General features: G+C 38.1%; 5 protein-coding genes, 1 non-coding gene and 4 pseudogenes across 13 annotated transcripts in view; 6 read left to right on the forward strand and 4 right to left on the reverse strand.

The window, feature by feature from the left end:
- Positions 1-10,721: 10,721 nt before the first annotated feature.
- On the forward strand, positions 10,722-84,943 carry LOC112634992 (pregnancy zone protein-like). Its single transcript, XM_025402871.1, has 36 exons — positions 10,722-10,801; positions 12,166-12,349; positions 13,628-13,781; positions 13,928-13,980; positions 14,528-14,548; positions 14,987-15,155; positions 16,830-16,914; positions 18,652-18,775; positions 21,011-21,125; positions 22,893-23,002; positions 24,800-24,958; positions 25,601-25,828; positions 27,064-27,127; positions 32,242-32,384; positions 35,340-35,489; positions 39,022-39,186; positions 41,086-41,173; positions 43,926-44,061; positions 44,585-44,813; positions 45,318-45,444; positions 45,644-45,765; positions 45,983-46,034; positions 51,950-52,033; positions 52,572-52,748; positions 53,032-53,119; positions 53,772-53,928; positions 54,315-54,389; positions 54,678-54,855; positions 55,296-55,519; positions 56,404-56,622; positions 56,799-56,929; positions 57,301-57,391; positions 57,927-57,995; positions 58,700-58,802; positions 59,630-59,671; positions 84,798-84,943. Exons 1-36 carry the CDS (start codon positions 10,722-10,724, stop codon positions 84,941-84,943), a joined length of 4,542 nt encoding a protein of 1,513 aa, XP_025258656.1.
- Positions 83,726-83,785, reverse strand: LOC112635672. The gene has a single exon (XR_003122007.1). It is a non-coding gene; the product is annotated as a U7 small nuclear RNA (small nuclear RNA).
- Positions 84,944-84,995: 52 nt separating the features above from the next.
- On the forward strand, positions 84,996-143,574 carry LOC112634300 (pregnancy zone protein). The gene is made up of 36 exons (XM_025401532.1): positions 84,996-85,105; positions 89,400-89,583; positions 90,624-90,783; positions 90,941-90,993; positions 91,959-91,979; positions 92,246-92,414; positions 92,849-92,933; positions 95,783-95,894; positions 96,220-96,334; positions 96,473-96,582; positions 98,427-98,588; positions 99,933-100,160; positions 100,417-100,480; positions 110,386-110,528; positions 111,367-111,516; positions 122,073-122,237; positions 122,690-122,795; positions 126,650-126,800; positions 127,478-127,706; positions 128,586-128,712; positions 129,053-129,174; positions 129,907-129,958; positions 131,438-131,521; positions 131,895-132,071; positions 132,362-132,449; positions 133,844-134,000; positions 134,617-134,691; positions 135,103-135,283; positions 137,576-137,799; positions 139,051-139,269; positions 139,444-139,571; positions 140,089-140,179; positions 140,726-140,794; positions 141,660-141,762; positions 142,808-142,849; positions 143,420-143,574. The coding sequence occupies exons 1-36, from the start codon at positions 85,023-85,025 to the stop codon at positions 143,440-143,442; spliced, it is 4,452 nt and encodes a 1,483-aa protein (XP_025257317.1). The 5' UTR covers positions 84,996-85,022; the 3' UTR covers positions 143,443-143,574.
- On the forward strand, positions 136,035-136,658 carry LOC112634301 (annotated as a pseudogene).
- An 18,988-nt stretch (positions 143,575-162,562) lies between the features above and the next one.
- LOC112634993 lies at positions 162,563-169,868 on the reverse strand (annotated as a pseudogene).
- A 9,831-nt stretch (positions 169,869-179,699) lies between these two features.
- On the forward strand, positions 179,700-226,816 carry LOC112634299 (alpha-2-macroglobulin). Of its 4 annotated transcripts, none has more exons than XM_025401530.1 (36): positions 179,700-180,169; positions 182,413-182,596; positions 183,264-183,573; positions 183,739-183,791; positions 185,612-185,632; positions 185,909-186,077; positions 186,536-186,620; positions 188,008-188,128; positions 189,042-189,156; positions 189,303-189,412; positions 191,246-191,407; positions 193,976-194,203; positions 194,445-194,508; positions 196,922-197,064; positions 197,688-197,837; positions 200,704-200,865; positions 201,321-201,432; positions 202,996-203,110; positions 205,189-205,417; positions 206,121-206,247; positions 206,588-206,709; positions 207,340-207,391; positions 213,763-213,846; positions 214,125-214,301; positions 214,596-214,683; positions 216,098-216,254; positions 216,534-216,608; positions 217,027-217,207; positions 219,458-219,681; positions 221,374-221,592; positions 221,761-221,888; positions 223,673-223,763; positions 224,433-224,501; positions 225,414-225,516; positions 226,031-226,072; positions 226,416-226,547. In XM_025401530.1, the coding sequence occupies exons 3-36, from the start codon at positions 183,444-183,446 to the stop codon at positions 226,430-226,432; spliced, it is 4,125 nt and encodes a 1,374-aa protein (XP_025257315.1). In that variant the 5' UTR covers positions 179,700-180,169; positions 182,413-182,596; positions 183,264-183,443; the 3' UTR covers positions 226,433-226,547. The 4 variants fall into 4 exon arrangements, with proteins under 4 accessions (XP_025257315.1, XP_025257314.1, XP_025257316.1 ...); XM_025401529.1 differs by having other exon boundaries at positions 183,414-183,573; XM_025401531.1 differs by lacking the exon at positions 183,264-183,573.
- Positions 226,817-227,010: 194 nt separating this feature from the next.
- LOC112634994 (putative uncharacterized protein encoded by LINC00612) lies at positions 227,011-229,555 on the forward strand. The gene is given in 6 exon segments (XM_025402872.1): positions 227,011-227,059; positions 228,062-228,297; positions 228,388-228,648; positions 228,650-228,702; positions 228,704-228,824; positions 229,451-229,555. Coding segments are annotated over 6 exon segments (825 nt in total).
- A 28,926-nt stretch (positions 229,556-258,481) lies between these two features.
- Positions 258,482-259,514, reverse strand: LOC112634995 (annotated as a pseudogene).
- Positions 259,515-268,039: 8,525 nt separating this feature from the next.
- Positions 268,040-269,351, forward strand: LOC112633991 (annotated as a pseudogene).
- Positions 269,352-284,167: 14,816 nt separating this feature from the next.
- Positions 284,168-288,358, reverse strand: part of KLRG1 (killer cell lectin like receptor G1) — a 59,185-nt gene continuing 54,994 nt past the window's right edge. For 4 of the 5 annotated variants that reach the window (XM_025403300.1, XM_025403298.1, XM_025403299.1 and 1 more), the window contains 2 exons: positions 285,832-285,932; positions 284,168-285,496 (listed from right to left, as the gene is read on the reverse strand). In XM_025403300.1, the coding sequence (XP_025259085.1) occupies positions 285,385-285,496; positions 285,832-285,932 (213 nt within the window). In that variant the 3' untranslated portion in view covers positions 284,168-285,384. The remainder of the gene's footprint in view (positions 285,497-285,831; positions 285,933-288,358) is intronic. The other variant, XM_025403297.1, reaches the window with a different exon arrangement.

The raw sequence follows: 288,358 nt of genomic DNA on the forward strand, positions 1-288,358 counted from the left end.
CTGGCTAACATGGTGAAACCCCATCTCTACTAAAAATACAAAAAATTAGCCGAACATGGTGGTGGGCGCCTGTAATCCCAGCTACTTGGGAGGCTGAGGTAGAAGAATGTTTTGAACCCAGGAGGAGGAGGTTGCAGTGAGCTAAGCTCCTGGCACTGCACTCCAGCCCAAGCAACAGAGCAAGACTCCATCTCAAAAAAAAAAAAAAAAAAAAGTAATTGCAGTTTTTGCCATTAAAAGTAATGGCAAAAATCGCGACTACTTTTGCAACAACCTAATATTTCTTTATAGCAACGTGATAACAGACTAATACAATTTCTGAAACCACAAAAAGAAGACTTCCACCACAATTTTTAGCTTTCTAAAGGAACACAAATTAAATCAGTATAAGTTCAATCAATGTGAATCAAGTAATTAGGTCAGGTTTGTTTGGCTCCCATATACCCCTTATGTTATGCCATTCTTTCCACACTATAAAGAAATATCTGAGGCTGGGTAATTTATTTTTAAAAAGTTTTCATTGGCTCATGGTTCTGCAGGCTCTACAAGCACAGTGCCAGCATCTTCTCAGCTTCTGGAGGGCCTCAGATGGAGGCCCTCATGGTGGAAGGCAGAGTGGCAACAGGCACATCACACAGCCAGCGCAGGAGCAAGAGGTTGCAAGGGAAGGTGCTACACACTTTTGAACAACCAGATCTCCTAAGAACTCACTATGTCCAGGACAGCACCAAACCATGAGGGATCACCCCCATGACCCAAACACCTCCCACCAGGCCCCACCTTCAACGCTGGGGATTCCACCTTGACATGAGATTTGGAGGGGACATCCAACTATATCACTCCTGAAAATCTGATGAAAGCTTCAGACTCTTTGACCGTGAAGATTCACGTTCTCATTTTTATGTGAGTGCGTACAATCTCTAGGGGTTCTTATAATCCCTGAAGCCCATTTATGAGACAATCATGTTTATAGAATCCCAGGATAACTGAATTTTCCCTGAAGACTCTAGTGTCCATGTACGGTCATACTTATCCTGCACCTAAAATTTAGGAAGATTTTTTTTGTGGTGCCAAATATTAAGTATAATGATATTGAGACGATAGCCAAGAAAGAACTGCTCTCTTCCAACTATGTGTTTTTTTCAGCTTAGCCTTTGGATTTGAGGAAGAACATGTAAGTTTCGCATTATGTTGGTGACTACAAATTTTTTTATAAATCCCTATGGATTTGTTTTTACTCTGTCAAGTGACAGTCTGTCTTTCTCAGCAAGGGTTTTTGTGTTTGTTTGTGTTTTGGAGGAATAAGATTAGCCACAGATCCTACAGAGAAATCAACCAGAGACGGTGTCTCCCCTGACTCCTGAAAACACTGCGTGAAAGGGCAGTTTGCTACGTTGTGCCTGAGGGTTGCTTGAACTAAGTTCTCCATCTTTGGTCAGAATTGAAAGATATTTCAATCCCGGTGATATTAAATGTTATTTTGGCAATCTGTTCAGAAGGCAAAATAAACATTTGTAAAATCCTTTGATTTTTGTGTCTTGGTGTCTGTAAATTTTTCACCCCACTGGGATGAAAAATATTAAACTTCAATTTGTTCTGAGAAGGAAGTCACTCCTAATTAGGAAATGATACAAAACTCTTACTAAAACTTTCCTCAATTCTTAATAACTCCAGATCTTTCAGAGACTTGTAATTTTCATTAACTTTCCTAAAGGATAAACACACAGAGAGTAAACTATAATGTAAACAAGTTTCGTAAACAACAACAACAACAACAAAACAGTCACTGCAAACTTGGGAAGTAACCATTCTTTGTTACCAGAACAGGATTTCTTTTAGAAAATAGTTTATGAGGTCAGGTGCGATGGCTCATGCCTGTAATCCCAGCACTCTGGGAGGCTGAGGTGGGTGGATCACCTGAGGTCAGGAGTTTGAGACCAGCCTGGCCAACATGGTGAAACCCCATCTTCATTAAAAATACAAAAATTAGCCGGGTGTGGTGGTGTACACCTGTGGTCCCAGTTACTCGGGAGGCAGAGGCAGGAGAATCCCTTGAACCCAGGAGCTGGAGGTTGCAGTGAGCTAAGATCGTGTCACTGCACTCCAGCCTGGGCGACAGAGTGAGACTCAGTCTCAAAAAAAAAAAAAAAAAAGTTATTCATTTAATCAAATCATATATTGTTATAGTATTACTGAGAGGGTAAAATCATTCTTTGCAAGAATTCCCCCACCATCCTCCCATCACCCCTGCAGTCAATCTTACAACAGAGAAATTGTAAAGTCTTCCTTACTTTCAGCTCCCAAGGCAAGACCTGAAAAAGCCTAGACTAATGTTTGGCAAGGAATAAAGCCTCAAAATAGTTTATCAATCTCTTTTTCAGTTTTTTTCTAATATCCATATCCCAGCAGCCACTGACTCTGCTGTTTACTCCTGGAGTAACAGTTAGGTGTTTGGGAGTGGGAGGGAGGGGTGGGCTGACACAATAAAACTGATGCAGGCCACAGGGTCCTGGAAGGAGATGAGAGGGGCTTAGGTTACTTCACCCAACCAAGTCCTGTGGCCTCACCAACATAAACATGGAGTTAATTCAATCAGCACAGGCTTAATGGTTCTGTAATTTTGAGAAAATCTTAGTGTCTCCTTTGAAATACTTCATATTTTTCTCACTCTTCAGAATAAAAAAAAACATATATTGATAAGGTTAAAGTTACTGGTAAGAATGCGAGACTGTAAGAAACAGTCTCTAATGCAATTTCGTTTCGAAATGTCTTACTTAAATTGCATTTACTTGTCTGTCTATAACAGGCTTTTGTTCATGCTCAATCAAAAACAGCAATTTGAAATGTGTGTTTATTTATTTTTGGATTTCCACTGCAGAATATGATTTATTTCTGTTCCGGCCCATGGCAAATTCCTGCACCTGTTTGAGGGAGACCCCACTAATCACTTTTTCCACATGTCTAGCTCCTCCCAAGTCTTTTCTCTTCTACACCCAAAAGATGAACTTTCAATTTAAAAGCAAAATGTGACATTTTTATGCCTAAGAATACTTTTACCATTTGGTAGGATGTTTTAACTCATTACCATTCTACATTCAGTGCGTATCTATCTACATCAGTAATTCTATTTTGAGGCAGGTTTATTTTATTTTAAACTGAAGTTTTATTATTTTAATGGTTCTGTTTCTGGATTTTTCACACTCCCAAAAGACGTGCTTACCATAATGTACCTTGTCCCATGCTCGGGTCTAGTTGGGAGGGGGACATACAACCATGTCTATTGCTTTTTCTCCCAACACCTATCCTTCCCTTTACCTTGGAGGTCCTATATCATCTGGGAAACTGAAAGATCCCTTTTAGATTTTCAAAAATGGGCACTGTTCTCTCAAAATAATAACCTTATTGTTCCTCTTAGTTGTGCCTTAAAAATGTATGAATTTTCTTTGCTTAATAAATTGCAGATTAACCTCTCTCAAATTCACATTTTTTTCTACAAAAAGGCAGGTTCCAAAGAGTGCTATAGTACTATAAATTACTGCTATTACGTGCCCTCATTTTATTGCAAAATCAATCATGAAAATGTAAACATGTTTACCACTTTCAATGACCTTTAGTTGGCTTTTAATTCTCTGGTCATTCACTGGCTATGGTAAACGCTACATGGACTCAAAATAGATTTTTATGATCTTACAAAATCTTTATTTTTTGTTGTTGTGCCACATTTATTAAAAACATTACAGCATTGTAGAAAGAATCAAACAGCCCTCAGAGGCATTTTGAAATTCATCCCAACTGTAGGCTGAGTGATCGGCAGGTGGGACGGACTGCCAAAGTCCAAAAGCTTCAGCATTTCCTCAGTGTCAGGATCTACTTCAATGATCTCCTGATCCGGGGCTGAGACCTTGGGAACATAATTGTCTCTCCTTTCTCTCTCCTTCTCCTGCAGCTTAATGGAAACACCTCTCAATGGGCCCCTCTGCATCTGCTTCATCAGATGCTTGACACAGCCTGCTATGTTATTACGGAGCTTCTTGCTGGGGATAATGGCCATCTCCTCACGCATGCATTTGTTTCTGTGGAAGTTGTTACCTACGCACCTGTAATACTTTTGTATGATGACCCGGGCCGCCTTCTTCACAGTTTTGGTGTGAACGTGCCCCCTGTTGGCAGGTCCTTGGTAAAAGAAGAATTCTTATTTTAATGCTATCTGTGGAGTCCTAACTGAGGAGAAAGGGTCAGGCTGGCAGGAGAACAGGAAAGCAAAGAGAAAACAGCAGATAAGCTATGTGTCTGCCTTTCTTTTTGGTCTGGGACATGTAGCCCTCTTGTTCAGCTAACTCACAATCTTCCTGTTCTCAACTATCACCACACCCTCGGCTGATAGAAAAATGCAAGTTAGCTCACGGCAGCCTTGGCCTCATCAGTACTGTGCAAAGCCCTCTTCTGCACAACCACAGGCACCATTTTGTAATCAACCCAGCAATATTTTCTCAAGAAATAATAATAAACTAGAAGGATGTAAATGAGAACCTCATTCTTTCTTTCTTACATATTTTTAATGATTTTAAAGACTGTGTGTGTGTGTGTGTGTGTGTGTGTGTATATATATTCATCTATGTCACTAATAAAAGAGAAGGAAGGTCCAGTGATCTGCTGATAAAACTATATAATTGACTCTGTTACATGATTGCTTGTACAAAGACTGACTTCACATCATCTGAAGTTATTCTTAACTCATTCTCCTTGAAATATTATTGCTTCATTCTATATTAAATATATGCATACAATTCGATTTATCCATTGATCTTTTTATATACTTTTAAGAGAGAAAAAGCAAGTGTCGTGTCTCATAGGCACATAATATTTTTCATTTATTTATTCAACAAATAATTATTGAATGCTTGTTATTAGTGGATATGCTTCTCAATAATAAGAAACAGTGAAAAACAAGACATCTCTGCCTTATATTCCAGAGAGGAGAGACAGGCAATAAACAAGAAATATAACTAAGTTCATTATATAACATGTCATAAAATGACAAGTGTTATTTTTAAAAAGGCACAGCCAGGGAGATCAAGAGTACCATAAGATTGGGAGTTAGATTTTGCAATTTTAAATGCTGTGATCAGGGTAGACCTCATTGAGAAGCTGACAGATGAGCAAAGGTTTAAGGTAGCGAGGAAGTTAGCTATCAGAACATCTGCAGAAGAACAATACAGGAGAAGATGATAAACGGTGTGAAGGCTTCAAGTCAAATAGAAAGATTCTCAACTGCCAAAGAAAAGCAAGGAGCTCAGTATGACTGAGGTGGTGAAGGTAGAAGATTCATCAGGGGATCCCGGGGTTTGTATGTCCAGGTATGGAACATTTCATTCTCCTGAGCAAAACTTCCACTGATGATTCACTAAGAGCAAGAAAGAAGACTAGTCTGGAATGACTTAGAATGAACACACCGGTGTTTCTGTAAATAGAATTATATGATTTGTAATGTGTTTGTGTATACGTGTGTGTGTGTGTGGCATCTTTTGTTCTATATTCGTGGGATTCATTGATGCTGAGGCAGTTAACATTATTCTATTTCATTGAAAAACACTATATGGTTATAATTGTACGAATATGCCACAATTTACATATCCTATTGTGAGACATTTGAGTTGTTTCAATTTGGAGCTGTTATAAATAATGCAACTGCAAATGTTCTTACGCGTGACTTTTTGCACATTTACTGTCACTCTCCTGGGTATTTATGTAGCGGTAAAAATTGCTGGGACAGAGGTCATGTGGATGGTGAATTCTAGTAGATAGTGATGACTCATTTTCACAATTGGATGAGAGATCCGGTTGCTCCACATCCCCACTAAAACTTGGCATTATGAATCTTAACTTTAAACATTTTGGAGGATATGTAGAGGATTTCATTGTGGTATTAATTTTCATTTCTCTGGAGACCAAGTAACTTTTCATATGTTTATTAGCTATTTGGATATTCTTTTGTGTAAGGTGCTAGGTCTTTTTCTAATTTATTTCTGGAAGTCTTCAATATATTCTGGGTATAAGCACTTGTCAATTATATATACAGAAAATATCTCTTTCTTCTCTATGACTTTTCCTTTCACTCTCCTAATAATGTTTTGAATGAATAAAAATTTTAATTCTAGTATAAAAAAAGAAGACTGGGCTGGTAGAAGATTATTTTGCCACTAGGGCAGTTTTTAATAATGTGTATAGAAGGAAGCGTGATTGCAGTATGACTAAAGCAGTCTGGTGGAATTACAGCTCAGTTGACAAGCCCACTGGCCTGATCTCTGAACATTAATATAGTGTCATATTAAGTGTGAGTCTTTCCAATAAGACAGAAAGCACATTCATCATATTCTTTTTATCATTTGTTCTGCCTCTCGGTATCCATGCAGGGAAATACTTGAAGGATGGAAATATGGTCTGTAATCTCCTCATTTTTCCAGCCTGTTCTCTGCCAGCCCAAGTATTCACAAGGAGACAAAATGTACAGGATTAATCAGCATATTAACATGGTAGATAAATTTTACAATGAAGATTCCTGATTTTTTTGTTTATTAAAAGTATTGCTATTCACATCCCTTATGTGCTAATACATGCATTAATTTCATTCCACATATGCCAATGATTCCAACTCTGCCTCCCCCAGTATATACTCCAGTGGCAAGGATACTTTCAGTCTCAACCCACTCAAAGTTGCTCAATGCTTTGTAAACACAGTTCTCTTTGAAAATAAAGTTGGTTTAGAAATATGTCCAAAGGTAATAATGTCTTTTGTAGAGTTCCTTTGAAAAGTAGCTTTATTTTGGATCATTTGAAAAATGTGCCATACAATTAATGTGTCAAAACTATTTGCAATTACGAAGTCAACTTTTTTCACATGTATCTTTTCTCTTCTAGTCCCTGTATTTATGGTTATAATTACAGTCATAACTTAGCTTTTGTCTTGTCTTTTTCATTGAAGTTTTTGATGTTGTGATGACATCTTCAGGTTTATCACTTTTGATAAACACATACTATTTGTTGGGGCACTATGACATTTATCTTTGACTTTGACATTTGGCTAAAATCTTTTAGGTACAGTCAACTTTGCCCTCAGTTTATGTCATTTCTGGGATCCTTGAAATTGTGCATGATCAATAATCCTACGATTGTTGTAACTAATGATATAAAATCACTGTCATCATGCTGTAATATAATCACGGCATAACTTATGAGTTGATTTTAATATAAATTTTCTCTTTCACTTATAATATGTATTTTAGATGTATCTTGGAGCGAAAAACACCTTGCTTATCTCTTACAAAAAGACAAATCAAAATATTGATATTTGCACAAATGCTCTTAATCAAAGCATCATAAGCCCAGTGTAGGTATCATATACCCATCTGTCTTAAAACAATTTCTGGTATAAGAAAAACATTATGCTAGAAATGGATTCTTTTGGCCTGTTCTGAAATTTTCTGTATTCATACATATTGTAGAGGTGACAGAAATGATTACAATTCACATTTAAAATTCCCTTCTTCTCTTTTCCAGCTCTTGTCAATGTTGTATTCCCCCTGAGAGTTCCGTAAGAATAAAGCAGAAATCATGGAAAGAAATGTCAAAGTAGTGCTGTCTTACTTCATCTCGGTAACAAATATCCGGCAAAACTCTTTATCTTAGAATTGCAGCGTGGGAGAGTCATCCCGGGAATATATATTAGTGAGTTTATTGAAATTAAAAATAATGCAACATGTTTTCCTGTAAGAAATAAGTCCAGTTTGAATGGTTATTTTGACAGTAAGGACTGGCTTTGCAAGTCAGGTTACTGGTGGAGACTTTCGTTAAATGAAATGAACTAAATGTGCAGGTTATGGCTCTGATCAGATAAAAGCCTTTTATGAGGCTTTATATTGACAAAGTATATTAAAATAAATGATATTTCAAAATTTCCAAACTTTCTGAGTATATTTGGTAAAAGCTGTGTTTTTAAGTAAGAAAGTAATGATTGGTGGCCATTTATAAGTCCTTTTAAGCCTTTATTGAGTACTTTCTAGGAACCGAGAATAAGAATGATCATAATGGCTGATTTCCAAATCCTGTTGCAATTGACCTGGTTTAGCACTTTGCTTTCAATAAAGTTACAGAGGATTTATCAGCTGATAGATAATTGAAAGTAATTTTTAATGATTATAATGTGACCTTTGGCTTATAACATGGAAGCCTAAATATTTAGATAACATTGTTATAATAGAATGTCCCATATTTCTATTTCTCTCTTTATGTGAACAGGTTTTCTTAGTGCTTACATCTATACAATAGAAAACAGAATAGCAATATTCTAGAATTGAAATAGAGCAGAGTAGAAAAAAGAGAGAACAGATGAAACTTGTTTTAATCCAGCAATAAGCAATATTCATCCAAGAATACACAATCTTATTTGAGGGAGCCAGCTGGAATATATGATTTATTTCGCTAAAAAATTATTTTTGAACAAAATGTTCTCATTTTTAGTATCTATTAAGGTTGTAGTTGATATATATATAATTTTATAAATAGCATATTGATAATTTTAATGATAATGCAATCTAGAAAACATTTATTACTAATTAGAACTTTATAGGCTCAAGAATATTTTTATAATAATCTTTGATGATCTTTAGTTGCAGAAACATATAATAGGGTGATCAATAAAATATATTGAAGTATGCAACTCCAGGATAAAATTACCTGAGGAAGTAGAATGAAAATACAAGACTAAAAAGAAACAAGAGCGATATAAAGTTTCCTACTGGGGAAAAAAGTGTTCATGTGTGTTTTACAGGAATGGTGGTTGGCAAAAAAATCACTGCAGTGTCTACATTTCATCGGATACATTTAAAAAGTGGTATTACATTTTGTTTTTTAAATATCAGTATTATACTACACTTACCATCTTGATAATGGTGAAAATTTTAGATATCAGGTGTATGTGAGATATTACATGTTTAATAAAATTCTTTTAAGGAATACAAGGAAAATGTTTGAAGATCCCAAAAGTATAGAAGCCTTAGCTGACAGTGCTGAGAAAGTATTGTGTTTACTCTATAATGTCAAATATTTCAAATGCATCCACTAAAAATTTTAATTAAAAATTAAAATGATAAAATTCTGATAATTCTTGAGATTTATTCTTCTATTCCAGAAGTTCAAACTGTGATGACAATTTTTGCTTCATGCCTACGAAAAAGGATTTTATGTTTAGTCATTCAGCATTTGGTCAAATACAGGTTTGGTGCATATCTAAAAAGGATAGTCATGCCTGGAAAAAGTAATATAGAGACCTCTTAAAAGTCATTTACTGCTTACTGTAGGTTAATTTATCCCATATTAAGCTGATAGACAATAAGCACATTTATGGTAATTTAGGGGTGAGGGTGGGAGTTGGGAAGAGCTGGGAAGATGAGTGGAAGTAAGAGAGCATACAAATGGAGCCAAAATAAAGCAGAATAGTTTTACAATCACCCAAGCAAGTATTTGTCAACTACCAAGGGCTAACACAATGTATTATACTACAGTTTATTCTATTTGACTTGGCATTTTTTTAGCCATAGTTTATCATCATTGGAATTTTAATAGCTTACATATCTACAGTTTTGCAGTTCACCAACAGTTGTCACATACATCATCTTTACTTCTCCATCACTCTTCCAGGTCATATAGAAAAGGGTACGTCAAGATCTGCCTAGCCCCAATTTAGAAGGGAACACAATAAAATATTCCCCATTCTCAGAAGTGCCCATTTCTCTTCACATCTTATTTTATAGATGAAATCAGTTCTTTATTCAAAATGTGCAGACTTCAATTTTATAAGGCCCTAGTTTTATTAATTTAACAATGGGACCTTTCTTCTTTTCCGTGTTCCATAAAAATAAATTCTAACATCCGAATCCCCCTTGGAAAGCAAACAGGATGATGCATCACTGTTGATAAAATATTTTCTATCCCTCAGGATAAAATTAAATAAGAATGTTCATCAAAGAGACATCATTTTCTTAGACAACAACATAAGTTAATTGGGTTTATATTCTAGATGTTGAATGAACTAAGAAATAGTAATTATATATTACATACGTTGTTATACCCAATGAACAGCCCTTTTTAAAATAATAAACATAAGAATGCCTATACAAATCAAAAGTGAATCTTTCAAGCAATGGAGAGGTTGCTCCCAAACTTATTTTATTTAAAATTCTGTGACAGATTTCTTTTCCGTGTTTCAGTGAAGAGCCAGTTAGGATGAATCTTGGGTGAAGAATATATGTCATGCTCCCTAGATTACCAGAACATATTTGGGATATGGATTTACATTAATACCTCTTTTTAAAAATGCAAGAATATTGGTTTATTTCATCAAAACATGTAATTTATTTTGTATTTTCATGAAAATAGTTTTAAAACTGATTAATGACCTGAGCTAGTGGTAGCCTCAAACTACTATTTTTCAGGAATTTAGAAAATTTGGGAAAGTGGATAAAATAATACCTATAGTCATGAAAATTATCTGGAATTGATTTTTTTTATGCTGGAAGTAGTTAATATGTTACAAAAATAAATGATTGGCGGTTTACTTTCACTGCCCATCAGATGAAATAAAAACCAGTGAGCCGGAGCAAGAACAGGGTTAAAAGAATCAAGGGCTCAGACTCCCATTCTGCCCTCCTCCTTTCTGCACCGTAATGAGAAATCAACTGCCCCAGCCAGTCTTGATCCTGCTTTTCCTCCTGCTTCCCAGTGATGCTTCAGCTGCTGCAGAACCGTAAGCACTATTTCCAGAAACTTATATTGTCCTCCTTTTTTCCCATTGTATTATCTCTTTGATCTGTGTTTCCTAATTCCCTACACAATTTTCTGCTGTCAAAAGGACCAGGAAGGATCAGCAAGTCATTACTACTCACATGGAAAGAGACATCCTCCAATTTCAGGAAGCTCACAGACATAAGGCAGCAACATCTATGAAACATTTACCAAAAAAGAATATAGAATTCCTACCCAAAAAGGGATACATTTTTTATTGATTCATAAAATGGATTGCACGTCGTGACAATTGTGAAATGACTCAGTATCTGTGTTTTCCTCAAGTCAGGGATTGCCAGGATGAATGTATGCTCAACAGACAAGCCAGGATTTGTGTGTCAGTTCACTCAATCCTTTGGCACACCTTTAGGAGCTGGCATTAGGTCTTGGGAATCTACAGATTAACAAAATTCAGACGCTGCCCTCAACATCTCACAGTATGGAAAAGTAGAGAGATGGTGCACAGAGAATGAACTGTAGAAGAAAAACAGAAGCAGGCATTGCAGGATTCTGTCAGAATACTTCCAAAGAAAGCTCCCTCTTCATGAGGTCTGATGGAAGAGAGAGGGCTTCACCAAATTCTGCACAGAGAAAGTCACTTTTGAGATAAGTCTTATGAAGCAAACAGAAGTTTCCAGGTAGTCAGGGACACTCAGGAAGAGAGAGAAGAGTGTGCACACGTACAGCATCCCCAGATGTAGCGTGCCTGGGTGACTGTGAGAGGCAATTGGTGAGAGGAGAGTGGTATTTTCTTCCGGGTGTCTATGGCAGTATGTCTGGTGATTAGCCTAGCTCAGTTTGCCTTATCTCCATCACCAAAGAGCTAAAGAAAGAAAAGATATTTTTGCTCCCATGGTCGTAGTGCAAAGCAATTCAGTTTCTCCCCAGGTATTAAATGTTACATTTTTCCTAGTTTCCTGGAACAAAGAGATTTGTAGTAACATTCATGCAAAACCCAAGACCACATGCAGAGAGGTCCTTAATGCTTTCAATGATGATTTGTGGGTTGATTCACATTTTGAAATTTTGAAATTTTTATCCAAAATACATAACAACTCATGGATTGCTTACCCATGGCTATTGACAGGTTTTCTAATATTATGTGGGTGAGTATTTCCACAACAGAAGAGAAGCATATCTGGGGCTTAATTTGTGATTTTCTCAGTTCCTCGGATCTTTTGGGTTGGCCTTTGGAGAATACACTCCTGCTGAAATCTGTCTCTGTTCTATGATTGGTGACAAAAGCAAAAATTACTTAGAAAATGCCCATAATAATGATGTCTTTTTGACCCTTCCATAGTTAATCTGGACTTCTCCCCTCCACAGGCAGTACCTAGTGCTAGTCCCATCGCACCTCTACACTGGAGTTCCTGAAAAGGCCTGTGTCATCCTTAATCACCTGAATGAGACGGTGGCACTGAAAGTAACTCTGAGGTACGAAATGCAGAACAGTCCCCTCTTCACAGACCTGGTGACGAAGAGGAACTATTTCTACTGCAGTTCCTTCACGGTCAGTACTGCTCCTTGAAATAAGGGAGCTGGAAAGAGAAAGAGCATATTATATTAGCTGATACCTTTGGTTCTGATCCTTTGAAAATAAAAATGCATAATGAAAGAAAAATGAGAAATACAGAGTGAATCTCAATTTACATTTTCTTTTTTTTTTTTTGAGACAGAGTCTTGCTCTGTCACCCAGGCTAGAGTGCAGTGGCATGGTCTCGGCTCACTGCACTCCACCTCCCGGGTTCATGCCATTTTCCTGCCTCAGCCTCCCAAGTAGCTGGGACTACAGGCGCCCGCCACCATGCCCAGCTAAGTTTTGTATTTTTAGTAGAGATGGGATTTCACCATGTTAGCCAGGATGGTCTCGATCTCCTGACCTTGTGATCCACCCACCTTGGCCTCCCAAAATGCTGGGATTACAGTCATGAGCCACCGTGCCCGGCCTCAATTTAGATTTTAAGAATGGAAGTTCTACTGAATATGCTCACATGATATTTACAAACAAGTGTCCTGCATAAAATTTAACAGTAGTTATAGAAAGGATTTAATCTGATCTTAAATTTCTGAGGTAAATAATATTCATGCCATTACAGATAGAAACACTGAGATTTATAAAGTCAAATAACTTATATAAGATCTCACCAATCGTTGATAGTGGATGTATTATCCTTTTAATCTTTTACTACTTAAGGTATTAATTGTTTAATCATACATGACTACCACAAATAATAACATAAAATTTTTTTTGAGACAGGGTCTCTTTCTGGCACCCAGGCTGGAGTGCAGTAGTGCCATCAAGGCTCACTGCAACCTTGGCCTCCCAGGTTCAGTTGATCCTCCCACCTCAGCCTCCGAGTAGCTGATAGTATAGCTGGTCTTGAACTCCTGCGCTCAAGCAATCTGCCCACCTTGGCCTCCCAAAGTGCCGGGACTATAGGCATGAGCCACTGTGCCTGGCCGTATAATATATAATGTTGTTGACCTTTGAAAAATAAAATTTAATTATTATTTTAATATCACCCTTTTGCTGTGAAAATGTAAGCATCCCATTTCAGTCATAACTGGCTTGAAAGAATTAGCTCATCTTACTGCAATATTTTCTCCTTCAATCATGTTACTGTCATGTTACAACATCATAATAATCTACTTTTAAAACAAGGAGCATAATCCTTGACTTTGTCCCTTACTAATTCTCAGGGACCAACGAGGAAGACAGAAACTCCTAATGGCTGAGAAATTCAGAAATAAGTCTGGGCAGATTCTTCAGCTCATTTCTGTTTTACAGATTCCAGAATTACCATCTTCCTGGTTGGTCATTGCTGTGGAGGTAAAGGGGGCGACTCTGCATTTCACAAAGAGCAAATCAATCCATGTAACTACAGCAGAGAACCTAGTCTTTGTCCAGACAGACAAATCCATATACAAACCAGGACAAACAGGTATAAGGAATCAAATGAGCAAGGGGAACTTTGGGAGAGGGGAGGAGCTTCTTTATTACTTTATTCTGCAATCCTGGGAATTCAGGCATGCTGTTACTACCCCAGGCTCCACTGAGAGATTTCACAGGAAAATACCTCTGTTTCAGTGAAATTCCGTGTTGTCTCTATGGATGTCAATTTCCACCCTTTGGATGAAATGGTGAGTCTCGTAACGACGGGTGACGGTTGAGGGAAAATATAAGGCCTATTCTTTTAGGAAATTTAAGACTAATTAAAGAGGTATTTTAAACCCACCACAGGAAGATCTCATAAGAATATCTCTGCTAGAAGAATAAGGGAGGTCAGAATCAAGGCACTCGATAAACCGCATTCTTAAAATGAATTCAGTATGCACTTGAAGTTGTCCTTTTAAAGATTCTAGTTACTTTCATTAAATAAATGTGTGAATTTGATTTCCCTCTTAAACAAATATCATCTGTGAAATAATAATAAGCTTATTATTCGGACCTTTTTATCTAAATAGGTTTCCTCAATTGTATGTTATTTAACAATAGGGAAGTCATGACTTCTTGAAAGATGTATGTCCCAAGCTAAACATATAAAGTGCTGTGAACCAAATGGGGTATTTCCTCATTTGGAATATACAGACTCACCTCCTCTGGCCCATATACTCTGTCAGTGCTGGTGTCATGGTTTTCTCCTTCTATATTCTACCACGTGCTCATACTATCTTTTTTTCTTTCCAGTTTCCAGTGGTTTATATTGAGGTAAGTGGTATATTGTACATTACAACTGGAATGAGGACTCTCTACAAGTTACATTAAATTGCATCTGTCCCTTCCCTCATCATTTCACCAAAGCTAAACAAATACTGTTTTTCTGTCCACCTTAAATTCTAAGTGGATAAGATGTAAATGCAGGAACATTTCTTGAGATGACTCGTCCAATATTTCTGACCAAAATAAACATACATAATACCAAAAAGAGGCATCAGTATGAAATGTTATCTAATATCTCATAGCTAGCAAACTTTTTGCCCTTATCTCAGGCTGGAATTCCTATAAAACTTTGTTAATACCTTTGGGCCAATTTACCAACCATCTGTGATACAGCTGCCTATGTCGTTCTTACCTGCTAAGCTGCTCTTCTACTCAAAGTTATATATTTCAGTTGTTTCTATGAACTCATCATATTTTCACCTATAGGACCCCATGAAGAACCGAATTTTCCAAAGGCAAGGTCTTAAATTGCAAGGGGGACTCAACCAACTCTCTTTCCCGCTATCAGTGGAGCCCATTCTGGGTTCCTACAAGATCATGCTGCAGAAAGAGTCAGGGAAGAAAATAGAGCGCTCATTTGAGGTGAATGAATATGGTAAGAATGCTCTATGTGTAAGGCATTTATAACATCAGAGTATTTAAGATTAGATAATTTTCACATATAGGTAAGAATCAAAGGTCTAGCATACAATAGTTGAAAATTAGCAAGCTTTTAAATTTACCCATATATTTGCTAAGTGCTTTTTATGCACTACCTCATTTAATTCTCACAATGCCCCTCTGGGGCAGATACTATTATTATTCCCATTTTGCAAATAAGCGTATCAGTACTGGAAAAGTTAGTAACTTAAAAAAATCACAGACTCATGGCCTGGCGCGGTGGCTCAAGCCTGTAATCCCAGCACTTTGGGAGGCCGAGATGGGCGGATCATGAGATCAGCAGATCGAGACCAGCCTGGCTAACACGGTGAAACCTCGTCTCTACTAAAAAAATACAAAAAACTAGCCAGGCAAGGTGGCGGGCGCCTGTAGTCCCAGCTACTCGGGAGCCTGAAGCAGGAGAATGGCCGGAACCCGGGAGGCGGAGCTTGCAGTGAGCTGAGATCCGGCCACTGCACTACAGCCTGGGCGACAGAGCGAGACCCCGTCTCAAAAAAAAAAAAAAAATCACAGAGTCATTAAGGGGTAAGAAAGATTTGAATTGATACTCAAACATAACTTGTTAACCAATACTTTGTGTCAGCTACATACACTATATATCTGTTTTTTATATTTTATAATTGAAAGTATTTCCTGGGGTTATTGTATGGTTGTCTATAACCTACACCTACACTACTCTAATCAACTACGATTCCTAAACCATATAATTTAGTAATCAACTAAACTATAGTTCAACTAAGTATAGTAATCAACTAAACTTTAACACACTTGATTTAGTCAGTACTCAACCATAGTTGATTACTAAGTCAGACATTAAGCCATCTTATTAGTTATCAGTTACGTGAATTTTGTAATGTAAATTAAATATTTTATGCCATGACTGAGAAGTCCTATCACAAAACGTGGTTCCCAAAATTCATCAGAACTGCCATCAAAATCACAGAATAGGATTGTATTATAGGAATAACACCTTACGAAACTGTGAGAGAAGCTAGAAAAGTAAGAGGCCATCAGGAGGAGTTGACAGATGAGAGAAAATTACTAGCCAGTTCTGAAGCATGATTAGGGGTGTATAAATGTGAGCTTGCAAAGGTCTGGGAAGCCAGGAACCCTCAGCTGCCCAAGTGCACCAACCATGCAGAGGAGCTGACAGAAGAATCTATGGAAGATTATTACCTCTGCACTCCACGTAGCTACCACTTTAGTAGGCTTGTAGCCAAGTGTCAGATGGTAGGCCTGAGACCTCTGTTAGTCAGCAGGGTTAGCATTTGGGAAGAAGAGCTCGGCATAGGGAGGGAAAGAATAAGAACACATTGCAACCTATTGGTCCCGCTTTACCACATTAACTGTGATGATCTTCAGGGACTAATCATGCTGCCTTCCCTCTATCTGGGAAATCTTGCACAAATTCAGAGAAAGAGAGGCTACGAAATGTACTATCAGGTTAACCAAGTGAACAAATGACTTCTCCTTCTCAGTACTGTCCCTATTGTAGCTGAAGTCGTTTCATGTGATCACGTGTTAAAGGTTCTGTCATAGCATCTATTGCTAATACTTGCAAGATCTCTGGCCCACTCTCACCTTTTTTTTTTCTTTTTTATTAAAACAGTTTTGCCTAAATTTGAGGTCCAAGTAAAAATGCCCAAGGTTATTGGTTTTCTAGACGAAGAATTTGTGGTAACCACCTGTGCCTTGTGAGTTGCATTTTTTTTTCTGTCTCATTTCTATTTGCATACTCTATCTGAGGGGAGGTATTGTAAATAACAGTTACTAAACTTGGAAGTATTTTAATTAGGAGAGGAATAACTCTCTTTGTAGCTTGCCTCATAGTAGGGAGTAGGGACGGCAGCAGATGACACATCTGCTAATTGTAAAATCATTTACTGGACATTTGAAACGTGCCAGACAATGTTCTAAGTGCCTTATGCTTACTAACATTTTTATTCTGTAAGTAATCCTGTGAGATGGGGAGGATTATTATCCTCAATTTACAATGGGGAAACTGTAACATTTAGAGAATAAGAAATTTGCTCACATTACTGCAGATAGTAAATGGTAGACTGGAATTTAAATCCAATGGTCTGGAACCAGACCCCAAACTCTTCACCACTATTCTATATTGGTTCTGCAATTTAAATAGCAATCTAGCTTTATGAAGCATTTATGTATCCTAGACTCAGTGCTCAACTGAATCTAGGCCATCCAACTAAGGATCTCATGCTCATGCCTTCTGTGTCCAATTACCTCCCTTTTCTTCACTGCTTCTAATTAAACTATGGAAAGACACGGGAAATAGTTGGGAGGAAGCTAGGCTCAAGTCTTGGATGCACATGACAGAATTAAAAATCCATATTGTAGTTATTTCTTCCTTCGATTGCCTTTTAGTGCCTTTTAGTGCACTACGGCATCCTCCACACACACGAGATGAGTGTATGTCCCCTCTTGCTTTTGCGAGCAGCGTGAGCAACATGTTTTCATCCTTCTCACTAGACTCAGTGCTTTAAATTTTTCATCAGAGGGAAAGCCTTTTGATCCAGATTTGAAGATTCCAAAAGTAATTGAAATTTAGTAGATGATTTATGACTTTATCAGCACTTAAAGGAATTCAGGGGGAAAAAGAACTATAAAAAGAAGCAGCTTGGGGAACTGACCCTACACCTTATCTCCCCCATCATTTGGGTTAAAGCAATAGGTTTCAAACATCAGTGTTCATCAGAATCTAAGGGGTGAGGAGTGTGCTTACTTAAAACGCAGATTCTCTGGCCCCATGTCCAAAGATTCCAATCATACATCTGAGGAAAGTCTCAGAAATCTGCATGTTAACATGTATCCCAGATCATTTCAACGTTGGTGGTCCACAAAACACTTTTTTGAGAGACCACAAATTAGTTATGGCTTTGTGTCATATCCTTCTATCATATTAGGCAGAATCAAACTGAGTCATTATGTATAACATTTTTGTTTTATAGCTACTATTTTCCATCTAACTTCTCATTTATTTTCTTAAAGTGCTTATAAATCAAGGATAACGCAGAAATACACTCTCTACATAGTCTTAATATGTTGCCCTAAAACAATGTAGGAGGTGTTGTCAAAGCTGGAATCATGACCTAGATAATCTGACAGCTGAGAAAGAGGGAAATAGGACCATCTTACACTAAAACTGCATCTAAGAGGGAAGAAAGCTCTGAGAAAAACTAAGTCGGTAATTTTCCATTTGGAGTTGTTTCAAAAAGATTCTTCCAGTACTTTTTCTTAGAGTTATGGACAATTAAGATGCAGTCTCTCAGAATAAGTGTTTATAAAATGCAAATAATATGGAAGGTAATACAATTGCTTAAGGTGGATGTATGAATGGATCAAATCAGTTGAAGAAACATCAGTATTATTTATATCAAGTAGCTTTTTGCATGGCCACCTTATTGTTACAGGTACACATATGGAGAGCCTGTCCCTGGTATGGTGACACTTAGTGTATGCAGAAAACGTTCATTATACTGTTTCGGCTGCCACAACACACATTCACGAAGTATCTGCGAAGAATTCAGTCAACAGGTACGTGGAAATCACTCTCCTCAGGACACTAAAACCAAGGTTTTCTCTTCTCATAGATTACAATAATGAATACAATACAACAGAGAATAATGTTTGAAATACCCATCAAGCAAAATGGTGGAGTGGGGGAAAAATTGTAAGAAGATCTGGCAGTGTTAAGGGCTCACTTGAGGGTTGAGTTCAAGGGTGTCTAGTGGTATTTATTTGGTTAGTTTGGTAATTTCCTTCCAACAGCAATCAAAATGCCAGATATAAGGGCATAAAAGGACATGGAAGGATCCAAAGTTGGCTTTTATCAAACAGAAAACAGAAAAATGTGTGTGGCAGGTGTTAAGAATTTGGCTAGTGGGAGAATCAAATGGCATGGCATGGAAAGTCAACTGCGCTGGAAGAATGTTAAACAAGTACAAGGCTGAAGAAAGGAAGACTTCGAAGGACAATGGATTAGAAGCCCAAAACATGTCAAGGAAGAAGTGGAATAAGAATAATTAAGGGAAACAGCTGAAAGTAGAATGTGATATATTAAAAAATAAAAGGCAAAAATTACTGATTCCAGAGGCAGAGTATGCAAACAGTCCAGGATGTGGCAGTATGAGCAGATGCTGTAGGGGTGATGCAGGGCAGGTAAGCCCCTACATGGGGGTTTAGCCCAAGAAAGTTCTTTTCTTCACCCAGGAAAGAATTCAAGGGCAAGCCAGAGGTGTTAGAGACAACAACGTTGACTGAAGCAGCAGTGTACAGCAGCAGCAGAGGTACTATAAGCAGTGTGCCCACAGTAGCAGCTCAAAGGAGTACTCTAGTCATATGTACACCCATTTTTAGTTACATGGAAATTAAGAGGCAGATTACGCAGAGATTTCCAGGAAAAAGGTGGTAACTTCTGAGCTGTCAGGCCATTGCCATGGAAAAGAGCATTAACTCTGGGTGTTGCCATGGCAACGGTAAACTGACGTGGCACACTGGTAGGTGTGTTTTATGGAAAGTAGCCTCCCCTGCATCTCTGTTTTAGTAAGTTCCCTCTTTGGTCCAGTGTCTGAGACCTGCTTCCAAAGTTGAGTCCCACCTCTTACCTCAAGGTTATGGAAAAGAAAGTTATCAAAGCTGCAGAGAGCAAATGAATGAGAGACCAGAATAACAAATATAATAATGAACACCAAGGCAGACACTGATAAGCAAGATACCATAAGAAGAATCTAGCTGCCCAAATCTGTAATGTATCAGGGAGGCTAGTATTAACTTCTATTTTCAAGTGAGTCATGACATCTATATAAAAATAAATACAATTCAATTTTATTATGCAATGAAGATTTTCATATAAATAAATTTAAAATGAAAACAAATCTTTATTAAAACATGTACCCCAACATTTAGTTTGAGAACTTGGTTATGGCGAGGATTCATCTATTTAAAAAATGTATATATTCCTATTAATATCCTAGATATTGAGAATATACAGTTAAGAACATAACAATCCTGGCTGGGTGCAGTGGCTTACACCTGTAATCCCAGCACTTAAGAGGCTGATGTGAGAAAATCGCTTGAGCCCGGGAGTTTGAGACCAACCTGTGCAATATAGTGAGACCCCCGCCTCTATAAAAAAATTTAAAAACCACCAGTGTGGTGGCACATACCTGTCGTCCCAACTACTTGGGAGGCTGAGGCAGGAGGATCACTTGAGTCCAGGAGGTTGAGGCTGCAGTGAGCCGTGATCATGGCCACTGCACTCTAGCCTGGGTAACAGAGTGAGACTCCGTCTCAAAAAAAAAAAAAAAAAAAAAACAACAACAACAACAACAAAACACATAGCAATCCTTAGTCAATATTTAGGTAATGGTGGTTATGAAAGCCTTCTCAGAATAGGTTATGTCTGAGTTAAGTTTTTGGCTAAGGTAAGAATGGGAGAAAGAAAATTATCATTTGAGGAACAACATATGCAAAGAGATAGAATTACAAAATATCATGGCACGTTTGGAAAACGCTAGAAAGTTTCATATGGCAGAAATGGAATCCGTTTTCAGAAAAGAGGGGAGAAACCAAAGGTTGATAATGAATAAATCAATGATGAATGAAGAAACTTTATGTCATTCTTGGGCTTGGGAAAAGACAAGCACCAAAAGGATGGTCAGAACATTTGTTACATATATTTTTATGGCCAATAAAAAAGTTCTCATAAATTGACAGCAGACTTTTTAAGTAGCATATTGGAAGACCCGAGAATTCTTTCTTTCTCTTCAGACAGACACTGAAGGATGTTTCACACAACTCGTAAAAACTAAAATATTTCAGCTGAGACGAAAAGGGTATGACATGACAATACATGTGGAAGCCAAGGTCAAAGAGAAGGGAACTGGTTTGTATTATTTTTAAGTATTTATTAATGTGATACATATTTATCAAACTTCCATTCCATGTAAAACACTTTATAGTTTCTGGAGATTATGAAAATAACATGGTCCCTGCCCTCAAGGAATTAGGCATCTAAAAACAGAAATTAGGTGTGTCTGTGCACATAGCCATAATAAAATTTGTACGAGAAATACAAAAACGAGGGCCAAGTGAGTATGAAGAGAGGTAATTAATTCTAGCATACCTTCTAGATCCCAAAGAAAACCTTATGGCTAAAATAGCATTTCAACTGATTTATATAGGGTAGGTAATACTTTGAAAGATTAATGATGAAAAGGGAAAACGTGATGAGCATCAAAAACTGTGTTTGATCTCAGAAGAATCTGAAAATGGAGGCTGAGAAAAGTAAATCATACACTAAAGAGCTTAGATTTATTCTGAAAAGCTGGAATATCTTTCAATATATTTGAGAAGAATAATCTAAATAAATTGATGTTCTTAAAAGATAAGTCCAGCAGAACTGAAGAGCATAGGGTAGATGAAAAAATGTGCTACAATGTGGTAAGTCAGAAGATTAATCAAAGATGACCCCAAAGATTCCAAATTTGGGGTGTGGGAGATGGAAATGCCATTAACCAAGATAATGAGTCAATGAAAAAGAACTGTTGTGATGAGATGTGTTAAAGATAATTAACTATAACTTGGAATATCAAAACAGAAGTGAATGTATTTAGCTGATAATTTTAAAAGACAGCCAGAGTTAAATTAGGACCAGAGATGTAAATCTAAATCCATTCTCATTGTGTCTATGTCCTCTTAAGAGTGAGTGCAAATGCTCTGAAAGGAGCTCTTTTAGCACTGCTAAATTTAGGATAGAGACAGAACAAAGAGGTGTCCAAGGACAGAAACAACTGCATTTAGCAGAGAGTAACAAATAAATCAGCATAATTAAATAAGAAGTCAGAGAGCTGAGGAAAAACAAAGAGGAGAATTTTTATTTTATTTTATTTTTTTATTATTATTATACTTTAAGTTCTAGGGTACATGTGCATAACGTGCAGGTTTGTTACATATGTATACTTGTGCCATGTTGGTGTGCTGCACCCATCAACTCGTCAGCACCCATCAACTCGTCAAAGAGGAGAATTTTTTACAAGCAGGAAGAGTTTCAGTGGTACTTAGTGTGGAGTACTACCGAGAGTTCATGTACAATGAAGTCGAAGATGAGAATTCTATATGGAGGGCAAGTAAGGAATCTTTTAAGACTTTGATAGCACTGTGTTTTTGATAAGAACAAGATACAGAGTACACATCATTGAATGGAAAAGCACCAGGTGTTCACTATCCTTTGGATAGCTCATGCAGGGAAACGACATGTCTTTCTGGAAATAAAGTTTGTGTTAGAAATTCAAGCATATTTTGGGCCAGTGTGATTATGACGAATCTAACCATGTACAGAAAGTTGTGGAGGGAGAGCAGGGATGTGAGAGAGGGAAAAACAAAGATGGAGCAAGATCATAGAGGAGATGAGAAAATATAGAACATAGGTAGAAAACCAGAGGAATGAGGGATGGTGGATACCAATAATGTTTCATGTGAAGGTGAAGCTAATGTCAAGTTGCTGATCAAATAGCTTGTAAGTGTGGGAAACTCTGGCAAGAATAAAGAAAACAGAATGTGGATGGCATTTTGTTATGATGAAGTGAGGCTGGGGAGGAAGTAGGAGGTGAGTTTTTAATACATAGAATGGTTCAACTTCATTTTTTTTCAGGATTGGAATTAACTGGGCATGGATCATGTGAAATCACAAATACCTTAAGCATACTGAGATTTACTAAAGTAGATTCACGTTACAGAAGTGGACTCCCCTGGTATGGACAGGTAAAAAAAAAATTTTTTTTAACATAATCACAATTTGGGGCATGAGGTTTTTAAGAAAATGAAGTTTTAAATCACAAAATCAAAATTTATTTTAAAAAGTAATATTTCAAATAGGAAAAAAGTACAGCAGATTATAATTTAAAAAGCAAATATAATCACAAAATCCAGAAAAATAAAGCATGTTTTATTAACTTCCTAACACATCTCTGTAATACATTTGTGTAGTTCAGCTGCATACTCTTTGATTGTCTCTTTATAAACAATGATTTTGTAACATAATTTTTATGGAAAGAATTCAAACATACTCTTTCACCTAGATGATTGAATTTTTTATTACTGGTAGTTTTTAAAGTTGTTTTCCATTTCAAAGTTTCATATAGATATCAATATTGGTAAATTGTAGAGCCAATAATTTAGTAAACTATCCATTTTCTTTCATATAAGAGATGCAAGATTTCTAGGTATTTTAAGTTATCTTTTGTAGTAACTAGTTTTTGAACTAACAGTTCATGGGCAAACGTTTCAAGCTATATTTTGAATTTTATATCTGATATTTTATACTTGAATTTTAGATTTTCTTCATTTATCCTAGTATTTCATATTAAATTATCAAGAAATTAATAAATATATAGATATAGTTTCATATGGCCATTTCAGGTAGAGAGAAGATCATGAGAAAAACTGATGACTTGAAGGGTGAGTATGACATGGTCAGAAATGTAAGATAAAAGGGAGACTGTCTAAGGCTCTAGGTATGAAACAGTTTTTCGAGAGCAAAGCACTAAAAAGCAGCCAGTGTGATGACAGCTTAGGTTAAAGACATGACCAAATTGACTGAATAATTGCAGGCAAGCAAGAACAGCTATTAAGGTCTTTTGAGATATGGTAAGAATTTTGGATTGAGAAGTGAAGAAAGAAGAAGTTTTAAGAAAGAGAGTAACATGATCAGGTTAGCTCAGGCTGTATAGAATGGTTTAAACAAGAATGAAGCAGCAAGGAAATGCAGAAGATTAAATAGAAAGCTACTGGAAACCAGATGGGAAAAATATTGTGGTTTTAACTAGAATGGTAGCAGCAGATTTGGAGAGAAGCAGATAGAATCAATATATATTTGATGGGAGATGGGGAGAGGAGATAGCACTTGACAATAAGTTTGAGATAAGCACTGAAAGCGAGAAAACGACTCATTTAAAAAAACCCCACTCCTCAGTATTCCTGCATCAGTTATCTGATAGATGGAAGAACCATATACTGAAAGAGAGAACACTGGGGGTGGAGAAAGTCTGGGAAGGTAGTGTAATGATCCCACTTTTTGATATTCTCAATTTGAGTGCCCATGAGATATCCAAATAGAACTATTCAAGATTTTGAGATCTGTTGCATAACAGGATGATTATAGTCAGTAATAATATATTGTACATTTCAAAATAATAAATAAATTACAAATGTCTCATCTGAAAAAGTGGTAAGTGAGGTGATATATATGTTAGTATATTTAATCATTCCACATTGTATACGTATATAGAGACATCACATTGTACCCAGGAAATTTATGTAATTATGATTTGTGAATTTAGAATAATCATGGAAAATAAACTGCCATTTAGCTTTCAAACTAATTTTTAAAAAGAAGTATTAAAAAGAAAAATCATAGTTTAGAGTTCAGAAAACAAGTCTCATTTTCAGATTCTAAGATCTTCAGTAAATGACAGGGAGGGACCTGGAGGTAAACATGACAGAGTGGAAGATGTTATTGCCATATGACACTTTAACCAACTATGACTTTTATATCTGTAGGTTCTTCTAGTCAATGAAAACCATCAGCCAATCACCAACAAAACTGTAGATGTTCATGTGAATACTAGATACTATTTCAGTGCAACTACTGATGAGCGTGGCTTGGTGAACATTTCCATGGACACCACCAACTACATATTACCTTTTCTCACAGTTTCAGTAAGTGGAAAGGGGCATCTGGGACCAAAAAGATAGAGATTATTGTGGCCAGGAAAATTTAAAGATATTTGAGAAGCACGTGAACTCTAGGAGTTTAAAAAAAAAAAAAGTGATAAAGAGTAAAATGTAAATTAAACAACATGGAGACCTAAATTATAAAAACGGAAAAGTCTGCCAGAAATCTTTTACTTGTAGGTAAACTCTGTTGACAATATGATTTAGGTTCAAGAGACATTGAATAGATCATCTTGATATTCCTTTGAAAAATGGAATATTTTTATAATTCTAATATAAGTAAGATCTTGTTTGGCTTCTTTGGCATACTACTATTTTTGTTCTGTGTTGAATATTCAAATATTCTTATGCAATTTGCAGCCATAGCATGTTAAGAAAAAGTAATTGACCTTGTTTATGAATGAATACCATCTACTAAATCAGTACAGCATAAGCTTAAATGATCTCAAGGGGAAGCAGTTTATAGATTATGCTATATTTAAGAAAGCAGCCCTCTTATATGGCTTTATTATATTGCTTTATGTATATACATAAAAATAAATACATATAATATACATAGTTTTATATATTTTTGCAATCATATATATAATAGATATATATAAAACAGCTTATTTATTCTTCCATTAGGTCAAATACAAAGAGAGTAACAGTTCTTTTGATAACTGGTGGCTTGCTGAATTTCATAAGCAAGCATCTCATACTGCAAAGCATTTTTTTTCCCCAAGCAAGAGTTATATTCACCTCAAACCTACTATTGGTACTTTGACCTGTGGACAAACCCAGGAGATTCAAGTACACTATATCTTGAATAAACAGATTCTCAAGGATGAAAAAGAATTAACCTTCTACTATTTGGTAAGAAGAAGAGCCACTGTAGCTCTTTCTAATTGTATAGACTCCAAAATTGCTGGGTTCCTGTCTAAGTAATGCCATTTACAAGATAACAATAATATATTTTTTGTTGTTTTTATGCTCAAAGAGAAGTGACTTCCTAACAAATATTAATGCTTTAATTTCTCATTTACGCTCTGGTCACCACTGAAACTTTTAGAATTTTTCCTTGCAGAGTTCCAATGGCAATTTGTTGAGCAGGAGAGGAAAGAGCCTAGGATAAAATGTTTTTAGTCAAAGAGAAAATTTTTTCTTAGAACTCAGTAGATAAATAAGCAAAGGCTAAGAGCCATGAACTACTTCAAAAGGAAATAAAACTTATAAACAATCTTCTGGAAAAATATTCAATTGTAATTATTTTACAAAGCTCATGACTGGTGTGATTGCAAGGAAAAGGTACATGAATAGGCAGACTATACTTTGGAGTGATACTTTTGAGGCCAATATTCCCATGAATGCCCCCAAATTTAAAATGTCCAAGGCTAATAGTTACTCAAATAAGTCATTTTAAGAAGAAAAAGTTAAATATAGGGAATTCTGTATAAGAGCATTAACTATCAATAACATTTTCTTAATTCCATAAAAAAATTAGAAAAATTAACAATACATTTGAATTTCCTAGATTTATTGCTTCCTAGATATATGACCTTGGATAATTTACCTAATTTCATCTGGAAAGGCAAATGTCAGTCATCTCACTTTAGTCCTGGAAATAACATGAATACCTACTTCATAGAATTATAGTGTAAATTAAACAATTAAATTAACAGTAAATTACTTAGTTCAGTTCCTGGCATATAGAGAATGTGCATACATTTAGTTTTTTTAAAAAATAGGGGCAATAATAGAGAATAGTTATGCATAGTTAATATCTGCCTTCACTATATATTGCTTTGCATAAGGTAGATGTTTGAAATGTTTGTTGAAAAAATACATAAATTTTGTTTACATATTTACATATAATATATTAGGAGTGATAAATATTAGATAAAATAGTAAAACATCATAAAATTGTATATTTTTATTTAAAGTATGTAAAGACACATATATGAAGATATTGAAAAGGAAGTTTAGTGATCAAAATGACTTCTAGGTTGGGGTAATAAGGTTATGATTCACCCATATGTCATGAATGTTTTAAAGTTAGGTTAAAATGTATTCTTTTAAATAATAATGAATATATTTCCCTCTGTCTTCAGATTAAAGCAAGAGGAAAAATCTCCCAATCAGGAAGCCACGTGTTATCCATTGAACAGGGAAACAGTAAGTATTTTCAAGATTTCCTTTTTCTTTCCTCCCTCGTCTTGTCAAATTCTGAACAATTTAGCAATTTGGAGCTATTTTCACATTAGAAGAAACAGTCATCAACCTCTTCATCCAAAGATGAAGAAGCTGATGTAATAGGATGACATACTGGGTTCGCTTTAGCCCAGTTAAAATTTTTTCTTCTTTTATATAGCATTTCTACATTTTAAATTTTATTCCTAAACTAATATATATTCATTTTATGTCTTAAATGTCTTTAAAATGCAGAAAATAATTGAAAAATATGGAAAATAACCACAGAAAAATTTTACTTTGTGTGCTTGTATATGCATTGCCTATGACTACTGAAATAGATTATCACAAATTTATGGGCTTAAAACAACACTTCTAATTCTTTGTTTTAGTGCCTTAAAATACCACTTCTGTCTTCTAGTTCTGGAGGTCAGAAGTCTCACTAGGCTAAACTCAAGGTGTCAGGACTGCATTCCTGCTGGAGCTTGAGGGCAGACTGTTTCCTTGCCTTTTCCAGCTTCTAGAGACCTCTTGCATTCTTTGGCTTGTGGTTCCTTTCTCTATCTTCAAATTCAGCCACATACCATCTTCAAATCTCTCTCACCTTCCTGTCTTCCTCCTAGAAAGATCCTTGTGATTACATTGGGCCCACTTGGATAATCCAGAATAAACTTCACACCTCAAGATCCTTAATTTAATCACTTCTGCAAAGGCCCTTTTGCCATATGAAGTAACATATGGAGAAGTTTTGAAAATTGAATAGCTTCAGGGGCCGTTATTCTATTTACCACAATCTTCCCATTGGCCCCAGAGATTCACATTCATCCGTCATACAGAGTGCATGCACTCTATCCATCATCGGTAGAAGCCTCAATCCATTACAGCATTAACACAAGATTAAAAGCTCACAGTCTCATCAGCTCAAAAGTTCCAAATCTCAACATCTCAATCATCTAAATTAGGTGTTAATGAGGTCCTGGACATAATCCATCCTAGGGCAAAAAGAGTCATTAGTCCTAAGAAGTGCTGAAATCTGGCTGGGAAAACAGCGTAGTTTTAACACCTGGGAATAATCCTCTTTAGTTCATTTCTCTGTCCTCTGGGCTCAAGAATCCATTCATGGAATCATTCACCCTTTTTCATGAAGGATGCGTTTGCAGCTGAATTGTTTTATCAGACCTTGTTTCCTGCTTGCATAATTTGAGAGGTCTGACATTCTTTTATTCTATACTCTCTCTGTCCCTTTCAGTTGAAGCTGACCATGTTTCTATTAGTATAAACTTTTCAAGAGCCATGTAGGTCTCCTGTGTGTCACAGAGATTCATTCCGTTAAACAAAAAGCCTCTTCGTTGACATTTGCTGGATAATTCTATCTCCAGTTTTGGCTTTTGTTGAGATGGGTAAGGGTATCTAAGAGTCATGCACTTCGAAGAGCCCTTTTTTGTGACTAAATTACTCTGACATTTTAATTTATCTGGAAATAAAATCTTTAGCAAAAGTTTGTCCAGTCACATCATAGCTTTTTTCTAGAGCACAATTTCCTGACAGTGAATGTCTTAATTTTACCGAATTTTGCAATCTAGATAAGCTGAGAAATTTCCAAATTATCAAGTTCTAGTTCATTTTTGATGACTAATTCCTCATTCGATTTATTTTTCTCCTTTCCAGTTTTGTTATAAGCAGGAAGAAGAAACCAGACTGACCCTTTAACACTTTTCTTTAAAGATTTCTCCCTAAATATCTGAATTCATTAATATTTGGTATTTCTTTTTCTTAAATATTTTGTTGAATTTACCAGTGAAGCCATCTGGACATAGAATTTTCTTCATGAGAAGATTTTAAATACAAATTTATTTTCTTTAATGAAGTGCAATTTAAGTTTGCAACTACTTTAGTAAATTTTTGGTTGTGTATGTCATTTAAAATCTTGTCTATTTTTCTAAACAGTCTAATTTATTTACATAAAATAGTCCATAATATTCTTTTATAGTTTTAAAATATCTGAATTTCTATAGTGATAGAACCTCTTTCATTCAAGATACTTATAATTTATGTCTTCTTTTGATCAGTTTGGCTAGAAGCTTCTCAATTGTATTGATCATTTCAAACAGCTAGTTTTTTGTTTAATTGATTTTCTCTCTGTTTTTTTTTTATGTCATTGGTATCCACTGATCTTCATCAGTAAAAGATTGATTTTAATTTAGTCTTCTTTCTATACTTTCTTCATGAGGATGCCAGAGTCATTGATTGAGACCTTTCTTCTTTTCCAATACAAGGGTTTAGTGTTACACATTTTCCTGTTAATAATACTTTAGTTGCATCCCATAATATTTACATGTGATACTTTCATTTGAACCAGTTCAAAATATTTTCTACTTTCCTTTTTGATTTCTTCTTTGAACGATGAGTTATTCAGAAGTGTGTTATTTAATTTCTAAATGGGAGCTATTTTAGAGATCTTTCTGTTACTGATTTCTAATTTAATGACTTTATGATTGTATGACTTTAATTCTTTTAAATTTATGGAGATATTTTATAGCTCAGAAAATATGGTCTATCTTGGTAAATGTTAGAATGCGTATTCTGCTGCTGTTAAGTGGAGTGTTCTCTGAATGTCTTTGAGGTCAACTGGGTTAATAGAATTTCTCTATCTTAAGATCACACTTTTCTTCTTTATTTCCTTGAATCACAAATATCTCTTAATTCCTGTTATCTTAGGAAGAATGCTTAACATTTCATAAAAAGATAAGTAAAAAAATATATTTTTTACAAAAGATAAGTACAGATGGCCTATTTACTTGTTACCTGTTGTCCCCAAGTTAAATCTGATAAAGAAATAATAGACTTCTTTTTGTTTGTTTGTTTCAAATTTTGAAACAAAATTGAATATTTAGGAGCTATCACTGACTGAAGCAACTTTTATTAACAGAGCTCAAATAAATTTTCAAATAAAAATTGATTTTTAATTAGTCAGCTAACTCAACTATTTACAACTTTTCCTTTAAATAGTCGTGTAAAGTTTAATTGAAATAATTTTCTTTTATTTTTTTTCGAAATGGAATCTTGCTCTGTGGCCCAGGCTGGAGTGCAGTGGCGCCATCTCGGTTCATTGCAAGTTCTGCCTCCCAGGTTCACGCCATTCTCCTGCCTCAGCCTCCTGAGTAGTGGGGACTACAGGTGCCCGCCACCACGCCCAACTAATTTTTTGTATTTTTAGTAGAGACGGGGTTTCACCGTGTTAGCCAGGATGGTCTTGATCTCCTGACCTTGTGATCCACCCGCCTCAGCCTCCCAAAGTGCTGGGATTACAGGCCTGAGCCACCACACCCAGCCTAAAATGCCTTTTTAATTAATTATGAATTTAAGTATGATTTAAAAATATTAATGTTTGTTTGTAATTTTTTGAGCTCCAGATTAGCCTCTTAATAAATTTCCTGTAACTCTACTTCTAGATGAAAACCCTTTTTTCATAGACTTTCTCCCAGTCTTTTTGAGCCAGAAAGAGGCTTCTAAGGTCATGATAAGGATGTAATACCCACACTCTAAGACCCCGCTCACCAGAGGTCCTTCTTAGGTCTGTAACATCTCTTAGGTCTATATAATCTCTTACTGATTGTTTTCTTTCTGCTTGAAATAAAACACAAAATTTGAATACATTCATTCAAATATGAAACACTGACTCTAAATTTCCATTTAATCCTTGATTTTATGTTATTGGACATTGTACTGATTTTTTTAGAGCAGGTAAGGTTGTCTCTAATAACGTAAGAAAAAGTTACTGCCTAACAAAGCAGTATCTTCAAAGTTTGTTTCTGCAGTGGAGTTTAAATCCTGTATGGATTGAGTCCTAAGGTGGTGGGGTGGAGAGAAGAAGTGTCTCTCTCTTTAAGAAAAAATATACTTCATTTTATTTAATGACAGCTATGTAAATGGTTGTTTTGACTTTGACATTTTGGAAACTCAATAAAAAACTTAAGTACTCTAGTATAATAACCACTTTGTTGCAGCTTCCTAATAAAATTAACTCCTGAAATGTTTAACCCTGCTCCAGAATTCCACGTTCATTCGGCTTTCATCTTACTGTTTCAAATTTTGACCGTGCTGTTCCTCTGTATTTTCATGAAAGCTGCCCTCAAATCTTTTATAGATACGGGAAGGGTACAATTTTTAAAGAATAATTTTATGCTACAAAGATCAAACTTAGAACATTTATGAAAAAAATCAAGTGGAAGGTTACATAAGCACTATGTAGTTCACACAGAGGACAACCACTAAGATGAACACACAGAATTCTATGATAAAAATCAAAGGCTCACAAGGCTTTTTATGTGATTTGTGTCTGTATCCCTGCTGTATTATAAATGACCTGAAGGAAAAAACTGTGTTGCCTTCTTTATGTTGCCCTTACACACACAAGAATTATAACCAAAAGTGTCTAGAAGTTCTCTTTCTTCTCTCTTGACTGCTTTCTGAATAATATATTTCAATTTAGAAATAGAGACATGTGTTAAATGTCTTTTTGCTTCTTAAGCAGAGGAAATGAACAATTAAACCTGATACAGGAAAACTGTCATTAGCTCATGTTAAGGATTAAGGAAATGTCATTTTAAGGGAAAACGTCATTAGCTCAGCATATATCTATTGAACACTACTACCTGCACAGTGGTATAAATGCAGGTCTTTTCTTACTTCAGTGTGCTCCAAATGTAAATAAAGTCCATAGTTGGAAATGCCTTTTTAAAAAATAAAATTGATAATTCTGTTGCTGGCCGGGCACGGTGGCTCAAGCCTGTAATCCCAGCACTTTGGGAGGCCGAGATGGGCGGATCACGAGGTCAGGAGATCGAGACCATCCTGGCTAACACGGTGAAACCCCGTCTCTACTAAAAAAAATACAAAACACTAGCCGGGCGAGGTGGCAGCGTCTGTAGTCCCAGCTACTCGGGAGGCTGAGGCAGGAGCTTGCGGTGAGCTGAGATCCGGCCACTGCACTCCAGCCTGGGGGACAGAGCGAGACTCCGTCTCAAAAAAAAAAAAAAAAAAATAAATCTGTTTCTAATATATGATACTGGACTTGTTCTTCTTTTTCAATTCTCCAGTGAAAGGAGTGTTTTCCTTCTCCTTTCGAGTGGAATCAGACTCCGCTCCTCGTGCTCACCTGCTTGTTTACACTGTTTTACCTAATGGAGAAATTGTTGCAGACGCCGACAAGCTTGAGATTGAAAATTGTTTTGCCAACAAGGTGGGTTGTTTTGTTTAAGACTAGTCCTTTTATTCTTCTCCCATGGTGATGTGTGGAAAAGAAGGTAATAAGGAAGATAGCCATACGGTGCTCCTAAAACATTTCTCCCAACTACTTCTAAAGGCGGAGAGTGATGTCACACTGAGAGGTCTAGTGCTGACATCCAAAATAGGCAATCATAAACACAGTTTTTAAAAAGTCTCTTGTTTTGTTATAAAATTCATATGAATTTTAAAATCAAGTCATCTATAAACCTTTAATAGTTTTAATTTTAAAATCTTTTGTTGCTAATATTTTCGATTAAAAATGATGCCTCATAAGGCTGTGCCAATTGTACCCCATCAGAGACTGGCACACTTCCATGTACCGCTACAGACACCAGTAAGTTGTCATGAGTTTAAACTGAGCTTGATAATATAGAACAGATGAGAAACAGCCTGGACACTTTAAAAATAATGGTAGCACAAAAATTTAACATAGGTTCAAATGGCATATTTTTTATTTAAGGAATGCAGAGCTGCCATGTGAAGCTCACTGAGATACGAGTATGCTTTATTCCAACAGAATTTGGTGCTGTTTATCTGATTTTCACTACTCTGGCAGCATAATCCTAACGTTAGCAATCAGATAAGAGCTGCCTACTTCAAATGCCTGTTTTCAAATAAACCTGGAAGGAATTTTTTTTTTTTTTTTTTAACATGGGCTTTGTGGAGATTACAACAAAATGTGTTTATAGCAAGTGAACATTTCTGCCCTGAGACCTATATTTAGGTTATCTTGTTTTAAATATACAGTGAAATAAGAAAAATACACAGTGGATTCTGATGTAAACCTTTAATTCCACCTTACTAAAGAGTGCTATTAAACCTGGATGATGTGTCCAAGAAGCATAGTGTCTGTTCTATTTGCATTTCTGTGTGTTTCATACCCACTGGGAAGAGACTCCTTCATGCTTCAGTACCTTTACTGTTAATGATGGGTAGTTAGTTGGTTGTTAAATCTCGGAATGGCCAAGTTATGCTCCGGCTTTCAGCACATCTTATTCATTCTCTCTGTGGGGTCTCTTTTGGGTGGGTCAGTATCCTCTTCACACTCTGGAAATGAGAGAAGTATTATAAAACAGAATTGGCAGAAAAGTGACTTTCTCCCTGGACTCCAGTCTGAAAAACACTTCTGATTTTGCAAAACCTGTGACAGTCCCTGTGCAACAGTATACAACTTCACCATAGAAGCAAAAGCCCATGGACATTATAATCAATCACTTCATGTTAAATACCTTTTAAATCATCATTGATTGGAACTGAAGATCCGCTGTAAAAAATAACATGAACAAAGATTCATAAGAAGATTCAGAAGAAAGTTGACTACCACAAAAATTAGAAAAACAGTAGATCTATTAAAATTACAAATTAAGCACCCTAAAAATGAGACATCTTGGCGGGATGGTGAGCAAATAAATAGTACACTGAGGATGTGAGGAAAGATCCCAAGTCAGACATGCATCCTTGCAAAATGATACATTTAAAATTTTTTTCAATCTTTGCTGAAACAGAGAAAAATAGTTTTCTTTTTCTTTTTTTTTGATTACTAGAAATTTTTTTTTAATTTATTTATTATTATTATACTTTAAGTTGTAGGGTTCAAACTTCATATACTTATTTCTTCACTTAAAAACAACAGATTTAGTGTACACATTAAATATTATGTAATAGTTGGAATCATTTGTTATACTCAACTGGATATAATTATTCCTTAAGAATAACATTGGTAATAATATATGAGGTACAGATTGCTTTGAAATATGCCTTAAAGTTACATTTCATATCAGTAAAACATTTTCTATTTTCTAACATGTCCACTTCTTGTTAATAGTGTTTTTAGTTTATTATAATCCCAAATTACTTGTTCTTTTGACATGGACAGTCACTAACATATTTTAATGAACTTAAATTTTCTAAAAATAACAAATATATTTCAAAGAGATTCTCCATAAGCAATGTTTTCATAGTATATTGAATTAGAAAGATGAATACTACTGCATCTTGAAGATAAACAGTCACTGATTTTTTTCATATATGTCTTCTGATAAGTGATTCCAAACTGCTGTATTAATTCAGTAGACCACAAAGCTGGATTGTCATAGTGAAATTTAGCAACATAAGTCAGATGTTATTTAGCTAAACATATTGATATTTCATTCCAATACAAATCAGTTTTCAGTCCAAGAGTCGAGGAAGTTACCTGATGCTACTACTGTATAACTCAGATTCTACTCAAGAAATGTCTATATCAACAGAAGGAACTAATAGATTTACTTACCAATTAATTTTTTTGGCCAGAGTAGAATCAAATCTTTGGGAAGATTCTGCACAATTTCCTGTTGTCCTTTATTCACCATTGTTTAAATTGCCTGAACCAATGAACTCTTAGGCTGTATATTAGATATTTATTTTATTAAATGGACCAATAAATCCCCAATCATGATGCGCAGTCCCACACTGCTTTAGAATTTCAGATGACTGAGACTGCCAACTGGAGGAGACTTCTGTTGACTGGTCCTAGGGGTGAAATGTGATTTTTCACATCACCATGCAAATGACACACAGTCATCACAAGAACACTGCACAGAGATAGGTCAGTAATAGCAAGGTATGCATCTTTCTTGTACGTGTGTTTTCAGTTCAATGCAGCGTTTTATTTCTATATGATTAAAGTCAATTGATATTTCACCAGTTATGTAAGGAATAGAAAACCTGAGTTAACTGACATCACATTTCCAGGTTGTTCCAGAGACACTGAATTGGTAGTTCCTAGGCTGTTCATCTCTTAATCCTGCTCTAAGATGAATAAAGAGAAAGGAAGTATAGAAAAGACTACCCTTAGCCTGGAGTAGAAGGAAGGCTGGTTACTGTAATAATTATAAAAGTGTCTGCTTTAATCATATCCTCTTTACAGGTAACTTTGAGATTCTCCTCAGCTCAGAGCCTGCCAGCCTCAAACACCCACCTGAAAGTGACAGCCACGCCCCTCTCCCTCTGTGCCCTCCGTGCTGTAGACCAGAGTGTGCTGCTCATGAAGCCGGAAGCTGAGCTCTCACCTCAATCTGTGAGTCCCATTCCAGCCTTGGAGATCATGAAATGCTCACATGATAAGATCATTTTTGGAAGTTAAAGTTCCAAAAATGTTTGCAAAAAACAAGTTCTTCAGAGTAAGAGGCATGATGTAGTTCCACAACAAGCAGAAATTGCATAAAGTACTTTACAGACTTTATCTCATTGTATTCTCTGTTATATTCTCACTGAGGGAGCAATCTTGCTTGCCAAAACAATCTGTGCTATGCCTGGCACAGAATCTTTTTTTTTAACTTTTATTTTAAGTTCTGGGGTACATGTGCCAGATGTACAGGTTTGTCACATAGGTAAACATTTGCCATGGTGATTTGCTGCACAGATCAACCCATCACCTATCTAGGGGTTTTCTAGATATAGGATCATGTCATCAGTGAACAAAGATAATACATAGGTATTAAGCCCAGCATCCATTAGCTATTCTTCTTGATGCTGTCCCTCCCCCTGCTCCTACCCCAACAGGCCCCAATGTGGGTTGTTCCATGCCATGTATTAATGTGTTCTCAGCATTCAGCTCCCACTTATAAGTGAGAACATTCAGTGTTTGATTTTCCGTTCCAGCGTTAGTTTGCTGAGGATAACGGCTTCCAGCTCCATCCATGTCCCTGCAAAGAACATGATCTCATTTTTTATGACTGCAGAGTATTCCATGGTGTATATGTACCTCATTTTCTTTATCCAGTCGATCATTGATGGGCATTTAGGTTGATTCCATGTCTTTGCTATTGTGAATAGTGCTGCAATGAACATTTATAATAGAATGATTTCTATTCCTTTGGGTATATACCCAGTAATGAGATTGCTGGATCAAATGGTATTTCTGCTTCTAGATCTTTGAGGAATCGCCACACTGTCTTCCACAGTGGTTGAACTAATTTGCATTCCCACCAACTTTGTAAAAGTGTGCCTTTTTCTCTCCAACCTCACCCCCATCTGTTGTTTCTTGCCTTTTTAATAATCACCATTCTGACTGGTGTGAGATGGTGAAAGACTGTTATGATTTCAGTTCTTCTCATCACCACATAGCACTTACTCTAAAATCGATCACGTAATTGGAAGTAAAACCTTCCTCAGCAAATGCAAAAGAACTGACATAATAACAAACAGTCTCTCAGACCACAGCGCAATCAAATTAGAACTCAAGATTAAGAAACTCACTCAAAACCACACAATTACATGCAAATTGAATAATCTGCTCCTGAATGACTCCTGGGTAAATAATGAAATTAAGGCAGAAACGAAGAAGTTTTTTGATGGAGGGTTCTGTAGATATCTATCAGGTCCACTTGATCCAGAGCTGAGTTCAGGTCCTGAATATCTTTGTTAATTTTCTGTCTTGATGATCTGTCTAATATTGTCAGTGGAGTGTTAAACTCTCCCATATTATTGTGTGGGAGTCTAAGTCTCTTTGTAATTCTCTAAGAACTTGCTTTATGAAACTAGGTGCTCCTGTATTGGGTGCATATATATTTAGGTAGTTAGCTCTTCTTGTTGAATTGAACCCTTTACCATTATGTAATGCCCTTGTCTTTTTTCATCTTTGTTGGTTTAAAGTTTGTTTTATTAGAAACTAGGATTATGACCTCTGCTTTTTTCTGTTTTCTCTTTGTTTGGTAAATTTTCCACCACTCCTTTATTTTTAGCCTATGTGTGTCTTTGCACATGAGATGGGTCTCTTGAAGACACATACTGATAGGTCTTGACTCTATCATCTTGCCTAGCACAGAATCTTATGTACAATAGAAGATTGAAACATTTTAAATGAGTGAGTAAATAAATAATAATTATTTGAGAAGGGTATTATTAATTTAATATTATGATGAAGAAAACACAACTAGGATATATTAAAAATAGGGTTAGCGTTTCTACAGGAAAGTGAACAAAATAACAAACTGGTAGGTTAAATTGTTCCAATAATAAACATTCCCTGAGCATATGACCTATTCCACTTGAGAAATAAGGCAATAATAAGAAATTGATGATAAAAACAATGCATTTTAAAGGAGGAATTCGATTCTAATTTCTTTTCTTTTAAATCCACTTCCTAACCCACCACTAATATAATTTCAAGAAATTATGCAAAAATTTTATGCTTTTCTTAAAATCCAGACACTCACTCCCTGGTTTTAAGTGTGGACAAAAGAGAGTTTCCGTTCAATGTTGTCTTTAAAAATGTCTCTTGCAATGAAGCAATTTCAGAATAGCCCTATATTTTATTGGCTTCATGGTTCACTTATTTATTTAAGAAATATTTACTGCATCTTGACTATAAGATGGACTTTGTTTTGAGACCAGGATTATTAATGATGGACAATCCAGATTTGGTCTTTTACAATTTTGATTTATAACCTTGTGAGATATAAAAACAAATAAGCAAGCAACAAAAACATATAAATATATAATTCCAGATTTTTATAAATACTATGAAAAGAGTAAACAGAGTATTGACATCAAGAATAAAGGTGCTGAGAAAGTTTTGAAATAGTTGAGTAATTTTGAAATTTTTACATTGGAGAATAGTGGAGAGGACAGAGCAAGTTTACAAAAAATGGAAGCTGCATGCCAAAGATTTTGAGTCAGAATGAATTCGGAGTGTACTGAAAAGGAAAAGGTAATCACCTAATATGTAACAGTGAGAGGGGAGGATGATAGAGGCTGCAGGTAGGATGAAAAACTAGGAAGATCATGGCAGGCTCTGTTTACTTGGTGTGGAGTTTGGAGTTGATAGTAAATGCAATGGTAAATCCATGAGGAGATTTACACAGGAGAGTGGACAATTGAGATGAATCTACTAAAAAGATCATATTTGCTGCTAAGAGTCTGGGAGCAAGAATGAAAGCACAAGAACAGTTACTAAGTTATTACAGTAGCAAGACGACAAGTGACAGAAGCCACATTAGAAGGTCTGCAGGTGTGTTTAATGGCCTGAACACCATATAGCTGAGCAGGTGGCCTTACACTAGGCTCTGGGCAAAACCAAAGTGGAATTGAATTATTTCTCAGTTGTCCCTGCACTTGGATTTTTCTTAAGCTAAACTTGGTCCTAATATGGTAGACTAAAAAGAAAACTCGATACAGCCTTAATCATATGAAATGAAAAAAGGAAATGAATCAAGTATTTACGGGGATTATTTTAGGTGAGAGGGCTGTGAGTGGTTTTTATTTTTTCATTACGTGGCTCTGACGTCCATATTTTCTACTTTCTTTTACAAGTAGGCATTTTTTTTTTCTGGGAAATAGAGACTGTTTTATTTTTACTCAACCAAAATGAATTTTGAGATTTTGATCAATTCGTTTCATCACTCTATATATTACTTTCTTTTGCACAACAAAAGAATTAGAATCCATGACCTTTGGTATCACTCCATGATTCTCTGTGTTGCTTTTCATAATGTAAGCATGGGCATGTTGAATAAACACCAAAATCTTTTAAATCGCCTGTGGGACATTATCACATTTTAAAATTTGTTTAAAAGAAAGAGATTTTCTTTGTTCTCTCAATGTTGCAGGTCTATAACTTGCTACCAGTGAAGAGTCCATTTACCTTTAGAGTTGGAGGTCCTGCGGATGAATATGATGAAAAGTGCAACACTGCAAAAGACACAAGTCACAGAGGAATCACTTCCACACCAAAGCAAGTCCTAGAGGGCGATGACATTTACAGTACCTTCATGGTAATTTTTTTTTCCTAAAGCATAACAAAAATTGATTTCTACGTCTCTGTTTAGATGGAGAAACAATGCACTTCTAAGCTCTAGGATCTTTTCTCCCCTCCCTCTAACAGAATGATAACTAACAGAAAAATATTGAAATCTCAGAGACAGAGAACTTTGTGGACATACAGATGTTCACACATGAATTTCTCTACCACCTTAAACAGCAAGTGGTTTACTTTTAGGCCCCAATCCTTAACCAAATGGATCCCAAAGCTGCTTACCACCATCATATTCCCCTCTCAGTGACTCTTGGGCATTCCAATATGTGAGGAAACCAAAACAAAATATTTTCCACAATGTGTCTGACACTCTCGAAAAGGTGAGCACCTTGTTGGTGGCCACCATCTCAGTCATTTGCACAATAAACACTGGCTGAATGAGTCCAGGCGCTGTGGCTCACACCTGTAATCCTTTGGGAGGCCGAGGCAGGCAGATCACGAGGTCAGGAGATCGAGACCATCCTGGCTAACACGGTGAAACTCCGTCTCCACTAAAAATACAAAAGAAAATTATCCGGGTGCAATGGTGGGCGCCTGTAGTCCCAGGTACTTGGGAGACTGAGGCAGGAGAATGGCGTGAACCTGGGAGGCGGAGCTTGCAGTGAGCCGAGATTGCAACACTGCACTCCAGCCTGGGCGACAGAGCGAAAGTCCGTCTCAGAAAAAAACAAAAAACAAAAAAAGCTTGTTGAATGAATACAGGATTGAATACATAAAGTGCAAAACTTTAGTCCTCACAAGGCAATAAAATTCCAGGAAAACTTAAAGTTGTCTTTCATTAAGAAAAGATTAACAAAACTTGTATTAGAAATGTCAAGATGTCTTAAAAATGTAATTATTTAGTATTAACTGAGCAGAATTATTCAGGATGTGAAATTAAATCTTATCACTATCAAAAAGCACTAAAAACTTTCATCATACCATCAGGAAAATATGTCATTCATCTGATAGAGGCCTACAGCTTAGCTGAAAGCCATTTAAATCTCTCTCTTCTGGACCTTCTGGAATCATAAATCAGATGGTAGAAGGATGAAAAGAATACTTCTTGGTTTATTAACTAGTTGTTTAATCTCTAAACATTTATTTCTGGTTTATTTCTTTCTGTTGCGTACGCAACCCCCATTGACAAGTGTGCTCAAGTGTCCCACAGTTTCCCAAATACTCTGAGATAAAACAGCAAATAATATTTATCTGTGACTAACATTGAAGAAGCGGGAAGACGGAAACAGGTGGACTGTAGACAACTGTGGGCATCTGAATGTGGGTTTTAGATGCAGACATTTGAGACAATTAAAAGAAACTGATAAAAAAAAGAGGAAAGGACAACAGAAATGAGTTAAGCATAGATATTCAGGAAAAGCCATATCTTCTGGTAAAACATAAACAAAACAGAGTTTACTAAGATTGTAAAGAACAACCTCCAATATGCAAACCTTCCATTTAAAATGACAAGAAATAAGCAAAAAAATTCTCTCTGCAATAAAGCCATAAGGAGAGCTCTCTATATGCATACATAGACATGGATATTTGTTTCATGCAGAAAAAGAAGTCTAAAATACTCCGTTTTAAGGATGCAAAAAAAAATTAAGGAGCATTAGAGTATACCAGAAAATATTTAAAAATAAGAATCAGAAACAGGTTTGAATTCCCACTCCTGTTCACTCAATAGCTTAATGAACTTGACCTTCTATGACTCTGTTTTTGTATTTATAAATAGCTGTCCTTATTATGTGTAATTTTCATGATGAGCCTATGAGCTATATGTAACATAATAGTGAAAGTACAATACAAATTCAAGAAATTACTTAGAGTCTCAATATTGGATTGCCACTATACTTTAACAATTAATTTTTTTCAGGCCATAGGATTAGATATTTTTACCAACTCAAAAATCCATAAGCCACCTTTGTGTCTACCACGAAGATTGCGTGCCAGCATAATAGGAGGTAAGGGTGCGATTTATTTGTCTGACAAAATAGAAGAAAAATTGTGCTTTATTGGGTTGGTTTAAGGTGAAAAGCTATTTTTCTAAGTATTGGATCTTGAGACTGCAGCAACTTCTTGGTAAGTTAGCCCCAAATAATATTTTTTCCTCAAATAGAGGATTTTTAAGCAATTATTGTTATTTTCTCTTTGACATCAAAATCAACTACCTTTTTGTTTTTGCTTTTAATAGTCTTGCCATTTTAGATCTTCCTTATCCATGGTGGATTCGATACCTGAATTAGTCAGAATTAGATTAAATGGTAGTAACAAACAAACTCCCACATCTCAGTGGGTAAGCATATAATAGTTTGGTTTTTGCTCATACAAAATCTACTTGTGAGTTCAGACGCTCTCCAGAACAGCTCCGTGCCAAACAGTGAGTCAGAGAGAACCAGTCTACCTTCCTCTGGTGACTCTGCCATCGCCAACGTGGCTTTCAGGGTCATACCTATGGGGAAGCAGGTTGCATGTGACTCTTAAAGCCAGGAGTAGGAATGGTTTACATCACTTCCGCCCATGTTCCTGCCCTAAATGCAAAAGAGGCTGAGAAATGGGAAGGCTCATGTGCATATTAACTGTCTCTGTCATATGTTCTTATGGAAAGTGAAGTGATTTATGTAATATTGAGCAAAAAGAGAGTAATGCAACTTTTGGCAGATACACTACCTCTGCATAGTCCCTTTGTGTGTTTCAAGTATACCTGGAAATGAGGAAAAGTTGAAAAGGGCCTAACTCAAAATTCTTTTCTACTGCCATCAGACATAGAGAAAATTTTCTCTGCGTGCTTGAATGTCTACCCAATTTACTTTGTAATAAAAAATGAGGATGGCAGTAAAAAGTGTTTAAAAAAAAAAAAGGAATAAACACATTTTAATACAGCAGATGCATTGTCTGGGAAGGCAAGGAGTAACATTCTAGTTGGAAACAAAGGAGTCATTAAGGATATTTCCTCCCCAGAAAAAAAAAAAAAAATCCTGTATAGTGAAAAAAGAACACTGTTTTAAGAACAAAGGGACAATTTTTCATCACACTCCTCTCTGCTATGACTCTGTGACTTTGGAAATTTGCAGACTCACTTAACCTTTCAGAGGCTCAATTTCTTTAAATCTGAAGTCAGAATGACAACACCAAACTCACTGAGGTATTGTGATTGTAAAAGGGAAAAAAAAATCATGATTCCTTTAATGGCATGTTTGTTTAAAAAAAAGAAACCGAAAAGCATGATTAATTCACTTTCATTTCACTAAGTGTGTATTTTCTTTTTAACCCTAAGAGAAAACAGATCAATGGAAACAAAGGTATGATTCAGAAAACCTGAAAACTCACAGTACATCATTACACTCTGACCCCAAATATTCTATAATATTCTATGCAAATTTTTCTTTTGGTATTTGTTGCTTATCCATTTTTTCCTTCTCATTTTCAGTTACATCACTTTGTCTGTCATTATTTCAAAGCTAGATTACTGAAAAACCATTCTAATTTACCTTCCTTGCCTCCAGCTTTTCTTTACCTCCCTCTATCCCACATTCCCTTAAACACTGCTTTTCTCAAGTCACTTATTTCTCAAACATAGTCACTACTTCCAGAGTTCATAAGATTATTGCATTTAAGGTTTTAAAAGAGCACATCTATTATTTTATATATATCATATATGTATTTATAATTACACACATTACACACATATATAATTATCTTAAGAAAGTGATGCCCCAGAGATCAGAAGATATATTATAGAATACTATTATAATAAAGATATTTAAGATAATATTAACAATATATTAAGATGATATATATCTTATATATATGTGTAGCTTCTGATCTCTGTAATATCAATTTCTTTTTTATCAAGCTAACTAACTCCCGCCTTAACAGATCTTATTTATTTGTCTTAGCCTTCATGATGTTTTATTATATATTACACTTTCTGTTTACATAATTTTGGGAAACACATCCTGAAAATAGCCATTCTACTCTAGAGGGTAAATTTTTATTATCCCTGTGAAGCACCCTTCCACCTTGGCGTATATGTTTGCACAGTCGTTTCCCGGGAATGCCTCCCCATTCTCCTCCGCCTCCCATCCATGAATGATCATCTTAGGTTCCGCTTTGGTTAAGTCTTTTCCAGCCTAACTAAAGTTGATTGTCTTTTCATTCCTGACTCCCCATTGTCTATACCACATACTCCACTGAATCCTTTTGCTTATTGTTTATATCTCCATATTAATTCAATGTTGAAACAAACAAACAAAAAATCATTCCTGAAATCATCTTGCTTAACTAATATCCATTCCTCTTGTTTGATTCTCACTGCAAACAGAAGACATATGAACACAATTTCAGTGTAAAAGCGTATTTGATGTATTAAATTACTCTTTATCCTTCCCTTCACCAGTTGAATAATCATCCTAGAGAGAGCTACATTTGTTTTTTTTTAATCAACTTTTATTTTAGATTCAGGAGGTACATGTACAGGTCATTTGTTTTTATTTATAAAGAAAAATATATTTAGCTCTAGATTCTGTTTGAAGAAAAAATAGGATTAGCTTTTCTATGGGAAAGTGAACAAAATAACAAGCTGATAGATTAAATTGTTCCAATAATAAACATTCCCTGAGCATATGACCTTATTCCACTTGAGAAATAAGGCAGCAATAAGAAATTGATTATAAAAAATGAGGTTCACACTGAGGCCTGTGTGTTGTCTTCCAGGAGCAGGTCTGCGAGGCTTACCCCTAGGAGAAATAATGTGCCCAATGGTCGAAGAAGAACCTCAGATATTGCAAGTGGAAGAGATAGTCCGGAAGTACTTCCCTGAGACCTGGATCTGGGATTTGGTAGTAGTCGAGTAAGTTGTGTGTTGCCTGGAATTTAGTTTAGGAAAGGGTTTGAATCCTGCTGTATGACTGACTTTATCCTGGATTCCTGATCCTTTTAGTTCTGTTCTGCTCTTTGCTGGTAAATATTTAGGTTGATAGTTCATTTATTTCATAATTAAACAATGCTAATTTTTTTTCTAATTTGGTCTATAGATAAATAATAGAAAGTAGGATGCTACCAGCCCTCTTAAATAAAGGAAAGGGAAGGGGAGGGGAGGGAGATTGGAAGAAACAACAAAAGGAAGGAAAGAATGAAAGAAAAAAGGAAGAAAGAAAGGGAGGGAGGAAAGGAGGGACTAAGGGAGGTAGGGACAAAAAAAACTTTAAGACTTTACCAGGAACACCAACCCTTAGATCAAGTTTAGCATTTACCACACTAGGTTACTGAGTTATCATGTTCTAGGATCACCCATGCTTTGTGTTAAAAAAAAAAAAAAGAGAGAGAGAGAGAGAGAGATTTGCTCACACTCCTCTTCTCTGCTCCTTCACTAGCTCATCAGGTGTAAGAGACCTGGTGATGCAGGTCCCTGACACCATCACGGAGTGGAGGGCCAGCGCATTCTGCTTGTCTGGAACCACAGGGTTTGGCCTCTCTCCTGTCGTGTCTCTTCAAGCCTTCCAGCCTTTCTTCCTGGAACTCACCCTCCCTTATTCTGTGGTGCGAGGAGAAGCCTTCACACTCAAAGCCACTGTGTTTAACTACTTGTCCATTTGCATTCGGGTAAGGGCACTTCTCTGGAAGTGAATGAGAATAGAAGATAGTCACCATTCATTACCAGGTCTCCTAGGTAACCCAGGAAATCAGAACTGCATATGACATAACCTAATTTTGGAACAGACCTGGTACTAAAAGAAAAGGTACCTGACAGGTCCAAGGTGGTAAGGTTATATTCATTCAGGCTCCTACATCTGTGTATTCCTAAATTCAGACATTATGTCCACCTGGTTGCTTCATGTTTTTCACTAAACACCTCTTTCTTCTGTTGGCACAAGGCTAAATCCTAAACATTTATCCTAATTCCTGTCAGTTTTTCCATTTTCTTGTTTCAAACACCTAAACTACAAAGTGTCTGATACAGCTGGTCATGTTTGCATAGCTTCTCAGCGCCTCCAGACGGACGGACGTTGTCCCTCAGTCCACTTACCTGATGCACACAGCATATTCCCCAGTATTCATCCTGTTCTGCGTCCCTTCATAAACTTGTGCTTGGGTGTGGGGGGACAGGTCATTGTGCAGCTAGAAGTCTCTTCCACTTTCCTGGCTGTCCCAACAGAGAAGAATGAAGAATCTCACTGTGTCTGTAGAAATGGGCGGAAAACCGTGTCCTGGACTGTGACTCCAAAGTCACTGGGTGAGTAGTAACGCTATTAGCAAATTCCACTTCGTGTGCTCAGATGATTGTTTTTCTGCACTGACCCCAATACATACTTTTTCTCCTCCTTTAATACTAATCAAGAGGAAGACAACCACTAGATACACTGGGGAAACTGAAAAAGAAGAAACCGTTCAATTAAAATCACCATTTAACTCTTAAGAACTTTGTTCCCCAGGAAAGGTGAATTTCACAGCTACTGCAGAAGCCATGCATTCTCAGGAAGCGTGTAACAATGAGTTGACTGATGTCCCACCACTTGTGCAGAAGGACACTGTAGTCAAGCCCTTACTAGTTGAGGTATGTGAGTTTACTCTCTGTGAGTCTCAGAGCCCTTATTATTTCATACAGTGTTATCTAATATGCATCTGACAGTGACATTTAATTCCCAAGAATGTGGATAGATCTGCAATCCAATTTTTCACCAGCATTTTCTCCTTTGCTTTCAAGTGTTTAATTTTTCTTTTATACATTCAGTATTGCTTTACTTTTTTTTTTATTTTTTGTCAATATAAAGCCTGAAGGAATAGCAAAGGAGGAAACTTTCAACACGCTGCTGTGTGCATCAGGTAAGTGTAATAAATAGAGAAAAATTTCATGTTAAGTGACTTGCCAGAGTATACAGCTGTGGAATGTCTTTTGGAGGCATGCTTTTCTCTAAGAGAGAGAGAGAGAGAGAAACTCTTACCCTCCTCAAAATCTAAGTACATTTGATGAAAAACATTGTCCTAATGAAAACCACTTGGAATGAGCCCCAACTTTCTTAGGGAAATAAATAGAAAGTACTTTTCAGTTTAAAGTATTATTATTGTATTTTAAGAATAAAGAAATGGGCATAGAGAAATAAAAGTCTTGATTAAAAGCTTAAAAGCTTTTGCCTAATAATAAGGACTGAGGCTGTTGACGTCAGGACAGTATTCTTTCTGATACATCTGTTTCTCAAATGTCTTTCTAAACCGTGTTCAAAATATTGAAATATCTGTGTGACGCTAGTATGATTTACCATTCAATTAACAGTTTAAATGCACTCAGGTTTTTACTTAAACAAGTTATTTTAAGAGGAACTCCAGGTCACTAACTTGTATAGAAAACCAACATTTTACTAATATCATTAATATAACAATATAAAAATTACCACTATATTGAAAGAGAGAGGGAAAAGCTAACACTTTTTTAAGTTTATTTAAATTATCATTAAAAATGCAACTCGGTGCCATCTATAATCATCTTGACGATAATGCTTAGTCTGCAGATCTCTCCTCTCTATATGAAGATCCCTTGATAAAATCATCTAGTCAATGGCTTTAATAACAACTATGTACTTGTGTCCAAAAGTATACAACTTGGATCCACACCTTTTTCCTGAACTCAAACTTATGTGTTCAACTGCCCACTCCTCTCCGCTTACAGGCTTGTAGGTCTCATAGGCATATCAAAATTAGCAAGTTTAAAACTGAGAATCAGCTCTTCCTCACAAACCTGCTCCTCCTTCAATTTCCTTCATCTCAGATGATGAAAAATCTGTTCTTCTACTTGCTGGGAGAGAAACACTTTGGAGTTCTTCTTTACTACATTCTTTCCCTTATACTCCCTACCCAATCCATGCACAAATCTAGTCAATTTCACCTTCAAATTATATCCGGAATCTACCCACTTCTCTCCATCTCTACGATTCTAGTCCTTTCTCTTGCAGGCTCTCAATAGCTTTCTAACTGGTCTCCTGATCATCTTTTCTTGTTCCCCTTCAGCGAGAGGGATCCTTTAAAGCATGTGTCAGATAGTGTATCTTGTCTTCTCTAACCCTTTCAGGAATCTCCCATATCCCCCCAAAGTTAAAGTGTAAACTTTTAATGCAATTAGAACTCAGCTCTGCACCAAGTGGACCTAATAGATATCTACAGAACTCTCCACCTCAAATCAACAGAATATACATTCTTCTCAGCACCACAGTGCACATATTCCAAAATTGACCAAATAGTTGGAAGTAAAGCACTCCTCAGCAAATGTAAAAGAACAGAAATTATAACAAACTTTCTCTCAGACCACAGTGCAATCAAACTAGAACTCGGGATTAAGAAACTCACTCAAAACTGCTCAACTACATGGAAACTGAACAATCTGCTCCTGAATGACTGCTGGGTACATAACAAAATGAAGGCAGAAATAAAGATGTTCTTTGAAACCATTGAGAACAAAGATACAACATACCAGAATCTCTGGGACACATTTAAAGCAGTGTGTAGAGGGAAATTTATAGCACTAACTGCCCACAAGAGAAAGCAGGAAGGATCTAAAATTGACACCCTAACATCACAATTAAAAGAACTAGAAAAGCAAGAGCAAACACATTTAAAAGCTAGCAAAAGTCAAGAAATAACTAAGATCAGAGCAGAACTGAAGGAGATAGAGATGCAAAAAACCCTTCAAAAAATCAATGAATCCAGGAGCTGGTTTTTTGAAAAGATCAACAAAGTTGATAGACTGCTAGCAAGACTAATAAAGAAGAAAAGAGAGAAGAATCAAATAGACACAATAAAAAATGATAAAGGGGATATCACCACCAATCTCACAGAAATACAAACTATCATCAGAGGATACTATAAACACCTCTACACAAATGAACTAGAAAACCTAGAAGAAATGGATAAATTCCTGGACACATACGCTCTCCCAAGACTAAACCAGAAAGAAGTTGAATCCCTGAATAGACCAATAGCAGGCTCTGAAATTGAGGCAATAATTAATAGCCTACCAATCAAAAAAAAGTCCAGGACCAGACGGATTCACAACTGAATTCTACCAGAGGTACAAGGAGGAGCTGGTACCATTCTTTCTGAAACTATTCCAATCAATAGAAAAGGAGGGAACACTCCCTAACTCATTTTATGAGGCCGACATCATCATGATACCAAAGCCTGGCAGAGACACAACAAAAAAAGAGAATTTCAGACCAATATCCTTGATGAACATCGGTGCAAAAATCCTCAATAAAATACTGGCAAACCAAATCCGGCAGCACATCAAAAAGTTTATCCACCATGATCAAGTGGGCTTCATCCCTGGCATGCAAGGCTGGTTCAACATATGCAAATCAATAAACATAATCCAGCATATAAACAGAACCAAAGACAAAAACCACATGATTATCGCAATAGATGCAGAAAAAGCCTTTGACAAAATTCAACAGTCCTTCATGCTAAAAACTCTCAGTAAATTCGGTATTGATGGAACGTATCTCAAAATAATAAGATCTATGACAAATCCACAGCCAATATCATACTGAATAGGCAAAAACTGGAAGCATTCCCTTTGAAAACTGGCACAAGATAGGGATACCCTCTCTCACCACTCCTATTCAACATAGTGTTGGAAGTTCTGGCCAGGGCAATCAGGCAGGAGAAATAAATAAAGGGTATTCAATTAGGAAAAGAAGTCAAATTGTCCCTGTTTTCAGATGACATGATTGTATATTTAGAAAACCCCATCATCTCAGCCCAAAATCTCCTTAAGCTCATAAGCAACTTCAGCAAAGTCTCAGGATACAAAATCAATGTGCAAAAATCACAAGCATTCTTATACACCAATAACAGAAAAACAGAGAGCCAAATCATGAGTGAACTCCCATTCACAATTGCTTCAAAGAGAATAAAATACCTCGGAATCCAACTTGCAAGGGATGTGAAGGACCTCTTCAAGGAGAACTACAAAACACTGCTTAATGAAATAAGAGGACACAAACAAATGGAAGAACATGTCATGCTCATGGATAGGAAGAATCAATATCGTGAAAATGGCCATACTGCCCAAGGTAATTTATAGATTCAATGCCATCCCCATCAAGCTACCAATGACTTTCTTCACAGAATTGGAAAAAACTACTTTAAAGTTCATATGGAACCAAAAAAGAGCCTGCATTGCCAAGACAATCCTAAGCCAAAAGAACAAAGCTGGAGGCATCATGCTACCTGACTTCAAACTATACTACAAGGCTACAGTAATCAAAACAGCATGGTACTGGTACCAAAACAGAGATATAGACCAATGGAACAGAACAGAGCCCTCAGAAATAATACCACACATCTACAACCATCTGATCTTTGACAAACCTGACAAAAACAAGAAATGCGGAAAGGATTCCCTATTTAATAAATGGTGCTGGGAAAACTGGCTAGTCATAGGTAGAAAGCTGAAATTGGATCCCTTCCTTACATCTTATACGAAAATTAATTCAAGATGGATTAGAGACGTAAATGTTAGACCTAAAACCATAAAAACCCAAGAAGAAAACCTAGGTAATACCATTCAGGACATAGGCATGGGCAAGGACTTCATGTCTAAAACACCAAAGGTAATGACAACAAAAGCCAAAATTGACAAATGGGATCCAATTAAAGTAAAGAGCTTCTGCACAGCAAAAGAAGCTACCAAACTACCACCAGAGTGAACAGGCAACCTACAGAATGGGAAAAAATTTTTGCAATCTACTCATCTGACAAAGGGCTAATATCCAGAACCTACAAAGAACTCAAACAAATTTACAAGAAAAAAACAACCCCATCAAAAAGTGGGCAAAGGATATGGACAGACACTTTTCAAAAGAAGACATTTATGCAGCCAACAGACACATGAAAAAATGCTCATCATCACTGGCCATCAGAGAAATGCAAATCAAAACCACAATGAGATACCATCTCACACCAGTTAGAATGGCGATCATTAAAAAGTCAAAAAACAACAGGTGCTGGAGAGGATGTGGAGAAATAGGAACACATTTACACTGTTTGTGGGACTGTAAATTAGTTCAACCATTGTGGAAGACAGTGTGGTGATTCCTCTAGGATCTAGAATAAGAAATACCACTTGATCCAGCCATTGCATTACTGGGTATATACCCAAAGGATTATAAATCATGCTGCTATAAAGACACATGCATACGTATGTTTATTGCAGCACTATTCACAATAGCAAAGACTTGGAATCAACCCAAATATCCATCAGTGACAGACTGAATTAAGAAAATGTGTCACATATACACCATGGAATACTATGCACTCATAAAAAAGGATGAGTTTGTGTCCTTTGTAGGGACATGGATGCAGCTAGAAACCATCATTCTCAGCAAACTATCACAAGGACAGAAAACCAAACACCACATGTTCTCACTCATAGGTGGGAATTGAACAGTGAGAACACTTGTACACAGGGCAGGGAACGTCACACACTGGGGCCTGTCGTGAGGTGGGGGGAGTGGGGAGGGATAGCATTAAGAGATATACCTAATGTAAATGACAAGTTAATGGGCACAGCACACCAACATGGCACATGTATACATATGTAAGAAACCTGCATGTTGTGCACATGTACCCTAGAACTTAAAGTATAATAAAAAAGTTTTTTAAAAAAGAAACCCTTGCTACCCCATGACTTCACATCTTCCTAACCTCTCCTTTGCTCACCCCATGCCGGCCACACTGACCTCCTTCTTCCTACTGGAATACATCCGGCATTCTTCAGTCTCTGGAGTCCTTTTACTTTTTGTTCCTTTTTCCGGGAAGTGTCTTCCTCCAGGTTTGGATAAATCTGGCTCCTTGACTTACTTAGAGTCTCTGCTCACATAGGACTTTCTATCAATGAGCTTTTCCATAGGGAGCCCCCTCCCTACATCCTGCACTTCCTGATCTGCCTTGTTTTACTAGCTCACCATAGAAACACTTACCCTGCTTTAATTTTCTCTATAGCACTTATCAACATCTAGCATACTAAATATACTCTTGGTTTTTTGTTTTTTTTTTTATCTTACTCTTCCCCTAAAACTGAAATCTCCAGGAGGCCAGGAAATTTGTTTTGAAAGTTTCGGTATCATTGCACTTAGAACCTGGTACATAGTATACACTGAATACAAATCAATAGAATGAATGTAATTCTTGGAAAGCATTAACAGTAGTCATGAAGAGAAGGAAATAAGTATACCATAAGTATATGCCTATAGGAAAAGCCATAGAAATTTAGCACAAATGTATGTGATGAATATGAACTTCACAGAGATGAATCATAGCTTTAAGAGAAACTTGGACTGTATCAAAGAAATTATATAATAACCGAGCCAGGCATGGTGGCTCACACCTGTAATCTCAGCAATTTGGGAGATGGAGGCGGGCAAATCGCTTGAGATCAGAAGTTCAAGACCAGCCTGGCCAACTCTGTCCCTACAAAAAATACAGAAATTAGTCAGGCGTGGTGGTGCATGCCTGTAATCCCAGATATTTAGGTGACTCAGGCACAAGAATCGTTCGAACCCAGGAAGCAGAGGTTGCAGTGAAATCACGCCACTGCACTTTGGCCTGGGTGACAGAGGGAGACTCTGTCTCAAAAAAAAAAAAAGTTATATAATGACCAAGGAAAATAAAAGTTTGGATTTAGATGATGTAGAGAAACATGATTCATAATTTCCCCTCCTTTATATGTGTTTGTCTTCTTCCATTAGATACTGGAGTACCTGAAAAGGTGTCACTGAATGTTCCTTCAAATGTGGTTGAAGGATCTCCTAGGGCAACATATTCAGTTTTGGGTGAGTCTTTCAGCCCAAGGGAAGCAGCTGTCTAGCTGTGTAATTCTAGTGCATAGGCCTCGCCTTCCGTCATTACTGAAGTCTCTGACAGCAGGCATTGGATTGAGAGAAAGCACTAAGGGTTACACTATGTTACAGTTGGAAAGGGGCTTGAATAGATGTTGTGCTACATATTATGCCTTGATATATTCTAAAAAGAAAGGGTCACCTCTCTGTGCCCTCGTCTTCTAGCAATTTACTAGGTGGTAGTGCTTCCAAGTCAATTTGAAAATGATTGTGGTTGAGTTTTACCAGACATATGGCCCACGAGAAAAGATAGATCACCTACCATTCAGTTTCTTCCCTGCTTTCTCCATCCTTAAACCATCTACTTTATTTTCTCACTTTTTGTTTTTCTCCCTATTTCTTGTTTTTTTCACCTTTTTTAGTCTTCTTGTCCTTCCCTATATAGGCCATTTGACCTCTCAGTTAGCTGATAATCTATTTTCCTAGCCCAATACAAACCATATCTGATTTCTTTACAACTTTCATTCCACAGGTGATATACTAGGCTCTGTAGTGCAAAACCTTCAGAACCTTCTCCAGATGCCCTATGGTTGTGGAGAGCAGAATATGGTCCTTTTTGTCCCTAACATTTATGTTCTAAACTATCTCAATGAGACACGACAGCTGACAGAGAAGATCAAGGCCAAAGCCACTAGCTACCTCATCAGTGGTGAGAGATTACCTCAGAAGGAAAAGCCATACTCTCTTAAATATTTTTGGTGAACTAAAATCTCTTTCATTAAGATTTGATAGTCATTGCTGTGATTTTCAATAAAATGTCCCAATATACAAGTAGAAAATTCAATACTATCATCAAGCCTGTGATTGGGGATTGGGGGAGATTTTAACTAAATATTAGTTACCCTATGATTCCTAACAGCACTGAGAAAAAGGCTTAATAATCCTCCAGTGTCTTTGCCATTTCAATAAATCTATGAAAACTTCCTCTTCAGGGTACCAAAGGCAATTGAATTATAAGCACAGAGATGGTTCCTACAGCACCTTTGGGGACAATGACGGTAGCAGTCAGGGAAACACTTGGTAAGATTATTTTTTCCCTATGCTCTCTGTAGATCCATGATATTTCAGGATTCTAGAAACAGCTACTCTCTAATATCTGGAGTTTTTTGTGGAAAATTGTTAATCTTTAAATAATGCATATGCTGTATGTATCATTCCAGTTGGGTAATCTCACGGTTTCATCTCTGAAAGCTTACGTGCTGTGATAACACAGCTGAAAATGGTGAAATAAGGATCTTCTAAATGGAAATATAGAGCAGAAAATGTCACTCTTCACTCTATAAAATGACCGAGGAAGAAGCTCCCACACTGTGCATTAAAAAAGGAGAGGAGGGGGAGGACAGAAGGAGACCGTGATGCAGTAAAATCAGGAAAAGTCATTCTGGAAATGCAGCTTTCATGGTGGGGGGGCTTAGAGACTCCAACAAATGTTTCACAACAAAAAATTTTTAAAACATCATCTCAGAGAAACCAATAAAGTTGAGAGAGAATAAAAGATATTGAGATGTTTGTTGGACTAGAGTATATTCCGCTCTTATATACTGTTTTCCCATCAATTCCTCCCAGTAATCTTCTCCACTGAATTGTGAAGAGCAATGTCTGGAGGCAGTGTGCAAAGCGAGCTGTAAAAGTGAGGTGGTCTTCATGTCTGTGTCTCTGTTTTGCTGGACAGGCTCACTGCATTTGTGCTCAAGTCCTTTGCTCAAGCCCAATCGTACATCTTTGTGGAGTACTCACACATCAGGGATGCCCTTACCTGGCTTTCACGGAGACAAAAGGCAGATGGTTGTTTCGAAGGCTCTGGATCACTGCTGAACAATGCCATTAAGGTGATGCCTTCTCTATTTTTGTTCTGGTCCCGAAGATAGTGATATATGGGAGGAAATGATGTTTGAATTGAGTCCTTCAGTCATTGCGACATAAATTTCAGGAGGAATGGTGGACTCTAAATCTCCTGAAATCTAGCAATGCCTTAGTAGTTTGTTATTGAATGAAAATAGTGTTCAAAAAAACCTCAAAGCCGAACATACTATAAAAAGTGAGGGAAGGTGATTTGGGACACACTCAAGAATTTTAGGGTAGAGGAGGAAGGGGAGAAAATCAACAATCTAGCACAAGACAAGAAACCATCTAGTGAAGATGTGAAAAGGAAGTGTTAGCAGATGGTGTCTTGTGACTATTGAAGTGTTTGAGTCTCTGCCTCTGATCCTTACAGGGTGGGGTGAACGATGAGTTGACACTCTCTGCCTACATCACCATTGCTTTGCTGGAGATGCCACTGCCTGCCACTGTATGTTCAAGCACATCCCCTGTACCTCCTTCACACATGTAAATAATAAAATTATGATCTGATGAATCCCTGAGGGAAATTAATTGTGATTTTTATGGTATTTAATTTTGTTTTATTTCAATGGAATGTAAAGGACCAGATCCTTTTGGAAGCAGCAGAGGAAACTCCTCTCTGGTCAGAACTGTGAGGTTACACAGACACATTAGGGTTTTTAATCTGCAGTTAGCCTGGGGATAGCTCATTTGCCTAGTTCTGCTATTTTACAATAGCCTTTCATCTTCTTTATAGCACGCAGTGGTCCGCAGTGCCCTATCCTGCCTTGAAACGGCCTGGAGCTCCACCTCAGAGGACCAAGGAAGTCTTGTCTACACCAAAGCATTATTGGCCTATGCCTTTGCCCTAGCAGGAAACAAGGTCAAACGAAGAGAGTTGCTTGAATCATTAAACAGAGAGGCTGTGAAAGAAGGTAAGAGTTGCTACTGCAAAGTTTACTTCTAACAACCACCAGTGACCAAAAGAAGGAAGGATGCCTCTACTGAGCTCATGCCTATCATGCTGCCTTAATTTAATGACAGAATAATTATCATTGATCTAAGACTTGAAGTCTCTGGATAACATGGATCATTTTATTAATCCACACAGTATAGACTCTATACAGTCCCAGCTTCTAATATCACACACACATGTAGTAGACACAAAAGCTCAATGTTATTCTCTGGAACTTTACTTTCTTGACAAGGATTTGTTTGATAGTGACTATTTAATAATTTCACTTTGTTTAATGCTTTCACTTCATTAAAATGAAATGTCAATTTATTAGGTGAACTATAATTATTATCATCACTTATGGATTAGATTTTGAAATCATCCCTTAAGCTAAAAATTCTACCCTTTTCTATGTCAAAGAGGATTCAATCCACTGGCAACGTCCTGGGAAACTTCAAGAAGCTAAGACCCTCTATTCTCAACCACGGGCTCCCTCTGCAGAAGTGGAGATGACATCTTACGTGCTCCTTACCTATCTTACTGTCCAGCCCGCCCCATCTTCAGAGGACCTGTCTGTGGCATCACGTATTGTGAAGTGGATTACCAAGCAGCAAAATCCCCAAGGGGGCTTCTCTTCCACTCAGGTCTGTGGGGAGACTCTAGAAGGAAACATAAATACATTCACATGTATGAAGATACAGCCATCTTCTGGGAGTTGAAGAATAGGATAGTTGGTATTTCTAATTCACACTTTCTCCATCCCTCCATCAGCAGACAAGTTCCAGCCTTACTATCTTATGTATGGATTACTGCTCTGTCCTTTTGATACTGTCTCCTCTCTTAACTCCCTAGGGGACCCGCAACCACGCGGGTAGGTTTGTTTTCACAAAGCAATGTTTTCATGGGATTACTTCCCTTAGAAAATAAATCATTTTTCACCCAAAGCCTAAAATTATCTAATATTTTATCAATAATATTTCCTCTCACCAGTAAACATGAGCACACCAATCTGATTAGGCAGATCCCTTTGCTTCTTCTGGAATTAGCTCACTGCAGTTTCCATTACTTCACATAGAGCGTTCCCCACCCAGGTCCCCCCCGATACCTCTCTTCTGTCTACATAAACCCTGCTCATTATTCAGAGATAATCTTATTTCTCACCTTCTTCACTCTTCTCTTACTGTTCGAACCCATATTTTCTTCTCTCTTCTCTGACCTTTTATAACAAATATTGTTACATAAATTTATAAATTATTGAAATAACCTGTGCTTGTGTCAAATATCTAAGTCTTATCACCACATGTATATTGTAAACTAGCTGAATGAAGAAACTTTAAAAATTTACTTTCAAAGTATCTGCAATAGTTTATCATTACTAACCAGATTGAACTAAATTGAAATAGAGTTAGCGGACTGCGTTTATGACTAAATAATTCTGAAGAAAGAACAGTGTTGTTATGGTTTACATTCAGTGTGCGTTTGTTACTTTCCTCTTCTGTGATTTCTCTACTCATTTTTTTTTTTTCAGGACACAGTGGTGGCTCTTCAAGCCCTCTCCAAATATGGAACAGCAACTTTCAGTAAAAGTGAGAAAGCAGCTTTGGTCACCATCAAATCTTCACACACCTTTTCTAAAAACTTCCAAGTAGATGATGGCAACCGCCTAGTGCTGCAGGAGGTCCGGTTACCAGAGCTTCCGGGGGAGTACAGCACAACCGTGTCAGGGTCGGGATGTGTGTACCTCCAGGTGAGACTGCTGGGGTTTAGGAGATGCTGCAAGTGGGAGAGAAAGTTTCAAGAGTTATATTTGAATTTCAAAATAAGAAAAAGAAGCGTGTGCTAAGGAATGGTATGAATCATCTGGAACAGATTATGAGATAATTTGAGTGTAAAAATTAAGGATTTTTTTTCCATTTGTTTTAGACATGCCTGAGATATAACATCCTTCCCAAGAAAGAAGGGAAAGCACCCTTTGCTCTGCAGGTTAATACTCTCCCCATGAATTGTGATGGAGTGGATGCTCACAGAAAGTTCCAGATTCACATCAACATTAGGTAAATCCTAGATCGTGACCAGACTTTTTGCACCAACCTAATAGAATATGGAGAAATTGATTTTCTTATGTGGAGAAACTCCACTCTCCAAAGCCACACATAATGAATATGGAATTCTTGCAGTGTTTATTACAAGAAAATTTCTTGCAGTGTTTATTAACAAGACAAAGCGTTAACATTGAGAATATGGTATTACAATACCTGAAGAGTGTGAGCCTAAAATGATGGGTTTTCCAAACAACCATAACAGAAACAGATACAGTAGATACAGTAACTTAGTGTTAGAAATAGAAGGTAAAGAGAGAGTTTGTCTTGAATGAATTCCAAGAAATTTTGTTTGACTTCCTTATTCCTATGCATTGACTTTATAGTTATACTGGGGACCGACCCAGTTCCAACATGGTCATTGTTGACGTGAAGATGGTATCAGGCTTCATACCTATGAAACCATCAGTTAAACAGGTAATCCCTAGATCCCTTACAAATAGCAAAGTCATGGTAAATGCTGCCATTTATCGTTGTCAGTTTGACTTTATTGATGCACTTTTCAAGAGGTGTGCTCCCTCAAAATTGCTTCTCTAAAGGGTGTCTCTATCATTTTAATAGTGTGTATCATGATTATATGGTGTCAGGTATAGGGTATAAGTCAGAAACATGATAAATAATATTCCAACAGGCCCCAAGACACCTAGTTATATGGAATGGTATGGAATTATTTTCCACATATATATAAAAAGAGAAAAGGATATATGTGTATGTGCATGCATATATATATATCTCTCTCACATATATGTATCTGCACATACACTTATAGCATATATAGAGAATAAAAGTTCAATAAATATTGCTATTGTTATTATCATTATTATTCTTGAAGAAATCAAAATTGGTAGTTTGGATGCTCCTGCGAAGCTGTTTATATCGTAAATTCCTGAAAACTACTGCCAGTATAACATTTTCTCATTCCATATTTCTGGCTTATTCTCTTGATCAACAGCTCCAGAAACAGCCTCAGATTCAGAGGACTGAAGTGAGCATCAACCATGTCCTAATCTACTTTGAAAAGGTAAGACTTTCTGTGACTCTGCTAGATCTGGAGTAACAACTAGAGGTTCTAACAAACCATAACAGGTTCCATATAGTGCTGTTCACATATACAGGTGAGAGAGGACAAAGTGGCTATAAAAAGAAATGAAGCCGGCCTGGCACAGTGGCTCACACCTGTAATCCCAGCACTTTGGGAGGCCAAGGCAGGTAGATCACGAGGTCAGGAGTTCAAGACCAGCCTGGCCAAGATGGTGAAATCTCATCTTTACTAAAAATACAAAAATTAGCTGGGCACAGTGGCAGGTGCCTGTAGTCCCAGCTACTTGAGAGGCTGAGGCAGGAGAATTGCTTGAACCCGGGAGGCAGAGGTCGCAGTGAGCCGAGATCGTGCCACTGTATTCTAGCCTGGGCAACAGAGCGAGACTCGGTCCCTGCCCCCCTCCCCCCAAAAAAAGAAAAAAGAAATGAAGCCTGGACTGTCAACAGGCTTGATTTATTACGTTTGGCTGTCTACAAAATTGTCTCTTTTGTCCTTCTTTTATCTGTCTTTTAGTATGTTATGCAGGTCACGGAAGTCCCCTTTCTTTTCATAGGTTCTGGTACAGATGTGTATAGCATAACTACAGGGTTTGATAATATCTTATGAAGAGAGGACAGCAACTAGTAACTAGTTAATCAAAGATTAACTAACCTTTGATTCTAATTGTTTTCCTGTCCCCCCAGCTAACCCATCAAACCCTGAATTTTTCCTTCTTTGTGGAACAAGACATCCAAATAAAGAATTTAAAACCAGCTACAGTAAAAGCCTATGATTATTATGAGACAGGTAAGCTTCAGACATGCTGAGCTTTAAAATGGAAAACAAAAACAAAAACAAAAAAAAAGCTACTAACCCAGTAAAGGATTGCCTTAACTAAAGCAAAACTCCACAGTGTTTCACTGGAGGAAAAGGTGAGTTTGTGCGCACTGAGTAATCATGTTCTTGTATATGAACCTCTCGTGTCCCCCCACTAAACAAGTCTTAGAGTCATTCTTATAAATTGACCATAAGGCAATGAGAGGATCCATTCTATCTAAATTTCCCTATAAAGTTGTTTGTCCTGGGCTGAATTATTCCAAAGAGATAAAAAGAGTATGGTAACTGAAAAAACGCATCTCAGTGCTGATGCCTGACATGAAAAATTTGATCTGTTTTTGACTTGTGCTTCGGATAGTCTCACACAATTTGGGGAACTTCGTAATATATCAGGAAATAGTTTGATGTGCTCATGGCTTTGAGCTAGAAAATTAACCACCATCGTAGCATGATGGTAGTGCTAAAACTGTTCTTTGATGAAGGGAAGGTTCAGAGGGCAAGGTGCAGTTCCAATGAGAAAAATACAGCTGTGAAAAGGCACTATCTGTGGGGTCCTGTAACTATATTCAGGCACACCACCTGTGTACCCGGCCTCTCAATTCTGCTCCCAAGCCAGATTTTCTCTTGGTTTCCTCCCACCAATCCCAAACAGCTTAATAGAGAAATCATTTTTATTAGCTCTATAGCGATGCTTTCTACTTTCTTTCTTGGCTTACATAGTTTATTTACGATTCACATCTTAGGTGCTTATGTCTGAATGTCTTCACTCTTTCTCTCCATTAATGTCTGTGTTTCAGATGAATTCACCTTTGAAGAATACAGTGCCCCTTGCAGTGCTGGTAAAGTATTAATGATTCAATTGAAAGAAAATAAATAAGTATCTCAGTTAAACAGTAAAGTCTAATCCCAACTTCAGAACAAATAAGCATCTCAGTTCTCTGCATAAGACTGCTTCTTGAGATGACTGTATCCTTTCTATATCCTAAAAAACCCCTGATGTACTGTATATAAATTGAACTATATCAAATGTATTATAGCATTTCTCAGAAAAAAAATGCAAGTTAATACAATTACTGGTGTCTGGGGTGACTTGTTTGAAGATGAATCTAAGAATTTGCCGTGTATAAAAACTAAATTATCTAATATGTAGTTTCCATTCTATACCCAGTGGTGATACATTCATCACCTATAACCTTTCTGGGATATTTCTAAGTGTATACTAAAGTCAAAAAATTTGTCACTGTAATTATCCATATAGCACAGCATGAAAGGCTCAGCCTGTAGGACCTTCCTTTAGGCTGATTGACAGGGTTCACCTTTGACATAGAATTTGCCATGAAACCTTTGCATCTCCACTGTGAAATATGAAAAATGGAGAACATCCCTATCATTAAAAATAATTAAAAGTTACGAAGTTCAAATATTTATAACTGAAGTACAAAAAGTTGTTCTTAAGTAGGTCACAGAATTTCCCTAATATTTCTTCCTTTTCTTTTACTGTTTAGAATCTGAACAAAGAAATGCTTAAAAACAGCAACTTACGGGCCTCACCAGGTGAACTCCAGAAATGAAGAACAGACTCATCAAGAGAGACAACAGTGAGAGAAAGAAGGGAAGGTCATTGGAAATACATAAAATTTGTATGTTGAATAAATTTATGGCATTTACAACTCTATCTTTTCTTTTGTTCTTTATCAATATCGTATTCCCTTTTCTGAATATGAATCTATTCTCCATAGCACTTAGTCACAGAAAAACTATACAAAGAGGTACACTCAAAAACACTATAGATGAATTAAAGTGGAATTTTTAAGAAGTCAATTAACCCACAAAAAGGAGAAAGAAAACAGTTTTTCCAAACATTGGAAACAACAAAAAGTCTATCAGTAGATGAATGGTTTGGCAACGATACAACATGGTTCTGCTGGACGACGAAGAGGAACAAACGATTGACATACACAATGACTTGAGTGGATCTCAAAAGCATTAAGCTGCATGGGGGAAAGAAAAGCCAATCTCAAAAGGTCACAGGCTGTATGATTTCTCTTACACAACATTCCTTAAATGACAAAATTGTAGAGATGAAAAACAAATTCGTGGTTACTAACGGTTACAGAGAGTGGGGGAGTGGGATGGGTGTGACTGTAAGTGGGTAGCATTAGAGAGTTTTTGTGGTGATGAAATCTTGCATATGTAGAAGCAAAAGTACTTCTTCAGATTTTTACATTTAATTCCATCTCAAATTATTTTCTTGTTTGTTGGGTGGGGAGCAAGAGAGTATCTAAATTGACTTTTTTTCCACGTAGCTTTCTAATAGTCCTATTAATATTGATGGACCAATTCAATCTTTCCCTGCTAATAAAACATGCCTCCTTTATCACATATTAAATTATCATGTATACCAAGGCTTGTTTCTGAAAGGTCTATTCTAGTCCATCGAGTACCTGGTCTATTCTAGTCCATCGAGTACCTGGTCTATTCTTTTATGAGAATTAAAATATTTGAATTACTGTAGCTTAATAAAATGTTTTAATAATTACTATGGCTGATGTCTTTTCACTTCTCTGTTTTCACTTTTTCTTTGCATTACTGATTTGTGTCCTCACCAAATCTCATGTTGAATTGTAATCCCCAGAATTGAAAGTAGGGTCTGGTGGGAGGTGATTAGATTGTGGGAGTGAATCCCTCATTAATGGTTTAGCACTATCCCCTTGGTGGTTGTTCTCATGATAGATTTCTAGCAAGTTCTGGTCATCTAATGTGTGTAGCACATCTCCCACACCTTGCTCATGCTCCTGCCATGTTAGAAGCCTCGCTCCCTTTTAGCTTTCTGCCACAATTGTAAGTTCCTGGAGGCCTCCCCAGAAGCCTAGCAGAAGCCAGCATCATGCTTCTTGTGCAGCCTGTGGAACTGTGAACCAATTAAACCTCTTTTCTTTATAAATCAGCCAATCTCAGGTATTTCTTTATAGCAATGCAAGAATGGACTAATACAATTACTAAGATCATTATTTGTTCAAGTTAAAACTCTAGAATCTTTTAAGTTCATTATCCCCATAGTCAATTAGGTATTGTTTGGAATTGCGTTGAATATATAAATGAATTTATTGTCACGAGTGTCAATTTTTTGCATTTAATCTTCCCTATTCAGACTCATTTTGTATTTACTCAATTCACATGAAGCAAATTCTAACTCTGACTTAATTTCTAAATTTGGACTGAAATACAAAGGTGAAGATTAGCTTCATAGACATATATAGTAGGATAAATTGAAAAATAAAACAATGTATACATGGAGACAAATTAAAAGATTTTCACAAGATAGTGAAAACTAGAACAGTATTTCTCATTTGATGATTGATGTCCTTGAAAGGTTTTAAGCAGGAGAATAGTTCCAATTTGCATTATGGATAGTCATCTTCCAGGCAATGGCAAGAAGAAGATAGCAAGCTTTTCCTGGATCCCAGATTCACAGTCCGTTTGTGCAGAGCTGAGCACTCTTCTTCGTGATTAACCAAATGAATTAGTAGACATATTGCTATTCCATACTCACACAACTACACACTTTAAAAATGATTTATGAATTCCAGTTCCAAGACGGCCAAACAGGAACAGCTCCAGTCTGCAGTTCCCAGTGTGATGGACGCAGAAGACAGGTGATTTCTGCATTTCCAACTGAGGTACCTGGTTCATCTCACTGGGACTGGTTGGACAGTGGGTGCCGCCCACAGAGCATGAGCCAAAGCAGGGCGGGGCATCACCTCACCCGGGAAGCGAACAGGTTGGGGATTTGCCTTTCTTAGCCAAGGGAAGCCATGACAGACTGTATCGGGAAAATCATGACACTGCCACCCAAATACTGTGCTTTTCCAATGATCTTAGCAAATGGCATACCAGGAGATTATAATCCATGCCTGGCTTAGTGGGTCCCACGCCCATGGAGCCTTGCTCACTCTAGTCCAAGATTGAACGGCAAGGTGGCAAGCCTGGCTGGAGAAGGGGCATCTGCCATAGCTGAGGCTTGAGTAGGTAAACAAAGCAGCTGCGGCTGGGAAGCTCAAACTGGGTGGAGAGCACCGCAGCTCAATGAGGCCCACCTGCCTCTGTAGGCTCCACCTCTGGGGGCAGGGCATAGCTGAACAAAAGGCAGCAGAAACTTCTGCAGACTTAAACATCCCTGTCCAACAGCCTGAAAGGAACAGTGGTTCTCCCAGCATGGTGTTTGAGCTCTGAGAATGGACAGACTGCCCCTTCAAGAGGGTCCCTGACCCCTGCATAGCCTAACTTGGAGACCCTCCCAGTAGGGACTGACTGACACCTCATACTGCTGGGTGCCTCTCTGAGACGAAGCTTCCAGAGGAAGGATCAGGCAGCAATATTTGCTTTTCTGCAATATTTGCTGTTCTGCAGCCTCTGCTGGTGATACCCAGGCAAACAGCATCTAGAGTGGACCTCCAGCAAACTCCAACAGACCTGCAGCTGAGGGACCCGACTGTTAGAAGGAAAACTAACAAATAGAAAGGAATAGAATCAACATCAACAAAAAGAACATCCACACCAAAACTCCATCTGTACGTCACCATCATCAAAGACCAAAGGTAGATAAAACCACAAAGATGGGGAGAAACCAGAGCAGAAAAGAAGAAAATCCTGAAAACCAGAGCACCCCTTCTCCTCCAAAGGATCACAGCTCCTTGCCAGCAACAGAACAAAGCAGGACAGAGAATAACTTTGACGAGTTGACAGAAGTACGCTTCAGAAAGTCAGCAATCCTTCCGAGCTAAAGAAGGATGTTCGCACCCATCGCAAGGAAGCTAAAAACCCTGAAAAAAGATTAGACGAATGGCTAACTAGAATAAACAGTGTAGAGAAGGCCTTAAATGACCTGATGGAGTTGAAAACCATGGCATGAGAACTGCGTGACACATGCACAAGCTTCAGTAGCTGATTTGATCAAGGGGAAGAAAGGGTATCAGTGAATGAAGATCAAATTAATGAAATGAGGTGAGAAGAGAAGTTTAGAGAAAAAAGAGTAAAAAGAAACAAACAAACCTCCAAGAAATATGGGACTATGTGAAAACACCAAATCTACATTTGATAGGTGTACCTGAAAGTGATGGGGAGAATGGAACTAAGCTGGAAAACACTCTTCAGGATATTATCCAGGAGAACTTCCCCAACCTAGCAAGACAGGCCAACATTCAAATTCAGGAAATACAGAGAACACCACAAAGATACTCTTCGAGAACAGCAACCCCAAGACACATAATTGGCAGACTCACCAAGGTTGAACTGAAGGAAAAAATGCTAAGGGCAGCCAGAGAAAAAGGTTGAGTTACCCATAAAGGGAAGCCCATCAGACTAACAGCGGATGTCTTGGCAGAAATCCTACAAGCCAGAAGAGAGTGAGGGCCAATATTCAACATTCTTAAAGAAAAGAATTTTCAACCCAGATTTTCATATCCAGCCAAACTAAGCTTCATAAGTGAAGGAAAAATAAAATCCTTTACAGACAAGCAAATGTTGAGAGATTTTGTCACCACCAGGCCTGCCTTACAAGAGCTCCTGAAGGAAGCACTGAACATGGAAAGGAACAACCAGTACCAATCACTGCAAAAAACATGCCAAATTGTAAAGACCATCAATGCAGGGACAAAACTGCATCAACTAACGAGCAAAACAAAAACAAAAACAAAAAAAACAGCTAACATTATAATGACAGGATCAAATTCACACATAACAATATTAACCTTAAATGTAAATAGGTTCAATGCTCCAGTTAAAAGACAGAGACTGGCAAATGAGATAAAGAGTCAAGACCCATCAGTGTGCTCTATTCAGGAGACTCATCTCATGTGCAGAGACACACATAGGCTCAAAATAAAGGGATGGAGGAAGATCTACCAAGCAGATGGAAAAGAAAAAAAAAAGCAGGGGTTGCAATCCTAGTCTCTGATAAAACAGAATTTGAACCAACAAAGATCAAAAGAGACAAGGAAGGCCATTACATAATGGTAAGGAGATCAGTTCAACAAGAAGAGCTAACTATCCTAAATTATACGCATCCAATATAGGAGCACCCAGATTCATAAAGCAAGTCCTAAGAGACCTGCAAAGAGACTTAGACTCTCACACAATAATAATGGGAGACTTTAACACCCCACCATCAATATTAGACAGATCAGAGAGACAGAAGGTTAACAAGGATATCAAGGACTTGAACTCAGCTCTGCACCAAGCAGATCTAATAGACATCTACAGAACTCCCACCCCAAATCAACAGACTATTCTTCTTAACACCACATCATACTTTTTCCAAAATTGACCACAGAGTTGGAAGTAAAGCACTCCTCAGCAAATATAAAAGAACAGAAATCATAACAAACTGTCTCTCAGACCACAGTGCAATCAAACTAGAACTCAGGATTAAGAAACTCACTCAAAACCACACAACTGCATGGAAACTGAACAACCTGCTCCTGAATGATTACTGGGTACATAACGAAATGAAGGCAGAAATAAAGATGTTCTTTGAAACCAATGAGAACAAAGACATAACATATCAGAATCTCTGGGACACATTTAAAGCAGTGTGTAGAGGGAAATTTATAGCACTAAATGCCCACAAGAGAAAGAGGAAAGATCTAAAATCGACACCCTAACATTACAATTAAAAGAACTAGAAAAGCAAGAGCAAACACATTTAAAAGCTAGCAGAAGTCAAGAAATAACTAAGATCAGAGCAGAACTGAAGGAGATAGAGATGCAAAAAACCCTTCAAAAAATCAATAAATCCAGGAGCTGGTTTTTTGAAAAGATCAACAAAATTGATAGACTGCTAGCAAGACTAATAAAGAAGAAAAGAGAGAAAAATCAAATAGAGAATAAAAAATGATAAAGGGGATATCACCACTCAACCCACAGAAATACAAACTACCATCAGAGAATACTATAAACACCTCTATGCAAATAAACTAGAAAATCTAGAAGAAATGAATAAATTCTTGGACACATACACCTTCCCAAGACTAAACCAGGAAGAAGTTGAATCCCTGAATAGACCAATAATAGGCTCTGAAATTGAGGCAATAATTAATAGCCTACCAACCAAAAAAAGTCCAGGACCAGACGGATTCACAGCTGAATTCTACCAGAGGTACAAGAAGGAGCTGGTACCACTCTTTCTGAAACTATTCCAATCAATAGAAAAGGAGGGAACACTCCCTAACTCATTTTATGAGGCCAGCATCATCCTGATACCAAAGTCTGGCAGAGACACAACAAAAAAAGAATTTTAGACCAATATCCCTGATGAATATCGATGCGAAAATCCTCAATAAAATACTGGCAAACCAAATCCAGCAGCACATCGAAAAGCTTATCCACCACAATCAAGTTGGCTTCATCCCTGGAATGCAATGCTGATTCAACATATGCAAATCAATAAACCTAATCCGTCGCATAAACAGAACCAAAGACAAAAACTACATGATTATCGCAATAGATGCAGAAAAGGCCTTTGACAAAATTCAACAGTCCTTCATGCTAAAAACTCTCAATAAACTAGATATTGATGGAACGTATCTCAAAATAATAAGAGCTATCTATGACAAACCCACAACTAGCATCTGAATGGGCAAAAACTGGAAGCATTCCCTTGGAAAACTTGCACAAGACAGGGATGCTCTCTCTCACCACGCCTATTCAACACAGTGTTGGAAGTTCTGGCCAGGGCAATCAGGAAAGAGAAAGAAATAAAAGGTATTCGATTAGGAAAAAAGGAAGTCAAATTGTCGCTGTTTGCAGATGACATGATCGTATATTTAGAAAACCCCATTGTCTCAGCCCAAAATCTCCTTAAGCTGATAAGCAACTTCAGCAAATTCTCAGGATACAAAATCAATGTGCAAAAATCACAAGCATTCTTATACACCAATAACAGACAAACAGAAAGAGCCAAATCATGAGTGAACTCCCATTCACAATTGGTACAAAGAGAATGAAATACTCGTGAATCCAACTTACAAGGGATGTGAAGGACCTCTTCAAGGAGAACTACAAAACACTGTTTAATGAGATAAAAGAGGACACAAACAAGTGGAAGAACATTCCATGCTCATGGATAGGAAGAATGAATATTGTGAAAATGGTCATACTGCCCAAGCTAATTTATAGATTCAATGCCATCCCCATCAAGCTACCAATGACTTTCTTCACAGAATTGGAAAAAACTACTTTAAAGTTCATATGGAACCAAAAAAGAGCCTGCATTGCCAAGACAATCCTAAGCCAAAAGAACAAAGCTGGAGGCATCACACTACCTGACTTCAAACTATACTACAAGGTTACAGTAACCAAAACATCATGTTACTGGTACCAAAACAGAGATATAGACCAATGGAACAGAACAGAATCCTCAGAAACAACATCACACATCTATAACCATTTGATCTTTGACAAACCTGACAGAAACAAGAAATGGGGAAAGGATTCCCTACTTAATAAATGGTGCTGGGAAAACTGGCTAGCCATATGTAGAAAGCTGAAACTGGATCCCTTCCTTACACCTTATGTAAAAATTAATTCAAGATGGATTAAAGTCTTAAATGTTAGACCTAAAACCATAAAAACCCTAGAAGAAAACCTAGGTAATACCATTCAGGACATAGGCCTGGGCAAGACTTCATGACTAAAACTCCAAAAGCAATGGCAACAAAAGCCAAAATAGACAAATGGGATCTAATTAAACCAAAGAGCTTCTGCACGGCAAAAGAAACTACCTTCAGAGTGAACAGGCAACCTACAGAATAGGAAAAAATTTTTGCAATCTACTCATCTGACAAAGGGCTAATATCCAGAATCTACAAAGAACTTAAACAAATTCAAAACAAAAAATCAAACAACCCCAGCAAAAAGTGGGCAAAGGATATGAACACACACTTCTCAAAAGAAGACATTTATGCAACCAACAGACACATGAAAAAATGCTCATCATCACTGGCCATCAGAGAAATGCAAATCAAAACCACAATGAGATACCATCTCACACCAGTTAGAATGGCAATCATTAAAAAGTCAGGAAACAACAGGTGCTGGAGAGGATGTGGAGAAATAGGAACACTTTTACACTGTTGGTGGGAGTGTAAACTAGTGCAACCACTGTGGAAGACAGTGTGGCGATTCCTTAAGGATCTAGAACTAGAAATACCATTTGACCCTTTGATCGCATTACTGGGTATATACCAAAAGGATTATAAATCATGCTACTGGAAAGACACATGCAAACGTATGTTTATTGCGGCACTATTCACAATAGCAAAGACTTGGAACAAACCCAAATGTCCATCAATAATAGACTGGATTAAGAAAATGTGGCACATATACACCATGGAATACTATGCAGCCATAAAAAAGGATGAGTTCCCGTCCTTTGTAAGGACATGGATGAAGCTGGAAACCATCATTCTGAGCAAACTATCGCAAGGATAGAAAACCAAACACCACATGTTCTCACTCATAGGTGGGAACTGAACAATGAGAACACTTGGACACAGGGCAGGGAACATCACACACTGGGGCCTATGGTGGGGTCAGGGGATGGGGGAGGGATAGCATTAGGAGGAGTGCCTAATGTAAATGACGAGTTAATGGCTGCAGCACACCAACATGGCACATGAATACATATGTAACAAACCTGCATGTTGTGCACATGTACCCTAGAACTTAAAGTATAATAATTTTTAAAAAAGAAAAAAATGATTTATTTTCCTCTCGTCCACATACTCATACGTTTTTGAAAGCCAAACCTGTATCTTAATTATGTCTGTGCAGCCTGTTCACCCAACACAGTGCTGGGAAGGTTGTAGGCACTCATTAAAACAAAGGAGTGATTAAGTGTGTCAGCGCCTGAGTGAGCCTATTCCTGTAGGTAGACAGTTAGAGGAGAAATGGAGTAACACTAAGGTGTCAGCACACACCAGCAGGAAAAATGAGCTAGAAAAATAATTTTGACTCATACCTGACTTGAGTTGCTTAATGTTTCACAAACACTTTAAGGATGAAGATTTTGATATTTTCCCAAAGTCAAATAAATGAGAAGGAAAAAAAAGTGGTTATTTATTGGGACTTTGAGCAAAACTTGTTTAAAAGTACATTGTATACATTCAATAAACTCTACATGGGAAATCATGGCCTCTATCTTGCAAAAGGAACTGTTAACAATTATCAGAAAGGTAAATACAAATGACCTTTGTTGTAGTTTGATTTGTGTCCCTAAAAAAGACATGTTGAAGTCCTAACCGCTGGTACCTGTGAATGTGACTTTATTTGGAGATAGGGTCTGTGCAGATGTAATTAAGATGTAAGTTAAGATAAAGTCATATTGGAGTAGTGTGGGTCCTTAATCCAATACGACTGGTATCCTATAAGAAGAAATGATACATGTACAGAGTGATGCAGACAGACCACAAGGAAAATTCTGTGTGATGATGGGGGCGAACACAGGAACACCAAAGATTGCTCACAACACCAGAAGCTAAGAGAAAGGCACGGGGCAGATTCTCTCCTAGAGCGTTCCATGGGATCGTGACCCTACCAATACCTTGATTTTGGACTGTGATCCTCCAGAACCAACAGAGGATAAATGTATGTTGTGTTAAGCCACCCACTTTGCAGTATTTTGTTATGGCAGTCCTAGAAAACTACTATAATCTCCAATTAAAATAATATCTTTTCATTCATTGGCCAAGTTTACTTAGCAAATTTTTAATTGTCTTTTAAGCAGATCCAAATGGTTTGGTGGAGGAAGAATACATGTTTTACATATTTCCACAGAGTTTAATTTAAGAATGAAAATGTCTTGGCTGGGCGTGGAGGTTTATACCAGTAATCCCAGCACTTTGGGAGGCCGAGGCAGGCAGGTCATGAGGTCAAGAGATCGAGACCATCCTGGACAATATGGTGAAACCCTGTATCTACTAAAAATACAAAAATTAGCTGGGCATGGTGCACACCTGTATTCCCAGCTGCTCAGGAGGCTGAGGCAGGAGAATCACTTGAACCCGGGAGGCAGAGATTGCAGTGAGCCGGGATTGCACCACTGCACTCCAGCCCTGCAACAAAGAGAGGCTCCATCTCAAAAAAGTAAATTAATTAATAAAATAAAAATAAATAAATAAATAAATAAATCTCGTATAATTTAAAAGAAGCAAACAAATATTAAAATCTGGCCCAGTGCAGTGGTCTTACACTTACAGTTCCAGCTACTCAAGAGGCTGAGGGTGGAAGATTGTTCAAGCCCAGGAGTTGGAGACCAACCAGGGCAACATAGTGGGACCTCATCTCTATTAAAAAAAATAAAAACAAATAATAAATAATAAAATCTGAGATATGGGATTCCGTTTTCCATTTCTAGACCTCTGTCATGCTTAGAGTTTATCTCAGAAAAGACAAATCCCTTTGTGTCCTTAAAGTTCTCCAGGAAGAATTTTCTTGTTTATTCCTGTGGCAAAAAGGAAAAACAAAAGATGATTTGTAATAAAAAAGCAAATCTGTGCACAAATGTTGGGGTGAGGGGTTGATTTATTCATTTTAATCTGTATGGCACACCCCCAAGGGGATTTTTAATTATTATTTAATACAAAGTAGAAGTATTGTTAAAGACCTTTCTTAAGAATTTTTAAAACACAAAGGAGTCACTTACACAGCAATAATGTGAGAAATATCTTTATGCATTTTACTTAATAGTCTCAGACATCTTGTGAAATTTAGGAATGTGAATTAATGAGATAACAAAGAATATTCAAGGTACTAAAAGCAAGGGTTCTATGTGGATTCAAGTTATTGTCGAGCAAAGTTTTGCCTAAGAAAATCTGTGCCAAGATTTAATGTGTACTTAATCAGACAAGACGAAACTTGTCATTTCCAGTAAGTGATCTCTGATTACTCAAGTCTGTTCATATATTAACAAAAGACTTTCATCATCAGTACACTTGAATAACACTTGGCCCAAACATACTCTTTCCACATCACAGAGCAGCTGAATGAAAAATTAAATTGCTTCTTTGCAGCAGGCATAAAAAAGTAAAATATTAAAAATAAAAGAGAATGCCTTTGTCAAACTGTATAAAGAGTACTTTTCTATAAAATATTTTATAATTCATACTGAGGCTTATAGGTAAGTATTATGAACTGTGGTATCTTTCCTTTTTCTTTTTTTTTGAGACGTAGTTTTGCCCTTGTTGCCCAGGCTGGAGTGCAATGGCGTGATCTCAGCTCACTGCAACCTCCGCCTCCCGGGTTCAAGAGATTCTCCTGCCTCAGCGCCCAGAATAACTGGAATTACAGGCACACATCATCACCCCCGGCTTGTTTTATATTTTTAGTAGAGATAAGGTTTCACCGTGTTGGCCAGGCTGGTCTTGAACTCCTGACCTCAGGCAATCCACCCACCTTGGCCTCTCAAAGTGCTGGGATTACAGGTGTGAGCCACGGCACCTGGCCAACTATGGTAACTGTCTATTTTGACAAATTTTTTGTAAAAACATAATTTTAAAAAGATAAAACCATGATTCTTAGGGAAATATAAAAACAACACATATGTCAAAGAAATAACCAGTAAGATGTTATTACCAATTCAAAGAGCATATAAAAAGAGTAAGATATTTACATACAATTAAACAAACAAACCAAAAATCTGTTAGGGTAAGAATGATATGTTACGTATAAAACTGGTTAACGTTAAAATATGGTAAAAATCTTCGGTTTCTGTCCCATTGGACAGAAATTATTTATATCAGTGCTTGATAAAAGTAAAACAGTAACTTTAGCAAGCTTGAAATCTTTATGATAAATAATGAGATGAACCAAGGATATTCCCCTAGATAATACTTAAGTGACCCTTACCCCAAAATAGTATTGAAAGAATGTACTACCATCTTTTTTTTTTTTTTACTTTTTTTTTTCTTTTTATTATTATTATTATACTTTAAGTTCTAGGGTACATGTGCATAACGTGCAGGTTTGTTACATGTGCATACTTGTGCCATGTTGGTGTGCTGCACCCATCAACTCGTCAGCACCCATCAACTCGTCATTTACATCAGGTATAACTCCCAATGCAATCCCTCCCCCCTCCCCCCTCCCCATGATAGGCCCCGGTGTGTGATGTTCCGCTTCCCGAGTCCAAGTGATCTCATTGTTCAGTTCCCACCTATGAGTGAGAACATGCGGTGTTTGGTTTTCTGTTCTTGTGACAGTTTGCTAAGAATGATGGTTTCCAGCTGCATCCATGTCCCTACAAAGGACACAAACTCATCCTTTTTTATGGCTGCATAGTATTCCATGGTGTATATGTGCCACATTTTCTTAATCCAGTCTGTCACTGATGGACATTTGGGTTGATTCCAAGTCTTTGCTATTGTGAATAGTGCCGCAACCAAAACAGCATGGTACTGGTACCAAAACAGAGATATAGACCAATGGAACAGAACAGAGTCCTCAGAAATAATACCACACATCTACAGCCATCTGATCTTTGACAAACCTGAGAGAAACAAGAAATGGGGAAAGGATTCCCTATTTAATAAATGGTGCTGGGAAAATTGGTTAGCCATAAGTAGAAAGCTGAAACTGGATCCTTTCCTTACTCCTTATACGAAAATTAATTCAAGATGGATTAGAGACTTAAATGTTAGACCTAATACCATAAAAATCCTAGAAGAAAACCTAGGTAGTACCATTCAGGACATAGGCATGGGCAAAGACTTCATGTCTAAAACACCAAAAGCAACAGCAGCAAAAGCCAAAATAGACAAATGGGATCTAATTAAACCAAAGAGCTTCTGCACAGCAAAAGAAACTACCATCAGAGTGAACAGGCAACCTACAAAATGGGAGAAAATTTTTGCAATCTACTCATCTGATAAAGGGCTAATATCCAGAACCTACAAAGAACTCAAACAAATTTACAAGAAAAAATCTACCATCATTTTACCTTATTTTTTAGTTTCTGATAGTTTTTTTCAGAGTCTCCCCTTACCAAAGATTGTTCTTTTTTAACTTGTATTTTATGTTCAAGGGTACATGTGCAGGTTTGTTATATAGGCAAATTGTGTGTCATGGGGGCCTGGTGTATAATTATTTTATCACCCATGTAAAAGGCACAGTATCCAATAGGTAGTTTTTCAATCCTCACTCTTCCATTCTCCACCCGCTAGTAGGCCCTGGTGTCTATTGTTCCCTTCTTTATGTCCACATGTACTCAATGTTTAGCTACCACTAAACATGTTTAGCTATCACTACCACTAATGTTTAGTTACCATTCAATGTTTAGCTACCACAATTACCACCACTAATAAGTGAGAACATACAGTATTTGGTTTTCTGTTCCTGCGTTAGTTTGCTTAGGATGATGGTCTCCAGCTCCTTCAATTTTACTGCAAAGGACATGATCTCATTATTTCTTATGGCTGTGTAGTATTCCACTGTGTATATGTGGCATGTTTTCTTTATCCAGTCTACACTGATGGGCATTTAGATTGATTCCATGTCTTAGCTGTCGTGAATAGTGCTGGAATGAATAGTATATATATATCTTTATGGTAGAATGATTTATATTCCTTTGGGTATATACCCAATAACAGGATTTCTGGGTCAGATGGTAATTCCATTTTAAGATCTTTGAGAAATCACCAAATTGCTCTCCACCATAGGTGAACTAAATTACATTACCACCAGCAGTGTATAAGCATTCCTTTTTCTCTCCAACATTGCCACCATCACATAGCCATTCTGACTGGTGTGAGATGGTATCTCAACGTGGTTTTGATTTGCATTTCTCCAACGATTAGTGATGTTGAATATTTTTTCATAAGCTTATTGGCCATATGAATGTTTTCTTTTGAGAAGTGTCTGTTCCTGTCCTTTGCCCACATTTTTATGGAGTTCTTTGTTTCTTGCTTGTTAATTTGTTAAGCAAGTTCCTTATAGATGCTGGTTATTATACCTTTGTCAGATGCATGGTTTGCAAATATTTTCTCCCTTTCTGTAGGTTGTCTGTTTCCTCTGTTGATAGTTTCTTTTGCTGTGCAGATGCTCCTTAGTCTAATTAGGTCCCACTTGTCAATTTTTTGTTTTGTTGCAATTGCTTTTGGTATCTCCATCATGAAATCTTTGCAAGGGCCTATGTCCAAAAAGGTATTTTCCAGGGTTTTATAGTTTTAGGTTTTACATTTAGGTCTTTAATCCATCATTTTTACACATGGTATAAGGAGGAGGTCCAGTTTCAATTTTATGCATATGGCTAGACAGTTATTCCAGCACCATTTATTGAATACAGTCCTTTCCCTGTTGCTTAATTTTGTCAACTTTGTCAAAGATTAGATGGTTGTAGGTGTGTGGCATTATTTCTGGGCTCTCCATTTTGTTCCATTGATCTGTAAGTCTGTTTTTGTACCAGGACCATGCTGTTTTGTTTACTGTAGCCCTGTAGTATAGTTTGAAATTGGGGAATATGATAGGAATACAACTGATTTTTGTACATTGGTTTTGTAGCCTGAAGCTTCACTAAAGTTGTTTATTAGATCAAGGAGCTTTTGGGCAGAGATGATGGGATTTTCTAAATATAGAATCGTATCATTTGCAAACAGGGAGCGTTTAACTTCCTCTCTTCCTATTTACATGCCTTTCATTTCTTTATCTTGCCTGATTGTGCTCGCTGGGAATTCCAGTATTATGTTGAATAGGAGTAGTAAGAGAAGGCATCTTTGTCTCATCCCAGTTTTCAGGAGGAATGCTTCCAGCTTTTGCCCATTCAGTATGATGTTGGCTGTGTGTTTTTTATACATGGTTTTTATTATTTTGAAGTACGTTCCTTCAATGCCTAGTTTTTTGTGGGTTTTTAAAATGAAATAATTTTGAATTTTATTGAAGGACTTTTCTGCATCTATTGAGATGATCATGTGGTTTTGTTTTTGGTTTGGAGTTCTGTTTACGTGGTGAATAGCGTTTATTGATTTATGCATGTTGAACCAAGAATAAAGCCCACTTGATAACGGTGGATTAGCTTTTCTTTTTGGCATGGGTTTATTTTTTAAAAAATTTTTTATTTCCATAGGATTTTGGTGAAAAGGTGGTGTTTGGTTACGTGAATAAGTTCTTTAGTGGTGATTTGTGAGATTTTGGTGCACCCATCATGCACGTGTTAACGGTAGAGGGTATCCAAGGTTCTTGGTGTCCTGAACAAAGAATTGGACAAAACACACTAACAAAGCAAGGAAGGAATGAAGGGTTTTATTGAAAATGAAAGTACACTCTACGGTGTAAGAGCGGACCTGAACATAGGAGCTCAAAGGCCCCATTACAGAATATTTGGGAGTTTAAATACTCTCTACTTGGGATATACCCTATGTAAATGAAGAGGATGAAGTAAAGTTGCAAAGTCATTTATTTACTTAACCTATGCCCTCATGGAGAGGATATTTCCTGTTGGCACTGAAGTGTGAATCGGCCTTATGTTCCCTGCCTCCAGACCCTATTTTTCAGCCTCACAACCAGTATACACTGAACCCAATTTGTAGTCTTTTATCCCTCACGCCTTTCCCACCCTTTCCTCACAAGTCCCCAAAGTCCACTGTATCATTTTTATGCCTTTGAATCCTCATAGCTTAGCTCTCACTTATGAGGGAGAACATGCAATGTTTGGTTTTCCATTCCTGAGCTACTTAACTTAGAATAATAGTCTCCAGTCCCATCTAGGTTGCTGTGAATGCCGTTAATTATTTCCTTTTGATGGCTGAGTAGCATTCTATCATATATATACCACAGTTTCTTTACCCACTCGTTGATTGATGGGCATCTGGTCTGGTTCCACATTTTTGCAATTGGGAATTGTGCTATTATCAAAATAGCATCATAATTCTTCACAGAACTAGAAAAAAAATCCTAAAATTCATATGGAACATAAAAGGATCCTGCATAGCCAAAGAAAGACTAAGCAAAAAAGCAAAACAAAACAAAACAAAAAATAAACACACACACACACACACACAAAATCTGGAAGCATCACATTACTTGATTTCTATACTATACTATAAGGTCATAGTCACCCAAACAGCATGGTACTGGTATAAAAATAGGCACATAGACGAATGGAACAGAATAGGGAACCCAGAAATAAACCCAAATATTTACAACCAACTGATCTTTGACAAAGCAAACAAAAACATAAAACTGGGAAAGGACATTTCATTTAACAAATGGTGCTGGGATAATTGTCAAGCCATATGTAGGAAAATGAAACTGGATCCCCATCTTTCACCTTATACAAAAATCAACTCAAGGTGGATCAAGGACTTAAATCTAAGACCTGAAACCATAAAAATTCTAGAAGATAACATCAGAAAAGGCCTTCTAGACGCTGGCTTAGGCAAGAATTTCATGACCAAGAACTAAAAAAGCAAATGCAATAAAAACAAAGATAAATAGGTGGGACTTAATTAAACTAAAGAACTTTTACATGGCAAAAGGATCCGTCAGCAGAGTAAACAGACAACCCACAGAGTGGGAGAAAATCTTCACAATCTATACATCTGACAGTGAATTAGTTTTTTGATGTGCTGCTGGATTCAGTTTGCTTAATATTTTGTTAAGGATTTTTGCATCCATGTACATTGAGTATATTGGCCTAAAGTTTTCTTTTTTTTGTTCAGTCTCTGTCAGGTTTTGGTATCAAGATAATGCTAGCCTCATAGAATGAGTTAGGGAGGAGTCCTTCCTCCTCAATTTTTGGAAGTAATTTCAATAGGAATGGTGCCATCTCTTCTTTATGTATCTGATAGCATTTGGCTGTGAATCTGTCTGGTCCTGGGCTTTTTCTGGTTGGTAGGCATTTTATTACTGATTCAGTATTGGAAATCATTATAGGTCTGTTCAGGGATTCAATCTCTTCTTGATTCAGTCTTGAGAGTTGAATGTTTTCAGCAATTTATCCATTTCTTATAGATTTTCTAGTTCGTTTGCACAGAGGTGTTCTTAGTAGTATCTGAGGTTCTTTTGCATTTCTGTGGAGTTGGTGGTAAATACTCATTTTCATTTCTGATTGTGGTTATTTGGATCTTCTCTCCTTTTTTCTTTATTAGTCTATCTAGTGTTCCATCAAACTTATCTATTCTATCAAAAAAAAATCCTCAATTCATTTATCTTTTGTTTTTTGTTTTTTGTGAGGTTTTTTTGCATCTTAACTTCCTTCAGTTAAACTCTGATTTTGGTTATTTCATTTCTTCTGCTAGCTTTGCGGTTGGTTTACTCTTATATCTCTAGTTCCTCTAGATATGATGCTAGGTTGTTACTTTGAGATCTTGTAACTTTTTGATACGCATGTTTAGCATTATAAACTTCCCTCTTAACACTGCTTTAGATATATCCCAGAAATTCTGGTATTTTCTATCTTTGTTCTCATTCATTTCAAAGAATTTCTTGATTTCTGCTTTAATTTCATTGTTTACCCACAAGCCATTCAGGAGCACGTTATTTAATTCCCAGGTAATTGTATGGATTTAAGGGATCTTCATAGTATTGATTTCTATTTTTATTGCACTGTGGTCTGAGACTGTGTTTGGTATTATTTGGGTTTCTCTGAATTTGCTGAGGATTCTTTTATCCAATTATGTGGACAATTATGTGGACAATTTCAGAGTATTTGCCCCGCGACAATAAGAAGAATAGATATTCTGTTGTTTTGGGGTAGGGAGTTCTGTAGATGTCTATTAGGTAAATTTGGTCAAGCGTCGAGTTCAGGTCCTGAATATCTCGGTTAGTTTTCTGCTTCAGTGATCTAATACTGTCAATGCTCGGTTGAAGTGTACTACTATTATTGTGTAGGAATCTATGTCTTTTCATAGGTCTATAAGAACTTGCTTTATGTATTTGGGTGCTCCTGTGTTGGGTACACATATATTTAGGATAGCTAGGACTTTTTGAAGTCCTCTTGTAATGGGCTTATCATGCCTGATTAAAAGAGTATTTTCAAATATTAACGTACCAGGTATACTTTAATATAATTGTATCAATGTATCCAATTATATACAGTTTAAAAGGAAACCAGATTTTTATTAAATAATGTAAATAACTATATGCCATGAAAAGTAAGGAGACTCAGTAAAAGTATTATTTTCTTCTGAATTCTAATGGAGTCCACAAAAATCAGATTCATTTAAAAATGTTTAATTCAATCCACAAAAGTAAAATCTTCTAAATTAAGAGTTAGATATTGTATAAAAAGAAAGAGATAGGACTTTTTCCATATTTATTAAAATATAATTAAAATAAAGCCTACCATATTCCAAAAGAGTAATCACAATTTAATTTTTTTCTCAGTTTTATTCAGTCCTAGTAATTCTTCTTTTGCTTGATCTTATGTCAAGCATTCTTTTTTAAGGAAGTATGTTTGCTTCTGAACTAAAAAGAGTCTTGGAAATCCTGCCTCAAGTCAGTGGTACAATCTGAAAGTTGACAAAAGAATAACACCTCAGAGGATTGAATTCAAGGGCCCATTCTTTGAAATATCAAAATTCACAGTGTCTAACAGTGTTCTTTCCAGATGCCTTCAGCAAGCATAAAGAAGCAAAAATCTGCTTGATAATGAGATCAATTTATTAGTATAACCAATAATGTAAGAATGGAGGAGGACAAAATTTTCTATTGGAATACCACACATAGCTATTTTGTAAGTGTTGGTGCAATCATTCTCTGAGAGCAAGAACATGTTATATACAGTGAAGGCACTGACAAATCTCTAGTGCCTTCATATAAAGGGTACAATATGGAAGGCTATTTCTTCTGATTTGATCATTCTTCTCAAGTAGCTGTCATAATGTTAATGAGGTAATTAGCAAAAATACTAAAAGACATCTTTTACTTTATTTTAATTTTAATTTTTAACACCTTTATTGAGGTATAATGGATATACAAAGAACTGCACATATTTATTATGTATAATTTGATGAGTTTGGACATATGAAAACACTTATTGATTATGGGGATACTATCACCGTAATCAATGCAACAGACATATCCAACATCTCCCAAAGCTTTCTTGTGTCTGTTTTTGTTTTGGTGAAGCAACGATAAAACACATTTTGAAATGCAAAATATGATATTGGTAACTACAAGTACCACGTTGCACAGTAGATATCTAGAATTTATTCAAGTAACATAACTGAAACTTTATAACCATAGGACAACAATTCCTCATCCCCCTAACTTTCTAGACCCCAAGAGCCACATTGTATTCTCTGTCTCTATGAGTTTGACTATTATAGATATGTCATATAAGTGGAATCTTATTGTATTTGTCCCTCTATGATTGGCTTATTTCACTTAGCATAATGTCCTCCAAGTTCATGGATGTTGCTCCAAACAGCAGGATTTCCTTATCTTTAAGACTGGATAATATTCTGTTGTATGTATACACCATTTTAAAAATCCATTCACTGGTAGATGGATGCTTGGGCTGTTTATTGGCTAATATGAATAATGTTGCAATAAACATGGATGTGCAGATATCTTCTCAAGATGCTGATTTCAATACTTTTGAATATATACTCAGTAGTGAGATTGCTGGATTATAAGGTGGTTCTATTTTAAGTTTTTTAGAAACCTCTATACTATTTTTCTTAGCTGCTTTCATGCCACCAACAGTGCACAGGGGTTCTGATTTCTCCACATCTTCACTAACACTTGTTATCTTTGTTTTTTAAAAAATGTATATTATAGCTACCTAACAGGTGTGAGGTGATACATACCTGTAGTTTTGACTTGCATTTCCATGATAATTAACTATACTGATTATCTTTTAATATACATGTTGGCCATTTGTATGTATTCTTTGGAGAAATGGCATTTTGTGCAGACATAGAAAAAGCAATTCTAAAATGTATACGAAGCCATAAAACACTATGACTAGTCAAAGTGATCTTGAGGAAAGAAAACAAAGCTGGAGGCATCACAATTCCTGATTTCAAAATATATCACCAAGCTACCAGAATCAAAACATCATGGTACTGGCATAAAGGCAGACATATAGACAAATGGAATGGAATAAAGGCCCAGAAATAACCCCATGCATATAAGGTCAACTGATCTTTGACAAGGGTCCCAAGAATACACAATGAGGAAAGGATAGTCTCATCAACAAATTGTGTTGGGAAAACTAGATATCTACATGCAAAGAAATAAAATTGGACCCTGACTTTATACCACACACAAATATCAACTCAAAGTGGATGAAAAATTAAACATAGGACCTGCAATTATAAAATTACTAAAAGGAAACATGGGGGAAATTTCTTGATAATGGTTTTGGCAATAATTTCTTTGACATAATACCAAAAACACAGAAAACAAAAGTAGAAAAAAAGATAAGCAGAATTGCATCAATCTAAAAACCTTTTCACAGCAAAGAAAAAAAAACTAACAAAATGAATAGGAAACCTATGGAATGAGAGGAAAAAATTTCAAATCATATATCTGATAATGGGTGACATGGGTTAATTTTCAAAATATATAAGGAACCCCTACAACTCAGTTGGAAAAAGTCAAATAACCTGATTTTAAAACTGACTTAAAAAAAATTTCTTAATTATATTTTTGGAAGCAAAAGCAAGAGTTGCCACTGGTTACTTCATTAAATAGTGTTATATGCCCAAGAAGTAATACTCAGTTATACTTATGTAACCAAATGACAAGGCAATATTTAAAAATTAGCATTAGAAAAGGTAACACGACTGTAAAGTCAACACAAAGCAGAGAAAAGTATTCCAGTGAGACATCAAATAACTGCTATCTGGATGCATTGCAACAAAAGATAAGTAATAATCTCATAACCTTTGCTAAGCACTCTAAAGTCAATATATCATTTAACAAAAAGAAAGTCAAATTATTTCTGTATAAATATAATATTTGGCAGTAAATCTTTTATAAACCTTTAAATTAATAAGCCAATTAAAATTGAGCCAAAAGTGACACTAGCACAAAAGGCAGAGTAAGCAACTCTAAAATACCTCCATGTTCATGAGTTAGAAAACTTAATCGGATTAACGATACTCCCCAAATTGATGTGCAGATTCAATACAATTCCATCAAAATTACAACCATCTTTTATACAAAAATGGACAGACTGATTCTAAAATTCATTTGGATATGATAAAGATTCAGATTAGTCACAACAATTTTGAAGGGAAAAAAGAACAAAGTTAGAGGACTTCTACTTTCCGATTTTGAAACTTACCACAAAAGCTCTTGCAATCTCAAGATAGCATGGTACTAGCACAAGGATAGATATATAGATCAATGGAAGAACATTGAGAATCCATAAATAAATCCACACATTTTTGGTTAGTTTATTTTTGAAAAGGGTGCCAAGAACATATAATGGGGAAAGGATAACATTTTCAACATAAATGATGAAAAAAAACAAATACTCATATGCAAAAGAAAGATTGGAGTTGGACCCATAACTCACATTATATCCAAAAAATTGATCCAAATCAATTACAAACCCAAATGTAAGAGCTAAAATAATAAAACTTCTATGAGGAGACAGACAGAATCTAAGCCAGCATAACCATGTGACCTGTCTCTATCTCCAATTGACCCCAATTCTAGAAGCAATCCTGTCATCCTGGGAACCCAACAGGAGGATCCTGAGGACTTTTACCTGCAAAACCAGTCTATAAAGATGGGGAAAGGTGTTTGCTCCTTCAGATGCATGGAAACCAATGCAAAGTTACACAGATAATGGTGAACCAGGCAAACATAATACCACCAAAGGAAACTAATAAAGTTCTAGAAACTAACTTCCACCCCAAATGGAGATCTACAAATTTCCCCAAAAAAACTCAAAATAATCATCTTAAAGATGCTCAGTGAGATGCAAGAAAACACAGATAGACAACTAAATAAAATTAGAAAAACAATGCATGAACAAAATGAGAAGTTTAATAAAGAAATAGAAACCATTAAGAAAAAACACAAAAATTATATAAGAATAGAACAGAATATTTTAATGGAGAACTTCAACAGCAGACACAGTCATACAAAAGAAAGAATTAGCAACTTGAAGACAAGTCATGTAAATAATTAAAGGTGAAAAAAAGAAGAAAGATTAAAGAAGAGTGAAGAAAGTATAAGGGACCTATGGAATACCATCAAGCATGCAAATACACATATTATGGGAGTCCTAGAAGGAGAAAAGAGGGAAATGAGCAAAAAGCTTATTTAAAGGAATACTGGAAGAAAAATGTAAAAGCTAGGGTATTGGTGGCAATATGGGGATATGAAAATCCTCATGCGCTACTGGTAGAATTGCAGTGTGATGTAACCATTCTGGAGAGTTATATGTCACGACTTAGTCACTTAAGTACATGCCTCTGATACAACAATCACACTCCTGTGTATGCATCTTGCAGGAGGATTTACCTGTTTCAAAGGGTATATGTAAAAAGAGATTTATCAAAGCATTATTTGATCATGGCAGGACAATAGAGACAATCTTGTTTTTATCATGAGGAGAGTGGAAACATCAAACATCATGGATGATCACCAAAGAGGGCTATACTGTAATAAAATGCAATTAACAAAATACATACATATAAACGTGGGAGGATGTTTTAAAACTAGCAATAACTAAAAAGAGTAAGAAACAGGCAAGGTCTTTTTCCAATACTATTTATATAAAATAAAAATACACACTCAGGACGTTCCTTTCCAGTAATGGTATACAAGGTAATTGAGACCAAACTTCCCACTTAAAGTACAAATGGTTGGTATATATATATATATATATATAAAATATTCAAACATAATATTCATTATATATGTATATTTTATAAATATATATATTCACTGGAGGTATTGAAAAGCAAAGACTGTGAAGAATTATAAATCCAAAGTTCCGAAGTAACATAGCAACCCAAAGGGGTAATTCTGTGTTAAAGGGCACTTTCCCCTTAGGGTATTTAACAGCTCCAGAATATTTGGCTGAGAGATTTAGAAGCACATTTTAAAGCCTTTGGTAAATAAAATTGCAGCATCTAGAGTCCAAGGCTCACCAAATTGGGGCAAGGAGATGTTCCTGCTAGACCTTTTACATATTGTGTTGAGATATCAAACTGAAGATATAATTCAAGTGGCCCATAAACATATGAAAAGATGTGTAAAGTCATTAATAATGAAAATTAGGGCAAGATACTGCTTCACTCATCAGATTGATAAACAAGAAGACTGCCTAGCAGAGTAAAATGATGGTAAAGATACAATAAACTGAAAATATCCTCTGTTGCAGATGGGTATTCAAATCCGTGTAACAATTTGAAGAGCAATTTACCAATATCTGATAGATTTCAAGATGTACATATATCTATAGCCTATAACCCAATCTCTGCTGTATACCCTAGAGAAACTCTTGCAAACATGCTCAAGTAGACACACCATATTTGTAGCAGCATTATTTGTAATGTTGAAAAACTATGAAGAATCCAAAATCTAGTACTAGAAAAATAGAGTAACAGGTTCGGTCACATTCATACAATAGAATGTCATATAGATGGTCATTAAAATTAATAAATTACATCCTCATTATCAATGCTAATAAGTCTTAAAACCATAATAGTGGCAACAAATTTTACAATATGTGCATACCACTTATATATATAATACAAAACACAAAATTATGCTATATATTATTTACATAAATATGGATTAAAAACATAAAAACATGTCCTGAAGAATACGTATCAACTTCCTAATCCCACAACATTGGGAAGGAAATGAGATTGGAGAGAATTACAAAGGAAACTCTAACCATATTTGTCCTGCTTTATTTCTTTTTTTGGGTCGGGGGATCTGGTAAAAACTGGAAAACCTGCTAGACAAATTCTAAAAGAGCTCTACCATTGCCATGCTTCATTTCTTAAGAAGAAATGATCGTAAATATAACTTGGCAAGTGTTTAATTTTATTAAAGTTGGGTGCATGTGAGGTACAAGTGTTTTTTATCTTGCTCTCTATATTTGTGAGTGTATATATATATAAAAAACATTTCATAATTTAAAATAAATTATTTCATTCTGTGATAATGTGACAAAAGAAACCAAGATGTGAAATAAAAACTAATAGGAAGGAATCCACTTTAAGCAGTGTGGCCAGGAATTAGCTCTCCAAAGAAGGAATGATTAGGCTGAAATATGGAGAAAGAGAAAGTAAGCTGATAAAAAAAAAAGTTTCAAGCAATACAGTATGTTAATAGACACCAATGTCTGCAGTCTAGAGATGGCATTAAATCTGCTGGCGGTTTTTCTGTGATCATCACTGTACTGCAAGTTCTATGAGAGACTGGATACGGAATATCCTGTTCAATGTTGTATTTGCATCACCAGAATAGCACTTAGCACACAGTACGGCTCAAAAAAAAATCTCAGATAAAGCGAATGACATAGTTTAAGGGACTCACATGTTAGTATGTTCAGACAGTAGCAAGGACAGATACGAGCAATTAAGAATCTGATCAGATCAATGCTGTGAAATAGGCAAGGGTGATCTTTGATAACTCCTTTCTAAAATCTCTTTTATCTTTTATCTCTTCTATCTTTCATTTATCCTCTACTCTTGAAATCCTTATTTTGTATCACTTTCTTCCAGGACCATGTATTCAATCAACAGCTAAAAAAAAACAAAACAAAACACCAAAACCCCTAAAGTCTATAGTAATAACTCACTCAGTGCCAGAAATGAATCTGCAATGCATGAGTTACTGTCGTGGTAACGTGTCCCATGATATTCTTTGTCAGCATCTTTTGTCATCTTCTTGTGAGGATTTTGAAGGAGATGGAGAAAGGTGGGTTGAAGGTTCCCTGTCAGGAGGTTTGCTGTCCAAGCTTATTCCAAATGGAATATGAATTTTATCCTCCAGACATGCCCCAGTACCTGTCAGAATTTAGCCTTGAGAAAAATGAAGCAAGCACTGAGAGTAATGACCCTTTTAGGGAATCTGTGCTCAATTCTGAACTCTATTCAGAGGCCTTGGGGTGGGGCTTGTTTGACACAGTGGCCGCATAAAGCCTGGTAAACTCTGCTGGTCTCTGGGACGAGGCTGAGGGCAGAGAGTTGAACACAACCCTGAGATTTATCCCTCACAATGGGGAAAGACAGACTTCTTCATTTATGTCTCATGCTACTTCTTATCCTGCTTTCTGCCAATGACTCCGACTCTGCAGAACCGTAAGTCTCACTCAAGACCCTTTTCCTCCAGTGTGCATTTCAGGCTCTCCCTTATGTCTTCGCTTTGCCTTCCTTTGTAAATGCGACCTTTCCACTCATTACGATACCTTCCAAACATAAGAAATCATTCCAGTTAATCCCTTGTTTATCTTTCATTTATCCTCTACCCTTGAAATCACTTTTTTCTACATTGGGCCAATCAGTGTCATAAATACAAGTAGTCACTAAGAAGCATGATTACATAAAACACTAGATCCCACCTTCACAGAACCATTCTTTTGGATGGAAGGCACTGAAAATAAAGATATTCAAAATGTATAGTGAGGTGCAACTTAACATGTATTGTAGGCTTTATATATATACAGAAAGTATAGCTCCTTTATTTTTCAATCAGGTATCAAGTCTTCACCAACAGCCCCAATGGGGAACCAAAGTAGGGGAAATCATTTTAACCCTATCCAGTTGTAAGTTGGTAAAATTCAATAATTGTAAGACTTCTTTTTCACCTCTCTGTAGTTCCTCTCCTCTAGAGGACTGTGGTCTCCATTAACTCCTAATAGAGAAAAGTGTCAGAGTCCTTGGTCTCAGAGTTCTCCGTCCTTCTTGGCTACTGTCAGTCTGACTTCTTCTTACCTGCTAGCATGCACTGTTGAAGTTTAGTCATCTGGTTTCTCTTGTGTGGTCAGGACCCAACAGTCCTCTCTACCTGACTGTCTCACTTCAGCTGTTTCATATCCCACAGAACTCCTACCTTTGCATCCTGCCTCAAATACTATGGCTATTGTTCCAACCCAGCCTGTGATGCAGGGCCACTTTGCCCCTTTGCAGATCAGGCCATTTAAGGTCCCTGGCCTTAACCCAGCTGCCTTTACATTTCTTCCAGAGAATGGTGAGAACTCTTGGGTCCAATAATAGCACATAGGCACTGAGGTGTCCTGGAGAGGTTAAACTTCTGCCTCTCTCTTGCATACCCACACTGCACTTCTAGATGCCTATCGTGTCTCCTATATTTCAGATTGATACAGGGAAGTCTTCAGAGTCCCAGATGGGGAAAGGGATAAGGGGTCCCTCTGCTCTGTGTGTTACCCTTATTCATCTGACATAACTAGCCCTCTTCAGGCCAAAGCGCAGAAAGCAGAAATAAGGACTTCAATCCAGTGAGTCTCCTGCTTTCCTCAGGCTTTTTCCTTGCACAGTTTCCTGGCAACCGGTAGGGGTACATTTCTCCCCCACTATCCCTCTACCTCATCTACAGCTGTGGGCGCTACTACTTCCGGCTGCACTCCACCCAGAAAGCATTTGGAGTATGTGGAGGCTATTTTGCTTTCTGAGAGCAGACTGAATGGATAAAGCGAGTGGCGTGTATTGGGTCAGAAACATGAAGCAATTTGTGGTTTTGGATGCAGTCCTACACTGCATAGGACCATGCTGCCATTGAAACCATCCTTTTACAAGAACAGCAAGCCTCATGCCCTAGTTATCACAAGCAGAAGGGGTGTTTTCTCCCTTTGTAAGGAGAAAACTTAACTTTATCCCTCCAGAATTAACCCTTGATGTGATAAATGAGAGAAAGATTGCCAAAGAGACCCAATAGCCGTTCTACCCTGCCTTGGGGCAGTAAGCTTCAGAGAGATGAAGGCTTCAGGGGAATAAAATGAAAAAGAGAAAATTAAAAGTTATCACTTTAATATTTGCTAAATTTAGTCCCTGCTAAAAAGGCAAATATTTAAAATGCAAACATTCATGATTGAGTAATATATTAAAACATTTTAGCAGCTCACTACCAGTGAAATCTTGGGCCAGTTTGTCAACCTGGATTTGTTCCAATTTCAGTATCTATTTAAAAATATTAACTGAACTCCTACAAAACAGCTCTTTAGAATATCAAATATGTGTGGAATTAATTTTTACTCATGATAATTTTTGGCTTATAATTTATAAGAATAAAAATAGTATATTAGATAAATTATAAATATATGTATACACCTTCTTATTAAGATCAAAGAACTAAAGGGAAAATTTTGGGATGGGGAGGTAAAAATGATAAATTTTTATTATGCATTATGTCCTTAAAAGAGCAGTGATCAGGAGATCAGAAGCGTTCAGATACCAGAAAAAGATTAGATGTAAGGGACTAGCTGAATGACTGTCAGTGAGTTACTTAACTGCCCTCAACTTCTCTGCTAGAGAACAAAACCATACCACTCATACAGTAAAATCTTCTGAAACTTGGATGATTTTAAGAGTGGCCCTAGAGATTCACGGCATATAGTTTTACACAGGAATACTTTAAAACACATGTAGCAACACTGTTGTGCTGGAGCAGACTATGTGGAGGATGAGGAAACCAAATCTGAGTTCCAGATTCCACAACTCAATTATCCTTGGATCCTCTCCTCCAAGTCTCACACCTATTAATTTTGTAAAGTAATAATATTGGGTTTCTTGTGTCAAACTGCCTGTCCAGAAAACAATTTAAAAGGTAAGAGTTTATGTTGCCAATGGAAAGGTAAGGGTAGTAAAATAATATCAGAAAATAATAGTTTTTACTCGCGAATTTACTCTACAAATGGCTTAACCCTGCAGACATTGAATCGTGAATCGTTGAATCGTTAAAGCTTTGAGGAGTTAGATTTTCATCATGATTTACTGATTTGGCATGGGGGCAAGGATTTTATCCTTCTGTTATGTATTCAAGTTTTGAGGACTGATGAGGATCTCATGTTTTAGCTTTCAGGAACCTGGAGAGTATCATGTGTGTACCTTACAGCATTGCTGGGAAGATTAAATGGCTTAATACACAGACCGCTTAACAATTCCTGTCGTGTGGCAGATACTCAAAAAAAGCAACAACAGAAACACATTCTCTTTCAGCCCATAGGAGTTCAGAGTGTGGAGAGATTATATTGAGTTGCAGTCTTCTGGAAAGTGACAGGAAAATATGGCGTGGAGGGCATTAGAGACAAAGGACACTCATCAATAAAGCTAAGGCAAGAATGTGAGGTTTACACAAGAAATTGCCTGTGCCTCTGAAAAACTGAAAACACTAAACAATTTAAATAAAAAAGGCAAGACTTTTCAAAATAATATGTACTTTTAGTACTCACATAAACTTTTCTTTTCTTTTCTTTTTTAGACAGAGTCTTACTCTGTCACCCAGGCTGGAAAGCATTGGTGCGATCATAGCTCACTGTAGCCTTGACCTTCTGGGCTTAAGTGATCCTTCTTGCCTCAGGCTCCTGAGTAACTGGGACTACAGGCATGCGCCACCACACAACCAAACCTGGCTAAACTTTTTATTTTGATTTTTGTAGAGATGGCGGGGGGAGGCCTCACAATGTTGCCCCCAGGTTGTTCTCAAACTCCTGGCCTCAAGTGAGTCTCCTGCCTCAGCCTCCCAAAGTGCTGGGAATTAGGTATAAGCCACTGCTCCCAGCCTGAACCTGTTTTTTTTTTTTTTTTTAATGAAAAAGATAACCTATCCACCCATGTGATTCTGAAACAAACATATATTTATAAACGTGGACATACTAATATTAAATTATTAATGTTGTTGCCTCAAGAAATTAAGCATAAAGGCAAATTATAATAAAATACAGTGTGTGTTTGTGTAGTGTGTGTGTGGTGGGGAGTTGTACATGTAAATAATTGACAAGATTTTCAAACTTGTTGATAACATATTGACTTTGAGCTGTATCTGAGGAGCCTAAGAGAAACAGCAAATACTTTTTTTCAGTGTTGCTGATATTAAGGAAATGATTTCACAATATACACATGTGCTGTTTTGTGTAGTGATATATGCTTACTGAAGTTCTTTCAGCTAAATTTTTGTAAATCTAGTCATGGTGTTCATTCCAAAGTGATGTTTATCTAGACAGATTTTAATGTAAGTCCTTTTTAAAATGAATAATCACTCCCAATTTATTATTTACGTGTGTGTGTTATGGATATATATTCAAGAATTCAGATACTTTTTGAAGTTCAAAGTTAAAGTTTAAAGAGTTCAGATTGCTCTTTAAAGCCAGGAATGCTGGTGACATTGTAACATCTTGGAAAGCACTCTCCAGTGTTGAGTGGCTCCAGATTGTGTGGCTGAGGCATGACTGATGAGTAAAAGATAAAATGTTTGTGCCGATCTGTGTGACAGAACCTCCATTGTATTGTTTTTAGTCCATTGACTTTTGGAATAAAACTGATTGCACCAATGAATACATATTGTTATGAAAACACATTTATGAATGAAAACGCTTACCATCATCAGTTTTTCTCTAATTTACACTTCTTCCTTTCCCAGGCAGTATATGGTGCTGGTCCCCTCCCTGCTCCACACTGAGGCCCCTGAGAAGGGCTGTGTCCTTCTGAGCCACCTGAACGAGACAGTGACTGTAAGTGCTTCCTTAGAGTCTGGCGGGGAAAACAGGAGCCTCTTCACTGACCTAGTGGCGGAGAAGGACTTATTCCACTGTGTCGTCTTCACTGTGAGTGCTATGGTGCCAGCTGGCTGTCCCTGCTTGATACATTTTATTGAGTTCTATAAGTCATGGTGATGGAGCTCTGGTGTGCAATCCCAAGGAATGACTTTAAGAATGTAGTTAGGACATCAGGGGCTGGGCGCGGTGGCTCACGCCTGTAATCCCAGCACTTTGGGAAGCCAAGGCGGGCAGATCACGAGGTCAGCAGATCCAGACCATCCTGGCTAACACGGTGAAACCCCGTCTCTACTAAAAATACAAAAAATGAGCCGGGCGTGGTGGCGGGCGCCTGTAGTCCCAGCTACTCGGGACGCTGAGGCAGGAGAATGGTGTGAACCCGGGAGGCGGAGCTTGCAGTGAGCCAAGATCGCGCCACTGCACTCCAGCCTGGGCGACAGAGCGAGACTCCGTCTCAGAAAGAAAAAAAAAAAGTGACTTTTTCAACTATTAAGGAACAAAGCATTTTTTACCAGAGTAAGGGAGAAATACTCTTCTAAACTTCATTTATAAATAATAATCCTTTTGCCCACAAAAGTTTCATGACTTAGAGGAGTTTTCTAGTTTTGATTGTAACTGTCTCTTTAAGGACGGGGCTGGACATTGCCGAGAAATAGAGCATATGAAAATTTCATGATAAAAACTTTGCATGCCACATAATTTTTTGTGCATGCAGGATACTCTAAGCAAACACCTAGGACCTCTTTAAAGTTGCCTAACTTGGGATACTCAGCTCCTATGCTCTCCCATATTTTTTCAGAGATGTTTCTCTCCATTCCTTATGAATACAGATACTCAGTTAAAAGGCATCTAATTTAATAGCTAGAGCTCTAGGTGAATTCCATGGAGATCTGGGTTCTATTGATGGCCACTCTTACTGATACAGTTCCTCTATCTCACATTAACATCTTCACTCTTACTTCTGGAGAAATAGTCATACCTTCCTTCTTGGTGAAGCTGAAGGAGAGATAGGAAATAACAATGACAGAAGAATGCAGAGGGAGAAGACTGCACAGTTCCTCAGCAGCAAAAAATCCTTCGCTTTTCAGCTCCCAAGGATCTCAGCCTCTTCAGAGGTGGCATTCCTTAGCATCCGGATAAAGGGGCCTACGCAAGATTTCAGGAAGAGGAACACAGTTCTGGTAAAGAACACTCAAAGTCTGGTCTTTGTCCAGACAGACAAACCCGTCTATAAACCAGAACAGACAGGTAAGTAGGGAAATTCCACCGTTTGGGGCAACACTGAGAAGGAAGGGCCACCTGAGCCGCCAAAGTCTCCATTATCCTAGCCCCATAGCCTCCTGTCTTATTACCCAAATTACCTGCTTTATCATGTCTGAATCTTATCAGAGAACTACTTTTCCAGTAAGATTCCGTGTTGTCTCCGTGGATGAAAATTTTCGCCCTCGAAATGAACTGGTAAGCATCCACTATCTGTGGTTTGGGTGAGGGGTAGAGTGGGAATACGCACCCAGAGTGAGGTAGAAAGGTACAAGAAAAGCGAGAGGATGAAACACACTTGTTTTTGAACTTGGCTCCAGCCTCAGCACGGATTTGCAGTCTTACACAAGACAAAAATTGAGGGACAAGAGATGAGAAAGTTCTTTCTCTTATAACAGTAGTTAACCAGTCCGGTAATAGCTGCATTTGTTGCTCTGAACACACTACATTAAGAATACTAAAGAAACATAAGAAAAAAGGCACTTTTCATATTGATACTTTCAAGGAATTTATGATTTAAAAAGCAACAAAGAATTATACTTTTATGAATATCTAGGTATATACAATAGACTATATTATAATTTTATTATATATTCTATACATATAGCATAGAAATAGACACAAACACTTTTTTATGCTAGTTGAATTTCCCTTTTTTCAACTCACCTTCAATATTAGTGCAAAGGAACAAAGCTGCTTTTAATAGGTAGAAAATAGACAATATTGAAATTAGAATAAATATTCTTGGTTTACTTTCAACCAAATGATTCTGGGAATTCTCTTTCTGTTAGGTCTAAATCACAATGACATATAACTCTATTAATATCTATTTCCCAATTTATGAAAGGAAGCAGTACAGTCATATTACTCACTAGGAGAAGTTTACTTTCCAAATAATATTAATACTTAAAGATTCAATAATATCATTCACCAATAATAATTTTCAGGGAAATGGCAACACATACTAATTATTGAATATATTGTGTGTGCTCATCCCAGAACTATTTAATAATTTCCCTGAGATTTTATCCAGTTCTGTGATGTTTCTTGTTGAATTTAGCTACAGATAGTATTCTTCCTCACTATGCTGTTTGATCGCAAGTCTGAAATTGTAGCCTTTGCTGGAATTCTAATCACATCTCTTCTTTCCACTTTTCATACAGATTCCACTGATATACCTTGAGGTAAGTATCAGAAAAAGTATCTTATAAGGAACTTAGTACTTTTAGAGAGTAGGAGGTTCTGATAAAACTTCAGACAGATGAACTACTCTGAGAACTTTCAGATCTGAATTCCTCCTACTCCCAGTTGTCAGGTTGATTGCATTTTCTCTTCCCTCTGTATTTGTCTTTCCAGAGGCAATGCTAATTATCACCTTCAAAATCATTTGAGATGCTCAATGATTACTGTGACTAAATGATTACTGCCCGTGCTGCTTGTTTCCCTTCAGAACCCAAGAAGAAACCGAATTGCACAATGGCAGAATCTCACGCTAGAGGGTGGCCTCAATCAATTGTCCTTTCCCCTTTCATCAGAGCCCATTCAGGGCTCCTACAAGGTGGTGGTACAGACAGAATCAGGCGGAAGGATAGAGCACCCCTTCACCGTGGAGGAATTCGGTATGGATTATGGAAGATGAAACAGGCGTGACATTTTGGTTCCTAGTGTGTGAGCTCACTTAGATCCTTTGAATTTCCCATAGGTATGTTGAACTTGCAGTAGAGTCAGACACACCTGCTTCTAAGACCATTAGGACTGTGTGAACACAGAAGCTCATAAGAGCTTGCTGATTTTCAGTAGCAAATTATGCTTTGCCAAGTACGAAACTTCTTATTTCAGTGAAACCACCATCATTTGTTCGTGTCACTGAGATCTGCTGTGCTCGAGAAGTCAGTTAGATTCTGCACGAATTGTTAAACCTTACCATCTTAAGGTGGATACATTGGAAACATCCAGGGTATTATTTTGGGAAAAATTATAGACATACTGAAATTATTTGTATTTCCAATAAACGTTTACCAACATTCTTTATTCATATTATCTCTATTAACAGTGCTTCCCAAGTTTGAGGTCAAAGTTCAGGTGCCAAAGATAATCAGTATTGTGGATGAAAAAGTGAACATAACAGTATGTGGAAAGTGAGTTATATTGTTTTTATCTAAAATGTTATATTTGCCTCAATTTTGAGTGATTATGTACGTACAAAATTATAAATTTATTTTCCGTTAGCACTTTTATAATATTACTCCATTGACTTCTCTTTATTTGATGACTTACTATTAAAATGTTCAAATACATAAAAGAATAAAAACACCCTTAATTATGATTTAACAATAAACATCTTTCTGTATTGTTTCATCATATATTTTGCTTTAACATTTTAGGATAAATCACAAAGATCATGATATTTTTCTGTACACGCAGTAGTATGTACCTCTGAAATACAGACATTTTCCACTTCCATGACACCATGCTCACTTAACAAAATTAAAAGTAGTTTTCCAAAACGAATTCCAAGTTTACAGTCAAGTATCTTCAATTGTCCTAAAAACTGTCTCATAAAGCTGGGTGTTCATCTATTGGTTTTGGTTATTATGACTCCTAAATACCTTTTGTTTTTTTCCAAACTCTCTACAATGGAAAATTTCAATCACGTGCAAAAGTTAACAGAGCAGTAAAGTACAATTTCATGTACCTATCACCTACTTTTATAAAATTATAAAATTTGCCAGGTTCTTTTTGCCCCATATCCTCCCCTACAGTAGTTTTTTAGGTCTAATATTTTAAAGCAAGCCATAGGAATCTATAAATGTCATAGAGGTTTAAAAGTTTATAACTTCCTTTTTGATGACATTTCACTGAAGATTATCAGTTGGCCTCTAGATGTCTTGCTTGCAGGAGCTGCCTGTTTGTTTTCTCATGGAACATTGAATTAATGATGCCTAATCTTTCTTCTTGGCAATTTTAAGAGGATACACTGAATGTTTTACATTGATCTTTTTGATAGAATAATTGTTTAACAACTAGAAATAGTGCAATGGTAGAACAAATTGTTTAATAACCTGAAATAATCTCTCCCCCAGAATTTTCTACTCCAGGCAATTTCACTTTCTCTTTTTCTTCATATGTATACCATAAATACTAATCCTGTCATTGAGGAAAGGGGATGAGCTGATACGATGGACTAAGTATGTGAAAGAGAAGCCTAAAGATCACAGGTCACAATTACTGGGCAAAAGCCAATGATTAGGATTTTATAGAAGTGACTTAAACATAATATGAACGACCCAGTGACTGATGTCATGATTACAAAGGGTACTAGACTCAGAATCGGCAGTGATGAGTGTGCCTCCCCTACCAGAACTTACTATTTTAACTAGGCATTCTGCTGCTTCTCTGTGCCTCCATCTCTCAAGCAGTAGACAGAGGGCATGAACCTTACCTATGAGGTTCCTTTCCACCGTTGCCCTCTGTGATTACAGATACCTCTTACGGTTCCTTTTAACCTGGAGAAGCAAAACTGATTGCCTACAAACAAACAGTCCCAGAGGCAGCATGTAGGGTGAAGGAATATGCCAGCCTAAATATTATATACCAGAAACACCAAAACTCCTAGGTCTCTGCCTCATTTCAGCCTCAGAGCAGTGGCCAAGGAGTTATGTGTCTAACTTAATAGTGCCGTAGTGCAGATATCTAGATCTTGGAGAAGGGTTTCAGAATAAGCTGCTTTGATTCTATCTTTGTATTTGAAGTAATTTCAGAACCATTTGCAAATAGGAAAGAAAACCAATGTCCAAAACAAAATTTTTGCGTATTATTCTATTACCTATTATCTAATGAGAGAAAGGACTAATATAACACGTGCACACACATATAACCCCACAAATTATTTTGTATTTACATGCCTCATGGTGTTCCTAGGATTCTTTTTCTCCCTCTCTCTCCCTTCCCTTCTCTGTGCATGTGTGTAAGTGCACGTGTGTGTGTGTGTGTCTGTGCATTTTGTGTTAGATTTGCTGAGTTATTATGTACTTATTTTTATTCAATTTGTCATTACATTTGCTCACTTGGTATACAGAATAAGCTTTGATATTATCAAAACAAAATAAAAAAGAAAGATAGGTAAGAAATAGGTTAAAAGGAAGAAATTTTTTTTAATAGAGTCTCTTACCCAGGCTGGAGTGCAGTGGCATAAGCTTAGCTCATTGTAGCCTCAAACTCCTGGGCTCATGTGAATCTCCCGCCTAAACCTCCTAAGTAGCTAGGACTACAGGTGCATGTCACCATACCTGGCTAATCTTTTTAAAAATTGTGTAGAGACTGGGTCCTGCTATGTTACCCATGCTAGTTCGGGAACTTTTGGCCTCAAGTGATCCTTCTTCATGGCTTCTCAAAGTGTTGGGATTGCAGGCATGAGCCACTGCACCTGGCCAAAGGAAAAACATATATATATAGTTTGCATATATATATGACTGCACTGTAGCACCACATTCTCTTTGGGATTAAATATATATATTTACATATTTAATATATATTAATATATATTTAATATATGTATTAAATATTTATATGTTTATATGTATATATTTGTATAGATATCTATGTTTATATATAGATATATAGATATCTATACATATATAGATATAAATGTATAAATATATAAATCGTATATAAATATATAAATCTATATATCTAAATATATAGATATTTATATAAACATACAGATATCTATACAAATATGTAGATATAAATATATTACATATATTTAATCCCAAAGAGAATGTGGTGCTACAGTGCAGTCAAGTTGCAAAGGTTTTAATGCATAACATTTCCTGAGGGAGACATTTTCCAGACAGGTTGCTACTCGGTGGGCAGCCAGATGATAAAGATGTGTGGGGAACTCTAAAGAGGAGCAGTTCTGTGGAGGAGTGGTAGTGGAAAATGCAAATAGCCATTCTCAATTCCTGATTTATTTCTCATGTGCCAGATACACCTATGGGAAACCTGTCCCAGGACTTGCAACTGTGAGCCTGTGTAGAAAATTATTTCATGTTCCTAACTGTGATAAGCACGAGGTCTGTGAGGAATTCAGTCAACAGGTTAGTAGGCGGTATTCTCCCTCAGTGCTATCGCTGTTTACAACCAGTGAGACTCCATTTTACTAACTAGAAAGAGGGCATCAGGACAAGCCTGTCCCAAAATATCCCCCACCAAAAAAGAAATTTCTGTTCTTAGTCAGCAAGATTCTCATTTGGATGACTAACTTTGGAGGTTACAAGGCAGATATGAGTATTAAGTTCTTGAAGATCAATTAACATACTTAATGCAAAAAAAGGTTTTCTTGTCATTAGAGAGAGAAGAATAGATTGAGTGACTATTGATCTTAATCAGTTTGACATTTATTGTTTTCGGCATTTTTCTCAGCTCAACAGCAATGGCTGCGTCACCCAACAAGTACACACCAAAATGCTCCAGATTAAAAATATGGGCTTTGAAATGAAGCTTAGAGTGGAAGCCAGGATCAGAGAAGAGGGAACAGGTGTGAGTAATGAATGAATGTAGGGAATAAAACAATAAACATTAGTTTACTTTCCATAACAAAATAAGGGTCATTTGTAAGAAAGAAATTTTATGACTAAAGTAACTTCTAAAAGTACTGACTCTTTCTATTTTTCAGATCTGGTAGTCACTGCAAACGGGATCAGTGAAATCACAAACATTGCATCCAAACTCATATTTGTGAAAGTGGATTCACACTTTAGACAAGGAATCCCCTTTTTTGGACAGGTAGGATATATTGTAATGCACAGGTAAGCAAAGTGCCCAGTTACACCTAAGCACAGGACACAATGATGTAGCCCACACTTGATGAGTGTTATCAGTTAATTAATATGACCAAAACTATGAAACCAAGGGGAAATATTTTCCTTTCTAAATATCACTGATGAAACGAACAGACACATATTAAATGATTATGAGAATCAGAGATACTATTTTAATATGTAGCTAATAAAGATACTTAATGTAATGTGACTTAGTTATTATATCAAACCTCTTCTTTCATCCAGTTTAGAATAAATGATATTTCTGTCATGACTCAGGCAGCATCAGAATTTTCAGAATTTGTAACATTTATGGCTGTCAGTGTCCTTTTTCTATCTGTTGTTCTCTTTTGACATAAACAAATAAGTCTTTAATTTTAGGCATAGGTATTAAAATAGTGTGCATTTCATGGTTATTATTATTATATTGTTTATATGGTTAACATATATTTTAACAACAATAAAACAAATAAAATATTAATGTTATTCATATTAATAATTAATTTTACCAGTTTTATAATTAGTAAATTGAGACATTTGGCCAGGCATAGTGGCTCATGCTTATAATCCCAGCACTTTGAGAGGCCAAGGAGGGAGGATCTTCTGAGGCTGAGAGTTCTAAATCAGCCCTGGCAACATAGTAAGACTCTGCCTCTACAAAAAAAAAAAAAAGAAAAATTAGCAGTGGGCTGGTGGCATGCACCTGCAGTCCCAGCTACTTGGGAAGCTGAGGTGGGAGGATCTCTTGAGCCCAGAGCTTCGATGTTGTTGTAAGTTATAATGGCACCACTGTACTCCAGCCTGGGCAACAGAGCAAGACCTGTTATGAAAGAAAACAAAGAAGGAAAGGGGAAGGAAAAGGAAAAGAAGGAAAAAAGGGAAGGGAAGGGAAGGGGAGGGGAGGGGTGGGGAGGGGAGGGGAATGGGGAAGGGAGGGGAGGGGAAGGGGGAAGGGAGGGGAGGGGAAGGGGAGGGAAGGGAAGGGAAGAAAACATTCTCATGTGGATTTTCTTAGGTGGTTTGTTGCAGGAGATAATAATGTTATTAACTAACATTTGTGGAATAATTATCATACACCAAATATCTTCTGATGTATTTTTATTACTTTAATTTTTTAAAAAATTGATACATCATAGTATCAACTTTGGAGAGTACATGTGATTATGTAATACATTCAAATAATTTGTGAAGATTCAATCAGCATAATTGAGATATTCATCACCTTAAGTATTTGTCCTTTTTTTTGCTAAAAATTCAAGTTATTCTCTTCTGGCTGTTTTAAAATCACAATGGATTATTGAAAAACTATAACCGCCCTACTCCTCTAATGTATTTTTAAATAATTATTTAATCTTCAACACTACCAAATGAAGGAGGCACAACTATTATCCACCTTTTAATGAAGGTGGAAAACTGAAGCACAGAGAAGTTAAGTAACTTTTTTTAGCTAGTAGAGTTCAGTACACAGCCAATCATTCTAGCCTCCATCTATGTGAAAAGGGAAAAACAGCCAGTTTAAATTCATTTCTGTTATTCCTATTCCAAGTGCATATTAAGTGGCATGTTGTAGTTATTAAAAATCTCCCTGACTTTAATGGAAATACTGCAAAGTTTCGTAGATAAGCTATGCAGGACATGAGGATCCAAATGGAAGGAAACATTTTGTCATAAATATAAAGGTTTGGTGGGTTTTTTTTTTTTGAGGGGGAGGTGGGTTGTTTTAGTTATAGCAGCAAAAGCATTGTTCACATGAGTTCAGGCCTCTCTGGGTGTTATTCACATCAGCTATCAAGTACTTTTCTTTTTTAGGTGCTTCTGGTGGATGGGAAAGGTGTGCCCATCCCCAATAAACTCATCTTCATCTCTGCGAGTGAAGCCAATTATTTCTCCAATGCAACCACCAATGAACAGGGTCTTGCACAGTTTTCAATAAATACTACCCATATCTTGGCTAATAAACTTTTTGTCCAGGTAAGTACAGAAAGACAAACCTCTGAGGACAAGAAGAAACATTAGGAACAGAGATATATTCGGAAGAAACATACAGATTGCATTTAAGAGTGAGAAATAAGAAGATATCTAACTTTGAGGTTATAAAGTTGAGGATAATAGAATTTCATGAAAAAAATATACAGGCATTAGAAAAGACACTACAGAAGTGCCTGATAATTTTACTATCATTATCTGTAACATTTTATATATTATGAAAAAAATCTTATTTGATTTGGGTCTTGGACAAGATCAGCTGCTTCAGTAATTCATGTAATTGGTTTTATGTTACTGTTCCCATGTCTACTTAGAAATTTTGTAAAGTGATCACACACACACACAGACTCTTAATATAAATTGTCTAATGATGATGATCAAGAGATTTCTATAGCTAAAAAGTTTTCATGCTTGTTATCTCAAATAAGTGATAAAAGACTAGTTTATGGATTTCAGTGTAAATAGCATATAAATTATTTCTGCTTCTCAGTGTTCACATGTTAATTCAGCTCAAAAATATGTAATGATTTTAATGTTTTCTATGTGATAGACACTTGCTGTCCCTAGGATTTAAAAGGTGACTAAATCGTGTCCCTACACTTTAAAAGTTCCTATTTTCATAGAGTTGACAGATCTGTACATTATTAGTATGATGTGTTTAGGCGCAAAAGGTTTTTTTAAGTAGGAACTTTATTAGAACAAATAGAAGAGTCCATAAGATATGCCTAATAAATTTAGAAAAAAATAAGTGCACTCTGAAGAAAGCTAAGGAGCAGTTACCACAAGGGAAATCGAATTGTGCTCTAAATAATATCTGCCAGGCTTAAAGTTTCAGAAATCACATGGGTCTTAAAGGTTGGAAGTCACAATAATGATAAGAGGCATAAATGCTAATTTACTAGGATTACTATAATTAATTTTGAAGCTCATAAGGTAATAGAATGTTATATTAATACAAAACCTAATTTCAATTAAGCCAATTTATGAGGCAATTCTAATTCTGAAAAATCCCTTTTCCACTTGTTTGAGTTATTTATCATTCTCATTGGGATGTCATTTTTCCTCTAGTTTTGAGGGGCAGGAGGAAAATGTCAAAGTAGTAACAAGTTAGCAGAATCGGGGCAACAGAGATAAATTTGTGGATGATTTCCTTTTAATATTTGAATGTTGGGAGGCTGAAAAATTCATTCATTTGGCTGTCAGCCACTATGAGGGAAAGCCATAGTGTATTTTAGAGCGGAAGACACAGCTGTAACTATTCATTTTGGTGAGAAGCTAAGGTGAAGAATTTCAAGACGATATCCTTTCTTTGTTTTTCTGTTTACTCAGGTTTACACTGTGCATCCCAACTTGTGTTTTCACTATTCATGGGTAACAGAAGACCACCAGGGCGCTCAGCACACTGCAAATCATGTTTTCTCCTTAAGTGGGAGTTACATTCACCTGGAGCCTGTGGCTGGTACCCTGCCCTGTGGCCACACACAGAGTATCAGGGCACACTATATACTGAATATTCAGGCTGTGGGAGAGCTATCGGAGCTCAGTTTCCATTACCTGGTAAGAATGAGGCCATGGAATACAATTGCAGCTTATCAGTAGGACAAAAGTGGTCAGTAGGCTCAGGAATGTCAGAATAAACTACTTGCACACAACCGCTTTGCGTTCTTGTTGTGCGTCCTTCATTCCGTGAGTTTTCTTGAGGTTGATTCTCTCCGGCAGAGATTTGACAACTGAAAGTGGGTCACGTGGGGAACAGAATGCTGAGAACTGTGTCCAGCTCAAGAAAAGTTCCTTTACTGTTTCTTCATTTCAGATCATGGCTAAGGGAGGCATCGTCAGATCTGGAACGCACACTCTGCCTGTGGAGTCAGGAGACAGTGAGTATCCTCAGATTCATCTCTCCTTGCTCCGCTAACACATCCTTACCCTTCCCTCAGTGACAGTTCACAAATGGGAAATCATTTCCATCACCCCTTCACAGTAAGGAGGACATGCAGGAACATACTCGTCTTATGACTCTCTGGCATTTTTAAATTCAACAGTCAACAGATAAATTTGATTGTCTACTCTGTATCAGTCACTCTGCTAAGTTTTTCACTTTCGTTTGTTTCTTCTCACAGTAAAATTAAAAAGCTTCCTTCTATTCATCTCCACCCCCAATAAAGTGTACATTGATTATGTTAATATTGCAGAGAAGAAAAGAGTAATTATCATGGGAAATGGGAAGGAAGAAAGGTGATAGATTTTTTTTTTTTTTTTCTTGTGCCAGGCCATGAGTACTTTATATGTGAAGTTGGATTCACTTCAAAAATAAATTGAGGCCTAGGGAACCAAGATTGTTTTCTATTCTAAGTCAAATAATGTAGAGGTTAAACCACTGAAAAGAGAACCTATGAACATTTTTGTAATTAACCTAAACTAAGGCAAACATTGTACCAGTTTCCACCACATCCGTGAGCTAAACTTAATAACCATTAGGATTTGTTCCATGCCTAAAGTTTTCTGTTTTTGTGGTTTCTCTTCCTGCTAAGTTGGAAACATAAAATATCAATTTTTAACATTTATTTTTCAGTTTTGAAAATCGAAACAATTTTGAGAAAGTTAAAATTTACAAGTTATTAATCAGTACTCTAATAATAATTATTTTAATTAAACATTAAAAACTGCTGCCAGTTTTGAATATCAGTTTTTTCCCCAATACTAGTGTAGAGATAGATATACAGAGTGGATCCCACTGTGTACATTGTTCCTCTTCAATTTTTGTTGAATAATTTTCTTCTAATACTGGTCTATGTATCACATTCGCAGAAATAATTGAAGGTTTTAAAACATTTATTTGATTTTTTCTTTTATAATATTTCAATTTGAATTTTATTCATAGCAGGAAGAGTCTGTATAAAAATCTCTATGTAGTAAAATGAGGAATAGTTATTTAATCATTCACTTTGTGAAGTTGCCACAAAATTTTATTGAAAGTAGCTGAGTCAACAATTGGAAAAAATTTCTCAATGTAGCTAATTAAATCACAATTGTTTCATCATAAAACGATTTTAACCACATATTTTAATAGTTATTAATTACCGATTTACTCTTCACCAAAGAATTATTGAAAGCCCTTATACCTCTGTGGTAAAAGAACAAATTTTATTCACCATTTGTCTAAATTCAACTTTTTAAAACTTTTCAAATTGTCGAAGTTGAGCTTCCTCAGCCTGTTCTCTTTTCACACTATTCTTCATACTGTCCAAATTATTATTTCCTAAACTATTTGCCTATTTAATTTTCAGATTTCAGATTTTAAATAATGAAGCCTTCTCAAATTTTATTATTTATTATTTTTATTTTTTAACTTTTATTTTAGGTTTGAAGGGTTCATGTGCAGGTTTGTAATATAGGTAAACTCGTGTCACAGGAATTTGTTGTACAGATTATTTCATTACCCAGGTTCTAAGCCTACTACCCAATAGTCATTTTTTCTGATCCTCTTTCTCCACCCACCCTCCACCCTCCAATAGGCCTCAATGTCTTCTGCTCTCCCTCCTCCTACCCTCCGACCTCAGATAGGCCCCACTGTGTGTTGTCCTCCTCTTTGTATCCATTATGTTCTCATGATTTAGCTCCCACTTATAACCGAGAACATGCAATATTTGGTTTTCTGTTCCTGCATTATTTTGCTAAGAATAATAGCCTCTAGCTCCATCTATGCTCCTGCAAAGGACGTGATAGCATTCCTTTTTAGGGCTGCATAGTTTCATGGTGTATATGTACCACATTTTCTTTATCCAGTCTTCCACTGATGGGCATTTAGGTTGATTCCATGTCTTCGCTATTGTGAATAGGGTTGCAATGAACATACGTGTGCATGTGTCTTTATGACAGAATGATTTATATTCCTTTGGATATATACCCAGTACTGGGATTCTTGGGTCAAATGATAGTTCTGTTTTTAGCTCTTTGAGGAATCACCACACTGCTTTCCACAATGGCTGAACTAATTTACATTCCCACCAACAATGTATAAGCATTCTGTATTCTCCACAACTTTGCCAACATCTGTTATTTTTTGACTTTTAATAATAGCCATTCTGACTGATGTGAGATGATAATCTCATTGTGGTTTTGATTTGCATTTCTCTGATATTCAGTGGTATTGAGCTTTTTTTCATTCGCTTGTTGGCCACGTGTGTATCTTCTTTTGAAAAGTGTTTATTTGTGTTGTTTGCTCACTTTTTAATGTGGTGGTTTGTTTTCTCCTTGTAAATTTGTTTAAATTCTATATAGATGCTGGATATTAGACCTTTATCGGATGCACAGTTTGCAAAAGTTTTCTCTCATTCTCTAAGCTGTCTGTTTACTCTATTGATAGTTTCTTTTGCTGTGCAGAAGCTCTTTAGGTTAATTAGATCCCATTTGTCAATGTTTGCATTTGTTGAGATTGTTTTTAGTGTCTTCTTCATGAAACCTTTGCAATTCCTGTGTCCAGAATGGTATTGCCTAGGTTGTCTTCCAGAGTTTGTATACTTTTTGGTTTTACATTTAAGTCTTTAACTCATCTTGAGTTGATTTTTGTATATTGTGTAAGGAGGAGATCCAGTTTCAATCTTCTGCCCATGGCTAGCCAGTTATCTCAGCACCATTTATTGAATAGGGAGTTCTCTCCTTGTGTTTGTCAGCTTTGTTGAAGATCAGATGGTTGTGGGTGTGCAGCATTATTTCTGGTCTCTGTATTCTGCTCCATTGATTTGTGTGTCTGTTTTTGTACCAGTACTATGCTGTTCTGGTAACTGTAGCACTGTAGTATAGTTTGAAGTTGGGTAGTGTGATGCCTCCTCCTTTGTTCTTTTTGCTTAGGGTTGCCTTGGCTATTTGGGGCTCTCTTTTTAGTTCCATATAAATTTTAAAATAGTTTTATCTAGGTCTGTGAAGGATGTCATTGGTAGTTTTATAGGAAAAGCATTAAATCTACAAATTGCTTTGGGCAATATGACCATTTTCACGATATTGATTCTTCCTATCTATGAGCATGGAATATTTTTCCATTTGCTTGTGTCATCTCTGATTTCTTTGAGCAGTGTTTTATAATTCTCATTGCAGAGATCTTTCACCTCCCTGGTTAGCTGTATTTCTCGATATTTTATTCTTTTTGTGACAATTGTGAATGGGATTGCATTCCTGATTTGCCTTTTGGCTTGGCTGTTGTTGGTGTATAGGAATGCTAGTCATTTTTGTACATTGATTTTGTATCCTGAAATTTTGCTAACATCATTTTTCAGCTTAAGGAGCTTTTGGGCCAAGACTATGGGGTTTTCTAGATATAGAATCATGTCGTCTGCAAACGGGAATAGTTTGACTTCCTCTCTTCCTATTTGGATGCCCTTTATTTCTTTGTCTTGCCCGGCTGTTCTGGCTAGGACTTCTAATACTGTGTTGAATAGGAGTGGTGAGAGAGAGCATCCTTGTCTTGTGCCAGTTTTTAAGGAGAATGCTTCCAGCTTTTTCCCAGTCAGTATGATGTTGGCTGTGGGTTTGTCATAGATGGTTATGATTATTTTGAGGTGTGTTCTTTTAATATCTAGTTTATTGGGAGTTTTTAACACAAAGAGGTGTTGAATTCTACTAAAATCATTTTCCACATCTGATGAGATAATCTTATTTTTGTCATTAGTTCTGCTTATATGATGAATTACATCTATTGATATGCACATGTTGAACCAACCTTGCACCACAGGGATGAAGTCTACTTGATCAAGGTGTCTAAGCTTTTTGAGGTGCTGCTGGATTCAGTTTGCCAGTATTTTATTGAGGATTTTCACATCGATGTTCATCAAGAATATTGGTTTGCAAATATTTTGTTGAGGATTTTTGCATCAATGTTCACCAAGGATGTTTGGTCAGACTATTTTTTATGTGAGTCCCACTTCTCCTCATTGGGGGCAACCCCACAACCTGGGACTGCAGCCACTACCCCCTCACCCCCATCAGGGTTTTCAGGCTGGTAGCAACTCTACATTTCCCTGGGACAGAGCTCACAGAGGGAGAGGCTGGCTGCCATTTTTTCTGTCTTGAAGCTTCCATTGCTGTAACTTTCAGGTTCTGAAGGGCAAGTAGTGATTAGGATGTAGCATGGATCCCCTGCACAGCACAGCTGACCCACTAGTTCTTTTAGTTGTGATGTGACATTGTCGAGATCTTTCTAACTTTTTGATGTGGATATTTAGTGCTATAAGTTTCCCTCTTAACACTGCCTTAGCTGTGTCCCACAAATTCTGGTATGTTTTATCTTTGTTCTCATTAGTTTCAAAGAACTTCCTGATTTCTGCCTAAACTTCATTATTTGCCCAAAAGTCATGCAGGAGCAGGTTGTTTAATTTCTATGTAATTGTATGGTTTTGAGTGATTTTCTTCTTATTGAACTCTATTTTAATCACATGGTAGTCCGAGAGTGTGGAGTGTAAGGTTTTGTTTTTTTAATTTGCTGAGAATTGTTTTATGTCTGATTGTGTGATTGATTTTAGAGTAGTGCCATGTGCAGTTGAGAAGAATGTATATGTTATTGTTTTGAGGTGGATAGTTTTGTAGATGTCTATCAGATCCATTTTGGTCCAGTGCTGAGTTCAGATCCCAAATGTCTTTGTTAATTTTCTGCCTTGATGATCTGTCTAATACTGTCAGTGGAGTGTTGACTTTTCTCAATATTGTTGTGTAGGAGTCTAAGTCTCTTTGAAGGTCTCTAGAAACTTGTTTTATGAATCTGTGTGCTCCTGTGTTGGGTACATATAGATTTTGTTTAGTTAGGTCTTCTTGTTGAATTAAACCCTTTACCATTATGTAATTCCCTTCTTTGTCTTTTTTTTTTTTTAACCTTTCTTAGTTTAAAGTCTGTTTTGTCTGAAATTAGTATTGCAACCTCTGCTTTTTTCTTTTTATTATACTTTAAGTTCTGGGGTACATGTGCAGAATGTGCAGGTTTGTTACATAGGTATATGTGCCATGGTGGTTTGCTGCACCCATCAGCCCATCATCTACATTAGGTATTTCTCCTAATGCTATCCCTCCCCCAGTCCCCCACCCTCCAACAGGCCCCAGTGTGTGACGTTCCCCTCCCTGTGTCCATGTATTCTCATTGTTCAACTCCCACTTATGAGTGAGATGTGGTGTTTGGTTTTCTGTTCTTCTGTTACTTTGCTGAGAATGATGGTTTCCAGCTTCATCCATGTCCCTGCAAAGGACATGAACTCTTCCTTTTTTATGGCTGCGTAGTATTCCATGGTGTTTATGTGCCACATTTTCTTTATACAGTCTATCATTGATGGGCATTTGGCAACCCCTGCTTTTTTGTATTTTCCATTTGCTTGGCAGTTTTTTCTCCTTCCCTTTGTCTTCAGCCTATGGGTGTCACTGCATGTGAGATGGGTCTCTTAAAGACAGCGTACCACTAGGTCTTGCTTCCTCATCCGGCTTGCCACTCTGTGCCTCTTAATTGGGGCATTAAGTCTGTTTACATTCGAGGTTAATATTGAGATGTGTGAATTTGAATCTGTCATCATGTTGTTAGCTGTTTGTCAACTTGTTTGTGTAATTGCTTTATAGTGTCACTGGTCTGTGTACTTCAGTGTGTTTTTGTACTGGCTGGTAATAGTCTTTCCTTTTTATATTTAGTGCTTTTTTCTGGAGCTCTTGTTAGATGGGTCTGGTGGTAACAAACTCCTTCAGCATTTCCTTGTCTGAGAAGGATCTTATTTCTCCTTCATTTATGACATTTAGTTTGGCCCAATATGAAATTCTTGGTTGGAATTTCTTTTCTTTAAGAATGTTGGCTGGGCACAGTGGTTTATGCCTGTAATCCCAGCACTTTGGGAGGCCGAGGTGGGTGGATCACAAGGTCAGGAGATCAAGACCATCCTGGCCAACATGGTGAAATCCCATCTCTACTAAAAATACAAAAATTAGCTGGGTGTGGTGGTGCATGTCTGTAGTCCCAGCTACTCAGGAGGCTGAGGCAGCAGAATTTCTTGAACCTGGGAGGTGGATGTTGCAGTGAGCTGAGATTGCACTACTGCACTCCAGTCTGGTGACAGAGTGAGACTCCATCTAAAAATAAATAAGTAAATAAATAAAAAAATATTAATGTTGAATATAGGCCCCCAGTATCTTATGGCTTGTAGGGTGTCTGCTAAGAGACCCACTGTTAGTCTGATGGGCTTCCCTTTGTAGATGACTTGTCCTTTCTCTCTAGTTGCCTTAACATTTTTTTTTCTTTCATTTCAACCTTGGTGAATCTGATGATTATGTGTCTTGGGGATGACCTTCTTGTGAAGTATATTTTGAGGTTCTCTACATTTCCTGAATTTGAATTTGGCCTCTCTAGCTAGTAGGGGAAGTTCATGTGGATGATATCCTAAAATATGTTTTCCAAGTTGCTTTCATTATGCTCATCTCTTTCAGGGACACCAGTGAATTGTAGATTCAGTCTTTTTACATACATAATCCCATATTTCTAAGAGGCTTTGTTCATTCTTTTTCATTCTTTTGTCTTTATTCTTGTCTGACTATTGTATTTCAGAAAGTTAATCTTGTAGCTCTGAGATTCTTTCCTCAGCTTGGTCTGTTGTGCTGTTAATACTTGTGATTGCATTATGAAATTCTTGTAGACTGTTGTTCAGCTCTATCAGGTTGGTTATGTTCTTTTCTTTACTGGCTATTTTGTTTGTCAGCTCCTGCATCATTTTATTGTGATTCTTAGCTTCCTTAGATTGGATTTCAACATTCTCCTGAATCTCAATGATCTTCATTCCTATCTATATTCTGAATTCTATTTCTGTCATTTCAGCCATTTCAGCCCAGTTAACAACCCTTGCTGGAGAACTGGTGTGATCATTTGGAAGAAAGAAGATGCTCTGGCTTTTCGAGTTATCAGAGTCCTTGTGCTGGTTCTTTCTCATCTTTGTGGGCTGATGTTCCTTCAGTCTTAAAAATTGCTGTTGTTTTGATTTTTTCCTTTTATCCTATTCGATGACCTTGGGAGTTTGATTGTGATATAAGGTGGGTTCAGTCAACTGACTTTGTTACCAGAAGATTCAGGGGCAGTGGAGGCAGGAAGGGGCAAGGCTCAGCTCAGGACTCCTGGATTGCCTGCTGTAACTCCGGGGGACGGGTATCTGGCTCCAGCTTTGTTCTCTGGCTCCTCGAGGTTGGGAACATGCTGCACTGAAGGGACCAAAGTGCTCCCAGACCCCTGGTCACAACACTCCCATGGGTGATGTCAGCCAAAGCACTTTGCAGGACGGTAGCAGTGGGATCCCTCCTCATTCACATGTACCAGCAGCACGGCAGTGGCAGGGTGGTGGGGTGCACGCTCATCAGCTGTGGCAGGGTGCTAGCAGGTGCCAGGTTCCTGGCCTTTGTGCAGGCATTCATAGCAGTGGTCACAGCAGTATGACTCAGGGGATTGGGGGATCCCCACCAGCAACTGCGCATGCATTTGCAGTGATGGTGGTGTTAGCATGGGGATGGGACACTAGTGGGTGCAGGACTATATGAACCTTTTGTGTGCATTCATGCTGGTGGCAGTGTCTGCACATGGCTAGGGGTGGGTTTGTGTGTTTTGTGCCTAGTTTTGCACTGGCAGCTCCAGTGCACGGGCAGGGTGCTGGTAGGGCTGGGGTTGGTGAGCTTAGTGTCTGCCAATGCTCTGATGTCAGTGGTGGTGTGGTAGGGGTAGGGGGGATGGAGTACACTCACGCTGCCAGCAGTGGCAAGGCAGGGTGCACGCACACACAGGTGCTGGCAAATTTTATTATTAAAAGCTTTAATTTCCTGCCACTATTCTTTGCCATAAAGTCACTATAATTTTTTTTTCTGTTTTTATGACATTTCGATCTACCCCACCTTCCTTGTTGAACTCAAGACACAGTGATAGAAGGGCTTCCTTCCTTTTAGAAGGGGAACTTATTTCCTTTCTGAGGTCTGAGCTAAAACTTGATCTGTCCAACTGAAGAGAAATACGAATGGCATGACGCTGCCTTAAGGATATTTTAGACTTCCTTTCTTCCCAAACTTAAGAGCTTTGCAGTATAAACACATAGTGATATAAAATAATAAGTACTGTTACGCTAAAGTAAAATTTGCATAAAGTTGGAAAATTTCCATGTTCTACATAGAGTTAAAACAGTTTTTAATTGAGCACCACCTATCTCAGGGCTTTAATACAATCATTTTTAAAAAGTAAATTTTGGCCAGGCACAGTGGCTGCTGCCTGTAATTGCAGCATTTTGGGAGGATTGCTTGAACCCAGGAGTTTGGGACCAGTCTGGGCTACAGAGCAAGACCCTATCTCTACAAAAATATATGAAAAATTAGCCAAACATGGTGTTGTGCACCTATAGTCCCAGCTACTGGGGAGGCTGAGGCAGTACAATCACTTGAGCCCAGAAATTTGAGGCTGCAGTGAGCTATGACTGCACCACTGCATTCCAGCCTGGGCAACAGAGCAAGATCCTGTCTCAAAAAAAATTACATTTATTTAAGATGTACAGCATAATGTTATGGGACACATATAGATAATAAAATGACTACTATAGTGATACAAAGTAACATGGCCATTATCTCACTTACTTACTCATTTTTGTGTGTGTGTGTGTGGCAAGAACAGCTAAAATGTACTCATTTGGCAAAAATCTAAAATATAGTGCCATTTTATTAACTACAGTCTTCATGTTGTGTATTAGATAGCTAGCCTTGTTCATCCTGATATTATACATCATAAAATATTCCTAAGGATATTAGACTTAATTTTTAACACATATGGTTAAGAAAAAAACAAAATCAATTATAGTTCTTCTGCAATTATAATTGTCCTAGTCCTACATTATTTGGAGTTTCAACAATGTCTAGAGACTCTGTTATCCTACGTATTGCCTAACTGCACCAAGAATATGTTACTGGAAAAGAACTTGGAAGCACCAGAATTTAAAGCCATATAGGTGGGAATCTGGAACAGGAGGATGTAGAGAAAAGGAAGATGTGGAAACAATGCCAGATGGTATCTGTCCTTTCTTTATGTACCGAGGTCTCAGAAACTTTGCTGTCATTAAGTCTCTCATGGTTTTATAATTACTGTTATTCAACTAAATGTGGGCCATCTACTCAAGTCACCAGTGGACCATTCAGAAAATGGAACCTTTGTTGTTGTCCTTTTGTAACTACCTGGTGGCCCTTTACCCTTCTTTAACATGTAATGTATTTTCTGAAGTGTTATCTGGCACCATTTAATACTTCCAGTAGAAATATGCTAATGTACTTATAAGAGTTTAATGCTGCAATGAAAACTCCAAGCATGAAATATTCTTTTAAGAAATTCAATTAGTAGGAACTTTTTTTTTACATACAGAACTTTTTAAAAGTCATATATTACAAAATAAACTCATTATATCTTACAAGTTATAGCTCTATATTTAAATTGAGAATCACCTATAGTTTGAAATGTAAACAAACTAGTTGTCACATATATATGCAGAAAATCTGGAGCTATTGGTATTTAATTGATTTAGGCAACAGTTAAGTGGCATATCAAATAAAAAAGATGTGAGTGAATGGAACTTTGTTAACTTCTGCTATAATTAAAGTTCTGAAGGGAGACATTGGCCTACTAATTTCACCAAATAACTAATGGCATGTAGAGAGATTAAGCCATTGAATGAATGGACACAGTTCTAAACTGAATAAGACCAAGCAATAGTGTCCGGACTTATGACCATTTTGTCTCACTCTCTCCATGTTCCAGTGAAAGGCAGTTTTGCCTTATCCTTCCCTGTGGAGTCAGACATTGCCCCCATTGCACGAATGTTCATCTTCACCATTTTACCAGATGGAGAAGTTATTGGAGACTCTGAAAAGTTTGAGATTGAAAACTGTCTAGCCAACAAGGTGAGTGATTTAACAGAAAATTAAAAGAACACAAATGATACTGTAGGAGCCATCTATTTTACCCCAGAGAAAGCTGAGTCCAGAAAAGTAAAACGAGTTGCCCAACAGTTCCCAACAAGTTTACGGCAGACCTGAATTTCTAGGCATCTAATACAGTACTTTTTCAATTACACAAAGCTGCTACCAAATAAAATACGATCAGTTTTGTGTTCATGATGCTCTTCTCTGCTGATTCAATTGTGTGAGTATGTAAAATGCTAAGACTCAAAAGTTCCCAAAGCCTGAAGAATAAGTGCAAACACCTAGGATTACCTTATCATGTGTCAGAGATAAAGATGGCCATCTAAAAATCAAACAAGATATCTATCCTTATTCTGCCTCAGTTGTCTCCTTAGGACAAGACTAAGCTACTGAGAAGCTATATTTTGTTAAGAGTCCCCACCTATGTGCTAGTCATGTTTAAAAGAGTGAATAAATTAATGTGTTGCCAAAGTATTAGATAATTTGGATCCTGTCTAAATAGCATCACTTTTGGTCACTGCAGTAGGTAAGCTTGTTATAAAATTAATACTTACAAACATAAGGGAAGTCATGTACCTTTTAACAGATCTAACTATTTATGTCTCTAGAGTTGTTGGGATCTGTGATTGGGGTAATAAGTGATTTACAAATTATTTTCTATTTTTAAAGTGAAGGAAACATATAAAAATAGGTTTCTGACTGACATCACCAACATAGTCATATGAATGGAATATAAGGGTGACTTAGGAGATGCAGGTGACTGCAAGATCACAGAAGTAGGGAAAACGCTAATTGACGTTCCCTTCATTTCCCACAGGTGGATTTGAGCTTCAGCCCAGCACAAAGTCCCCCAGCCTCACACGCCCACCTGCGAGTAGAAGCTGCTCCGCAGTCCCTCTGCGCCCTTCGTGCTGTGGACCAAAGCATGCTGCTCATGAAGCCTGAGGCTGAGCTCTCCGCGTCCTCAGTGAGTTTCCAGCAGTCTTGGGGACCCGGAAGGGCCGTTCCAGAGGCTCAGAGCAGGAAGCCTCTGTTGAGAGTAAAATGTAACAGTAAAAATACCTCCCACTTGCTGAGTACTTGACAGTTTCTCAAGCTGTCTCATATAGGTTTTCTCGCTTAATCTGCCCAACATTACGGAGAGTAATAGTCCCATTTTAAGATGAGAAAAGAGGATTCAGAATAGTTGAGAGATTTGTTCAAGATAAGTGGCATAAGCTGAGATGTGATTCTGAAATTCTGAATCTGCCTGCAAGTATAATTCCTTCTATGACACAGCTTCTATTTCTGTAAAGAATCAAGTCTTAACCTCAGTTATTAATGTCTTACAGTGATCTTCATGAAAGCTGTATTTTAAGATTCCCCACTTATGTGATAGTCGTGTTTAAAAGAGTGTTGCCCAAGTAATAGATAATTTGGATCCTGTCTAAATAGAATCACTTTTGGTCACTGAAGTAGGTAAGCTTGTTATAAAATTAATGCCTGCAAACATAAGGGAAGTCATGTACCTTTTAACAGATCTAACTATTTATGTCTGTAGAGTTGTTGGCATCTGTGAAAGTGGTAATCAGTGATTTACAAATTATTGTCTACTTTTAGAAAATGACATACTACACCTTTGTTAGCAATGTTGATTCACAGACTAAAATTTTAATTCTCTTCTCTTTACTATAGTTATATTAATTCATGGGGTTAACATTTGGCATGTTGTGATAATTTATTTATTATTATTATTATTATTATTATTTCAAGCTTACTACATGCTAGATCTGTTGTAGAAGCTGGGAAAACAGAAGGAAACGTATCACAGTCCTCGTCCTTAGAGAGAGGCGATTAAAAAAGGCTATAGGTGGCTCAGCAAAATAAACGGTGAACATTTGTTAATTATTGCCATTTGGAGAAAATACTGTCTAGTATGGGGTTTTTGAAGAACAATTATCAGAAGGAAGGGAAAAGTTCAGAAACTACTTGTCTAACCTATTTAAAACTAGATTACTCATATTTGGAATTTTTAACATAACGCAAGAAAAAATAATATTATGATTTGATCATTGATAAAAAGTTATGAGAAATTTGATAGCTTTAACTGCCTCATGAATCACCATTTAAAAGGGTCAATTGACTTATGTATCTGGGAGGTATTATTACCTTTCAATGTTGCTTGGTAAATTAGTAATACGAAAGTTTCTTTTGTTTGTTCTAGTTTCTACTTCATGTCTATTAAAATGTTAAACTCTGAGATAACTATATCCGAGACCCTTGTCCTACTTTTAATTATCAAAATTAACATTCTTCAGGTTGGAGCATATCCACTAGTGCCCCCCGATCTGCAGGGGTGTGTCTCAAGACCTCCAGTGGATGTCTGAAACTGTGGATAGCACTGAACCCAATGGCCATCAGTCGGAATACGTTTATGTTCCTGTCTTCCACCCACAAATTTAATGCCTTTTCCATCTTAAGGAAGCACTTACCACGTACTGTAGCCATAATTTTTGTAGTTTGAGATGTCACAGCAAAACAAGCATGATTTTCTTTTTCCTTCTTCACAGTTTCATGGATAGAAGATTCATTCTTACCGTAGATCTTAGCAACCTCAGCATACATCATTTTTTATTTCCTTATCAAGTGGAAGAACCGTTCACCTTTTCGCCTAAAGGAAGCACCTTAATGGCTTCTCTTTCACCTCCGAATTGCCAGCCTCAGTACTCTGGTGCATTGGGGCCATGATAAAGTAAAATAAGGGTGACTTGAACACAAGCACTGTGATACTGTGACAACCTTGTAACAGGATTCTAGGTGACTAAGGGGCAGGGAGTGGCTACAGTATGGATCCACTGGAAAAACGGAGGATTCATGTCCCGAGCAGGATGAAGCAGGAAAGTGTGAGAGTTCATCATGTTGCTCAGAATGGCAGCAATTTAAAACTTATGAATCGTTTATTTCTGAATTTTCCGTTTAACATTTTTGGATCACAGTTGACCACAGATAATGGAAATCTTGGAAACCAAAACCACAGATCGGGGAGATTGCTGTAATCAAAATTTTTCTTGATCTTGATTTGTATTTGATATATATTTGATATATCTCCTCATAGCATAATAATTATTATGCAAGAGACAATGACTATATTTCTGTATTTTAGTTAGAGGAAACAACATCAAGAAGTTAACCTGATACAAGAAAACTATCTCTCTGAGTGCTTTCTTTGGAAATATGCCTATTATTTTTACACTCTGTATTTATGGCAGTCTATTCTAAGCTATTAATTTCAGCAGGTAGTACAGGAATTTAGTCTACCTCTGAAAAGTTTATGTCTGTCTTATTCTGTTTAGTCATATACATTTAACAGTCACTTCAGTAAGGTTTGGTAAACTTGGAGTGTTGTGGAAGTGAGAAGGAATTATGAACGTAACTGAAGATTTCAGATGATGAATTATAGAAACCTTTAAGCTCAGTCGCTTTGAATAATAATAGAAATCATTAGTTCACCTAATATAAATAATACATGTTCATTTATGTACCTACTTAATTCTACTCAAAAACAAAGGTAAATACATAAAGAAGTAGAAAGGGTGTTTGTGTTAGCTACCTACTGCTGCATAACAATTTTCTTCAAAACCTAGTGGCTTAAAACAATAAACATTTATTATCACATGTGGTTTCTGTGAGTCAGGAATTCAGAGCAGCTTAGCCAGGTGGGTCTAGCTTGTGACCTGTCGTGATTGTGATTAACATGGTGGCCAAAGCTGCAGTCACCTGACAGCTTGACAAAGGTTGGAAGATCTGCTTCCAAGACAGGTTTCTCGAACGCTATCAGCAGGAGGCCTCGGTTCCTCACCACACAGAGGTCCTAGGGCTGCTGGTGTCCCCATAACGTGGCAACAGTTCTCCAGAGCATGTGATCCAAGAGAGCTAATGTGTTCCAAAGAGTGCTAAAGTTGCAGTATCTTTTATGACCTAGGCCTGAAAGTCATGTCCCCTCATTTCCACAATATCCCATTGGCTATAGAGGTCAACCCTGTTCATTGTGGGATGAACAATGTTAGGGCGTGAATACCAGGAGGCAGAGACTGTTGTGGGCAATTCTGGAAGCTATCTCCACAGCCTGACCTCTGATCCCCAGAAATACATGAGCTCTCACATGTAGAATATACTCGATCCTCTCTCTGAGGTCCCTAAAATTCTCATCGTAAAATAGGAACAGCTCAAAGGCTAAATATCATTTAAATCAGGTCCAAGTACAGGTAATGCCTCTCAGGTGTGATTCCTCAGGTCCAATACCTCTAGATACAAAGACATTGAACCAAAGTGTACTCAAGTTATTTGGCCCCACACACTCAACATACAATGGAGGAACTGGCATAGAATAGTCACTATTGACACTCCTGTTCAAAAAGGAGGAAACAAGAGGCACTCAGGGGTTACTGGTCCATAATTACTCCAGATTAAGCCAGGCAAATGGAAGTTCTCTGATTAAGATTCAATCTTACATCAGTCCAGGGATAAATATTCAGGCCTCTGGCCCTGCCCTGTGGGTTCTTGATTCTGTTGAGTCATCCATTTTCCATAAAAAGTACCCTGCATAGACATTGGTCTATCCAATATAATGATACAAGTTCACTCATGTGCCTATGTGGTTCTTCTATTTTTATTTTGAATATGCACTGTGTTTTATTTATTTATTTCTTCAACTTTTATTTTAACTTCAGAGGTACAAGTGCAGGATGTGAAGGGTTGTCACACAGGTAAACATGTGCCATGGTGATTTGCTGCACAGATCAACCCATCACCTAGATATTAAGCCCAGCATCTATTAGCTATTCTTCTTGATACTCTCCCTCCCCACACCCTACCCTCTAATAGGCCCCAGTGAGTGTTGTTCTCCCCCATGTGTTCTCATCATTCAGCTCCCACTGATAAGTGAGAACATGTAGTGTTTAGTTTTCTGTTCGTGTGTTAGCTTGCTGAGGATAATGGTTTTCAGGTCTATCCATGTCCCTGCAAAGGACATGAACTCATCCTTTTTATGGCTGCATAGTATTCCATTGTGTGTATGTACCACATTTTCTTTGTCCAGTCTATCATTGATGGGCATTTAGACTGATTCCATGTCTTTGCTATTGTGAATAGTGCTGCAGTGAACATATGCATGCGTTTATCTTTATAACAGAATAATTTATATTCCTTTGGGTATACACCCAGTAATGGGATTGCTGAGTCAAATGGTATTTTTGCCTCTGGGTCTTTGAGAAATCACCACACTTTCTTCCACAATGGTTGAACTAATTCACACTCCCACCGACAGTAAAAAAGCATTCCTTTTTCTCTGCAACCTCACTGTTGTTTTTGACTTGTTAATAGCAGCCATTCTGACTGGTGTGAGATGGTATCTCATTGTGGTTTTGATTTGCATTTCTCTAATGATTAGAGGTGTTGAGCTTTTTTCATATGTTTGTTGGCTGCATGTGTGTTTTCTTTTGAGAACTGTCTGTTCATGTCCTTTGCCCACTTTTTAATGGGTTTTTATTTCTTGTAAGTTTGTTTAAGTTACTTGTAGACTCTGGATATTAGGCCTTTCTCAGGTGGGTAGATTGGGAAAATTTTCTCCCATTCTTTAAGTTGTGTGTTCACTCTAATGATAGTTCCTTTTGCTGTGCAGAAGCTCTTTAATTTAATTATATCCCATTTGTCAGTTTTTGCTTTTGTTGAAGTTGCTTTTGGCATTTTCATAGTGAAATCTTTGTCTGTGCCTATCTCCTGAATGGTATTGCCTAGATTTTCTTCAAGGGTCTTTATAGTTTTGGGTTTCACATTTAAGTATTTAATTCATCTTGAGTTAATTTTTGTATATGGTGTAAGGAAGGGGTCCAGTTTCAATTTTCTGCATATAACTAGCCAGCATTCCCAGCACCATTTATTAAATAGGGAGGACTTTCCCCATTGCTTGTTTTTGTCAAGTTTGTCAAAGATCAGATGGTTGTAGGTTTGCGGTTTTATTTCGGAGTTCTCTATTCTGTGCCATTGGTCTATGTGTCTGTTCTTATACCAGTACCATGCTGTTTTGGTTACTGTAACCTTGTAGTAAAGTTTGAAGTCAGGTAACATGATGCCTCCAGTTTTGCTCTTCTTGCTTAGAATTGTCTTGGCAATTCAGGCTCTTTTTTGCTTCCATATGAATTTTAAAATAGATTTTTCTAATTCTGTGAAGAATGTCAATGGTAGTTTAATGGGAATAACATTGAATCTATAAGATACTTTGGGCAGTAGAGCCATTGTCATTACATTGATTCTTCCTATGCATGAAGATGGAATGTTTCTCCATTTTCTGTGTCCTCTCTGATATCCCTGAGCAGTGGCTTGTAGCTCTTGAAGAGGTCCTTCACTTCCCTTGTTAGCTGTATTCCTAGGTATTTTATTCTTTCTGTAGCAATTGTGAATGGGAGTTCATTCATGATTTGGATCTCTGCTTGCCTGTTGTTGGTGTATAGAAATGCTTGTGATTTTTGCACATGGATTTTGTATCTTGAGACTTTGCTGAAGTTGCTTATCAGCTTAAGAATCTTTTGGGCTGAGATAATGGGGTTTTCTAGATATAAAATCACGTCATCTGCAAATAAAGATAACTTGACTTTCTCTCTTGCTATTCAAATACACTTTATTTATTTCTCTTGCCTGATTGCCCTGGCCAGAAATTCCAACATTATGTTGAATGGGAGTGGTGACAGAGGGCATCCCTGTCTTGTGCCAGTTTTCAAGGGGAATGCTCCCAGATTTTGCCCATTCAGTATGATATTGGGTGTGTGTTTGTCATATATGTCTCTTATGAAGTATGTTCCTTCAATACCTAGTTTATTGAGAGTTTTTAACATAAAGGGATGTTGATTTTATCAAAGGTCTTTTCTGCATCTATTGAGATAATCAGGTGGTTTTTGTCTTTAGTTCTGTTTATGTAATGAATCGCATTTATTGATTTGTGTGTGTTGAGCCAAGCTTGCATCCCAGGGATGAAGCCTACTTGGTTGTGGTGAATAAGCTTTTTGATGTGCTGCTGGATTTGGTCTGCAAGTATTTTGTTGAGGATTTTTGCATCGAAGTTCATCAGAGATATTGGCCTGAAGCTTTATTTTTCTGTTGTAACTCTGCCAGGTTTTGGTATCAAGATGATGGTGGCCTCATAGAATGAGTTAGGGAGGAGTCCTTCCTTTTCAATTTTGGGAATAGTTTTAGTAGAAATTGTACCAGCTCTTCTTTGTGCCTATGGTAGAATTCAGCTGTGAATCCATCTGGTCCTGGGCTTTTTTTGGTTGTTAGATTGTTTATTACTGCCTCAATTTCAGAACTCGTTATTGGTCTATTCAAATATTTAATTTCTTCCTGGTTCAGTCTCCAGAGGGTGTATGTGTCCAGTAATTTATCCATTTCTTCTAGATTTTCTAGTTTATGTACACAGAGGTGTTTATAGTATTCGCTAATGGTCGTTTGCATTTCTGTGAGGTCAGCGGTGATATCCCCTTATCATTTCTGATTGTGTCTACTTGATTCTTCTCTTTTTTTCTTCTCTGTTAGTCTAGCTGTCAGTCTATTTTATTAACTTTTTTTCAAAAAACCAGCTCCTGGATTCATTGTTTTTTTAAGAGGGTTTTTCATGTCTCTATCTCCTTTAGCTCAGCTCTGATCTTTGCTATTTCTTGTCTTCTGCTAGCTTTGGGGTTTGTATGCTCTTGGTTCTACAGTCCTTTTAGTTGAGATGTTAGGTTGTTGACTCGAGATCTTTCTAGCTTTTGGATGCAGACATTTACTGCTATAAATTTCCCACTTAACATTGTTTTAGCTGCATCCCAGGGATTGCAGTACATTGTCTCTTTGTTCTCATTAGTTTCAAATAACTTCTTGATTTCTGCCTTAATTTCATCGTTTACCCAAGAGTCATTCAGGAGCAGTTTATTCAATTTCCATGTAGTTGTGTGGTTTTGAGTGAATTTCTCAATCTTGAGTTCTAATTTGATTGCACTGTTGTCTGAAAGACTGTTATGATTTCAGTCCTTGTGCATTTGCTGAGGAGTGTTTTACTTCCAATTATGTGATCAATTTTAGAGTAAATGCCATGTGGCAATGAGAAGAATTTATATGCTGTTGAATTTTGGTGGAGAGTTCTGTAGATCTCTATCAGGTCCACTTGATCCAGAGCTGAGTTCAGGTCCTAAATATCTTTGTTAATTTTCTGTCTTAATCATCCATCTAATATTGTCAGTGGTGTGTTAAAGTCTCTCGCTATCATTGTGTGGGAGTCTAAGTCTCTTTGTAGGTGTATAAGAACTTTATGAATCTGGGTGCTTCTATATTGGGTGCATATATATTTAGGATAGTTAGGTCTTCTTGTTGAATTGAACCCTTTACCATTATATAATACCCTTCTTTGTTTGTTTGTTTGTTTGATCTTTGTTGGTTTAAAGTCTGTTTTGTCAGAAACTAGGATTGCTTTTTTCTGTTTTCCATTTGCTTGGTAAATTTTCCTCCATCCCTTTATTTTGAGCTTGTGTCTCTCCTTGCATGTGAGATGAACCTCTTGAAGACAGCATACTGATGATGGGTCTTGGCTCTTTATTCAGCTTGCCATTCTGTGTCTTTTAACTGGGGCATTAGCCCACTTACATTTGAGGTTAGTATTTTTATGTGTGAATTAGATCCTGTCAACATGATGCTTTTTTCCAGACTTGTTTATGTGGTTGCTTCACCGTGTTCTGGCCTGTGTACTTCAGTGTGTTTTTGTAGTGGCTGGTAATGGTCTTTCTTTTCCCAATGTAGTGCTTTCTTCAGGAGCTCTTGCAAGGCAGGCATTGTGGTGATAAATTTCCTAACCATTCACTTGTTTGAAAAGAATCTTATTTCTCCTTTGCTTATGAAGCTTAGTTTGGCCAGGTATAAAATTCTGGGTTGGAAATTATTTTCTTTTAGAATGCTGAATACTGGCCCCCAATTTCTTCTGGCTTGCATGGTTTTGGTGGAGAGGTCCACTGTTAGTATATGTTTCCTTTTGTAGGTGACCTGGCCTTTCTCTCTAGCTGCCCTTAACATGTTTTCTTTCATTTTGACATTGGAGAATCTGATGATTTTGTGTCTTTGGGTTGATCTTCTTGTGGAGTATCTTACTGGCCTTCTCTACATTTCCTGAATTTGAATGTTGGCCTATCTTGCGAGGTTGGGAAAGGTTCTCCTGGATGATATCCTGAATTATGTTTTCCAACTTGGTTCCATTCTCCTGTCTCTTTCAAGGATCCCAATTAGTCGTAGGTTTGGTCTTTTTACATAATCCCATATTTCTCAGAGGTTTCGTTCATTTCTTTTCATTCTTTCTTCTCTACTCTAGTCTGCCTGTCTTATTTCAGATAGATAATCTTCAGGCTCTGAGATTCTTTCCTCCTCTTGGTCTATCCTGCTAAGGATACTTGCACTTGCATTCTGAAGTTGCCTTGTGATGTGGTTTTCAGCTCCATCAGTAGGTTATGTTCCTCTCTAAACTGGCTGTTCTGGCTACCAGCTCCTGTATTGTTTTATCAGGATTCTTAGCTTCTTTTCATTGGGTTACAGCTCAGCAAAGTTTATTATTATCCACTTTCTGAGGCCTACTTCTGTCAATTCAACCATCTTAGCCTCAGCCCAGTTCTGTGCCCTTGCTGGTGAGGTGTCACAGTCATTTGGAAGAGAAGAGGTACTCTGGCATTTGGAGTTTTCATTGTTTTTGAATTAATCCTTTCTCATCTTTGTGAGCTTATCTACCTTTAATCCTTGAGGTTGCTGCCTTTTGAATTAGATTTTTGTTGGGTCTTTTTTGTTGATGCTGTTGTTTTCTGCTTGTTTTTCTTTTAACAGTCAAGCCACTCTATCATGGGGCTGCTGAGGTTTGCTGGGGGTCCACTCCAGACCCCAGTTGCTTTGGTTTCTCCCATACCTGGAGGTATCACCAGCGAAGGCCACAAAACAGCAAAGATGGCAGCCTGTGCCTTCCTCTAGAAGCTCCATCCTGGGGGGTACTAACCTGTTGCCAGCCCACATGCAACTGTTGGGGGTGACTGGAGACCCTTATTGGGAGGTCTCACCCAGTCAAGAGGAATGGGATCAGGGACCTGCTCAAAGAAGCAGACTGGCTGCTTTTTGGTAGAGCAGGTGGGCTGCATTGGGTGGGATCCTTCCTTGTCTGGATCACCTGTATTCTCCAAAGCCAGCAGGTTGAAGTGGCAGAGTCAACCGAACTGCAGAGATGGCAGACACCCCTGCCCCCCAGGAGCTCAGTCCCCGGGAGAGATCAAAGCTCTGTCTTTAGAACCCTGCCTGGAGTACCTGAAGCCCCCACAGAAAGGTCCCACTCGGTGAGGAGGAATGGATCAGGGTCCCACTTAAAGAAGCAGTCTGATCACAATCTGGCAAGGTAGCTGTGCTGCATCGTGGGGGACCCTTCCTCATCCAGACCATCTGTATTCCCCAAGCCTGCAGGCTGGAGTGGCTGAGTCCTCAGAACCACAGAGATGGCAGCCACCTCTCCCCCAGGAACTCAGGTCCATCTCAGGTGGACTCCAACCCACTGCCATTGGCTGGCTGGGATTCCAAGACAGTGAGTCTTAACCTGTGAGGTGCTGTGGAAGGGGGGTCCACAGGATGATGCTCTTTGGCTTTCTGAATTCAGCCCCCTTCCTAGGGACATGTACAAACAGATTTCCTGCCTTTCCAGGGATCCCAGGGCCGGAGTACTTAAAACTCCTGGGTCTCTGTGTGCCTAAGTGGCTGCTCTGCCAAGACTCCACATAGATTTGTGTATCAGACCCAAGGCCCTGATGGCATGGGTTCACGAGGGTATCTCCTGATCCACGGGTTGCAAAGATCCATGGGAGAAGTGTGATTTCCCAGGCGAGGTTGCACAATCACTCCTTCCGTTGCCCTCCCCCACCTTCACCCCTGCTGCTTTTCATTGTTCTCTGTGGCTCAAGTTGCTTGCCTAGTCGGTCTCAATGTGAGAACCTGGGTATTTCAGTTGAAGATGCTGAATTTAATATCCCTTTTTCATTCCACTCCGTAAGTGCTGCAGACCACAGCTGCTTCTAATTGGCCATCTATACGATTTTCTATCTGAGAATAAGCCCGAGTAGACGTAAATGTTTAACAGGTGGCAATAATAATTTGTAGCTAAATTCCTCAGGGCATTAAGTATTAATTAAACACAGATGCAAGTTAGGTCTTCTTCCTATATTTAGTCTATTTTTACCTGTAGACTCTACAATGAAGTTTTAATTAATCCTTCATAACTTAAGGTTTTATTAATCTTTGGAAGCATTTTCCCAAGTAGGTTTTATTTCTTTATAACAAAACAACACTTAAATATAAGGAAAATCTTCAACTTATCTCTAAGGTACCAACTACATGAACACACCCAAGAAAAGATTGGTGATAATTATTTTATTTCTCTCAGTTCATTCTATTTCAAAAGAAAAGTAAGTAACAGTTCTGCCTTTGATCTCTCCACTGCTACAGGTATATAATCTGCTAACTGTGAAGGATCTCACCAATTTTCCTGACAATGTGGACCATCAGGAGGAAGAACAAGGACACTGTCCCCATCCTTTCTTCATTCGTAATGGAGCCTTCTATGTTCCCTTATCAAGTAATGATGAAGCAGATATTTACAGCTTTCTCAAGGTAAAATTCTCACTACTTATTAACATGCTGGCTTGTGATTTTTTGAATGTTAACAAAACTCTGTATCTATTCATAATCTTAGTAATTATGTAGACTTGCCTCTCCATTTTTCAGCAGAGAAAAATGAAGCCAATAAAAAGGTTAAAGTCTCTGTCAGGATCACATAGAAACTCAGTTTGTGAGTCAGGGCTAGATCTAACCTCTGCCTATTCATCCAGATACTTTTTAGTTATATATAGGGTTTTCTTGCAAACTAAAAAATAATAAATAAAGAATAAAATCTTAATAACCCATAAGTTTTGTAATTTAACTACTCTATATTTACTGTCAAGTGTTTTGCCATAGAATTAATATAAGGTTACTGGAATTACATAGGGCAGTCTCTAAGGATAGTATGTTTTATATATTCTAATCAAGTTTGCAAGTTGATTGAATTATTATTTTTTTTCCAGGGGATGGGATTGAAGGTGTTCACTAACTCAAAAATCCGAAAACCAAAGTCGTGTTCAGTCATCCCCCCCATGTCTGCAGGAGTAATAGGTCAAGGATACTATGGAGGTAAAATTTGCTTTTAATTTTATTTCATGTCCAACAATATTACTATGCCAAAAATGCTAAAATGAAATAATGTAGCCCTATTTCCATTTTATACACACAAAGAAACCAAGATTCAAATTAATTGTTTCTTGCTGAGGTGACTTAGCTGGTGATAGCCAGAATTGATCAGGGATTATTTTTTAGATACATCAGATACTTCAGGGCAAAAAATCAGATAAAATACAAGATTCTGATGTACCATAAGAGAGGGAAAATGCTGACAACAGAAGGAGAGAATAATTCTGATTATGGAAACAGGAAAGAAATTCATAGGGATGCTGTATTTTGAAAAACATAAAGAAGGACAAAGGGCTTCACTGGTGACAAGAAACAACGTCAACATCACAGAAATATCTCATAATCCATGGCCAAACCCACTACTCAAATAGAGCAGCCTTTTTCAAGACCCTTCAACTTATTAAAACATCTGTGTCATCACCAGATCTACTTACATTTGAACACTATCCAGCCATTTCTCATCCCTCTATCATGAATCCAACTCCCCTTTTCTCCAAAATATTCCTGACGTCCATCTGCTAACAAATATTTATATGCTCGGATTGGAAATCAGAAGTCCTATATGTGAAGTGGGTGTGTCACATCTCCTCTTTAAGACTCAAATCCTTCGTTAATAAATTGAAGGAATTTGACTAATCGTTCTTCAAGACCTTGCAAAATGCCCAATAAGATAACTAAATATAATGTACCAACACAAATTAAGAACTTTGATTATTTAAATAGCATTTTCCATGTTCCTTGGCATTTAAGATTAATATCAATGTTTAAATGAGCTTTATTATTAAGAAAATGGCACCTTTTCAAGGGCCATGGACTGTTTATCTCTAAGTATACCTTCAATGATAGCACAAATTTCAAACAATTTCTCAAAAATGGTAAATACGATTTTGTCATGTAACTAAGATGTTATATAAACAATGAGAATAGAGAATAAGGGAAAGGAAAATAGCCATGATATTTACATAGAACAAACTTCAAGTTTAAACCATGGAGGTTTAGGGGGAAGGAAATGTTCTTGAATTTATTAAAACTGGAATTGGGGGTATATAATAACACTCAGGATAAAAAAGAGCTTCTAAAATGTGTGGTGAATACACAACAGGGATTGAAATTAGTAGCTATAAATGAGTCAGGTATATGAGGAAATAAAAGAACTAAGAAAACTGAAATATCTTGTGAAATTTCTGGATAATAAGTTCAACAACATGAAGCCATTTCCATGACTATTTGGGAAGTCATCATGCGCCCTGAAAGTGTTTAATGCTATAGGACAGTACATATGAAGAAGATCAATTCAATAGCATTGATAGGACCTAAAAGAGAGGACGAGTGAAAGATAATAATTAAACTAAACAAGGAACTAAAATTATGCTAGACAATGAAAGGCATGGCTAGTACTTGAAACTACAAAAATTAAGAAGTTACAAATTTTAACTCGTGTGTTCAATAGTTACTGACATAGTTTCTGGTTATATAACAAACATTAAGAACAAAACTATACAACTATATGAAGGTTATGTTCTAATAGGCTCAGAGAGAATATAAACAAAATAAGCAAGTAAATTATATGGCTCACTATAAGTTCATAAATACTATATGGAAAAATTCAAGTAGGGAAGGGATGTTGAGACTGAAGGAAGTTGAAGATTTAAATGGGGGGGTGGTCAGTAAAGATCTTACCAAGAAAGTGAAATTTGAGCAAAAACTTCAAGGAAGACAACAAGCCATGTGACTCTCTGGAAGACGAGTGTCATAGTCCTAGGAAACAATATCAATAATAGAAAATACTTATGCAGTGTTTTCTATGCTCCAGGAGATAGGTAATACGGAGATAGATGATTGATAGATTGGTAGGTTTGATAGATCAATGGATAGTTATAGATAGATGAGTTTAGATAGATTTCCTTAATTCTTACAGTAGCCTTATAAGGTAGGTATTTTTAACACCATTTTTCATACGGAAAAACTGAGGCCCAAAAAGGTTAAATAACTCAGCCATTAAGATCTCATAGCCAATAAAATGTAGCACGCGGTAGATTCAAGTCAGGGAGTTTGATTCCAGATCTCATGTTCATAACCTCTTCACTAGTCTATCTCTCAAAGGCTTTGAGGTGAGAGTATGCCTGAAATGCTCTAAGCAGAGAAAGAAAATCAGTGTGGTTGGAACAGAATGAATAAAGTGTGAGCAGTTGGAGAGAGAGATCAGAGCAATACTTGAGGCCACATTGTGTGGGGCTCGTAGGTCATAGTAAGGACTTGACTTTTATACTATGAGTGAAATAAGAAGCTTTTCAGAAGAGGGGTGACATGATCTAACATGTGTCTCAATCACACTAGATTCTAAATTAAAAGAAAATGTTCAGGGTTTTTTTTTTGTTTTTGTTGTTTGCTTGAAGGTATTAAAAGTCAAAAAGTATTACAAAGCTGGGTTGAGCAGCCCTTTTTAAGCCATGAACAGAAAATTTCATTGAAAGTATTTTGAGATCAGCAACAAAACAGAGTATGAGTGGCTTAGTCCAGAGTTCAACAAATTTTCATAAAGTCAAATGGGGAAAAGAAGCAAGAAAAAAAAATAAGATTTTTGTCCTGGGAAACTGATTCAAAGGCATTTACTGTAGAGATTATTAGTTGTGGCATGCAGAAGAATAAAACTTTGATACAGAGACTAAGACAGGATACATGGAAAGTCAAGTTGACAGTAAGAGTAGGAAGGATATAGCCATCGTCCTCTGAATGGAGTTGAAATAACACATAATGCCATGGTTTGTTAACTGCAATAACTGGAGGAGTTTGAGGGCCCTTGACATATCCAACAGGAAATGGAAAATAGTTCATTTAGATGTATCATCCTTTTAGATATTTCAATATTTAAGATAAGAGTGAAGACAGAGAGGACAGAACATCAGTGAAAAATCAGAGTCAGAAATCATTACCACTTGGAAGGACATGGGGCAAGAAGGTGTATGATATTCACTAAAGAAATTGCTACTGATGCTTTTTTCAGTGTAGAAAACTATTAGGGTGAAATTGCTAGAAATACATTTTTCCTTATAAGTATTCTTTCACAAGGTATTTCTGAAATATCAGATGGGATACATGGGAGAGAGATCTTAACTCAAATTCAATTAGTAAGCATGATTTCAGGCACAACATGGACAAAATTGCCTACATGTCTAGCTCTCTGCCCTCTCACATTGGTAAATGATTTCTTTGTCTCAACTACACAGCCATTCCAAATGGAAATATCTGTTTTTGACATCCAAATTGTTTATTTCAGATGTCAAAAAATAAGTGGAATAAAATCTAATGCTCTAATCTTATTCCCCAGAGAACAACAGTTTTGCAAACTTCCATACAGTACACAGAATTTAAGTCATTAAATTCTGTTCACTCCACTGGTAATTCCATTTTCAGTATAGCAACCACTGACAATGCCTAAAGAGCATTTTACAATTCCTGCTGAGATTCTCTAGGAATGAAGCAATACTGTCTCAACTTCAAAACTGTTCCTTCCCCACAAAACCCATAGAACTGTCTCCAAATGATCTTGTTTTTCCAGCTTCCACTCACATCAAATTATGCTATGTCTAGGATACATGGAATTTCCACCTTTGACAAAGACTCCTCTCTTTTCAGAGAGTGAGGGATCACAAAGTAGTTCCCAAGTTCTACAACTTCTGTAAGACTTTTAGGACAGTCTGAGCAGGAAAACTGAAAATTTGTTCTCTGACGTCTCACGTGTGCACCATGAAATTAATGAATGTTTTTCCCTAACTAGACAATTTTCTCTACTTTAGTAGGTCTAGGAGTAGCAGGGAGGCCATATCCTCCTCAAATGAGCGCCTATAATATAATGCCTTTAAATAATGAACAAAGTTCAGGGCCAGTCCCTGAAACGGTGCGAAGCTATTTTCCTGAGACTTGGATCTGGGAGTTGGTGGCAGTGGAGTAAGTAACTTTACTTTCCTCCATTTGCTGAAGGGGAGGGAATGTGGTTCCTCCAACATTTTCAATTCTAAGATAATCTTTCTGAAAGGTTCTGAATAATTATCTTAACCTCTTTTTAGGACAGACCTAAGTAAAATGCTGCAATTGTATAGGCTTATTAATATAATCGTCTCAGTGCTGAGCAATTCTAAAATAATTATTCCTGATACTGTCAAATAGTAGACATGAGAACTATAATATTCAGTTCTATATGTACTGCTTAATGTCATTCAGGGAGCCTTCTGTAAATATCAGGGCTGGAGCAGGCACATAAACAAATCAGGCTACATTAATCCAGTGGTCTCATTGGTCATGATTCTTAAAAATGCTTATTTATGGGATTACACATTAGCAAGGGAAGTTAAGGACCAAAATGAATCACAATTCAAATATTTTTATTCCAAGTACAGACATGTGGGATGTGATCATTTGTTGATAAGAGGGAGAGGTACCATTTAGTGGCTTTTGTTTTCCCAGCTCAGATCCCAGGACATAATCTAGTGTTCACACGCATGCACACACCCATATATCCTTAAGTTGGTTCAGTTCCTGACATTAGCTTTATGCATATCGATTCTCACTTGAGGAAAGGTGGCTCACATTCATTATTTGTATTCTTCACTTGTCCTCCACCCCAGCTCATCAGGTGTGGCTGAGGTAGGAGTAACAGTCCCTGACACCATCACCGAGTGGAAGGCAGGAGCCTTCTGCCTGTCTGAAGACGCTGGACTTGGTATCTCTTCCACTGCCTCTCTCCGAGCCTTCCAGCCCTTCTTTGTGGAGCTCACAATGCCCTACTCTGTGATCCGTGGAGAGGCCTTCACACTCAAGGCCACGGTCCTAAACTACCTTCCCAAATGCATCCGGGTAAGGAAAATGAGGGTGAACAGGAAAGGTGGGTAGAACAAAAGATTCCTTTGATCAGTCAGCTCCTGATTCTGTTCCTGAGACTAAGGATAATTCAAGGAATTGTGTGTTAGCACTGTGAATAATTAGTGCTATGCAAAGCAGGACATGATCAGAGAGATAATACAATGCTATGTGTGCTACGGGTGTTTAAACCATGGCTCTCTAAGCCACACCTTGCTTTTTTATTTCTTAGCACGTGCAGAATTCTTTGCTACAAGTTAGATTTTATGCCAGGAACATTCTTGAAGCTGACACATAACTCAGCTTTCTCAATTCCACGAGTGTCATTCTCCAACCCCTCATCTTGAAATCTCCACAATATATAATTTTAATTTATCTTATAGCACGTATCTCTGTAAATTATGTAATAGTGGTTGTATATAGATCATCTTTCTTGTAACACAATATCCTCAAGATCGGGAGCCTCTCATATACCATTCCCCGTGTTTTATGTCTTGCATGGAGTAGACATGTAATATATGTTGTAAGAAATAGGAGAAGAGAGGGAGGAAGAAACAGTCAGAAAATCTACATAGCAGCAGATAGTACTCCCTAGGGCAATATACAATCACTGCTTTTCCCTTTCATCTGCTACTGCCAAGTCTGCATGTCTGCAATCTACCCTAACGCAAATACCAGATCCTCCTAATACATAACCAGCCTTGATTTGTATCATTGCCATTTCCAGGCTTCTTAAAGCATGGATGAATCTATATGACATCCATTTTTCTTACAAATCCCAATTTACTGCAGCATCTCACCCTTGGCCCCAATTCTACGTGTTCACGTCTTTCCATATTCTCATCATTTCTGTCTCTGTCTCACATGGGCTGATAGGTCAGTGTGCAGCTGAAAGCCTCTCCAGCCTTCCTAGCCTCCCAAAACACAAAGGGAGAAGAATCCTATTGTATCTGTGGAAATGAGCGGCAAACCTTGTCTTGGACAGTGACTCCTAAAACTCTGGGTGAGTGACAGTACCCAAAAGGGCCTATCAATCAACAAGGATGGTGGCTGTCTGAGCACTTTTTTCATCATATTCTCTGTTTATTTGCCATAGATATAATTCTATAAAGTTAATATTTTTTCCTATTTCTGTCCACAATGACCTCCTCCCACTCTTCTCACCCAAGCTAGTCCCCATAATCACTACTCTTGGACATTGGCTACTCAGTGTACATTAACCTTGTGGAATTTTTTTTCCCCCTTATTTTCTATTCTGGCCAATTGTAAGTTTAAGGTGTAGTCCTTAAAGGTGATTGGACTATCAAAATGGATGCTCATGTTTTCAATATTCCTTGTTTTAGGGAATGTGAACTTCTCAGTGAGTGCAGAGGCAATGCAGTCCCTAGAACTCTGTGGAAATGAGGTTGCTGAGGTCCCTGAGATTAAAAGAAAAGACACAGTCATCAAAACCCTGTTGGTGGAGGTAACATATTTTTGGGAGTCCCTAACAACTGTAAGAATGCAACACTGGGCAGTCACTCTTGAGACAACAAAGAACCATTAATATCATGCTCACATAATACATCCTGTAAGACTAATGGAATTTCCTATCCTAAAAGCATTGCAGCAGACATTGCCAGCTATTGTAAATCTTTTTTCACAAACTATTTGAGTGCAATTTCTTGATCTCCACCTCTTTCCTAAGATTCACATATCTCTCATGCCCATTACCTTTGATTCACTGCCCTTATTATCTCTTCCCATTTTCTTTCTACCACCTTCCTTTGTTCTTCACTGTTTTATGGATTTGTAATAATTTAATAACAAGTAGGATGTTATGTTCTCACTTATAAGTGGGAGCTGAATGATGCAAACACATGGACACATGGAGGGAAGCAACGCATATGGGGCCTGTCTGAGGGTGGGAGTGAGAGGAGGGAGAGCATCAGGAAGAATAGCTAGTGGATGCTGGGCTTAATACCTAGGTGAGGAGATGATCTGTGCAACAAACCACCGTGGCACACGTTTACTTATGTAACAAACCTGCACATCCTGCACATGTCCCCTTGAACTTAAAATAAAAGTTGGGGAAAAAAAGAGTAGAATGGTAAACATCATTCATGTAAACCCTACCCATCAAAAAAAGGAATCTATGGTTGTTCTCTTGTCACCGGGATGTTTCTCTCTTTTCTCCTTTTCTTTCTTTTCATCCAAGGCTGAAGGTATTGAGCAAGAAAAGACTTTCAATTCCATGACCTGTGCCTCAGGTAAGAGTCCATCCTCATAATCACAGTGGGATCAAAGCCACAGAGGGGTATAAACCTCAATGCATATTCATACATATTATCTCCCAGTTTTCAGCGTCTTCCATTAAAGGCAGCATAATACTAAATATTTCTTTATGTACGTTTTACAGATGAAGACATTGAGCCCAAGAGAGCAAGTTAATGTGACTCAGGTGGTACAGACAGGACTAATACCTGGGCTTTCTTGGTTTACACGTAGTTATTTTACCTGGATAGCTCAGTGGCTGCTCACTGACAAGCCCAGCTGCAGAAGCCTAGAGTGTCCCAGGACGAGGTAGAAAGAGAGCAGGGTTGGCCGGGCGTGGTGGCTCACATCTGCAATCCTAGCACTTTGGGAGGTGAGGCGGGAGGATCACTTGAGGTCAGGGGTTTGAGACCAGCCTGGCCAACATGGTGAAACCCTGTCTCTACTAAGAGTACAAAAATTAGCCAGGCCTGGTGGCGGGCGCCTGTAGTCCCAGCTACGTGGGGGGCTAAGGCACGAGAATAGCTTGAACCTGGGAGGCAGAGGTTGTAGTGAGCCGAGATCGCACCACTGCACTCCAACCTGGGTGACAGAGTGAAACTCTGTCTCAAACAAACAAACAAACAAACGAACAACAACAACAACAAAAACTAAACAGAGCAGGGTCATGATAAGTTTGAATCCCAAGAGATAGTCTCTAAAACAGCTGCTGACAAAACATATAGCATTTTCTACCCATCTCACTACAAATGTGTGTTTTCCGTGTCAGAAAATAATTTACATTTAACTTCATCATATCATTGAGAACTACTTCTAGCTTTTATACAGCACTGCCACATTATTAGTTCTATGTCCAGAGTGTGTACAACACTGTATTTGTCATTTGAGAAGGGCTAATTTAAAGTATATTCATGTTATCTATTTATAAACATGGGAATCCATTCAAATATTATATAGAGTAAGGGAGGCAGTAAAATAACTTGTATTATTATGAGTATAAGTCTTAATATTGCAACGAAAGGAGTGATAGTTCCCCCACGAAGTCTTAGACTTCTTTTAGAAAGCTACTGAGCACAGCAATGCAAAACATAGTTAAGTGAGGAAAGGAAGGACTCTGGAAGTCACACAGTGCCAAAAGCAATTAGACTGTTAAAGGTAATCTCATCATTAAATCAAATTCTTATTCCTAGAACCCAGAGTTCCTCAAGGAGATATAACAACATTACTACTCACTCTAATAATAACCACAATAATAATAATTACTCACATCATTGAAATTCAATATGTTGCAGATCCTGTTCTGAATGTTTTACATGTATTTTTTCCTCAAATCATCACAATTTACCCAAGGTCACAAAGCAGGGCCAGTACCATATCCAGGCAGTGTGGCTCTGAAGCTCTCACTACATTATAATCACTAAATTGTAATATAATCGTAGATGTCCTCCTTTAACATGGGCTGTCTGTTTCTAAAGGTGCTGATGTGTCTGAGCAGCTGTCCTTGAAGCTCCCATCAAATGTGGTCAAAGAATCTGCCAGAGCTTCTTTCTCAGTTCTGGGTGAGTCACCTTCCATTTAGTAAACCTGGGCCAAAAGAGTTGCCACTGTACATCTTATCTGTGTATTTGTATTTGAATTATCAAGTTCTTGATAGCTGCTATTCTTGTTAGGATCCTGGAAATCACACTCTGTGTGTATAACTTATCTCTTACCTAAATGATAGACTCTTAGGATCCTGGAAATCACACTCTGTGTGTATAACTTATCTCTTACCTAAATGATAGACTCTTAGGATCCTGGAAATCACACTCTGTGTGTATAACTTATCTCTTACCTAAATGATAGACTCTGAACTTAAAAGCCATTTTTGTGAATAATGTTGGCTGCTTAAGAACTGAAATTATTCTGACATCTAATCTTTCACATCCCCAGGTGACATACTAGGTTCTGCTATGCAAAATATACAAAATCTCCTCCAGATGCCCTATGGCTGTGGAGAACAGAACATGGTTCTCTTTGCTCCTAACATCTATGTCTTGAACTATCTGAATGAAACCCAGCAGCTGACGCAGGAGATCAAGGCCAAGGCCATTGGCTATCTCATCAGTGGTACGTGAGACAGAGAAAAATGTACTTTGTTACTCTAATGAAACTTTTTCCCAATGAGGCTTCAGTTATATCATCAAATATTAACCCACGATGACCATTTTTATGAAAACAGCAATCTTCCCACACTCTAACAGGATGTTGTGTTTTGATGTATCCATAACATTCACAAAACTATGGCAGATCACAGGAGGTCATAAAATGTCCATGGCTCCTGGATGCATCAGCCTGCACATATGGATGGCCTGCCTTTCTTTAATGCTTCATGAACCATCTGTAGCCTTCCATTTCAGGTTACCAGAGACAGCTGAACTACAAACACCAAGACGGCTCCTACAGCACCTTTGGGGAAAAATATGGCAGGAACCAGGGCAACACTTGGTAAGAAGGAAAATATATTCTGAGTTTCAACTATGAGTTCAAAACATGCACATAGATTCCCTGTCTTCGTCCATTTTCTGTTGCTTATAGCAGACTACCTGAAATTAGGAAATTTATGTAGAAAAAGAAATGTATTTCTTACAGCTGTGAAGGCTGATAAGTCTGAAGTCTAGGGGCCACGTCTAGTTGAGAGTCTTCTTGCTGGTGTGGACTCTGAAGAGTCCCACGGTGATGCAAGGCATCATATGACAAGAGGATTGGATGTGCTCAGTCAGGTCTCTCCTTCTCTTCTTTTACTTTCTTTGTTTTACTTTGTAGAGACTGGGCTAGCATCTCCTCCTCTTCTTATGAAGCCACCAGTCCAACTCTCATGATAGCCCTTTAATCTAGGAATGCATTCATTCCATTCATTACAGCAGAACCTTCATGATCCAATCACCTCTTAAAGGCTCCACCTCTCAATACTACCACATTGGGGATTAAGTTTTAACATGACTTTTAGTGGAGAAACCATTTCTAAACCATAATGCTACCGTATTTAATTATTATAGCTACTCTGCAAAGTGAGAGTTACTAGCTTTTACAGAGGAGAAAATTAATATTCAGTGTGGATAAACAAATGTGTCAGGAGCAAACATCTAATAAGTGGCAAAATTGAGAACACTTTTAGGTTGACTTTTTTAATCCAAAATACCCAGACCCTCTTCCTTCTCATGTTGCTAAGAGAACATTATAAGTCTGTAACTTGCCCCCTTAAATTGTTGCTCAGCACTAAGAGGTGTTAGAAAAATTCTAGAAAAGACCACAACATGGTAGTAAGGTATGACGGAGCACACCTTACTACCGTCATACCTTACTGCCTTCTACTAGATGATATCCTTTCTCTCTCTCTCTCTGTAGTTTTGCCACATAGGCAAACACAGGAAAAAAAAAGGTGGAGAGGCAGGATGATGGAGGGAAATAGTTACTGAAGCAGAACATTAGAAGTTAGTTGATTAGAGTTAAAATTACAGAAAGTAAGCTAAGAAATCTATGAAAGGAAATAAATGCATAAAGCCCACAGTGTAAAAGCAAATGCCTTACTTAGTTAATCAACCAAGAAAACTAGAAGGAGCTTGAATCTCTAAAGTGGCCTGGAAATGCTTTAGGAAGCAAGGACAAGTTGGTAATGGATTGAACAACATGTGGCAGCAAAAAAAAAAAAAAGAAAGAAAGAAAGAAAAGAAAAAGAAAAAAAGAAATTTCCAAGTTAAAAGAAAAAGTCTCCAAACTCTCAGTAATAGCTGATTGACTTTCTTGGGGGTGCACTGTGATGGGGGAACCTATGTGTACAAAACAGAGCAGTAAAGCGCTCAATGCAAACAGCCTCAGCACTGCATTTTTCCTCCCGCTAGGCTCACGGCTTTTGTACTGAAGACTTTTGCCCAGGCTCGATCCTACATCTTCATTGATGAAGCACACATTACCCAGTCTCTCACGTGGCTCTCCCAGATGCAGAAGGACAATGGCTGTTTCAGGAGCTCTGGGTCACTGCTCAACAATGCCATAAAGGTGAACTGTTCCATGAACTTCTGACCCTATGACACATCAATATAACATCCCCCAGGGGTGAGGGGAGGAAGGAGGCACGAGGAAATTGCAAAGATGAAGTCCTGGATAATGTGGGAAGGCATCAGGGAAAGAGTATTAAACCTTCTACAGAGAAGGAAGAAACTGGGCCAGATGCAGTGGATCACACCTAGAATCACAGCACTTTCAGGCCAAGGCAGGTGGATCACTTGAGCCCAGGAATTCAAGACTAGCCTGGGCAACACAGCAAGATCCAGTATCTACAAAAACACATTTTACAAAATTAGCCAGGCATGGTGGCCTGTGCCTGTAGTTGCAGCTACTTGAGAAGCTGAGGCAGGAGAATTGCTTGAGCCTAAGAGCTTGAGGCTGCCATGAGGTGTGATAGTGCCACTGCACTCCAGCCTGAGCTACAGAGCAAGACCCTGTCGAGAGAGAGAGAGAGAGAGAGAGAGAGAGAAAGATAAAAATGGTATACTTTGAATGGTGGCGTTACCTTACCTGATAGAAACAGATACTGAGGAGGGTTTCCATCCAACAGAAGAGAATATACTAACACTTGGCATTGGAATTAATCAAATCAATGTTGTATTTACAGGGAGGTGTAGAAGATGAAGTGACCCTCTCCGCCTATGTTACTATTGCCCTTCTGGAAATTCCTCTCCCAGTCACTGTAGGTACCAGCTTAATCTGATTCCCTGCCATGAAAACTGTAGACCTGCTGTCTGGAATGCCACCCTGCTAAGGGCTGAGTCTCAAGTCTCTTTTGGTTCAATGATGAGGCATTTCTCAGACGGATAAGCTCTTTGGTTGATGCATTCAGAGGGATTTACACTTGTCCAGTAATGCCCTTAGACTATGTATCAAAGCCAATCCTAAAAACAGGTTCTCTAGTCTTATTCCTTAGAATTGAACTATAAAGTGAAGAGATCGAAATATTTTTCTATTTAAATTTGATGAATATCTAGCTGTCTGCCTATCTGTCTGAAATCCATTAATAACATCTGACTGTCAATATCCAGCTCTCGACTTGCAGACCCTCTATTCACCCTAGTTTGACACAACCACCTTTTTGCCTTTACAGCACTCTATTGTTCGCAATGCCCTGTTCTGCCTGGAGTCAGCCTGGAATGTAGCAAAGGAGGGGACCCATGGGAGCCATGTCTACACCAAGGCATTGCTGGCTTATGCTTTTTCCCTAGTGGGAAACCAAGATCAGAGTAGAGAAATACTGAACTCACTTGATAAGGAAGCTGTGAAAGAAGGTGAGAGCTCTTATAAGTGGGAGTTGAACAATGAGAACACATAGACACAGGGAGGGGGACAACACACACTGGGGCCTGTCTGGGAGGTGCAGAGAGGGAGAACAGAGAGGATAAATAACTAATGCATGCAGGACCTAATAACTAGGTGATGGTTGAGAGGTGCAGCAAACCACCATGGCACACCTATGTAACAAACATGCACATCCTGCACATGTACCACAGAACTTAAAATTAAATTAAATTAAATTTTAAAATAAATAAATAAATAAATAATAAAAGTTTTTTTTAAGTGTGCAAAAAAAGGTGAAAGCAAACAGCAAATGGTACCAAATTTCCATTTCCATTTACACTGCTTCTACAAAAAGAGGAGAAATATATTCCTGCTGAAATCCACAAGTTTCATCTGTAATTCTTTAGCCAAGTCATGCCTTGTGAGATCAGAGCACCTCTTATAAAACTATCTTCTCTGGGATTGCATATGTTATACAGAACGGAACATAATAGATGTAATGCTGCTGATAAAATGTGGAATTTTATTTCTACTTGCTAAAACCAATATAATAGACAAATATATTCATTTTCTCATGATTTCTGCCTACTTACTTGAATGAAAAGAAGTACAACAGCTCTTGCATACCCCCTAAACCCCCCACCCAACGCCGTCCTGGCTGCACCATGCTCGCTCACTTCATGCTCCAGGCTCCTGCTAAGCTAGGGCTGCTGTAGTCTCCTTTCAGCTACCATCGTAATTATCTACCAGGATCTCATCAGCCACGCTGACATGTTCTCTGACATTTACAAGATCCAGAGATGGAGGAAGGACTGTGCCTGGAGGTGGAGGGGAAGATGGTCAGTAGGACAGAGGGTGACATTGATGACTCGCTTATTGGTGGAAATGCCTTCACTGAGGTTTCCCAAGGCGAAGGTACTAGAAGCAGAGTAATCACCGGTGTTGATATTGTCAAGAACAATCACATGCAGGAACCAACTTCACAAAAGAAGCCGACAAGAAGAACATCAAAGTGACATAAAATCAAAGACAAACTTAAAGAACAGAGACCAGAAGGAGTTAAACCTTTTATGACAGGAGCTACAGAACAAATCAAGCACACTCTTGCTAATCTCAAAAACTACCAATTCTTCACTTGATTTTAGCCAAAAGGTCAAGAAGCAATAAAATCTACCAGTTCTTTATTAGTGAAAACAGTAACTCATATAGCATGGTGCCTCTGCTGGACTACCGTGAGGGTGGTGTGACTCCATAGATGATTTTCAATGGTTTAGAAATGGAAAAATGTTAACAAATTTGGCAGTTACTTTGGATGTATCACCTGTCATCATAACTGGCTTCTGCTTGTCATCCACACAACACCAGGACTTAGACAAGTGGAACTGATGTCATCTTGAGATCTTCATTTGTTTTGACCATGATTTATTTGAAGCAGAGGCATTGTTTTTAAGGAAAAAATGTCATAAAGATTGTCTAAAAATAAAATGCATTCAAAATCGTTTGAAAGAGTGTTATATAGTTTAGTACATATTTAAACTCAATCTGTCTTGTAGTGTTCTTGGAGAAACTAGAGTCTGGTTGTAGACCACTATTAGAAAGAATACGGCTGCCATGAGATAACTTCTACAGTGGAAACTATATCTGAGGCTGGAGTACAAAAACAACAAGAATCAAAAGTTTTAATTCTGAGTTGAATTAACGGGAAAGAACATGCTTATAGCAGTGCCAACATTTGAAGTGGGGCCTTATACATTTCATCACCTACAATGGAAGCAGTTAACTCTGGAAGAGGTTACCAAAAGAACCAAAAGGGACCAATGTGGTTGAGGAGAAAAAAAAAAGAAAGAAAAGAGATACAACAAAAAGAAAGAAAACTCAATAACGTTTTCAAAGTATTTTTATCTCTATTTGCCAGAGAGAGCATCACAAAAGTCATTTTAGGTTTCATATTCTAGTCTATACTGCAATTCTCAGGAAATATCACAAACAATGAAAGAACTCTGTCTACCACTTTTCCCTTCCATCAGTCCAACTAAAATAACATTTGAGAGATTGGTGAGTATGCTCTATGCTTCTTCCTCCATCAACCTACCCTACCGTCATCCCACAGGACGAAGTTCAGCATAAAAGTGTGAGTTAGTGAGTTTTAGGAGTTTATGACAGAGAACTTGCTTCTCCTGTATTATTTTCAGCTCCATGTATTATGAATGTGCATTCTCTTATTTACCAGTTATAATTACTTATTTATGAGTTGCAATTATCTCCTTTTTCTTACCCTTAAGACAACCTCGTCCATTGGGAGAGACCTCAGAAACCCAAGGCACCAGTGGGGCATTTTTACCAACCCCAGGCTCCCTCTGCTGAGGTGGAAATGACATCCTATGTGCTCCTCGCTTATCTCACGGCCCAGCCAGCCCCCACCTCAGGGGACCTGACCTCTGCAACTAACATTGTGAAGTGGATCATGAAGCAGCAGAACTCTCAGGGCGGTTTCTCCTCCACCCAGGTCAGTGGTTCCCAAAGACTCTTCTGCTCCAAGTTCACTTGGCAATTGGGAGGCTTAAAAGTAGAGCAGTTAATAGAAAAGAGAAGGCAATTATTAAATCATAGAATAAGTATCTAGGAATATTTGAGGACCATGGGAATTTAAAGGAAAGACTTAGGACATCCTCCACAACAATTTTCACTAAGCCCTATGTTAATATATTAGCAACATGGAGACTTACAAGGAGATTCTTTACCCTCTGAAGCCGTGCTATGGTCATTGGACACATTCTAGACCAGAGTTTTTCAGCATCAACACTATTGACATTTGGAGCCACAGCATCATTGTAAGCCTTATAAAATGTTCAACAGCATCCCTGGCCTCTCCCATTAGATGCCAGTAGCACCCCACTTCCAGTTGAAACAAGAAAAAATTGCCTCCAGTTGGGAATCAACGTTCCAGACATCTTCAGAATCTAACAAGAAATCCTCTAAGATGTATCTCCCAAAAATTGTGTAATTAAAAGCACAATGACTAAGTAGAATCCACTTTGATCTTTTCAGAATGAGAAGTTCCATTTCAACTACTCCAAGGAACTCAGCCTCTTCACTCCTTTCTACTTTACCTGAGAGTGCTCTTCTTACTTTCTCTTTAAGTTGATCTTTTTTAAGCTGAAGCTCTTGAAAATTTATTTTTCTAGCATAATTCTAAAAATATTTTATCGAGAGTATAAATGATTGTATTAAACATCCAGAGTGTCTGGCTTTTCCCTCTTACCTGTCTTCTTTCAACAGTTAGGATCTACATAGTGAAACTTTTGTTTTTTAGAGAGATTAGGTAGGGGAAATAAAAACAAACTAGATGAAGGTAAAAAGAAACTCAAGAAAGTGCAACTTGTCTCGTACCATTTTTATGTACAGTATCCCTCTTCCATCTAACTGGTCATCAATCATCTACTTAAAAATGGTCACTATTTTTGTCTTAACTTCTTAGTTTTAGACCTATTCTTTGAAGGACATATCCAAAAGGACTATCAATGAAAACAAATTGTGAAATTAATAAACACTATTAGCCTTTTATTTCATTTGGAGAAACTGCAGCATGATTTTGATAATGCCTGAAAGGCAGAGAAAAAGGAAAGGCAGTTAGTGAAGATCTACTTTAGGGGTAAAAAGTCAGCTTCCCTCGTGGCAGGTTAACACAGACTTTGGAGGAAAATCCCAGACACCAAAAATTTACTCTTTGGGGCGGTTGCCCTCTCATCTCTTCCAGGACACAGTGGTGGCTCTCCATGCCCTGTCCAGGTATGGAGCAGCCACTTTCACCAGAACTGAGAAAACTGCACGAGTCACCATTCAGGATTCACGGACCTTTTCCACAAATTTCCAAGTAGACAACAGCAACCTCCTGTTATTGCAGCAGATCTCATTGCCAGAGCTCCCTGGAGAATATGTTATAACAGTAACTGGAGAAAGATGTGTGTATCTTCAGGTGAGGCTCCAAGGTTATATGGGTGAGAGTCCACTTTAAACTTGCCAATTGAAATGGAAATTCTGTTCCTTCCTTCCTGAGAAAGTAAAGGGCACCTCCGGAGACATTAAATAATGAGGAAGTGAAGGGTCCCAGAAATAGAGAGAAACTGATAGTGTCTTTGCTGTTTCACAGACATCCATGAAATACAATATTCTTCCAGAGAAAGAGGACTCCCCGTTTGCTTTAAAAGTGCAGACTGTGCCCCAAACTTGTGATGGACACAAAGCCCACACCAGCTTCCAGATCTCACTGACCATCAGGTAAGACATTCTGACCTCATCACCTGATCTTTGGCCCCAAAGTAACGTGGAATTACCAGAAATTAATAGTGCATTAGGAAGCTATGTTATTAGATTAATATAATTTAGAATTGATATATCTATAAATGAATTTAACCTTTTATCATTATGATGTGATCCTTTCTCTACTAAAAATATAAAAGTAATATATACTAAATCATGAATGAACCATATACATGAGGTGTGCAAAAACCATAGACATGTTAAAAATGCCAGTTAGCAAGATTCACTACCAAAGATTTCGATTTGATAGTTTTGGGGTGATGCTTAAACATCTGTAATTTTAGCAAGTGGCAGATCTGATGTATATTCATGTGTCCAATGTCAATGTTGCACATGTCCAGGGAACACTGACCTTTGTAGAATATTGCTGGGACAACGTATTGAAGACAGACAGGCTTAAGGTGACTCTTGGAAGCAGAAATTTGGCTTTCTTTTACATATAAAACCCTAACTTCTTTTTTCCTTGACACTACAGTTACACAGGAAACCGTCCTGCTTCCAATATGGTGATTGTTGATGTAAAGATGGTATCTGGTTTTATTCCCCTGAAACCAACAGTAAAAATGGTAGGTGTATTTTAATCCTAATAGACCTCACACAAAAGTATGTTCTGTATCTCCAAACTAAGACCACACCAATATCAAAACCATGTCAACATCATCCTGCCTCGAAAAAAAATATTTTCCCCAAACCCAGGAAGTAAATGAACTATTTATTTGGCCCTAAGCTAAGGGACATATATGATACCAGAGAAATGCACAAGGAGTCCCCACCCTTAGGCCACTCATAGGTTAGTTAGGAATTTAAAGCACATGAGCACAAAACAATAAAACCACCCAAGAAAGATAGGATACGGTTTAAATCCCAAACTGACTGACATGCACTAAAAGTTGGGGAAGGGAAAAAAACCAACGTGAACTAAACTTATCAAAGATGCCAGAGGATCTAATGTGTTACTTGGATATTGAAGAATAGTGGAACTCTTGACCTGAAAACAATTAGCTTTCTTCTCTTCGGAGAACGACCATTTGTCCCTTATTACAATCTGCTCTAGATTTCACAGAATTCTCACATCTGTTCTCTAACTTTCTGAGTTTTCCAATTCTCTCCAGCTTGAAAGATCTAGCTCCGTGAGCCGGACAGAAGTGAGCAACAACCATGTCCTCATTTACGTGGAACAGGTGAGGGCTCTGACATCCTGGCTGAGACTACATATAGGTCATCTTTCTAAGTGAGTCTCTCTCCTAGAATAGTAAATAGTCAGTAATATAAGGAAAACAATCATTAGCAATGACCTTCCAGAAAGTTTCTCTATTCCGAGAAGAATAAGAGGGGAAATCTCCTTTGAACTCCATGTAGTGTTCTGTTCTATTTTCAATTATGTTAAAATTGGAATATGAATATTTCCATGAAATTTAAAGTATAAAATCAATAGAACAAAAGGCGTACCATGTATTCCTTTTGTTTTAAAGACCCCACTCCCCAACAATATGAATAAATATTAAATTTGAAGTGATAAATCAATAGGACTAAAGGTTTATCATGCATGCCTGTTATGTTAAAGACCACCTCCACAAAATGAATAAATATGATCCCAGTGGTTGACTAGTGATAATATTAACATTCTAAAATATCACCATAAAATAAAATGTGGATTTTATGAATATTTTCAAATAAGACCATAAAACAAAGAAAATGTTTTATGTATCCAAACAGAAGGAATACTTTGTGGTTTTAATTACAGGTTGTATGAAACCATGTTTCTCCAGCTTAGAACACATTCACATGGGCCCAAAGATTTAATCTCATACCAAGGGACTACAAAATAATAGGGCTGTCTCAATTGTTTAGAAGAAAATCTGTGAAAATTTGTTGACTGTAAATAGAGTTCCCCAGGATGCATTGTAAAACCCATCTTGACATCCACAAATGTCTGCTCACCTAAAGACACTGGTAAAAAAGAGTCAAAGAACAATAAGAATATGTTTTGCTCATGAGAGAAAGGAGGCTTTCTAGGTTATTGATTACTCCCACTTTTCCTTTTAGGTGACAAATCAGACACTAAGTTTTTCCTTCATGGTTCTGCAAGACATCCCAGTAAGAGACTTGAAGCCAGCAATTGTTAAAGTCTACGATTACTATGAGACAGGTGAGTGAGAGAAAAATGAAACAATTAATCTTAACCAGAGCCAAGAAATGGATCCTGTTGTGACAGCTGATCCTGTTCTTAGCCCAGTTAGTCAACATTAATCTTTTGTTTCTCTCCTCCAAGATGTATACTATGAAAATGACTTACTACAGTCTGGCCAACATAGTGAAACCCCATCTCTACTAAAAATACAAAAAATTAGTCTGGTGTGGTGGTGTGCGCCTGTAATCCCAGCTACTTTGGAGGCTGAGGCAGGAGAATTGTGTAAGCCCGGGAGACAGAGGTTGCAGTGAGCCGAGATCGCGCCATTGCACTCCAGCCTGGGTGACAGTGCGAGACTCCGTCTCAAAAAAAAAAAAAAAACAAAACAAAACAAAAAACATTTACTGAACAAATTTATCAATTAGTGTTTTTTGAGTCAGAAACTGAAGAATTTAAAAAGAATGATAATATATAGTCATTGCCTTCAAGTAGTTTAGAGACATAGGTAACATAGTACAGATGAAAAGATTATATAACAAGGAAAGACTATTCATGACAAATGAGTGTTAGTGAGCTAAGCAATAAGTTTGAGAGGCAAAAACAGCACAGAAGGCTGGTGTTCAGGAAGAACAAACAGGAAGAAAGATCTGATTTGGATCCTAGAGGATGAATGCAATTTTGGGGGTCTATAAAAGTAGGAGGAGTGTTTCAAGCTGGAACAATAATCTTAGAAAAGGAATTAAGGGAGCAAGCTGAACAAAGTGAATAGAAGCAGAGAGGTCATGGAAGAGAGAACTACAGATTAATGCAATTATGATCATCTTCCCAAGAATTTAAAATTTGAACATATGCCGTCTGAACAGGCTTCAATCTGCATCTCTGGTCTCAGGGAAAGAAAATATAAATATGCTAATGATCCTGTTTAATTCTGGTCTATTTACGTGAAGTTTTGACAATTCTGATAGGGCATGCTTTTCTCCAGTAGTAAAGTGACTAGACAGATTTACCACGGTCCCTAGTTCATAGATCTTTTGTTTCTTCCTTCACCCAATGTATCTTTCAGATGAGTCAGTGGTTGCTGAGTATATCGCCCCCTGCAGCACAGGTAAGAGGTCACAGTTTATGACCAGTACTAAATGGCATTAACCCATCCTCCAAGAGCCCCTACATTTTAAATTCTCTACAGTGCTTTTCCTACATCTGAGACAATCCACATGGCGTGTCCTCACACCGAGACGAAACTGCGGCGTAGCAAGCCTATTCTGTAGTGGACCCTCCAATTTCAGATATTCACTCCCAGAAAAGTCAATAAGCTTTGTTTATTTGTAGGACAGCTATCTCTAAAAGCAACATTTCACTTCACAGCTAACTGGGCTTCCTTCAACACAATGGTCAACTAATCACACCCCTCAAACCAAATCTAGCCTTACACTTAATTTTGTAAATGAAGCTTTATTGGCACATAGCCACACTTATTATTAATATTGTCTATGGCTGCCTTTGTGTGCTGATTAGTCATGACAGACCACATGACATATAAACCTAAAATAATTACCATCTGGCCTTTCACAGACAAAGTTTGCTGACCCTGAATAAACGCACTCTGTTGCCCACACTCAACTGAATGCTCCTCAGGAAACCCTACAACCTTCTTACGTTTTTCTTTTCTCCATAGATACAGAGCTTGGAAATGTTTGAGGACCATACAGGCTGTATATTTTGCTGGATTCTCTGTCCTATACATTTACTTAGAAGGAATGGCACTATTTGTCTCTATAAAATAGACACTAAAAAGGTTTGCTGAATAAATATGTATTTCTGGTCAAGCTATCATTTGGTGCGTCAATCATTCTTCAGACATTAATAGCATGTTCACATGATGAGTTATATTATTTCAAATACTATTAAGATTACAGTTGTGTAACATATTTGCTTGTATTCCAAATGTGTATATAAAGTCAAATCAAGGATAATTTTAAATAAAGTTCTAAGAAACATTAGAAAAAAAATGATCTAGGAAGATTTTACTTAGAAGCTAAAGGCAAAAGTATGTAGTACTGATTAATAATTAGGAAGGCATAAATATTTCTTGAGAAAGAATATCCTAAGCAAAAGCATCAAAAATTGATTTGACCGGAGGCAAAAATGATTGGAGTAAATGGAGAATATGTTGGAAAGAGGCAGTATTGTACAGTGGTTAAATTTTAGACAGTAGAGCCAAACTGCCTAGGTTTGAATCTTGATTCCATCCCTGCCTCACCAACTAAGTCACTAGGGCAGTTATTTATTTATTTATTTATTTATTTATTTATTTTCCACTATCCCTTCCCCCAGTGAGGGTTTCTTTCTTTTTTTTCTTCAACTTTTATTTTCAATTCCGAGGTACATGTGCAGAATGTGCAAGTTTGTTACATAGGTAAACATGTGCCATAATGGTTTGCTGCACAGGTCAACCCATCACCTAGGTATTAAGCCTGACATCCATTTGCTATTCTTCCTGATGCTCTCCCTCCCCAAACTCTCCCTTACAGGCGGCAATGTGTGTTGTTCCCCATCATGTGTCCCTGTGTTCTCATTGTTCAGCTCCCACTTATAAGTGACAGCATGCGACTTTTGGTTTTCTGTTCCTGCGTTAGTCTGCTGAGGATAATGGCTTCCAATTCCATCCATGTCCCTGCAAAGGACATGATTTCATTCCTTTTTATTGCTGCATAATATCCCATGGTGTATATGTACCATGTTTTCTTTATATAGTCTATCATTGATGGGCATTTGGGTTGATTCCATGTCTTTGCTATTGTGAAGAGTGCTGCAATGAACATACATGTGCATGTATGTTTATGTCTTCATAGTAGAATGATTTATATCCTTTTGTGTATATACCCAGTACTGGGATTGCTGGGTCAAATGGTATTTCCACCTCTAGATCTTTGAGAAACTGCCACACATTGTATTCCACAATGGTTGAACTAATTTACACTCCCACCAACAGAGTACAAGCAATCCTTTGTCTCTGCAACTTCACCAGCATGTGTTGTTTCTTGACTTTTTAATAATCACCATTTTGACTGGCATGAGATGGTATCTCATTGTCATTTTGATTTGCATTTCTCTAATGATTAGTGATGTTGAACTTTTTTTCTTATGTTTGTTGGCCACATGAATGTCTTCTTTTGAGTTCATGTCCTTTGTAGGGCAGTTGTTTAACCTCACTGCCTCAGCTTTCTCATTGAGAAATGAAAATAACAACAGATTCTATTACTGAAATACCAGGGGTCCGGGTCTAGGTCCTGCTGCTTGCTACACAGAAAGTCAATCACTGAGACAAGTATTGCCAAGAAACAAGGCTTTAATTGGGTCCTGCAGCTGAGGAGATGGGAGTTCAGTACCAAATCCATCTTCCTGACCAACTAAAACCAGGGGTTTATATAGCAGGGAACAAATGTAACAACTTGTAAGAAAATGGGAACTAGGGAGGGACAAGGAAGCAATTATGATGAATGAGGTATCCAATGTCTCATTGTCTGGATGTGGTGATCTGGTGAGTTTCAGTTCTTTTATACTTTCTTTTGAGAGGCCTAAAGTTCCTTTCCTGAGGAAGGAAGTCAGTAAAACAAATGTAAGTTTCAAGTTTTAAGACCGGAAAGGTCAATTTCTATGTTTATCCAAAATAAAAGTCTATGGGATTATTGAGTCAGTTTCAACTCTAGCTCAAAGTATTATTTATGAGAATGTGCCATCCTCCTGGAAAAGGGAAAAGAGAAATAACTGAATCAAGCAATGACTCAATGCTTCTGCTCAAATGAGTTGTATGTCAATTTCACTTACATTCTATTGGCTAAAGCAAGTCACATGACCAAGCCTGGCTTTAATGCTTTAATTATAAGATTGATGGTGGAGTGCTGTGACTTTTCTCACAGGCAGGCACACAAGCCACATGACAATGTGAAGAAATACATAATTGTCTTACAGGGACAACAGTAGATAATTAAGAAAAAGCATGAAATTCCACACAGGAGTGAAACATAAATACAACTTAATCTCACAAGCTTTTATTAAATAGTTCCCCCATAGCACACTAATTTGAAAGGATGCCTTTATCCTATACTAAATTCCCACACATTTTGTGGGGTATTTAATGAATTTCTAGTCTGTTTCTTTGCTCTCTCTGTGTATTCATATATCATGTTATTTTAATTGTCATAATTGTATATTTTAATATCTCATAGGGATAGTTCATCATTGCTCTTATTTTTCTCAACTACACCTTTATTTTCTCATATGAAATTTAGAATCAACTTTGTTATTTTTTTTAAAAAAGTTGGAATCTCATCAAATGTGTGCATTCACATAGGGAACATGGTCAGCTTTTCGAGGTTGAGTTCTCTTATCCAAGAACAGGTTGTATTTATTTATTTTTAATTGTCATTTTTCAAGTCTCCTTATGTGTGTTTCAGTATTTTAAAGTTTTTTCTGTATAGGATACATATACATATATAGGATATATATATATTTAGTTTATTTCTAGGTCTCATATTCTTATTAAAAATGTATATATATTTTATTATATAAACTAGTTACATATAAAAAGATTTGCTATGGAATTCTCTTTTATTAAGATATAATTTATATACCATAAAATGCACAAATGTTAATGGCAAAGCTTGATCAATTTTTATTTATGGTCAAATCCTATAGAACATTTTCAGAATCAATCAATCCATTCCACTTGGTTACCTTGCAACCTCAGATCACTGATGAGTACAAGAAAGGTTATAGTTTTGAAATATTATCCCATTTTATTTCTCCTTGTTACAGTGAAAGCAACATTTTATTGCAGCTTTTTATATCCCACATAGAAGCTGAACTCCAAGATCACCATTTTGCAGCTCATAATGAAATAATGGATCTAAGGCTTGCACACCAACAGTTTCTAACATTACAAAAAGTGAAATAGATACTCAGGGGATCTTGATAAATGAATAAAATACTACCTGTGAGGTTACAAAAATGCCAAAAAAAAAAAATCAAAGCTAATTCTGCTTAAACTTAGATATATCTATTAATTTTCAGAAAACACAGAGTTCAAAGGAACATGTTAAATTATATAATGGGTATGTAATGTGCAAAATTTGTACATGAAGGAAAACATTGCAAATTCTCCCACAAATACATTATTTCAGAAAGAGAAAGAACTTATAAGTTAAAAAGAGATTTAAAAGACATATTAATCAATCACAAAGTATGAATCTAAATTAGATCTTGATTCAAACAACATAAAAAAATTATGACATTTAATCAGCAAGTAGAAATTTGTGGCAGCTAAATATTTGAATACTTATGATATGAAATATTTTTACTAAATGTTTATATACAACAATAATATTATGCTTTTGTTTGAAAAAAAATCCTTATCTTCTAGAAACATATAATCAAATACTTAAGGATATTGCTTCCAAATGATGGTAGGAGAGGTATAGTGGTAGAATGTAGATGGTAATATGGATGGGATGTAGGAAGGGTAAAATTGTACATGGGTTAATGGATATTGGGGATGTGCATTGTGGATATATTTTAGTATTATAGTATTGTATGTCTGGATTCATAATACTGTCTTGTCTAATTTTGTTTTGTTTGAAACTCTTTGTCATATAAACTTTAAAATTAAAAGTGAATAATAATGAAAGTCATAAAACTATTTAGACTGAAAAATAATTAAAACATTAAATGTCAAAATACCTGGATTGGGTCACAGGTGGTGGCTCATGCCTATAATCCCAGCTATGCAGAAAGCTGAGGCAGGAAGATAGCTTGAGCCCAGGAGTTTGAGGTTATAGTGAGCTACAATTACACCACTGCCCTTTAGCCTGGGTGACAGAGCAAGACCCTGTCTCTAAAAAGGAAAAAAAAAAAAGAAAGAAAGAAAGAAAAAAAAACTGAAGTTGTTTAAAGTAAAACTTAAAATTCAGGGAAGTGCTTGCCATGGGTCTCTCACACGGTTGCAGTCAGATGTTGACTAGGGCTACAGTCCTTTGCAGATTCGACTTGACTAGTGTCCAAGACAGCTCCTCATACAACATGCAGTCAATGCTAGCCAACACCTGGGGATGTCAACAAAGGTGCCTACAAGTGTGGCCTCTCCTTGTGATTCAGATTCTCACAAAATGGTGACAGGACTCCAAGAGGGTGTGTCTGAAATACAGGCATTGCAGGGGACCAAGGAAGAAATTAAAAGACCTCTTAGCCTAACTTTGAAAGTCATGCATTACCACTTCTATCATATACCTTTTATCTAGTGCAATTCACAGGGCAAGCCCAAATTTAAGGAGAGGAGACTACACAAGGGCATGAATACTGTGAGGCATGGTTCAGTGGGGGAACAATTTTCAGCAACTAGATACCATAATCTTCCTCTGGGGCCCCAGTGATTTGCATCTCTCCTGTGTGCAAAATACACTCATGCATAGTCCCTTCCAATATTTGATGTCTCATTACAATACTGTACCATTCTCAAGCTTGAAATCTGGGATCTTATCATCTAAATTATGTCCAAGTATATTTGAGGTCCCTAGAGTTCATCTTCCTTGAGTGCAGTTTCTAATGCACAGTTTCTCTCAATCTGAAGACCTGTAGAATAAAAACACAAGTCATCTGCCACCACACAGCTAGGAGGAGTCACAGGATAACTGTAACAGACATTCCTGCTTAAAAGGGTAGAGAACAGGAGGCACATATGAGTTACTGGTCCATAGCCATTCTGAAACATAGCCAGGCACATGTCACCAGTTCTCTCACCAGGGCTCAGTCCTGCTTCCTCAGAGTAGTTCTCTGCTGGTCTGGGTTTCTTATACATGCTAATCAATCCTTTCTTTTTCACAAGAATGGACATGTGTTAGTTGAGAGGGGTTCTCGGCCTTTTACCTGTCTATAAAGTTTGAGGGCTCTAAAATCTCTTTTCATTTTGAATTGTCTCTATCGTTTGAAGTCCAATCTGGCAATATTTCTACTAATACAATTCTCTTAAAAGTTCATGAGTTTCCTATGAACCTCAGTGAGATTTATTCCCTAAGACAAAAGCAACACCTACAAATCTCTCCAACAAAGACCATTCTCTAGCTTAGGCCATGTGTGAGGCTGTTGTGAATAGGATTATTAGGATTTCTGTTGTCTAGCAAATATGGTCTAAAAGACACACCCTTAAATTTCTTAGAAGTCATTTTTTTTTTTAACCTGAGAAAACCTGCTAAACATACCTTACATAGTTCTGAATCTTAATGCAGGATGTTGCAATCAAAATTTTGACTTTATCTTATCCTGAGGTCACGTTTGTTGTCCTGCCAAAAACATTTGTAAATAAATATGATAATTTTGCATATGATAAAATTAACATCCCAAAACAATTAGTAGGGTGTGGACCTTCAAAAAAAGCAAAAAGAAAAGAATATGTTGGTACAGATAAGTATTCATCTATATAACAATAAAGTGTGATACATTCCTCATGCCCTACAGGAAGATTCAAAATTTACTAAATACTTAAGTGTTAAAAAGGAAGCTATAAAAGTAGAAAACATGAGATTTATAAATTGGGAGTGGGAAAGACCTTTTGAACCAAAATTCAAAATCCAGAAGGCAGCAAATAAAAGACTGATATAGTCAATATATTTAAAGCAAAATCTTTAGTGGAGTAAAAAAAAAACAACAAAAAACAATCAAAAAAACCCACCATACACAATTTCAAAAACGAAGAACAAACTTGGAAACAAAATACCTGCATTTACAAATCACATCACTGGAATGCCTATAAAGGAGAGAGAGAATCTAGAAATTTAGTAAAAGATGTGAACAAGCAGCTCATAAAGAGTCAAAGAAGGGAACATATAAATGGCCCTTAAGTTATGAAGCCATGCTCACCTTTATTTGTCAAAAGAGATACACTAATTAAGGTCAAATTGTGACATTATTTTTCACATATTTGATTGTCAGAAATCCAAAAATCTGGTGACACCTTGAAGGCAATGCTATTGGTAAGCTCAGCATTCATACATTGCTAGTTCTGAGGAAGGTAGATGTGTACTGCTTCTATGGAGAGTAATATGTCTATGTCAATCAAAATTCAAAAAAATGCACATACTCATTAATTCAGAAATTCCACTTATGCAAAGTTTTTCCATAGACATTCTTGCATACAAATGAAATGCCATATGAACAAAATTGTTCATTTTAGGATTATTTGTTATAGTTGGTCAAGGACTAGCTAAATTATGGTTTATCAAAGCAATAAAATAATATGCAACTGCAAAAAAAGAAAACAGAAATAGAATGAGAAAACTATGGGCTAAAAATTCTTCCATATATAGTTAACTAAAAATAAAACGTGTCTAATAATGTATATTGTATGCTGGCCTTTGTATTGAAAAATAAAAATAAATATATATACACATATATACATACATATTGTATTAATTTATATCTAGAAAGAAACTCTTAAAGTATGCAAGAAGTTACTGATGGTTTGGAGTAGAGGGAAGGAGTGAAAATTGGGTCAGTGTAGGAAGGCACAGATATCATATACTTTTCCATATTTTTTTAATATATTAACATTTGTCTATTTTAAAATTAAACTTAAAAATATCATATAATTATTCTATTTGTGGTAACAGCCACAATGAAACTTGATTTAAATTGTATTTTTTAATTATATAAAGCTGAATGAAAATTTCTGTTTTATATACACACACTCTGAATGATTTATTTCAAGCTTATAGATTAGAATACTCAGATTAAAGCATTATCATAGTTCCATAGATTTATCAAGTCTTTATATATTTTATTATTCTTTATTCCATTAGATACCAGAATATCTTTTAGAATTATTCAATTAATTTCTAGTTATTTTACCAAGAAAACAAAGAATGAGAGACAGTGGGTATAGACAATACGTTTGTAGAGATTTGCTCTAAAAGGGAACAGAAAATTGGGATTGTAGCTCAGGGGAGATATGGATCAAGGCAAGATGCTAGAAACTGCTAACTATCCTCCAGTATATATTCTACCCCATTTTTCTTTTCAGTATCAGAACCTTTTGAGTTTTAGTGCATGACCACTAAGCCACTGAAGCAGCATCATTGCCTGCGGTAAATACCCGGGTTCGTCCTCTCCCACCAAAAGGATTAAGGACACAAACACATGTGGATGTGTTAAAAAGGGGAAAGTTCAATAGGCAGAAGAACAGACGCCTGTCTCTGTTGCAAGAGACAGGTGTCCAAAAAAGGAAGAGTGGTGGACAGCAGCAGATTTTATAGGCAGGCTTGAGGAGGCAGTGTCTGATTTACACAGGGCCCAAAGATTGGTTCGACCAGATGTGATGCTTACATAGTGTGTGGGGAAGGCTGGTCGCTCCACCTTAATCTTATTATGCACATAGCCTTTCTACTTGGCCAGTGCCATTTTGTCTCCTCCTTACTGTACACGTAGCTGGCAAAAAGAATGGAAGACAAAGCCACCATTTTGATCATGCCTAGTCACAGGTAGCCTATTGGCATAGCTGCCGGCATTCACCTGTCCAAGATTCCAGCTTGCTTGTCTATGTCTGTAGCTCAATTTTACAGGCCGCTCTTTGTTAGAAAAGGAAATGACTTGGGCACTGCTTTTCATTAAATAGAAAACCTTACTGAGAACCCCCATAACCTCACTATCCGCATAAGTAATTTCTTCTTAACTCCTATATCACCACAAACCTCATTTCCTCACTTTCCTTACAATTAGTTTTGACCAACAGAGTAGAATAACACCAAGATGTTAGCAGAGGAGATATGCTCAACTTTCAGATCCTCTCTTTAAAGATAAAGCCTCTTGCCCAGAACTGCATACCCACTTCTCCCGCTTCTCTTCCTACCCATCCTATCCTTGCTTCTGTCTTGAAAACAGAGCAGCCACTTTGGACCCAGAACCAGAAGTCATGGATTGAGGATGATAAGTGGGCACATTGTTTCCTCAGATTACCTAATTTTCAGAGCTGCCCACCACCTCTAGACTATTTTGTGTAAGTGGAATTAACTTACATCTTATTTAAACTATAAGAAAGATTGTGAAATAATATAATCCATTACACAATGTTCATGTGTGGCTGAAAATGATCCAGTACATATCTTCCTTACACCTTATACAAAAATTAATTCAAGATGGATTAGAGACTTAAATGTTAGACCTAAAACCATAAAAACCCTAGAAGAAAACCTAGGTAATACCATTCAGGACATAGGCACGGGCAAAGGACTTCATGTCTAAAACACCAAAAGCAATGGCAACAAAAGCCAAAATTGACAAATGGGATCTCATTAAACTAAAGAGCTTCTGCACAGCAAAAGAAACTGCCATCAGAGTGAACAGGCAACCTACAGAATGGGAGAAAATTTTTGCAATCTACTCATCTGACAAAGGGCTAATATCCAGAACCTACAAAGAACTCAAACAAATTTACAAGAAAAAAACAAACAACCCCATCAAAAAGTGGGCAAAAGATATGAACACACACTTCTCAAAAGAAGACATTTATGCAGCCAACAGACACATGAAAAAATGCTCATCATCACTGGTCATCAGAGAAATAAATGCAAATCAAAACCACAATGAGATACCATCTCACACCAGTTAGAATGGTGATTATTAAAAAGTCAGGAAACAACAGGTGCTGGAGAGGATGTGGAGAAACAGGAACACTTTTACACTGTTGGTGGGACTGTAAACTAGTTCAACCATTGTGGAAGACAGTGTGGTGATTCACACATGATACTGTATTACTATAATGCTAGTGAGTAAGTCACTTTTAATTCTAGTTATAGTATTAAAAATAACAAGCTAAAATATGTTTTAAAACATAAAATAGATACCAATTTTCACAAAAATAACTTAAAGTGTGTAGGGACAGATGATAAAGGGTAAAGTTTTTGTATGTGATTAAACTGAAGTTCTTATCAGCTTAAAACAGACTGTTATAACTACAAGATATTTTGTGTAGACTCCAAGGTAACCCCAAAAAGTTACACAAAAGACAGAAATTTAAAAATCAAAGTATATCGATATGCAAAAAACAATAAAACACAAAGGAGGACAGCAAGAGAGGAAAAGACAGACAAAATAATTACAAGGCTAACATAAAACAACTAACATGGCAATAATAAATCTTTCCCTGTCAACAATTACTTTAAATGCAAATCGAGTAAACCTCCCAGTGAAAACACATGGTTTTCACTGAAACCATGTGTTTCAGTGAAAGGATTAAAAAAAGACCCAAATATGTTCTATGTACAAGGTACTTACTTTAGATTTAAGAACACACATAGGCTGAAAGTGAAGGAATGAAAAAGATATCCCATGTAAATGGTAATCACAAGAGAGTAGTTGACAGGGTAGGAGTATCATCATCTTGGACAAGCACTGGCATTTTAAAGTTCCCCTTAATCAAAAACTGCCCCAAAGGGCATCAGCCTAATGGCTAATGCCAGCAAGACCATAAATCACAAATAACATCTCCGACCAGAAACATTCCGACATGAAAATAAAACCTCCCTGACCAGAGACATGCCTGGCCTGAGACAACCTCCCCTACAGCCAGAGAGATGTCAGCCCCAAGATAACCTTACCTCTGACCAGAGACATTCCAACCCCACAATAAACTTCTCCTCCATACAGAAACATTCCAAGTCTGTGATAAGCTCTCTCACCCTAAAACTGTTAAATCTCTTAGTCTGTAAGAGAGAGTCGTCCTGACCGAAATTGACCCGAAGCCCCTCTCAGGTTGATTCTCCAAAATAAACCTGTCTTTGACTGTTAAGCCACTAATCATGTTTCTTTCCTCTTTAACTCTTACATTTGGTGCCAAAACCCAGGACGAGTGTTGTGGGTAGAGGCTCTCTTGCAACCCAGGAAGCAGTGGGCAGTGGCAGCTCATCCTGCTGGATCCTGAGAGTCTCTGGCCAACCAGCCCGTCTTGCCTTTTACTTCACTTTTCAAGTGATTTACATGAGCAGGACAACTAACCTGAAGGGAACTGTGAGGCTTGAGCTGGGGCTACTCTCCAGTGGGCTCTTAAAACTCTCAGGTCTCAGGAATCCACTTCTGACCATCCACAATGGATATTTTTTGCTCTCTAGCCCTTGTCCCCTCCTCCTCCTTCCTCCTCCCTCCTCCTCCCTTTCCTCTCCCTCTCTCTCCCTCTCTTCCTCTCTCTCTGTCTCTCTCTCTCTCTCTCTCTCTCTCTCTCTTCCTCACATGGCTCCAGTTCAAGAGGCTCTTTGCCAATTCCAACTGGAACATCCAATATTGGACACTAATCCAGCCAACTGGTAAGATCTGCCTTCCCCTGGCTTTCTCATGGTACCCAGGAAAGTCAGGAATGCCATCCCCATCCTCAGAGGACCAGTGGGACTAGGCTAGAAGAAATCTTGGGGACACCCAGTTTCTTCTCAGCTTAATTGTCCTCTTTAGAAAGAGGATTCTGGGTCTGTCTTTTGTCTGGGGACACCTAGAACAAAAACAGACACCCTAGGCTTCTTTTTACCAGTCTACATGAGTGCCCAACAATCCAACATTCCTATGTCCTCTTCACTAGGCTGTCTCCTTCACAGCCTTGCCAAACTTGGTTTATGGGAAGCATAAAGCCAAAGTGTTTGGCTTTTTATTGCAACGTGGCCAGGCCCCATACAAATTAGACAATGACAGCTAACGGCCAGAAAATGGCACCTTTGATTTTCAAATTCTCAGGGACCTTGACAACTTTATAACCAGGAACGGCAAATGGCAAGAGGTTCTTGCCTGAATATTCAGGCTTTCTTCTACCTTAGATCCTGACCCTCTCTGTGTCAAGCTTGCACCCCTCATGAAATTCTTCTTAATAAAAACCTTCCCCAGGTTTCTCCTTCCTCTGAAATTCCTTCCTTCTAAACCCCTTCCTCTGAAACCCCTTTTGACCCTACAGATGGATGTCCTCTCTATCCTCATTCCTCTGCATCCTCTTCTTGCCTGTCTGAACCCTCAGCCTCAAACTCCACTCCTCCTCTTTCTCCACCTGTTACTCATTCAAAACCTACTCCAACCAGTCAAACCACCTCTGCCTTTCTCCCACTCTGGGAAGTGGCTGAGGTTAAAGGTATTGCTTGTGTTCATGTCCGTTTCTCCATGTCTGATTTGTCATAGATTAAACAGCACCTTGGATCTTTCTCTGAAAATCCTCTCATTATCACAGGGAATTCCTGCACATAACCCAATCCTTTAATTTAACTTGGCATATTATCTATATAATTCTAACCTTGTCCCTCACCCCTGATGAAAAAGAGCACTCAGCTTAATTAAAATGGATGTCCAAGCTATGAGTATATTCAAATGCCTTTATGTTTTTCTCTTCATAAATCTTGTTTTCCTGGAAAACGTTTCTTCCCAGTCAACTGAATTACTTTTCATTCTTTCTTGCCACTCTTGGTGCAGGTATGAAAGGCCCTAAAATGACTTCTGGTGGCCTGGGATTCCTTGGGAAAACAAAAGTTGCCCCAAATCTCATTTTGGGAAAAACCTTTGTTTTCCTTATGGAATCCTTGGAATTAGAGGTAAATAAGTACCTCTCAAAATTTGTCTTTGTCTCCCAGCTATACTTGTTTATTAGGCCCTGGAAATTATTTTCCTAGCCCTGTTCTTAAAGGGTCTCACCCAAAGACCAATAATCCAATTGGAAAACTGGAAAAAAAATCTTATAACTACTAGATTTTCTTCTGATTGTCTGTGTGGCTATATATGTGTTAGGTGTGCAATGTCTATTTGAAAAGCCCTAATTAACTGCCCTAAGAAAAATAAGTGCTTAAATCAAATATTTTCAAGGGAAAAGTAAAAGCTGTAGGACCTTTCAGTCCACATGACTTTAATCTTTAAAACGTACTGGTACAGTAAAATTTGAAATGTTTTAAGAGTTGCCCGCATACATTTTTGTTTGCATTTATTAATCAAGCAATTTCAAACTTATCTCTGTCAAATACTATAAGGTGGCAAAATTTTGCATAGAGTCTACAAAACTATAACTCAGCCCAATCAGAATAATCTTTGCTTGTGTAACTTTTTAATAAATGAAACATTAATATTGGTTTAATAAAGATAGCTTCATCTTGAACTATTTAGTGAAATACCCTAACTTCTAATCTTGTGGCCTTAGGCAGTCTAGTCCACAGACATGAAGGAAGTTTGTTTTGCGAATGGACTGTTATCATCTTTGATATTAAAGAAAAGAGAATTTATATTAAAAGGAATCATATATGGTAAATTCTTGTCCTAAAGTAAATTAACTGGTTGTTTAAAGAGAGAGATGTTTACATCAAAGTTGAGGCACGTCAGAGATTTTCCATGTAAGTCATAAAAAAATTTATAAAAGGGAATTTATGCAAGAAATGTTGTACAATTTAAAAGTGATTAGGCCTCCTGAATGCTTTATAAAATGCCATATAACTCTTAGCTGTACAACTTGCCTGCTTTGCAGCTAGGTAAGACCTAGGACACATGGAGTTAAATGCTGGAATAAGTCAGACCTTATCTGAACTTCTGTCTGGGTCCTAAGCTTTCCACCTACTACATAATTAAAATCCCAAACTTACCAACAAAAGTAAAGGTTGCTAAAAGTTAACAGTGTAACATGTATTTAAAACTATTGAAAAAACAGTTTACATATACTTTTGGTAAAAAGATTATAAGGAGGCATGAGAATGTGGATTTTTACCTAGATTAAAAGGTTAAAGAATTGTTTTAAGTTGAATAAAATAAAAATGAAGGTTTAAGCAAGTTTTTGAAGGTTAATTGTAAAGGAAATTCTGTGTGTAATATGCTGGCTAAAGTTGAAGAGGTATCGTCTACTTTTTCTGTAAACTGACATTAAAATAAAAGCACAATGGGTTTCTCTTAAAGCACTAACCTGCTCTTTAACAAAAATTATAAAGGGTTAAAAAGGGTCTATAGAAATCTTACCTTATGGTCAAACATTAAAATTGGGTAAATGTGTCTACAAGGTTCTATTAAAAATTGAGTTTAACATTAATAGCACACTAATATAAAGGTAAAATTTGGCTTACTTGGTATAAAATCATACAGGAAGCATTGTCAAATATAAAATGGTGTTTGACTTTCTTTGGGCTATATTTGTATAAATATGTTATTGGTATGTGTTCCAAAGTTATAAGAGACTCCTATATTTCTGATATATCTTAGGGTATGTTATCAGTATTAATTCTAATTGTTATATTAAAATTATTGCATGCCACAAAGGTAACAGATATTCTTGTCAATTGTGACTTTAACTGTGGCTACCATAAAACTTTTTGTCATCCATAAACAATTGTTGTCTTGTTTTTGGTCTCTAGAGACTAAAGTAATCTTTTTGACTTTTTGAGGATTTTTAAGTTATGGCAATATAGTTACTTGCATAAGTACAGTAAGAATCTGTTTTATTTTGTAACAGAACACAATTTGAAAAACTGGTTATTTTACCAAGGCTTTGACTGGAATGGTGTGCTCTCCTTTAAGGAATCAAACTTGACTTATGGGGCCAATAAAGCTCTTGGGAAACTGGCCTCATATTTTATGTGCACAGTCCCTGTACAGGGTTTCTGACCTGTGGTAAGTAAAGAATATTACTTTCTGACAGGCCAGGACCACCAAATTATCTTGGAACCTCAAGAGGAGAGGAATTCACCCAACTCATAGGTATTTAATAGTATAATTCCATGACTGGGCTCAGCTTTAAAAGGCCTTATCTCAGATTCCTTCTGTGGAACAAAATTCTATCAATGCCAGTTTAAAAAGCCTATGTAACAAATAATTATTCTTGCTGCACTGTATGCAAATAATTAAACCAAGTATAATAAAGCAAACCATTCCTACCATGATTTATTTTTTAATAATGGTTACTAGCAGAAAATAACACATGGCCCTTTCCAAACATGTGCCTCTGCCTCTTATTAGGTAAGGAATGTTGCTTCTATCTCAACCAATCGGGCCTAGTTAGAAACGCTGCTAAATAACTTAAAGAATCGGCCAAAAAAGCTAAGGGAATTCCAAAACAACCAAATGGATTCTTGGTTTGGAAACAAAACCATAGCATGGGTCATCCCATTCCTGGGCCCTCCCCTACTAATATGCCTAGGACTAATGTTCTCACCCTGCCTAATTAATCTTTTTGAAAGATTTTTAACTGACAGGATCATGGACATTTCACTTACAACTACCCAAAAAGCGCCCCAAAGGGCACTGGCCTAATGGCTAATGTCAGCATGACCATAAACCACAAATGACATCTCTGACCAGAAATATTCTAACATGAAGATAAACTCCTCCCCAACCAGAGACATGCCTGCCCCAAGATAACCTCCTCTCCGGCCAGAGAGATGTCAGCCCCAAGATAACCTCCCCTCTAACCAGAGACATTCCAACCCTGCAATAAACTTCTCCTCCACACAGAAACATTCCAAGCCTGTGATAAAGTCTCTTGCCCTAAAACCCTTAAATACTCTTAGTCTGTAAGAGAAAGTGGGCCTGACCAAAATCGGCCAGAATCCTCTCTCAGGTTTATTCTCCAAAATAAACCTGTCTTTGACTGTTGAGCCACTTTTCATGTTTCTTTCCTCTTTCTTTAACTCTTACAGTAGGAGTGGCTATGCTTATATCAGATAAAATAGACTTTGACTTAAAAACTGTTACAAGAGACAAAAAGGGAAATAATGATAAAAGGGTCAATTCAACAGGAATATATAACAATTACAATTATATACGCATCCAACAGTAGAACACCTAAATATGCAAAGCAAACACTGGAAAAACAGAAAAGAGAAATAGGCAGCAATAAAATAATAGTAGGAGACTTCAATACTATTTTCAATAATGGATACATCATTCTGACAGAAATCCATATCCAAAAGAAAACAGCAGACTTGAATAATGCAATAGACCAAATGGACCAGACATATGCAGAATATTCCACCAAATATTCAGCAGCTGAATACACACTCTTCTCATGTGCACGCAGATCTTTCTCCAGGATAGGTCACATATTAAGTCACAAAATAAGTTATAGCAAATTTAGGAAGACTGAAATCATACCAAGTGTCTTTTCTGGCCACAATGAAATTAAACTATAAATCAAAAACAGAAGGAAGACTGGAAAAATAAAAAATACATAGATATTAAACAACAGACTCTTGAACAGTCATTGAGTGAAAGAAGGAATCAAAAAGGAATTTAAAGTGCCTCAATACAAATGAAAACAAAAATAAAAAACACTAAAATTATGGTCTTCAGCAAAAGCACTATTAAGAAGGAAGTTTACTGTGATAAATACATACATTAACAAAGAACAAAGATCTTAAATAATCAACCCAAATTTATACTTCATAAAAGAACAAACTAAGCTCAAAATTAGCAGAGAGAAATAACATAAGTTAGAGAAGAAATAAATAAAACAAGAAAAGAAAAAAATCAAAGAGGCTGAGTGGATTTTTTGAAAAAAATAATTGACAAATTCTTATCTAGACTAAAAAAAAGAAATGAAGAGACATTATAACTGCTCTTTTAGAAATAAAAATGATCATAAGTGAACAAATATGTCAACTGATTTAATAACCCAGAAGAAATGTGTAATTCTTAAACACATAAAATATGCCAAAAGTAACAATAAAGACAGTCTGAAAAGATCTACTATTAGCATGGAGATTCAATGAATAATAATAATCCTTCTAACAAATAAAAACCCAGGATCAGATAGCTTCACAGGTAGATTCTACTACATTTTTTTTTTAAAAAGTGCCAATCTGTCTCAAATGCTTCCAAAAAGTGAGGGAACCCTTCTAAACTCACTTTATAAGGCCAGTAGCACTCTACTACCAAAGCCAGACAAGGACACTACAAGAAAAAAAAAATCACAGGCCAATATCCCTGATTAATATAGATACAAAAATTCTTCAAAAAATACTAGGAAATAGAATCCAACAGCGCATTAAAGGGATCATACATCATGACCAAGTGGTATTTATTTTCAGGATGCAAGGATGGTTCAATATGTATAAATTTGTACCATGTTAACAGAATAAAGGGAAAAACATCACATGATTATATAAATGCATGCAGAAAAAGCATTTGACAAAATTCAACATTCTTTCACGTTAAAAACTCTCAAGAAACTAGAAATAGAAGGAGAGTACCTCAACATAATACAGGCTATATATGAAAGGCCCATAGAAAATGTCAGACTCAACGGTGAAAAGTTGAAAGCTTTTCCTTTAAGAACAGGAGCAAGGCAATCATGCCCACTCTTGCTGCTTTTATTCAATATAGTACCAAAGCCCTAGCCAGAACAGTTAGGTAAGAAAAATAAATTAAAGGCTATCAAATCAGAACGGAAGAGATAAACTTTTTCCTGTTTGCTGATGCCATTGTACTATGTATTAAAAATCCCAAAGGCTCCATTTTAAAAAACTGTTAAAACTAATACACAAATTCAGTAAGATTGCAAGCTACAAAATCAATACACAAAAATCAGCTGCATTTCTATACATCAGCAATAAACTCTGAAAAGGAAATTAAGACAACAATCCCATTTACAATAGCACAAAAAAGAATTAAACACTTAAGGAAAAACTTTTCCAAGGAAGTGAAAGACTTGTATCTGGAAACAAAACATTGATGAAAGAAATTAAGACACAATCAAATAAAAATATATACCGTGTTCACTGATTGGAAGACTTACTATTGTTAAAATAACCATAATATCAAAAGCAATCTACAGATTCAATGCAACCCCTATCAAAATCACATTGGTATTGTTTACAAAAATAGAAAAGGAAATCCTAAAATTTATAGGGAATGACAAAACACCACAAATAACAAAATCAATCTTGAGAAAGAAGAAAGCTGGAGGACTCACACTTCCTAATTTCAAAATTTAGTACAAAACCACAGTAATCAAAACAGCATGGTGTTGGCATAAAGACAGACAAACATCAATGACAGAATAGAGATCTCAGGAATAAATGCACGCATAAAAGCTCAACTGGTCTTTGACAAGGGTACCAAGAATACACTAGGGGGAAAGGATAGTCTCCTTGTTGAAGAGACTTTGTAGAGACTATCCTGGTGTTGAGAAAGCAGTATACCCATAAGCAAAACAATAAAATTGGATATCTATCTTACACCATACCCAAGAATTAACTCAAAGTGGATTAAAGACATAAAAGTAAGGTCTGAAACTGTAAAACTGATAAAAGAAAAAATAAAAGAAATGCTTTATGCCCTTGGTCTTGGCAATGATTTCTTGGATATGACAACAAAATCACAGACAACAAAAACAAAAATACATAAGTTGAACTATATCACTGGAAAGCTCTTGCAAAGCAAAGGAATAATAATCAACAGAGTAAAAAGACAACATACAGAATGGTAGAATATATTTGCAAACCATGTATCTGACAAGGGGTTGCTATCCAAAACACATAAGCAACTCCTACAACTCAACAGCAAAAAAAAAAACTAATAATATAACTTTTAAATGGGCAAGGATCTGAGTAGACATCTTTCAAAAGAAAACATACAAATGACCAACAGGTATATGAAAAAAACGCTCAATGCCAATAATCAGGGAAATGCAAATCAAAACCACAATGAGATATCACTTCACACATGTCAGGATGCCTATTATCAAATAAAAGACAACAAGTGTTGGCAAAGATGTGGAGAAACTGGAATCTTTGCATACCGTTGGTGTTAATGCAAAATGGTGCCACTGCTGTGGAAACATGGTATATATATTCCTGTATATTTGTATATATGTATATGCATGTTATATACACATGCATATATATGCACATATATATGCACACATACATGCACAGTGGAATATTGTCTTTTTTAAATGCCAAGATAAGACACAATTTATTGGAGAGAAAAATTTCTCATCCAAAATATAGAAATCTGTACAACTTTGCCACAATCAATATACATGAACTCTACAAATTTATATCCATTCATAATTTACCAAATAAAAGATGATTAACAAAGTTCACAAAATAGATGAAAATACTTTTACCCAGGAAAGTTACAAACCAGACCTCCACTTTCTAAAATAGAAGTCTACTCTGCCTTAGAAAACTACAAGCTAGCAAATACACATAGAGCTGGCTGGTGCCAACACCACAGTTGAGACAGTATTTTTAAGGGTCTTTTTAAAAACCCGTTGCCATGGCAGATTCTGGTCACTCCCTACTTTCAAGGTCAAAAACACAATACAAAGTTTGACCATTTTCCCAGGTCATGTTTGCTAGCTTGTCTTTATGGACATTTAGAAATATTTGCTAGGTAAAAGTCTTGTCGTAAAATTTCCAGTACTACCATGTTTAAAACGTTGAACTATTGAGGTGCCAAAAAGGTTAACAATAATTTTCAAGCATGATAGTGCAAATTCCTCTGCAAGATCTACTGCAGAGAAAGGTTCTTTGACATACAGATTTTCTTTAAAGAAATTGATGTAAAAATTTAAGTATGTGTGGGAGAAGCTGAAACCACTCTAGGACTTCACTCCCTAGCAAATAAAGTGATCATTTACTTGGACTCACAGGCTATTAAGTTATTGAAAGGTATTGTACAAAATATGGCACTGTCAACTTTTTAAAAAATGTTTACCGTTCTATCTTGCGCCAGATCTTCACAGCTGTGACATGGTTTAAAGTCCATAATCCATCCCCGATAGGGGCCCATCCAAAGCAAAAATCAAATTTATCCATGCACTATAAGATGATCCATCTTAACCTGATACAGTCATCATACTGTAGTTTTTGGAAGGGCTTGTTCTGCCCAAGAGGAATTCGTCCTTACAGCTTATTCAGCTGTCTACCATTTGCATGTCGGTGTTGTTTTGAGTGCTACCTCCTCCTGCTGGTGGGGCTTTCACACAGCACACAGACGGAGCCATCCTCTCCAAGTCTGTAGGACAGACACCTCATCGTTTCAGGTGAGCGTGAGTCCAACCCAGAGTGTGAGTTCACTTGGGAGAAGCTTGAACAGCTCCTGACTGCTCGGTCCAATCCGCTGTGCTGCCTGTCCAGAGGCTCCATTTTACGGTTGATGCGAATACAAAGATAACCTGATCTTTTGCATGGCTTTTCTGGGAATCAGTGATGTTTATAATGTTCCGTCAGCAGTTTCTGCAGGCTGTGGCTGAAGGTCTGCAGCTGTTGCTCGTTCGTGACCCCTTTGGTGTGGAGAAACTTGGAGACGAAGGACATGGCGGCGGACATCTCGCTTACCCTGGTGGTGGCTCTGGGGTAGAAGGGATGCAAGGAGGCAGAGGTGGGGCGGCCCGGGAATGCCGGGGCTTGGCTGCGCTGCCCCAGCTGCTGAGCAGCCCCCAGGGCTTCCTCACAGAGCAGACGGCAGAGAGGAAGAGAGGGCGTGAGGGGCGGACGGCTACTTTTCTCTTTCTTTAGAGTAAAAAAGTTATTTTCTGTACAGGAAGAGGCCGACGAGAGGAAGAGAGGAGCGATGGCGGTGTGGTTACATGGCTAGGACCTCCCCAGCTGCCTCCGCCCCTAGCTGCGCAGCCTCTGAAGATCCCAACAGTTGCATTTTCAGCACCGAAGGGCGAACTTCTTTAAAAAGAAGAGCTACTCAGGAGGCTGAGGCAGAAGAATGGCGGGAACCCAGGAGGCGGAGCTTGCAGTGAGCCGAGATCGCGCCACTGCACTCCAGCCTGGGCGACAGAGCAAGACTCCGTCTCAAAAAAAAAAAAAAAAAGAAGAGAATTCTGCTGTATACGACAAAATTAACGAATCTTGAGGACATTATGCTCTGTGAAATAAGTCGCAGAAAGACAAATACTGCATGTTTCCACTTACATGATTTACCTAAAACAGACAAATTCATAGAACCAAAGAGTAAAATACTGGTTGTCAGGGGCTAAATGAAAGAGGGAATGAGGAGTTTGCAATCAACGGACATAAATTTCAGTGAAGCAAGGTAAATAAGCTCTGGAGATCTGCTCTACAACGCTGTGCTTACAGTCAACAATAATGTATTGTACACTTACAATTTGTTAAAAGGGACATCTCATGTTAAAAAGTACCACAATAAAATAAAATTTTTGAAAGAAAGACAACTGGGGGTCTTTTGTAGCAACTGAAGTAAATAAAGATGTATGCGTGTGTGGGCATTAGTTTATTTTCTCTTAAGGAGAGGTCTGGATTATAGCCTCCATCTTGAGACTGGAGTCAAGCATTTGAGGTGGGGACTGACGGAGAGATTGGAAATGGCATTCTTCTCCAAAACACCATGGATTCTGTAGTCCCTTGTGCAATTCTGCTATGATAGTTATGGAGACCAAGACAGGCAAAGTCTAACCAGGGAAGGAAGCGTTCCCTAGACTTCCTTCCAGTTCTACCAAGGTTGATATTGAGAGCAGGGTTCTTGCCAGCAGCATTCAACCCAACAATCTATACATTCTTAGCAATCTCTACCTTTGATTTCTGCAAAATAACACTTTTTTATTTTTCTTCTGAGGCCCCTCCTTCACAGACCCGTTTCTGGATATCTTCTTCTTTATCAGACCTCTAAATGTTGAGATTCCTCTAGATTTAGATCTATGCTCCTTGTTCTTTGCACTCTACATTTTCTTCATTCATTTCTACAACTTCTAATAGGATGTATAGGTAGCTCCCAGATTGCTATTTTCACCGTGATTCTCTTGCCTCATACTATTCCCCTCTTCGGTGATGATGTGTCAGCACATTGGCCCTCTCTCTAATCTTGAATACTTTATTTCTGTCTGGGGAGTTTAGCACATGCTTCCCTCTCCCTATAATGTTGTATAACTTGCCCTCTCCCTTTTTGCAAGGATCAGTCCCAGCTTAAATGCCATATCATAAGTGAGGTCTTCCCTGAATGCACAATCTATGTTGGATCTCCCTAGATAATCAGGGAAGAAAAGAAACATTTTTTTCTTTCACAGCATTTATCACCATATGGAATTACCTTATTTAATCTATTTGTTTATATACTTTGATCTGTATTCTTCCACAGGAATGTAAAATCCCTAATGACAGGAACATGTGGTTTTTCTTCACCACAGAAGAGTATCTGATGCAAAATAGGCATTAAAATTCTTGTGAACTGACTAAATAATATCCATCTTCTGTACTTGATTGCTTTACTTGCCACACATCCCCAGTACCTAATTCAAGAGTCTGGTTCATTGTCAGCCCTTAAATATTGACTGAACCCAATTAATCAATTTTTCTTCAACTTCTGAACTCTGCGCCCAGCTCCTTACTGAATAGCTTCACTGGATATCTCAAAAGAACCTCAAATTCAGTATGTCTACTTTCCCTATCTGTTATTAGCAACATAACCCAGCACTTGTCCTAGTAGGCAATCTACAATCATCCTTTACTTATCTCTAAAACGAAAAAAAAAAAAATCCACACCTTTTTCATAAAGTTTTGAGTGCACTAAGTGAAATAAGCAAAGTGCCTATCACAATGCCTGGCATACAGTATCTATAAATAGTAGTTTAGCTATACCCGTTTTCATTGATTCAAAGAGGCACGTCTTTTCACATCTCTGAAATCAAGATATGTTTTGTGATAAGTAGTGTTTCGTAATTGGATACACATCCAATGATTAATCAGGTGGAATTTTTTTCTTTAAATACTTTGTTAGAAAATTGTGTCCTTTACTTCAATGGTGCTTCAGATGTGATAATTTGCAGTAACACAACTTCTCTCTCCAATGTGCCCATACATATTAAAGTAGTAATTAGGTCACATCACATACATTTTAAATCCATATTTTTCTCACTCTTGCCACTGTTGTAATCTTACATTGAACCCTCATTTTCTTTCAACTGAACATTGAGTTAGCCCCATGAATGGTCTCCCTGCCAACTATATTGCCCTTCTCCAATGTGTGTGTCATATTCATGCCAGAGAAATCATGTTTCTCTCGTGCCTAACTCACTTCATTATCTACACAACTGCCTGCAGAATGGAATCCAGATTCTTTCATATGGCTCACAGGGCTCTGACTCTCTCTCTCTCTTTAGCCTAATCCCTAAGCAAGCCACAGTCAAGCTGACCTTCTTTCTGTACTTGCAGATTACTTAACACCCTATGTTGTTTCACAACTCATGTCCTTTATCACACTGACTTATCTTGAAAATATTTTGTATCAGCTGGAATCCCTCTGGCAATAAATAACAGAAAAGCAACTAGCAGTTGCTTAAACAAATAGGAAAGTCCATAGGCTGATATTCCAAGGTTGATAGAATTGCCCAATAATGCTGATGAGGACCAAGGCCCATTTTATCTTTCAGACTTCCTTAACAAGCAGACTTTCATCCCCCTGCTTGTTACTTTGCTGTCTCAAGATGGTCATTGAAATATTAAATATCACATCTATTTTCCATTAAGTAAGAACAAGGAAGGACATTCAGGAGTATGCCCACTACAACTCTTCTTTTTAAGAAAGAAAATGCTTCCCATAAGCCCTACCCAGCAGTTTTCTACTTACATTTCATTGCCCAAACAGCACCTTAGTCACTCTGGTTTGAAGATGCTTAGAGAGAGGGATGTTGTGGGTAGTTTAGCCAATAAGCAGTGTCTGCCACAGTCTGCTTGGAAAATATCTTCTCATTTTTTGTGAGATTCAACTCAAGAGTTATATCTTAGAAATTTAGAAATGTATATATGTATATAAATTATATTGTATATAAATTATATATGTATATAAATTATATTGGTATTTATATAAGCATACATAAAAGAAAATTTATAAATATATATAGTATGTACTCTTTCATCATTAACTGAATATTTATCAAACACCAGTACACAGGGCATAGTATGTACTATTCTAGGCACTGGGAATACAGCAATGAACAATTTCCTTTCATTTGTGGAATTTACATCCTAGTGTTTACCCTTTGATCTAACTTTTTCACCTCTAGTAACTTACCTTACAGACTACACCTCAAAAACAAGGATGCTCACTGAGGTGATAACTAAAATAACAAAAATCTGATTGAATATCACTATGGGATTGATTATAATATACATAAAATTATAAAATGTAATTATTCAAAAGAGTATATTCCTCTTAATAGAGACATACTAACATGGAAAGTTGTCTCCAATGTATTTTTTAATTTAAAAAATTGAAAAGAAAAATGTATAGTAAACTCTCACTTTTAAAAGGAAAATCCATTCCCAAATTCATATGGAATCTCAAGGAATCTGAAATAGCCAAAACAACTTTGGAAGAAGAACAAAGGTATTAGACTCATACTTCCTGACTTAAAAGCATATTACAAAGATACATTAATCAAAACAGTGTGGCACTGGCATAAAGACAGACAAACCATTGGAATAGAATGAACAGCCTAGAAATAAGCCTGTTTGTATGTGGTCAATGATCTTCAACAAGGGTGCCAAGACCACTCATTGGGAAAATGATAGTCTCTTCGACAAATGGTGTTGGGAACACTGGAAACGAAAGTTAAACCTTTATTTTACACTATTTACAAAATGTAACTTATAATATATTAAAGACATAAGCATAAGACCTAAAACTATAAAATTTCTAGAAGAAAACAGACCAGATGATCTCATGACATTGGATTTGTCAATGACTTCTTAAATGTGACACCAAAAGCACAGGTAACAAAAGAAAAAATAAATGGGACTGAATCAAAATTGAAAACATTTGTGCATCAAAGGACACAATCAAAAGAGTGAAGGGCAACATACAAAAGGGGAAAAGCATTTACAAAGAATATATTTAGAAGTTACTATCCACAATATATAAAGAACTCCCACAACTCAACAATGAAAAAATCAAATAACTAGATTTTAAAGTGTGAAAAATGTTTGAATAGATATTTCTCTAAAGAATATATACAAATGGCTAATAAACATTGAAAAGGTGCCCAACATTACTAATCACCAGAGAAATGCAAATCAAAATCACAATGACATATTACTTCACACCTGTGAGGATGGCTACTATCAAAAAAAAAAAAAAAAAAAAACAGAAAGTAACAAGTGTTGGCAAGGATGGGGAGAAATTGAAACCCTTGTGCATAGTTGGTGGGATTGTAAAATGGTTTAACTGCTATGTAAAACACTGTGAAGTTTCCTCAAAAAATTAAAATAGAACTACTATATGATCCAGGAATTTTACTTCTGGGCATATATCCAAAAGAACTGAAAACATGATCTTGAAGAGATATTTACATACCACAGTCATAGCACTATTCCCAATAACCAAGAAGTAAAAGCGAGTCAAATGTCCATCAATGGAAGAATGAATGCATACAATCAAACAGTATTCAGCCTTAAAAAGAAATGAAATTCTGATACATGCTGCAACATGGATGAACTTTGAAGAAATTTTGCTAAGTAAAATAAACTAGTCACAAAATGACAAATACTATATTATTTCACTTATATGAAGTATCCAAGCCAAATTCATAAAAACAGAAAGAAGAATGCTGGTTACCAGGGACAGAGAAGAGGAGAAAGGGGAGGTATTTAATAAGTTGTTTAATAGGTATAAAGTTTCAGATTTGCAAGATATAAAAACTCTGGAGATCAGATCAACCATGTGAATATACCTAACACTACTAAACTGTACATTTAGAAATGGTTGGCTGGGCTCAGTGGCTCACACCTGTAATCCCAGCACTTTGAGAGGCTGAGATGGGTGGATCACGAGGTCAGGAGATCGAGACCATCCTGGCTAACACGGTGAAACCTGTCTCTATTAAAAATACAAAAAATTAACCGGCGCCATGGTGGACACCTGTAGTCCCAGCTATTCGGGAAGCTAAAGCAGGAGAATGGCGTGAACCCGGGAGGCAGAGCTTGCAGTGAGTGGAGATGATGCCACTGCACTTTAGCCTGGGCGACAGAGCAAAACTCTGTCTCAGAAAAATGGTTAAGATGGGAAAAAGGAAACCCATTCCTGCATCTTCATGTATATTATTATATATAATACTTTCAGTTTATGAATTTGGTGGGTAGCTCACACATTTATATTTTCTTCATAGTTATATATTTTATAAGTATACATTACTTTTTATAGTCAGAAATATTTGAAAAAATTTTAAAATTACAAGGTACTTTCTTCTCTATCTCTCTTCTCAAATAGTAATGACCATTTATTTGTACTTATGTAGTCACCAACAGAATGTATACTTATTGAATGAAGTAATAAATGTATCATCAACTAGTGATAATGAATAATGCCTTTAATAAAAAGTTATATTTAGCACCAAATTAAGAAATTAGTTTAATACAGTTCTTCATTTAATGAATACTGATTGTTATTAAGTGCCTAGGATATGCCCGATGTGCCTGTGTAGGTTTTGAGTAAAAACATGGTTATTTCTTGAAACTGTCTTTTGATGAAGAAAGAGCAAAAGAGAAACAGAGAAAGAAAGAGGTTATGGCTAGCTGGTAACATTCAAAAGCAAGCCACCTCCTGAAACCCCATTACAAGTCAAGATAGTATCGTCCAGGTGTGTGGTACTCTGGTGGTCTGGTTTTATCATAGTTAGAGCCTAAATACATAGCAAAGAGAATAGATTTCACATACTTCAAAAACGTGTAACTGCAAGTATGAAATACCTGCAGACCCAGTCACCCCACTCCAGCTTCTGCCAGAGAAAACCGGTGTAAGAACAACTGGTTTGGAAATTAATTGCATTCTTCCCCCACCCCCTCGGGCCATAAAGTATTATTGGCAGGTAAGGGGAAGAGCCAGCGGTAAGGGTCCCTCGCTTCTCATCCCCTACCCAGGATCCTCCCTCTGAAGGAGAGCGGAAGCCAGGAGCCTGCCACTCAGCGGACCTTGCAGGTGGGCAGGTTGCTGTAGGGATCTTTCTGGAGCTTGAGCAGGATGTGGTGGGCAGTGATCTCCTGCTCAGGCCTCCTCTGGTGGTCAGCACACACATCGCCCAGCTGGACTTCGGCACCGCTGCTCAGGGCCTGGATCCGCACCAGCTGGGCCTCAACGCAGGCCTCCGTTCCTGCAGTGTGGCCTTCCAATGCGGCTTTCATGCTGAGCTGCCACTGCAGCTCAATCTCAAGACCCCGGAGAGTACGCCACCGGTCCGTGACTCGGACTTGCTCATCTGGAACTGCTCCGTGTGGCCAGCGACCTCCCAGCTCAGCTCCTCAGTCTGGCTGGTGACCAGGCTTCAGTATCTTCCGTGTCTGCTCAGCCATGACCGCATACTGGCTTCACGTGTTGTCCAGGATCTTGGCAAGACCAACGCCTGGAGCAGAATCCACCTCCACACTGACCTGGCCACCCACGGCACTGATTTCCTCGTTGTGGTTCTTCTCCAGGTGATCTAACTCCTCCTGCAGGCCTTGCATGTGCGTCTCCAGGTCAGCCCTGGCCGGGATCAGCTCATCGGGCGCCCGGCGCAGGCCCTGATGTCTGCCTCCAAGCTCCTTCACAGAGCCTGCTCCATCTCAGACTTGGTTCGGAAGTGATCTGCAGGCAGGCGGGCGGGCGTTGTCAATCTGCAAGACAATCCTGGAGTTCTCAATGGTGACTCCAAGACTCTTGTCCCGCAGGTCTTCCATGGTCTTGAAGTAGTGGCTGTAATTGCCGGGGGCCCGGGCCGCTGCTTGTGGCCCCGGTCGTGAATCTTCACCTTCAGCTCACCACTGGCCTCCTCCAGAGCCCGCACCTTGTCCAGGTAGGAACCAGGTGGTCGTGGATGTTCTGCGTGGGGATCTTGGTGCCCGTCAGCAGCCTATCGGACCTGCCCAGGACGCTGGCATCGCCACTGCCATAGCCCCGGAGGAGGATGAGGGCACAAAGCGGGTGGAGGGCACAGACAGGCCATGGCCTCGGATGCTGGGCGCTAGGAAGGCGCCCCCGACCCCAAAGTGCACGGAGCTGCTGCCCAGCCCCCAAAGGACTAAGTGGCCAATGATTGGCGAGAGCTGCAGGAAATTAGGGTGAGGGGGAGGAGAACGGCCCAAGGAGCTGCAATCGGCAGAAGGAATCGGAAATTTTAATTGCATTATTACCAGTTATAAGACTTTTTGTGCTATGAGTGGGCTCAAAAAAACGGCCGGGAAAACACCAAAACCACTCTTGAGGAGAACTTAAGAGGGAACCAGGCTTCAAGCTCCCAAACTCACCATGGACTGCCATAGAATTTAAAGCACAGTCCTCATTCCCCAGAAAGCTAACCAAGCCCACCGCAGGGTGTCCTACCAAAGGCGGTTCCCTGGCATTATTCTAGATAGAACAACCCAGACAGGAAAAGTGTACTCCTGGGGAGAGATGAATCAATTCCTAGGAGGACTGGACAGACATTCTCAAAAGTTTGTTGGAAAGATAGCAGAGAAGAGAAGAATGAAGTGCTTTTATAAAGGGATAGGAAGAAGGTGAGAACAAGGAACTGAGATTAGGAGCTGAGTGTGTCCATGACAGACCGCCTAGAAAGAATGTAATATCTAGAGCTTTTACTCATAGACTGCGGGACAAGGTATATTTACCATGTAGCTCTGTATTTTCCCTCTTGTGTTATAATGTTTTCTGTAATTAATTACTCTAACCCTTTTAGCAAAGTCTAATACACTTCAGCATTGTCTAGTGATGATATACAGACTAAATGGACAGGTGAGTAAAAGAAAAAATTAAGGCCTTTCTGTTTAGAAATAAAATATAAAAGAACAGCTTTTATATTTTATTTTCACATTGAAAATCAGTCAGATTTGCTTCAGCCTCAAGGAATGTGTTTACTAAAATTAAATGAATGCTGGCAGGGAGCTCTGCACTTTTTTTTCTAAACAGGAAATGGGTTAAGGGCGGCAGCTGAGTGCTTTTGACATAACCCTAGTAGTCTTTGGCAGCATCCTTTCTGTTTGGTAGGATAAAATATTCTAGGCTCATCTTGCATTTTCTGGAAAAAAAAAAAAGCCACTGAATTAGGCATAGAGGAAATTACTATAAAGTTTAAGGGATAATGTAAAAGATCTAGGAAAATACTCTAATTGCTTCACAAACAAGGAAGAAACTGAAACTAGAAATGTAGTCAATTAGTATTGCTGATGTGCTTTATGCAAGAAAGATCGTATATTAGTTCTCTCTTACCGCAGCTTCACTTTCTGTTGTTTCAGTTACCCTTGGTCATCCAGGGTTCAAAAATATTAAGTGGAAAATTCCAGAAATAAATTATTCATACATTTTCAATTGTGTGCCATTCGAAGTGGTATGATGAAATCTTGACACCCGGGACATGAATCATTCCTTTCTCCAGTGTATCCATGCTGTATATGCTGCTGGTATTCCCCCAGCCCCCAGCCCAGTCACTTAGTAGCTATCTCAATACTGCAGTGCTTATGTTCAAGTCATCCTTATTTTACTTAATAACAGCCCCAAAGCTCAAGAGTAGTGATGTTGGCATATTGTTATAATTGTTCTTTTATTATCAGTTCTGTTCATCTCTTACTAAGCCTAATGTATAAATTAAACTTCATCCTAAGTATGTATGTATAGGAAAAAACATAGTGTATATATATATATAGGGTTGGGTACTATCTGTGGTTTCAGGCGTCCACTGGGGATCTTGGAACATATGCCCCTTGGATAAGGGGAACTACTATATACAAGATTAAATAAAGTCACTTAAAATTCATTTATAAAATTATGTCCTAAAATATTTGTACCAATAACAACATATATTCAAATTATTTTACCAAATAAAAACATGTTTTACTTTCTAATAAAAGTTAAAATGTGTTAGCAGTCTATACCATTTTCTTTAATTACATGGAAAAAGTTACATTATGATGTCTAATTAATAGTTATTTATAATTACTGCCAAAAGTCAAAAACGAGTTTGATGCATACGTTTTAAATACCATGTCTTTTTATACCCTTTTCTTTATACATAACTTGTAATTTTACCTTCAAATTATACTGCATTACTTTAAATTAAATAATGAGAGTACATATGTATAACTTGCTTTGAAAATACATGAATCATGAAAGCTACACTATTTAAAACTTAAGAGCTTTCAATAATATACAATATATTCCATAATTACTTTTTTATAAATTTTTATGATATTACTGTAAATTGTGGGTTTAGGGACCCACAGTTCAACTAATGGTAAAATAATCTTTTAGCATAACAAAAATTAGAACACCTAAATCTCTTAGAACTTGTCTTAGCCCATTTATATAGTAAGTGCTACATAATTGCTAGCTGTCATTACTTGTTACTGTTGTAGCTATTGTTGTTAGCATCATTATCATCAGCATCATCTGAGTAATTAAGTAAAGTTGGCAAACAACTTTATCTTTCCTGCTTTTAACATTTAACCCCAATGTTTGCTCCCAAACTAAATAGAGCTCTCTAAAATGAAAGTTCTGACACTGGAAAGTTCCACAGTGAACATGAGAGCCACAGTGAACAAAGGGGACTCCTATGGTTAAGAGTCATGAATCAACCCTGTGCACACAAACGCACAAACATACACACATTTATTTTCTGTTCATCAAAGGAAAAGTAATCCTGTAATTCCCCCACTTTGCTTCGTATTCCAAAATAAACTGCAGATACTTTGTAGGAAAAAATGTAGGATACTATTTTTACAATTTCAGTATGCATATGCAGAAGTACTTCTTAATCAGAAAATAAATAAAGATAAAGTATTAAAAAAAGAAAGTTAAACAAAGATAAATTATAAGCAACAGAGTTCCTATAAGTGGCGATGATGTTGAACATCACTAGTAACCGTGAGCTTAAAAAAGAAAAGGCAAAATAGATCATGCTCCCCTCCCCATCAGATTGGTAAAATTTTAAAAGTGATGGGAAAATACACACATGTAAGCATTGCTAGTGAGAAGGTAAGTTGGTAGTCATTTTAGAAAGTTGATGAGATAGTATCTGTAAGTTTAAAATGTATATACTCTTTGACATAGCAAATTCACAGTGGGGACAGATTCATTACACAAAAATATTTCTACATACCCAAAAGTATAAATATGTTAGGACAGCCATTGAATTCTATTGTTTGTAGTAAATTGTTTTAGTCCAGACACTAATTCCTCTGTAGCAAAACATAGGATCTAGTAAAATGGATTATGTGTGGAAATCAGTCCTCTTTAGAAATCTAAAAGAGCAAGTGTATCCTGATTAAAAAGATAAAACGCTTTTTTTTTCTTTTTTTTTTTTTGAGACGGAGTCTCGCTCTGTCCCCCAGGCTGGAGTGCAGTGGCCGGATCTCAGCTCACTGCAAGTTCTGCCTCCCAGGTTCACGCCATTCTCCTGCCTCAGCCTCCCGAGTAGCTGGGGCTATAGGCACCCGCCACCTCGCCCGGCTAGTTTTTTGTATTTTTTAGTAGAGACGGGGTTTCACCGTGTTAGCCAGGATAGTCTCGATCTCCTGACCCAGTGATCCGCCAGTCTCTGCCTCCCAAAGTGCTGGGATTACAGGCTTGAGCCACCACGCCCGGCCAACGCTTTTTTTTTTTCTTTTTGTGTTTGTTTGTTTGTTTTGAGACAGAGGCTCACTCTGTTACCAGGCTGGAGTGCAGTGGCACAATCTCAGCTCACTGCAACCTCTGCCTCCCGGGTTCAAGCAATTCTCCTGCATCAGCCTCCCATGTAGCTGAGATTACAGGCATGCACCACCACGCTCAGCTAATTTTTGTGTTTTTAGTAGAGATGGGTTTTCACCATGTTGGCCAGGATGGTCTTGATCTCTTGACTTCGTGATCCACCCACCTCAGCCTCCCAAAGTGCTTTTTGATAATTTTGAAAAACGATGGAAGCATATTAGAATGAAAACAAACTGAGGATGTGCTTTTGTCTTTGTATATTCAAATATTTTTTCTCATTAAAAATCAGAAAGGCCGGGTATGATGGCTCATGCCTGTAATCCCAACACTTTGGGGGGCCGAGGTGGGAAGATCACTTGAGGCCAGGACTTCGAGGCTAGCCTGAGCAGCATAGTACGACCCTGTCTCTACAAAAAGCTTAAGAAAAAAATTAGCTGGGCGTGGTGGAGTGCACCTGTAGTCTTAGCTATTTGGGAGGCTGAGACGGGAGGATCGCTTGAGCCTAGGACTTCAAGGCTGAGTTGAGCTATGATCTAACCACTGTACTCCAGCCTGGGCAACAGAGCAAGATCCTATCTCTGAAAAAAAAAAAGTATATATATATGTACACACACACACACACACACACACATATGTTAATGAGATAGCACAAATGAGAAAAACTCTGCTCTTTGATCTCTGAGTACATCTCTGTAGATACATATTTCCTTCACTCCAGGTTTTGCCCAAGATACTTGGGCAAAGAAAAAGCCAGTAAACCCTCTAATAGGGTGAATATGGTTATGCCACCTACTGAGCTTTCTAATTTTGGTGGCAGTTAATATGTAACCAGCTGAACTTTTCATTATCGTCACTGTCAGGACTACGGGAAGCTTAAGTGTTCCCTTTGCCAGAACAATGTGCACGAAGTGTACAACTGGTACAATTGAATACGTTATATTCAGTTCCTGGGAAGCACTACAGCAACACAAGGGGAAATTTTTATTCTATTTATTTTCGTTAAGGCCCATCTACCTCCTAATCCTAATTCCTCTCATTTCCCAAACATTCCTTGCTTGTTCTTAATGTTATGTGTTTTCCTGTATTTTGCTCCTCTACTTTCTTTTCCATGAACTCTCTTTTTCCCTTCCTTTTTTTTTTTCTCTCTTTACCCCTTCACCTCAGCTTTCTAGCAGTATTTGCTAAATATTTCAAAACTGTATAGAACTTGTTCAAATTGTGTGCTTCCTTTTCTGTCAAGAACTTGCTATTCAGGTAACCCAATTGGTGATTTTTCCTGGAAATGCTGATGGATGCTGTTCCTATAGCAAAACCCAGAACAGAGATGAAATAGATGTCATCCTCAGCCATTAGGATTCAAACGATAAAATTAATTTACATTGGTATCATAAGGATCAGAATGTTAAAGCTGTGTTACACCTAGCGTCTTGCATGAAACTACTTCATGAAGGTGAGATCACAGATGTTATTGCCCCACTATTGGCATGAAAGCTGAGGCTCAGAGCAGTTAACTGAGTTACCCAGAACCACACAGCTAAGTTAGAAGTAGGGCTCAGGTGTCCTGGCAACTAACTGGTCCAGTTATTTTTTCCCTCAAGCTCATTTTCCCTCTCCTAAAGAATATGAGGCTGTGTCATGGTGAAAGGGGATTTTAATGATACTTTCCTCTTTATCTGTGATTATAATGAATGTGGCGTCTCTCCCATTAAGGATCATTCCTCCACCACATTCTGAATACATCTGCTGCATGCATCCTTCAGAGACTTTCCTCGGGGATCATCCCTTCTCACTCGAAAAAGCTCAACCTCTCCCCTGTCATTTGCATCCGCCACTCAGCATTTTTAGAAGCAATATTTCATTCAAACTTGTTCAAGTTTATCTCCACCTAAAGAAATGTTCCTTTCACCCTGGCATCTCCATCAGGTACTGCCCCGTTGTTTTTCTCTCCCTCAGACAAACTGCCAAACTGGCTCTAGTTCCTCACATTCCCCACCCCCCTCAGCAAGCTTCTGCCCCACACTGGCACTGAAACAACTGAATCCCAATGTCCTTGTCCCTAAACCCAGCAGAAAAAAAAAAATCAATCTATTATTTGATTTCACAGCAGCACTTGACATGGGTAGCCAGGAATTTATCAATAACAACCTTTATAGATCATCATCTTTGCAACTTATGATGAGGCATCAAATGAATGTTATTAACATTAATCCCTCCTATTTTCAGTCACTAATCCGAGCAAATGATCACTTATTTCTGGCGCCTTAGAAATCATCTAAATTATGTTACATTTTGAATCAATACATTATAAAATCATACAATCATCTGTAATAATTTTTTAAAATGTTGTGTGCTATTAACGTTGATGCCTTGTATGAAGTCATGACCACTCTGGTCTAGTAGTAATCTTCTATTGAGCACTCTCTTCCTAAAGTGTTCCCTTCCTTGGGACTCAGAGACCTCACACTCTCCTGCCTGTGTTTCTTCTTTTCTAACTGGCCCTTCTTGCTCCATTTGGGTGCTCCTACCCATTGCGTAGACAAGATCTTTCCCTCTAACTCTGTCTTGGGCTCTTTTTCTCTTTTCATCAACATCTTCTACCTGGGTATTATCATCCATTTCCATGGCATCAGCTTTCCCAATAAACTGATATATCCGTAGTCTCTGCAAGTAGAGCAGATCTCATCAGCTAGTGGCATTCAGACTGCTTTAGCTTTAACCAAAAATAAGGGATTTTGTACATGTTCAATAAGCAGTTCCCAACGTAACACTGTAATCACATTTTCACAATTGTGACCTAGGACACTTATAGTAAAGGATACAGACGATTGAGGCAGAAATAGTGACAAAGAAAAATAAGGTTAGGATATAGGTTTTAATGCTGTAACAAACAGACCTCAAAATGCAATGGCTTAACTAATAGGTTTTAATGCTGTAACAAACAGACCTCAAAATGCAATGGCTTAACTAAGAGAATGCATTTCTCTGTCACATGAAGGTCCCAACTAGAGTAGCCTTTTGATGACTCAAGGGCTCAGGCTGCGCCTTGTTTGTGGTTCTGCCTTCCTTAACACATGGCTTCCATCTGATGAGCTACAGCAGTACCTATCACTACAGTCAGCATGTCCACATTGCAGCCTGGGCAAGGAAGAAAGGGGAAGCACAGAACTGTACCTTCCTTTTTAAGTCATGAACTGAAAGTTGCATGTATCACTTCCACTTGCCCTCCAATCACCAGAACTTAGTCATACGCCATACCCAGCTTCAAGGGAGTGGGTTAAGAAATAGAAGTCAACCAGGCAGTCTGCACCCAGCAAAGGATCAGGAGGTCTATTATTAAAGCAGAATTGGAGAAGTGGTAACAGGAACAACCACCAGCCTCTGCTGCATGTATATGAAACAGATGTTTCCCAAATCACTATTCTCACTTATTCTGTCTGGTACATTGTATTTTTCATTATACTCTATTTCATTTTTTTAAATCCTGGTCATGACTCTCAGGTCATGATGTTATAACCCACTTAGATGGTGACACCATAATCTGAAAATTGTTACCTATATTATGTCTAATATTGGTCACTTGAAGTATGGCTAGCCTAAATTGATCTATGTTGTAAGTATAAAATTCACACCAGCTTGTGAAAACAAATTATGAAAAAAAAAGTCTTTAAGGTATCATTAACAATTTTGTATTGGCTAAATGTTGAAATAATCATATTTTGGATATACTGGATTAAATAAAATAGACTATTAAAATTAATTTAATGTTTCTCTTTATGTAGTTACTAGAAAATTTAAAATTACACAGGGGGTTCACATTATATCTCTAGTAGACCACACTGCTCTAAGCTCAGCATTCAAGTGTCAAACTCCTGTGAATATTAATATGTAAATATCCTACAGACACTTACTTCATCTTCCCAACCCTCAGCCCTTTTGTCCTCCTTCTGCTCCCACCAATCTGTGTTTCTTCTGTTTCACCCACTCAGCTAAAGGCAACACAATTCACTCAGTGACAAGCCAGGAAAATGGAAAGACACATTTTCCTTTATTCCTCCATTCATATATTCACTAAGCACTATAATTACCTCTTAAATATGATATAAATCTGAAAGCTCTTTTCAATACCACCACAATACCATAGTTGAAAATGCCATCAGCTTTCACCTATATTATTACAACAACTCCCATCTGGTCTTCCTGCATCCTGGATCACCTCTTTCCAGCGGCCCTTTCAAATTTCAATAAGAGCAAGCTTTCCAGGAAACAAATCTGAAGTCAATCCACTGATTACTCCTCTGAATACCTTAATATTGTCGACAAGTTCCTTTCTGATTTGAAGCATCAGAAAGGAGTATTTCCTCCATACCAAATAGTTTTCATTTCATGCATGTGCCGTGATTCTTCTCCCTCCCAGACCTTTGCGTCTGTCATTCTTTATGCTTAGAAAGCTCTTTTCATCTCCTTGTTCTTCTAGACAACCACTACTCATATTTCAGATCTTAATTTACATTTTGCTTTCCCTCAAAATTTTTTTAAAAGGTTCCAAGTCTGGGTTATGTGCCCTTTCTATGTGCTCCCAGAGCATCCTGAACTTCTCCAATAATATGTTTGGCTACTGTATTTTATACAGTAGTTTTATATTGTATTTTATACTGTATTTTATACAGTAGTTGTTTTTCTGTTTTTCTGCTTTTGCCTCCACAAGAACGTAAAAACCTGTAAGTGCCTGTTTTCATACTTATTTGACCACTCTATCTCTAGAATCTTGCCTGATGTCTAGTCCTAGTAGGATCAAAAAATACTTACAAAGCAGCTGACTAGCTACATGAATAGATGGATGAATAAATGCACGGATGGATGGATGGACTAATGAAACTGTTTAGATGACTTAAAGTTTGCAGAGGAGTATCATATTTGGAAGGCAGTAAGGAAGTTTGTGTAGTCGATGCTAAAGGCAGTTGGGAAGTCTGTTAGGCACAATAGGTCAAAATTCGTTTTTAAAGTCCTGTTACTTCACCTTTCTTTGTTTCACTTTCTTAAAACAGGAAACTCTTTGCTATGATCATTCTTTCAGGGCGTGGCTCTTCATCTCCAATCCAGTAATATCCCTAATGTCAAAAAGCTACTGGTTTAATTCATGTCATTTTCAAAGAGGACTACAGAATTCTGATGTGGCTTCAAACATTTAGCGTAGGCATATCTAATGGAGAACTTGCAGCCATGCTGACTTGTAGTGAAATATCTATTTTGAGCCTGCCCAGTGTTGCTTAAATTGTAGTCTCCCTTGCCAACTATTCATACAAGAGATGTGAGAACCACCATAAAAGGCGTTGTGAGGAGTTGTGGGGGAGTGAGGGAGAGAAGAGGTTGAAAAGCTTATTAGCTGCTTTACGGTAAAACCCAGAGAAAGTGAGCTCTTACGGGAATGTGGCTTTAGCCCTCCAGGGATTCTATTTAGCCCGCCAGGAATTAACTTTGACTATAAATAGGCCATCAATGACCTTTCCAGAGAATGTTCAGAGACCTCAACTTTGTTTAGAGATCTTGTGTGGGTGGAACTTCCTGTTTGCACACAGAGCAGCATAAAGCCCAGTTGCTCTGGGAAGTGTTTGGGACCAGATGAATTGTAGGGAGTAGGGTGTAATACAGTCTGGTCTCCTCCAGCTCCTTCTTTCTGCAACATGGGGAGGAACACACTCCTTCATCCAAGTCTTGTTCTTCTCCTCTTGGTCCTCCTGCCCACAGATGTCTCAGTCTCTGGAAAACCGTGAGTTCCACACAGAGAGCATAAAGCGTGAACCTAGAGTCCTTTATTTATTGCAGATTTTTCCATCATTCCTTTTTCTTTCCTATGATACTGTCGCCTTTTATCTCTAAGGTTCCTTGCAGATTTTATAAATCTGGTTTACTCATTACTTGCTTATTTTTCATCATTCTTCCCCAACTCTCTGAATCTCTAATATGCAAAGCCTTCCTAAGGAGTGTCAGAAATTTTTAGTTTTTTTGAAAGAATAATATTTAGATTTTCCTGTTCATATTGATCTACTTGAGACCATGCTATTTATCTTTTCTTACTTCCTCTTTCTTAAGGGTCCAGTTTCTATTTTATAAAACTAAAGACAATTCTCTCCCACAACCAAACATGAACTAATGCCCTGGAGTGTAATAATCTGTGGACTGCCAGATAAAGGAACAATTTGAAATACTGGTGTTGATATTGAAAAAGTGAGAGAGTCTAATGTCAGAAGAGAAAACCCTTTTGCAGATGAGGTGGTGATGAATTCTTCGTTTCAACACAACTAAAGGAGGAACTAAAGGAAATACCAGCTGATGAGTGATGAGAAGCAATTCTTGATAATAGAGTACTAGGTGATTTTTAGCATGTAATGCAGAAGTTGCAAGAAGTGGTAACAGTGATGCAATTGTTTTACCTGCCATTTACTTACTTTTACGTGAACCATTCTTCTTAGCACTTATATCTACACAAAACAAAATAGTAACAGAATTAATGTTAGATCTTGTTTAATTCTTGCAATACGGACTCTTCATCCATGGATACATAAATTCACTGGGGGAAAAAGCAGTTCATCATTCTCATTAAAGATGTGCTTCAAAAGTATTTTAATTTTATATCTAATATGTATGAATCATACTTTGTAATGTATTTATTTTGTTTTGATCAGTTATATACAAGTATTTTTTTAAATAGCTCAATCAGAAGGAAATGTTTAATATTTATAAATTTATGGTCACATTCTATTTAAAAGAGGAGTTAAAGTTAAATTTACCTATCCACATATGTTACATATATATGTATTTATGTATATGTATACATATATGTATATATGTGAACATGTGTATACATACATATATGTGTAGATGCTTGATAATAAAGAGGTAAGGATAATTCACAAAATTTTTTGAAATATAAAAATTTAGGATAAACTTCTGTATAGTAATTGGCATGGAAATTCAAATTAGAAAAGGAAAAAAGAAGAGAAAGATATTATATATCAGATCATTAAAAGAATTTTTAATGTATTTTCAAATAGTGATAGTAGGTATCTTACACTACAGTGTTTATTATTCCATGAGAAAATTGTAAAATTAATCTAAGTATTAATTTAAAATATCATCAAAAATAATATCTTTTGCTATTATTTAAAATCATGATAAAAATATGTTTATTTGAAAATATGTAAGGAGCGCACAGTGTCCAAAAATTATTTTAGGAGTTCTGTGAGTAAAACCGTATAAAAACTACAGGATTCATCTTAAATTATGTCAGGGTGCTGAGAAAGTTTCTGTACTTCACGTGAGTTACCAAGGTCTAAAGTCAATCACCAGAGGACCGTTTTTGCATGGAGCCATCGTCTGATCATGAGCTGAAAGGCAAATATTTAAAATGCAAACATCCATGGTTAAGTAACACTCTTAGACTTTATTAGCTGCTTACCACAACTGAGACTGTAAAGCAATGGCTCACTTTCTTTGAGGCTCAGATTCCATATTTGTGGAGTGGGAGCGGGTACTTACCATACAATTTTCATAGGGCTGCTGAATGTGTGTATATGTGTGTGTGTGTATGTGTGTATATATATTTTAATGAGAATTCTATAATTTGATTAGCTTTTGTAATGTCCGCATGACTGAGAGCTTGCTTACTTTTTACAGCAACTTGAAGGTAAAATAGATTTACAACATGAACAAATGTAACTACATATTTTTATTTGAATTCAGATGTTCAGAAATTGTTCCTTAAAGTGAAACATGCCTACAAATTTTAATCTGTTAATACCTACCTCAAGTAAAATGTCCACTGCCATGGCATGTGAAGGAAAGAAGAAATAATTCTTACGCATGGCCTTCAACAGCCAAATTTCATGCTCATCAGTATGTCTTCTCTTGGTGTAGAACTGATGATGACAATTATTATGATGGGAAAAAGTGCTGTTGATATCAATGCCTCTCTTCCTTCACTTTCCTCTAACTGAACTGTCTCATTCCCAGGCAGTATATGGTTCTGGTCCCCTCGCTGCTCCACACTGAGACCCCTGAGAAGGGCTGTGTCCTTCTGAGCTACCTGAACGAGACAGTGACTGTAAGTGCTTCCTTGGAGTCTGTCAGGGGAAACAGGAGCCTCTTCACTGACCTGGAGGCAGAGAACGATGTGCTCCACTGCGTCGCCTTTGCTGTGAGTGTGGCTGTTTGACTTAATACACTTGGTTCTTTTAGTCAGGGTCATAGGGATCTAGTATTCTGTCAAGATGAGGCTTTGGGAGGCTGGTAAGAACTTCAGAAAGAATTCAAATGTAGCAAGCTAAGTATAGAAATTGAGGAGCAATGCATGACTCTCCAGCCATGGGAGACAAATATTTACAGGCACACTAAAAATCCACTTAATAATCAAATAGAAACCTACTAGCCAGAAAGGAAAAGAAAAAGAAAATGTGACTTCTTAAAATTAAGATGGAAAAAATATTAATGAAGCAAACTAGGCCAAGGCTCAACATGAGCCACCAGTGGTGGACTGACGGGAACACATTGCTCCACACTACTTCTTAGAGTAAAAATTGTAGAAATTGCCCTGAGCAAAGGTACAATATCTCTTCAGAGTTGTCCACATGTGAGATGCTTACAGCCTAGTGTCAGTAAAATACGGGTTTTTTTCCATAGCCTTTAAAACACGCTTTGACCATGCCCTTTTAGCATGTAACATCAACCTGGTAAAGCTCAGTGTATAAATGAATCAAGACTGTTTTTTTCTGAGCTGTATGAAGACGTGAATCTCATTTATGACCTCTCTTACTGATGTATTTTCCTCCACCTGGTGTCCTGTCTCCCCATTTGTAAAATGGCAGAAGTGATTCCTGTCCCTGCCCACTTTCCCTGCTGAGAGCAAGGGAATGAAGTTAAGTAAGAAGGGCAAAATCTCCAGGGAAGAGTGGAACAGCAAATAGGGGAGACCTGTGGGTGCTGAATGGGGTTTCAGGATCTGTCCTATATTTCAGGTCCCAAAGTCTTCATCCAATGAGGAGGTAATGTTCCTCACTGTCCAAGTGAAAGGACCAACCCAGGAATTTAAGAAGCGGACCACAGTGATGGTTAAGAACGAGGAAAGTCTGGTCTTTGTCCAGACAGACAAATCAATCTACAAACCGGAGCAGACAGGTAGGAAGAAGCCTACAGACAGAACAACTTCAAAAAGGAAAGATCTTCTTCCCCTGGATGTTCCCCAGGCAAAGTTCTTATAATCTTCGTTCCTTAATAGCTTGTCTTACCAGCCTACAGGCCTACTTTGGGTTTAGGGGCTCATGAAAAATATTTCTGTTTCAGTGAAATTTCGTGTTGTCTCCTTGGATGAAAACTTTCACCCTGTGAACGAGTTGGTGAGTTTTCTATTATCTACATAAAATGATTATCTGTGTAAACAGGCTGGGAACCTGTTTTCTGTGTTGAGGGAAGACCAGGGAGAGAAAGAATCTGGTATCACTAACAGTAACTTCTGGCATTACAACAGCACAAGATCCTAATCTAAAACATCATTCCAGGTAAAGAAAGTAGGTAATTCTTTCTGTCTTGGTGCTGGTACTCAGTCAGTTGTCACACAATTAAATTTATTTTTCAGATTGTTCTTAATTAGGACAATTAGAAAGCTACATTAAATAACAGACACAGATAAACCCTCAAAGAACCTAAGCTCCAAAAACATTTTAAAGATTTAGACTTTTTCTATACACACCTACCAAAATCTTCACTGTAAAGGAAAGTCAGGATAATTAATTGTTCCTCGAGACTAACCCTTGGTATCTGTGATAAGAAACAATTATTTCTATTGTAATGCAGACATCGACCCAAAGTCTTCATTTTTCTCTCCCAAATCAACTTCTTCACATTTTCTTATCTCAAAAAGAGGCAACTCTTCTCTTCTAGCTCCAAAGACAAAAGATTATGGCCTAGTCCTTGTTTCTCTTTCTCTCGTACCCACATCCACCTCACTGGAAAATCATGTTGGCTTAAAATATATTCAGACAATTTCTCATCATCTGAACTACTGCTGCAAGCTAGTGCTAGCCAATATCATCTCTAAACAAGATCATTGCAATAACCTTCAAAGTGGTCTCCCAGCTTCTACTTTCACTCTTCTATCTAAAATGAGGCACCACTTCCATCACTCTGTCAGCCTAACTCTGCTTTGTTTTTGTATTGGCACTTACCACCATCCTATACATACTGGTTTTTAAAAATCTGCCCATTTCTATTATAACATAAGCTCCATTAAAGCAGGCACATTGTTCTTTTGTGCGTGGTTATATTCTCAACACCTAGAATGATACATAGCACATGAGAAGTTACTTAACAAATATTAGTTTTAAAAAATGAGTAAACATTGATAGTAGCTCCTTTATCAATATTTATTCATTTTTAAAAGTAATATTTATTAAATTAATATTTATTAATGAAATATGTCCATTCCTCCTCATTCTTAGAACTACCTAAGAATTCCATGACCCCTCTTAATGATTACATCTGAACATACTTACCTATAGTTACATAAGTGTTTATTTCTTAACCTGTAAAATTGCATAGCAAAGGACTGATCTTCACTAGGATGCTATAAGCACTTAAGAAAGGTTAATAAATCCATTTTTAGTAAATGGCACTTTACATGTATATTTGTTGCTGAAGGCCTAGTAAGTTTTAAACATTTATTAATTGCTTAAAATAGATTAATGAAAAGTTCTATAAAATTTAATCTGGAATATTTCTGTATTTCACTATAGAGGGAATTATTCTACGTAAAACTAATTTAGATTTATTAATTTTTTTATTTTTTAATTTTTGTGGAAACATAGTAGGTGTATATATTTATGGGTTACATAAGATATTTTGATACAGGCATGCAGTGCACGATAATGATTATGGATAATTATTATCATTATCCATATCATTATCCATGATATGGATAATAATTATTATCATGCATTGCATGCCTATATCAATAAATGGAGTACCCATCCCCTCAAACGTTTATTCTTTGTGTTACAAACAACCCAATTATACTTTTAGTTATTTTTAAATGTACAATTAAATTATTTTTTACTATACTCACCCTGTTGTGCTAGCAAACACTAGCTGCTTTTCTTATAAATGAGATTTAAGAATATTTGAAAATAAGTATAAACTTCTTTTTTCTTTTATCTTTCAGATTCCACTAGTATACATTCAGGTAAGCAACATGAAACATTCCATATTAGAAGGAAAGCAATAAGTATAGGGAAAATGTTCTTATTTGAGAGGTTTTTACAGTATCTCAGAAACTTGTCATTAAAGGAGAAGCCTTCCAACTCCCATAGAGCTAGATGGCTCTAACTAATCTCCTCTCCTCACCCTTTACTACTATCCCATTTGTCCTTTTTGTAGATAACTTAGGGTTTCCATAGATATCCTTTATTAGCTCCAATGCTCCAGGTGCTTTTGTAAGTTATAATTAATTCACTCATAGGATCCCAAAGGAAATCGCATCGCACAATGGCAGAGTTTCCAGTTAGAGGGTGGCCTCAAGCAATTGTCTTTTCCCCTCTCATCAGAGCCCTTCCAGGGCTCCTACAAGGTGGTGGTACAGAAGAAATCAGGTAGAAGGACAGAGCACCCTTTCACCGTGGAGGAATTTGGTATGGATCATGAAAAGTCATCGAACATGATTTTTCTTCATATTTAAACTCTTAGAGCCTGGAATTTAAGCTCATTTGGAGTCTTTCCATTTCCCATGGGTGACATTGGGCTTGCAGTAGAACTAACTACACCTAAGTCCAATGAGGACATCAGTGATTTGTGAATAGGACTTCACATAGCTTGGTTATTTTCTGTAGCAATATTTAATACCAATCCCTGAAATTAAAACATTATTGTTTTAACTGAGTTTTCCATAACTAAGCATACAGTGATCTCTCATAGTCCCTCAACTGAAATCTTCCTTTGAGAGGAGGGTGGATAAGACTATATTGGAGAGTAGAGCTACCTTTTTCAGAGCCCTAAAATATTATTAGGGAACCGTTACAGGGAACTTGAAAATATGAATTCCCCCAAAGTTGAAAACCAATCACCAACCTTCTTTATCACCAATCAACAGTTCTTCCCAAGTTTGAAGTACAAGTAACAGTGCCAAAGATAATCACCATCTTGGAAGAAGAGATGAATGTATCAGTGTGTGGCCTGTGAGTTCATTTTTAAAAAATCTTTTGTGGGGGATTATTTAAAAGAGATTCATTATTTGGGATATTTAGCTACTCTCTTTAGGAGTAGTGGCAACACAAAAATTTTAAGTGCTTTGACAGCATCCTCCTCTCTAGAATGTTGTTCTCCTGTTGCTTTTCTATTTTTCCTTTTTATTTTCTTTCACGTTCTTATCAGCACTATTCTATCATGAGGTAAGAAACTGTTTCTAGAGAGGTTATGCTAATAGGATTGATTCTGAAAGTGACAAAACTGCACACATACACACACACACACACACACACACAATGGGAAGGGTGGATAGTGTTGAAGGGCATTGGCTCTGCCTTAACCAAAAATAACCAAACATATATTAGGGAGATAATTAACACATGGCTATAGGGGAAATTCAATCATCAACAGATCATTTACCTGACCTTGCATGCTTGCTGGAAAAATCACTGAGATTCAGAATTTGTAGAGATAGGCATACAACTGAAATCTCATCTAACTTACTGGTCGACCTAAGGCTGGTCTACATACCTCTCTGCACTGACATTTTTACGGGACTAAACGTGATCTCTCAAGACAGTCTCTTCCAACCTTGAAAACTCTTGTGTCCTGGGTCTTATGCTCCTAACCTTGGTGGCACACAGTAGCAGTAGCAGAAAGAGCAGGTATAGTGAAGGAATCAGTCCTGCCCAAAGATCACACATGGAACACACCTGCTATTCAGCTGGGCCCCTGCTCCAGTTCTGTCTCACAGTAACGGCCAAGTTTCTGGTTCCTCATAACTAGTGTGATCTTGTAAATAGAGATACAGAGGACATTCTCAAATAGGAAAGGAGACAAACGCACTTGGAAACCCAGCAATCGTCTGTGACATATTTATGACACAATCCCACTTTTGTAAAAAAGTAAACAAGTAAAACTCGATATAGAGATGGCTGCACATGGGGAGAGGATGATGGAAGAAGAGACACTATCGTACTAATAGGTTGTATTCCTAGGTAGATGTGAGGGTGTTTGTTTCTTCTCTTTGCTTTTTTTTGTTCTGCTTTGTTTTGTTTGTTTCGTTTTGCTGGTATTACTTTTTCTTTTAAGTACAAGTTTAAGTTTTATAATAAGGAAGTTTTTTTGAGATAAAGCTAAAAAAAATCAAGGAAAAAAGAAATGATAAAAGAAGAATCTAGTAAATTTCAGCATGTTGCAATGGAGATTTCTATAAGAGCCATTAGTGACTCTTATCTTCAGTATTGTGTGAACCCGCAGAGAGCAGCGGGAAGTATAGACAGGGAGTATACTGTAGGTAAAAGGGAGATATAAATAGCTAGAAAATGGGGAGGTTCAGTGCCTGCTCTGATTCCTTTGGGAATGTTCTCATGACAGATACACATATGGGAAGCCTGTCCCAGGACATGTGACTGTGAGCATTTGCAGAAAGTATAGTGACGCTTCTGACTGCTTTGGTGAAGATTCAAAGGCTTTCTGTGAGAAATTCAGTGGACAGGTAGGTTGAACACTGTTTTTTCTAGAGAATGACAATAAAGGCATTGTTGAAAAGCAGTGAGTTGCAGCATTTTTCTGATGCAGGAAGAGAACAATCTAGAAGAGAATTCCATGTTAGCTATTGTAATTTTTCAAAAAAATCATGAACTTAGCACAATGGGAATTATTTATTTCTTGTAATTGCCCATTGTGAGTGTTTCAGAATGATAGACGCTGAGCCATCCGAAGCCTCCATGGGCATTCATTTCTACAAAGGAAGGAGAAAAACCATACACCTCTTAACTGCCTTAGCTGGCCAGGGCATCAGTTCTGCTCTCTCTTTGAGCAAGAACCTAACACATGGCCCCACCAAGATGCCAGACAGATACAGTCCACATATGGGAGGCCACTTCCCAGCCACAGCTGAATATTATGGAGGAGGAACCAGACTTTGATGAGGAGTTCTAATGGTCAAGAGCAGATGTACTGTGTATTTCAAAATAGCAAATGGACAGGACTTGAACTATTTCCAACACATAGAAATGATAAATATTTCAGTTGGTAGGCATCCTAAATCCCGCGGTGGGATCATTACACATTCTATGCATGTAACAAAATATCTCGTGTACCCCATAAATATGTATAAATATTATGCATCCTTTGTACAAAAAAAGATTACTCTCCAAATTGTAAGACATTTCTGTCGCATTCTATCTAGGGAATTTCAGATACCAAGAAATACATCTGTCAATTATACATGAGACATTGTTGTGAAATTTAATATTTAGTTGCTAGAGAATATTTATCATGTCCTCGTCATAGAAAATGCCTACATGATGTTGTACCCCCACAAAAATCACACCAGATTAACTGACCAATGATCTATTTAGTATAATATGCATTGTATTTTTGTATTTTATTTTCTCCCTTCTTAGCTAAACAGCCATGGCTGCTTCTATCAGCAAGTAAAAACCAAGGTCTTCCAGTTGAAGAGGAAGGAGTATGAAATGAAACTTCACACTGAGGCCAAGATCCAAGAAGAAGGAACAGGTTTGTGTACTACATGGGTGTAAGAGAAAAAACAGTAGACATTGATTTTCTTAGCCAAATAATGAATTGTAAGTTGAGGGGAGGTCATAGAATTTTAGAGACATCATTCTTCCCAAAAAGAACGTATTTTTTTTCTTCTTTTCCAGTAGTGGAATTGACTGGAAAGAAGTCCAGTGAAATCACAAGAACCATAACCAAACTCTCATTTGTGAAAGTGGACTCAAACTTTAGACAAGGGATTCCCTTCTTTGGGCAGGTGGAGTATTTTCCAGTTCACTCATCAACCCATGTACTGTTACCTAATTAGCACAATAGTTATGGTTTCTGCTAAAACAATGCCTGGTTAATGTCATCATTTAATATAACCAAAGGTATAAAATATCACCACGGTTGATTAGTATAACCAAAACTACATAAAAATAGATTTATTCTTCTGTAAATTTGTATATGAAATGTATGTAATTATCCTAAAGCCTTATTAAAATTAGTAGAGATTTTCCCCTCCTTTTAAAACAGCATTGTACAAGTCACACAATCTGCTTCTCATGGTTTACCAGGCAGTCTCAGGTTTTTATGACATTTTCTCACAAGAATCTCAAAATTCATGCTGACTGGTTTCATTATGATGCTAACACTAACTTTGTATGGAAACAAGTGGGTAGGTGGTTTTAATTTTTATTTTGAAGTAGTAAAGATTCTACAATAATGTTTATTTCATGGATAGTATATTTACACTATTTTTCTATAATAACAAGTATATTTCTAAAACAGTGAACATGGGGTAAAACACTGCTATTTAAGGTTCTCAGATTTTTGAATTATGACTTTTCATAGTATCTACCAAAAAAAATCTTCTCTTACGATGTTTCTGTTGTCAGCAGATGTACAAATGGATCTTTATGACTCTGGAAGTCTGAGATGACAGTTACATGTGCCTCAATGTGTATTTACTGTGTATCATTTTCTTAATGTAAATGTTATAGGATTTCAGCTATGAAGGGTGTAAAAGAGGCATAAATTCAACAAAGTAGCGTACATTCTGGAAGGCTTGGTTATGTCATGACACCAAAATGTATTCAACTTCCTAAAATGAAAGGGCAGCTCATTTGTAAATTTCTCAGAAAGATAGTGTACTTTTTAAGTATATTTTGTTGCTGTTAAATATCCTATTTGTCAGAAGAGCCTCTAGCTAGAAGAAAATCAGAATTATGTGCCTATTCTTGTCTTTCTACATGCAGCCAACATTTCATTGGCAAACTTAGATTTTGTAAATCAATTATGGGTACTGATGGGGGTCAGCCTATTGTTCTTCCTGCTACCAAATGTAGCTTATACCGAAAAAGAATCACCACCTTTACAATCTGAGCTGGACTACTCAACTGCCGACACAATATTAGCAGTAAATTAGCTTTGGCGACTTATTTAATACTGTGTGCCTCTTTCCAATTTTACATTTTTCACTTGGGAAGTCTGCCATAAAATCTGCCTGCCTTCCAAAAGGCTGAAGATCTAGGTTGAGAAGCAGAGACTATGTCTAAGACAGCTAGAGAAACACACGGGACAATGTATTGGCAATTGTTTACTTGTGCACTTTTGAGACTTCAGACACTAATCTATAGGAAGTTAATGGTCCACCCCAAAATAGGTGTTTGGGGCACAAATAAATTTAGTTAATAGATTTAGATATTTCATTATCATATTACTCTAGTGCTCTGTGACTCTCTAAGAGTTATATATAATAATACACAGCACTTCCAAAATATCTAGAATACATTTTTCAGGTCACCCTTGTTATTATCTCTATCACTGTCTATCCCTTCACACTGCTCTGTTTTTCTTCTTAGGATTGATTACTACTAAATTAGTGTATGTTATATATGTATTTATTTAGCATCTGTCTCTTTCACTAGACAGTAAGCTCTGTGATGGAAGAAACTTTGTTTTTTGTTTTTTGTTTTTCACTACTGTGTCCTCAGTGCCTGGAACCATGTTCAACATAGAGGAGGCACTTAAAAATGTGATAAAATGAATATGTTTGGTGCCTATTAGTTATTACCGATGTAACTCATCCATAGTTTTTAATCTTCAGGTGCGCCTGGTAGATGGGAAAGGCGTCCCTATACCAAATGAAGTCATATTCATCAGAGGAAATGAAGCAAACTATTACTCCAATGCTACCACGGATGAGCATGGCCTTGTACAGTTCTCTATCAACACCACCAACGTTATGGGTACCACTCTTACTGTTAGGGTAAGTTTGGAAAGAAGTTACCAATAACATGAAGTAGCCTTGAAAACAAGGTTGCAACCTAAGGGTGATAAAATTTCCAAACTGTGTTTAGTTCTATGGAGAGAAAAAGCTGGCAATTAGAAACCAATTTAAGGTTAACTTTTTTAAAGTTTATGAAAAGAAGGCAGTATATTGTTGTGATTAAAAGTGCAGGTTAGACTTTAACAGTGTTGCTGGGAACGTAAAATGGTGCAACCACTATGAAAAACAGTATAGTAGTTCCTGAAAAAAATTAAAAAATAGAATGACCATATGATCCAGTAATCCTACTTCTGGACATATATTCAAAAGAATCGAAAGCAGGGTCTCAAAGAGATATTTGCACACCCATGTTCATAGCCCCACTATCCACAATAGCTGAGAGATGGAGGCTACCCAAATGTCCATCAAGGGATGAACAGGTAAACAAAATGTGGTATATAAATACAACAGAATATTATGCAGCCTGAGAAGGGAAGGAAATCCTGTCACATGCTACAGCATGAATGATCCTTGAGGACAGTATGGTAAGTGAAATAAGCCAGTCACAATAAGACCAATACTATATGATTCACTTATATGGGGGTTTCTAAAGTAGTCAAAGTCATAGAAACAGAAAACAGGATGGTGGCTGCCAAGGGCTAGGGAAAGAGAGAAATGGGGAACTGCTCTTATTGGTATTCAGGTTTAGTTTTACAAGATGAAAAGTTCTGGAGATCTGTTGCACAACAGATATACTTACCACTGCCAAACTGTACACTAAAGAAGAATGAAGATGGTAATTTTATGTTTTGTGTGTGTGTGTGTGTGTGTGTGTGTGTGTGTATGTATAATACTTTTTTGAAAAGTGTGAATTCCAGGCTCTGAATCAGATAAAGTGGTTAAAAATACTGGCTCAACCCTATTTTAAGGAATTAACTAAAACCTCTATGCTTCATTTCCTCATCTGTAAGATGATTGCAATATTAACACCTAACTTTTGGGGTGGTTGCGAAGATTAAGTGAAATAACACATATTGAAGCACTTAGTAAGCCCCCTTTAACTGTTAGATACTTTTACTATAAAAGCCAATTCTAACAGAATTAGCATTTAGTTTTAAAAATGTATACTCCAAAAATTATTACCTTACTTTATTTTGTTTTGCTATTCTAATTTTCTCCAGATGACCTGTTCATACCAACATAACTTGGTCAGTATAACATGCAGTCCTCTACTGATCAAGAGAGACATAGACGTGTCTATAGATACATGGATATACAATACATATTCAACATATATTACATAATCATGGTAATGGAAAACCCCTGCCTCTTTAGAGTCCTTGCGTTGTTATAGAGAAATAAATAATGCGTTGTATTTATTTAGCTTTAATAGATGGCATAAAAGCACCTACCTCTAATAAACTCAAATTTGAACATTCACTCATTTCAAAAAGTGTCTTGAATGCTTTCTACATGCCAGGCACTGTGCCAGTCTTGACAATGAAATTATTATTTCTACATGCTCCCTGTTTGGGGTGATCATATATGTATTGTCACCAAAATATATATTAAGATATAAACAAAATGTTTTGCTCAAGGATTCACTAGTGCTATTGGGAGCTGGGGATGAAGGTAGAGGAAACCTGGAAGGAGCTAAGGAATAACTTCTACAGGAAGAAAAGTTGGAAATATAACCCAATTACGGCCTCTGAGGCATTAGAATCCAGACTGCAGGGAGTATTAAAACTAATCAGCCTAGGCGGGGCACAGTAGCTCACGCCTGTAATCCCAGCACTTTGGGAGGCTGAGGTGGGTGGATTGCTCGAGGCCAGGAGTTCGAGACCAGCCTGGGCAACGTGGTGAAACCCCATCTCTACAAAATATACAAAAAATTAGCTGGGTGGGGTGGCATGCTCCTGTAGTCCCAGCAACTCAGGAGGCTGAGTGGGAGGATCACTTGAGCCCGGGAGGCAGAGATTGCACTGAACCAAGATTGTGCCACTGCACTCCAGCATGGGCGACAGAGCAAAACCCTGTCTCAAAACAATAACAATAACAGCAATCAGCCTAAGACAGCCCAGAAGAGGTAGACTTCAGCTAATTCATCAGTTCAGCTCTTAAACCAATGCTTTTTATCAATGTCTTCTCAGACCCCTAAAGTTACAATATTTTATTTATTCATAATGCCCACTCAAAATCCACCCTAAAAGAGGCAGCTGCTCTCTGAAAGCACAGTTCTTCCATTTCTAGAGATTATTTACTCTCCTCAATGAAGTTTCATAGCTCCAGTGTCTTTCAGGCAAGCTAATCAGAGCAAAGGATGCTTCTTTTTATCCTCTTAAGAAATATACATCTCAATCCCAGGAGGCTCCGCAGTGTAAAGCCACAAAGCACGCCTGCATTTAAAGCAGAGAAACAAAATACGGGGTCCTTCTCCCACTTTTCATTGTAGAACAAACGATTTCTAGCTACTAGTTAAGGTAGCACAGCAAACTTACACAGTTTTGTGAGAACATTAATTTTTATGACATATAATCTAAAAATAACATAATTTTTCTAATTCATTAGGTCAAACACAAGGATCGTAGTCCCTGTTACGGCTACCAGTGGGTGTCAGAAGAACACGAAGAGGCCCATCACACTGCTTATCTTGTGTTCTCCCCAAGCAAGAGCTTTGTCCACCTTGAGCCCCTGCCTCATGAACTACCGTGTGGCCAAACTCAGACAGTCCAGGCACATTATATTCTGAATGGAGGCGCCCTGCAGGGACTGAAGAAGCTCTCCTTCTATTATCTGGTGAGAAGGGAGGTTACTGCGTTGACTTCTCTGTAGGCAAAAGCTGTCTGTGGAGCAAGTGATCATGAAGTTCTGTAGATGTCATTACTTCGACTTCTTATCCATGTTCCTTTTGAAAGTTTGACTTCTCTTGAGGTAGATTATTACCAGCAGGAACCCAATAAAACAAGTATATTGAAGTGAGACTGAAGCATGTTCTCTGTTTGGCACATTCAGTTTCTTTTTATTTCCTTTTTTGCAGATAATGGCAAGGGGAGGCATTGTCCGAACTGGGACTCATGGACTGCTTGTGAAGCAGGAACACAGTGAGTATTTCCATCATCTCTGCATTGCTACCCCATTCTGACCCATTCAACCTTACACCATGAAAGTATGAGAATATTTTCCCTTTTTTTCCAAAGGTTTTTGGGGGAACAGGTGGTGTTTGGTAACATGAATAAATTCTTTAGTAGTGATTTCTGAGATTTTGGTGCACCCATCACCTGAGCAGTATACATTGTACCCAATTTGCAGTCTTTTATCCCTCACTCCCTTTCCACCCTTCACCCTGAATCCACAAAGTCCATTGTATCATTCTTATGCCTTTGCATCCTCATAGCCTGGCTCCCACTTCCTAATAGCTTAGCTGCCACTTCCTAATAGCTTAGCTCCTACTTATGAGTGAAAACATATGATGTTTGGTTTTCCATTCCTGACCTGGAAATATTGGGAATACTTTCAAGTAACAAGAGACCATTTCCATCTAGTATCAATTAAAAGAAAGTTGGGGGAGGGAAAACAATAATTTTTTTTTCTCACCCTTTATCAAATATGTGTTGTCTTTCTTTTTAGCTTATTTTCTTTGGGTTATTTAAAATGTTGGTGTGGGCCAGCTGTGATGGCTCACACCTGTAATCCCAGCACTTTGGGAGAACAAGATGAGAGGATCCCTTGAGGTCACGAGTTTGAGACCAGCCTGGTCAACATAGTGAGACCATATCTCTATAAAAGTAAATAAATAAATAAATAAATAAATAAATAAATAAATAGGAAAATAAAATACATAAAATGTTGTTGTGTATAATTTGTGCTTATTCCAAATTTTCAAACCATAAATATTCTTGAACGTCTTCTCAAAATGAGAATTGTGTTAGAGAATGGGGTGGAGAAAATGTAAGATTTCAGGGTATGTTGTATATACCAGGTTTTGTGCTGAGTCATTTATATATATTATTTATTTACATTTATATAAATTTATTTATATATAAAAATTTGTATATATATTTATTTATATATTTATATATTTTAAATATATATTAAATATATTTAAATTTATTAATATTAATATATTTAAATATATTAAATATATAAATATAAATATATATTTATATATATTCATATAAATATATGAATATATATATATATTTTAGATGGAGTCTTGCTCTGTCATCCAGGCTGGAGTGCAGTGGTGTGATCTCGGCTCACTGCAAGCTCCACCTCCCAGGTTCACACCATTCTCCTGCCTCAGCCTCCCGAGTAGCTGGGACTACAGGTGCCCGCCACTACGTGCGGCTAATTTTTTGTATTTTTAGTGGGGATGGGGTTTCACCGTGTTAGCCAGGATGGTCTCCAACTCCTGACCTCATGATCCATCCGCCTCGGCCTCCCAAAGTGCTGGGATTACAGGCGTGAGCCACCACGTTCAGCCATCATTTATATTATTACAAATATCTTTTTTTTATTCAAGATAGTTATGAATTATGAAGCATTAAATTGGGTACTTCCACTGCTGAACTGCACTCTTACCATGAGCAAATATGTTATAATATAAGCCTTTGAAGGTTGCTCCTAGTCTAATAGACTCTAAAAGATAACTTGCTAAAAAAGTATCAGTAGGCCGGGCGCGGTGGCTCAAGCCTGTAATCCCAGCACTTTGGGAGGCCGAGACGGGCGGATCACGAGGTCAGGAGATCGAGACCATCCTGGCCGACACGGTGAAACCCCGTCTCTACTAAAAAATACAGAAAACTAGCCGGGCGAGGTGGCGGGCGCCTGTAGTCCCAGCTACTTGGGAGGCTGAGGCAGGAGAATGGCGTGAACCCGGGAGGCGGAGCTTGCAGTGAGCTGAGATCCGGCCACTGCACTCCAGCCTGGGCGGCAAAGCGAGACTCCGTCTCAAAAAAAAAAAAAAAAAAAAAAAAAGTATCAGTAGTCGACTCTCTCATTAGCTCTTGTAGCAACACAGAAGCACCACAGCAGACTGAAGGAAACTTAATACAACCTCTCAAGAATCTACATAGGCATCAGAAAATAACTTCTGAAGGAGCATGGTGTTCCTCTTATGGAGAAAGAATCAAATATTGGCTCATAGAAGGTTAAAGTGGATGTAGCATGAATACAATGTGTTAAACTCTTATTCTTACATCTCATAACTTCAGGTTCTATCTCCCTCTTCTAGTATGAGGCCTAGATCAAATGGTAGTGAACTGGATGTCTTCATACCCTTAACGAGCATCAGAACATTATGTAGGTGATCTGAAGCTTCAAGCTGGTGAAAAATCAACATAGTATAGGATTTATGAGAGGAGAGAGGACTTCGATAAGGTTTTTCTCTAAAGCTAGAGTCCTTAGAGGCAGTCCTCCATTTGTTACATCTTCTGTTTATTATGTCTTTTACGTCTACTAATGGAAATAGTCATTAACCTATGATCGCTGCCTCTCATTCTCTTTGTGCCCCAGTGAAGGGCCATTTTTCCATCTCAATCCCTGTGAAGTCAGACATTGCTCCTGTCGCTCGGTTGCTCATATATGCCGTTTTACCTACTGGGGACGTGATTGGGGATTCTGCAAAATACGAGGTCGAAAATTGTCTGGACAACAAGGTGGGTACTTTACATAATAAAATCTTCAACATTTTAAACTAGAAGTTACTACTGTTATCGTTTGTTTTATACATGTGAACATTAGGGCCAAAAGGGTTAAACAAATTCCCCAGAGACTTTCAGCAAGGTAGTGGCAGAGTCATACTAAGAAGCAGAATCACTTGATTCCTGGTACAAAACTCTCAAACTTCTCCTAGCATTGCCTCTTACCAATTACACAGTTCAGAGTACATTATTCCCTTCTTCTATGGTAAAATGTTGGAAAATATGTGAGCACGTGTTTGAGACTACTAGGGAGCCAAAAGAAAAAATGCAAGAGCACCTCAACCCATGCATGTTCCACCACAATTAATAAGCACCTTGCCGTGTATCAAAGATAAAAATGGCATTTCATGACTAGTAATTTATAAGAATAATTAGAAATAATTCTAATGGCTCAAGTGATTCTTGAGAAGGAAAGAGAAGTGTAGGGGACAAAAAGCTTCAGGATTGACATAATGCCAACCCTCCACGAAGTCAAGCAGAGTGGTTATACATTGTACATGAGGAACACTGCAAATGCGAGTGAATGCATGGGTAAACTGGGAAATTTGCTTTTCTGACCTTTTGTTCCAATTTCACAGGTGGATTTGAGCTTCCGCCCATCACAAAGCCTCCCAGCCTCACACGCCCACCTGCAAGTCACAGCGGCTCCTCAGTCCCTCTGCGCCCTCCGTGCTGTGGACCAAAGCGTGCTGCTCATGAAGCCTGATGCTGAGCTCTCGGCGTCCTCGGTGAGTTCTCAGCAGCCTCAGGAATCAAGAAGGGCCATGCCAGGGGCTCAGAGCAAGGAAAAATGCCTGGATAAGTAGGATAAGATCAATTAAAATTATATTTATCTAGGAATTAATTGTTTTGGGCTCTCTTGTGGGCTTTCATTGGTAAGGAATTTTATATATATACAAAACTACTCACTTCTATAGGTAAAAAAAAAAAGTATCGCTTAATACTGTATAATGAATCAAATAAAAGAATTTTTTAAAAGATGAAATGTGATGAAAATTAACAACCAAAAAAGGACTCGTTATTCAGATATGTTAAGCTTCTTGCTCAAGTGTACATAGCAATGCAAACTCAAATCTTCTGATTGTGTCAAGACATCCGTATATGCAAGGCTGGAGAGAATACAGAGCAGATTGTGAGAAGTGCTATAAGAGAAGTGTAGTTATGCAAAATAAAAGAAAGGATTAACTGAGTAATCAGGGAAGCCATTTGGAAATTATATATTTAAAATGTAAAAAGACCATGCACTACCCAAAGTCCTTAAAATCCCAGAGCTCTGTGCAACCAATAATAGGAGTTTTCAAACTAGTTTCAACGTTTCAAAAAGCCTAACGAAAGTGATACAGGTACCTGTACTAAGACTACACAGGCTAAAGGAAATATCAGATTTCTGTTTTTCTAAGAATTATGGTTGGGCCTGGTGGCTCTTGCCTATAATCCCAACGCTTTGGGAGGCCAAGGCGGGTGGATCACTTGAGGTCAGGAGTTTCAGACCAGCCTGGCCAACACGGCCAGTGAAACCCCGTCTCTACTAAAACTACAAAAATTAGCCAGGCAGGTGGTGGTAGCGCCTGTCGTCCCAGCTACTTGGGAGGCTGAGGCAGAAGCATCACTTGAACCCAGGAGGTGGAGGTTGAGTGAGCCGAGATCATGCCATTGCACTCCAGCCTGGGCAATAGAGCAAGACTCAATCTCAAAAAAAAAAAAAAAAAAAAAAAGAATTATATCTGCTGAAATAATTGCTTTCCCAAGCTACACATCATTTCCATCATTTCCATCATCTCTGCATTGCTACCCCATTCTGACCCATTCAGCCTTACACTACGGAAGTATCAGAATACTTTCCCTTTTTGTCCATAGGTTTTTGGGGGAACAGGTAGCGTTTGGTCACATGAATAAATTCTTTAGTGGTGATTTCTGAGATTTTGGTGCAACCATCACCCGAGGAGTATACGTTGTACCCAATTTGTAGCCTTTTATCCCTCACCCCCCTTCCACCCTTCCCCCTGAATCCACAAAGTCCATTGTATCATTCTTATGCCTTTGCATCCTCAAAGCTTAGCTCCCACTTCCTAATATGTATTATCTCTGAGGAACTTAGGAAAAATGAATTACTATATAATTGACATTGATAACTGAAATCTTTGAAAATATGGAGCTAATAGAAGAAATAGCAAAAGGGTATGCTGAATTGGAACAGCAAAAACTAGTTAATGGCATGTACTAATAGTAGTTTTTTCACATCTTCAGATTTTTAATATGAGGCCAATTGTAATAACCTCTTACTGAAGTTTTTTCTACTACCATAATTGAACAAAGAGAAATTTATATTTTTATTTTCCTGAAATAGAAACTTATAAGAAAATATTTCTTACTTGTTTGTCCTTCTAATGGGATTTTAACTGAAAATATTAGAATACTTCTAAAGGAAGCAGTAAGTACATTTCAGCAGTAGGATCTCAAGAGGATATGTGGGAAAATAATATACATGTTTTATGTTTTTAATAACATAATTTTATAATTCTCAAAGAATTTTTCAAATTATAACAACCCTGATGGGTAGATAAGGCAGACAATCCTATGTATTAATAATAAAGCCGAAGCTTTCAGGGATTTAGTAGTAGACCCGAGTTAAAACACCAGCTCTTCTCAACCTTTGATTAGTGTTTTACCAGTGAAATACTTTGCTGCTACTAGTATAGGCCATTCATTCAACACATTTATTTAATGCCCACTGTGTTCTAGCATTATACTAAGTGCTAGTAGAGATCAAGCAGTGAGCCACTGGAAAGATAAAAATTTATGTCTCATGGAAGTTACATTGTCTGTCCCATAGGTAAGACAGATGATAATTATGGAATATGCCACAATAAATCAGGGAGAGGAAAGGAGAAATGTTAAGATACTTTGAGAAGGTGTCTAATTTCATCACACCACTCACTTTGTTCATCTGTTCTTGTCAATCAGTTTTAAACTCCTACAAATATAATGCAATGTAACGATCACAATTTTTATGTCTGTCTGTCTTCTCACCTTCAAATGGACTTGAAAGCATCATGCCTAGGATTTTACAGTTAAAGTTTTATGTATTATATGAAGATCTGGAGCATTTTGTTTCCACTAATAATACCTAAGAAAATGCCATCATATCCTGTGGAGAGAGGATATGCCTATCGTGTGCCTGTTTAGAACATGCACCCATTAACTTTGTTGCTTACCACAAGATAAGCACAAAACTATCATTTCCTTCTCTCATCTCAAAGCTTTGTGCAATGTCACATATACATCAGACCTCGATTTTTCAATTAATAAAATTTTATTTCATTCCAGTGTTGAGTCTAGTGGCGGCCTCTGAACTGTGTAACGAAGTAGTATGGCCCTTGAGTACTTAGATGGAGTGGTTTTTTTCCCTAAAATTGTTAAACATCTTCAAAATGAAAACACTGTGTCAAGAAAATGATCCATACCCACTATAAATCATCAGAGCAATGAGAGCACTCAAAGAAAGACTGATGTTCATTATTCCTATTCTTTTCTCCTTGAACTTAAAAAAAAGTCACAAATAAGTTTGCCTTTTTGTCTTTTGAATTTGTACAGGTTTATAACCTGCTACCAGTAAAGGACCTCACTGGCTTCCCTGAGCCTTTGAATGACCAGGACGATGAAGACTGTGTCAATCGTCATAATGTCTATATTAATGGAATCACATATACTCCAGTATCAAATACAAATGAAAAGGATATATATAGCTTCCTACAGGTAAACTCCTTATGTTGTAGATGGTCTGATCTTAAAGTTCTTAAAATATTACACTTGGAAAAGAGTCTTTATTTGAATGCCTTCATGTCCTAGTTGAGGGTAATGGGATATAAAGAGGTAAGTGGCTTCTCCACTAATAGCAGCAGATCTGCTAAAAGCTACTGAACTAAGCTGGAACTTTCTGGAATATTATTCAAGTTTCCTTTTTTCACAGAAATTAATTGCTCTGTGATGTTTATTAATATCGTATATACAAAATAATTACTGTTGAAAGAGTTTAATGAAAAGAATAAAATTACCTCCTTAAGTATACAAATATCCCTTCTACACATGTGAATATTCAAAGTTTAATATTAAGTTAACTGGATTGCTTGTCAAATTCAATGAAAAGAAGTATCCACCTATGTATGTTTTATAATATATATTTACTGATTAGATAATAATTTCCTTTGCAGGACATGAGCTTAAAGGCATTCACCAACTCAAAGATTCGTAAACCCAAAATATGTCCACAGCTTCAACAGTATGAAAGGAATGGCCCTGAAGTTCTACGTGTAGGTTATTATGGTAAACAAAAAATTAATACATATGTATTACCTAATATATTCACTGGCTTTTAAATTTTTTTAAAGATACAATGTGACAAAAATTAACAAAAGAAAGGACTTGTGAGTCATACATATTATGGTTATTGCTCAAGGTCACATAGCAATATAAACTCAAATTCTAGTAAATGGAGATAGATGTGTTAGGCTGAAAAGGAAAGAGAAAGTTTCCAAGCATAGGATTAGTGTAAAGAGAAATAGAAATGTTCACAAAACAGGACTACATTCTCCATCAGTCAGGTAAAAACGCTGTTCAACTTCCCCAACACATCAACCAATATTGATGTTGGAACCACACACATTCATCAATGACATGAGCTACTTCTTTGATGAACTGAATAGTAATCAAGCATTTATTTATAGTCCCATATTGTCAAATCATGATTGAGGATAAGTTGAGTGCAGAGAAAAGAGGGTCAAAAATCAAGGAAAGCATTTAGGGAGAATCAATTGGCTCTACAGAATTCACTATGAAGTCTATGGTGTATTTTACTATTTATAAATTATATTGTGCCATCCTTTATCAGTAAGGTTGATAGTAAATTTATGCATGTATAGGTTTATATATGCACAATTTTTTTCCAGAGAGCTGGTTGTGAAATATTGACCAGCACACCCTTACTAGAAGGTGAATAGAGTGAAAGAAACTAACTGTAATCTTCTGACACGATAGAGAATAGTCTTTATTATCACTGAACTTTTCCCTCCTGTAAACTGTTTCTCAAAGCCACTGTCGTAACATCTGTGTTAGTTTTTCCTTGCTCCTGCAGAGGAGCACACCAATGGAAACTTGGATTCCTGCCCTCTTCACGGCCTTGTGTCATAGCACTCTCCACTTAGCACAGCGGCAGCAGCCACCAAGGACTCCACAAAGTCCTTGTGCCCCACAGATAATCCAAGCCTCTGTCTGCCAAACTCTCTATAGCCTCTGCTTATGATCCTCCTCCCCCAGCTCACTCCTAGCTTATTCTTTTTTTTGTTGGTGGGGGAGCGGTGGGTTAGTTGGTTGGTTTGTTTGAGACGAAGTCTCACTCTGTCGCCCAGTTCGCCCAGGCTGGAGTGCAGTGGCGCGATCTCCGCTCACTGCAAGCTCCGCCTCCCGGGTTCACACCATTCTCCTGCCTCAGTCTCCCGAGTAGCTGGGACTATAGGCGCCCGCCACCACACCTGGCTAATTTTTTTTTTTTTTGTATTTTTTAGTAGAGACGGGGTTTCACCGTGTTAGCCAGGGTGGTCTTGATCTCCTGACCTCGTGATCTGCCCGCCTCGGCCTCCCAAAGCGCTGGGATTACAGGCGTGAGCCACCGCGCCTGGCCACTCCTAGCTTATTCTAATACTTCATAAGTCATCCAACATCCAACATATTTCCTCCTCAAAGAAGCTTTCCCTAATGACCCAAGTGCCCTCTCCTCCTTCCTCTCTATTTCATCAGACGATTTGGGTTTTTTTTGGTGACAACTATTACGTTCTCTCATAAGCTTTATCTGTATGTTTATTGTAGTACCTTATCCCTCACCCAACATAGATGCAGATGTAATGGGAAGAGGCCAGGCACGCAAGCTGCAACTTGAAGAGCCTCACACAGAGACTGTACGAAAGTACTTCCCTGAGACATGGATCTGGGATTTGGTGGTGGTAAAGTAAGTAACTTCCTGCATATGCAATATGCAACGATAGAGGTCCCTCACTATATTCAATTCTTTGCTAGTTTTTCTGTTTTTATTGTTTTATTTGTTTATGATGTACAACATGATGTTTTGATATACATACACATACACACAGTGAAATGATTACTACAGTCAAGCAAATTAACACATCTATTAGCTCACATTGTTACCTGTTTTTGTGTGCGTGGCAAGCGCACCTAAAATCTATCCTTTTAGCCAAGTTTCAGTATCCAACTATATAGTCATTATAGTTGACTATATTATCAACTATAGTCCTCATGCTGTACTTTAGAGTTCTAAATTTATTCATCCTACATAACTTCAACTTTGTACCTTTTGACCTGCTTCTCCCCATCCGTGTAACCCCAACCACCCTTCTACTCTCTGTTCCTATGTATTCAACTTCTTTTAGCATCCACATACAAGTAAGATCATGCAGTATTTGTCCTGTGTCTGGCTTATTTCACTTAGCATAATCTCCCCCAGCTTCATCCATGTTGTCACAAATGGCAGGATCTTCTTCGACTTAAGGCTGAATAATATTCCATTATGCATAGCCACAATTTATTTATCCATTCACCCAGACACTTAGGTTGTTTTTATATCTTGACAACCGTGAATAATGCTGTCATGAACACCAAAACACATATATCTCTACGAGGTGCTTATTTCATTTCCTTTGGGAGTATACCCAGAAGAGGGATTTCTGGGACATATGGTAGTTTCCATTTTAAAATTTTTGAGGTATCTCCATACCGTTTTCCATAATGGCTGTGGCAATGTGCATTTGTACCCAGGAGAGTGAAGAAACTCCTTCCAAAGTGATACTGGAAATGGAGTTTTATCCCTGAAACAAGCCAGTGGCGCAGGTGGGGAGAAGGAGTGGGAATGGCCATATGCTCTCTTTCAGGCTCCTGGAGTCTTGTCTACCTCTCCCTTTCACTCCCAGATGCAAACTGTTTAGAAGCCCAACCCTTAGGAGGCAGCCAGAAATGTGTGTAGACAAACTCCTTCGAGGGAGAGACCGGAAGCTAGGAGATTTTGCCTGTTCTCTCCGTATTGAGGCAAGGGGTGGTTGGGGGCAGGTAGCCACTGGCATTGCTCAAAGGCCTATTTAAAACCACCTCCATGTTCACTGTGGTCTAGGGAGACTCCTGATTGCAGAGCTCCAACTACTCCTGGGTGATTTAGGAGCCCGACCCTTAGGTAGGAGCTGTAGACGCTGGGGTGCTTGATGCATAGACAAATTATTCCCAGGGGTATGCTGGAGACCTGGTTTTATCTGTGGGGTGAGCCGGGGGAAGGAGGCATGGGAAGTGCCCTTACTGCTTCTCAGGCTCCCTGTAAGTCGATCGTTTTCCTGCCCCTTCTGCTTCCCCGTGCAGGCTAGTTAGAAGCCCAACACTCAGTCAGCAACTGAGGAAGTGGGTAGACGAAGCCTAACTAGGAGCTGTTAGCTAATTTTTCAGTACTGAAGTACTTCTTTCAAACGCATTGCTAATTTCAGGAGATGTTTAACGTAAATACATCAGCTAAGAAGTCTTACTAATCTAATTGCATCAGAGCTAAAAAATTTTGTGCAAATTTAATTCTAAGATTTCCAGAAAATGGGCATAAAGACCAAATATAACCAAGTACTGCACAGATTAATGCCTGTAAGAGATCCCTCATTGGTTGGCAATCCTGAGTTAAATACAGATTCAGTCAGACCCACTATACACAATAGTAGTAGAATTTAAAATTATAAAGCAGCCCTCAGTGGAACAGCATTTTTGGGAAGAGAACTTAAGAACAATCTCAAACTGCATATTACATTTATAACTATATTGTCTGTAAAAAATTATGCTACAATTCTGATATACTACAATTAAAAACAGCTGGAAGAAAAGGCCTTATATTCCCCATCTCAATCCTTGATTATACTCTCCGTTATTGGTCTTTCTATTGAGTGCTTTTAAGTCGTGACAGTAGAATCATTCCTAGGGATTCTCTCCCTAGAGAGGATGTATTTAACTGCTTCATTTCTATCCTTCACTTTCCCTCCTCTCCAGCTCATCAGGTGTGGCTGAGGTAGGAGTAACTGTCCCTGACACCATCACCGACTGGAAGGCAGGGGCTTTCTGCTTGTCCCAAGACTCTGGACTTGGTATCTCTTCCACTGCCTCTCTCCGAGCCTTCCAGCCCTTCTTTGTGGAGCTCACAATGCCCTACTCTGTGATCCGTGGAGAGGCCTTCACACTCAAGGCCACGGTCCTAAACTACCTTCCCAAATGCATCCGGGTAAGGATCTCTTTCCTCAATTACACACAAGGTAGCCATCAAGTAAATTAAAAGTTGCATTCCTAGGAGTACTGACAAACTCTTGTATGCAAACTATGCTTACTAGATATTCATGATTGTATAAGTTACAGGTTGTGAGATCTCCAAATACCAAATTGCACCATAAAGCAAGTTGCTAGCCCTTATAACCCTTCAAAGTTAGTATTTGTGTGGTATGAAGACTTCTGACAGGGATGACAAAAGTCAGGACTTTATTCTCATGACAGATTCCATAAGGTTTCAACCTCGACGATCTCATATATTTAACTTTTCATAGCTCATTCATTATATTAAACCTAATTTTAAAAGTTGTTTGTGAGCATCTTACCTCTGCTGAAACCATAACTGTTTATAAGTCTTGTATCCTCTGCTGGGAGATCTGAGCGAATGGTCAAAGTTCCAGACCAAAGAGGTAGAGCAGCATGCCATCATTACCTTTCCCTTCCTCTGGTCCCATCATGTGAAAGAGCAGGTTGCTTCCAAAATAACTCAGATTTATATGTCAGATCCACTTAAATGTATTTCAGGTATTTGATCTTCATTTATATCATCTTTAATGTGAGGCAACCTGAAATCTAACCAATTCCTCAAGATGCTTTATTGCAAACCCATTCTCCCTCTGTTCTCCTTCCCCCTCTACTCTCTTTCTTATGTGTGGTTTCAGGTCAGTGTGCAGCTGGAAGCCTCTCCCGCCTTCCTAGCTGTCCCAGTGGAGAAGGAACAAGAGCCTCACTGCATCTGTGCAAACGGGCGGCAAACTGTGTCCTGGGCAATAACCCCAAAATCATTAGGTGAGCAAAAAACTCCTAGAGGTAATTCTCTACTCAAAGATTGCATATGGCAGTGGGAACCTTATACTGAGTGCTACTTCCTTCAGGAAAAGACCGCTAGATGCTGCGATTTTTTTCCTTTGTCTTTTATTCTAAGATACCTACAAAGATATCCTCAACATCTCCACCTTGAATTCCCAGTATCATTCACCTCTCATTTGCATGTTTCCATTCCTGCTTCTGTGTTTTAATAAAACAAAAGTTTACAGAGCATTGAACATTTATAAATCTTGAGTTTGGAGGCATGGAGGAAGGGGAAGATGGCATTCATTTCTATTGGCCTTTTTTTTTTTTTCCCCAGGAAATGTGAATTTCACTGTGAGTGCAGAGGCACTAGAGTCTCAAGAGCTGTGTGGAACTGAGGTGGCTTCAGTCCCTCAATATGGAAAGAAAGACACAATCATCAAGCCTCTGTTGGTTGAAGTAAGTAAACCTAAATAATATATAGTCCATGATAATATATAGTAATATATATGGGTAACATAATAATAATATATGGATATTTTATAATATTATTCTCATGTATCTCTCTGTCTCTTGATTTACTTTCTGTTTTGTTGGGGTGTTTTTGTTTTTGTTTTTGTTTTCGAGACAGAGTCTTGCCATCACCCAGGCTGGAGTGCAGTGGCAGGATCTCTGTTCACTGCAACCTCTGCCTCCAGGGTTCAAGCAGTTCTTGTGCCTCAGCCTCCTGAGTAGCTGGGATTACAGGCGTGCACCACCACACCCAGCTAATTTTTGTATTTTTAGTAGGGACAGGGTTTCACCACGTTGGCCAGGCTGGTCTCGAACTCCTGGCCTCAAGTGATCCACCCACGTCAGATTCCCAAAGTGCTAGGATTATGGGTGTGGGCCACCATGCCCAGCCTCCCTTTGATTTACTTTCTTGCATAAAATTACCTCCTACATATATTGCTTATATGTACAGAATTTTCTTAGATAATACAGTTCAAATCCTTCTCTTCACTATCCAGATATCTGTGGCCCCTCCATTAACACACATGTTCTAAAGGTCAGTCCATTCTCACTAACTTTTCTTTCTTTTACCTAAAGCCTGAAGGACTAGAGAAGGAAACAACATTCAACTCCCTGCTTTGTCCATCAGGTAAGAGTCAACCATCATAATTTAAAAAACATTAAAGTCTAACATTTAAAGTTCAAAGAACATTTATATATTATTCCTACACTTTCTCTGTGATCTAAGACCTGAAGCAGCATCAATGCATTTGACAATTGGGGAAAACAGTTCTTAGGAAGGCCAAGTAATTTGATCAGAATATCCCTAGGCCTGCATTCTGAGTCTTGATCTATTGTAGCACCTATGCAAACATCAAATGACTTTCTGACCAGTGTATGGTATGGGCATAGGTAGAAAGTGGGTAGAATCAAAATGAATATTACCAAAGGGGATGCTTCCTTAAATAATTAGTAAGGCAAACTCTGGATGGCTGAGTTCGGGGCATTCTAACACTGAGTTTTGCATAGCCAACGGTATTTGATAATGGGATTGCTATTTCCCAAAGAAAAAGTTGTCATGGCCTTTACCATTATTGTCATATTAATGTTTGTTTGATGCCTATCCTGTACCTAATGCTCTATCAATCATTTGAGAAGAAACTTACAGTAAAACTTACAGTAAAAATTTAATACACTAAGAAACTTACAGTAAAAATTTAATACACTAAGAAATGTATCAGCACAACGCATTCTCACCCCAAACCGACACTGAATCAACACCATACTCTGACTACCTACAATTTCTATTTAGTATGTTTTTCATCCTAAATACTAAATACTTTACCTATTCATCTGTGGCCAAGATGTAACATATAAAATGTATCCTAAAACCATACTTTCCTCGTCATTTAGCCTTATTTCTACATTTAAGTGAATTGAGTACCTATCATTCAATCCTTTTATCATGACTTCTCCATTTCTGAGTTCCTTATTTTGATTTATCTCTTAGGTGTAAGGCCTAATCATCAAATAGCTTTATTTAATTTCATTTTAATTACCAACATAATCAAATTTGCTTACCTAATTATATAAAAATATATTCTTATTTAAAAAAAACAAAAGAGAACATCATATTAAAGGTTAATGTCAACCCCCTGAACATTTTTCAGTACTTTGTCATCCATTTATCTTTAGAAATAATGTGTGTAGATGTATATGTTTGTGGATGTGTGATTTACATATAATAAACTGTATAAGTTTCATTGTATAAATCACTGTTTGTTTTTTACTCAGCATCCTGTCTTGGAGATTTATCTATGTCAAATTGTAGATCTAGGTCTTTCCTTTTCATTGCTTTTAATCTTGTAATATAAACATATCACAATTCTGCTTAGTGTTTTAGTCTTCCTATATTGATTTTTTCAACTATTTGCTAGCTTTAAAAAAATTAGTTAATTATAATAATAGCCTCCTTATGAACATATACAAATACAGCTAGGGTACATACCAAAATGTTAAAAATTCCTGAGTCAGAGAGCATATGTGTAGATATGCATAGTTTTATTTGTTTGGTTGGTTGTTGTTCTTTAATTACATTGTAAACTGACCATTTATAATTGTATATATTTACAGCATACAAACTGATGTTATGATTTATGAATAGAATGTGAAATAATTAAATCAAGCTAATCTCAAATACTTATGTTTTGTGGTGAGAACGTTTGAAATTCTCTAAGCAAGTTTGAAACATACAACACTCTATTATTAACTATATTCACCATGCTGTGCAATAGATCCCAAAAAGAAAAAAATGTATTCCTTCTGTCTGAGACTTTGTGTCCCTTGAACACAATCTTCCTTATACTCCAGCCTCATGCTCCATAACCACCATTCTACTCTCTGCTCCTGTGAATTTGAATGTTTTAGCTTCCACATACAAATGAGAACATGCAATATTTGTTTTCCTGTACCTGGCTTATTTCACTTAACATAATCTCCTCCAGATTTAATCATGCTGCCCTAAATGGCAGCATGTTCTTCTTTTTTAAAATGGAATGGAATTCCATGTGTATATATACCAAATTTTCTTTATCTATTCATCTGTTGATGACACTTATGATTCCATAACTAGACACCAGTAATTTGATAGGGATTACGTTGAATATGTAGATTGCTTTGGGTAGTGTGGACATTTTAACAATATTAATTCTTCCAATCCATGAAAATTGTATGCTTTTCATTTATTTGTGTTCTCTTTGATTTCTTTCATCAGTGTTTTATAGTTTCCAGTGTACACTTCACCTCCTTGATTAGATTTATTTCTACATATTTTTTTCATAGCTATTGTAAATGGGATTGTTTTTATTTCTTTTTTGATCATTCATTGTTAGTGTATAGAAAATACTACTGATTTTTATGTGTTGATTTTGTATCTTGCAACTTTATTGCATTCATTTATAAGTTCTTGCAACCCTTTTGTGAAGTCTTTTGAGCTCCCAATATATGATAATGTCATCACCAACAGTGAAAATTTTACTTCTTCCTTTTCAATTTGTATATTTTTCATTTCTTTTTCATGTTTGATTGCTCTTGCTGATACTTCCAGTACTACTTTGAAAATAAATGGTGACAGTGGGTCACCATTTAAACTATCAGAAATCAAAGACGAAGAACAAATTCTGAAAGCAGAAGGTGATAAGAAACATATCACATACCAAAGGGGATGTTTCCTTAAATAATTAGTAATGCAAACTCTGGATGGCTGAATTCGGGGCATTCTAACACTGAGTTTTCCTGTACCTGGCTTATTTCACTTAACGTAATCTCCTCCAGATTTAATCACACTGTCCTATGCTTGTTATTAATATTTTGTCCTTTAACCCTTGTACTAGAGATAAAAGTACTTTTAATACCATCATTACAGTCACAGAGTATTCTGAATATGACTCTGTATTACTTATACCATTAAATTTTGTGCTTCTGTGTTTTTGTATTGTTAATTAGGAACCTTTTGTTTCAGCTTAAAGAACTCCCTTCAGTAATTCCTGAAGGCAGGACTAATGTTGACGACTCCCTTAGCTTGTAGTTTGTCTGGGAATGTTTTATTTCTCCCTCATTTCTAAAAGACAGCTTTGCTGGATGAAGAATTCTTGATTACACATTGTTTTTATTTTTGTTTTCCTTCAGCACTTTGAATATATTATTCCACTCTCCCTCAGCCTGCAGGGTTCCTGCTAAAAACCCATGGATGGTTGTATTGGAATTCCTTTGTATGTGATATGTTTCTTATCACCTTCTGCTTTCAGAATTTTTTCTTCGTCTTTGATTTCTGATAGTTTAATTATTGTGTCTTAGTGAACAATTCTTTCATTTGAATTTCATTGGAGAACTCTGTGCCTCCTGTACTTGGATGCTGGCATCTATCCCCTGATCAGGGAAGTTTTCAGCCATATTGATTTTTTTTTCTTTTTTTTTCCTGATTCTGTACTCTTTTTTTTTTCATTATTGCTTTAAATATGCTTTATAGTCTCCTTCTTCTGGACTTTCTTTAATGCAAAGGTTTGATTTCATGATGATGTCCCATAATTTCCATAGGCTTTCGTCATTCTTTTGTCTTTCTGCTCTTCTGCCTGGATAATTCCAAATATTCTGTCTTTGAGCTCACTGATTCTTCTGCTTGACCAAGTCTACTGTTGAGCTTTCTATTGTATTTTTAAATAAAGTCATTGTATTCTTTATTTCTAGGATTTCTATTTGGTTTCTTTTTAATTGTTTCTATTTATTTTTTATTTTACAATATTAGCTAAGTTGCAGATAATTGTTTCTATTTCATGTCAAACTTCTCACTTTGTTGGTGTATTGTTTTGCAAATTCATTTAATTTTGTATTTATATATTCTTGTAGTCAACTGAATTTCTTCAAGAGGATTATTCAAGAGGAGAATTCTTTGTCAGTGATTTTATAGATTTTCATTTCTATGAGGTCAATTTTTTGAGCTTTGTCAGTTTCTTTTGGAGGTGTCATGATTCCTTGATTCTTCATAATCCTTTGTCCTTGCATTGTTTGTGCATTTGAGGAGAAAGCCACTTCTTCTGGCCTTTATAGGTATTCTTTGGCAGGGATAAACATTTGCTATTTAGTCTAGCCTATAATTCTGGAAAGATCAGTTGGTGACAACCTTGAGCAGGCAGAGTTTTTCATGGGTTCCCTAGTTGGCTGGGCCACTGCCTTTGCTCTTATGTTTGGTAGGGCCACTGGTTATGCCTTGCTGTCTGGCAAGATCACTGTTTGCTCTCTGCTATCTGGTGGAGCTGCTGGCTGGGTACTGCAAGGGCCTCTGGTCAGGCCAGTCACAGGATATATTGCCTGGCTGGATGATTCTGCTATTTGGGACCTTAAGGTAGACAGGGTCACAATCTGGGCTGCGAGATTAGGTGGAGTTGTTGCTTGGGTTGGACAGAAATAAATACTATACTTCTTAGATGTGCATAATAGAGGACTGCTACCCCACCCTTGTGCATGGAGCCATGGAGTGAGGTTTTGGCTGAGTTGAGCCACCCTTTAGACTCCCAGGTCAAGCGTATTTAACCCCTACACTTCTATGAAATGCACAGAAGTGTCTCCTACCTGGGTGGGATCACTGGCATAAGCTCTGAAGCTGGGCTTACAGACTGGCCATCTGGAAACTCAAGCTAGGTTGAACTTCCCACCATGCTTCTGAAAGTGACCAGCTCAGTTTTGCAGATGGGCTATGCAGTTGGCTGGTGTCTCTGAATGAGTGCCATAGCTGGCAGAAACACAGAAGCACTACTAAAATCCACATGCTGGTCACTGTGAGCTCTGTCCTTCTTTGTTTCTACCTGACCTCAGGTAGTCTAGTCATGCCATTACTTCCAGTGTTCCCAGTGAAATGAGACCAGAGTGGGCTTCCTGAGAAGTGTCTTTGAATACTTGAGAATCTTGATGTCTACCTCTGGTTCTCTTTCCCCTCTGTGGAAACTGTGACCCCAGGGGAATCCTCTCTGTCTGGCATTGTGCTAACCTAAAGGAGTGGGAACAGTGACATGGTCAAAGTGAGACCATTCTTCCTACCCTTCTAATTTGTCTTCACTCAGTTCTGTGAACAATGCATCTAGACTTGTTTCCAAGTATTGGGGTTTTCAAAATAGATTTTCTGATCTGTGGATAGTAGCTAGTTGGACTTTCTGTGGAGGGAGAGAAGATCCTGAGACTTTCTAGTCCATCATCTTGCTTTATTCTGAGTTTTAATAGAACTACAAAAAGAAAATTCTCCTCTTTATTACCCAAATGCATTTATACTTCCACCAGTATACATTACCATAGTGTTATACTTGCCATCATCTGTTACCATCAAAGTTTTTCATTTTAATTTTTGCCAAAAATTTAGAAAAAAAAATTTTGCTGTTGTTTTAATTTATATTTTTTTAATTACAAGCATGACCTTAGTTTTGCATGTTTATTAATAGCCTTTATAATCTTTGGCCATTTGTCTTTTGAGTAGTTTTTTTCTGACTCGGTTGTATGACACTAATTCTTTATCTGTTGAATATGTTGCAGATATTTTCTTTCATTTGGTCATTTGTGTTTTTAACTTTGTTTATGGCATTTTTTTTACAAAAGTTTTAATATTAATTTTATGAGAAAGGGAAGATAATTGCTACATTTTTCATTTGTATATAATTCACCAATATTAAAATTTTAGTAAATGTATATTCATCAGTAGCAGTTATTTTATTTTCAGTGAGTCAAGCATTTTATTTTGCTTGGCCTTTTGTCCCTTAACTATGCTAATGGCTTTTTTTAAGAAACATTTTAATATGAATTTTATGAGGAAGGAATTCAGTATGAAAATAAATACGACACTTCTCTCATTTTCATTTCATATAATTTACCAAGATTAAAATGGAAGTAAATGTATGTTCATCAGTAGTAATTATTTTATTTTCAATGCATCAAATACTGTTCATCTTCACTTTCTTATCCTCAATTTTCTAGGTCTTCCATAAAAATACTATCTTTATATCCAATATTTGAAGAAAGAACATAGCATTATTATAGAATTCAGGACCTTTTGTGGGTAATTTTTCCTTTACCTATGTATACTTATAGGGCTTTGTTGTTGGTATTTTCTCTATACAACTGTAGAGTAAGGAAGTTGGTGGTGGGGGCTAAATAGACCATCTTGTGATAACCATCTTGTGTTAGCCATCAGATGACAGCAGCTGAATCACAGCATCACCAGGCTCTTACAATTTGTTGTCATATTTGGCGTGCAATTCTACATAAGTTACTGAAAAGATCATTGAAGAAGAAATTCTGAAAATCACAGGAACCAGTAGCCCATATTTAAGATATGTATATTACTGTTGTATTAAAGGAGGACAACTTTTCAGGAGAAGTTTAGTATAAGGCATAGTCCTAGCTTCTGGGTCATAGAGCTGTTTAGAAAGATATAATGCAGAAATAATTTTCATATGTCTGATTTGCTTATTTCTCTAGGTGGTGAGGTATCTGAAGAATTATCCCTGAAACTGCCACCAAATGTCGTAGAAGAATCTGCCCGAGCTTCTGTCTCAGTTTTGGGTGAGTCTCCAACCCATAATGGATCTGGGCATTAACAGCTTCTATTATACTATTTTTCTTTGCCATAAATATATACTAAAAGTGACACTATAATTTTAACTTCTTTCTTCTCTTCTTCTTTGGGCTTGTTTATTGCTTTCAATCATACTCCTATCCCTGGAAGAATCATCCTTCCTAAATTTTCTCAAATTCTAAGCTCAACTAATTATTTCTGCTTAATGATTTTGATAGATGATAATCTCCAAGCTTTATGACTTCCCATCTCTCCCATTCTCTAGGAGACATATTAGGCTCTGCCATGCAAAACATACAAAATCTTCTCCAGATGCCCTATGGCTGTGGAGAGCAGAATATGGTCCTCTTTGCTCCTAACATCTATGTTCTGGATTATCTAAATGAAACACAGCAGCTTACTCCAGAGATCGAGTCCAAGGCCATTGGCTATCTCAACACTGGTGAGTGATTACTCGAGTAAGGGAAAACTTGAATGTTATTTCAACTGGATTTCCCAGTAGGTTTCAGTTACTTATGAATATCATGATACATTAGCTTAGCCTACTATGATAGTTAATTTCATGGAAACTATCCACTCTCCAACCTCCAATAAAATGTTTAAGGCTCAGAAACTCCTAATCTATGACAACAAAATTTAAGAAATGTCACAAGGGAAGCCAAGGTATTTTAGTAATTACTCCACCCTCAGCATGCACATTAATCCATTGTGCTATTTCATTAATCTTCCTTTCCAGGTTACCAGAGACAGTTGAACTACAAACACTATGATGGCTCCTACAGCACCTTTGGGGAGCGATATGGCAGGAACCAGGGCAACACCTGGTAAGGAAAGAACAATTTTTTGAGCTCCTTTTTGTGTGCCAGCTCTTTTACATGTATTACCTCAATTATATTCACAGCAACACTATCAGATATGTATTATCAGACTGATGGTTTGTTATACTAGATAAATCCACCAAGAGTAGCAAGGTAACAAGAAGAAAACCTGATATCCAAATACATGTATGTTAGGCTTGTTTCCAAAATTGACCCTATTAATAATATACCAAGGTTTTCTTTCTGAAATGGCTATTCTTTCTAAAGTAGCTGCCATAACCATGAGTTTTAAAATGATATTGCCAGTGAACATATATAACTTCCAGATAAACCATGTTAACTTCAGTGTATATCGTGTCACATTCTAAGTCATTCAGCTTGATTTAGAATGAATTCATTAATAGGAGGAAACCATTGAGAAGGAAACGGTAATGTAAAACATTTTTTAAATCCCTAAAGTAAAGCAATATCAAAAGTTACTGCATATAAGAGCTGCATGTGAGAAGATTCTGTCATCTGCAGAAGGAAATCTCTAAAGATAAGAGATATTTAAAGCCTTACTCGAGTAACTAACAAAAATAAGTAAATTCAAAGTACTTGAATGAAAAAAAAAAAGTACTTGAATGTAAATTCATTCAACCATTGTGGAAGACAGTATGGCAATTCCTCGAGGATCTAGAACCAGAAATACCATTTGACCTAGTAATCCCATTACTGGGCATATACTCAAAGGAATATAAATCATTCTACTACAATGATGCATGCGCACGTATGTTTATTGCGGCACTATTTGCAATAACAAAGTAGTGGAACCAATTCAATTGCTCATTAATCATAGACTGGATAAAGAAAATGTGGTACATATACACCATGGAATACTATGCAGCAATAAAAAGAAATGAGGTCATGTCCTTTGCAGGGACATGGATGAAGCTGCATGGAAACCATCATCCTCAGCAAACTAACACAGGAACAGAAAATCAAACACCACATGTTCTCACTCACAAGTGGGAGTTGAACAATGAGAACCCACAGACACAGGGAGGGGAACAACACACACCAGGGCCTTTTGGGAGGTGGTGGGTGAGGAGAGGGAACTAAGCGAATGGGTCAATAGGTGCAAGAAACCGCCATGGCACACGTATGCCTATGTAACAAACCTGCACGTTCTGCACATGTATCCCGGAACTAAAATAAAATAAAATATACTTAGACTCCCTGTGGCAAAGAGAGAGGTAGCAAGGAAATACTAGATCTAGCAGATTAATCAAGCAGACTAAAGATTAATCAAGGAGATGAGATCTCTAAGTACACAAGAATTTTTGTTAGCTAACTGACATCATATGGAGCCTGTTGCTGTGAAGTGGTTGTAAAACCACTGTAACAACATAAATATCATGATCGCTTCCTCCCTGGTCAGGCTCACAGCCTTTGTTCTGAAGACTTTTGCCCAAGCTCGAGCCTACATCTTCATCGATGAAGCACACATTACCCAAGCCCTCATATGGCTCTCCCAGAAGCAGAAGGACAATGGCTGTTTCAGGAGCTCTGGATCGCTGCTCAACAATGCCATAAAGGTGAATCATTCTGGAGCTAGTTTTGATTTGTCCGTTATGATACCTGCAAGGATGAGGAGGGAAGTGATAATGTGAAAATTTCTAAGGGATAGCATCAGAAGAAAATAAAACCTGGATGGCACCAAAAAAGAGGGGATAGAACAAAAGTGGATTGTGATACTTTGCCCTATAGGGATGGATATGGGTAAGGATGAATTCCATGACACAGCAGAATAGAAATAACTAATCAATGGCATTCTCAGAAGTTGAATTATTCAAATCTCTCTCTTGTATTCACAGGGAGGAGTAGAAGATGAAGTGACCCTCTCCGCCTACATCACCATCGCCCTTCTGGAGATTCCTCTCTCAGTCACTGTAGGTACCACCTCATTCCTCTGCTGAAGGAGAGTTCTGGATGCAGCGAAACTGCTGACCTGCTGTTTGAAATGCTATCCTATTAAAAGCAAAGCGTCAGTTTTCCTTCTATGCAATGTCAGTGCTTCCCAGATCTACAGAGAATTTGGTCAACCCATATAAGAAAGGTTTAAATTTTCCCAGTAATTCCCCTAGGCTATTTACCACCACCACTCAAAAAAAAAAAAAAAAAACTTAAAGATATGTCTTTTGAATGTGAGAATAACAGACAAAAATACTATTATATCTATCGATAAGAATGAGGAATAGTTGGGAAAATGCGTTTATAAAACTTCTGTGCTGTGATCTGTGTATTTGCCTGGGAACGCTAGCATGTCTGTTTACATAGCTCGGTTCCCTTCTTGTTCTGCCTTCACAGCACCCTGTTGTCCGCAATGCCCTGTTTTGCCTGGAATCAGCCTGGAAGACGACACAAGAAGGGGCCCATGGCAGCCATGTATATACCAAAGCACTGCTGGCCTATGCTTTTGCCCTGGCAGGTAACCAGGAAAAGAGGAAGGAAGTACTCGAGTCACTTAATGAGGAAGCTGTGAAGAAAGGTGAGAGCACACCTGAGATCCTTCTCCTGGCCCATCCTCTGTATCAAGAGCTGCATGGCAAAAATCCCTCACTCCTACCTCCTGTGATCCCTGTCTCCTCTCTTCTTTTCTATATATCATATGTATTTTGTCCATATTGTGATTTTATAAAATCTAGGATTTCTTAAATCAGAAATCAAAAGACAAGAGGTAGTACAGATGCTTCTCAACTTATGATGGGGTTATATCCTGACAAACTCATTGTAAAGTCTGAAAAATCTTAAGTGGGACCATTGTAAGTCAGGGACCATCTGTATAGTATGCTAGTAAGAAGAGCATTCTCTGGAGACTAGCTCCAAAATGTGCTACCTATGTGAGCTTGGGAAAGTCATTAACTTCCTCGTGTTTCAGTTCCTTCCTCAGTAAAATGGGGATAAAAATAGTATTGACCTCACAGAGCTGTTGTATTAAATGAATTGGTATACATAAAACAATAGAGTAAATGGCACATAGCAAATCCTATAAAAGTACTAGTTATTACTACTAACATATCAGTTCTCAATATATGCCCAATTCTTACCTGGTACATTGTATAACCTTAAACATAAGAAAATAATCATGGAAGTAACTACTGGAATGAATTCTGGTATTTTCTTTTTTTTTTTTTTTTTTGTGACAGAGTCTCGCTCTGTCACCCAGGCTGGAGTGCAGTGGTGCAATCTCGGCTTACTACAAGCTCTGCCTCCCAGGTTCACGCCATTCTCCTGCCTCAGCCTCCCAAGTAGCTGAGACTACAGGTCCCCGCCACCACACTCAGCTAATTTTTTTGTATTTTTAGTAGAGACGGGGTTTCACTGTGTTAGCCAGGATGGTCTCAATCTCCTGACCTTGTGATGCGCCCTCCTCAGCCTCCCAAAGTGAATTCTGGTATTTTAAGCCTATTTCATAAGACCAATAATGTTGCCCAGTCTACTCATATTCACACAATACTTCTACATATACCATGGTCTATATGAGGGGTTGAAAACATAGAAAATAAAATGCAAATCATAAGATGTCCATTAAAATAGTCTACCTTTTTCCTTTGATAGCCATTAATTCTCCTTGAAATGTATTGAGAAATATTTTATAATAGATACACAAAAGGGCATAAGCTATAACTAGAAAACACTGTATAACTATCTCATAGATTAAGAAATAGAAAATTACCGATATTGGAAAAATAAATCCCTTGTGTATCACTACCACCTCCAGAGGCAATCATCCTCCTGAATTTGTCATTACGATTCCATGGATTTCTTTATATTTTTCTGCATATGTGTCCCTAACTAATATTCAGAATCTTTACATGTGTTTCACCGTGACAGAAACAAGATTTTTTTCTCTCTCATTCAAGAAACAAGAGAAACATTTTTGAATATTTCAGCAGCTTAGTTTTTTGTTTGCTTTTCATTTTCTAAGTTCAACATTATGTGGATGAAGACCCCTATACAAGTACGTCAGAGTCAGCTCATTAATTTTCACTGCTGTGTAATACATTACAGTCTATAAATTAGTCATAATTTACACATCCAGCTTCTCCCATGAATTTTTTTATGTTTTCTTACTAAAAACAATGCTGCAATGAATACTCGTGTGCCTGTTTTCTTGTGCATCTGTGTTTCTCCAAATTATACTTTGAGAAGCATAATGATGGATTAGTGGGCTAAGCATATCTTCCCCATTGTTGAATATCACCAAAGAGCAATTGGCTTCCCACAGCAGTGTATATCGGTTCCCACTGTTTCACATTCATGTCAGCCTGTGGTATTTCAAGGATTACTGTATTGTTTTTTTCAATCTAATGAGTACAAACTCTACTATTTCATGTGATCTGTGATCCTCACAAGAAATTGCTAAAGACAGGCTTTATAGGAAATGTAAACAAACTCCAGCTATGGTCTAATATAACATCATATAACATCAAAAATAGGAAACAGCCACACCCAATGAGACAACTGCTGTGCCATTTCTTTCTCCCACCAACCCAACTATAGCAACTATTTGAAAACATAGATAGGCATAGGCTTCTGACTCCAGCATCAATATCTGCCTTAGCTGGGCTGAAACACACCAAATTCGGATTTACATAGAAGGAAAAGCATCTACCTACAGTTCAGGGGATTATAATGGGCATGCAATTCTCATTTCAACACTAGCTTGGGTACTTTTATATTTATATTTAAATATAAATATGTAGTCACTTATAAATATCTTTTTCTCACCTTTAAGACAACTCAGTCCACTGGGAGCGCCCTCAGAAACCTAAGGCCCCAGTGGGGCATTTTTACGAACCCCAGGCTCCCTCTGCTGAGGTGGAGATGACATCCTATGTGCTCCTCGCTTACCTCACGGCCCAGCCAGCCCCCACCTCGGAGGACCTGACCTCTGCAACCAACATCGTGAAGTGGATCACGAAGCAGCAGAATTCCCAGGGCGGTTTCTCCTCCACCCAGGTTGGTGATTTGCCAAAACCTTTGATTTCACCTTCAGGCAGCAAAAGATTTGAACCAAAAAGAAACAAACACATCCAAGAAGAAAAAAAATAAAGATGACAATAACTTGAAGTGAAGGAAAGTTTTCAGTATCCAAGGATAATGGGAAATAAAAGCAAATGAAAGTCAAAGAGGGCCAAAAGGAAATGCTCAGAATTCCGGCAACCCATCACTGTGTTATTATCCTTCTGTTTCCCATAACAACACTGCCTTCCTCAAGCAGCAGTGGAGCATCAGCAGAATGAAGGAGATGTCTCCTGCCATTCTCCTGGAAGCTATAGGGTCTCTTTCAAACTGTTCAAAGGAACTCTACTCAAAATCCTCCAACAACCTCTCCTCACAAATCTCTCCATTCTTTGGTCCCCTTTAATAGGCTTTTTTCAAAACTACACATTTTGTGCTTCCCCTATTCAACCTTTTTTTTTTTTTTTTTTTCTTAAGACAGAGTGTTTCTCTGTCACCTAGGCTGGAATGCAGTGGTGCGATCTTGGCTCACTGCAACCTCCACCCACAGGTTCAAGCAATTCTCATGCCTCAGCCTCCCCAGTAGCTAGGATTACAGTCATGTGCCACCATGCCTGGCTAAGTTTTGTATTTTTAGTAGAGACGAGGTTTCACCATGTTGCCCAGGCTGATCTTGAACTCCTGAGCTCAGGCAATCCACCCTCGTTGGCCTCACAAAATGCGAGGATTATAGGTGTGAGCCACTGCATCCAGCCCCCTATTCACCTCATAATACACAAACGTTTATTCATCAGGAGCATAAAGAACTGTCTCGATTCATCCAACCTCCTAAGTCTAGCTATATAACCATGTATCTGAACAATTCATCGATATGTACACAGCAGGCAGTTTTATCTTCGGAGAATTTAGATGTTTGCTTATATACCCTAAAACAGAAAAAATGTGACAAAATGGCATTCCATCCTATTTCCATTGTATTAATCTTTCATCATATGAATGAAAAAAACTAAGTAATTTTGTTAAAGGTTATCATTCATTTCTTAGAAATATATTATTTGAAGGAGGCCATCCAGGTTCAGTGTTGATGAGGATATCTACCAGCAGACATTCACTGGGAACAGGAAATCACCCAATAAAAAGGGAAAGCCAAATAAAAATGTCATTCAATCCATAAGATAATTATAATATTCATCTTTTATTTCTTTTGGAGAAACTGAAGCATGACTCTACTCATGGCTGCAAAGAACCTTGGGTTCTCTTCAGGTCACTGACCTCAGCAACTGAGCAAAGTTTAATATGGGAGAGAGCCAGACTGAACTTTGCTTGGGTGATGTCAGATACGACCACAGTTGTCAAGAAAGACGTGTTAGCAAATAGCTGATGCCAATAACTGATTATCATTCATTTATATTTTCCACATTCCATGTTCCACATATACTTAGAGAGAAAAGGATCAATTTTCTAATAAATAAAATAAACATGTAGGGCATACAGTCCAAGGTAGATATTTGAATGTTATGGCTCTTCAACTATCTAAAGATTAGAATCAATCTTGAAATTAGAGCTCCAATATTTAAGTAGTGAGGGAAGTAGGAAATCAAAGTCCCTCACATGGGTCTTTGAAAAATATCTCAGCCCTCAAATCTTTAAAATACCCAATGGGTTCTCTCACTCATCTATCTCTTCCAGGACACAGTGGTGGCTCTCCATGCTCTGTCCAAATATGGAGCAGCCACGTTCACCAGAACTGGGAAGGCTGCACAGGTGACTATCCAGTCTTCAGGGACATTTTCCAACAAATTCCAAGTGGACAACAGCAACCGCCTGTTACTGCAGCGGGTCTCATTACCAGAGCTGCCTGGGGAATACAGCATGAAAGTGACAGGAGAAGGATGTGTCTACCTCCAGGTGAGACTCTTGGGCAGGTGAGGACAGAGGACAGATGAGGACAGCAGCTGTTCTCACTGAGAAGTCCTCACTCAGAAAACAATGGGGCAAACCAGAGAAAGAGTTAGGGAAGTTGAGAGGAATTCTGGGAAAGGGCAAAAAACTGATTTTGTCTTTGATGTGCCATAGACATCCTTGAAATACAATATTCTCCCAGAAAAGGAAGAGTTCCCGTTTGCGTTAGGGGTGCAGACTCTGCCTGCAACTTGTGACGAACCCAAAGCCCACACCAGCTTCCAAATCTCACTAAGTGTCAGGTAAAACCTTCTGACTTTATCACCTAATCCTAAGAATAACCACCAATCTTCGTACTGGAACTCCTCTTTAAGTAAAGCAGTACAATAGTACATGTTTGCACTATTCGTTAAAAATGCAATGTATTCTCTTAAGTTGGTACAATATAATTTCTCAATGATGGGGTTTACATTGTCCATCCAGGATCTATTATTGTGCAACCTCATTGTTTAAAGGGTAATAATTTCCCTCAATAACAACTAAATAAATATTACCCATTGCCTCTGACCTGAATTCCTTGTTATGTAATGAAATCCTATATTATTCTTGCTTTATTGAAGACAGGGATGAAGAATTACTGAAAAGTTTGACTAGAAGGAAGTAGTGAATCTTTAGTTAGAATTCCTACTGGCAATAAATAAATCTCAGGTTATATATGATATAATTAATTTTGGGGGAAGATATACTTATATGCATCAATATTTAAATAGCGGCAGATCTGACAAAAACTTCTCTCTCCACAAACATATAACTTGGTTGGGGATACTATTCAGGAAAACAGTTAGGACAAAATCTATGTAACAAATAACTGGCATACATCAAAAAGAATGAGATCATGACCTTTGTAAGAACATTGATGGAGATGGAGGTCATTATCCTTAGCAAACTAACACAGGAACAGAAAACTAAACACTGCACATTCTCATTTGTAAGTGGGAGCTAAATGATAAGAACACATGGACACAAAATGGAGAACAACAGACACCAGAGCCTATTTGAGGGTGAAGGATGGGAGCAGGGAGAGGATCAGAAAAAATAACAATTGAGTACAAAATTTAGTACCCAAGTGATAAAGTAATCTGTACACCAAACCCCCATGACACGAGTTTACCTAGATAAGAAACCTGCACGTGTACGCCTGAACCTGAAAGTTAAATATATATATATATATATTTTTCATTTAATTTAGCGTATATATATATATGCCAAAAAATAAATTAAGTAGTCCAAATTTCAGATGCAAACTCTCAGGGACAAGACGCTAGGTGTTTCTAAGTGTTTTGTTGAAAGCCAGTGTTTAAGTAAACGTTATAAATTGTTGTTGGTTTTGTAAATAATGTAGACTGAAATTTATTATTCATAATATACATCATTTTGTCAGCTGAAAGACAATAAAATTAAATAAATAAAATAACGGGCATAGATTAGAGGTCACAAACAGCCTGTGCCTCACCTGTAGAGCTTTCTTAAAATGCAGATCCTCGGCCCGGCACAGTGGCTCAGGCCTGTAATCCCAGCACTTTGGGAGGCCAAGGCAGGCAGATCACCTGAGGTCGGGAGTTTGAGACCAGCCTGACCAACATGGAGAAATCCCGTCTCTATTAAAAATACAAAATTCGTCGGGCGTGGTGGCACATGCCTGTAATCCCAGCTACTCGGGAGGCTGAGGCAGGAGAATCGCTTGAACCCAGGAGGTGGAGGGTGTGGTGAGCCGAGATCATGCCATTGTACTCCAGCCTGAGCAATAAGAGCAAAAAACTCCATCAAAAAAAAAAAAAATGCAGATCCTCAGCCTCTATACGGTAGAAATTCTGATTCATCGGGTCTAGAGCAGGGCCTGGTCTCGGTGACTTTAATAGGCTTCCTAAAAATTCTATACACACCACTTTTACAAACCACTGGGATAAGATATTTGGGAAGACTTACATGTACCTTTTAGAGCTGTGGAATGCTTAACATGGACATAGAAGAAGAAAATATTTAAAAACACAGAAAACTCTAATCCTTTCCTTCCATGGATCCTCAGTTATACCGGGAGCCGCTCTGCCTCCAACATGGCGATCGTTGATGTGAAGATGGTCTCTGGCTTCATTCCCCTGAAGCCAACAGTGAAAACGGTAGGTTTATCATAACCCCAGAATGCCCTGTTTGATTTAATGTTGTATGTATCCCCAGCATAAGACAATACTAATATTAAAATACTATGAAAATCAATCTCTATCAAAGCCTTACGCTTTTTCCAAGCTCAGAAATACAATCACATGTGTTTGTATGAATGCTCACCGTGTGCACAGCCCTGCGCAAGGACCTGTGACTACAAGAAAAAGATTGTCAGCAGGTGTTTTTCAATGTCTTCCTAGCTCAGAATTTTGTTAAGAAGATAAAACATATGAACATGAACCAGTGAAAAATATGAAAATGACTGGCATAAACTATAAGTATTACAGAAGTTAAAAGAAAAATCGAGCAAGCAAAACAGGAAAAAAAACTCCTTATGAAGAAATAGAAACTGAATTGAACTTTGAAATATGAGTAACTACCAAGTTTAGAATACCTAGCTGTCTTTTCGTCAGATAAATAACTTTACACATTGGTCTTGTGTCATACTGATATTGAACCCTTTATGCCTTTCATTTTTAATTGTGTTACATTATATCTTTGCTTACAAAAAGCATTTGAAGAATTCTATCCTCAGGGTTATTTTGGCAATACAAAATATTTTTTCTGTGGATCCCCCAAGGATTTCATCTATTTATTAACATTGGTGGTGTTTCAATTTTCTTCAGCTTGAAAGATCTAACCATGTGAGCCGGACAGAAGTCAGCAACAACCATGTCTTGATTTACCTGGATAAGGTAAGAGACCTTCTAGTCTATTTGCAAAAAAAAAAAAAAAAAAAAAAAAAAGGTAGATAATAATCCTCCAAGGGAACATCCGGGAAGGTAAATGCATTTTAGAAACATCACTTCCATGCTAGAAATTTCAGAATTCTAATGTTAACGCTAAAAGAATGTTCTCCTCTCCTTTATTTATATTTCACCAGGCATTACGGGTAGAAATGGCTTATTAGGATCTTGGGATATGAATATTCCTAAAACCCCATAAGCAAGAAATCTTCACAGAATGTGTTTATTATGTTGACAGGTTATTTTGATAGCCAGTAATATAAGGAAGTAGCGCTTATGATTAGTCAATTATTAGTTAATTATCAACATAACAACAATATGAAAGGAAAAAAAACTGTCAATCTCCACAAGGACTTGAACCATAAAATAATAAGACCAGTTCACCAATAAACCAATCTGATTTTATAGATACATGTGGTAGGAGAGTTTGTTCATGCACATGTTGATGGCAATTATGGTTTACAAATTTTATGAAATTTAAGCCTGGAAAGATCAACCTTTTAGATGCCTCCTTGAGTCTACACAAGTATTCCTGCAAGACAGAGAAGTGAAGCTATACCAAATCTCTGGATATTTAAAAATGAACACAGTCATCCAATAAAAAGTATGTATCATTTACCCCCATGAAAGGAGCTATGTATCGGCATTGACAGAAGTATATGTGTTGTGTTAGTTTTTTAAGAAATAATCTGGAGAATTTATCATCCCCTCTGAGAGATTTCTGCACAATTTAATTAAGGACCCTATAGTGTGCTGTAGGATGATAAAGCTTTTCCCCCAAAAAACAGGTGAATACTTAAACTAATTCGAAGAGAGAAGAAAGCTTCCTGAAAGGTCATTTAATTGACTTTTGCTTTCCAGGTGTCAAATCAGACACTGAGCTTGTTCTTCACGGTTCTGCAAGATGTCCCAGTAAGAGATCTGAAACCAGCCATAGTGAAAGTCTATGATTACTACGAGACGGGTGAGTGACAGTGATTTTCACATAGAAATATTTAATTCCTGATCACAGAAATTCAGATTTGGGAGATGTGTTGGGGCTATTTATTACATTAAGTAATTACATTATCACTTCATTTTGTCTCCATCGAGTCTGATGCTCCTCTTTTTGTCTCTTATACACACATTGTAGAAACAACCTGCATTATAAATATATCAACTACTAATACAAAACACCTGTGGGATATTCAGTTCCCTTTTCATCAGATAAATAGACTGTATGACTATGAAATTTAAGTAAGTAGAACATCTGAAGAGTCCTCCAGGAGTTTGGGATAAAAGAAAATATAAAACACTGTATTTGAAAGGAGAATATAAGGTAGCAAGCAATGCATCAAATGAGTGATGCTAATGTTTCTGGTACAATACTGTTCTTCCCACAACAGACTCCTTCCTTGGCCTGTATCCCACAAATGTTTGCTTTCTTCCTCACTTCATGTAATGATTTCTGGTTTTTTGTTGGTTTTTTTCTTTTCCAGATGAGTTTGCAATTGCTGAATACAATGCTCCTTGCAGCAAAGGTAAGTCACTCACACTCCTTCAAAAGGCAGTCAGAGCTCCTTCAGCTTGTCCCCCAAACCTTCTCCTTCATAAAACCCTGGGTAAATATTTGTCAAAAACATCAGGTTACTCACACTGCACATTATTATAGGAAAACACATTTACTGGAGAGGGCCACTGACTCTGTCAAACCTCAGACAGTCTCTAGGATTGCTTATGGGTAAAGATTTGTAACAGATTTGGGTTCCCACTGTACTGATTAGGTTTCTTTGGGCACTATGCCACTCAGAACTAAGGGAAAGAATACTCTCTGCTCATGGAGACCCAAGTCTGTCTTAATTTTTTTTCTTTCCAATATCACAGATCTTGGAAATGCTTGAAGACCACAAGGCTGAAAACTGCTTTGCTGGAGTCCTGTTTTCAGAGCTCCACAGAAGACACATGTTTTTGTATCTTTAAAGACTTGATGAATAAACATTTTTTCTGGTCAATGTCTTTCCCTGTTTCCTGTTCATTCAATAAATATCTTTTTACATTTCCATATGATTCCCAATAGAACACCAAGATAAAACTTAAAGGAATCAAGTGCTGAGGGACTTCAGAATACAAAAAAAAATACAGTGATGTTGGTATGAGTAGGCTTCATGTAAGGACTGTGGGGAAAGAAGAAGTATTGGGTTATATACTAGGAAGGTGGTTATGGAAATACCCTATGAAAAACCCGAAGAGTGAATTTTTATGAGAAAACAAGACTGGCTTCACCAGAAAAGACTTTTTACATTAAAATGAAGTAGAATGGAATACAACATTGAACAGGTCATAATGGGAGGCAGGATAATTGGGACCTGACCTGAACTGGGAGTTGTGTGTCCTATGTTACCCCAAAATCTGCCACTGATGAGAGTCATCAGTCAGTTAACCTGGGGTCTCAGATTCAATAATAGATGAGCTGAAAGTAATGAAGGGAGGGTTCATGCAGAAGCAAGTTTTCTCAGAAGAAGGAATGTGTATGACTCAAAGTCCAAATAGGAGTATTATATTGGAGCATCTTTCTTCTGGAACTTTGAGCCAGGACGAAAGGATAGCTGTAAAGTCAGGAGATATTCTGATGCAGAAATCAGTTCTCACAACATCTGATTGATGTCTGATGTCTCACAACATTTCTTTAGTCTACTTTTAAAATATATAATTTTCTTTGCAGTAAGTATTGCAACATACATTTCCATTCTATGGAAGGAGAAGCAAAAGCTTCAGGAGTTTTTGAAGAAGTTGGAAAGACTAAAGCAGGAGGATTGAGCCAAGAGAGTCTGAGGACAATGCTAGGAGTCCTACTCTTCATTTGGCACAAAAATGACAATGTTTAGTTAGGCAGAAGGGTGAGTACGAATTGTATAAACTAAGAACTGGAAAGGACTTTGAAGTTCAAGCAATCCTTAGCTCTGTCTCCAGGCTAAACAAAATAAGAAATAAAAGCTATCACTTTTGTGTGGTGCTTATTCTGTAAGCATTACCCAGATATTAACATATCAGCATCATGGGATCCTTGAGGTGTCACTCTCCTGGCTAGTCTGGTGGCACCTTTGCCTAAGTTTTTCTCTGGGCCCACCGGGCTACTTCTGCCCACTCGCACTTGCTGGCAACCTGGGTCCCGGATCCAAGAGAGACTGAGACAGGGGCGCAGCGGTGCACAGGGTGCAGTGCTGTCCTGAGCGTGTGCACACTCAGCGAGGCTGTGACAGTACGCAGGCTCGGCCCGATCTTGCCCTGTGATCAGAGCGGGTGCTAACAGTGGAGAGAAGCCAGGCAGCGGGAGCAGGCACCCTCGACCCCGCAGTGGGCAGGGGGCTTTGCTGGGCCTCCGAGAGCACAGAAATGTCCACAGCCGCGGCAGGGTGGCTGCTGCTGCACCCAGGGAGCTCCTGCTCCACCAGTTGGGAAGGGGCGGGGCTCCTGCTTGTCCCTGGCTCACCTGCTTCTGAGTGTGCAGCTCCGGTGGCGCCTCCTTGCAGCCTGGGATGATGGGCGGGAGCGGGGCGGGGAGGAGGGGGGCCTCCTTGGGCCCTGGTCGGCGTTCGTAGCAGGGGTGATAGCAGGGGTGACGTTGCTGCAAGTTCTTCCAGTGGTCCCGGGGCTCAGGGGCAGCCCAGGACTCTCCCTTGCCCGGCTCACGGCCCTGCCTGGGGGGCGCCTCCGGGAGCAGATCGCGGGCCCTGGGGCCTGGCGGTCAGGAGCGTCTAGCTCGGCAGTCACCCCAATGCCGGGCGGACCCTGGAGACGCGCCCCGGGCGGCACTACTCAGAGCTTCCTCCCAAGGCCCAGGAACGCGGCACTGTAGGGATGTGCGCGGTGGCCACACCGCTGGCCGGGTCCCCAAAGCGGGCCCCGATCCCACTTCCCACCCCGGCCCCGAAGACTGGCCCAGTTCCGCGCCCTGGGCCCAGCCACCGCGCTTTGTGTGCGAGCACCGCACCGCCCCGGGCCCAGCTCCGCTTTGGGGCACCTCTCCGTCTGCCCCTCCGTGCCCGACTACATTGCTCCCCCTCCAGCGGGGGACTCAGCCCGGTCCATCGCGGCGGCTTCCAGGGCGGCAGGCTCCGGGGGGGACTCCCGGGGCCGGCTCCAGGGACTGTTCCCCTCCTCCCCACGCCCACCGCGGCGGGCGGGAGCGGCAACGTAGGGCCAGGGTCCGGAGCGGCGGAGGCTCCGAGCCTGGGAGCAGGTCCCCCCATCCGGCAACGCGAAGATGGTGGCGGCGGAGTCGGCTGCCTTGGGGTCGCTGCAGCTGGCGTGATGGCAGCTCTGGACGCCCCACTGCAGCCACCATCAGCCTTGTGAAATAGGTACTACCTTACCAAATGAGGAAACTGAGGCAGAGACATGTAATTTGCCCAAAGTTACTAAGCTAGTAAGTGACAAAGCTAGAATTCAAGACCAAGAAGTCTAGCTTCCACGCTCCTAACTTCCAACCATGGTGACACCTCAAACAACTTCAGACAAAAAGGCCAGGAGACAGCATATTTCAGAGCTTAATAAACATTATAATTAGCTGTCAAATTAAGTATCAATCCAGGGCACAGAACTTAAAAGAAATCAGAGTATGGCTATGGGAACAAGCAACAGGATTATAATAAATTTTACCTCTTAGTTCTACTTTATTTCTTTGTTCATATGGAAATCGTTACTGAAAATGTACTTTAAGGATATGCTTGTTGCAAATCATTAGCTGTATCACTGACCAAGAGGGTTTATTCCTGAAATACTAACTGATTGTCTACTATCTGCCAGGCACAGTATCCCATGCTATAATACAAAATTAAACAAAATAGGATTCCTCCCTTAGAAAAACTCACCGCAGAGTAAAATAAAAAGATACACTTCTGGGTCATTATAATGATCAGGTGCTCAAGTTATTCATTGCCCCGGTGGACTGGAGATACAATGGCCTTCTCAAGTTTTGGGGTATTACACTCAAATTCATATGTGATACTGGAGAAAGGGCCTAATTACAACTAAAAATGGATTTCCCACCAGCCTGGTGGCATGGGAATCTTAGAATTAAAATTACGTGGAATTTTAAAAGGTAACGTAACTTCTACATCTGATTTTGTGAACTGAAGTTTATTCTTTATAGGAAAGCATATGGATACATGACAGGAAATGAAATGGAGACTTGTTGGGGTCAGTTTTATATAGAGTTTGTATTTTATTTTGAAATATGATACGGTGCTATTCTCTTGCATTTTCTTATATGTGACTCACCACCAACCCTATATTCCCCCATTTCAGGCCAGTTGGTCATAAGCATCCATTTGCCTCAGAGAATATTGGGATGTTATGACAAGAATACAAAGTTGGAAAGAAATACGATGTTTGAGTTTACCCTGCAAGAATAAAAAGAATAAAATGGTTTTAAATTTATTTAGACCCTATTGTTTAATCAAGAATTCTGGCCAGGAGCAGTGGCTCACGTCTGTAATCCCAATGCTTTGGGAGGCCAAGGCAGGAGGATCGTTTGAGGCCAAGAGTTTGAGACCAGCCTGGGCAAATCATTGCTCAAGAAAAAAAGGTCTTATTTAGTCTTTTAGTCTTTACAACTTTTTTTTCTATTATGGAGTATTCTCCCGAATACTTTATGTCCATACACGTTGTCTGAGACATGGCACTTTAACATTCTAGTTATGCTGTAGCTGTCATTTTACCCTAAGCCATTAGTAGTACTGATCCACACAAAATTGGGCTATTTAGGTGTTTGATTGTTTAAATGTATAATATATCTGATATATTTATATATTGTATAAAAAATCACCTAACACAATATTTAATATATCTGCTATATATATCATATAACATATAACATAATATAATAAATAATTTATGTTTATTATAAATGATAATATAATATACTATAATATAAATATAATAAATATAAATTATAATATAATATACTATAATATAAAATATAATAAATATAAAAATAAATAAATATATAAATAGATCAGATATATTATACATCTATTGTGTTAGGTGATTTTGCCCAACTGTAGGCTAATATAAGTGTTCAGAGCATGTTTAAGGTAGGATAGGCTAAGGTATCATGTTCTACAGGTTAGGTATAGTCACTGTATTTTTTTTTTTTTGAGACAGCGTCTCACTCTGTCACCCAAACTGGAATTAATATATTATACATTTAATATGTAATATCTTAATAATTATATAAATGTATTTTATTTTAAATTATATCCTAAATATCATCTCTCTCAATATATAAGGTCCAAAATTTATTCTTGAACTCTCTTGATGTTTCTGTTACTGTTGGGTATTTGGAGTATTTTGGGTCTGTTCATGAACATGGTAAATACACCGTTAGGACAAGACACTGTCTAAAAGAAAATATCCACATAGTCTTTTTTATAAATCATAAACACATTCAAGAAATAATTTGTAGTAATCACATAGGTTATTTTCTTTTCACTGGGGATCATTCAAGAAAGAAGAGGAAAAAAATTCCCCTTTATTTCTTATATTTTATGGGCATATAATCTGCCAAGTATGAAGGGCATCACTGACTTCATTCCAAGTTTCAGGAGGAGGGAGAAGAAAAAGACTGCATCCAATAGGATAACGTCTTTACTCACGTACTTAATGTCACACAGCAATGAAGAGAATGTTTGCAACTTTATTAAGGTAAAGCCTATATTATCCATTAATATGCCTTGTGAATTATTTAGGATTAATAGAATACTATATTGGTAAATAGAGTACATACATTTATATATAGTAAATATAGTACATAGTAAATACATTGCACTACTCAGCCTTGCTATGCTAAAGAGTATGAGAAACAAAATTCAAAGTCTTCAAAGAATAAAATTATACTATTCCACTACTGCACTGAGTATTCTGTAACTCTTCTTGGTTAGGTAAAACTGTAATGTCATGACTTAGGTATTCTACTTCTATATAATTTTTAAATATTTACGTTTGGTTGGGTAATCATTCTTTTTCCAGGACATGGGCTTAGAGGTGTTCACCAACTTGAAGATCAAACGTACCAAATTTTGTCCTTACTATATAGTGTTCCATGATCTAGGTAAAATAAGAAATCACTTTATGTTTTAGAATAAATGCTAATTATTTAGCAAAGATGATAAAAATGAAATGGTGCAGCAGGCCTATTGCCCGTATGAGAGAGACAGAACCCAATATTGCATGGGCCAAATTAATCACCCAAAGTCATGTAGACGGTAAGTTGCAGAACCAGAACTGAAACCACTTCTTTTGATGTGTTAGACACGACATTGCCACCCAACAACAACAATAAAAAGACAATAAGATAAAATGTAATAATTATTACAATAGGTATACAATGTACACACAAGAAGATAACGCTTCTGTGGAATATAAAAATATTTCGTAAAGAAGATGCATCATGTGGAACAGAGAGAATTTTGACACATGTATGAGAGGTAGCAGAGGGAACAAAAAACCATTTGAAGCAAAGGGAAGAGTATCAAGAGAAAGAAAACCATTTTTAAGTCAAATTACACTGCAAATAAAGTATAGTTACTCTATTGGCTCACTCCTTCCTTTGTAAACTTTCAGTTTTGCTCTTAGGCTATTTACTTTCAGAGTCCACAGTCAAATATTTTCCCCTCTGATTGTATCCCCCCTTTTCAACACTCTCTGAAATATCATCTTTCAATAGATTATTTTTATTGCCATCGTTTTTTTAAAAGACTGAATTAGGAGCTAAAAGGCCTCTTCTTCAGGCCTCAATCTCATTAGTCAAAATGAAAGAGTAAACATAATTGTTTTCTAAATTCCCTTCTTACATTATACAATAATATTCTAAATTCCCTTCTTGTATTATACAACAATAATGATTGAGATATTCATATGAGATATGATGTTATAACAACACATTTCCAGAATAATGACTACTTCCCTATAGTCTTTGATTTCTAAGCAACATCAAAGCACTAGTCTATAAACTCATGGCACAGCCAGCCCATTTTCAAAACAGCATTCCTTTTTTTCCAAAATATAACCTTATACAATGCATTTCAAGCAGAAGATGATACAGATTTTGAACACGTGCTTCTCAAATGATTGAACTGCAAGGATAGACATGTAATTAGGTTTACTGATAAAGAATAAAGGAAAAGACAATAATAATGGGTCTTACCTTGCCACCCAGGCTGGAGTGCAGTGCTGCAATCACAGGTTATTGCAGCCTCAAACTCCTGGACTCAAGTGATCTTCCCACCTCAGATTCCTGAGTAGCTGGGACTACAGGCACGTGCCACCATACTCAGCTACATTTTTTAATTTTTTGTAGAGATGAGATCTTGCTATGTGTTGAAGGGGTGTTGAATTTTACTGAGGGCCTTGAGTGAGACCCTTACTCAAACTCGACACTTCATTTTCATCAATGAAGTGTACATTACCCAAGCCCTCATGGGGCTCTCCCAGAAGCAGGACAATGGCTATTTCAGGACTTCTAGATCACTGTTCAACAATGCCATGAAGATCATCTCTTTTGTGTGCTAGTTATGAATCTGCTGACTCACCAGTCCATGGCGATTTCTCTAAGGGTAAAGACATGTAAGAAGAAGGTGCAAGAAAATTCCTAAAGGAAAGGACTGGAGAATATGGAAGGACAACAGCAAAGGAGAAAAAAGCCACTCACCAAGGAAAAAGAAATGGAATCTAGGTTGAGAGTGGAACTTTGAACAGTGGGAATATAGATGAGAGGAATTGTCAAGGAATCATAGAAGAAAACAGATTAACCATGAAGAGAGAAGATATCTTTAAAGGTTTCCTGATGTAGAGTTAATTTCTCTTTCTCTCTCTTATATTCGCAAAGAAGAGTAGAAGATGAAATGACCCTCTCTGCCTATATCACCATCTCCCTTCTGGAGATTCCTCTCCCAGTCACTGTAGGTACCACATTAATTTCCCAGCTTCCTATGCTGCTATGAAACCCAGTGACCTATGGTTATAATATTACCAGAGGTTGATATGAGGTTATAATCATATTGCCTATGGTTATAATATTAATAACACTCCTCTAAAAGTCAAGTGACAGCTTTTCTTTTGCACAACACTATGCATCATATTTGTCGTTCCTTCAGGAGGATCCACTTGTTCAATAAAGCCCCGGATTATGTGCCAAAACTAATCCATCCAAAGCACACGGCCTTTAGCCTTGCTTTTGTCAGTTTACATTTTAATCAGAAAGCAATTCTTTTTATTTTTTAAAATAGAGTGATTCCTAAGAAGATGGTCAGGGAATAGATAAATGGATGGATAGATAGATAGATAGATAGATAGATAGATAGATAGATAGATAGACAGACAGATATGAAAAGCACTGGTATCACCTATCTTATAGTCTTTATGTTTCTTCTGGGACCTGGCAGGACCCCTTTTTATATAAGTCAAAATACCATCATTCTGTCTTCACCCTGTTGTCAGTAATGCCCTATTCTGCCTGGAGTCAGCCTGGAAGTCAGCAAGGGAAGGGGCCCATGGCAGCCACGTCTACACCAGGGCACTGCCGGCCTATGCTTTTGCCCTGGCAGGTAACCAGGACAAGAGGAGAGAGATACTGAAATCCCTTGATGAGGGCCAGGAGTTCAAGACCAACCTGGCAAACATAGCAAGACCCCATCTCTATTAAAAACAACAATTCTATTTTTCTAACAGAAGAAAGATTCCCAATTCAACAACACTCTTCAGAAACTTTATCTGGCAGCTACTCAGGAGATTGAGATGGGAGGATCACATGAAGCCCAGGAATTCAAAACCAGTCTGGGCAACATAGTGAGATACTATCTCATAAAAAAATAAAAAATAAAAAACGTTTTACTTGGAATAGAACCCATGACTCTGGTTATAAATACAAAATCCTTCAAACTCGTTTAAAGGAATTTAATCCCAGCTTCTCGAATGAAAAGAAGAAATAATATTCACAATTTGATCCATCATCAATAGACAAATTAAATGTGTTTCATAAAAGCAAGACGTATGAATTAAGTAAAATCATATTCAAGTAACCACAGGAAATGTAAATACAGATACTGTCTCTTACCTAGAGAAATCTTATAGTCTAATTGTGAAGATAGTCTTCACATGACAGAAAAGGATCATCATTAATCCAAAACACATAAGTTATAAAGAAGTGACATATACCAGCAATTCTAAAATCTGGTTAGCATCCTTTGTAGAATTTATTTTAAAATGCAGATTTCCAGGTCTCATCAATAAAGATTTAATTTATTATTTCTGAGGATGTACTCAGACATCTGTATTTTTTTTTTGTTTTTTGTTTTTTGGTTTTTTTTTTTTGAGAAGGAATCTCACTCTGTTGCCCAGGCTGGAATGCAATGGCACGATCTCAGCTCACTACAACCTCTGCCTCCTAGGTTCAAGCAACTTGTCTGCCTCAGCCTCCCTAGTAGCTGGGACTATAGGCACCCACCACCACATCCAGCTAACAGGTATCTATGTTTTTAATGAACTCTTTAGGTGGTTCTGTTATGCAGTTAGTTTTCAGAACCATTCACAATGACAGTAAAGGCGATTTATTTCCAGGAATGAAAAGATCACTGAGGACACAGGAATAGTTAGCAAAGCTATTTAAAGATGCCGGGGCTGGCTGGGCATGGTGGCTCACACCTGTAACCCCAACACTTTGGGAGGCCAAGGCTGGTGGATCGCCTGAGTTCACAGGTTCAATACCAGCCCAGGCACCATGGTGAAACCCCATCTCTACCAAAAACACAAAAATTAGCCGGGCATAGTGGCATGCACCTGTGGTCCCAGCTACTCAGGAGACTGAGGTGGGAGGATAGCTGGAGCCTGGGAAGTCTAAGCTGCAGTGATCAGTGATCATGCCACTGTACTCCAGCCTGGGTGACAGAGCAAGAACCTGTCTCAACATACATACATGCATACATACATACATGCATAAAATTAAAAATAAAAATAAATAAAGATGTCAGGGCTTATGTGGAACCTTAACAGAGAGCAAGATTCAAAAGATAGTGAGGCTTATTTCTTTTCTTTCTTATATCTATAGTTACACAGGGAGCTGTCTAGTCTTAGATATATCCAAGATGATATCTGGTTTTATCCATTGAAACTCACAGTGAAAACGGTAAATAGGTGCTAGGTGTTTGGATTTTTTTAATCTCATGTAAGAATATAGCAGCAGTATCCTAATAATGTTAAGCAACATTGGTCATAATCTAAGGAAACTGAATTCATATAGTACCAAATATATGTTTAGCATTGTGCTAGGTGCTGATACAAGAAATATAAGGAAGGTGGGCCTATATTCTAGATAAAATTATTAAACATGGGTAGCCAAAACTGTCAAATGACATTTCAGGGCAACATATAATTAAGTACCAAAATCATTGGCATAGTCTTTAAGAACTGTGAAAGTGTAAAGAAAGCTGAGATGAACGGCAGTGTAGAGACAGATGTTTTCACAGATCAGCTCAGATGACTAGCTATCCAGTGTGAGGATACTTCTCCCTCACCTTCAAACAAACGCCAAAGATGCCTATTACTTAATCATATGAATATTCAACCTTATATCTAATGTGGTGGTATTCATAATACCCTGTATATGTTTTCATCTTACTGGACAAGTGTCTTCGAACTCATTTAAGTAAATGTAACCCCAGCTTTGTTTATATATAGACTTCTTCAGTCTCACAGTCTATTTGTCTCTTTTTACCCCACAGGCTTTCTTTATTCAGTAACACTGGGGATTTCTCTTATTTTCCTCAGCTTGAAAGATCTAGCCACATGAGCAGGACAGAAGTGCACAAGCACCATATCTTGATTTCTGTGGACCAGGTGGGGCCCCTGCCAGCCTTGCTAGACAGACCCAGGTGAACAGTCCTTCTAGGGGGTCTCATTACCAGGGAAGCATGTGGTACGAGAAGAGCAGTCATCAGGAAGGCCATTTGGAAAAGCACATCCTCTCTGTTCACGTGAGATATTTTACATCCTCATTCCTCATCGCAAGCTTCCTGGGACTTGGAATGTCAGAGACAAGAGTGTTGGGGCAGGCCAGTGGGTATGGATTTGTTTATATTATAATGAGAATATGAATATTTCTGTGTACTTCAGATAAACACTCTTTTCCATAAATAAACCTCATCATCCAGAAGTCACGTTGAAAGTTGGTAATCAAGGATAGGAAGTGTTTCCAACGGTTGTCAGTGATTAAGTCAAGCTTACCTTAGCATACATGTATGAGAGCAGTTAGTTAATGATAGATAGATAGATAGATAGATAGATAGATAGATAGATAGATAGATAATAGATAAGGTAGATGGTAGATTAGATAGATACAGATGATAGATATGCTATCAGTCTAGATATATGAATCACAGTCAGTCTTATCATAGTGTAATTCCATTAACTTCATTAGCAGCACAAGAACAACCCCTGATGTATGTCTGTTTCCTGAATATTTGGAAATATTAATATTAATATAGATAGAGTCAGCTTGCCAGTATAAATAATCTATCTCTCACTATAGGCAGAGCCATGTGTTGGATATTATGGGGGAATATATATTATTTTAATCGTTTAAAAGACTAATAAACTTCTAATCTACTCTCAGGAGCCTTTGCTCAAGTTCCTGAGGTTCCAACTCTGAAATCCACATCACCATCCAACTGCTTCCTATGTGAGCCGTGAGGGAGCCCGATGAACTGGAGAATGAATCTTATCAGCTCACTAAAAAATTATCTTTCAAAGGATGAAGACTGATGCTAAAGAAAAAGAGATGAGGCCTCCCTGGTTCCGATTTTTTGCTCTTTCCTTTCCTAGGTTACGGATCAAACACTGACCTTTTCTTTCATTCTTCTGCAAGACACCCCCATAAGAAAGTTGGAACCTGCTTTTGTGAAAGCCTATGATTACTATGAGACATGTGAGCTAAACAGAATCCTAGATAAATTCAGTTCTCTCCAGCATAGTGTCTTTGATGGGAAAATAAAAGCCAATTTGTTTGAATTTTTTTTCTTTTTTACTTTATATAGATTTAGGGGGTACAAATAAGGTTTTGTTACATGGCTACATTGCATAGTGGTGAAGTCTGGGCTTAGAGTGTAACCATCACCCAATTAGAGTACATTGTACTCATTAAGTGATTCTCATCCTTCATGCCCTCTCACCCTCCCACTCTTCTGAGTCTCCAATATCTGTTATCTCACCCTCTATGTCCATGTGTACAAATTATTTAGCTCCCACTTATAAGTGAGAATGTGAAGTATTTGACCTCTTGTTTCTGAGTTATTTCACTTGAGATAGTAGCAACATGGGTGGAAGTGGAGGCCAAACCTCAATTATTAAAGGAATTAAAGTGTGGTAAACCCTTGTGCATCTTGTTTTCAGTTTAATCTGTCTCCATACCTTATTCTTTCCTCCTTGACCTACAAAACTACAGCAAAAACTACCTGTAATATACACGTATATTGATATGTAAGCCTATCAATCATGCAAAATAATCCAAAGGACCAAGAGTCTTACCAAGAAGTGCTTATGAATAAAGGCATACATAAATCTCCTTAAAAAGGTAGTACAGCAATGGAGAGCAATAAAGAAAAGCCCAAGAACTACACAAATAATTATAGCAGGAACTAAGAGAGGAGAGAGAACTATAGCCTGAGTGGTCTTAAAACAGCAAATGAAGAGGCTGGGCACAGTAGCTCATGCCTATAATCCCAGCATTTTGGGAGGCCAAGGCAGAATGATCTCTTAAAGCTAGAAGTTTGAGACCAGCCTGGGCAACTAAGCGAGAGCCCATCTCTACAAAAAATTGAAAAATAAAATCAGCCAGCATGTGGTACACACCTGTAGTAGTCCCAGCTATTCAGGAGGCTGAGGCAGGATGGTCATTGGAACCCAGGGGTTTGAGGCTGCAGTGAGGGAGAGAGTGAGACCCCATCCCTAAAATACACACACACACACACACACTACACACACACATACATACACGCACACACACACACGCACACATATCCACACACACACACACACACACACGCACACACATACACGCACACACACGCACACACACACGCACATACACACGCACACACATACACACATACACACACACACACGCACACATGCACACATGCACACGCATACACACACGCTACACACCTACACACACGCACTCGTGCACACACATACACGCACACACCGCATACATACACACACGCACACATATGCATGCACACACATACACACGTGCACACATACAGCACACGTGCACACACATACACACGCGCACACACATACACACACGCATACACACGCGCACACACACATACATACACACACATACATACACACATACACACACATACACACACACATATACATACACACAGCCCCCCCCCAAGTAAAATTGCAGGTATTATACTGATTTATGGAGACAATTATGCTAAGTCTTTCAGATGAGGAAAAGATATAAGAAATATCATGCCAGAAAAAAGAACCATATATGGAATAAGAACTGAAAGAATACATACCTGCGTGATCCCCCCTAGTACTTTGCTTAAACACTGTAGCATGAGCAGGCTTTGATTTTCCACCAGAGTAAGAGTGGAAATTCCTGGACCACGTCTATATATTTCCCCAGTGGGCTGACATTTTTGTGATCACGCAGGCCCTGATTGGGTATGGTTTGCAGTCCTAATAGGTCAAAGCCTCTCCACGTAGCTCTGTCCCACTGAAGCTCCCATCATCAAGCTTTTCTCCCATTGTGTCTTTCAGATGAAGCAACTTTTACTGAATACAGTGTCCCCTGTAGTCCCAGATAGGCAGTTTGCTCTCCATATCCCAAGCCTTCATTTTGCTCTCAAAACCGGTCCTCCTAAATACAAAATCATCTACATCTTTTATTAGTTGATATCAGATTTATCATACCGCAAGATAACACAGAAATATACATCTTTGGACTGGAACACTAACTCCTTGGAAGGCTTCCTACTTTTCTTATCAGAAGAATGTGAATAAAATTACCCTGTAATACAGGGTAGATATCTGATGGATTCCATTCTCAGCCATAGCCAGTTTGGTTTCCTTTAGCAAGCCCTGCTGCTGCCCATATCCAGTTAGAATTATATTCACTCCTTGGCAAGCCCTTAGTCACCCTGTTTGCTTTCCTCTTCTCTCCACAGACACAGAGCAAGAGAACGTTTGAGGCTTTTGTCTATAAACAAGGCTTTGCTGGAAACCCCAGACCCAGGACTTTTTAAAAGGATATTTGTCTCTGCAATACAGATACTGCATGAGGTTGGTAAATAAGTATCTACTTCTAGCGTCTCTCTAATTGATTCCTTCTTCACTCAGTGCAAATTTGCTCCGTGCTCACTTACTGCTTTTCATTGTACCCTGTATTTGCAATAAACAAATAATGACATCCAAATTGAGGTAAGAGCACTTAGCATAAATTTAGGAGCAATTCACAACAGCCTCAATACTGCAGAACCTCAGAATACGCAAAGCAATGTAATGGCAATCTGGGAAAGTTTCACTCCAAGAAAACACTTTTAAACTGAAGATTAGTGACAAGAGTGTAGAGTATATCTGAGTGGAAATATTTTTTGCAAAAGCAGAAGAAATCGTTTCTTTTAGCACCAGGTAAAATGACTGGCCAGTCTAGATAGAAGCTCCATATTGCAGAATGGTGAAAATTTATCAATCAATCAATTAATAAGTTATGTTTAGGTGGGAGTCATAATATTATGACAATTTCATGGAATTAGAAATGAATTAGTTTAACTTCTAGTCCAAAATCTGCCACTGACCATTTGTATGACTTTGGGTTGAAAAACCTCTAGATATCAATTTTACGTGTGTAGAGAATCATGCGTTACTGGAGAAGTATAAATAAGTACAGGTTGAGTATCCCTTATCCAAAATGCTTGGGACCAGAAGTGTTTTGAATTTTGAACTTTTTGGATTATTTGAAGTATACTTACCAGTTGAGCATCCCTAATCCAAAAATTGGAAATCCAGAATGCTCCGGTCAGTATTTCCTCTTAGCATCACATCAGCACTCAAAAAGTTTCAGATTTTGGAGCACTTTGGATTTCAGAGTTTTGGATTAGAGATGCTCAACCTGTATAGTATATTCTCTCTTAACATCATTGATAGGTTCTTAGAAACTACAACTTTAAGTGACATGACATAGAACAAAACCAATTTTACCCTAGGCTAATCAATATAACCAAGGAATAAGATCTAGTGTTCAGTAGCAAAATAGGGCAACTATGGTTAACAATAATTTATTCTTCATTTAAAAATAACTAGAATAGTGGAATTGGAATGTTCCTAACACAAATAAATGATAAATGTTTAATGCGATGAATATCTCATTGATCATGTGATCATTACACATTGTATTCTTGTATAAAAAAAGTACCCTATAAATACATGCAACTATTATGTATCCATAAAAATTAAAGATTAAAGAAGTCAATGAACCGTTATTTTTCATAAAAAGTCATAGGAAAATTTGCCTTTTTAAAATTTTGCACATAACTTTGGTGATAAAAATTATATTTAAATTTAAAAAATAAAATGAGCTGTTTCTACAGCATATATCTGATCACAGAAACATCACCAAACTTCTAAATGAAGATCCAAAACATTGCTAATATTGAACATTGAAATAAATGTGATAAATAAATAAAAACAAGGCAACTCCCCAATTTATGGTGAATCACTGAGTGACAGCATTCATAGTGTTACGTGACCAACAGATTCATATGACCAGTGCACAATAACAGACCAATTACACGGAGACAGCAGGATTTGCAGCAGAGAAAGAGTTTAATGTTCACAGGGCACCAAGTGAGGAGATATGAGGAGTCCCTCAAATTCACCTCCCTGAAGAGTTCTGGGCGGGAGCTTTTAAGGGGATCATGGAGGGTGAGGAGCTGGAGAATTGGGATCATTGGTTGGTTGGGTAAGGCAAATGAGTTCGTCAGGACACGGAAACTGCATTCTTTGGTGAGTCAACTCCTATGGGGTCCTTCAGACCAGCTGATGTCAGTAGTTTCATTAGTATGCAGGACCTGAAAGGATATCTCAAATGGAAAACTTTACATTTTATAATGTTCAAGTTGTTAACTGTAGAGCAGTTAAGGGGAACTACGATCCAGGGTCTGTGTGATTCTAGGGCAACAGGTAGCAAACAACTAGGAGGAAGCAGGTCCAAGCACAGGCTGACCTAGTGCTTAATGCTGAGTGTGCTGCAGGCTGGGTTTATTTTCGTTTCTCCCCCTTCCTTCTTCCTGATTACTTTTATAAAGTTTATCTGGATGGTTTCCACAGTGGTGATGGGTTAAGTCAAGGAAGAAATGTTTACAAACGAAAATTTTGGTAGGAGGTAGCACCTCCTACCAGCATGCAGTTCAACAACAAATGAGAACAAATGTGGTGGGGTTGCCAAGCATTTTCATCCTGCCTCATTTATTGCCATGTATTTGTATGATTATCATCTACTTTACAGGGTAGACATCTGATGGATCCCATTCTCAGCCATTAATTTCACAAATTATTGTGAAGTTTTTACTTCACAATAATTTGTATTCATTCTTTCTTTCTTTTTCCAAGCTGCTTATCCTAGTTCAGGGTCACAGGTGGTCAGAGCCTTTCCTGGTAGCTCAGGGCCAAGTTGGGAACAACCCTGGACAGGACATCCCGTTGCAGGCACACTCACGCCCACACTCACACTCAGACTGGGACCACGTAGACGTGCCAGTGAACCTAATGTGCATATCTCTGGGATTTGCAAGGAACCTGAAGTGCCCAGAGGAAACCCACACAGACATGGGAGAACATGCAAACTCCACATAGACAAGTGGCCCTGACTGGGAAGTAATTTTTTTTTCTCGTCAACATTATAACAAAACGAGGTTGAACAGAAACAATCTTATTGGAGGACCTGCTGTATAGGAACAAGTTTTCTAAGGAGATTTCAAAAATGTAGAAGCACAAAAGAGGTAGACGGGTTAATTTTTTAAAAGGCAATAGTGAGTATCTACCATCTGCCTGGCACTGCTTTAAGCATTTTGTTGGTATTAGGTAATTTGATCCTCACAATCACATCACGATGTAGATACTATTATTAATCCCATTTTTAAAATGAAAAACAGAAGTTTGGTGAAGGTCAGAAACGTTCCCAAGGTCCAAGTGAAAAATGAGGCAAGATTTTGACCTAGGCATTCCAGCTCCAGAGTCCATTCCCTTAACGACTTCTCAGTGCTACTCAGCTGTGAGGAAGGAGACAGCTGTCTCCTCTTTTGAGATTTCAGATGATGGTGGGAGGCTGAATGCAGAAAGACAGGTGTGTTCGAAAGAAGAGAAAGTATGTAAAAGCAAAGCAAAAAAAAAAAAAGAAAAAAGAAAAAAAGAAAAGAAAAGAAAAATGGGGCAAAGAAAACAGGAAAGGCATCTGTGAGACCCTCAGGTGAGTTCATGTCTGAGAGCTGTTGGCATCAGCATGGAGCGATTGTCCCTTTCTTCTGTGAGGCGCGTGGTACTGGTAGACTGTGACCAGGGCTGCTCACGATTTGAATTTGCCTTTAACAAAGTCAGACTATGCTGAGGGAGGCAAAAGGGTAACACCTACAAAAGTTCTTGCTTAGAGTCTCTTTATTTAAAGATTATGTTGCCTTACCTTCTTTCTTCCCAGAGCAGAGAAAGAAAAGAGCCCCTCAGTGTCCTCAAAAGAGCCAGTAGACTTATAACTAGATAATACGATGGAGTCCAAGATTATGAATCATCCACTATCCTGTATTTAATAAAAGGGACAGAGAATCTCCATCCTCAGAAAAGGATCTAGCCGTGCCCGCAGATATTGGATCCAGCCATGCCTGCAGACACTCTTATATAAGGCACATGCGATTCCTCTTGTAAATCTCAATCACAAGAGGCTGCATCAGCGTGGGGCCCAGATTTGCAGGGCTTCCCAACAAATGGACCCAATGGAGAATGCCACCTTTGTGCATAGTGCTGTATTTGATGGGAAACAGAGGAACAGAGAACATCCTGTTGATTGGTCTCTGACTCTTAATGCTCTGATATTTTTGTCTAATTGCAATGAAAAGATCTAGGTAAGGCTTAGGACAGAAAAGGAAGCAGTTCTCAATTGGGGCCTATGCTAAGAGAGTTAGACATGGTTTAATGTTGAAAAGTCAGGACAGTGTTGATGGCAGTGATAAAAAGTGAGGCTAGAGAAATCAGTTGAGACTCATTTATCAAGGGTGTTAACAGAAGTTTACATGTTAGTTTATAAGTAATAGTCTTAGGGGATCTTTGGGGGTGTCGATTTTCCGGTATGCAGACAAGTGAAGGGCGAACAAGACAAAGATGAGCTTTAGTAAGTGTTAGAACAGCTCAGAGGAGACCTGCAGTGGCTAGCTTTCTGTAGACAGGTTGTCCCAACGTCTGCCATCAACAGAGAGGAAGCTGTGGAGAGGAGCAATCCTGGAAGGGTTGCTCCTCTCTGCAGGTCTCTGAAGCTGTCAGCAGAGAAGGTAGTTCCTCTCTGCAGCTGTGTCCTCTCTGTAGACAGGTCATCCTGACATCTCCTGTTAGCAGAGAGGAAGAAGCCCTGGAGAGGGCTGCTCCTCTCTGCAGCTGGCCTCCTGGAGAGAGTTACTCCTCTCTGCAGCTGGTCTTTCCATTGAGTCCTCTCTCCGTTCTCTCCATCCTCTCTTGCTCTGGCTGAGCCTGGGGCTCTTATGGACCTCGGAGAGGAGGAAGTGTGTGCTGATTGGTCCATGGGCATCCATGGGTGGGCAGGAAGAGGCACCACAAGTCTCCACTCCAGTTGGTGGGACTGGCAGCCCGGCCCCCAGCCTTCAGGCCCTTCCTGGTCTGAAGGTGCAGCCTTACTGAGGACCCGCCCCCTTCCTCCCAGGACTCTGCCTCCTGCTGCCATTCATGGCCCCCAAGTCCCCATTCCAAGATCCAAGCCAGTGCCAGGAGCGGAGAGAGGCCAGGCAGTGCAAGCAGACACCCCTGAGCTTGCAAAGACAGGAGTGTGGGAGGGACCTTCCTGGGCCCATGAGGGTGCACACTGCAGAGATGCCCAGGTCCTGTGCCAGGGAAGCTCCTGCCTCACCAGCTTGGAAGGGGCAAGGTTCCCATGTGTCCCTGGCTCCTGCCTGCTCCGTGGAGCACGAGGCCCAGGTCTGCAGCTGCGGATTGGGCGGCTGCAGCTGCACTCGGAAAAGCAGATCCTGCCTACTCCTGGCCCCCTCCAAGAGCACAGGGAGGCTCATATCCACAGCTGCATTTGGGCAGCTGTAGCCCCACCCAGGAGGACGGGGCTCCTGCCTGCTCCATAGAGCAGGAGGCCTGGGTCTGCAGCTGAGATTTGGAGGACTGAGGTTTGCAGGGCTGCAGCAGCACCTGGGGGAGCCCCCACCCCAACTCAGAAGAGGCGGAGCTCCCACTGGCTCCATGGAGTGAGCAGCCCCAGCTGCAGGGGGCGTGATGGCAGCAGCCACTGCCATCAATAGGAAGCTAATGAAATCTTTTAGAGACAACACAGTGGCAAGATCAGATTTTGTTTAGGATGATAACAAGTGGCAGAGTTAGTGTGAGAGAGACAGGCCCAGGGAGAGTATTACAGTAATCCTTATTTCTCATGGAAAATTTTCCTGGAAAATGGGCTATAAGTATATTCTACTTCTTAAAACTGTATTTCTTACCACTTAAGGAAAGCCAAAATGCTTTGCACCAATGTGACAAGTTTTAGACCAACTGAAAGCCCACAAAGAGCTCTATTTTAAGAATTGAGTCTACTATAGATTTCAGGTTCAGCTTCCTACGAAGACTTTTTTTTCTGGAGTTTATTAAAATCAATAATTGACACTAGGTGGCAAGTCAGGATCAATAATTACTGTGTTCCCAGAGTAGTTATGCATCTTGATTTGAAGTGAAGAATGGGGAAGTACTATAAGGTTAGACACAGACTAACAGGATTCTGAAAGACATATACTGATACATAAGACACATATAGTGTATACCAGATTCATGCCCCAGATACTGAGCGGTATTATTTTCAAATACGTTTTTAATGTGCTTCCCCTACACTTACTTGTTCCTGTTTGGATGGCTTAGCAGAAGCTCCAAGATGCCCTTTTCATATACAGTAATAAAAGAAAGCCACAGGGTGGCAGCAAAGGTTAAAAAAGTTGAGTGCTGCTACTTTATTAAAAATCTTGTAAAAATAAAAATAAAGTTAGGAAACGGGGACAGAAGAGAGGAGTAAAATAACCATAGAAACCGGAAATGAGAAGATAAAATAAGGTGCTAGCACGAATCATCCTTATCTATGGGTAGAATTGCGTTCACAACCCTGGAAATAGCTGATTTTTGCTTTAAGCTTTGTTTTCTTAGAAACAATATATTCTACAAGAAATAGCACATCCCTTTATTTTTCATAAATAAAATATGACTCTAAACCCCAGCTCCATTGGACTGATAGGAAATTTATTTCAGACATTTTGGGTCCTTCATACCTGGTGACCAAATGCAGGATCAAGATATTGCACCCACTCCACCACGGCCATCTGTCTGTAGTCCACATGACCATTTTAGATCCACCATTCTGTGGCCACATTATCATTCTTGGGGGTAGCAACCTTTGACCAAGAACAAGAGGCTGGGCCTGGAACCCAACCTTCCAAGTGCTCCATGCAGACCTTCCTTCTGAAGCCCTGATACTTACTCAGAGAGTTCCAGAAACTAGAGATGGTCCCTGCTCTTAAGGGACTCACTGACCTCTCTCTGCCCAGCCTAAAAGAATCATTTTAGCCTTGGGAAAGTCCCTCTCAGCATAAACTTCTGTCTCTTAGCTGACTTTCTTCCTTCTCAAATTCTGTGTTTCTCTTGTTTATTCTTTCAAGATTAAAAGCCAGGTAAGCCTGCCCCAAAGGTTCAACTCCTTCAAGATTTTCTACATAGCCAACCATGTAATCTGTGAACAAAAACAGTTTCATTTCTTCCTTACCAGTTTGTATACCTTTTATTTTATTTTCTTCTCTTATTGTATTAGCTAGGAATTCCAGGACAATGATGACTAGGTGTAGTAAGAGTAGACATCCCCGTCTTGTTCAGGATTTGAGGGGAAAGTATCTAGTCTCTCATCATTAAGTATAACGTTAGCTGTAGATTTTTTTTGTAGATGTTCTATATACAGTTGAGTTTGCTGAGAGTTTTTATCCAGAATGAGTGTTGAATTTTGTCAAATGCTTTTTCTGCATTTACTCATATGACCAAAAGTTTTTTTTCTTTAGCGTTTTAATATGATGGATTACATTAAATGATTTTCGAATGTTGAACCAGTCATGCATACCTGGAATAAATCCCACTCTTCATTGCACATAACTATTCTTACACATTGTTGGGTTTTGTTTTCTAATATTTTGTTGAGGATTTTTGGATTTTTGTTCATTAGAAATATTAATCTGTACTTTTCTCATCTTGTAATGTATTTCTCTAGTTTTGGTATTAGGGTAATGTTGTTCTCATAGAATGGGTTAGGAAGTATTTCTTAGTTACTTGTTTTCATTTTTATTTAGTTCAACATATTTTTTAAATTTCTCATAAGACTTCTTGGACCTATATGTCATTTAGAAGTATGTTATTTACTCTCCAAATATTCTGGAATTTTCTAGCTATCTTTCTGTTATTGATTTCTAATTTATTTCCATTGTTTTCTGAACACATACTTTGTTTGATTTCTATTCTTTTAAGTTTATTAAGGTGTGTTTTTGAACTAGGATATGACTCATCTTTAAGAATGTTCCATGTGAGCTTGAGAAAAATGTGTATTCTGCTGTTGTTGGATGAAATATCCTATAAATATCAATTAGCACCAATTGATCAATTGTGCTACTCAATTCAACTATATGCTTATTGGTTTTCCTTCTGCTGGATCTGTCAGTTACGGATAAATGGGTATTGAAGTCTCCTGTAATAGTGGACTTGTATATTTTCCCCTGCAGTTCTATCAATTTTCCTCTACATATTTTGACCTCTGTTGTTAAGTATACAAAACCTCAGGATTGTTTTGACTTCTTGGAGAATTGGCCCCTTTTTCCTTGCTCTAAAATGTGCTTTGTCTGAAATTAATATAGCTACTTCAGCCTTATTATTATTATTAGTGTTAACATGGCATATTTTTCTCCATCCTTTATTTTCAATCTATCCTTTATATTTACAGTGAGTTTTCTGTAGACTACATATAATTGAGTCTTGTTTTCTTATCCACTCTAATAGTCTGTCTTTTAAATTGATGTCTTTAGACTATTCACATTCTAATTTATCATTCATGTATTTAGATTTAATCTCTACCTTATTTTAATTGTTTTTTATTCATTTCCCTTGTTCTTTGCCTTCTCAGATTTTAATTGAGAAATGTATACTATTTCATTTTGTCTCATCTCTTACCATATCAATTATACTTAATTCAAAAAAACATTTTCAGTGCTTGCCTAGAGTTTGCAATATATATTTGCAACTAATCTAAGTCTGCTTTCAAATAACGCTGCACTGAGTCACAGGTGGTACACATACCTTATAAGAGAGAACTGCCAATACCTCACTCCCATCCCTTATAACATTCCTGTTACCCATTTCACATATCTGTTAAGTTTTATTGCTACTAATAATATTTTATGGCTACTAATCTTTTGAACAAACTGTTATCTGTTAGGTCAATTAGAGTAAGAAAAATAAAGCCAGGTGTGGTGTCTCATGCCCGGAATCCCAGTGCTTTGGGAGGCCTAGGCAGGAAAAGCACTTGAGGCTAGGGATTTGAGACAGTCTGGGCAACATAGCAAGACTTTATCTCTAGAAAAAAATTTAAATTTAGCTGAGTATGTTGGCATGTGCCTGTAGTCCCAGCTACTCAGGAAGCTGAGGTGGGAAGATCACTTGAGTCCAGGAGTTTGAGGCTGCAATGACCTGTGATTGCAGCACTGCACTCCAGCCTGGGTGACAAGGGAAGACTCTGTCTCAAAAAATAAAAATAAAATGAAGAACAAGAATAAGAAAAATGAAAGACTTTAAATGCTCTCCCTTTCTTTACATAGGTCCCAATTTCTGACCTGTATTGTTTTCCTTTTCTATGAAGAACTTCTTTTAACATTTCTTGAAAGGCAACAATTTCTCTCAATTTTTGTTTTTCTGAGTTTTTACTTCCCTTCATTTTTAAAGAACAATTTACCTAAACATACAATTCTAGGTTGGTGGCTTTTTTCTTTCAATGCTTTAAATATTTCACTCCACTCTCTTGTTGCTTGCATGGTTTTTGAAGAGACATCTGCTGTAATTCTCACCCTTTGTTCTCTATAAGCAAGGCATTCCCTCACTGTAGCTTCTTTCTAGATTTTCTATTTGTCTTTGACTTTCTGCACTTTGATTATAACATGCTTAGATGCAGATGTCTTGGTATGTATCCTGTGTGGTGTTCTCCAAACTTCCTGGATCTGTAGTTTGGTGTCTGTCAGTAATTTTGGAAAATTCTCAGTCATTATTACTTCAAGTATTCCTTTTGTTCCCTTATCTTCTTCTCCTTCTGTTATTCCCATTATGTGTTTATTATACCTTTCATAATTGTCCCATAGTTCTTGGATATTCTGTTCCTTTATTCTCAGCCTTTCTTCTCTTTGGCTTTCAGTTTGGGAAATTTTCAGTTTCACTGATATATGTTCAAGCTCACTGATTCTTTCCTCAGCCATGTCCAGACCATGTTACATAGGTAAATGTGTGCCATGGCGGTTTGCTGCACCTATCAACCCATCACCTAGGTATTAAGCCCATCATGCATTAGCTATTTTTCCTGATGCTCTCCCGCCTACCCCCCACAGGCCCAGTGTGTGTCGTTCCCCTTGTGTCTATGTGTTCTCATTCTTCAGCTCCCACTTACAAGTGAGAACATGTGGTCTTTGGTTTTCTGTTCCTGTGTTAGTCTGCTGAGGATAATGGCTTTCAGCTCCATCCATGTCCTTGCAAAGGACATGATCTCATCCCCTTTTTATGGCTGCATAGTAGTCCATGGTGTATATGTACCACATTTTATTTTTCCAGTCTATCAGTGATGGACATTTGGGTTGGTTCCATGTCTTTGCTATTGTGAATTGTGATGTATGAACATACGTATGCATGTATCGTTATAATAGAATTACTGTACTTTTATTCCTAGCATTTCTTTCTTTCTCTTTCTTAGAGTTTCATTCTCTCTGCTGATATTCCCCCATCTCTTCTTGCATGTTGTCCACTTTTTCTATTAGATCCCTTCGCATAATAATCATTATTTTAAATTTCCAGGCTGTTAATTCCAAAATCTCTGTCATATCTTAATCTTGTTGTACTTGCTTGGCCTCGTCAAAATGTGCTTTTCACCTTTTAAAGTGTTGTGTAATTAGTTGTAGAAATCTAGATTATTACATATTGGGTAAAAGAAACTGAAGTAAGTTATCATGAGGTTTTATGTTTATCTAGCTAGGAGTTCAGCTGTGTTTACTTTCTTCGTGTCTTTATTAGAGGCTAAAATTTCCTCTGTTGTTGTTTTTGTCTCTGGGATTCTCTAGAGACTTCTTAAATAGGATCTAAGCCTCACAGGTCAGATGACAGCTGTGGTATCTTCTCTCACAAAACTATAGTTCTATCAGTTTTCTGAGTGACGGTTTGCCCATAACCTCAATTCTTTGGTGGATCTAAGGAAAGGTGTTGATTTCAGTATTTCAGTTTTTTCCCCTGTTTTGAGGGTGGCAGTGGTGACTTCCAAGCTCTTTGTAAGTCATGCCAGAAACCAGAAGTCCTTCAGTACTTTTCAACCTCTTTCTGTGTTGCTGTTTGCATGTTTTGTGTCTTGCTTCTAACTTCTGTGTAGTATTCTACTAAAATAATTTGCATCCACGAAAATTTTATTCACTCCTTTAGTGACAGATATTTATGATACTTCTACTGTATACAGCAATGTTCTGAATATCCTAATACATGTCAATTTATCAACCTATGTGATAATTATTCTGGGTTATAAAGCCAGGATTAGAATTGTTGAATAAAATGATATATACTATCTTAAATTTAGTATTCAACCAGAATGCTACACAAATCTATACTCCCTCTGGTAGTATACAAGGGGGTCTCATTTCCCCTATGTTCTTGCCAATATTTACCACTATCTGGGTTTCTAATTGTTTATTTTTTATTTTTTATTTTTTTGAAACGGAGTCTCACTCTGTTGCCCAGGCTGGAGTGCAGTGGGGCAATCTCGGCTCACTGCAACCTCTGCCTCCTGGGTTCAAGTAATTCTCCTGCCTCAGCCTCCCAAGTAGCTGGGACTACAGGCACATGCCACCACACCTGGCTCATTTTTGTATTTTCAGTAGAGACAGAGTTTCACCATGTCAGTCAGGCTGGTGGCAAACTCCTGACCTCAAGTGATCCACCCATCTCAGCCTCCCAAAGTGCTGGAATTATAGGTGTGAGCCACCACGCCAAGCCTGTTTGTACTTTTTTTTTTTTTGAGTAAAAATTATTATTTTTTTATTCTTTAAACTTTTCCTTCTTTGATTACTAGAGGAGTAAAGTGTCTTTTCATACTAGCTATTGGGATTTCTTTTTCTACAAATTACTTATTCATATAATTTGCATATGTTTCTTTCTTTGTATTTCATCAATTCTAAATTGTGCTTTGTTTACGTTTTAAGATCCTTGAAATTGGGACACATATTGCAATAAATTAATATCTGTTTCATCTATCTGTTATTGTATAAAAAACCACCCCAAAATCTAATTTGCTTAAAACAACAATTTCATATATTTCACAGTTCCGTGGGTTGACATGGCTTAGCTGGATGATTTTTCTCATGGTCTTGCCAAGAGTCGCTCATGAAATTGCAGCCAGATGGTGGCTGGGATTGGAGTCATGTGGAGACTCCACTGGGATTCTGAGAGATTGCTTGTTTCTCTCTCTTTCTCTCTCTCTCTCTCTCTCTCTGTGCATGTAGTCTCAGGACTTCATTTTATGGTCTCTCCAACAGACTAGCTTGACTTGTTACGTGGCATTTCAGAGCTCCCAAGAACAAGAGCTTCAAAAACTGTAGGAAGAAGCTGCAAGGTTTCTTTGACCTGGCCGCAGAAGTCATGTATTACTTCCATTCCATTTGATTAGTCAAGTACATCATAAGGTCAGCTAGGATTCAGGAAGAATGAAACAGACTTCACCTCCTGAGGGAGGGGCAGCAAGATCACATGACAACAGAGCATGTGGTTGCAGATACTATTGTGGCCATCTTTGGAAACACAAATTGTTATGAGCTGCCATTTGGCCACAAATTTCATCTCTCTCCCACATATAAAATGCACTTAGCCTCTTCCTCAAAAGCCTCGTCTTCTTAAGTCTAAGATTTCATCATCTAAATCAGATGTGAATGGAGTCCTTTGGGTGAAGTTCCTTAGGTACTACTCCTTGAGCACAGGAGACAAGATATCTCAACCTGAAGACATTGAACTTAAGAAACAAGATATCAGCCAGGCATGGTGGCTCACACCTGTAATCCCAACACTTTGGGAAGCCAAGGCAAGTGGATCACCTGAGGTCAGGAGTTCAAGACCAGCCTGGCCAACATGGTGAAAACCCATCTCTACTAAAAATACAAAAATTAGCCAGGTATGGTGGTGGGCACCTGTAATCCCAGCTACTTGGGAGGCTGAGGCAGAGAGAATTGCTTGAACCCGGGAGGCAGAAGTTGCAGTGAGCCAAGAGTGCACCACTACACTCCAGCGTGGGCAACAGAGCAAGACTCCATCTCAAAAAAAAAAAAAGATTTCTGCAGTGCACACAAACCCAAAAAAGATAGTGAGACAAAGAAAGGATAAGGGCATAAATATTCCTATTGAAAAAAATTGAGAGAACAGGAAGCACACAGCAGTCACTTGTCACAGCAATTCTGGCTGGGAACACATCGCCATTCCTCAATGAGGGCCCAGTCGTGCACTCATCGAAGTGCTTCTCCATTCCTCTTCCTTCTACTTTCTGGGTTCTAAGCTCTTCCTTTTAAGTTATCTTTTCTTTTCTATAAGACATTGCCCATATTTGCAGGTCAGTATCAAACTGCTTCCTGACTATAAAAGTTTGAAGACTCAGAGGCCTCTTTTTATTTTCAGCTGTCTCTCCCTTTCAGTACAAGGTAGCAGAATTCTTTCAAAAACTGTGTGGACTGGCCAGGCGTGGTGGCTCACGCCTATAATCCCAGCACTTTGGGAGGCCGAGGCAGGTGGATCATGATATCAGGAGATTGAGACCACAGTGAAACCCCATCTCTACTAAAAATACAAAAAATTAGCCGGGCGTGGTGGCAGGTGCCTGTGGTCCCAGCTACTAGGGAGGCTGAGGCAGGAGAATGGCGTGAACCCGGGAGGCGGAGCTTGCAGTGAGCCGAGATCGCGCCACTGCACTCCAGCCTGGGCAAAAGAGCAAGACTCCGTCTAAAATAAATAAATGAATAAATAAATAAATAAATAAATAAATAAATAAATAAATAAAATAAAATAGAAACTGTATGGACTTCTTTTCTATCAACTTATAACCCATTCCAGTAAACAAAAGCCACACTGATAAATCACTCTAAGACAGGTTCCTCTCTACCTTGCACTGAGAAGAAAAGCAGGGCTCTTAAGTTTTTTAGAAGCCACTACTCTAACAGAAAAGGTCTAAGAAACACGTCCTTGGGATTTTTTAGCAGACTTTTTGCCTAGCTGAGAGGGTTCAGGAGGCATTATCTTAAATCTTTCTGAGGTCTAAACAAAGGTCTACAGCTGTAATCTTGAAATCTTGACCCTGAGGCCATACTTTTAGTGGCAGTGCCCTGAATTTGCTCTTTTGCTCTGTTGTCATTTATTACTTTAATCATCTTTTACTGGAAGAGAATGGAGATGAGAAACAGTTTTCTTTTCAATCCTAAAATATCTGGCTAAGAAATGTGTTTTCTCTAGATTCTAGTTGAAAACTGAGCAGTTACTTCTTTAGTTCATCTCCAACTTTACCTTATCACATGCAGCTGAAAGAAACCAGCTGGTACATTCAACATCCTAGGTGGATACTTCCTTAGTCACCTTATCACAGGCTGAAGCATTGCTAAACTTTCTGCCACTACATTACACAAGCGACCTTTTTTCTAGCTCCCAATAAAAAATGTATTCCTTGTCCTTCCAGCCTTTACAAAGAATTTCTTAGAGGCCCTTCCAGATTCTTCTCATCACCTGGTCCCCAAACCAATACCACATATCTTAGATTTTTGTGAAATCATCAGCCTTTCATAGTACCAATCTCTGTTTTGGTGATAAATTGTTGCATGCCAACCACTCCAAAACTTAGCAGTTTAAAGCAATTATCATTTTCTTAGTTCTCATGGTTCTATGGTTGGCTGGGGTAAGGTGAGAGGTCTCCCGTGGGGTACCCCAAGCAGTTAGAGAATACCTAGAGCTGGAATTACCTGAAGATTTGACTAGGATACTGGGACAACTTGACCTCTCTCACCCTCCAAATAGACTTAGGTCCTCTCTACCTAGTCTCTCCAGCAAGTACTCCAGTAACACTTGTTACAAGGCAGGTCAGGCATCCCAAGTGCAAATGTGTCAAGAGACAGTGGAAGTTGCAAGGCTTCTATAACCTAGCTCTACAAGACACACAACACCAGCTCCACACCACTCTGTTGGTCAAGTGAGTCACAGGGCTGGACTGGATTCAAGAATAGTAAAAATAGACTGGAATTCTTAGAGAAGCAGTGTCAAGGACACATGGCAAAAATTCCTGTGGTGCATTAAAATATGCATGTCAAACAGGTGCAGTTTATGGTACATAAATTACATCTCAACCAAGTTTTTGGTTTTGTTTGTTTGTTTTTGAGATGGAGTTTCGCACTTTCACCAGTGATTCTCCTGCTTTGGCTTCCTGAGTAGCTGGGATTACAGGCATGAGCCACCTCGCCTGGCTAAGTTTTGTATTTTTGGTAGAGACGGGGTTTCACCATGTTGGCCAGGCTGGTCTTGAACTCCTGGCCTCAGATGATCCACCCGCCTCAGCCTCCCAAAGTGCTAAGATTATAGGCACGAGTCACCACACCTGGCGATAAAGTTGTTTTTAAAGTGTATGTCTGTTGGAAGATATGCAGTGATATGCATCTTTGGAAACAGTCTGCCACAGCATTTTGCACGGTTGCTGTCAGGTGGGCCATGGTCATGATTTACTTGCCTTTCCCTCTTCATGCATAATCTTAGTTGTTTTTCCATTAACATTCCCATTGAACAACCACCATCTCTCAGTGTTCCAATCAACAAACCATTTAATAAGCAGTTGAAAAAGGAATCTGTAATTCTAGTTGTTGCTTGAAATCTTTCAGCGATAAGTTCTTGTAAGATCAAACCATTTTGAGCATGAAGAGCTGCAGAATGGTTTTCAACAGTTTGCAAAACAGCCCCAGAGACAACAGCGAGGCATCCTTTTAGAAAATGTCCTGTGATGTCACAGACCACACAACCTTGTATAAAAGCACAGAATCTGAAAGTGATTCAGAAGAATTACATTCTAAATAAAAGTAAGTTTTAGTAAAACTTAATATCAGAGACGAAGATGGGAGGGAGGCAGTGGACAGAAAAGCTAGCCGACATTCTAAATATATCATTGCTATTTCATGACAGGACAATAAATATTTAGGTTGAACAATATGAAAGTGTCCTTCTTATAGATCCAAACCATCAATGTTGAAGAACCTCTTGATTTGTAGCCTAATGAGTCCTACAGAATTCTGAGGAAAGATAGCCCAACACAGAAGGCACTTAAACAGAAAAATGGATAGCATGGTATTTATCTGTCAAGATGAGGTGAGAGAAGTTAAATTATATATTATTGTTTGATGACAGACAAGGCCTAGGAACTTAGCACTGTGTGATTCTGTGATGAGTCTGCGCCATATACTGAAATTGTATATTCATGATCATGGACCATTTCAAAATGGTAGCAAAATTACCACGATCCTACTTCTCTCCTACTTTTCAGAAAGTTTACTTTCCTATAATTGAGTGCCTTCTTTTTATTAAGAATCTGAAGTGTTTCTCAGCCTTATCTTCTCTTGTCTCTTTCTTTACTAATTAGCCTTCTATTATTGATAGTTCCATTTTCCTTCTTACTGAAAGGTATCATTTCTTTTTTCTTTCTTACTCACTGTCATTCTAGTAGTGTCCATAGCTGGCAATAACCTGAATGCATTGCACAGGCATTTTTGTGAATCAAATAATCTATCTTGGAAACGTACAATAACAAAGGAAATAATTGAATGGCCACTAATGAACTATTTATGTCTAAGCATGCCCCTAATGAACTATTTATGTCTGAGCATTATAAAAAGAATGCACAAATTTTTCTAGAATCAAGGTAGTAAGAAAATGTTTTTTCCTCTAGTGATTGAATAGAAGAGACTTTACCCTTGATTGGCTACTAAACAAACAAAGAAAGAATCCTGGAAGAGAATCTGTAATCTCAGCACCCTCTGAAAAGTCACTGGACTGACTGCTTTAGCAACTGTCATTAATAGTGCAATTACTGGCATTGACCAAAAGAGGGCAGTTAAATCCTATAATGAGATAATGAGAGCACTGTGTAGTAAGACATCAGTTGTTAAAGTGGTGTCATAAGGAAGAAGAAACAGAGGAAAAGGTCATGAATAGAAAAAAAAAAGTGTTTTAAAAAAACATAAAATTATACATATGCCAAGAACAAATAAGATCGTTTGGTCAATCCTAAGTTTCTGTGTACACAGATCATTAGAGAAAAATACTTTTTAATCATTCTATTTGTAAAGTCATCAGAGAAGGAAAACATAATCTCACTTCCTAATATTTCATATACTCAATCTAAGCTGGTTTTCTCATTCTTCTATTCTCGGTGAAAGCAGAGAGTAGCCATCAAAAACAACAAATGAGAGAGGACAAAGAGAATAGATGTGGAGGTAAAGAGATAAGCCTTGAATGTAATAACTAATGTTTTATTTAGCAATCATCTACTTTATACGTGTGACCAACTTATTGAATGAACAGAATTCATATATTACAATCAGGAAAGAGCTTTATTCTCCAACCAGAGCCTCCATTCCCTTGGACAACTTATCAGACAAATCATTTAGCTCTTCTAATAAATTCAAGCTACTCTTAACAGTCTCATTTGACTATCTGAAAAAGTTTAATCTAGTCTAAATTAAAAAGTTATTCTTATAAGCAATTCATTCTGTTTCGATTTTTTTTTTTTTTTTTTTTTTTTTTTTTGAGACAGAGTCTCACTTTGTCACCCAGGCTGGAGTACAGTCCACGATCTCTGCTCACTGCAGCCTTCACCTCCCGGGCAGAGAATCAAGCAATTCTCCTATTTCAGCCTCCTGAGTAACTGGGATTGGTGAGTTGTCTGTCACCACGCCCGGCTAATTTTTGTTCTCCTCTACATACAGCTCTCACAAACCAGCAGTGGGGAAGTGACGCTGCCCTCCAGCCTCAAGAGATGCGGAATTGGAAGAAAAGGGAAAAGTCTTGCTCTGGTACTATTGTTATCTGGCCATGATTTTGTGGAAGATACCTGGGATGGTTTTTTGATGTGTCAACTTTGCTAGGCAATAGTCCCCTGTTACTCGATCCAACACTAATCTAGATATTTATTGAAGGTATTTTGTAGATTTCATTAAAGTCCGTAACCAGTTGATTTTAAGGAAGGGAAAGTATCCTAGATAATCTAAGGGTGAAATTGGTTCAATATAAGTTGAAAGGTCTTAAGAGTGGAATTAAGGCTTCCCTGATAAACATGAATTTCTACCTATAGACAGCAGCTTCAGCAGCTTCGGCTTCTGCTAGAGAGTCCCAGCCTGCCCTTCCTGGCAGCCTGCCTTATGAATTTTGGAATTGCCCAGCCGTGAGCCAATTCCTTGCAGGATCTTGCTCTGTTGCCCAGGCTGGAGTGCTGTGGCACAATCACAGCTTATTGCCATCTTGAACTCCTGAGCTCAAGCGAGTCTCCAGCCTCAGCCTCCTGAATAGGTAGGACTATAGGCAAGCACCACCACACCCAGCCAATTTTTTATTTCTTTAAGGACTGCGGAGTCCCACTATGCTGCCCAGGCTGGTCTCAAACTCCTGGCCTCAAGCAAGCCTCCTGTCTTGGCCTCCCAAAGCACTGGGATTACAAGCATGAGCCACTGCTGTACATCTTTTAACACAGCCAGGTCTCACTGAATTACAGGGATATGTTCTGATAAATGTAACCCTAAGCAACGTTGTTTTGTGCAAAGGTCATAGATTGTATTTACACAAACCTAGATGGGATAGCCTACTCCACACCTGGGCTGTGTGGTATAGCCAATTGCTCCTAGGCGACAAACCTGGACTGCATGTTACTGTAGGCAATTGTAACAAAATGGCACATATTTGTGTATCTAAATGTATCTAAACATAGAAAAGGTACCATCAAAATACAGTATAAAATATTTATGGTACACCTCGATAGGGCTCTTACCATGAACGGGGTTTGCAGGACTGGAAGTTGCTCTGAGTCAGTGAGTGGTGAGTGAATGTGAAAAGCTAAGACATTACTGTACATTACTGTAGACTTTATACACACTGTAATACTGAAGCTACACTAAATTCATTTAAAATTTTTTTTCTATGGTTTTCATAAAGGTTTATTTCATGATTGGTGGGTAGTGCATTTAACAGTTAAATATACTTCAATAATATATAGGTGGCTGCATGGTTACAGCATATTGGTAACTAGATACATAACCAATTCAACTAGAAACCAGCTAATGAGTAGCTGTTTAAATATTTAAAATATAGCTCTTGTTTAGATCCTTTGTTTTGATCACCTTCTTTGTGGGGAGTGTCTGCTGGTCATAATGAAAATGTATTAAAGCCAAATCTTCTGATATCCATTGCCATTTCTTTCAACTGGATTAAGTCTCCAACTCTAGGACAAACCCAGGTGTTTGGCCTCCTGCATTAATGTGCTTTTTAGCTAGCAGAGCAGAAAGTGCAAGCTTCACAGCAGGCCTCAGAGTCTGCGTGTAAAAGAAGTCTCTTTCTTTCCACTCCGATTAAACTAGAGTTGTTGACTTTTGCAAAAACAGAAGCAGTGAAATGCAACCGATATTTAGCGTCAATGACGAAATGAGTACAGTTGGTACTTGATGTCCAAGCAAAGTTTACTGAAGTGTCAAGATTGTCACATACCTTCTGATAAACTAGCCTCCAAGTTCTGTCCCATTATTGTTATTAGTGTGAAGCTCGAAGTCCCCCATGCAGTAGCCCACTGCAGAGTTATTCCTTGTCAGCTTTGACTTGGCACTGTCAGTGGTCATCCGGTACCCAGCAAGCCAGCCCTCGTAATCAAAGACGGCTGAAGCACAGATTGCAGGTCCAGCAAAATCAAAATTAACATCACAAGCAAGGTTTCTGCATTCCCTCTTGCAAGAGGACTTCATTTTACCACTTTTGTTTCCTGTGATTGCAGAGAAGGTGGTATCAAATATTAGTTTCAAACCTTGACAAACCTGCTCCAATTGTGATTTCTGTTCCCAGAGTATTATCAGCGTCTCATTTTTCTGGGAAAGTCACACCATACTCACACCGTTTATATTTGGTCTCCAAGACCCCAAAAGCTTTTCCAGTGTCTGTATGAAACAAACCAGATGTTGAGAATCCCACAGCACTTCATGACTTTGTTCTCACATCCAGTTTTACCAACCCCCAACCAAATCCTTTGTTAAAAATATCTCTGGCAGCTTTGCCAAGGTTAACATATGATGAAGAAATACACACTGGCCACAAGCAGGTCTGCCCATAGGTCGCCATGGTGAGGCCACAGTAAGAGGTGATCTGGTGGTCTCCTAAGGAGGGCCACAGCCACCAGTGCACTCTCAGCTGAGACTGCCCAGCTGGCTCACAGTCAGGCCGCACCTCCCGTGAAGTGAAGTCATAAATTCTTCAGTAGTAAATTAACCTTAGCTTATTCTAATTTTTTTACTTATTTCCTTTTTTTGTTAATTTTTATTTTAGGTTCAGTGGGTACATGTGCAGGATTGTTACATGGGTAAATTGCATGTTGCGGGGGTTTTGTGTACAAATGATTTCGTTACCCAGGTATGAACACATTACCCAAGAGGCAGTTTTTCTATCCTCACTCTCTCCCAACCTCCACTCTCAAGTAGGCCTCAGTGTCTTTTGTTCCACTCTGCCTCCCTGTATACTGAATGTTTAGCTCCCACTTATAAGTGAGAACACGTGGTATTTGGTTCTCTGTTCCTACATTAGTTTGCTTAGGATAATGGCCTCCAGCTCCATCCATGTTGCTGCCAAGAACATGATTTTACTTTTTTACAGCTGTATAGTATTTCATGGTGTATATGTACCACATTTTCTTTATCCAGTCCACCGTTGAGGGGCGTCTAGGTTGATTCCATGTCTCTGCCATTGTGAATAGTGCTGCAATGAACCTGCACATGCATGTGCATTTTTGGTAGAACAATTTGTATTCCTTTGGGTATATACCCAGGGATGAGATTGCTGGGTTGAATGGTAATTCTGTCTTTTTTTTTTTTTTACTTTAAGTTCCAGGGTACATGTGCAGAACGTGCAGTTTTGTTACATAGGTATACACGTGCCATGTTTGTTTGCTGCACCCATCAACCCGTCACCTGCATTAGGTATTTCTCCTAGTGCTATCCCTCCCCTAGCTCCCTACCCCCCGACAGGCCCTGGTGTGTGATGTTCCCCTCTCTGTGTCCATGTGTTCTTATTGTTCAACTCCCACTTATGAGTGAGAACATGCGGTGTTTGGTTTTCTGTTATTGTGACAGTTTGCTGAGAATGATGGTTTCCAGTTTCATCCACGTCCCCGCAAAGGACATGAACTCGTCCTTTTTTACAGCTGCATAGTATTCCATGGTGCATGTGTGCCACATTTTCTTTATCCAGTCTATCATTGATAGACATTTGGGTTGGTTCCAAGGTAGTTCTGTCTTAAGTTCTTTGAGAAATCTCCAAACTACTTCACTTTTTTGTATTAACACACAGTTTACCACACAAATGTATTGTACAGCTACACAAAAATATTTTCTTTCTTTATATTCTTATTATATAAGCTTTTTACTATTTAATTTTTTTTTACTTTTTAAATAGTTTTGTTAATAACTAAGACACAAACACATACATTAGGCTAGGCCTACACAGCATCAGGATCATCAATATCACTATTCTGCTTCCTCATCTTGTCCCACTGGGAGGTCTTCAGGGGCAATAACACTCATGAGGCTGTCCTTTCCTGTGATAACAATGCCTTGTTCTGGAAAACCTCCTGAAGGGCCTGCCTGAGACTGTTTTACAATTAACTAATTTTTTAATAGATAAATATAAAGAACGTACTCTAAAATGACAATAAAAAGTATAATGGCCAGGCGTGGTGCCTCACACCTGTAATCCCAGCACTTTGGGAGGCCGAGGTGGGCAGATCACCCGTGGTTGGGAGTTTGAGACCAGCCTGGCCAACATGGTGAAACTCCGTCTCTACTAAAAATACAAAAAATGAGCCAGGCATGATAGTGCATGCCTGTAATCCCAGCTACTCGGGAGGCTGAGGCGGGAGAATCCCTGGAACCCGGGAGGCAGAGGTTGCAGTGAGCCGAGATCACACCATTGCACTCCAGCCTGGGTGACAAGAGTGAAACTCCATCTCAAAAAAAAAAAAAGAAGTATAGTATGTTAATTACATAAATCAATAACAGAGGCACGTATTGTCGCCAGGTTTTCTGTATCATACATAACCGTATGTGCTATAGTTTTTACACAACTGGCAGTGAAGTAGGTTTGTTTACACCAGCATCACCACGAACACATGAGTAACGAGCAATGTGTTGTGCTGTGATGTTGTGACAGCTATGATGTCCCTAGAGATAGGATGTCACTAGGAATTTCTCACCTTCGTTATAATCTTACGGATATTCTTATGTCAGATATGTGATCCATTGTTAACCAAAACATCATTATGCAGCACATGACTGTGTGTATCTCTTCTCCTGGTTCTGCTTCTCTGGTTGAAACCTGACTGGTACAATACACAAACACCAATTGTCCCTCATGGTGTCCTTCGATGGGTCTTAGGAGATCCTACACAGAGATACCTCCCTGGGGAATTTCTGCAGGGCATCGTTCCCCGATACAGGTGAGATGCTCTCTGGAAGGCCTCCTGTGACTTTACCTTAGCTCTCCACTTCTAGTGAAGCATCCAACATGGCTTTTTTCTTGTAGGCTCTCCTCAGCAATAGGGAGTCCGCTTGGATGAAGCCCTCCGTAGAGGACTGAAACCCACATCCGCTTCTTCTGGGATGAGGGGAGCTCATATACCCGCTCACCAAATAACAAAGCTGCACCTTGAAGCCACCCCACCGTACCCTGTCATCAGGAGCAACTTCTGCTAACTTCTCACCACTGGGCCTCTCTAAACAATAGTCACACAGAAGTGTCTTTGTCCTCTTCAATAAGGGACATGGGTCACGTTCTTCCAAACACTTTTTTGTTCTCCATGCTGTCTCAAATTTACAAGCTCCCGTAGTCAAGCAAGCGTAGAGTCAAGGAGTAAGACTCTGTCCACCTTCAGCAAGCAGCGCCCAATCTCTCCAAAGTGCCCTCTTGTTTCACCTCTCACTTGGAATCAGGGTGGGAGGGGATATACCCCAGTCATCCTTTTCGGTTTGTTTTAAGAGTCTCATTCTGTCACCCTAGCTGGAGTGCAGTGGTATGATTGTAGCTCACTGTAGCCTCTATCTCCCAGTCTCAAGCAATCCTCTCTCGCCTCAGCCTCCCTGGTAGCTGGGACTACAGACGTGCACCACCATGCCCAGCTAACTTTTTTATTTTTTTTATTTTTATTAGAGATGACAACTTGCTATGTTCCCCAGGCCAGTCTTGAACTCCTAAGCTCAAGCAATCTTCCCGCCTTGGCCTCCCAAAGTGCTGGGGTTACAAGTGTAAGCCACCACACCAGACGCCAGCAATCTTTCAATTCACAAATTCTTTAAAATAATTTGTCTCTGCAATCATGTAATCACCGGCAGGTTCTTCCTGCCCTCTGCACAGGCAACAGCAATTCACTGAGACTACGGCACAGCAGTAAAGAAAGAGTTTGATTGACAGGAGGCTAACTCATGGAGTAGAACCAGAAGTATCACTCAAATCAGTCTCCGGGAAGGCTCGAAGTTTAGGGGTTTTAAAGGATAGTTGGTGGTCAGAGGACTAGAGAATGGGGAATATTGATTGATTGGGGTCAAATCATAGGGGTGTGAAAAATAGTCTTCAGGCACTGACTTGCCTCTGGGTAGGGCCGCAGGACTGATTGACTCATGAGTTGCAGGTCTGGCTCGAGTCAGCTGGTCTTGAGAAATGTAACAGTCTGAAAAAAATCTCAAAAGGCCAGTTTTGGGTTCTATAATAGTAGATGTTATCTATAGGAGTAATTGGGGAAGTTACAAATCTTGTGACCTCCAGAACAACGGCTGGTTATCATTTAACTTTGCCCACATTTCAGCAGAATTCAGGCCCCTCTCATAATCCTAACCTGTGGCCTTTCATTGGTTGTACAGAGGTGGTTTAGTTTTAGGAAAGGGCTATTATCATCTTTGCTTTAAGGTTAAAGTATAAATTAAGTGCCTCCCGAAGTTAGTTTGGCCTACACTGAGGAATCACCAAAGACATCTTGTAGCTTAGAAGCAAAATGGAGTCGACTATGTCAGTTTTCTCTACTGTCATAATTTTGCAAAGGTGACTTCATTAAGTCTCTGTCTTTTCCTGATATAGTCTGTTGGTAATTGTCCTTAGACCAGTTTTGGAAAGTCCTGTAGGGTATGCTAAGAACTCTCTTTGGAATATAGGATTTCTTAACACCTATTGTTCTCAGCTTTAGATTTTAGCCAAAATTCTGAGTCAACCAAAAAATAATCTCTTTCTAGTATTTTGTTATACTCATCACTGAGTAGCTTTTTGCACCCTCAAAAAAATCAATTAATCATAGGTGAGCTTCTGTGATGATTAATTTTATGTGTCAGCTTAACAGGGCCATGAAATATCCAGATACCTGGTTAAGTATTACTTCTGAGTGTGTCTGTTCAGATGTTTCCACTAGAGATTAGTATTTACATTAGCGGACTGACTAGAGCAGATGCCCTACGTGGTTGAGCATCATCCAATTCAGTGAAAGTCTGAACAGAACAAAAAGACAAGGGAAGGGACAGTTCTCTTTCTCTCTCTCTCTCTGTCTCTCTCTCTCTCTCTCTTTCGCCCCCCATCTCTCTCTCTCTGCTCACTGTTTGAGGTGGGATACTAGTCTTCTTCTGCCCTCGGACTGTGACTTACATCATCAGCACTCCTGGTTCTCGGGTCTTCAAACTTGACTGGAACTTATACCATCAGACCTCTAGTTCTCAGGCATTTGGACTTAGACTAGAACTCACACCATCAGTTCTCCTGGTTCTCAGAATTTGGGGCTTGGACTGGACTACATCACCAGCTTTCCTGAGTCTCCAGCTTGCAGATACCAGACTGTGGGACTTCTCAGCTTCCAAAATCATATGAGCCAATTCCTCATGATGAATCTCTTTCTATATCCTATTGATTCTGTCTCTCTGGAGAACCCTGATTCATATAGATTTTGGTATGGAGGACTAAGCTCTGATTTTTTATCTTGCCCAAATTCTTACCTAAGGGGTCTAGGGAATCATGCCCTACAAACCATAAATTCTCATCAGATGGGTTTTATTTGACCCTATGTATCGTGACTTACTTTTCAATCTGATGCTGGCATAACATTACAAGACAATGAAAAAGTATTTCACCCCAAAATATATTTCCTGGCCATACCTTGAAATTGCCCTGCAAAGTCTCTTCTGGGAAAAATCCATAGAATCCCCTTTCCCCTTTGTTTTCCTTCCTTCCTTTCCAGATCCAGGAGATAATCAACTGAGAGCAAGGCACCCTTTTAGGTCTGATAAGAAACATTTCACAACCTGCTGTCTCTCTGAAGTCTGCTATCTGAGAGATTCCTCTGCACAATAAAACTTGGTCTCCACAATCCTTTATCTTCACCTGAACACTCCTTTCTGTCGATCTCAGGTCTTTGTTGTGGGTTGAACTATGTCTCCCCAAAAAAGATATGCTGAAGCCCTAACCCTCAGTACCACAGGATGTGACCTTCTTTGGGAATCGGGTTGTTGAAGATGTAATTAAAGATGAGGTCATTGTGGAGTACTGTGGGCCCCTAATCCAATATGACGGGTGTCCTTATAAGAAGACAATCATGTGAAAAAAGACACAGGGAAAATGCCATTTGAAGACAGAGGATTTGAGTGATCGGTTACAATCCAAAGAATACATGGGGCTCTTGGAAGCTGGGAGAGATGCATAGAACAGATTCTCCCCGAGAAGGAACGAACCCTGCCAACACCTTGACTTTGGGCCTCCAGAACTATCAGACAATACATTTCTGCTGGCTTTAGCCACCAGGTTTATGGTACTTTGTCAGGAAATTAATATGAGTCAGACAAACTCAACCAATTATCAGCCAGAAAATATTTAAATTTACCTGTAGCCTGGAAGCCCTTACTTTGAGTTGTCCCACCTTCCTGAATGAAACCAATGTATTTCTTAAGTGTATTTGATTGACGTCTCATGCCTCCCTGAAACATATGAAACTAAGCTGTGCCCCGACCACCTTAGGCATATGTTCTCAGGACCTCCTGAGGGCTGTCATGGGTCATGGTCACTCATATGTAGCTCAGAATAAATCTCTTAAAATGTTTTACAGAGTTTGACTATTTTTGTTGACAATATTTTGGCGCCCAAATACATGGGGCCTCAGAGAAGACTCAGGACGCTGAAAGACTAGCCCGAATCCAGAGCTAAGGTCCCAGCAGGGGCCCATCGAAGTCCCACTGAGTTCAAGTTTCTCTCCTGGTGGAACTGGTAAGTCCCCCCGAGCCCCAGACCTCCCTTTGGTTGACGGTCCTTGATTTATTCTGAGCTGGTTTTCTCCTAGGAAATTGTTGTTTAAGGATCCCAATTCTACTTCAGAGATGCATTCTAAAGGGAGTTCTCTATTGCTTTTTCTCCTAAAATTCATCTTGATTCAGTTTGTCTGTGTGCATTTGCGTGAGGAACTGAACTGTTGTTTTCATAGCTAAATGAGACTGAGTTTTTTAGCTCTGAAGAGAAAGGGCATTTGCTCCTCCCAGCTGAAAGGTGCCCCTGGGTGACCAGCGGCCTCACAGGAGTGTCTGGGGGGTTGAACCCTCGCCACGTGCAGCAGCCCTGGAGGGAAATCCCCAAAAAGAATTAATTCTAAAATTGTAAAATTAATTTCTGCCCACACTCTCATGCCGTTGCAACCTAGGCCTCCACAATTTGACCATTCTCTCACTACCCCCTGCCGGGAGATCCCATCCGGTGTGCTCACTGCAATACTTGTTAAATTGAAAACAGGTCACCCTATCTTGTCAACCTTTACACAGAACATCCCCACTCCTCTTTGCCTTAACTACAAGCCAACTGTTTCTTAAAAATTATCTCCTCACAAAATGAGGCTACTAAGTTGCAACGAGAGTGGAAGTAGTGGAAGAGAGGAAAGTCAGCATTTTTGTTATTGTTGTTTTCCTTGCTGACTCCAGACCATTGTTTCTTCATCACAGAAAAATGGTTCCTTTAGGCTGGGCACAGTGGCTCACGCCTGTAATCCCAGCACTTTGGGAGGCCAAGGGGCGGCGGATCACAAGGTCAGGAGTTCGAGACCAGTCTGGCCAACATAGTGAAACACTGTCTCTACTAAAAACACAAAAAATTAGCCAGGTGTGGTGGCAGGCCGCTGTAATCCCAGCTACTTGGGAGGCTGAGACAGGAGAATTACGTGAACCCAGGAGGTGGAGCTTGCAATGAGCCAAGATCTCACCATTGCACTTAAGCCCGAGCGACAGTGCCAGACTCCATCTCAAAAAAAAAAAAAACAATGGTTCCTTTAATGGATAGTGATAATAGCTGCACAACAGGGTGAACGTAATTAATGTCACTGAATTATACACTTAGAAATGGTTAAAGTGATAAACTTCATATTATGTACACTTTATCACAATAAAAACAATACCCTCAAAAAATGGCTTCTTTGAGGCACATGCCACCTGCCCACCCCATCCACTACCCCTTCTCATCACTTTCATCTTCAAACTTTTTCCTTCCCTCTCAATAATCCAAGACTTTGCCCAGAACTCAGTCCATCTTCTCTCTTCCAAGTTAGATATCACAACTGCAAAAATTAACTACAGATCAAAATGTGAAACCAAATAATAATTAAAGCCAGTTTAAGAGAGGGCAGGGCACAGTGGCTCACACCGTAATCTCAGCACTTTGGGAGGCCAAGGCGGGTGGATCACCTGAGGTCAGGAGTTTGGCCAATATGGCGAAATCCCGTGTCTACTAAAAAGACAAAAATTAGCCGAGTGTGGTGGCACGTGCCTGTAATCCCAGCTACTTGGGAGGCTGAGGCATGAGAATCGCTTGAACCCGGGAGGCGGAGGTGGTTGCAGTGAGCCGAGATCATGCCATTGCGCTCCAGCCTGCGCAACACAGAGAGACTGTCTCAAATAAATTAATTAATTAAAAATATAAACTTATTAGAAAAAAAAATTTGGAAAAATACAAGTAAAATCCCAAGCAGGCAATTCTAGGTGGAATACCAAAATCCACAATAAGGGGAAAACAATGACAGTTTTGACTTTGTTAAAACTTAAAATGAGGAGGGGGGATTGGGGAGATATTCTTCAAAATATACCAAATTTCAGTTGGAGAGGAGGAATAAGTTCAAGAGGTCTATTGTGCAACGAAGTAACTGTAGTTAATAACAGCTTATTCAGGCCGGGGGCCGCAGCTCACGCCTGGAATCCCAGCACTTTGGGAGGCCAAGGCAGATGGATCACTTGAGATCAGGAGTTCAAGACCAGCCTGGCCAACATGGTGAAACCCCGTCTCTACTAAAAATACAAAAATTAGCCAGGCCTGGTGGTGCACGCCTGTAATCTCAGCTACTTGGAAGGCTGAAGCAGGAGAATCGCTTGAGTCCGGGAGGCAGAAGTTGCAGTGAGCCGAGATCGCACCATTGCACTCTAGCCTGGGCAACAAAAGTGAAACTCCATCTAAAAAAAAAAAAATAAATAAAAAATTAAAACACACACACACACACAAAATGTACTGTATTCTTGAAAATTGCTAAGAAAACAGATTTTGCCTTTCTGCCCTCGGACGCCACCGAGGAAGCCGTTGTTAAAGACTCTCTTCTCCCTGCCATCATGTCTAAGTCAGAGTCTCCTAAAGAGCCTGACCAGCTGAGGAAGCTCTTCATTGGAGGGCTGAGCTTTGAAACAACCAATGGGAGACTGAGGAGCCACTGTGAGCCTGGGGAATGCTCAGGACTGTGTGGTAATGAGAGTCCCAAACACCAAGCGCTCCAGGGGCGTTGGGCTTGTCACCTATGCCACTGTGGAGGAGGTGGACGCAGCCATGAATGCAAGGCCACACAAGGTGGGTGGAAGAGTTGTGGAACCAAAGAGAGCTGTCTCAAGAGAAGATTCTCAAAGACCAGGTGCCCACTTCACTGTGAAAAAGATGTTTCTTGATGGCATGAAATAACACACTGAAGCCTCCTGTAATCCCAGCACTTTGCGGGGCCGAGGCAGGGGATCAAGAGGTCAAGAGATCGAAACCATCCTGGCCAAAATGGTGAAATCCCATCTCTACTAAAAATACAAAAATTCCCCGGGCGTGGTGGCGCACGCCTATAGTCCCAGCTACTCAGGAGGCTGAGGCAGGAGAATCGCTTGAACCCGGGAGGCAGAGGTTGCAGTGAGCCAAAATCATGCTGTTTCTCTCCAGCTTGGGTGACAGAGCCAGACTCTGCCTCAAAAAAAAAAAAAGAAAAGAAAAGAAGAAGAAGACACTGAAGAACATCACCTAAGAGATTATTTTGAACAGTTTGAAAAAATTGAAGTGATTGAAATCATGACTGACTGAGGCAGTGGCAAAAAAGGGGGTTTTGCCTTTTGTAACCTTTGACAACCATGACTCGGTGGATAAGACTGTCATTCAGAAATACCATACTGTGAATGACCACAACTGTGAAGTTAGGAAGGCACTGTCAGAGCAAGAGATGGCTAGTGATTCATCTAGCCGAAGAGGTCAAAGTGGTTCTGGACACTTTGGCCGTGGTCGTGGAGGTGGTTTTGGTGGGAGTGACAACTTTGGTAGTGGAGAAAACTTCATGGTCGTGATGGCTTTGGTGGCAGCCATGGTGGTGGTGGATATGGTGGCAGTGGGGATGGCTATAATGGATTTGGTAATGATGGAAGCAATTTGGTAAGTGGTGGAAGCTACGATGATTTTGGTAATTACAACAATCAGTTTTCAAATTTTGGACCCATGAAGGGAGAAATCTTTGGAGTCAGAAGCTCTGGCCCCTGTGGTGGTGGAGGCCAATACTTGACCAAACCAAGAAACCAAGGTGCCTATGGCGGTTCTAGTAGCAACAGTAGCTATGGCAGTGGCAGAAGATTTTAATTAGGAAACAAAGCTTAGCAGGACAGGAGAGCCAGAGAAGTGACAGGGAAGCTACAGGTAACAACAGATTTGTGAACTCAGCCAAGCACAGTGGTGGCAAGGCCTAGCTGCTACAAAGAAGATATGTTTTACACAAATACTCATGTGTATGGGCAAAAAACTTGAGGACTGTGTTCGTGACTAATTGTATAACAGGTTATTTTAGTTTCTGTTCTGTGGAAAGTATAAAAGCATTCAACCAAGGGTTTTAGTGTAGACTTCTTTTTTTGCACCCATGCTGTGGATTGCTAAATGGAATAGTCTGATCGTGATGCCGAATAAACATCTTTTTTTTTTTTTTTTTTTTTGAGACGGAGTCTCGCTCTGTCGCCCAGGCTGGAGTGCAGTGGCCGGATCTCAGCTCACTGCAAGCTCCACCTCCTGGGTTTACGCCATTCTCCTGCCTCAGCCTCCTGAGTAGCTGGGACTACAGGCGCCGCCACTACGCCTGGCTAATTTTTTGTATTTTTCAGTAGAGATGGGGTTTCACCATGTTAGCCAGGATGGTCTCGATCTCCTGACCTCATGATCCGCCCGTCTCGGCCTCCCAAAGTGCTGGGATTACAGGCTTGAGCCACCGTGCCCGGCCGAATAAACATCTTTTTTAAAAAAGAAAAAGAAAATAGATTTTAAGTGTTCTCACCCCACACACATAAATATGTGAGGTAATGCATATGTTAATTAGCTCATTTACCCATTCCACAATGTATATATATTTCAAAACAACATGTTATATGTTGTAATATATACAATTTTTATTTGTCAATAAAAAAAAACAAAAACAAGTCATCCACAGTGATACACACCTGTGGTCCCAGCTACTCAGGAGGTTGAGGCAGGAGCATCACTTGAGCACAAGAGGTCGAGGCTACAGTCAGCCATGATCAGAGCACTGCACTCCAGCCTGGGCAAAACCGTGAGCACCTGTCTCTAAAATACACACACACACACACACACAGACAGTCACACACAGACACACACAGATACACACACACACAGACACACACACAATTTTTAAAAAACTTATAATGCATGAATAGAAAGAAAATAAATGCTGGCTCAAGCCTGTAATCCCAGCACTTTGGGAGGCCGAGACGGGCGGATCACGAGGTCAGGAGATCGAGACCATCCTGGCGAACACAGTGAAACCCCGTCTCTACTAAAAAATACAAAAAAAAAACTAGCCGGGCGAGGTGGCGGGCGCCTGTAGTCCCAGCTACTCGGAGGCTGAGGCAGGAGAATGGCGTAAAACCCGGGAGGCGGAGCTTGCAGTGAGCCAAGGTCCGGCCACTGCACTCCAGCCTGGGCAACAGAGTGAGACTCCGTCTCAAAAAAAAAAAGAAAAGAAAATAAATGCTCCATAATGTTTTAAGAAAACAAATAACATAAAATATTTGCAACACATATGACTGACAAGCAGGTGGCATGTGCCTCAAAGAGTGCCTACAGATTGATAAGAAAAAAAGACAAAAAAAAAAAAGCAAACCCTGATAGACTGAATAGCCAAAGGATATAAACATGAAACTCAGAGTAAATACAAATAACTAACTTACTTGAGAAGATGCTCAAAGCCAGTAGTAGTCTGGAAAGCACAAATGATGACAAAGCTATCACATCCCTCTTTCCCCACAAAAATAGTAATAATAATAATTAGCCAGACTTGAAAACATTGAGAACACATGGAGCTGAGAGGGACCTAGGTCGGGTACCGTCATCCGTTGCCGGCGGGAGGAAAATTGCTCCAGCCTTTTTGAAAAGTAATCCATTTGTATTATTAACACTTTTGCTTTGGCATTTGTTTTGGCTCATGATTTCAAAACACGAGAAAACAGAATACATGTACAAAAATGTTCACTGTGATGTTTTATTTCGTCTCCTACACTATTACTCCCAAATCTTTTCCTATACATGTCCCTCACTTCAGGGACCCTATTATTTGGTTTTCTCGCCTACTTCTCTTTTCTGACACCTCTTCTCTTCCCCTGAAACCACGCTGTAACATCCTCTCCCTCCATCCTTCTTGCTATTTGATTTCTCTATTTTTATGACTAATCCCATGTGGCCTGCTGCCAAAAAGTATGCAATAGTACAGACTGAAATCACTAAAAATATATGGCCTCCTGCCGCAGTCAAGCTCGCAGAGCTGCCCAGCAATGTCGTGCCTCCAGGCAGATGTCTCTCTTTGCCGTTTGTGATTATTCCAAAATTCCGCTGTCCACAGACCCCCAAACCTATTATTTCCTCTCTCCTTCTTAGTACATGACCTTGTCTTTGATTTCACTGAGAAAATGAAGTTCACCAGGCAAGAACAGTTTATTTTCCTATCACTTGTAATCAACCCATCAGAATCCTCACCCATCTTTCCTTCTTCCGTGGGAAAGGGGCACTCTTCACTCTTTCTACCCAAGGTTACTTCTTCCAGTTGTCCAGTCAGCTTCATATTCATCCACTGACTCAAGAATTTTGGTCTCTAAAGGATTCTCTCTCACATGCTTTTTTTTTATTTATTTATTTTTTTTTTTGAGATGAAGTCTCACTCTGTCATCCAGGCTGGAGTGCAATTGCGCGATCTCAGCTCACTGCAAACTGCACCTCCTGGGTTCAAGTGATTCTCATGCCTCAGCCTCCTGAGTAGCTGGGACTACAGGCATGTGCTACCACACCCAGCTAATTTTTGTATTTTTAGTAGAGACTGGGTTTCACCATGTTGGCCAGACTGATCTCAAACTCCTGGCCTCAAGTGATCTGCCTGCCTTGGCCTCCCAAAGTGCTGATTACAGGCATGAACCACTGCAACCAGCCACACCCACATGCATTTTTAATATCTCCCTTTTGACATAATTTTGTTACCTCAGGTTACAAAATGTGCTACTCTCTTCTATCTGTATTTTAAGGTATATTGACCCAACATATGACTCTACTTAGATATTATCTCTTTCCTTCCTGTCTTAACCAAACTGTGAACCATCTAAACTCATTGTTTCCACTCCCTTACTTGTATTACCAGTCTGCTAAAATTTCACCTGTCCACCACACCAGTGCAGAATGATAAACATGACCTTCATATTGCCATTTCCATTGAATACGCTCCTCTCATTATGTTACTTTACAACTTTTTGACATTTTGTTCTAATGAGTGCTCCCTCCCCCTTGAAAACCACTGCTTCTTTAGCTTTCATCACATCATTTTTATGCTTTCCTCTGTGCCATGAATTTTCTTCTCTCCTCTTTATTTCCTTTCCCTTCTCATTGCTAATATAGAAACAAAGACTTTACTATCACCAAAACTTTGCCATGTGAGAGCATTACTAGCAAGGGAAAGATGTGGATTGTAGATGTCCCAATGTGAAGAATCTGAAAGACCTCCTTCTAAGGAAAAACCCCTCATTATCCTTCAAAAATGGAACCAGGAATGAAGTCATCATAATCATGAAGAGCCTGGGGTTCACCTTATCTCTGCCTTGTGAGGGTATAAAGATATAGGCACCCAAATTTATACATTGTTGGAGAGTTTAAATTGGTGGGACCATTTAAAGCTGTCATAAAATTTAAAATGCATATTGCCATTAACTCAGTGATTTCCCCCAACATATTCACACATATGCAAAATGTATAAAAAGAACATTTATCTAAAATCTATAGTAAAACCCACAGGACCAAGAACAGATTAAACAATTTTTAAAAAGAAAAACAAAGTTGGAGGACTATACTACCCTATAGTCTTACTTTTAGACTTACTATAAAATTACAATGGGGTAGAAGTGACAGGATAGATATACTTTGAAAAGGAACAGAAGAGAATGCAGAAATAAACCCATGTGTTGGCCAGGCATGGTGGCTCACACCTGTAATCTCAGCACCTTGGGAGGCTGAGGCAAGCAGATCGCCTGAGATCAGGAGTTTGAGACCAGCCTGGTCAACATAATGAACCCTTATCTCTACTAAAAATACAAAAATTAGCCAGGCATGGTGGTGCATGCCTGTGATCCCAGCTACCCAGGAGGCTGAGGCAGGAGAATCACTTGAACCCAGGAGGAGGAGGTTGCAGTAAGCTGAGATCATGCCACTGCACACCATCCTGGGCAATAGAGTGAGACTCTGGCTTGAAAAAAAAATCCGTGTGTTCATGATCAGTTGATGAATTTCAACATAGGTGCCAAAAGAATTTAATGGGAAAAGAATACTTATTTCAATAAATGGCTCTAAAATAATTTGGCATTTATAAGAAAAAAAAATCTCAACCCATACCTCACACCACATATAAAAGTTATAAAAAAGCAGGCTGGATGCACCAAGGTGGGCGGATCACGAGGTCAGGAGATCGAGACCATCCTGGCTAACATGGTGAAACCTCGTCTCTACTAAAAATACGAAAAATTAGCCGGGCGTGGTGGCAGGCGCCTGTAGTCCCAGCTACTCAGGAAGCTGAGGCAGGAGTATGGCATGAACCAGGGAGGCGGAGCTTGCAGTGAGCAGAGATCACACCACTGCACTCTAGCCTGGGCAACAGAGCAAGACTCCGTCTCAAAAGAAAAAAAACAGACTGGATGCTGTGGCTTATGCCTGTAATCCCAGTAGCCCAGGAGACCAAGGCTAGAGGATCACTTAAGGCCAGGAGATCCAGACAAGTCTGAGCAACACAGTGAAACCCCATCTCTACAAAATTTTTTTTTTAATTGGCCAGGCATGCTGGCATTCACCTGTGGTTCCAGTTAGCTGTAAGGCTGAGGCAAGAGGATTTTGAGCCCAGGAGTTTAAGACTACAGTGAACTATGATGGTGCCACTGCATTCCAGCCTGGGTGATACAGCAAGATCATCTCTTTAAAAAAAAAAAAAGAAGTTAAATACATTACCAACCTAAATGTAAAACCTAAAACTATAAAATTTCTAGAAGACATCGTTAAGGCAAACTTTGTGGCCTTGGACTAGGCAAAGATTTCCTTAACAACATACAAAAAGAGTAAGCTAGAATGCAAAAGATTGAATAGGAAAAGCAAATCAAAATCTGTTTCTCCCATACTATACTCTCATAACAGAATGCTTTTGTGACCAAATGCCTAGGGATGTTTCCTCACACACCAAGCAAGCGATCGATTCTGCAGTGAATTCTCCAGAGGTCACCAGCTGAGTGTCCTCTAACTCAGTTCAATTCTGATACTATCTACCTGGAGGTAGCATCAGATCCCACAAGGTCAGGGCTCAGTCCCACAAGACTGTCTCCCACTTCCAATGCCAGTCCCAAGCACAGGATGTGGCCTGAGTTTCTGACTGATTGGCTTTAAATCTGGGTATCCCTGACACCCTCCTCTGGTCCAGTTTGCTCGATGGCCCACAGAACTCAGGAAAACACTTAAGGTTTATTCATTTATTTTAAAGAATATTACAAAGGATACAGATGAATGGCCAGACGGAAGGGATGCATGGGGTAAGCCATGTAAGAAGGTGCACAGATTTTCCAGGCCCCACACAGGTGCACCACCTGTGAGAAACCACCACCCGTTCAGCTGTCCAGAAGCTCTTGGAACCAGTTATTTTGGGTTTTTATGGACGTTTCATTACATAGGCATAATTGATAACATCATTGACCATCATTGATGGCCGTCGATCAACTCAACCTTCAACCTCCCTGGAGTTGAGGGGTGGGGCTGAAAATTCCAGCCCTCTAATCATGCCTTGGTCTTATTGGTGACCACCCCGATCCTAAAACTATCTAGGAGCCCCCAGCCACCAGTCATTCATTAGCATACATAACACACTCTTATCACTCCGGAGATCCCAAGGGTTCTAGAAGCTATATGTCAGGAAATGGTAGGAAGACAAAATATATATAGTCATGCACACATAACAATGTTTATGTCAGCAATGAACCATATATACACTGTGTTCCCATAAAACTGTAATGGAGCTAAAAAATTTCTGTTGCCTGGTGATTCCATGACGTTGTAGCTCAAGGCACTGCACAAACACTGTTGTAGTAAGGCAGGTGCAAATAAACTCACTGTGCTGCCAGTCACATAAAAGTATAGCACATACAATTAGGTACAGTACATGATACTTGATAATGATAATAAACAACTGTTATTGTTTATGTATTTAGTATCCTTTTGTTTTTTTAGAGATGGGGTCTGGCTATGTGGCCCAGACTGGAATGTGGTGGCTATTCACAAGCACAATGAAACCACTCAACAGCCTCAACCTCCTGGGCCCAAGGGATCCTCCCATCTCAGCCTCCCAAGTAGCCAGGATTACAGGTACATGCCATGGCACCCAGCTATTTCTTATATTTTTAATCATTATTTTAGAGTCTATTCCTTCTACTTATTAAGAAAAAAAAAAGTTAACTATAAAACAGCCTCAGGCAGGTCCTTCAGGAGGTGTTGCCAAAGAAGGCATTGTTATAATCGCAGGTGTCAGCTCCATGCCTTACTTCCCAAGAAGACCTTCCAGTGGGACAAGATGTGGAGGCGGAAGACAGTGATACTGATGATCCTGTCCCTGTGTAGCCCTAGGCTAATGTGCATGTGACCTGATGATGATCAGGTATGATGAAACAGTTCATATACCTGTTTGCCATTTCAATGTCTTCTTTCGAAAAATGTCTATTCAGACCTTTTGCCCATTTTTAAATCGTGTTATTAGATTTTTTTTCCTGTTGAGTTGTTTGAGCTCTTTATATATTCTGGTTATTAATCCCTTGTCAGATGGATAGTTTGCAAACGTTTTCTCCCATTCCGTAGGTTATCTCTTCACTTTTTAAATTGTTTCCTTTGCTGGGCAGAAGTTTTTAACTGGATGCCATCCTATTTATTCATTTTTGCTTTGGATGCCTGTGCTTGTGGGGTATTACTCAAGAAATCTTTGCTCAGACCAATGTCCTAGAGAATTTCCTCAATGTTTTCTTTTAGTAGTTTCATAATTTGAAGTCTTATATTTAAGTTGTTAATTTTATTTAATTTTTGTATATGAAGAGAGAGGAGGGTCTAGTTTCTTTCCTTTCCTTTTTTTTTTTTTTTTTTAATAGAGACGAGGTCTCACTGTGTTGCCCAGGCTGGTCTCAAACTCCTGAGCTCAAGTGATCCTCCTACCTCAGCCTCAGAAAGGTCTAGTTTCATTCTTCTGTATATCAATATCCAGTTTTCTAGCACTATTTATTGAAGAAACTGTCCTTTCCCCAGTGTTTATTCTTCATACCTTTGTTGAAAATGAGTTCACTGTAAATGTATGGATTTACTTATGAATTCTCTATTCTGTTCCATTGGTCTATGTATCTGTTTTCAATGCCAGTGCCATGCTGTTTTAGTTACTATAGCTCTGTAATATAATTTGAAGTCAGGTAATATGATTCCTCTGATTTTTTGTTTGTTTGTTTTGGTTTTTTTGCTCAGGATGGCTTTGACTATTCTGGGTTTGTGGTTCCATATAAATTTTAAGGTTACTTTTTCTATTTCTGTGAAGAATGTCATGGGTATTTTCATAGGAATTGTATTAAATTTCATCTGATGCTTTAGGTACTATGGATGTTTTAACAGTGTTGATGATTCCAATCCATAAACATGAAATATCTTTCTACTGTTTTTGTGTTCTCTTCAATTTTTTGCATCAGTGTCTTATAGTTTTCACTGTATGGTTTTCACTTCTTTGGTTAATTCCTAGTAATTTTATTTTATTTGTAGCTATTGTAAATAGGATTACTTTCTTGATTTCTTTTTCAGATTGTTCACTGTTGGTATATAGAAATGCTGCTGATTTTTTGTAGGTTGATCTTGTAAGATCAACCTACAAAAAATTTGTTAATCAGTTTTAATAGTTTTTTGGTGAACTCTTTCAGGTTTTTGCAAATATAATATCACATCATCTACAAACAAGAATGATTTGACTTCTTCCTTTCTGGTGTGAATGCCCTTCCTTCCTTTCTCTTTTCTGATTGCTCTAGCTAGGACATCCAGTACTATATTGAATAACAGTGGTGAAAATGGGCATCCTCGTCATGTTCCAGATCTTAGAGGAGACACTTTCAGGTTTTCCCCATTACGTATAATACTAGCTGTGGGTCTGTCTCATATACGGCTTTTATTATGTTGAGGTATGTCTTTGTATACCCAATTTTTTAGCGTTTTTATCATGAAAGGATGTTGAATTTTATCAAATGCTTTTTTGGCATCAATTGAAAAAATCCTATGGTTTTTGTCCTTCATTCTGTTGATATGATGTATCACATTGATTGATATGTGTATGTTGAACTATCCTTGCATCCCTGGGATAAATCCCATTTTGTCATGATGGCACGATCTCGGCTCACTGCAACCTCCACCTCCCTGGTTCAAGCAATTCTCCTGTCTCAGCTTCCCGGGTAGCTGGGATTACAGGTGCCCACCACCATGCCTGGCTAATTTTTGTATTTCTAGTAGAGATGAAGTTTCACCATGTTAGTCAGGCTGGTCTTGAACTCCTGACCTTTGGATCTGCCCACCTTGGCCTCCCTGTTTGAAATTTTTTAAATGTGTCTTTGGTTTTGTATCAGGGTAATACTGGCCTCATAGAATGAGTTTGGAAGCATTCCCTCCTCTTCTATTTTTTAAAATAGTTTGAGGGCTGGGCACGGTGGTTTGCACCTGTAATACCAGCACTTTGGGAGGCTGAGGCAGGTGGATCACTTGCAGTCAAGATTTCAAGACCAGTCTGGCCAACATAGCAAAACCCCATCTCTACTAAAAATGAAAAAATTAGCCAGGTGTGGTGATGCACACCTGTAATCCCAGCTACACAGGAGGCTGAGGCATGAGGAATCACTTGAGCCCAGCAGGCAGAGGTTGCTGTGAGCCGGGACTGTGCCACTGCACTCCAGCCTGGGCAACAAAGCAAGACACTGTCTTAAAATAAAATAAAATAAAATAAAATAAAATAAAATAAAATAAAATAAAATAAAATAAAATAAAATAAAATAATTTGTGTAGGATTGGTATTAGTTCTTCTTTAAATGTTTGGGAAATTTCAGCAGTGAAGCCATTCGGTCCTGGGCTTTATTTTCCTGGGAGACATTTTGTTACAGCTTCAACCTCATTACTCATTGTTGATCTGTTCAAGTTTTGGATTTCTTCATGGTTCAGTCTTGATAGGTTGTATTTGTCTAGGAATTTATCCATTTCTTCTAGGTTTTTCAATTTAATGGCATATAGTTGCTTGCAGTAGCCTCTAATCATCCTTTGAATTTCTGCCGTGTTAGTTGTAATGTCCCCTTTTTTTAACCTCTGATTTTACTCATTTAGATCGTCTCTCTTTTTTTCTTAAGTAATATGGCTAAAGGTTTGCTGATTTTATCTTTTAGAAAAACCAACTTGTGGTTTCACTGATCTTTTGTATCTTTTTTCATGTCAATTTCATTTACTTCTCCTCTGATCTTTATTATTTCTTCTACTAATTTTGGGTTTGGTTTGCTCTTGCTTTTCTAGTTCTTTAAGATGCATTGTTAAGTTGTTTATTTGAGGCATTTTTACTTTTTTGATGTAGGCAGTTTTAGGTATAAACTTTCCTCTCAGTACTGCTTTCACTGTGTCCCATAGATTTTGGTATTATGTTCCCATTATTATTTGTTTTCAGAAGTTTTTCATCTTCCTTCTTAATTTCTTCATTGGCTCACCTGTCATTCAGTAGCATATTTTTAATTTCCATGTGTTTATATAGTTTTCAAAGTTCCTCTTGTTACTGACTTCTAGTTTTTTTTCCATTGTAGTCAGAGAAGATACTTAACATGATTTCAATTTTTTTGAACTGTTAAAGACTTGTTTTGTGGCCAAATATATGATCTATCCTTGAGAATGATCCATATGCTAAGGAGAAGAATGCATACTCTGCAGTCATTAGATGAAATGTTCTGTAAATATCTATTAGATCCACTTGGTCTATAGGACAGATTAAGTCTGATGTTTCTTTATTGATGTTCTGTCTTGATGACATCTCTAATGCTGAGAGTGGGGTGTTGAAGTCTTTCAGCTATTACTGCATTGGGGTCTATCTCTTTCTTCAGCTCTAATATTTGCTTTATATATCTGGGTGCTCCAGTGTCAGGTGCATATTTCTTTACAATTAATTGTTATATCCTCTTGCTGAATTGACACCTTTATCATAAGGTCAAAGAGACCTTGTCTCTTTTTACAGTTTTTGTCTTGAAATCTATTTTATCTGACATAAATATAGCCAGTCCTGCTCTTTTTTGGTCTCCATTAGCATGGAGCATCTTTTTCCATCCCTTTGTTTTCAGTCTATGTGTGTTTTTATAAGTGAAACGTGTTTCTTGTAGGTGACAGATCGTTGGGTCTTGTTTTTTTATCCATTCAGCCACTCTATGTCTTTTGATTGGAGAGTTTAGTTCACTTACATTCAATATTGTTATTGATAAAACCTACTCCTGCCATTTTGTTATATGTCTTCTTGTTGTTTTGCGATCTTCTCTTCCTTCTTTCATTCCTTCCTGTTTTTCTCTTAGTGAAGGTGATTTCTTCTGGTGGTATGTTTTAATTTCTTGCTTTTTATTTTTTGTGTATCTGTTGTATGTTTTTTGATTTGAGGTTACCATAAGGCTTGCAAATATCATCTTATAACCCATTATTTTAAACTGATGACAACTTAACACTGATTGACTAAACAAAAAAGCAAAGAGAAAACTAATAAAAACTCTACACTTTAACTTCATGCCACCACTTTTGAACTTTTTGTTGTTCCTGTTTATGTTCTTGTACTGTCTATGTCTTAAAAAGTTGTGGCAGTTATTAATTTTTTGGTTAATCTTTTAGACTTTCTACTCAAGATATGAGTAGTTTATGCATCACAATTACAGTGTTACAATATTCTGTTTGTCTGTGTACTTACTATTACCAGTGAGTTTTGTACCTTCAGATGATTTCTTATTGCACCTTATGTTCTTTTCTTTCAGATTGAAGAACTCCCTTTAGCATTTCTTATACAACCGGTCTAGTGTTGACTAAATCCCTCTGCTTTTGTTTGTTTGGGAAAATCATTACTTCTCCTTCATGCTTGAAGGATGTTTTCACTAAATACATTACTCTAGGGTAAAAGTTTTTTTTCCCTTCGGCACTTTAAATATGTCATGCCACTCTCTCCTGACCTGTAAGGTTTCCACTGAGAAGTCTGCTGTCAGACAAACTTCTCCTTTGTATGGAACTCCTTTGTATGTTATTTCTTTTTTTCTTGCTGCTTTTATGATACTTTCTTTATCCTTGACCTTTGGAAGTTCAATTATTAAAGGTAGTCTTATTCGAGTTAAGTCTACTTGGTGTTCTATAACCTTCTTGTGCTTGAATATTGATATCTTTCTCTGGGTTTGGAGAGTTCCCTGTTATTATCCCTTTGCTTTCTACCCTGATCTCTGTCTCTACCCCCTATTTAAGGTCAATAACATTTAGATTTGGCCTTTTGAGGCTATTTTCTCCATCTTGTAGGCATGCTTCATTCTTTTCTGTTTTTTCTGTTGTCTCCTCTGACAGCATATTTTCAAACAACCTGTCTTTGAGCTCACTAATTCCTTCTTCTGACTGATCAATTCTGCTGTTGAGAGACTCTGATGCATTTTTCAGTAGGTTAATTGAATTTTTCAGCTCTAGAATTTCTGCTTGATTTTTCAAAATTATTTTTGTTAAATTTTTGCTCTCTTTGTTAAATTTTTCTGATAGGATTCTGAATTCCTTCTCTATGTTATTGATGTGGTTTGGCTGTGCCCCCACCCCAAATCTCATCTTGAATTGTAGCTCCCACAATTCCCACATGTTGTGGGATGGAGCTGGTGGGAGGCAATTGAAATATGGGGGTGGCTCTTTCCCATGCTATTCTCTTTATAGTGAATAAGTCTCACGAAATCTGATGGTCTTATGAAGGGAAGTTTCCCTGCACAAGTTCTCTTCTCTTGTCTGTTGCCATGTGAGACGTGCCTTTCACCTTCCACTGTAATTGTGAGGCCTCTCCAGTCATGTGGAACTGTGAGTCCATTAAACCTCTTTTTTTGTTTGTTTGTTTGTTTTTTTTGGTAAATTGCCCAGTCTCAGGTATGTCTTTATCAGCAGCATGTAAACAGACTAATACAATTGTCTTGAATTTCATCGAACTTCCTCTAAACAGCTATTTCACATACTCTGTCTGAATGGTCACATATCTCTGCATTCTGGCATTGGTCATTGGTGCCTTATTTAGTTCATTTGGTGACGTCATGTTTTCCTTGATTGTCTTGATGCTTGTGGATGTTTATTCATGTCTGGGCATTAAAGAGTTAGGTTTTTATTATAGTCTTTGCAGTCTGGGCTTGTTTGTACCCATCCTTCTTGGGAAAACTCTCCAGTCCTTCAAAGGGAAGTGTTGTGATCTAAATCTTTGGTCACTGCAGCTACATCTGCATTAGGAAGCACCACAAACCCAGTAACACTGTGACTCTTGCAGACTCATAGAAGTACCACCTTGGTGGGCTTGGGTGCGATACAGGAGAATTTACTAGATTAGCAGGCAGAGCCTCTTGTTATCTTCCATTGCTTTTCCCCAAAGAAACAGGGTCTCTCTCTCTCCATACTAAGCTATCTGGAGCTAGGGGAACAGTGACACAAGTACCCTTGTGGCCACCACCACTTGGAGTGCACTAGGTCAGACCTGAAGCCAGCATAGCACTGGGTCTCACCCAAGGCTTGTGGTGACCACTACCTGGCTATCACTGAAAGCCAAGGCCCAAGGGCTCTTCAGTAAGCTTATGGTGAATGTTGTCAGGCCTGGGTCTCTATCTTCAGGGCAATGGGCTCTCTCCCCTGTGACCCAGGGCAGGTCCACAAATGCTATCCAGGAGCCTGGAATCGAGGACCCCAGGTGCTTACTTGGTGCTCTATTCCACTGTAGCCAAGCTAATACCTAAGCTGCAAGACAAAGTCCCCATTAGTCTCAGGTTAAATCTCTCCTTATGTACGTCCAAACTCCCTCTCATTTCCTCAAGCAGAAGGAGTCTCTCCTCATGGCTACCATAGCTAAGAATGTGCTGGATCACACCAGAAGCCAGCATAACACTGGATCTCACCCAATACCTATGGCAAATACTGCCTGGGTACTGCTGCTGATTATTCAGGGCCAAAGGGCTTTTTAGTCAGCAGGTGATGAATCCTGCCTGGACTGAGTCCTTCCTTTCAAGGCAGCATGTTGCTTCTGGTCCAGAGTGTGTCTTAAAATATCATCCAGAAACTAGGTCCCAGAATAGAGACCTTAGGACTCTGCGTGGTGGTGCCCTATCCTTCTCTAGCTGAGCTGTATCCAAATTGCAAGGCAAAGTCCTCTTTAGTCTTCCATCTCCTCTCCTCAAGTGGAAGGAAGGAGTCTCTCCCAGAGCTGCAAGCTCCACTGCCTGGGGTTGGAGGAGGGGTTACACAAGCACTCCCTTGGCTACCCAGCTGGGGTCTCATTAGGTCACGTTCCCTCCAAGTCCACTGGCTCTGAGCCCAGCATAGCACCAGGACTTGCCCGGGAATTGTGGTCCTTGTAGCCTAGATTGCCTTTCAGGTTTATTTAGGATCCCAGAGTGCTTTAGCCTGCAGTGGTGGGACTAGCAGAAACTCAGGTTCCGACCACTGGGATGCGCCATTCCCCTGTGGCTAGGGATGGTCTAAATGCTCCCTCTGTGGGCAATGGCTAAATTCTGTCCCACGTTGCTATCTGCTTTGACAGGGCAGCACTGAGTTCCACTGCAAAGTCCCATAGTCACTGCACTCTTCCTCCCTGAAACACAGACTCTCTCTCCACCCCACACTGTGCTGCTGGGAGATGGGGAAGGGGTGGCACTGGCAAATCAAGACTGTCTCTCCTGCCCTCGTCAGTGCCTCTTTTGTTGATATGATGTTAAAACCAGGTACTGTGACTGCTCATCTGATTTTTGGTTCTTACAAGGGTGCTTTCTTGTGCGGGTAATTGTTTCGTTTGTATTCCTACAGGGGAAAAATCGGTGGAGGCTTCTTGCTCCGCCTCCTCCTGTGTGTTGCTGGATTTTCTTCATTTTAATTTTGTGACTGCTCTGTTATAATCTTTAATAAATGTCTTATTCCAAACACTGAATGTCCCAGATATGTTTAATGTATAATGTCCATCAAAGGAGTCCGTGTGCAATGTAAGTGCTAATCAAAACAACTGTTCATTTCTAGTTTTACCAAACTTTATTTCACTAGGTAAGGTACAAGAATTGAGTTACTAACTGACCCCAGCCCTTCATAAATAAGTCTAAGGAATAAATAAGCAACCAGGAAGTAAACTGTTACTTCTCTTGTAACAACCTTAAGGGAGACAAAGCAATGAAGAACCACATCCAGTTCTGATAATAGGTGGATAAATCCTTATAAAAGGCCTGAACCCTAGTCACAGAGGAGGTCTGCACACATCCTGCCTGCTCAGGTGAGAATTTAAGACCCAGCTGTAGTTCTCCTTTTCTTCTCTTTCAATAAGTAAATGAAATTGTCCACCCTGCAGTAGCCAAGCCATGGCCCACATGGAATCGCTCTCATTACATCCTTAATGAAGTGAGAGTCACTACTGTCATATCCGTAACTCAGGGACACTTCCTGCACCAGAACCAAAGGAAAGCGATCACTAGGAGACAGGAGCTTGTTTCCACGACTTCCTTCTATGAGGACTGTATCCAGGTTAACTGGCCCTTTGCCTTTTTAGAGTTAGCTACTGAAGACTCATACTGGTGAGTTAGGGAGGATTAAGATATACAGTTTTTCTCATCTTTAATTCCTCTAATTTACGGGCTAACAGAAATAACGAGAATGAACCGTTTTCATTATTATTTATTATTCATCCATTTAATTATTTGTCACTGAATGTAAGCACCGTCTTAGGTATTTGGGATACAGTGGTAGATAAGATACAGTCCCTGTTTTTTAAAAAAAAAAAAAACTATGAAAGATAAAAACAAAAGATTACAATCCAGGATCATCAACACTACAGAATTATGGTCTATTTCATTACTGCACCTTCTCTCCTTATGTATGTCCAAACTCTACTAAGGAGAAATAATAAAGTTTTTCTTATTTTTGAGGCCTTAGTACCTAAGATAATCTGGTGATCCAACCACATAAAGTGTTTCTGTAAACTTTCCTCTATGAAAATGCCTTCTCGAATTGACTGCTATCTTGAAATTAATATGCAGGTCAAACAGTCACAGAATGGAAAAGATACAATCACACATTGCTTAATTCAACCACATCTATGTATACTCAGAAAACAAACAAAATCAATTAGGACCGGATTTTTGCATTAAGTGTGAAGATCTGAGAAGGAGGAAGTACCACCTTGCCCTCACTCACTTCCCACAATTTATATTCTCACATTAGCATTATTTATTTATTTTCTTTTTAGAGATGGTGTCTTGCTCTATCTCCCAGGCTGGAGTGCAGTGGGGCAATCATAGCTCACTGCAGCCTCAAACTCCTGGGCTCAAGCCACCCTCCCAACTCAGCTGCCCAAATAGCTAGGACTACAGGTACACACCACCATGCCAGCTAGGTTTATTCTTTAGAACAAAGCTTGATTTGCAAAGAGTCACTGTTAGGATAAAAATATACCATCAGGGATCAGTAATGTACTAGAGGAGTACAGCAATAACATACTTATCGACTACATAAGCAATAGCATATATTGGCATAGATTTTATCAGATTAGCTCAGAATATAATATGAAAAAGGTATATTTTTGACAGAGATGGTTGGGATGGGGATGAGAGTGGCAGCATTAGTTGCCATACTGAGAAATACAAAAAACAAACTTACCTATTTTAAAAATTTGCTTATATCTGGTCTTTAAATTGTTCACATAATATCTAAATAGTCTCAAAGAGAATCCATCAGTTAAGCATCAATCCCCAGGAGGTTGTCTTACATCTAATGCCATATCTGAGCAAGTTCAGTATTTGCTAACTACATACTCATGGCTTTCCCAACAGCCAGTGGCCAGCTCCCTCCTTTTAGGGATACATGACAGATCTGAGGGTCAGGACAAAGTGGTCATCCATCAAGGTCTGACCTTCTTACACACCCACTGTAAAGGAACTTCACAGCTTGAAGCTTGAAGACTATTTTTGTTGATGGCACCGCATGTCTGCACCAAGCTATTAGAATAAATCCTGTAAGAAATTAGAAAAGTCAATCACTTGAGGCCGTATGCACAGAAAAGGAGTTGAAAGGCATGAAGGGATAAAAATTGAGCAAATTCTTTCTCCCTATCCAGGCAGAAGGATTAAAATTGTTCATTAGCCTCTCTTTAAAATGTTATCACCTTTTTTTATTTTTATTTTTTGCCCTTACCCATTGTTCATTCCCTTCCTTGTTCCCTATTTCCTCTCCTTTTCACTTTTTCCTCTCCTCTCCACCTGCTCTTCTTAATCTATTCCCCAAGTATCATAATTTGACTTTCCTTTTTCCTCTCTCTCTTTCTTGGCACTCCTTTGAAGCCCCTTACCTTGAGAAGTTTAGAGGTGATCCATCTTCCCACCTCCAGCCAGAATTGTTCCTCAGACCAACCCAGTGAAAGGCCTCACTGAGGAAATCTTGGAGCAGGCTCTAAGAGAAAGGTTGAAAACCAAAAACGAGACCTAGTGTCACAGTCAAACAACTATTCCTTTCCGTGTTGGATTCCTAATACTAAGTTAAGTAATTAATTAAAAGACAAACTAGCATTCTTTACGCCCTCCATCACCACCACTCTTAAGGACTGAATGCTTCCTAAAATCAGTATGTTGACCCCCAACCCCTAATGTGATGATACCTGCTGGTGGAGCCTTTAACAAGTAATTAGGTATAGATAAGGCCATGAGGGTGGGGCCTCCGTGATGCAATTAGTGTCCTTACAAGAGGAAGAAGAGACCAAGGCACTCTCTCTGCCAAGTGAGGATACAACAAAAAGGCAACCATGTGCAAGCCAGAAGTAGGTCCTCACCAGAAGCCAGAGAACCTTGACGTTGGATTTTCCAGCCTTCAGAACTGAGAGAGAGAAACATCTGTTGTTTAAGCCATCCAGTCTACGGTATTTTGTTACAGCAGCCCAAGATAAGACAACTATTCACTCTAAATAACTAATTTCTCATTTAACATCTAATTCTAAAGATGTGTTAACTGTAGAGAGGAGCAGCATCCTAGAATTGACCTTTCTATCCATATCTGGATGCTTATAGTGTAGCAAATAAGATAATATTACCTCTCTACGTTCCATCGCAATTTTCTCCTTAATTAAAGGGAGTACCTGATAGGTATTCAGATTATTTCAAAAGAAAGAAGCTCCACCTTTGCTGCAGAAGTGGTCATCTTTCCCATCCTTAAATACGTAAATTATGATTAAACCCATAGCAATATTCTTGGTTTTTTTCCCCACTAAAGTCTCATTTTCCATGTCCTTGTCAATCTTGTATATGGCAAGAAAAAAACAGTTCTTAAGGGAATAAGTTTAAGGTAAAGGTATATCAGCTACACCACTTATGTGTGCCATGTTACCCAACAGAACAGAGATAAAAGATCCTTCGATCTGCAAAGTCTGACATTCAAATGAAGAAGTTTATATCCTAAGAGAATTGCCTCTATAAATGAAATAAAATAAAATATTAAAGATTAAAATAGATTAAAATAAAAGGTTAAAAAGATAATCCAAGCTAATTTTGTTGTAGGATTTAGTATTGGTGTAATTAACAATTACAGTTTCAATATTTTCTAATGACAGCTTAATTGGTCAAACACCTTTGGAATAAAATATTCTTTTTTATCTAGAAACTACTAAGAAAGCAACACAATTTCAACTGCCTATGGTGATTATTATACCACCAGATGTCCCATTTTGATGTTGTTTTTATTCCACTCCTGAAAGATGGTTGCTGAAGAGTAAGAATTTATGGCCTCTGCTCTTAACTGTCTCTCTTTGCCTACTTGGACCCTGCATGAGCACAAATAGAGTTGCTCTTCTAAAGTTAAGAGAAGGCCAGGCACAGTGGCTCACGCCTGTGATCCCAGCACTTAGGGAGGCCGAGGTGAGTGGATCACTTGAGGTCAGAAGTTTGAGACCAGCCTGGTGAATGTGGTACAAAACTCCCGTCTCTACTAAAATAAAAAAGTAAAAAAAAATTAGGCATGGTGACGGGTGCCTGTAATCCCAGCTACTTGGCAGACTGAAACATGAGAATCGCTTGAACCCAGGAGGCAGAGATTGCAGTAAGCCGAGATGGCACCACTGCATTTTAGCCTCGGTGACGGAGTGAGACTCTATCTCAAAACAAAACAAAATAAAATAAAGTTAAGAGAGGCAAAAAGCCTCTTTGCACTTCTAGTAAAGACACTACAGGAGAGAAAAGGAATCTTTTGTGCTATTTCTCATGGTCAGAATAACCTCTATTTTCTCTTCACTGGGTTTCGGTCCTGTTTCCATTTAGGACATGACTGTGGTGGTTCCTAGACGAAGCATGTGAAAAATGAGTATGACTTGTTTATCAATGCTTTTCTTCCCAAATAATCTATGCCTTATGATGACTTTGTTCTCTCAGAACCCAGTATCCTGAAAACAATTATCTCTTACATTTGTATTGCACTCTAAGGTTTGCAAAATCCCTCTGCGTTCATTCCCAACATCATTTGAAATACTACATACACAGTGTGGCATTTAGGAAAACAAAACAGAAACAAAATTCTGGAGGCTCCTAGCTCCCTTCTTCTATCTGAAGATGAGCAGGTGGTTTACTCTGGCTGAGCTTCAACTTCTTTATGAGCGTTTAGCTTAGATATTTTCTAGGATTCTTTCCAGTTATGAAATTCTTGACAATCTTGGAAAGTAGGCAACTATTATTATCCTCACCTTTAGAGATGAGAAGACGAGGTCATGTGGGTGAAAGAATTCATCCAAGAATTGGATCCTTATCAAATAATCATCCAAGTTTTCTCTCCCAGTGCTAAACTTTTCATCACTCTGTGCCCCTTATTAATGTCCTCCAGTGGTCTCACTTTTCACA

Source organism: Theropithecus gelada, chromosome 11, assembly GCF_003255815.1.
Source record: "Theropithecus gelada isolate Dixy chromosome 11, Tgel_1.0, whole genome shotgun sequence".
NCBI lineage: Eukaryota > Metazoa > Chordata > Mammalia > Primates > Cercopithecidae > Theropithecus > Theropithecus gelada.

Coding starts and splice junctions, on each gene's coding strand:
- LOC112634299 (XM_025401528.1), top strand. CDS start 180,084: ATGGGGAGGAACACACTCCTTCATCCAAGTCTTGTTCTTCTCCTCTTG. Junction 180,170..182,412: donor GTCTCAGTCTCTGGAAAACC/GTGAGTTCCACA, acceptor TCTCATTCCCAG/GCAGTATATGGTTCTGGTCC. Junction 182,597..183,413: donor TCCACTGCGTCGCCTTTGCT/GTGAGTGTGGCT, acceptor CCTATATTTCAG/GTCCCAAAGTCTTCATCCAA.
- LOC112634300 (XM_025401532.1), top strand. CDS start 85,023: ATGGGGAAAGACAGACTTCTTCATTTATGTCTCATGCTACTTCTTATC. Junction 90,994..91,958: donor TTCGCCCTCGAAATGAACTG/GTAAGCATCCAC, acceptor CTTTTCATACAG/ATTCCACTGATATACCTTGA. Junction 129,175..129,906: donor TCAAAACCCTGTTGGTGGAG/GTAACATATTTT, acceptor TTTTCATCCAAG/GCTGAAGGTATTGAGCAAGA.
- LOC112634992 (XM_025402871.1), top strand. CDS start 10,722: ATGAGAAATCAACTGCCCCAGCCAGTCTTGATCCTGCTTTTCCTCCTG. Junction 13,981..14,527: donor TCCACCCTTTGGATGAAATG/GTGAGTCTCGTA, acceptor TTTTCTTTCCAG/TTTCCAGTGGTTTATATTGA. Junction 59,672..84,797: donor CAGTGCCCCTTGCAGTGCTG/GTAAAGTATTAA, acceptor TTTATCCTCCAG/ACATGCCCCAGTACCTGTCA.